This window comes from Siphateles boraxobius, unplaced genomic scaffold (genome assembly GCF_051911475.1).
Source record: "Siphateles boraxobius isolate OS27281-9 unplaced genomic scaffold, OSU_SipBor_1 26, whole genome shotgun sequence".
Lineage (NCBI taxonomy): Eukaryota > Metazoa > Chordata > Actinopteri > Cypriniformes > Leuciscidae > Siphateles > Siphateles boraxobius.
Window position 1 is genome coordinate 16,295,186 of NW_027508876.1, and position 220,919 is coordinate 16,516,104.

Here is a 220,919-nt window from a genome sequence, read left to right on the forward strand (position 1 = left end):
AAACCATTGTCAAATACACTTTGAAACACTTTTTTGTACACTTTTGGTCTTCACTACAACCCGTCAAAATAAAAGTTCGGTTTTAGGAGAAATTATGACAGAAATATATTACTATTGTAGGCATACAATAGAACGTAGCCTACTTCTCAAAATAATAACAATAACAACAATAATAATACATTTTATTTAAACATTATTTAAAGGAATAGGCTATATTTTTGTCCATGGTTTAATTTAGTAAATCTGTTTTTGCAGCGCTTCCCCCAAAAATAAAAGGACACAAGTTTAAATTTACATTTGATTACCACCGTTTGTTAGTTGTTAATCTAATTCATTATCATTTATCGAATTTAATTGATTAGACATGTTTTATTGAAATTCAATAAACAAAACAAACAAATGGTTTCAAGTTTGTTATAATTAAAAGCATTTGTTCAACCAAAAAACCCTGTTTTCATTAATTTAACTGTCATTTTAACTGATGATAATAATAACAACCATAATTTAATAATACAGTTTATTTATTTAATAATTGATTAATACTGTAAACCGTGATATTTTCTGAGACGTTATCATACTGTGAAAATCTCCTACCATTACAACCCTACATTGTAGAGTCCCCCACCCCACCCCAGCTGTTAAAAAAGTAACTCAGTAACTTTTACTCAGAGTAAATATTAAATGAGCTACTTTTTACTTTTACTTGAGTAGATTTTTAGACCGGTAATTTTACTTGTACTTAAGTAAAATTTCATTGAAGTAGTAGTACTTTTACTTGAGTAGAATATTTTATTACTCTTTCCACCTCTGCAGGTTTGTGGACTTGCACACAGACCAGCCACTCGTCATATAACTGAAAACTGGGAGCCACACAGCATTTGATCACTGGATTTACAGAAATCATTTCACTTTTAAGAAGTGTTTTCTAAACATTTCATATCTAATCAACTCCTGCCAAACACAGTAATAATTATTTGAATTATCAGTGAGTCATTTAACCATGTATTATTGTCTTTAGAAGGCTTTTTTCTTTCAAACAATTATTTCAAATAATTGTATATGTACATGCAGGCAGGCAGGTATTCTCCAACTGTTTGTTAGCTGAACCTCTTTGACCTAATCCATTTACTTGAAGTACCCCCTGAGATATTACATTTATAAGTTAGGTCAATAATAAAAATTATGTCAATAACATACATTTTTTCTGATGTCAGTTAATGGTCACACGCAGGTAAATAAATAAAATATTTTAAAATAAATTAAAATAAGTTTCATTGTTTTTATTTTAAGGGGTCATGACATGGATTTTATCATTTTAATGCTCTTTGAGGTTCACATAGAGTTAGAATACACCTTCTGGTGCTACTTGGACACGTCATCAGTGAAGAACCCGGGATCATAGGATGTTTCGGGTCATTTATCTTCATTCACCCTCAGCCGGGGGTGATCAGTCCCCGGCTTGTGTCCAAGTGGCGTGTTGCTCCACGTTTCCCCCCTACGGATCCACAGCCACCGAGAAGCCCTCTCTACGGCCTCTACGATGTTTGTGGTGGCTTTCTTCAACTGTAGTCCTTTCACTCCAAGGAGTTTGAGGGTTCGCAGGAGTGAGCGACCAGCGAAACCTCGGCACCCGACCTCGACTGGCTCGCAGCGAGCTTTCCAGCCGTTGATACGGCACTCCGAGCTGAGCTCTGCATACTTAGCCCTCTTGCACTCGTGGGCCTCTTCAATACGATCTTCCCAGGGGTCAGTTAGTTCCCAGATGACCACTTGCTTAGTAGACTCAGATGTTAGCACCATGTCCGGGCGGAGCGAAGTGGCTGTGATGTTGCATGGAAACTTAAGCTGTCTTCCAAGGTCGACTTGAAGCTGCCAGTTACGAGCAGAGGAGAGGAGCCCCCCCGTAGAGCTAGGCCGGTGGTGTTGTTCCTTCTGCCCAGCTCTGATGAAGGTGATTATTTGTTTGGGGGCTGCCTGGGTCTTGCTGAGCTGGATCGCTGTGCGGATAGAGTCAGCCAAAAGTTTTATCATCTGGTCGTGGCGCCAGCGGTACCGCTAGCGCTTTTAAGCAGCTGCTCAAAATGTGCTCCAGTGTGCCCCTCTTCTGACACAGCTTGCACTCAGGAGTATCTGCAGGCCCCAGGTATGCAGGTTAGTTGGGCTTGGGAGGACGTCGTAGACAGATTGGACAAGAAACTTAATCCGAAAAGGCTCTGCTTTCCAGAGCTCTGCCCAGGTTATTCTGCGTGGATCTGCATGTTCCCACCTGGTCCACACTCCTTGTTTGGACATGCCGGCCATTTTGGTGCGGCGTTCTTCCTCCACCTCTGCTCGTATCTCGTCCTGAATCAGTCTGCGCCTCTCTTTTCCCCGAGCCAGATCGCAACGTGGCTTGGGAAAACAACCGAGACCTGCTCGTCCCGTTGCCGCGTAGCCCACCAGCGTTTTGTGCCTTAGTCGCGCCTCCGCTCTCTTGACGGCTTCTTGCGCCTGCCACTTCCTCCCGGTCTTCACGAGGATTCCTGCTGCTGCGACTTTTGTGTCCCTGGAATCCCTGTACATCAATACCTCTCTAGAGCGGGTGACTTTGAACTTCTCTGATAGTCCACTCAAAGGAAGATACAGCTTGGTGGAATGGCCGTGCAGGGCAATGCTGCTCAAGGAGCGAGGGAGCCCCAGCCATTTTCTGAGGAACTGGCTGATAGACTTCTCAAGAACCTCGACTGTTGATGATGGTTCCTCGTAGACTTAAAGGGGCCAGAGTATTCTTGGCAAGACTCCGTGCTGGCAGATCCAGGCTTTGAATTTTCCCGGGAGGCCAGATCTATCAATCGCTGTGAGCCAGGAAGTCAGGTCGCACTTGGTTTGTTTTATGGCAGCTGAGTCCTTCAGGGAACTATCAAAGATCTTCCCCATTAACATTATATCAAAGATATAATGTTTATGTTATTAATATATAATTGCATATATATATATATATATATATATATATATATATATATATATATATATATATATATATATGCAAAATGTAAAACATTGTTATTTACATTTTCATTTTATTTCTCATGCTTCCATTTGATTTAGATTTTTTTAAATAGAGAATTATTTATTTTTACAGTTCTTATTTCTTAATTTGGTTTGGAATAATGTTGTGTTTTGGGGTTGAAAACTAAATTCTAAAGTATAGAAAACCACTTTCAGGTTATTGCATTAGTCAGTTAAACCAGCACCAGAACACTTTCAAGCACAGGTAAGACTCGTTAAATGTTTCATATTGTGTTTGTTAGTGTTCATAACAAGCAGGACTTCGTTTAAAGCGAACAGGTAACTTTAATTCTCCACTGCATTGTGTTTTGCCACACCAGCTGAACTATGACTTCAGTGTTTACTGAGCTGTGTTTGTACCCATTCTCTTCCACAGCTCATAGGAACATATAAGCTGCACCGCAGGCACAAGCATTCGGGGAGAAATAAGTGACTTTGCTTTTGGGAACACTGGAGGAGTTGCTGCGAGCACCTGCGGCCATCATCAGTGTTAGTCATGTGGAACTGATGTGAGAAACAAATGAACATGCACACACACATATCAAACATCAGAAATGAGTCAGCGAATGGAAAGAGCTGAGGAAGCTCCCTCACGTTTTCTCTGGCTCATCTGTGCTGCTTCTGATTCTGTCAAATCTCCCTTTTTTTTTTCTCTAGAGGCACGAAGGCTGACCTATTCTCTCTCTTTTCCTAATCCTGGTCGCTAGTGTGTGCTTATCAAGTATTCATTAGGATTATCGGATGAGCAGAAAATGTCGTGTCAGAATTATTCTTATCCGGACAGTTTTTATGAGGGTATGAAACAGATTTAAACTCTCCCAATCTGCAGCGTCTGTAGCAGCTTGTGTTTAATTGCTACTTTGACATTAGCAGTAGGAGGATAAATATACAAAAAGTTTTCGCAACAATTATACCATTATTTCACAAGTTAAAGAACAGGTTTTACAGTGCTGATAATTAGATTAAAATATTATTCCATTGTTATGCCAAATAAGATTTATTAAAGATATAGTAGCACCAAAAATGAAAATTCTGTCATCTTTTACTCCCCATCATGTCATTCCAAACCAGTATGACTTTTTCTTCTGTGAAACACAAAGGAAAATACATCCACATTAAGTTAAGAAAATGAAGTGCACATCTTTAAGGTTATTAATATAACATAACATAATTTATATAATATCAATGCTTTTATTCAGTAAATAGATTTTTAATTTTTTTTAATTTTTTATTCATCAAATCAGTATCCTCACTTTTCATCAGAATGTCACGTTTTTCACAAAATTTATATGCAGCACAACTATTTGCAACATTGATAATAATGAGAAATGTTTTTTGAGCACCTAATCGCATAGACGATTTCTGAAGGATCATGTGACACTGATGACTGGAGTGATGATGCTGGAAATTCAGCTTTGCCATCACAGGAATAAATTACATTTATAAACCGTTAGACCGTTTTTAAACATTTATAAACCGAAAACCGTTATTTTAAATAGTAATAATATTTCACAATATTACTGTTTCTGCTGTATTTTTGTTAAATAATACAGGGACTTTTAACAAATAAATTCTTACTGACCCCAAGACTTTAAACTTTTGAATGGTAGTGTTAATATATATATATGTATATATATATATATATATATATATATTTGTTTATTTTATTTATTTATTTTATTGCAGGAGGACGATCAAACAGACTTTTAGTAAACACAGAGGGGAAACAAATAGCGATGTGTCGTTTGCGAACGAGCGATTCTTTGTAGCGAACGAGAAGAGCTGAATCTTTATTTGGGGCGGGACTTTACACCATGCGAGCAATCACATAGGTTAAATACACAAGGGAATGATGTCAACAGAACAGGGAGCATGTGTGAACTAATTAGAAACCGTGGAAACTAAATAGTGGCAGGAAAATAGGAACAAATTAATCTGGAACTAGAACTAAACCAAACCAAAATCTAATGAAACCAACTTATATGTGACAATTACATGTAAAATAACCATTTCATTTGTATTTTTTAATTATTTATTTTTTGCTTTAGTTTGGTTTATGATTCAACAAAAAAATCTTTTTGACCGTTGATGTTAGTTTCTAACGGACAAAGTCCGACTCCCTTTTTACCTCTTAATAATAATAATAATAATAATACCTTTTATTTAAAAGGCGCCTTTCAGGGCACTCAAGGACACCGTACAATATAAAACAAGGCAGAATACAAAACAAACAAAGCACTCGACTACAACTACACATCAAACAATCATATCATTAAAAGCTAATCTAAACAAATACGTTTTTATCTGAGCTTTAAAATGGGAAATTGAATCCATTTGGCGAAAGTGCAGTGGTAAAGCATTCCATAGTTTAGGCGCCACACAACTAAAAGCTCTACCACCATAGGAACTCATCTTGAAGTTTGGAACAGACAATAATTCTGCAGAAGAGGATCTCAAAGAACGCGATGGTCTATACAAATTAAAAAGATCTACCAGATATTGAGGTGCCAAATTATGAAGAGCTTTATATGTAAGGAGCAATATTTTGTAATGTACACGATAACGAACAGGGAGCCAGTGCAGTTGGTAAAGAGTTGGAGTTATATGATCAAAAATACGTGAGTGAGTAACAATCCTGGCTGGTGAGTTCTGGATTAACTGTAGTCTATGTAGTTGTTTTTCGGGAATACCAAATAAAAGGGAATTGCAGTAATCGATCCGAGATGTAACCAGGGCATGAATGAGTACTTCGGTACAGTGTTGAGAAAGTGAAGAACGAAGTCTAGCAATATTACGTAAATGAAAAGATGCAGCCCGTGAAATTGTATTAATATGAGAACTAAAAGAAAGCAAACCATCAAATATGACCCCAAGACTTTTCACCTGAGTGGAAAAGTTAACTGAGCAATTATTAGAATTTAACTTTAGAAAATTATTAGTCATCCATATATTAACATCCTGCAAACATTTAGTAAGGTTAGATGGGGGATGAGAAGCATTTGGTTTTGTGGATATATATCCTTGTGTGTCGTCAGCATAAAAATGAATACCATAAGAATGAAAAATATGACCAAGGGGTAGAATATAAAGAATAAATAAAAGGGGACCCAACACTGACCCCTGCGGAACACCGTGAGTGACGGAGACAGGCTCTGAATGAGCAGTCTTAATCTGTACGAACTGTTTCCTGTCGCATAAATATGAGGAAACCCAAAGAAGGACATTGCTAGCTACTCCAATACAAGCCAATCGTTCCAGTAATACTGAATGACTAATAGTGTCAAAGGCAGAACTAATATCCAAAAGAATCAAAATAGACAAGAAACCAGAATCAGCAGCCAAGAGAAGATCATTTGTAACTTTAACAAGAGCAGTTTCAGTACTATGGTTCGATCTAAATCCCGACTGAAAATGCTCAAAAATGTCAATATCTTGCAAGTATGACTCAAGTTGAGTTGCTACTATTCTTTCAAGTATTTTAGATATAAAAGGAAGATTAGAAATGGGCCTATAATTCTTTAGATCATTAGGATCAGCGCCAGGTTTTTTCAGAATTGGAGTAATAGAAGCCATTTTTAATGACGAAGGAACAGTAGCAGTAGATAATGATGAACATACTATAGCTGTAATAATCGGAGAGATTGAATGAATACAAGACTTAACTAAAACGGTAGGTAAAGGATCCAGTGAGCAAGTAGATGACTTAGACATAATGATCAGCTTAGTAATGGAATCAACTAAAGGCAGCTCAAAATTAGAGAAAGTACTTGCAGACCAACTGATATGATTATTACAAACATTTTGGTAATCACTAGACATTAAGTTAGAATGAAGTAGTTCTTGATGTATACTCTCAATCTTAGATCTAAAAAAATTTGAAACAGATTCACATTGACAAGGAGAAAGTGAAACAGAATTGTGAGGTTTCAACAGGTTGTTAATAGTACTGAATAAAGTCCTTGTATTACTTTGTCCATTGGCAATGATATTCGCATAAAAAGATGATTTTGCTCTTTCCAATTCAGCCTTATATGAAACCAGATGCTCAGAATACATCTGTTTGTGTACTTCAAGACCGGTTCGTTTGCATAGTCTCTCAAGTCGACGACCTAAAGCCTTTTGGTGACGGAGCTCAGAAGAATACCAAGGAGAAGAGTTGACAAAAGATACAGTACGAGTTCTCACAGGAGCCACATTGTCAAGTATTTGAGACAAACTGTTATTATAAAAATTTACCAAGTCAGATGTAGGATGATTAAAACAAAATCTGTTTACAGAGTAATCAATCATTCTTACTGATAACCTCATAAATAAGATAATTTCTCAAAAAGATTTCTCAGTCTTTAAAGAGATGTCCCTGAAATCATTCAGATGAGTGAAGATGCTGAACTGTCAGATTTTGAGAACAGTGGCAGGACGTGGCTTTGTGTTCTAGTTGGCCAAGGCAGCACGTCATCCATCCTCATAAATGTGTAGACTACTGTTAGCCCGGAGTAGCATTTACACTTATGAGTGCAGGAAGTTGCAGTGTCATGTTTTAGATAGGCGCATCAGTCAGGCTGTTTTAGTTGTGACAGAGACTTGCTCAGTTAAACTGCTGTCATTTTAACTTGTGGGAAAGATCACAGGGAAAGAAAGGGAAAAGAAAGAAAGATCAAAATAATGTGTAACAAATGGACTCTTTACACAGACACGTTTTTCCACAGTTCTAAGCTACCATTAAATCAAAATTGACAATTATAATTTTTATCGTAGTAGGCCCTATTTATTATAATATTTTGTGTCAAATTTAAGAAATCCAGCTAGGGTTTTTTTTCCCATTAAAAATTTTTACTGTAGCCTACACTACTATACTCTGTTTTCTTTTGCTTGGGGCAAATAGGAATGCAAAAATTATATTTGTTGTCATTTACGTTCAATAGGCTATTGACGTTTATACACAAATATGACGACTTCCACTTCTGATCAACTGTACACTCATTATTGTGGGATTTAATGTTTGCACTCTATAACGTCCACTATGGTTTCGGACACCACTAAAAATAGCTGTCCCCTTCAGTTGTGTCCTATTTTAGGGTATATGGGGTGATTTCGGAACCAGCCAAAGTCAGTTTGTTGTTTACTTGTTGATTGTTCTTCTTGATGTCGCTGCACAGATTCCCGAGATCCTGAACAGTGACGAGCGCGTCGGAGCTGTCGTGCTGCACGCGGGAACTAACGACATCAGGCTGCGGCAGACGGAGGTACTGAAGAAGGACTACAGAAGCCTGATCGAGACGGTTCGCAGCACATCGCCTGAAGCAACGATCATCGTGTCTGGACCGCTTCCCACGTACCGACTAGGACAAGAAAGGTTCAGTAGATTATTTGCTCTAAATGAATGGTTAATGTCATGGTGTAATGAACAGAAACTGCTCTTTGTAAATAATTGGAATCTGTTCATGGAGCGACCTAGGCTCTACCGTGCTGATGGCCTGCACCCCAGCAGAATCGGAGCGGCTGTTCTGTCGGACAACATCTCCAAGTCGTTACACACCATATGACTAGTAAGTCAAAGTCCAAATCACAGTCTTTGCTGTCCCAACTTAATTGATATAAGTAGTGTAGAACATTATATAGAAACTGTGTCTATTCCTCGCTTAGTGAGGCCAAACCATAAATCTAGTGTAGGATCTAGCAAAAATCTTATTGTAATTAAACCAGAAAATCTAAATATCACTGAACAAAAACAATTTCTAAAGCTAGGTCTTCTAAACATTAGATCGCTCACACCTAAGGCGGTTATTGTAAATGAAATGGTCACAGATAATAGTTTCGATGTACTTTGCCTTACTGAAACCTGGCTTAAACCAAATGATTATTTCGGTCTAAATGAGTCTACTCCACCAGGATACTGTTATAAGCATGAGCCCCGTCTGATCGGTCGTGGCGGCGGTGTTGCAACAATCTATAGAGATATTCTTAAAGTTACTCAGAAAACAGGTCACAGGTTTAATTCGTTTGAAGTACTTGTGCTAAATGTTATGCTCTTAGATGTAAGAAACAAATCCATATTATCTCTAGCCTTGGCTACCGTATATAGACCTCCAGGGCCCTATGCTGACTTCCTAAAAGAGTTTGCATACTTTCTCTCAGATCTATTGGTCAATGTCGATAAAGCAATAATTGTTGGAGACTTTAACATACACGTAGATAATACAAATGATGCATTAGGGGCTGCTTTTACAGATTAATTAAACTTCTTTGGGGTCACGCAAAACGTCAGTGGTCCCACTCATCGTCTAAATCATACACTAGATTTAATTATATCATATGGAACCAGTCCAACTGATATAAATATTATACCGCAAAGTGACGATCTCAATGATCATTACATGGTATCTTGCGTAATACGTACTGCTGAAATGTGTCATGTTGCGCCACGTTATCGACCAGGCAGAACAATCCTTCCAACCACTATAGATAGATTCTCAAATAGCTTACCTGATCTATCTCAGCTGCTCAGTGCACCCAAACAAACAGATGAACTAGAGTAGCTGTAGCTGTGAAGTCAGTAATACTAATCGAGCTGACAGTGCCATGGGAGGAGGGTCTGGAAGCTGCCTACGAGAGAAAGAAGGCGAAGTATGCAGACCTGGTTGCGGAGTGCAGGGAAAGTGGATGGAATGTGAGGCTGTACCCGGTGGAGGTGGGAGCCAGAGGCTTTGTGGGCAGATCAATATCACGTTTGCTCAAGGACCTGGGACTACGGGGAGCCACACTGAGCAGATCCACCAAAGAGCTCTCTGAGGAAGCTGAGAAAGCAAGCCACTGGCTCTGGCTGAAACGACGAGACAAGTCGTGGGGAGTAACATCAAGTTAGGTTTTGCTGCAGGGGGTGTCAGGGAGACATCCCTGTTCACTGCCCCGCCACCATGAGACGTTCTGGGTTAAGGGGCGAAACGTCAATGAGCGGTGGTCCCCAGCTGAAGACCCTGCAGCAAAACCGTGTGGTATGCAGTCAGGTTTTTAAGCCTGCCTCAGAGAAAAGGACGCCTCTGCCATGCATAGTCCACAAAAGGCACCATTGGAGGTGCGACAGGCCTAAGGCCCAGCAGAAAGACCATCTCGCTGTAATGAGTAATGCATTTCTGGAGACAGTGGCTACTGTGAATAGAGCAGTTGGAGTCCAGGGAAGACTGGAGGACAACCAGGAGAGACTGGTGGCAGCAGGATAGACTGCACCGGGAGAGGCGGGCTAGTAACCCTACCCTCTAGTTTTTCAAGAGGAAGACACCCAAAGTCTTTTCGAAGAAGAAACAAAGAAAACAACCCGACGGCCCTCCGAGAGGCGGGATGAAAGAAGGGCCAACAAGGACGGACCACACGGTAACGAACGCAAGGATATCGGCAAAAGAGAAGATCCCAAGGAAGTGTGGGTGCGGCTGGGAAAAAACAACAACTCTGAGGGGACTTCACATCCACATGGGAAAGAAGAAGTGTGGTGGTGGTAGCCTAAGGCAACCTTGCACTGCCCTGGTAAGGGCAGGTCAGACAAATGGGATCCAAGGCCGGGTTGACAACCATAGTGCCAATGGGCCCAATGTTGCAGAGGCAGGGCAGGTTGAAAGGGAAGAGGAAGAAAGGGATGTTGATGAACCCCAAGAAGTGAACCCAGTAGCACCCCCGAATGACTCAAGAACGGAGTTGAGCCAAAGGGCCAGGAACCTGAAGAATCCACTCCGAAGGAATAAGATCAAGTGGCAAAAGGCCAACAAAGCTGAGGAGTGGAGAAAGTTGGACGAACATCTGAGTGGGCTGCTGCAAAAAGCTCTGCGCGGGTCAGTGGTAGCCAAGCTAAATCTGTTCGGGGAAATCCTGTATGAAGAATGCAGCAACAGGTATGGCGAGGTGACCATCAGAGAAGACGCAATAAGATCAAAGGGAAGGAGGGAAAAAGAGATTGATGACCTGGTGGCAAGTAGAAGGCAGGTTCGCAAGCGTTGGAGGAAGGCAGAGGAGTCTGAGAAGGAGGGCCTGAAAGCTCTCTGGGATGAGATCAGAAGACGCCTTGCTAACCTGCGGAGGGCAGAACGCATTAGAAGATGGAGGAAAAGGAAAGAGAAGGAAAGATCAAACTTCTTCAGGAATCCATTTCGGCATGCACGTGGACTCCTTGAGGAGAAGACAAGTGGAACCTTGGATATCTCCAAAAAAGAACTACAGGAGCACATCCGCACTCAGTACAGTGGCCCAGCAAGGAACAACCCCCTAGGTTCGCCAGGGTATGTGCCTAGACCCTCAGAACCATCAGCCCTGTTTGACGTATCACCACCCAAGCTCAGCGAGGTCAGGCAGGTGATCCAGCGGGCAAGATCTGCTTCAGCACCAGGCCCGAACGGAATTCCGTACAAGCTGTACAAGAACTGTCCAGGAGTGCTGAAGCTGTTATGGACCCTGATGAGAATCACCTGGTCTAAGCAGACCATACCATCTGAGTGGCAGAGGGCAGTGGCAGTCTCTATTCCCAAGCAACAGAACGCCAAGACCATCGAGCAGTTCAGGACCATAGCTCTACTGAATGTGGAGGGGAATATCTTCTTCTCCGTGATGGCAAGAAGAATGTCCACCTACTTCACGGAGAACAACTACATTGATACCAGCTGCCAGAAAGCCGGGATTCCAGGTTTTCCTGGCTGTGTAAAGCATGCTTCCATGATTTGGGAACAGATCCAGATCACTAAGAGGGAGAAGAAAGATCTGCATGTCATATGGTTAGACCTAGCCAATGCCTATGGCTCAGTGCCATACCTGCTCATAGCCTACGCTTTGGAATTCTTCTACATCCCAGACAACATCAGGACCATGATCATGAACTACTTCCAGGATATGCACATGTGCTTTGCACTGAAGAAGTTCACCACCGGCTGGCAACAACTGGAAGTAGGGATTGCAATGGGATGCTCCATTTCCCCCATCCTCTTCGTGGCAGCGTTTGAGGTCATCTTGATCGGGGCAAGGCAAGTGGTGGGTGGGGTCCGGTTGCCTTCAGGCCAGAGGCTCCCGCCCCTAAGGAGCTATATGGATAACATCACCTGCCTCCTACGAACTGCCCCATGCACAGCTAGGCTGCTTAAGAGGCTGGAGGAGCTGATCACCTGGGCCAGGATGAAGTTCAAGCCGCAGAAGTCAAGGAGCCTCTCATTGCGAAAGGGGGAGAGAAATGACAGACTTACCTTCACCATCAGCGGGGAAGACATCCCCCGCATCGTGGATCAGCCCATCCGAAGCCTAGGAAGACTTTATACATCTGGTCTCTTAGACAAGGAGATGGGGAAAATCATCCTTCTGCAGCTGTCAGAAGGCCTATCCAAGATTGATGCAAGCCAGCTACCTGGAAAGTACAAGGTGTGGTGTTATCACTTCACCCTGTACCCAAGGGTGATGTGGCCTCTGAAGCTGTGCGAAGTCACCTCATCAGCCGTAAGCCGGATGGAGGCAAAAGCCAACTCCTTCATCCGTAAATGGCTTGGCCTACCACAGTGCTTCTCAGCTGCTGGCCTGTATGGATGGAACTCACTCCAGTTACCCTTGAAATCCATCACCCTGGGCTATAGGCAGGAGAAGGCAAGGCTGGTGATGGAATTAAGGGACTCCTCCGACAGGACAGTGGCTGATGCAAATGCCAGAGTTGAGACTGGAAGGAAGTGGAGGGCCAAGGAGGAGGTGGAGAAGGTGATGGGAAGACTGCAACATCAACAAGTCGTGGGCATGGTCCAGACAGGACGGGCAGGTCTGGGATGGAGCAAGCCACCCATCCCATGGTCCAAGGCAAGCAGGAAGGAGAGGAAGGACCTTGTTGTTGCAGAGGTCACCAGGATTGAGCAGGAGGAGATCAGAGTGAGGTCTGTAGTACAGGGGCAGCAGGGGCGGTGGACAACTTGGGAGGGTGTCACGAGCCGAGCAATCAGCTGGCCAGAGCTCTGGAAACTGCCGCAGGCTCGGCTCAGTTTCCTCATTAGGGCAACGTACGACACCCTCCCGTGACCTCTGCGGGACCATCAATTCCTCACTCCAGCATATTCTGTCTTGCTGTAAAACAGCACTGACACAAGGGCGGCTCAGATGGCGGCACGACCAAGTGCTCAGAAAGCTGGCAGAGGTGCTGGAGAAAAGTCGACAGGAGGCAAACAACCAGAGTCCATCAGAGAGCCGATGCAGGATCCACTTCATTAGGCAGGGGGAAGACGTAATTCATACCAGCAAGAGACAACCTGCCAAGCTTTTAACACCAGGGGCGGTGTGGAAAATGGAAGTGGACTTGGGAAGGCAGCTCCAGTTCCCACAGGAGATATGCAGCACCACCTTAAGACCAGATGTGGTGCTGTGGTCTGTAGCTGTGAAGTCAGTAATACTAATCGAGCTGACAGTGCCATGGGAGGAGGCTCTGGAAGCTGCCTACGAGAGAAAGAAGGCGAAGTATGCAGACCTGGTTGCGGAGTGCAGGGAAAGTGGATGGAATGTGAGGCTGTACCCGGTGGAGGTGGGAGCCAGAGGCTTTGTGGGCAGATCAATATCACGTTTGCTCAAGGACCTGGGACTACAGGGAGCCACACTGAGCAGATCCACCAAAGAGCTCTCTGAGGAAGCTGAGAAAGCAAGCCACTGGCTCTGGCTGAAACGACGAGACAAGTCGTGGGGAGTAACATCAAGTTAGGTTTTGCTGCAGGGGGTGTCAGGGAGACGTCCCTGTTCACTGCCCCGCCACCATGAGACGTTCTGGGTTAAGGGGCGAAACGTCAATGAGCGGTGGTCCCCAGCTGAAGACCCTGCAGCAAAACCGTGTGGTATGCAGTCAGGTTTTTAAGCCTGCCTCAGAGAAAAGGACGCCTCTGCCATGCATAGTCCACAAAAGGGTAAAGAGGAAATGACTAGCAGTTTGAGCACCATGTTCTCTAGTACACTAGATATTGTTGCACCAATTAGATTAAAAAAGGTTCGAGAGAAAACTAAAGCACCATGGTACAACAGTGCTACGCATGCTATCAAGAGAGAAACTCGTAACTTAGAGCGTAAATGGAAACAAACTAATTTAGAGGTCTTTAGAATCGCGTGGAAAGACAGTATGTCACGTTATAAAAAGGCTCTAAAAGCAGCCAGGGCTGAGCATCTCCGCAAACTAATAGAAAATAACCAAAATAATCCAAGGTTTTTATTCAACACCGTGGCTAGACTAACAAAAAAAACAGACATCACCAGAGCAAAATATTCCGTTACAATATAGTAGTAATGATTTTATGAATTACTTCGATGAGAAAATAGAAAGCATCCGAAACACAATTGTAAATATACAATCCTCTATGATGTCTTATGATTCAACCTCAATTATGGCCCCTCTAGAACAACTACACCACTTAACAACTATAGGACAGGAAGAGCTAAATAAACGTATCATTGCATCTAAACCAACAACATGTTTATTAGATCCAATACCCACTAAACTACTGAAAGAAGTGTTACCTGTAGTGGAAGAGTCTCTTCTTAATATTATTAACTCATCTTTATTTTTAGTTCATGTTCCAAAAATATTCAAGCTGGCAGTACTAAAACCTCTCATTAAGAAACCGCAATCAGATCCAAATAACTTAGCAAATTACAGACCCATCTCAAATCTTCCATTTATGTCTAAAATACTAGAAAAAATTGTGTCCGCTCAATTGTGCTCTTTCTTGCAAGAAAATGATATCTATGAAAAATTCCAGTCGGGATTCAGACCGCATCATAGCACAGAAACTGCGCTAGTTAAAATTACAAATGATTTACTTTTAGCTTCTGACCAAGGCTGTATCTCAATACTAGTTCTACTCAATCTTAGCGCTGCATCCGACACTATAGATCATAAAATACTCTTGGATCGACTACAAAACTACACTGGAGTTCAGGGACAGGCATTAAGCTGGTTTAGATCGTACTTATCAGACCGTTATCATTTTGTCTGTTTAAATGGGGAAAAATCGAAGATAACGTCAGTAGACTATGGAGTGCCGCAAGGATCGGTGTTAGGCCCTCTGCTATTCTCAATATACATGCTGCCACTTGGTAATATTATAAGAAAACATGGAATTAATTTCCACTGTTATGCTGATGACACTCAATTATATATCTCATCACGACCAGATGAAAACACTAACTTATCTAAATTGACAGAGTGTCTAAATGATATAAAATGCTGGATGACGTGTAATTTCCTGCTATTAAATTCAGATAAAACGAAGGTACTACTTATTGGTCCAAAAAACTACCCACAAAATCCCTTACAATACAACTTTAATTTAGAAGGATGTCCTGTTACTGTATCCACTACAGTAAAAGACCTGGGTGTTATACTAGACCGCAACTTGACTTTCGAAAATCATATTTCATATATTACAAGAACAGCCTTTTTCCACCTTAGAAACATTGCTAAGCTACGTAACATGCTATCTGTTTCTGATGCAGAAAAGCTAGTTCATGCATTCATGACATCCAGACTAGATTACTGTAATGCTTTATTAGCTGGTGGTCTTGCATCCTCAATAAACAAGCTACAGTTAGTGCAAAATACAGGTGCTAGAGTTCTTACTAGATCAAGAAAATATGATCATATAACACCTATTTTATCATCTCTACACTGGTTACCTATTAAGTTACGTATCAATTACAAAGTATTCCTACTGACCTATAAAGCCCTAAATGGTTTAGCTCCTGTGTATTTAACAGACCTTCTATCGCCATACAATCCATCGCGGTCTTTAAGATCACTAAATTCGAGGCTTCTGGTCATTCCTAGGATATCGAAGTCCACTAAAGGAGGGAGGGCGTTCTCACATTTAGCTCCTAAACTCTGGAATAGCCTTCCTGATATTGTTCGAGACTCAGACTCGCTGTCCCAGTTTAAAACTAGATTAAATACGCATCTCTTTAACCAAGCATTCACTTAATGCTTAACCTTTAATACTACTGCTGAATCAGTTCGAATGCATTAACATTATGAACATCAGCTATGCTAATTATTTCCCATCTCCCTTTCTACTGTTATCTCGGGACGCTAGTCCCGAGGTAAATAGCGCTCGTCAGCTCCAGTTTGTATCCAGCCTCTCACGGAGACTTCAGATGCCCCAACGCCTGTGAAGAGACGACTCGACGCCTGTGAAGAGACGACTCAAAGCCGGCGATATGTTATGCCATAAATTAATACATGATTAACTGACTGTATTTTTCTATGTACATTTCCGAAATGCACTTTCTGTAAAGCTGCTGTGAGACAATGTGTATTGTGAAAAGCGCTATACAAATAAATTTGAATTGAATTGAAATAAATTTGAATTGTTCTCTGACAGATGTTTTGTTCGCTAATTACACCTTGTGTATTTAAACCCCATATTTGTGTTTATTGTCAGGTTTTATCAACAACCCATCTGTGTCCTCAGCTCTGTTTCTTGGTTTTCTGGTGTTTTTCGAGTTTATTTTCTACCTTTGTCTTGGTTTATTAAACACACTGCATTTGGATCCAGCTCTCATTCCTTCGGAGTTCGCCAACATTACACAAAGTAATTAGCATGCAAAGGAAAGGTTGCTTTGTCTTGATGATTTTTTTTTTTTTTTGAGTACAAATGTTTTATTACTCTCATACGGTGTATGTGTGCAGACCTGTATGGTTATTTAGAGAGAGAGAGAGACAGACATCACAATCTCATGAAAGTGCGTATCTATACGACAAATTGTATACGGCAAAAATCTTTTTTGTTTTTTTGCGTGGTACGCACTGAAAACGTACTCTGTTACCAACGTAACCTTGGTTCCCTCTAGAGAGGGAACGAGTACTGCATAATATCTTACGCTACGGGGAAAACCTCTTTTCCACGAGATATTGAAGCCAAAAATTATCCTTAATTTTGAATCAATGTAAAACGCGTTGCGGTAGCATGCAGACATAGGCAAGACGGCTCCCGTGCCTATTGGCTGACATGCGGCAACAGCAGCAGCCTATCGAGAGAGGCCCTGCGTGACGCCATATCCAATGGGGGCACTTCGCGCCCATTACGTCAGGTCCCGCCAGGATAGGCGTGGACTTGGCCTATAAATAACCTGGAACCCAGGTTACGTTAGTAACCGAGTACGTTCTCTTACGAGAGTATCTCTCGTACTGCGTAATATCTTACGCTATGGGGAACACAGTGTAACACGCCGTGCGTACTGGGATCCAACACCAAAGTCCCAAGGGCAGAAGTCCAGGGCTCATATAGTGCATAATCACCATAGACTCACAGAGAGTCAAGGAAGATAGGCTAGAAGCGTCATTCCCTATAAATAGCATCCCACGGGAGCTAAGCCATATTAATAGTGCACCACGCAGCCAGGGTGAAAGCTTTCAGCCTGAACTGGGTGGAAGTACGGGTTTTTAATACCCATGGAGCTGTTCTATCGATCAGTGAACGATGCACAAGCAAAACTCAGCATTCTGAGCCGGCGCAGCGGGGCAGATAGTACTGAATTCTAGACCGACAGAAGCTTGGCCTGTAAGTCGGGAACCTCTAGGTTATAAAACCTTATAAATGTAGACGGCGAGGCCCAGCCTGCCACCGTACAGATATCTTGCAAGGTAATCCCGCTAGACCACGCCCACGCCTCTCGTGGAGTGCGCTCTGACACCCAAAGGACACTGCAGGCCCTTAGAAGTGTAAAGCCTTGTTTATACTCGACGCGTCCGCAAGAGCGCGTCTGCAAAATGACGTCATTGCGGTGTGGGCGGTCGTGCGCGTTGGGTGCGCAAGACCCCATTTCACTGGTCGGTGTGCACGGCACTTTTTGTAACATCGCGCGCGGCGCCGCATTCGAAGATGAACGACTTCGAGCCAAATCTGGCCGAACTGGTACGTCTGTACCAGCATGTTTATGATCCTTCTATACACAGATACATTTGGATTGATGGGCGACCATAAAAGCCTCTCATTTTGTGAGAGGATCACATTTGCATTAAGGACCCAGTTTGCACTTGTCTAAAGTAACTGCTTACATTTACAAAATAAGCCTACAATAGCATAAGTAAGCACTGCTGATGAAATTAAGGTTTAAACACTCTTCAATAAGGCTTCAGTTGTTTAACTAGTTTGTACAAAAAAGTACAATAAACCTACTGCATTTATTACTCTTTTAATATGAATCCGCTATTAATAAACTACTAATAAACGGCAAACTACTTCTTCACTGCTGATTCCTGGTGGTTTAGAGGAGAATTACTCCGAGTCGCCCCCTGTCGTTTCACAGAATAGCACAGCGGCGAGGGCGTCAAGTATAAACGCCTCGTCCGTTTGGAGAGGCGCGCGCACAGTCAGCGAGGACGAGCGCGAGTCTCCGCTGACTGCGGAGGTTTTTCTATTTATGGAACGTACCCGCACCTTGGTTTGTGTATGACTTTTGAGTCTTTTAGACCCAAAGTCCATACACAACGCGCTTACTGAAAGCACTTGTAAGTCCCCTATGCGCTTCACAGAAGCGAGAGCCATAAGAAACACTGTTTTGAAAGACAGATGTTTCATGTCTGACAAATGGATTGGCTCAAATGTGGCACCTTTCATGGCTTCCAAAACCATAGAGAGGTCCCACACAGGGACTGAAGGGGGTCTGGGAGGGTTCAGCCTCCGAGCTCCCCTGAGGAATCGCACGACCAGGTCGTTTTTCCCCAGTGACTGGCCAGATGTCGGTTTTGTAAACGCCGCTATGGCCGCCACATATATGGACAGTCTGTCTGGTCCCAGATTCAGGTGACAAGGCACATGCGCTGCTTTCAGTGAAAGCAGGTTGTGCTGAGCCCAGACCAGGAGGCGTTCCGTCAGCCTGTAAAGGTTTCGGGACCTTATGCCGCCCTGGTGATTTATATATGCCACCACTGACATGTTGTCCGACCGGACCAAGACATGGTGACCTTTCATCTGGGGACAGAAGCGCCATAGCGCGTTGTCGACTGGCATCATTTCCAGACAGTTTATGTGTAGAAGCTTTTCCCGTTCTGACCACTGGCCAAAGAACGGTCTGCCCTCGAGCAGCGCTCCCCGTCCCGAGGTGGAGGCGTCCGTGGACACCACCTTCACACTCGAGGAAGTCCCCAGACTGACACCTGACTGATTCCAGTCGGTTACTTTCCAAGGTTCCAGAGCTTAGACGCATTTTAGACCGCCCTTGAGGTGAAACAGACCACTGGGCTGTGGGCATTTTTATTACACTCATAACACCATCGGCTGTGGCCGGAAATACCAGAAAATACACTGCTTATATGATTTTTCTGGGTCGCCGTGGAAACGGCATTTGTGTGCAGGCAAGCGGGCCATGGTACCGGCTTGTTTACTGCACAATACAATGGAACAGTCGCATTTCCTGGAACTGAACGAGCGAAAAGTTTCGGTGGAAGTCTGGCCGCGGCGAGACTAAATTTTATCTGCTGCGAGAGCTGGGATCGAACACGGGTCTCTCGTGCGAAGGCTTTGGGTTTCGCCACTGAGCCACAGGGGGAAACGACAAAAGCTTAAATTAGCTCGAGCAGATAAGAGAGCGTCATCACAGTTTTGTGTGTGTCGGCGTTTGTTTGCAGGCGTGCGTGTTATACAACAGGCTCGTTGCTGCAATAGACATTTTCAGCCGCTCAAACTAAGTGGAGCTGAGAAATGTTTGAGAAATAGAGATTGGTCCTGCCTCGGAGGGACTAAAACACACTATTTCCTCATTTCGCCGGTGACGCACACCCTCTGGGGGCGTCGAGCAGATAAGAGAGCGTCATCACAGTCTTGTGTGTGTCGGCGTTGGTTTGCAGGCGTGCGTGCTATACAACAGGCTCATTGCTGCAATATTGACATTTTCAGCCACTCAAACTAAGAGGAGCTGAGAAATGGAGATTGGTCCAGCCTCGGCGGGACTAAAACACACTCCTCATTTCGCCGGTGACGCACGCCCACGGGGGGCGAGGGCGGGGTAGCTTTCTTATAACGTAAAGAAAGTTAGCCGCGGTTTTGATGCTGGCCCGTTTTCCTGACGACTCGTGGGCAGAAGTGGGAGGTCCACAGAGCTCGCCCAATCCTCACTGTCCGACGCCAGGGTAGAGCAGCTGGCCTTCTCTACAGATGCAGCTATCTCGTCATCATAATGGCGGAGGCTGCGGCCCGACGGCCGTTGTCCGTCAGTGAACGACTCGATTGAAGCTGGCGGGCGAACCGGTGAGCTTTCACGGGCGTTAGAAGGCTCGGGGACCCGCTCGGGGACCCACAGACTCGGAGAAAAAACGCTGGAAAGCGTAGCAGGTACGACGACTGAAGGCGGCGAGGTGAAGGCCAGCGACTTCAGGTTCAAGGCTCGTCCCGCAGAAGGCTTGTTCTCGACGGCGCGGCTTCTCACTCTGGATCCAGCGATGCGTGAGCTTGGCTGAAGAGATGAAAATCTGTTTGTATCAGCCTATCGAGCTATATTTATAGGCCAAGGCCACGCCTATCCTGGCGGGACGTGACGTAATGGGCGCGAAGCGCCCCCATTGGATATGGCATCAGGCAGGGCCTCTCTCGATAGGCTGCTGCTGTTGCCGCAGGTCAGCCAATAGGCACGCGAGCCGTCTTGCCTATGTCTGCATGCTGCCGCAACGCGTTTTACATTGATTCAAAATTAAGGATAATTTTTGGCTTCAATATCTCGTGGAAAAGAGGTTTTCCCCATAGCGTAAGATATTACGCAGTACGAGAGATACTCTCGTAAGAGAACTCTTTGGGTAGGATTAGGGGTGAGGAGTGCGTGCGTATTAACGCAATAAAGTGCGTATCATATGCACTCGAAAACTGCGTATCATATGCACTCAAAAACTATTTTTGGGCGTATTAATGGCACGAGAAATAAGATTTGTTGTATACGCACTTTCATGAGATCGGGCTGCGAGAGGATAATTTTCAGGATCAATATCTTGCTCAAAATGACTTTGGTGCCATCTTATGTTGTAATCTGACATACAGTGTCACGTACTGTGGGCGATTTCTCTTTTTATAACTAAATAACTTTTAGATGAGGTGCATGAAAACTGGCCGCACTGCAGCTTTTCACTCTCAGCAAGATGACAAGCTTTGAGCCAGAGATCCTCCAAAACTGCTGGCTCACTGTCTTAAACGTCCTGCCAGCCAGGTTTACTTCATAAATACTGACATGATTAATCTTGTCCTTTAGTAAAAAAAAAAAAAAAAATGCATTTAAAACAGAACAACAAAGTCACTCAAGGTCAGGGGCACCTAAAGTATTAGACAGACAACAGTGCGAAGACAAAATGAGCTGGCCGCAACTGTGATTTATTGTTGTGTTGAGTCAATATTTTTTTTTCATAAATTAATAGGGAGGGTTTTCACAAATGGAAAATTGTTATTCCAGAAAGTGGATTTCTAGCTTATGGCAAAGACTTGTGGGGATATCATACTCTTTTAAATTGACTTCCCTAATGAGCTGCAGCACTGAGACACTAATAAATAATTCTTTACCTCTAAAAGTCAAAAACACAAAAGTCAAACCTAAAATGCAATGCAGACCCTATTCAAGAGTTGAATAACAGTAAGTATTAAATGCATATGGAACATCTTTTGGAATAATACATTTCTGTGTGTGTGTGTGTGTGTGTGTGTGTGTGTGTGTGTGTGTGTGTGTGTGTGTGTGTGTGTGTGTGTGTGTGTGTGTGTGTGTGTGTGTGTGTGTGTGTGTGTGTGTGTTAGTGTGTGTGTGTGTGTGTGTGTGTGTGTGTGTGTGTGTGTGTGTACCAATTATTATTTTTACAGATTTTTTTGTTTTGTCTCAACAATGACTGCTATATGCAACTTTATAAATAATACATTCAAAAATAAATGAAGTTATTTAGTTAGTTATAATTTGTCAATTTTCTTTTTGTTTTGACTTATAACAATGACTGTTCAGTCCATATTTTTTTTTAATAATTTTAAATTTTAAAATTAAAATTTAACTTTTTTTTTATCAGGTTTTGATTTTTTTTTGTTCTGACTTAATAATGACCAATTAATTAATAATCTTTACGAAATCCTAATTTAGTTTTAATATTTTTAGAAAATAATGGGTTTTAAATATTGTATTTAGTTTCTATTTTAAATTAAAAACAAACAAAATTTATCTTTAGGAATAATAATTGAAACAATGAAAAATATATATATTTTTAAATGTTACATTTTAAATAATTTGTTTGTTTGATTTTATGATGTATTTGTATATTTTTCGATGTTATTGGGAAGACTGTCGTGAGCTCTAACCCGAGAGGCGCACATGATATTTGAGGCTTATCAGCTGATTTGTTCGTGTAAACATTTCAAAGCTGCTTGGCGCTGGAGCTCATAACTTGGTGTGCATGTATGTGCGTGTCTGTCTGTCATTGTGTCTGTGAATGCGTGCCATGTTAATCCGTTGTCTGGCTCATCAACAAGCCTCAGATAATCAGTGGCCCCCAGTTTCTTGTTACCGCCGGAAAATCCTTTGTTCCACCACATTAATTGAACAAGATTTCCATTTTAATTGAATTTCAATACCCATCTGCCTGCACTTAAAGGTGCCAGGTGTGAGATGTTAAAAGCTCATTCTCTGATTCTGGCAGAGGTTATGTGCAGTCAGACAGACTCCCATTAGCCATGTTGAGAAGAAATGTTATGGCCAGAAATGTTGTTGCTCTGGAGAATTCTGTTTCAGCCTCCAGGCTGTATAGGGTCTGCTCCATTGCAGAAACCATCTGTGATATAGGGTGTTATCACAGTTCATTTACACTCAGTCTCTTTGTACGACTTCTGAACGAGGCTAAGCTATTAGAAGTGTTTGATCATCTTACCCACTGGTTTTCCAGGGTCACATATATAGAATTAGGTTGCTGTGGAATAGACACAGTAGGATCTAATGCTGCTCATTGAATTCAAACATAAATAGAAAATTTTCAATTTGAAATTGTTGTACAAAAAACAAATATCTGCCTTATATTTTTAAGTATTATCAAATGTCCAGTACAAGTCGTGTCAACTTAAATTATATCAAACTGACATAAAAGATTAGTTGAATCAAGTATAAATAATTTTTTTTTTTTAAAGTTGAAATTACGACTTCGGATGATACTACACAGATCAATCGTAACGCACGCACGCACACACTCACACATTGCTGTTACATGTTACAAGTTCTGGACCGCTACCTGTATTTCGCGCTTCATGGGAATATGAAGCAAACAATTGGAAGATGCTTTCTTGTTTGGTTGGCAGGTGCCCTGCTGGGTTCCCATAATGCAAGAGATAAAAATTAGTAATTTTTCCTTACATTGTGTCTGATTATTGATGGCTTAGAGGAAATTTGTGCTGGCTGGTCTAGCGATCGCTCTCAGTGGTCAGCAGCTACCATTTTCTCCCTCTTTTTCAGTCTCTCACACTTTCTCCCTCCTACAGCTTTCATTTAGCAACAGAGATGTTCTCTGTGTGATTTTACTCCTTATTGGCATGTAATGAAATTTGTGCATGATGTATATTAATAATCATATACATATACTGTACATATATACAGACGTTAACTGGAATATTTTGCACAAAGGAACACAATTTAGTTCTGTGCCATAACCATTATTTTTCCAGATGACTACTTCACCTAATATCCAATGTGACTGTCAGGTTTTTGAATATCACAAGGCTTCAAATGAGTTATCTATGAAAACGAGAATGCGAAAATCAGCCCTCCATAAAAACAAAAGAGATTCTTGCTTGTTGTCATTTTGAAAGATGCTGTTTTTGCTCTAGAAACTGTTGTGGCATGGCTGATAGAAAATAATTAAGTGATAATGTGGCTGTGTTCATTCAAAAGCATTCAGAGAATGAGTGCAAAATTTGTGTGAGAAGGAAAGAAAAATGGACGCCGGAGATTACGCAGCAGTTTAATTAAAATTCCTGATGGAGTTACTCATTAGAAACGCTCCTGAGAAACAAGTCAAGTTTGACTAGCAACTGCATCTCACATGTCTAATTTGATAGCCAAGATTCACTTCACTTTTATATCATTGGCACAAAGTTAAGTTTTGTCCCAAAATGTTTTGTAAAAGGTCAGGATATAGCATATTTTCTTCATTTAATTATTTCGGAGGTAGCCATTACCTCACAAACAGACTCCTTTACAATGCTCTAACAAACCGTAGAGAAAACCAAACAAAAGCGGAAAAACTTTGACTTCTTCTTTGAAAGTCACTTTGTGGAACAGATTCTTCAATTGGATGAAAAGGCAACATTATGACTCTTATCTCTCTCACTGGACTGAGACAATATGATTTGTTCTATTACAAACTAAATTCAACCCCATGCTTCACAGCTGACAGGCCACAGAATAGAATGGCATTGTTGACACAAATCATCCGATCCTAGTCATGATTTGGGAAAACCTGTTCTTTCTTCTGAAACAGATCAATGCACTTGCAGTGCTAGACGTGTACATTATTGGGATCAATCTGTTGTTTTTCATTTGGATTAGTTGAATGTTTCTTGGCTAAAATACATAAATTATACTCATTTCAGTTGATATTTGTGAATACATTATGATCAACATCAGCATGATTGCCAGTGTGTTATTGCTTTTATTCAACAGCTCAATAAATGTTAATCTTAAGTAACTTACATTTTAGACACAACAGTAACATTATCTATTTTTGCACAGCCAATGAAAATTGTTCCAAAAAAATCAATGCATGATCACAGTAATTGTGTTCCATTCCTGGATGAATCAGGTTTTTGAACGAATCGGTTCAAACTCAATAAAAAAAGTCTTGTCACCATCTAGGGTCATGCCGATGTAACCTACATTGCATTTTAAAATTGCGAGATCCAGGGCAGTGGAATGAAAAACGCAATTATCTGTGAATGTGTGAGACTTCCAATTCATTAGCCGCTATCCACCTTATTTTTCACTCAAGAGCAGGCGCTGCTTATTGTTGTATTGTGAACCCATGATAGTTTTGTGTCAAATGTATAGTTTTGACTGGCTAGCTAACTTTTACTATGGACAGTTAGGGTATGCCATAATAGCTGGTTCAAGCGTAAAAAATACCTGCAAGATATTTGTTTTGACCGTTTGGTTAAAAGGATTATTGTAATGTGTGAACACGCTGGCAATGCGAGTTGCTTGTTATTTATGTTTTAGTCAAATAGTTAAGTGTATCTTTTGCATTAACCATTCAATCACCATTTTGAGTTCTTTGCACGCACATGCTGAATGTGTGACACGATGCACACAATGTGAAATTGTGCAGTTAAATGATGTTATTAAGGTTCTAAATGCAGTATCTATCTTGTGTGTATTTGATCGACACATTTGTGAGAAACTGCCAACATTTCCATACGTTTTCTCTTTCCCCTTCGTTGATGGCAGACCCACGGAAGATCACCCTTTAATATTTGGCCACTTCTTTACGATAGAAATGTTACAGCCACTGTAATTTCTGGAACAATAACATGTGGACATCAAAACATGCAAACTCGTGAGGGTTTAAACTTTTATTTTGAAGTCGCGATGACAGTTTGCATATTTAGAAATATATTGATGTATTCTCCTGTGTTGGCGTAGGTTTATAGATTATATACTTTACAAATCTGGGGAAGTGGTGCACATTGCGTTCCCATATGAACGTCATGAGCAACCAAAACACACAGCATATGCAGAGATGGCATTTGTTTAAGGAACTGCTGAGACGCGCATCGAAGACACGTCTACTCTAAAACACAACTCAAAATAATTGAAAATGTTCTCATAAGATGTCAGGCCACTTCCTCATTTCATACCCCCCCTGTATTATATGTGATACATATTTACCATCACTGTGTTTAATAGTGTTTTGTGTGTGCTCCCACAACATGGCTTCTTACCTACCGGCTAGCGAAACGGAAGTCTAACACATTAGAAGGAAGTACGTTATCGTATTTACTACTGTGTTGCAAAACAATGTGGGTTGAGTGCAGCAGTGCCTGCAAATTTTTCAGCAACGTTGGTATCCCATAGGGATATAACAAATTTGTTTGTTAAAGCGCTGTAAACCATGAACTAAACCAGCCAGCAACGAGGTGAATCATAACATTACAAACTTTGATTTGAAGCCAAACAATATTTGAAAATCAGACAAAAATGCAAAGATACAAGACTGTGTACTTAACGGATTTATTGAGGGAAAGAACTACAGTTCCATGAAGCACTGCAAACAGCATAATCAAATTAAAAATGATACAGTTTTGCCTGTCTCTAACAGTATGTGGCTGCACAACGACCGAGATAATCAGAGCAAACAGTCCTTTAATAAATAAATCCAAATGCCACTGGAAAACTCTGGGAACAGGCATTACAACCACGTAACATGAACAATCTAGGACAAAGAACTAAGGAAAACTCAGGGCTTAAATAGACCGGTGATGATTAACGTAACTGAGGAACATGTGTGAATTCAATGAATTACCATGGAAACAAACAGAACTACACATGCCATTACACCCCCCTTCTGGAAGGTGCGTCCTCGCTCCATAACAGTCCAACTGAGGAGGAAGAGGATAGGGAGCCAGGGATGATGACAAAGTAAACAACCAGGATGAAATCCAGAGTCAAATCAGGATGATACCCCACGGTGAAGTCGAGGGAGGGAGGAGCCATGGTGGAGATTTCCTTGATGACTGATGGAGAAGGAGCTGGTGGAGAGGGAGCCCAAAGTGTGGACGGAGAGCAGGTGGACCAGTACTACACCGCAGGCTTCAGAGGCCGCAACGGAGCCGTAGCGACAACCCCCAGAGGTGGAACCAGGGTATTGCAGGGCTGAGGTGGAGCCGGAGGGAGGGCAGAGACGTGGAGAGATGGAGAGCAGCTGACGGCTTGCAAGTCCATGTGGCCGACGACGCGACATCCGACTGATGTTGAGCAGGAGTGTCGAGGGAGCCAAGTGGAGCCATAAGGCCGATGGTCCCAGGTGTAGCCGAGGGAGGGATGAGCCATGGCAGAAGAATCAGGGCAACGGACCGAGGAATCAGGGCAATGGACCGAAGTGGAGTGACAAGAAAAACGGTTAGAGGAGGAGTCGGAAATTCCTTTGACAGGAGACTGGAGGACCCAAGGCAGATCCACAGAGAGAGAAGCCGAGGGACTGAAGGGAACCAGTGGAGGCAGGGCTGAAGAACTGGCTGATTTTGAGGAGTAGGGATGCTAACCGATGACCATTGGACCGATGGTTGACCATATCAACGTTAACCAATCAAAGTTGTCGGTTAAAGAAAAAAGTGATCTCTAAATTAGGCTATTATAGACAGTGGACTAAACGCTACTACAGTGAACAAATCCCTCACACTCAATTTTTCATAACTCGCCTGTTTGTACTTAATAAACCAATAAAAACATTTGGCACGAGGTCACAGCGTTTGGGTTCGCGCGCTCACAAGGTTTGCGAAAAGTAAAGGTTACAGGCTAAAACACTCGAGGTTAGAGCCAGGGCAGACGACAGGATGAAGCGTGCAAAGAAAAGTAGTGTGTGTGACCATTTCGCCAAAAAGAATGACACCGATGTAAGTTGCAACTTGTGTGATACAGCGCTTAAATACAGTTGGCCTACATCATCTATGATGTATCACCTGAAAACGCAACTTGTTCTGTCCGTTATTAGAAGGCACACAGTGAGTTAGACCTGCCTTGGCCGGTGCGTCTTTTACGCATTCTGAAGTTGCCTGTTTTATCCATTGGTTTTATTGTGTTGCAGTCTATTAGGCAACATCTACATTTCAGTGGTAACAGATAAGGTGATGATGATCATCATCTTTCTTTATTATTGTTAGCACTACCACAAACTAAAGCGGCGTCTCTTCGGAGCTGTCATTTTCTTAAATGAGCCGCGGCAATGTTTCAATGAGCTTCTAACGCTAGACTAACGCCTTTATTTTCAACGCGATCACCTTGCACGCAAACCATTTCGAAACTAAGGAGCCATTTGTCCTCCGATTACATACAAGCTCCTCGGCGCCGCGTTTGCGGGACTCATGTTTGGCGCTGTAGGGGATTTAAAAAAAGTGACGTGGGGGGCAGTGTGTGTGTGTGAGCGGGAGGCAGAGAGAGATGCGACAGTTATGAAATTGCAGGCGCGGCTCGAAATGGCTGTTATTTTAAATAGCGTGGCATATTTTAAACTAATCGATTAACCGGTTTCAACCGGCTAATGAGGCTCGGTGGTCGGTCAAGAAATTTTTTAGTTTTCGCCATCCCTAGTAAGGAGGTGGGTGAGGAAGGTTGGGAAGGAATTCTGGGAACAGGGGAGACTCTGAGCTGGGCTGGACCGGCGGGAGCACAGGAGACTTCATGCTGGGCGGGACCAACATGGATGGGAGAAAGAGGGAAATTTCCTCATCCAAATTCTCAAAATATCCAGCTGAAAACAGCTTACCCTCAGCGGTGGGAATGTGGGCTTTCCTCCATTCCTTCGTACTCTACGAGGACTCCAACAATTACGGAGGATGTTGCAGGCTCACATACCTGGTCAGACATCTTGTGAGGCCCAGGCTCTGGGGCAATGTATGACTCCGTCCTTGTAGGCTCCGGCTCGTTCACTGCGGCAGGCGAAAATCCTCCATCTGCGGTGGCCTCTGGCATCTTATCCGTACATCAGGATGGTGGCTGGCTGTTCTCTGGGTGCGGAGCAGAGCTGGTGATAGTGATGGCGGTGTGCTGAAGCATCCAGCCCAAATACTCCAACAGGCCCCTCTGTTCAGGTGGAGGAGAAGATGTACCGCTGGTAAGTCCATTTTTAAACCTTACTCGTATATAGACGATGTAAACAAACTAGCAAAGGGAACACAGGCAAAACAGGAACAGAACTAAGAGAAAACTAAGCCAAAACAGAACTACACGTGACTTTCTCTGATGACTTTCTTTTCTGTAAAGCATCATGGGTAATACAGTTCTGGACCACGAATTCCACTGTTAAACACGATTATTTAAAAAAATAAGTTGAAATACTGTGGACTGACAGCTTTAACAGAAGCAAATACCAATGATTAACAACCTTGTAGCTTACATTTAGGCTGTCTTTAAAGGTTGGGCATTTCGACAAAATTGTGCATATATTTTTGACCATTCAAGAGCAACAAGCCTTGAAAAAGAACTGAATATGGGAGCACATGGTGTCCGAGAGAGACGGCTTTCTTGGCACATGATTAAGGTGTGTGTCTCTCAGTCAGTGCGGGCACCGCATTGAGATCTTTTAGCATTAAAACATTTAAACATTAATTGTTTAATGCGCTTAACATTAAACATTTAATGTGTTTAACATTAAACTTTTAATGAGTTTAACATTAAACGGGACAAATTATGCCCTTTTTACAAGATGTTATATACATCTTAGGTGTCCCAGAATGTGTCTGAAGTTTCAGCTCAAAATACCCCACAGATCATTTCTATTATACCATGTTGTAATGCCAATTTTTGAGTGGAAGCATAAAACATGCTGTTTTCATGACTTTACAAGGGTAAATTTTGCCACAGGACGTCTGAATGTTAATGGCAAATTCGCACTGGATAAGGTATCTATATCTAACGGGTAACTCGATTTGCGCATCGCTGTCACCCTCCTGTTGTCATATCATGTGCCGCCGGCCTTCTTACACAATATAACCTATATTTATCAAACAGTTATGTCCGGTCGAACGATGTATTAATTAACTTCAGATTGGACTGTGTCGGTAATAGGCACTTACCTAACGCTAAAAGATGTTTTGTGCCTCTAACAAGTGCTTTCGATCTTCTTTCTGTTTTGATGCTAGGCTATATGTGGAAAACACTTGAGTTTTGCCACAGAATTGTCCCAGGGTCTAGAACGCAACTGAATGCTTATTCAAGCGTCTCCTGTAAAAAACGCGGAAAACTACTCTTAAACAAGAAATGACGAAATATTTACGTACTTATAGCGGGTCTATTCGCACCGGATTAGTATTACATGTAGTGATTTTTCCGGACCTTTTTACTGAAGGTAACAAGGTCGCTGACATTGTCCGTAATGATAGCTAACTGAGATGGCACCTTCGGACGGGACTAAAATCACAGAGAAGCTCTGTTAAACTAGTCCCGTCCGAATAGGGCTATTCTTCTGCCTTTGCAGTTGTACATTACCTCGAATACTCTGCCAAAAAACAACAAAATCGTTTTGATTATCATCTTTTAAGATGAACTTTTTTAACATTATGAACGTCTAGCTTTTTATCTGCTCGGTTGATAGTCTGAAATACGATGGGATCATCGCTCTCACCTCAATGGCTGGGTGTAGTCCCAGCCGCCTATTTGAGGTGATGGCCAACACTCGCTCATTACAAATCCAACCCGCCGAGCTTTGTGGTGTGGGCCCAAGGTGCTTTCTTTGGGTCATCAGGTGGGTACCCTCCTTCAACAGTGTTTCATCAATTAACCCACAACACCTACAGAGGGCTTGACAGCTAACCCCAGAGTCCTGGGGCAGCCCCCTCGGCCCCTTGGGCTCCACCGCCAGTGCTCTTTTATGTTCCCTCTCTACCCTATGTGTTGTTCCATCGCTCACAGCGCTTCAGCCACAGCCATCTCGATGCTGTCTCTGCTCTTCTTGTGATATTCACCATGACCCGTCTCCTGCTGGGACCTTTTATTCCAAGTCTGGACAGGGCGTTTCAAAGTGACTGCCCAGGAAATCCTCTGCAGCCTACTTTCACTGGCAAGTTCCATGCCCGCCATCCCACCTGTTGGCACTTTTGGGTGAGTGATTAGTACTTCCCAAGCTTCTTCTCATGGGCCTCTTCTAGCCTCTACTCCCATGGCACAATCAGTTCAAGCAGCACCACCTGTTTTGTTGCTCTTGACCACATAACTATGTCTGGTCTGAGAGTTGAGGTAGTGATCTCCTCTGGAAACTTGAACTCTCTCCAGAGGTCAACTCTCATGTCCCAGTCAGTAGCTGATGTCAGGATTCCTGCGCCAGTTGATGTCCCGCTAGAGCTCTCCCCTGCTCTAACAAACCTGATCAAATGGGGTGCTGTCGTCCTCGTGCTGTTGTGGGTCTTCCTAATGTCTTCCTCCAGGCCTGTAGCTAGCACGGCAAGTATCTGGTCATGCCTCCATCTAAACTTGCCATCAGCCAGGCTAGCCTGACATGATGACAACACATGTTCAAGGCTTGCCGGTTTCCCACACAGCGTGCAGTCTGGGCTCTCAACCAGCCCCCAACGATGGAGAATCACTGGTGTTGGTAGGACATAGTATGTGGAGCACAGAAGGAATTTTATCCTCTTTTCCTCCATGCCCCACATATCTTTCCACCCCAATGGTCTTCCTTGGACACAGCCCTGCCTGCTGACCATTTCCGTCCTGTGCTGATGGTGATATCTGCCTGGTGGACCAATTGGTCACTACTGTCACAAAGCATTATCACCTGCCGGGCTTTGGCCACCTTAAACTCTTCAACCACAGATGTTAATGGCAGTTGTAACTTGCTTCCCGAGCTGTACAGGCCAATTGAAGAAAGGCTTTTGGGTACTGACAGCCATCTGCGAAGGAAGGTGTTGATCCTCCTTTCCAAGGCTTCAACTGTTGTTAACGGCACTTAATACATGAGCAGTGGCCAAAGAAGTCTTGGGAGCACACCATGCTGGTAGCCCCAGAGTTTGAATCTTCCAGCTAACCCACTCCTTTCCAAGGCTCGCATCCAAGCTTCCTCCTGCCCAAGCATCTCCTTCACACTCTCTCGGTCATTCAGTTCCGCTCTAAACCATTTTCCCAAGCTCTTAATGGGTCTCTCACTGACAGTGGGGATGAGGTCTTCTCCAATCCTGAAGCGGAACTGGTCCTGCACGCGTCCTTTCTTCAGCACAATGCTCCTTGACTTTGCTGGCTTAAACTGCATCTCTTCTAGGCTTCTCCACTGTCTTGACCAAGAGGTTCATTGCAGCTGCAAACAAGATGACCGAGATGGTGCATCCAGTTACGATGCCTTTTTCCAACCGCTGCCAGCTGGTGGTGAAGTTCCCACAGGTGAATCGCATCCTGAAACGGTTGAAATACTCCTGCAGGAGGTGCTGGACTTTCCCTGGGACATGGTACGCATGTAGTGTGAGATCCACCAGCTTGTGAGGGATAGTTCCATATGCATTGGATATAGCGAGCCACAGGACTGCAAGACCTCCATGGTTGCGTTTTGCATCCTCAATTATCTTTGAGATGACGCTTGTATGCTCAATACACCCTGGAACTCCTGGGACTCCCCCTTCTGTACTGAGGTGTCGATATACCTGTTGCTCAGCAGAAAGGTGGTGAGTCTGCACGCTAATATTCCAAAGAATATCTTACCCACCACATTCAGAAGGGAGATGGTACGAAACTGCTTTATGCTCATTGAGTTTTCCTTTTTGGGGATAAAACATCCCTCTGCAATGAGCCACTCATCTGGAAGACGATTCTCTGTCACGGAACACACACTGGAGGCAGAAAATCCAAAAGCAGTAGTTTAATAAAAAAGGGCAATCCAAACTCTTAGTCATCCAGGCAGGGGTCAAAAGTCCAATAAGGCAATCCAAAACATAAAATACAAACGAGAACCAGTATGATACAAATAACGGAAGTGTGGGGACATAATACAAGGACTCCGTGACACATACTGAAACAGACAGGGTTATATACACAGGGAATCGACAATGAAAATGGGGAATTGGCTGAGTGCAATGATCAGTGATAAGAAACAGCTGAGTGCAATGATGAGACAAGGATCGTGGGAAATGTAGTTCATAAGTGAAGGACACCGTGGGAAAGGAGGACATCTAGTGGACATCAGGGGAACACAAACCCAACACTGTGACATAACCCCCCCTCTACGGAGCGGCTACCAGACGCTCCATGACCACAACAAGAAACACAGAAAACACAACACAATATAATACAAGAGGTTCAGGAGGGAGGTGGAACGGTGGAGGATCAGGGGGAGGGAAGGTGGGCCAGGTCCATGAAGGGAGACAGGAACAAGGAGTGAGGGTTTAACCGGGGACCGGGGCAAAACAAAAAATCTATCGGGCATCCAGGGGTAAACACAAAGTCTATCGGGATGCCAGGGCGAAACGCACAGTTCATCGGGAGGCCAGGGCGAGACGCAAAGTCCATCGGGCGGCCAGGGCGAGACGTAAAGTCCATCGGGCGGCCAGGGCGGCAAAGACCTCTCGGGCGGCCAGGGCGGCAAAGACCCCTCGGGCGGCCAGGGCGGCGAAGACCCCTCGGGCGGCCAGGGCGGCGAAGACCCCTCGGGCGGCCAGGGCGGCGAAGACCCCTCGGGCGGCCAGGGCGGCGAAGACCCCTCGGGCGGCCAGGGCGGCGAAGACCCCTCGGGCGGCCAGGGCGGCGAAGACCCCTCGGGCGGCCAGGGCGGCGAAGACCCCTCGGGCGGCCAGGGCGGCGAAGACCCCTCGGGCGGCCAGGGCGGCGAAGACCCCTCGGGCGGCCAGGGCGGCCCCTCGGGCGGCCAGGGCGGCGAAGACCCCTCGGGCGGCCAGGGCGGCCCCTCGGGCGGCCAGGGCGGCGAAGACCCCTCGGGCGGCCAGGGCGGCGAAGACCCCTCGGGCGGCCAGGGCGGCGAAGACCCCTCGGGCGGCCAGGGCGGCGAAGACCCCTCGGGCGGCCAGGGCGGCGAAGACCCCTCGGGCGGCCAGGGCGGCGAAGACCCCTCGGGCGGCCAGGGCGGCGAAGACCCCTCGGGCGGCCAGGGCGGCGAAAACCCCTCGGGCGGCCAGGGCGGCGAAAACCCCTCGGGCGGCCAGGGCGGAGCAGACACCGGCTCAGGAACAGCAGACACCGGCTCAGGAACAGCAGACACCGGCTCAGGAACAGCAGACACCGGCTCAGGAACAGCAGACACCGGCTCAGGAACAGCAGACACCGGCTCAGGAACAGCAGACACCGGCTCAGGAACAGCAGACACCGGCTCAGGAACAGCAGACACCGGCTCAGGAACAGCAGACACCGGCTCAGGAACAGCAGACACCGGCTCAGGAACAGCAGACACCGGCTCAGGAACAGCAGACACCGGCTCAGGAACAGCAGACACCGGCTCAGGAACAGCAGACACCGGCTCAGGAACAGCAGACACCGGCTCAGGAACAGCAGACACCGGCTCAGGAACAGCAGACACCGGCTCAGGAACAGCAGACACCGGCTCAGGAACAGCCACAAGAACTGTAATAGTCACAAAAACAGACACAAACACAGAAACAAACACTGGCTCTGGAACAGGCACTGGCTCTGGAACAGGCACTGGCTCTGGAACAGGCACTGGCTCTGGAACAGGCACTGGCTCTGGAACAGGCACTGGCTCTGGAACAGGCACTGGCTCTGGAACAGGCACTGGCTCTGGAACAGACACTGGCTCTGGAACAGACACTGGCTCTGGAACAGACACTGGCTCTGGAACAGACACTGGCTCTGGAACAGACACTGGCTCTGGAACAGACACTGGCTCTGGAACAGACACTGGCTCTGGAACAGACACTGGCTCTGGAACAGACACTGGCTCTGGAACAGACACTGGCTCTGGAACAGACACTGGCTCTGGAACAGACACTGGCTCTGGAACAGGCATTGGCTCAGCCTCCGGCTCTGGAACAGGCATTGGCTCAGCCTCCGGCTCTGGAACAGGCATTGGCTCAGCCTTCGGCTCTGGAACAGGCATTGGCTCAGTCTCCGGCTCTGGAACAGGCATAGGCTCTGGAACAGGCATTGGCTCTGCCTCCGGCTCTGGAACAGGCATAGGCTCTGGAACAAGCATTGGCTCTGCCTCCGGATCTGGAACGGGCAATGGCTCTGCCTCCAGCTCTGGAACAGCAGACACTAGCTCCGGCTCTGGAACAGCAGACATGGGCATGTCCAGGATCCGAACCAGACGCTCCAGATAGTCCAGATCCAAGAAGGCAGACGGCACTGGCTCTGCCTCCGGCGCTGGAACGGATACTGGCTCTGCCTCCGGCTCTGGAACAGGCATTGGCTCTGCCTCCGGCTCTGGAACCGGCAATGGCTCTGCCTCCGGCTCTGGAACCGGCAATGGCTCTGCCTCCGGCTCTGGAATGGGCACTGGCTCTGCCTCCGGCTCTGGAACGGCCATTGGCTCTGCCTCCGGCTCCGGCTCTGGAACAGCAGACACTGGTTCCGGCTCTGGAACAGCAGACACGGGCATGTCCAGGATCCGAGCCAGACGCTCCAGATAGTCCCGGCCCAGGAAGGCGGACGGAACGTGAACAGTCTCTCGCTGGGCAGACGTGACGTGAACAGTCTCTCGCTGGGCAGACGTGACGTGAACAGTCTCTCGCTGGGCAGACGTGACGTGAACAGTCTCTCGCTGGGCAGACGTGACGTGAACAGTCTCTCGCTGGGCAGACGTGACGTGAACAGTCTCTCGCTGGGCAGACGTGACGTGAACAGTCTCTCGCTGGGCAGACGTGACGTGAACAGTCTCTCGCTGGGCAGACGGAACGTGAACAGTCTCTCGCTGGGCAGACGGAACGTGAAGATTCTCTGACTGGGCAGACGGGACGTGAACAGTCTCTGACTGGGTAGACGGGACGTGAACAGTCTCTGACTGGGCAGACGGGACGTGAACAGGCTCTCGACCACCTCCTCCACTGCGACCTCCACGGGTTCCACGAAACTTAACTAATCGGGTCCCCTTAAAAAACTCCCTTCTCTCCCGCTCGGTGGCTGGGGAAGAGATATTGAGAAACATACCGCTGGATCTTGTGTGACGGAGTCCTTCTGTCACGGAACACACACTGGAGGCAGAAAATCCAAAAGCAGTAGTTTAATAAAAAAGGGCAATCCAAACTCTTAGTCATCCAGGCAGGGGTCAAAAGTCCAATAAGGCAATCCAAAACATAAAATACAAACGAGAACCAGTATGATACAAATAACGGAAGTGTGGGGACATAATACAAGGACTCCGTGACACATACTGAAACAGACAGGGTTATATACACAGGGAATCGACAATGAAAATGGGGAATTGGCTGAGTGCAATGATCAGTGATAAGAAACAGCTGAGTGCAATGATGAGACAAGGATCGTGGGAAATGTAGTTCATAAGTGAAGGACACCGTGGGAAAGGAGGACATCTAGTGGACATCAGGGGAACACAAACCCAACACTGTGACATTCCCCCTCCACAGCGCCTTCAACAGCTTCCAGAGTCTCCTTCTCACCCGCTCACATTGTTTATACACTTTGTATGGAATCCCATTGGGCCTGGTGCTGAGCCAGCCCTTGCCCTTTTGAGAAAGTCATTAACCTCCTTCCATGAGGGTTCTTGGTCAGCAAACTTGGTAGTTGGTTCTCCAAGTTTCATCAGGGTCTCTCCGATCTCAAGTTCGGTGCCCCTTCCTGAATCACTGTGTGTGCTTGAGAGGTACTTCTCTGCCTCTTCCCTTGATGCCTGAAGTTGACCCGATCTTTTGTCCCCCAGGAGCTTAGACTGGTAGGCGAACGGGTTCTTGGTGAACTGCTCCCTCTGCTTTGCCCCGCCGTCTTCGGTCTCTCCTGTAGTACTACGCTCAGCGTAAGATATATTTACATACCACGACATAATCTCTAACGATAGACCTTTTAAATCTTCGCCACGATATACTGCCCACTGCCCAGCCCCAGTAAACTGTAAAACTACTTGCACCTATTTGCACCTACAAACCTGTGCCGAGTGTTTATAATTACAGCAACACTAAAATAATATGACACTTTTGCAATATCAAGCAGCCTTACGAGCTGTTTTGTACAGCTAAAATTTACCGGAAGCGGATGACACACAATTTAAAAAGATGTATAGGCCTACAGATGCGGTTTTTAAAACATGCCACAGAGCAAAAGATGTTAGACGTGAGCGCAACTGTCAAACACATCCATTTAGGCGCATGTTTACTGTACATAGCCTTTAAAAATAGCAGAAAAGCAGCTCAGTGGAATGCAATAATGTGTTCTTTGAGAATGGCCACTTAATTTAATTTAAATAATTTATCTTCATAATAATTGTTTGTTGATGTCACCAAGAGCACAACCTATAACTTCCATCCAACTGGTGTCATTCTAGTACGTAACACCTATTTTTCACATCTAATCAATGATGGATAAAATTAAGTCTTCTACTTTTACCTTTATTGAATATGTCAGATTAGCTCAGTAAAATGGTTTGTGAACACATTTCCAGCTGACTTTAAAGCACCTGCCTTTATTTTTCAACCCATAAAAGTGTCCTTTCTGCCGACGCGTGTGATTTTACTGGGATGTCACAAACCCATATATGTGTGCTTTATCACTGCTCTTTTGCTCTCACTGCATTGCATGAAATTAAACTCAATGTGGAAACTGGCTCGCCATCTTCCAGACAATCCAATTTCTAGGAAGTAAGTAGACCATGTAAGTAATTATAACGATATTTCTGGTCTAACAAAGGGTGGTATATCATGATCTTTTTCATTTGTACATCTTGTTAAAATTTTCAAGGTCCTCATTTAAAAATAAAAATAAATTCCAATTTGACTCTTTTGCAGATGTCAATGCAGTAATCCTTTGTAACATCAAAACATCTGAAAAGAGGGTGTTTAATGCGTATTATTGTCATATATTAGAGAAATGTTAGTTTTTCAATGTACTCATGATGCGCTGTAAATATTATGACAAGCTTTGAAGATGTGAGGCCGACACAGAGAGAAGATTAGTAGTTGCAACAACCCGCCCTCTTGTCTCAAAGTTTGTGTTTGTTTTGTTTTTTTTGTGAACAACTTGGTGGCAAACTAAACTTCTTCCCACCCTGTCTGCACTTTTGTCTGACCTCTGTCGTTCACCGTGAGTAATTAAAATTAATTAACTTGTCTGGTATGTGCCTGAAACCAATTACCCCAATGTATACTTGCTTGTCAACAAACTGTTTTCATATGAGTGTTTTTGGGCCGCTTGTTAAGATCCAGTGGCCTCTTCTGTGGGAGTGAGAGATGATGGATGTTTACCTGCACCGAGGTGGGTGAAGCATGTTTTGAAGCCCAACTTAATTGCAACATTTCGATTAGCGAACACCACAACAACATGATCAAACACACTGTAATAATAATGATTAATGTGCTGGTTTAGGAAGGAGTCACTGAGGGCATCTGGAAATAAGTTCTATTGTAAGTTAAATAACAAATCTTTAGCTAATGTTTGTTTACAGTTTATAATAAGAAGCTAGATGCTAAAAAAAAACAATTTGTGTAACCCCATATGGCAAAAAATTATTTTTAAATATTTGAAATCATAATTAAAATATACAAAAAATTTAGTTGGTAAAATATTTTTACATAAATATATTTTCTACCAATACAATTTTTGCTTGTTTTTTATTTATTTTAAGAAATATATATTTAAAATAGGCCAATAAATATATATTTATTTATTTATTTATTTATTGGCCTATTTTAAATATATATTTCTTAAAATATATAAAAAAACAGGCAAAAATTGTATTGGTAGAAATTGGTGGTTTATATATATATCACTCAATGGTGGACAACATGGTTAACGACTTTGGAATGGAAACGGATATGAGTATGGAGAGTACTTCACAAAAGACTAGTTCAGGTTCAGCAGTTAGCAAAGCCATTGAACTCCAAGCTTGTGTCTGTGGCTGGAGCAAGGCGACAACGGTCAGGGCTTTGAAGATTCATCAAGGGAAAATGAAATACTTGAGGGAGAAGGGACAAGGGCCTCGCATTGATCAGTACTTCTTACGGAGTCAGTCAAGTCAGTCGAATGAAATCCAGCGACAGGAAGCAAACCACAGTTCGCAGGATATCAGCACCCCTGTCATAGAGGAGATGAGGGTTTGAACAGTTAGTAACCTGTTGATTCTTGTGAACCCGGTCAGACTAACCAGCATAAGAGAGAAAAGAACCTCAACGGGCATAGGCCTGGAGTTAGATGGCCAAGAGCTAGTGAGAAAACTGCATGGGACACGGTAAACACAGATCTATGCTTTGCATTGGAAAGATTAACTGGTACAGTTGAAAAGAAGCTGGATAAAGAGCGGAACAAAGTCAGAAGGAGGGACTCAATCTCTTACAAAGGGCCATAAAAGATAAGCTTGCAACATTACGCAGAGCTGAGCGCCTACGGAAACGCTACAAAAAGAAGGAACGTGCGAGGGCTAATTTCTATAAAGATCCATTCAAATTCATAAAGAAGTTATTCACCAGTGAGAAGAATGGCACTTTAAAAGCATCTAGGGTTGAGCTAGAGAGATATTTGGAGGAAACGCATACAGATGCAAAAAGGCATGAGCCTATGTCAATTCCGTCAGACATCCCACCTGTCAATCCACCAGAATCACTATTAAACGTCGAAGGCAAAATTTTCTTCAGCATTATTGCTCAGAGATTGTCAACCTACCTATTAAAGAATGGCTTCATTGACACTTCAGTTCAAAAAGCGGGCATTCCAGGATTCTCAGGATGCTTAGAACATATCAGTGTTATCTGGCAACGAATACAAACAGCTAAAAAGGAGAGGAAGGAGCTCCACGTGACATTCCTGGATTTGGCTAATGCATATGGTTCAGTGCCACATGAGCTTCTTTGGGCATCATTTGATTTTTTCAGGGTACCGATGTCGATAACAAATTTAGTGAAAGCCTATTTTGGAGATTTGCAATTTAGTTTCTCAACTCCAGAATTCAGCACTACATGGCAATGCTTAGATGTTGGAATAATGGCAGGATGCATCATTTCTCCACTGGCTTTTACCATGGCAATGGAAGTAATCATTAGGGCATCAAAATGGGTAGTAGGAGGAGAGCGCTTGGCTTCTGGGATGCGACTACCACCAATCAGAGCATACATGGATGACATGACAACCATGACTACAACGGTAGCCTGCACTAATCGGTTATTGGGGAAGTTAACAGATAATATTGAATGGGCACAAATGCAATTTAAGCTCTAAATCAAGGAGCATCTCAATAGTTAAAGCCAAGGTAGTAGATAAAATATTCTTCATTAATGGTGAGGCAATACCAACAGTTTCTCAGAAGCCAGTGAAGAGTCTAGGGAGATGGTACGATGGGGATCTAAAGGACACAGTTTGAGTGGGAGAAGTTAGACGACAAGCAGTGGAAGGGTTGAAGAGCATAAACAGCTGTGCTCTACCAGGCAAACTAAAACTCTGGTGCTTTCAGTTTGGTCTAAAGGTTTCTTTGACAACAGTGGATAAGCTGGAAGCGTTAATAAGTTCATACATCAGGAAATGGTTGGGAGTTCCACGCTGCCTCAGCAGAGTGGGACTTTATAGTAAAGGAGTATTGCAGCTGCCAGTCTCTGCTTTAACCGAGGAGTTTAAGTGTGCCAAGGTCAGACTGGAAATGACTTTAGCAGAGTCACGCGACAAACGTGTAAGGGAGGCAGCCCCTGTGGTAACAACTGGTAGAAAGTGGTCAGCAAAGAAATCTGTAGTAGAGGCAAAGGCTGACCTTCAAATTGGGGATATCGTGGGACAGGTACAGCATGGAAGAGGGGGTTTTGGGCTTAGTTTAGCTCCTCCTAAATGGCACAAGGCAGGCCCAGCTCAAAGGAGGAAGCTGGTAGTCAACGAGGTGCGAAAGCAGGAGGAGAGGATGAGATGTATAAAGGCCATTTCCCAGGCCAAGCAGGGAGAGTGGATGAGATGGGAGAGTGTGGAACAACGAAAAATGGGCTGGCAAGACCTTTGGTCAATGGAAGAGAGTAGGATCAGTTTCCTTATTAGGTCAACATATGATGTTCTCCCATCACCGCAGAACCTAAACCTCTGGGTAGGAGAGGATCCCTCTTGTCCTTTGTGTTCATCACCTGCCACAATAAGGCACATTTTGACAGGATGTAAGGTGGCTCTTAGCCAAGGTCGGTTTACTTGGCGCCATGACCAAGTATTGCGATGTTTGGCTTTAGCATTGGAAGGCAAGCGTAGTATGACCAATAAGTTGCCGCCTGTTCTAGCAAAACATTACACGCAGAAGACAATATTCCTCCGCCCAGGCGAGCAACCACCAAGAAAAGGTGCTAACACCAATTCTCGCCCAGGACAACTGGAAGCTGCTAGGGACTGGAAGATGCTGGCTGATCTTGATCAACGGCTTATTTTTCCACCTGAGACAGCACGCATTGTTCAACTGATAGAGTTAACAGTGCCATGGGAGGATGCGGTAGATGAGGCATATGAGAGGAAGAAATTGCGGTATGCTCATCTGGCCACTGAAGCAGAACAGCGAGGATGGAGAGTCCGGGTTTATCCAGTGGAAGTGGGTTGTCGAGGTTTTGTGGCACACTCTACAACCCGGTTCCTCAGAGACGTCGGATTCAGTGGTCAAGAGTTGCGTCCCACAGTAAAGAACTTATCTGAAGCAGCAGAAAGGAGCAGCAACTGGCTGTGGTTGAGACGGAAAGATTCTAGCTGGCTGAGTACAGGCCGCCATGCTACGGTTTCGTAGAATTCTTGAAAACTTGAAGGGTGTTGGTTTATTTGTATAGGTTGTATAGTATTTACAGTCATTACGTTCCTGTGTATATTGCGTGAATGACGTGATGTTGGGCAGAAATTGTGTTTTGCGGTAGGTGGTATGCCATACGGAACCGTTGCCACTGAAACTGCATATTAACGCACCAGTGGGGCTCGACAGCCTTAGTCAAACGGGGTTGGCGCGTATGGTTGGGTTGCGGAGAGATTGTGAGATTGTGGTTAGGTCTCAGCAGCACTGTTGGTTTATTTGTAGAGGTTGTATAGTATTTACAGTCATTACGTTCCTCTGTATATTGCGTGAATGACGGGTGGTTGGGCAGATATTGTGATTTGCGGTAGGTGGTATGCCATACGGAACCGTTGCCACTGAAACTGCATATTAACGCACCAGTGGGGCTCGACAGCCTTAGTCAAACGGGTTGGCGCGTATGGTTGGGTTGCGGAGAGATTGTGAGATTGTGGTTAGGTCTCAGCAGCAAGAGGGAAGTAGAGGTCAGTAAGCTGGGCTGAGTTGAGTGAGGGACGGAGGGGGGTGACTCTGGGACGCCAGAGTCACTGTCGAGCCCTCTTGAGGTGTCGTGGGCTAGTCGACGAAACACTGAGGACGGAAGGTGCCCACTTGAAGACCCTAGAGATGTTCCCTACTCCGCTCAATCCAGAGGGTTGTTATGGGGGGACCGCACTGTGGTTGCAGCCGTTGTGTGTGCTGACGCGCAAATACACTATTAACACCAGACAGAAGGAGATTCACGTCACCAGATGGAAAGAAGCGTAAATGGATGGAGAAGCATAGGTTACTGTAAAGCTACGTCTTAGTTGGTGCTTATCTTGGCGAAAGCCGAGTACAAATCAGCATGAAGTTTTAACATCTACTCTCGTGTAATGGAAATCAATTATATATATATATATATATATATATATATATATATAGGCCTATATAAATATATTAAAATATATATTTGACCTCCATATATTTCAAACAAAGAACATACATTTACATTTCACATTTAAAGAAAAACTTAATTTGTAGTCTAGTACATGAACATTTTAATAAAAATCAGCAATGAACATACTTAACAATATTCCAACCAGTAAATAAATTAATAAATAATGCACCCTTGTCACACATTGTTCAATAATAGTTTGATGAACATGAAAAAAAGTTGCCTAGCTATTTAGGCAGTTTTAAATTTGTGGCTGATCAGTGTATTTTAGATTGTAATTTTAAGTGGTGGATACAAAACATAGTTTTGGTCTCTAGTAGGCTATTCCATCCACATTTGGTGTAAATGCAGGCTGTAAGATTGGAAGAATTTATTTTCTTGCCCCTGAAATATGTTTTGAAATATATTTTGGTATATGAAGGTTGAAGCGAAATATATTTTCAATTTGGAAAATATATATCATAGAGCTTCACTGTGTACAACATATATTTAGGATATTTTTCAAATATATTTTGGCCAGAATTTTTTTGCAGTGCGTGACAAAATGACCTTGTAAGCACTTTCCATGAATGGTACAATTTTCTGTCATTTTTTTTTTCTAAAGCGATAGAGGCCATTTTTGGTTCCACATATTAGATATGTGGTTCTTGATGTTGTTATTATTATAAAATGCATTTTATCCATTTTTTGGCAAGCTTAACAATTAAATTCTCTTACCCAAGTTCTAGTAAAAAAAAATGCATTCATTTATGCTATAAGAGTTCCCAAACGAACAATGAGTAACAGATTATTTTAAGGCTAAATTTTCAACATCATCTTTTTTATTGTCATATGTTTTGTCATCCTTCAAATTTCATATGTTTCTAACTAAATGACTTGGACAATTTAAGCACTTTGTGCCAAGTCTGGTAAAAGGGTTGCAAAAAATGTCAAATCTCAAATAAAACACAAAATACTTGTGTTATATCCTATTTGTGGAAAGTTCCATACAGAATATACAAATCTGAGTTGTTATTATCTTAAATTGCTTAGTGCACAAGCAGATGACCTGTAATTCCTATAATGGCAAGCTTTAGTCTATTTGGGTTTGAGGTGAAAAGGTTGTGACTGTGGGCTGTGGCATTTTAACCTCCGCTGAAAGGCCTCAGTGTATAATGGAGGGCAGGGAAGTTCCCCTGAAACATGAGATCTCCACATCTCCCTGCTCTCCTCGTGAGGAAAAAAAAGCATCTGACGTGAGGTAAATTTCACTTAATGTAATATATTGGTTCTGTCTTCTGCAGTGTTCCTTTATGGAACCCGTTGAGCATTTGTTTTATGGGCCTCACGTTGAGCTAAAATAATGTAATTTAATCACTGTTAATATCCCTGGAAATCCGAGCTTCAGCTTTATTTCAGTGTGAACTCATTTTTAATACTTGTATAGCCACTTAAAAAGCTCATCTTCATTTTGTGCCCCTAAATTGGTTTTTAAAGCTGAAGGTGAACTTGACTCGATATCGCTCAGATTACTGACTTCCCCCGTCATACTCTTAGAATAAGAAGGTTCTAATGCTATCCATCTTGTCTGCAACTGGCTAAACTTAAAAAAATAAAAGTGCTGACATACAGATCCCCAAGTACATTTCATTACATCTCTTCATCCATTTTTATTCTCTGAGCATCATTCTACAAAACCCACTTTAGAAACCTCCTTCTTCATACAGGGGTCAATAGTTCCAACACAGCCGGCCCGAGCGAGGGAAATCACCTGACCCACCGAGGGACTTTTCACTGCGCCCCAGCGAGCTGCGTGCTGGTACACAGAGGTGAATAATGCCTGATGGACTTAAGGGGCAGCTTGACATCCTCCTTCATGGTACCCTGAGTGGCCCCAGGGACCCCTGTCAGTTATGATGGAATCACTGCTGAGGTAGTTGTTTAGCTCAATGCTTCCCCTTTGTTTTAATGCTCCCAGTGGGGGCCAAACTTGGCAAATGGTTGTTTGGTGATGGATGGAGGTTGTGTTGCACAAGGCTGGTTGACATGGTCCTGTTGGAAAAGTGGTGACCGGTTTGGGCAATGAGGCGTTATGCTGCATGTCTGGACAAATACAATGTAACTTTTTTTTTTTAAGTATTGGAGTACGTTTTGCAAGAAAATACAACACAATGTCATGGCAACTCTTAACTATTTTACATTTTGGTGAACTGGTGGCTAATTTGTGTGAATTAGGATTATCTCATTTGTACATTTTTGTACAATCTGTTTACGCCACACTGATTGCTATGTTTAGGGGTGGACCTTCATGCTAACTTTTTTTTGTATTAATCATACGTTTTTGTACGATTCACATTGTATGAATGAATACGAAATTGCCACTTTGTAACATACACTGTTATAATATAGAATATAAGGTTATATATAGAAGCTTAAAGGGTTCTGTCATGTGCTTCATATATAGAACCTTTTGGGGTTCCCATCATGGGATCAGTTTGGATTTAGTTCTCTGAATCTTTACTTATTTTGATTACATTTTATAAATTAAACAGCTCGTAAACATGCGTTATCAATAGAAAATACTGAAATAACCTGTTAAACATAAAAGTATTAAAGGGTTAGTTCACCCAAAAATGAAAATTCTGTCAGTAATTACTCACCCTCATGTTGTCCCAACCCCGTAAGACTTTTGTTGATCTTCGGGACACAAATTAAGTTATTTTTGATGAAATCTGACGCAGATTGGTCTCGATGTAGTGTAGATGGGTCTCTATATAGAACTTGTTGGGGGTTCTATATAGAAAACATTGTTTTCCCATGAGATCGGGTTGGAAAATACTTTTTTCTACTTCAAAACTTCACGTTTAATTCAATGTGTTACTTTCCTTTTCTTTGTAATTGTTTATGAAATTTACTAGCAATTTCTGAGTGAATACTGTTTCTACTACAAACTTGTGTAGTCGATAATCTCGCCGCCCTGCCAAAACATGTTCAAAAACCCACATTAGAGCCAGGTGAAGGGGTCTTAATATTAGCAGACCGTTGCCTGGCAACTTAATCATTAGACTGTCTTCAAAGCTTTCATCAGGAGTCTGGAATTATGTATTGTTAAACACAGTTGTCAAGCGATACAGGATGCTTTTTGATTTGTGAGTCCTCAGAAGTCTCTATATCCTTTTTATGGACGCAATAATAGCAGATGATCGCACTTGCCTTCAGGCTGGCAAATATTTGATTGCTTTTTGGCAATGTTTTCTGGCTAATGAACACAGCAAATAAGATTGTCTCAGGATTAAGGTTTTGGTCCACATCTAAACTTGATAACGGCTTTAATCTCCTTGTGTTCCAAGAACACTGTGCATTATCCAAATGTAAATGTTATTGCCACTCATTTTGAACTTCTCACAGACACAGTATGTCATTCATGGAATTTAATACTCTGCTTTTCATGTAGGCAATTGCATATAATATTTGCACAGTCGTTCATTCTTTTTTTCCCTCCTTTTCTGGCTGCATAGCAACTCTCTATCACAAGTAGGGCATTATATCCAAGTCATTATACTTTCCGATACTAAAAAACAGGCTTTTCCCCAAAAAAGCATTGCACCCTAGTGAGTTGCCCTACAACTGAATCTTTTAATCTGAACAGCTGTAAATAACTCTTGATTTCCTTTTTCACTGTGCTGAAATTCATTGGAATATTTTAATGTGGTATATTAATAAAACATCCATTGTAGACTTATGAAAGTGAAAAATGATGGATGATAGGTCTAATGATGGATCACGTAAAAAAGATAGCATGTCTAATGTAGTAGGCTACGTCTAGTTTACATGCATATGCTAACATACTTTTTCAGCGATCGTAAAATAAGTATTACTCAAAACAAGTAGGCATGTGATTTCGGATGTGTTTTTATAGTGTTTTCTTCCTTGTTGTGACGAGTATCCGAGTGAAATGTTTTCTTGAACAAGTAAAAAAAAAATGGATGTAGGCTATAGGCCTATGCTTATTATTTTGTATGTTCCGGTTCTGTGCAAAAAAAAAAAAAAAAAAAAAAATACAGGTAAAAAAAGTTATTTGATATTGCAGGTCCCAACAAGAGAGAGGGAAGATAGCCTATAGGCTATGAATTAAAGATTATTAGGGCGGGTTTAAAAAATGAAACGCATGGATAGCCTAAATCATTTATTAGGCTACATAGCCTATATTGCAATATTCCATAAAAACACAAGAATAGTCAATTTTTATGCCATGATTATACTTTAGGATAGTTTGCATATAGGCTGGCTGTTTTATTTAGCCTATTTGGTGAGGAATCGTGTAATAGGAGTCGGCTACTGTTACAGTCAACGGTCATTATAACGGGGAAAAAACGAACAATCGTTTATGAAATTACACTATTTTATGGGCACTGATGTAAAGTGTGACCTCTGGTGGTATCAGAATAAGAATTTTGCAACAAAAAAATTTGTTTTTATTTTAAAAACGTCCATTCCACTCTCAGTAAATTCAAATGTTATTCGGCAAGAGAACTGTTGCGCAAACTAGAACACCCCCATCATAATCAATGAAGCTGTCCACGCGCTCCTTGCAGTGCAGACAGGCTCGTTGGTTCAGTGGGGCGCTCTGGTCTTGTTCGCGTCGCGTCGCCTCGCTCGCAGTGTAGACACGTCTCATTCTGTCGCTCTCTGACCGGAGCGCTTCACACAAACTGCCCAGTGAGTTTAGACTCGCGGCTCTGCTACACGTCTTTTCCCGCTCCGCTCTCTGTCGTCTGAGAAAGTAGTGGAAGTCATTTGTTCTTATTGCGTTCGTTTGAGGATCAGTTCATATAGAAAGCTGCGCTCATAAGGACTATTCCCCCGTTGCGGACTGTAGAGATATTGGGATTAACACGTCACATTTCACAGAACTCCCTGACTCTTTGCTTCTTCTCACCTACATGATAAGGAGGAATATTGTGACACTTCTTTTGGTAAGTAGCTTAACCCATTTGTTTTTCTCCATACGCGACTCAGGTGTTCAAATAATCAATGAAGAGATATGTAATGCTTATTTGCTGTAGCCTACAAATACTCTCTCTGTCGTTCTCTTGTAATGAACAAGAACAAGTGTTTCTTAAGAATGAATTCAGATCAATAGCTATATTTCGCATTCAAAACATTATTTAGCCTATATGTATTTTTCTCTCACACACATTAACAAGGCTATTCTTTCATGTGCGTGTATTGTGGAACTTTTGCTGATGAAATCATATTTACCGCGTGGTGGTGCTGCCTCAGAGTAGTTTTAGTCTCACGTCTTAATTCGTATCCTGCATAAACTGTATGAATATTATTGTTAGCAGTAGGCTATATAGAAAATGGCTTTGTCTACACCTTATTAGCCTTTTCTTCAGTGTCTGTTTTTTTTTTTTTACTTAATTGGGTCTTAATTACTTTTTACTCTATTTTATGTGTAATGTGTTTTTTTTCTGTCAGTATTATTTTGCTCAAATGAGAGGACCTAACTTCTCTACAATAAATATACTTCACTTAACACATTATTATAGCTATTAAATTAAATAAACGTTTTATATGAGCTTAAAGAAGCATATTTTCAGTGCACAAACGACCAGCATAGAAATAATCTGAAACAAGCTGTAGATGGTAACTCAGGCTACCATATGTGATCTCATGTAGGCTGTGTATTATAGCAAAGCTGTTTGCAATTTTGCAATAAAGCATATTTTTTCTAATTCAATATATGCCATAATCATGTAGAAGTATACAGCACAATTAACTTTGGTAATTTATATTCTTTATAGTTTAAGAGAAGAAGCCGATTTTCACTTACTGGTGGATTTTTTGTTATTATTGAGACTGTGGTGATGATTTACGACAAATGAAGACATTTTCAGAATGATAAAGACTCTTGTGGCTTTTTTTATTTTTATTAATGACTGGCAAAGATTAATGACTGCTACGTTTGATTGTCTCCTTATATTTAAAGGACAATCAATCATGAAGTGTCTGTGCAGTTTACCTGATGTCCCACTCTATTTTAACAGCCACCATGACTGTTCAAGTTCATTCATTTTACCAATAGTTATATATACTACATAAACCTCTCTATATTTGATTTTCCAGCATTGTGACCTTTGTAGCGTGTCCAAACTGTCGCCATGCTGCTATTATCATCAAACATCTCATTTCAATTCAATAGAGAATGTGTCAGGTCATTAGGCATAATAGTATCAACTTTGGACATTCCCTCAAATGGTCAACTATTGTCAAATGTGATCTTTTTTAATCACTCTCTGAATGTAACAGAGTAAAATTTATCATAAAATGGAAATGATCTTTTAAAAGTACTTTGCGAGCAAATGTGTTTGCTTAATGACTCTGAACACGTTCATCGTTCCTGAAATTAGTGGTTCACGTGGCTTCCCTGTTTCATTGATCTCTCCAGACTGTATCATTATGTATTTTACCCATGCTGAATATATGATGCATTCAAGCGCTGGAAGATGTCCAAGTTCCCTTCAGTGTTTCTCTACTTGCTTAAAGGTTGTTGCACTTCAGTATAGGATACTTTTTTTAAGACTAATCTCTATAGTCTATCACCACCAGCAGGCTTCTGGAAAAACGTGACCCTGGTCCAGATGGTTAAATTACTTCTAGATCATAGCAGTGCAAGTCCTTTGAGTTTATTCACCTGCAAAGGCACGGTCGTTAAGGTCCCGTAGGACAAAGAGGCTCGGGAATGTAAAGCAAAAAAAGTGCTGAATTCTGAAAGAGTAAGATACCTTTGGGCAATGAGAGCAGTTCGAATTTCAGTGCAGATTCAACACGGAATCTCAGTGGACGTGTAAAAAGCAGTCCAAAAAAAAAAAAAAAAAATACTCCGGGTCATTGATTTTACCTAAACTCTAAACACTTTAGCACTGTTATTGTCCTAAAGCGATAATTTAGTCAACATGAGATCATTGAGTTTATGGTTAACATTGATACAGATTTGCAAATGTCAGCCATTATGCCGTACACTGTTACATTGAAAGTACCTTTATTATAGAACGCCCCGTGGATGCTTTAGTAATATGAAGACTGACTTTATTCCTATTTGTAACCCAAGTTATTAGTCGGCCAGTGGCCTGCATGTGTTACCAAGGCATCAGCAGCTATTGTAAAGTTGTTAGTATGCCGTCACTAGCACCTGCACATCTTGACAACTCTGAGAGCCTGTTGTTCCACTCACCTCCCCTGTTTTTATTAACATAATCAGCAGCAAACACAATACCAAAAGGGATCTTAAAGGGATAGTTCATCAAAAACCTCTGTATGACTTTCAATCATTTGAAATAATGGAATTATGTTTTTGAAATAAATATTTTATGCTCACCAAGGCTGCATATATCTGATCAAATATACAGTGTCACATGATCCACAATAAATCATTCTAATATTAAACAGCCAAAACTGTTTTCAACTTTGATAAAGAAGAACCATTCATTTATAATATTTGAACAGCATTAGATTGACATCTGAAGAATCATGTGAGAGAACAAGTTAATTGAACAAGTAGATGCATCCTTGGTGAGCATGATGCTTTTTTACAAAAGCATTAAAAATCTTAATTATTCCAAACTTCTGACCGGTAGTGTATGTGTAGCTATAAAATTGCTTCCTTTGTGTTTTACTGAACACGTACAGGTTTGGAACAACACATTATAACAATACTCATTTTTGGGTGAATTGTCTTTTTAAATAAGGTAATTCCATTCATCATAGTCCCTCACACACTTTTCATTTCACTGCCAGCCAGGGAATTTTTCCATTGTTTACGAGCGGTTTTGTCCCTCGTCTATATTTAGCTCTCAGCTCGCCACATCTCCATTCAGAGCTGGTGCTCCGGTACTGATCACAGAACAGTCTTGAGAGAAGAATTCAACTATGGCTGCCACTTTATTACCCTTGTAGAGTAAGTCAGGCTTGAGGAAACAGCTGGTCTGAAGAACAGACAGGTCAGGGCTAATGAGGCACCAACTTATTCAATCGGTAAGACGGTGAACGGTTGCTGTGAATACGTGCAACACAACCTTGATGGCAGATCAGACAACAATGGAGGAGAGAGTGTAACTTAAGGCATAATTGTCTCCTGTAAAAGTGTATTGAGGTTGCCCTAGCTACTGAAGTAGATTAGATAACTATGTTGTATGAAAACATGAGCTCTTATGTCAGGACAGGGCGAGCTGAGGTTGGTCTGATGTGGTGCAATTCTTTGTAATTATCACTGATTGTATTTTGACTGTGATTCATATTCTTGCTCTTGATGTTGGTGATTATTCTAATTGCTGTTGTTTGGTTTCCACACATATTATTTGCTGTCTCCTTCGGGCTGTAGAGGGAATTCATTATTCGTAATTCTTTTTTCTTTTTTTAGAAATGGGCAATTGAGAATAAGATGTGAACAAGATATGGGTATTATTGTAAAATCACCATGAAATCAAAATTACAATAAATACCGCAATATTCCGTTAAAAAATGTATTGTTAAATGATTTATGCATGCACAGGATCATTAATCTTTAACCAAAATAACTTTCCCTCCCTCCTGCAATGAGATAATTTCTCAAAAGTTATGAACAAACATTCTTGTTTGTTGTTTCAAAGATATCTGGTCTTTAATAACGTTCTCAAAACGTTAGCACAAAAACGTTATTTATACATTGTTCATTGAAAGTTTTGTTTCTGAAACAGGACATTCATCTAATGGTTTTTAAATGTTACTTGTTTCAGAATGTTCAGAGAACATTAAAAAGTTGCATTCCCATTATGTTTGATGAAAAAAAGTTGCTGCCTTACATTTTACGTGCAATTAACTTGGATGTTTAAGTCATTTCAACTTAAATTACATTAAACTGACAAAAAAGTTATATAACTCATAACTCATATTCTCAAGTTGAAAATAGCTTAACTTAATTTTGATAAGTTAAAGCAATGTAAAAACATATGTTTTTTTACATAGAACATATTTTTGTTAGCTAGGAATAGGTAAGAAAAGGCTATGGCAACTTCAGTTTCATGCAGATTTATAAACATGTCTACATACCAGTAAATTAGCAGCTTCAAAGTTTGATTCAGAGTTCTTTATAATAGGGGCCTACAAGTCTAAAACAAGTAGAGATTTGTGCTGCATAAAGGTGTTTTGTGTGTGTGTGTGTGTGTGTGTGTGTGTGTGTGTGTGTGTGTGTGTGTGTGTGTGTGTGTGTGTGTGTGTGTGTGTGTGTGTGTGTGTGTGTGTGTGTGTGTGTGTGTGTGTGTGTGTGTGTGTGAACTTACAGTAACAACAAGAGAGACTCTTTTATCACAGAATAGTTGATTCGATCTGCAGCGCTGCCAGATTGGAGCAGGACTAGAGTAATACACTGCTTTGAACTGCCTCTGTTCTGCAGAATGCCAATGCTTTCAGGATGATTTTTGAGTTTTACAAAGAAACAAAGCTGGTTTGAATGTGTTTTGAGTGAAAGAGAGAGCTCTCTGCTTTGATGGACAGATATGCCCACATATCAATGCAGATTAGCACCATCTCTCCACACTGGCTGATATGTTTACGTAGTCCTAAAACCACAAAACCTCATTACCCTTCTTTAGCTGTCATTTTAAACCGCAGTCCTTATATTTAGCCCTGACTCACTGAATGTAAAACTTCACATTGACAAATCCCCTCGGCCTCTGTGTTTCCGTTCTGTGCTAGTATGAAAGACTTTTGTGCATTTAAATAAGGACAGCGCTTCAGCAGCTCTAATAGAGGTCCAGTTTATAATCCCGCCAGACCTTATCTGTTGTTATTTTTAGGAAAGACTTGGAGAGCATCCTGTTTATGTTTGAAACTCTGGACCTTATGTTCTTTGAGAATAAAGCATGAGACCCAGATCAGGAGATTTTTTTTTCTCCTTTCCTTCAGCTTACCGTAGCTTATTAATGTGATGCCATTTCACCAGCGGTTGCTCTTCGAGCTGAATCATGAGTTGTCAGTCTTCTGAAAATGATTTTCCATGGTTTCTAGGCCCGGTTTAACTGACTCGTAATTTTTATGTGGGTGAATGACGTTACAAAATGAGTGAAAGGGTTGTTTGAGTGATTATGAGTTTATGGGGACACCAAACTGCCTTGAAGATTACTGAAGACCTTTAATCAAATCGCTGACATGTAAAGGAGGATGGTTGACATTTGTTGTAAAATGAATGGATTTATTTTTGTGGTCCATTTATGTGGAGATTTTAGGACCTCGTCTTTGATGTCTAAATGTATATCTTTTGAATTATGGCATAATAAATTTAATGGAGCATAAATGGATAGCCAGTGAACTTGACTGATGATCTCCTGTTCATCTTTTCTAATAAAAACACTAGTCTGTACATTCAGTTTTTAAGAGCTACTGACAACAGAAATAAAATTAAATCATAGGTGTTAATTGCTGCATTTTAATGGTGTTAATAAACAGTGATTAAATGAATTACACCGGCAGGCTAATTAAATTACTCATAATTATTTGGATATATTTGCCTTTTGTTTTGTGATCAGCCAAATATACTGATATATTTAAATTTATTTTTGAGTAGATAAATGTTATTTTACTGGCATCGATTGTATGTATGCATGATGTATCATTTAATATGTTAAAATAATATAGTATAATAGTATATCATATATATAGGCATTATATTGGCCACTGGTCACACTTGCTTTAAAATAGATAGATAAATGTGTGTGTGTGTGTGTGTGTATATATATATATATATATATATATATATATATATATATAAAAAGTAATAATAATATAGTTAATCATTAATAATAATAGTAAAAATAATTATATTTAAATATATTTAATATAAAAAATATTGTATAAAATATTCATTATATACATATATATCTAACATTATATATATGATATGCATAATATATTATATTGTATAAAATATATATTATGTATAATATAAATATATATATATATATATATATATATATATATATTACATGTATAATGTTTAAATTAATATATATAATTAATATAATGTACTATATATATATATATATATGATTATATATATTTTATACATAATATATGATATTGTATAATATATATATTATGTATAATATATATATATATATATTATATAATTTATACATAATATATTTATACTCATATATATATATATATATATATATATATATATATATATATATATATATATATATGTATAATGTAATATATATATACATATATATATATATATATTTTTTTTTTTAATATATTTTATACATAATATATGATAATGTATAAAATATATAATATATAATATAATCTAAACACACTCACATACTTACATTGAAAAAACCACTAATAAAAATTACATTTTTATACATTTTTACAATTACAAACCTTTACCAAATTAAATCGTCCATTTTCAGGACTTTCTACTGGGCTCTCCATACGGTCTGTTTTACATAAAAGCCTCCACCTCTTTTGTAATGCAGTGCAAGTGTGTCTGATGGATTCTAACAGCATTGTGACCATAGACTGAGTGGGGAGAGCGATGCAGATAGCGAGAGAGCACTTAATATGTATTTAGGGCTTTTTCCAGATAGAGCTGTAGCCTCCCGCCTCCCCTGTTGCTCTGAAAGCTTGTGTCAGGCTGCGAACAGCATCCATCTCTGTCTGGGGTCCTGGAAATGTGGCAGAGCAGATAGAGCGAGTGTAGATTGATTACTGAAGCCGGGGGTTTGCTTCAGGGTGAAGGAGGTCTGCGTCCAAAAAGAGGCTTTAATGAGTCGCCTTGGAAGGTGGTCCGCGTGGTTCTGCTCCACTGCTTTTGTTTTAACACTATGTGATTCTCTCACTTGCTGTTTCTGTGGACTGTGGAGTGAGACACGGGTTCTTATGATTTTCTGTCAGTTCTGTTTTCTGCTTTCTGCACGGATAGTTTGACAGTGTTATGTGAAAACTGTGAATGAATCCTTTGCATACAAGCTCAGACTTGCACGTGTGATATCAAGTTTGTTACTCGGTTTCTTAATTATGTACTTAGCCTATATAATATTACCATCTTCATTTTAAATTTTCTTCTGTACTTGATTTTTATGCAGTTTTATGCATTTTACACATTTTCATTCCTGATATTGATTCTTATGCCTTTTCTGTTTTTTTTTTCATTCCGTTTAGAAAGAAAGATAGACACTTCTATCTACATACTTGTTTGTTATTAAACAGAAGAAAACAAATAAATCAAATACATTAGATAAAAAATGAATAAAATGGTAACTTTATGTTACTGTACAAACCACAATAAAAATAAAAGCAGTATTTCCTATCTAATTTTCATCTTTTTAAACATTCATGTTTTCTCTAAATCATTTAGTTGAAAAAAGTGAACATAAGTGCAGTCTAAATTCAAACCCTGCACATTATGTCAGAAATACAAAAAAATATTTTATGGCATAAAATATTTTTTTGTACTTTTTGGAGCAGTTAGTTTAGTATTATGCACTATTATATCATACTATTATTCATATTTTGAATTGAATTTATTAGTTTTTTAAACATTTCTATTTCTTTATTTTTAAAAAAAAGATTTTATTTGAGCTTATTTTAGTAGGATTTTCTAATTCTCGGTAAAGTTAAGAAAAGGCAAGTAGGATGATGCAAGCCGGACTTAAGCTTGTGTCCTCAAGGCTCAACGTTTGGGAATACGTGCACTAACCTTTAAGCCAGGTCTATGTGCTTTTGAAGCGAGAGGATGACTCAAACTCTGCATTTTGCTTTCTTGACATCTGATATTTGTGATGTGTCTGCACTGTTCATCTGCGCTATCTAAATCTGAGGAAGCGTCAGGGGACTTGACATCATCCCTGACAGGTGAGAATCCGCAGGCTCAAAAGATGCAGTGAAGTCAGACGGGATGTGACAGAAGAAAGAGAAAAAAACAACTGCTCTCCTCTACTTCATATAAAACATCCAACAGAGAGAATTCGACAGCTATGAGGAGGATTTTAAATATGTATTTAATCTGATAGTGTATTGCAAACGTAAAAGCTGTAGTTGGGTTTTGAAAGCCTTTAAATCTTTTCATTGTAAGTGTAGCAATGTTCAGGGAAGAAGGAGGCGGGAACCGGCGAACAATCAACGAAACTTTATTTAAAATAGTGGTGGGTCGTTATCGGCGTTATCGTGCTGCGTTAACGTGAGACTCTTATCGGGCGATAAAAAAAAATATCGGCGTTAATCTATTCTCAAAGTTGGGTTGGGATCATAAAATAGCTTTTTCGAATATCGTTATATTTTCGCGCAAATCGCGCAGCAGGGTATTTTCCTGTCAGGGACACAAGGTGTATACTTTTACATGTTACGTTGGGTGAAGTTCCTCTCGTTACTTTACATGTTGTTGAATGAGTTTATTCCAAGCGCCCTTATCTTTTTTATGGGCATGAGCGATGCTCAATTTACAAATGAATCACTCTTTTGGGTCGATTCTGTTCAAAGACTTCATCAAACAAGTTGGCAGATCTGTCTAAATCGGTTCGCGAATCAGTTCTGATCCTTACGCACTGAATCCTCTGAAGCGCGTTCAATCACACTCGACACGGAGTCGTAACAGGAAGATTTAAGACCATCAAGAGCTACAGTTTAGTCTAGTGAAAGCAAATCTGCAAATGCATCATATTTTTGCCGGGGATGAAGATCATTATTAGTTGAACATCTTCGTAAGCTGTCTGTGAATGAATGATTCCACAGGACGATACATTCGATTTCATTTAATTCAGGTAATACATTTTACAACCAAACAGATTATTACGCCACGGTAACACTACTAAAAAGTATGACATTATCTGTTGGACATATACATTAATTTATAGGCTACAAAAAAAAAAACGCTTCAGAGCGTCGGCGCACTGGCAAAGGTTAACAGGTTAAATAAGCTAACGTTACCATTGTGTACAGTTTATGAATGAACACCCGCCATCCCGCGGTAATGTATGTGTATTGCGCAGGGGCATAGTCACAAAACAGTAAAAGATTTACTTTGAGTCATTATTTGGGTAGCACACATATTCTGAATGCATTCAGCAGAATTCAAATGAGCCATTTTAATCTAGATTTAATCTAGATTAAAACCAAAACACAACGTAAAACCAGGCCTGTTCTTCTCTGGATCTCGATCATCAACGTCGTCGCTCCTCCTCCTTTATGCCTCTGCTCCTCCGTGAGAGATGCGAGACCGGTGTGCTTCACAGGTGTTGGTCATTAGCAATCGCACCACCGGCCTCGCGCCGTTCTCTCACGTCTCTCGGCCGTCCTGTTCACCACAGGATGTACTGTAAATATGTGGCGATATTAACATACAGAGCCAGAAGGTCACCGTAGAAGCGTGGGCAACTGGGCATGCAGAAAATCCCTGCCGTATCAATGAACAGCTTGATTTTATGGAAACCGAGCTCTTGCTAATCAATACAAAACCTCCTAAGTCCTGCTTAAAGCATCGAGCGGCTCCCTGAGAAGATGTCCCGCACGGCTCTCCAGCGACTGATGGGGCCGTGCAACGCAATTTAAACGTGTCGACTGGCTCCTCTAAGATGGATGGTTGTTCATGCAGACTGTATGAAGGGATCAATAGTAGATTTGCTCTTACTTGAGGCATGTGTCATTTATTTATATTTAAAGTCTTCAAATGGTTTTCCAGTGATCTGTTTCCAGATATATGTCTGAGGGAGGCGCCCCAGAATGAGTTAAGAAGGGGAGTGGGAGACAGACAAACAGTTCTCAGCGTGAGGAGGGTTGGTGTGAATCCCCCTCTAGCAGACACCGACAGTTCCTCCCTGCTGAGAGGAGCCACTGAAACTACACGAATCAGAGAACAGCACGCGTGTTTACAAATGAGAGAATATTTTTAGCAAGCATGTTTATTTGGTATCTATCTATCCATCTACCCGTCTATCCGTCTGTGTCTGTCTGTCTGTCATTCTATATCCTCATCCCAGATGATCTCGCCCTAATTAGTTTAAAATAGTCTAACTGATGACGCATTATAATGTCTCTGATCACCAGATCAGCATTTGTCATTTAAGGAAACAAATCAATTAATGGATAGCTCTTTTCCATCTAACATCCCACTTAGAATTGCATCTTCCTTTCCTTACTTATGGCATGTTTACATATATAAAATGACCTGTTACTACAGTATCGATCAATATTTTAGCTATATTTTAAAGTGTCTCTCCACCTGTTTTACCCATCATTTCTTTCTTTCTTTCTACCTCTCTACACCCGTTTCGTTTACCCAAATCAGGCTTAATGATGCACCAAAGTGATACTTAAAAGCTAATTGGTTTGAAAGGTTACTCTGATAACTCTGATGGTTATTGATGCGGAAGGAAGCACATTTTATTTCTTCTCCCTTTCAACTTTTTCAAACCCATTTTTTTCGAGAAACAAATCGTGTAACTCCATTTCCATGTCCAGTATGATTGCTCAATTTAAGGAATCAGAGGAGGCTGTGATCCTGTGGCATTCAGGAAGTTATTTCACTCACTGACCTCAACATACACATTAAAGAACAATTCAAATACATGATAAGAACAATTCAAATACATGATAAGAACAATTCAAATACATGATAAGCATAGTAGTAACAACTACATCAATATCTGTCTTTTTTCAGTTCCTTCCTTTATCCTTCTTTGCTTCCTTCCTTTCTTCCATCCATTTTTTCCCTCCATTTTATCCAGCCTTCTTTTCTTTATATCCATCCGTCCGTCCGTCCATCCATCCATCCATCGTCCTCTTAATCATAGTTTCTTGTTATATGGACTTAAAAAGATCATGCTCTTGAGCACAATAAATAAGCTAACATTCTGTAAATTCTATATCTTTCATTCTATTTAAATACATTTACATTTTAATTTATATATTTTACTGTATATTTTCAACAATCAGCACCGTTTTTGAAGAGTGCCCATATGCACAAGGGAACTCTGTCTGGAGAATGACATCAAATAAAGCAAATTGACCTGGAATAAAAACAGTGGGATAGTCATTAGGTGCCATGTTCATTAGCAGCATATCAGAGGTCTCATATAGAGTAATTAGCAGAAGTTATTACTCCTCCACCTACACGTGATGTCATTTACATTAATCCTATATTGTTGAACCAATGTCTGTTTCTGGAAACAGTCTTGACTAGTTTGTCCAACGATGCATCGTACTATGGTCGTTTATCAGAGAGGTAGACGGTTGTACGGGAAACACAGCACTGTTTGATACAGTCTAAACATATGTCCATGGTTACCCAAAGTCATCTTTCAACGGCCAGTGTTTGGTTGCGTCAAATGGATGAAACACCTCCCAATACGTTTGATTTAACAATTTGTATTACTTGACGTGATCCGTCTGACATGTCCATGCTAAGATTTTAAACGTTTACCTGTGGGACGCCTTACAGTCAACTGTGATGACAGTTCAATTGTGTGATTTAATTTGTATTCACTTTAGATAAATGTCACTGTAGGAGGGCTAGTTAGCTGCAAATAACTCTGTACCTGTCGACCTCGAGTACCGGCCGTGAAACAATCGGCATGCTGTTACTTCCTCTGTCCTTTTTTCATTTATGTCTTTGTTTCTTTTCCAACCTCTACGCCTTTCAAAAGAGACAAATTCTGCTTGGAAGAGAATACTGAGTTAGGAATAAAAAGAACAGAAGTCACCTGTTGTGCTTAAAACGTCTATTAAGCCCTCTTGCCTGCATGAATATAATATCAACAGGCGTCTTTTCTGTGAATAGTGTTGAATAAGATTGAATGAATTACGGTGAGCTCTGAACCCTGCAGTGCTCTAACACACTTTCCCTCCAAGAACAAACATCTGTTTTGTGATGAATAAAGCAACATTTTATAACAAACATTTCCACACCCTTCCTTTCCAGCCAGCACACACATACCGGCAACTCATGGTTGCTTAATGTTTTTAGATGTCAATCTGACAGAGATGACGGTGCCCTTGCACAATTATTCAGAGTTATAAAAAGACACTCTAGTTCCTTGAAACTCACTCGTTTCTCATTGACCCTGCTGAGATCGGCACTCTCGCACTCCCCCATTTCACCTGCTGACCTTTTGACGGGTCTCACAGCAGTTTTCATCCATTCATTCTCTTCTGACAGCGCATAAACCGTGAGCTCAACCCTGACATCCCTGAAAGCTGCTCTTCAAACAGCATGACCCAACTCAATTAATAGTCAGAAATAAGTTCTGTTCCAAAGCCTAGCAAGCTGCCTTGCTTGTGGATTATATAGTACGTACTGCTTATGAAAAGTGCATGAGAGGCTGGAGTCTAGCAACATACAGTATATTGGATTTAATAAGACATAATACCATTTAAAAGTTTTAATCAAGGAGAATAATACTTTTATTCAGTGAGAATGCATTAAATTGATCAAACGTGACAGTAAAGAATTGTTTTAAAGAGATTTCAATTTGAAATAAATGCTGTTCTTTTTTACTTTTTATACTAGTCATCAGAGAATCCTAAAAAAAAAGTGTCACGGTTTCCACAAAAAAATACTTAGCAGCACAGTTTTCAACATTTATAATAATAATAATAAATGTTTCCAGAGCAGCAAATCAGCATAAGAACGATTTCTGAAGGATCATGTGACACTGAAGACTGGAGTAATGATGCTGAAAATTCAGCTTTGCCATCACAGGAATAAATTTCATTTTAAAATATATTCAAACAGAAAAGTCATTTTAAATTTTAACTATATTTCAAACCAGTTTTTTTTTATACCTAATGACTGTTTTGAATGCAGAGAAAAGCGCTAAATAAATATACAAAAATACTATAAAAATTTAATATGTACATAAATTAAAAACTAACATCAAAACCATTGCAGAAACTAACAAAAAGTACTCTGAAATGTAAAGTGGAATTTATCAAATGCATTGCTTGCAGTCACAATGGAATAATTACTCTTTCTTCTATTTTTAAACACCAGACACTTGTTAGCAATGCCACCTAACCTGGTCCATACAGACCATTCGGCATCGGACAATGTAATATTAATTGGAGAGGGATAGTGAGGATTATGCATACTAGGATTTTCCTCTCATGCTTATAAGGAATCAATGTTCTTTGGAAACAATTAGTGGAACATATAGGTTCAATTCACCATGACCTCTCACCACACACATTTTTTTATCTACCATGCAAGATGGTGGAAGGGAAAGAGAGAGGCAGAAATCTGAGGGTGATCAATGGTCAGGAGAGGTGAGAGAAAGGACTTGAAGGCATGTCTAACGGTAGTCCTGGATGATTTAGGAATCGGAGGTGTTTGGAATAATTTTGTGTTGGTCTGACTGGCCCACCTGGAGGCCACATGTGCTCTCTAGGAGCAGACTGGAAAAGCTACAGTCATCATTAAAGTGAAGGGTGAGGGGGCACATTAAAACATTATTTATGTGAGCTGCAATATTTTATCGCCACCATATGATTTCACAGTGCTCTGTAAGGGCATGTTCTGCAGAGAGAAGAATAACTTATTGTTGGGCTTCCTGAGACGCCCATCGTTAAAAAAGAGAAGTTGGGGTGTGAGGCTGTACTGCTTCCAATGCACTCGAGAGCGCAAAATTCTCCATCTTGTTAGCACCTGTTTCTGTTGGTGTTTGTTTATGAACTGTCCAAGGAATGAACTCAGTTTCTCTTAAATTTAAATGTTGACAGGTTGTGTGTTCACTGTGCAAGGTTTATGAATGTTCTGCCTCAATTTTGTTTATCTGACCGGACGACTATAAAACCGTTTTTTTTTTTTTTTTTTGCATTATGTTTTTGTAATAAAGTATACTAAAAGATTAAAAGGGTACATCTATTAAGATAACTAAATTAGATTAAAATGTATTTTTAATAGTTACAATTTTCTTTAATTTAAAAAAGTAATACATATGTGTATACAAGTTATACAATAAGTGTGTGAATATATATGTTAACATTCAAGTTATTAATGTATTAATGCTGTATATATATATATATATATATATATATATATATATATATATATATATTAAAATTGAAAACATTTACTGTTCATGTCTGTGTGGCAAGAATTCAATGAGTTTTGTTTCATTTTTGTGACATGCTCCAGAAAAACGTTCACGTAGACCGAGACGGCAGAAAGCACACCCTGTTTGTTATCTTTATTTTACAAAAGCACAATGTTTTTGTAAACCATTTTTATATGTGTCCACTTGCAATCAGTTTCGAATGATGCATTATTTTGGATGACCATAAATGACGTATGAGGTAGTATTTTAAGTATATTTTGCTGCTACTGTATGTTCGTTCGTTGACGCCAGAGGGTTAATTTGTTAATATTTCACAATATTACTGTTTTTAATCTGTTTAAAAAATAAAAAATCATCCTTGATTAGCATTAGAAAATAAAAAAGAGAACACTTAAAACACTTAAAATACATTTAACAATTTGTATCGACTTTTAATCGGTAGTGTACTTTGTTAAATTGCACTGAACTATTTTCTATTAACAATTTTCAGTATTAAATGGATATCATGTTTATTTATAAAATTGCCCTTGCCTTGTCCATCTTTGATAGATTTATATTTTTAGTTGAACGGGATTCGTTTTTCAGCTAAGACTACATGCTGTCAAAGAGTCTGACTAAAGAAACGAGGTATCTTGGGAGGTAGGCTATAAAATAATCTGAATCCTTAAATAATTTATTCATTTAATTTAATATCAGTAATAAATTAATATCAGTAATACAATAGATAAATAATTAAGTTATTCAAGGATTCAGCTTTAACAATCCCTTCTTTAGAAATTTGTACCACTTTCAGAAAGCACTGTCTGACACTTCAACCACAGTTGGTGTAGATTGTGCTTGTCCTGCTGCACACACTCGCTTGTCCTTCATTTCCCAAAGGCCTGTTTTCTTTCTTGATTCTTTAAGGAAAATAAGGTTCCACTGGTGTGGTGGGCTATTTGCGGTGAGTCCAGGTGCTCCTCACCCCCGTCTGTCTGGGTGAGAGGGGAGAGGAAGTTGTGGTGACTCTGTAGAAGGTGAATTTAGCCGAATTTTGTGGTAATATCTGCCCTTGCAGTTTAGCAGATGGTGAGGGTTAGGAACTGGGCTGGCATTACTTCGGGATCTTTCAGAAAAAGGAAGAAAAAAAATCAGGGAGTTAGACTTTTCTTTCTCTCAGTTCATTTTTGCTAAATAAAATGATCAGACCCATTTAGATTTTTCTAGACATGCCTAAATCTCTGCTGGTAGGGTTAGCGTGACCCAGTGGTAACATCCAATAATACAGAGCAATTATAAAGAGATTGTTGTCCACATGCAAGAATATCTTTAGTTAAGAAACTACATTACTACCGTTTAAAAGTTTGAAACGAGTCTCTTATGCTCACTGCATTTGATCATAAGCATTGTAAAAACTGTAATATTGTAAAATATTATTACAGTTTAAAATATTACATATTTTAATTTTGATTTATTTCTGTGATGGCAAAGCTGAATTGTCAGCATCATTACTCTAAATCATTACAATAAATCATTACAATTTATCCTTAAGAAATCATTCTAATATGCTAATTTTGTGCTCAAAAATAATTTCTTTAATTTATTCCTATTTAATGTCAGCAAAAATCCACTCTACCATGTGTATGTGAAACAAAAATGGGAGAAAGGGGACAATATAAGTATAACAGAAGAAGAATGGGTACCTATGTGTAAAACACATGACTACAATAAATTCAGAATCATGGAGGGAATTTATACTTAGCTAAATGCTGGAGAAAATTTGGATATGTAATGGCTGATGTGAAAAAACCCTTTTCACATCTTTTGCGACTGTAAAATTATTCATACTTACAAGCAGGATCTGAACAGAGAGATAAATGCAATAATGGGTTTGAACCTTGAGTATAACAATAAAACAATGTACTTGGGTATTTCTCCTTCAAAAATAACAAAGAAGGACATTTACCTTTTTAATATATTACTATGATCAGAAATGGCTTAAAGAAGATCCCTCTGTATATGAATGGAAAGAAATTGTAAATGATGTGTACAAGACAACTAACTAATAGAATTTCATTCTATTAGGGGAAATGGTTGAAAAGATTACGTCAGTTACGATATCTGGCTTTTAACCCATGGACTATGTTGAATGTGTAACCCTTAAAATTACTTTGTACTACAGAATTTGATATATAATACCTATGTAATGTAATACCTATAAGTTATACTCGGTGACCAGTGAATGCCTCTGTATGTGCTTAAGTATACATACTGTATGTACATGTGTACACAAGAATATTTGTTTCTTATGTAAGGATGAGGATGGACATAATTGTAAGTATATGTTTCTGTATTAGTTTGGAAAAAAGGGACAAAATCATTTCTTTTTCCACAATATTTGGTGGAAACCATGATACACATTTTGTGCAGTATTCATGGATTAATAGAATGTTTAAAAGAACAGCATTTATTTAAAATATACTTTTTGTGTTGTTTTGATCCATTGAATGCATCCTTGCTTCATTTTTTTTCTTTAAAACAAATCTTGATCTCAAACAGTAGTGTATGAGACACTGGAAACATTCTTTAAAATATATTCTTTAGTGTTTCACAAAAGAAAGCAATATATATTAGGAATGACATGAGTGTAACTAGTGGCAGAATTGGTTGAATACAACATTTGCTAAAAAAAAGTTCACGTGGGTCCCCAAGATCTGTGGACCGCCACTGCATGTACTATATCGATATGCCAGTGAGTGCTTTGTTTAAACACTGTTATTCCACCCAAAAGTGCACTTAGTAGAGCTTGGTTAGTTCTCTACAGTTCAGAAGGTGACCCAATGTAACCTGACTTGAGTGCAATAACACAGCTGCTCAAACCAAAACAAGCTCTCGTCTGGTACTTAAGTGACTGCTGTTGGCCCAGCGCATGGCTCTCGCTGCTTACAAACACATATGAAGAGTGATGCTCTCAGCGGAACCCTAGACATCTGCTACGGGTAGGACACTGCTCATAGATGGACCGCCCTGTTTGTCTAGGTTTGACATCAAACAAATACTAGGAGCAGAGCAGACAAGTTGAAAGGTCATCATGTAAGATCAGGGCTTGTAATGATGATGTCTCAGATAGCTATTTACATCATGAATCACTGTATGATTATACTTGTTCTCATATTATGTTGCAGAATAAGATGTTTTAGTGGAAATTAGGACTCGCATTTTGTTTTGCTTGTTGATTTAAACGCTCAAACATTTTAACGAGCAAAATATTCTGTAGAACCAGATAAGAACCTATACTGAGGGTTTTACTCAGATTATGTGGACTTCTGTAATTCACCTGACACTCTGAAATGACGTAAAGCTGTCAACCCAAAGCAACAGGAAGTTGCTTTTTTAAGCCATAGGCTGCATCCCAGTTTGCATAAACTATGTACTTCACTGGAGATGTAGAAAGTACATAGTTTTGGGCTTGTTGTAAGACAGTATGGCTTAATACAATCTTTGATCTATGTCACCTTACTATCTGTGTTTGCATATCAAGGGTTGATTTTCCTAAAAAAGTGGTCTGTTTAGATTTGGTTTGGTCTGGTTTGTTTAGTATCAGAACCACATAGCAACACTGGCTCAACCAATGGTGTGAGTTTGAGGCAGAGCCATCTGTTTATCCAACCAAAGGCAGTGGAGTATTTGGGAAGATTACTTTTTTTTTTTTTTTTGCTGTTTCATTTGGTGATTTTACTGATGGCCTTAAGAGCACATTGTCACTTAACTTTAGGTTCATTCTCTTAAAAACGTTCCTCACATTCTTTGCTTAAAATCAAAAGAAAACCCATACTCCTGATAATATCTCAAAAAGCTCGCACTGACATAATTCCATAATGATGATTTTGGACCCTTTAATTCTGCTCACATACTACATGGCATAGTATATGAATAAGGATGCAGCCAGAGCAAAACTGTGCTCAGAATGGCAATAAAATCCAATCTCTGCTTATATTATGTCTCAGAACGCCTTGTGGATCGTTTGATCTCATCCCTGGATTTGACTGCTCATATATTATCTAATTAGCCTACCGGGCCGCCGTATTTCAATTACTCTAACGAGGCCTGCAGGATAAAGCATACGTCCCCTGTTAAAGTTTATTGCTTAAACTTCATTGTCTAATGTCCAGACGGTAGTATTTGGAATATTGCCTCATGCAATTGTCAGACCAGTGAGTGAGAGGAAGAAAGAGAGAGGCTTGTGGTTGCATTCTCATGCAAGTATAGCAAAACATCGGCAAATCATTTAACAATACTCACTTTATTCACATATCCTTCTCTTTTCTCTGTATAATTAGCTGTTAGAACCTAGAGAGCTGTGAATAATGTTGCAGACTATGTATTATTTTGCAATAATAATCTCCTACTGTAATGATCATTTTAATGTTCTTTATAATGTAATAAATAATTTGTTGTCAGCTGTATCATTTTCATTCTTATTACAGTTGTATTTTTTTCCAGTAATCTGTATTCATAGTTACCTGTTCTATGAATATTGTTCATATGTAAAGTGATTTCTGTGTGTATTTGTTTATTCTTTATGATCGCTTGCAGATGTAGCCTTTGCAGCCAGTTTGCAAGTTCAACTTTGAGATCTTGAAATGAATCAGTCCAACAGGAAGTGATGCAACAAGTACCAACTATTTGGAAAATTTAAATAACATCTCTTATAATTTCTTCTCTGGTGAGTTTCCAACAACTCCTTAATGTGGGTATAAACTTAATTGTTGTTCTTTTTTATATATTTAAAAAATAGTATTGCAATGTAAAATAACTGTGCTCTGTTTGAATATATTTTAAAATGTAATTTTTCCCTATGATGGCAAAGCTGAATTTTCAGCATTCATTACTGGAGTCTTCAGTGTCACATGATCTTACCGGAATCATTCTAATATGCTGATTTGCTGCAAGAAACATTTCTTATTATTATCAATGTTGGAAACCGTAAGTTTTGACCAATTTAATCCATCCTTGCCAAATAAATGTGTTAATCTTACTCACCCCAAACTTTTGAACTGCAGTGTATATATATATTTTTTTAATGTTTATCTCATTTTAATGGAGTCTTTGGAGAATTCAATGCATGTTTTGATGTTTGAAAGTGAATCCATGGGGACAGTGTCTCATAATACAATTATTCAGTCTTCTTAATACCTTAATTGGTTTAGATCTACATTAAAATTCATGTTGTTTTAATAATGTGCTGCATTTCAATGTGGCATACACCATCAGACTTTATTTTCCTTCTCTCTAAGATGTTAATAAGCTTATTAGGCGATGTTTTTAAAGCTTCTCATCAGAGGAGAAATATCTCTCTCATACACACATTTCTCCTGACTTTGCTCCACATTTCGTGTCTCTAGAGACAATGGAATACAGGTCATTAGGTATTAGGCTTATCTACCTACATACAGTAAACAAAAGTTCATCATACAAGTCTAGATGTATGTGTCCAGAAAACATGACTTTTGGTGAGTTTACTCAGCCTCATGTTGCTCCAAACCTTTATGACTTTCTTTTCAAAAGAAGACATTTTGAAGAATGTTAGAAATGTGTTTGTCCTGTTTGTCCATGTTCACTGTATGGACAAAAAAAAACCTGTGAAATGTTCTTTGAAAAATCTTAATTTGCATTCCAGTGAATAAAAAAGGTTTTACAAGTTTGGAACGACATGAGGGTGAGTAAATGATGACAGAAATTTCATATTTGGTTTAACTATCCCTTAAAGCTATCACTGTTTCATCACCCTCCTCCTATTTTCAGTTTTTATTGTGTTGATGTCTGTCTTCATATAGGTGTTAAAATATGATCAGCATATTTTTTGGAGTATGACAAAAGTGTGTATTTGGTGCTGAAAGCACTGTGAGTGTCTGGCTGTTCTTGACAGCGACGTGGATGTGGAGTCACCAGAGGAACAGTCTATAATCTACCCAACTCAAAACTCAACGCCAACTCGGCTATGCCTGCAGCTGTGCGACATGCTCAATCCTGTCAAGACGCCACGTCATTCATAGCTGGGCTGCATCACTTTGTCTTCCTCCTTTTTTCTCTCTCATTCTCTCATTAGCGCCGTCTTATAGTTAACTTGTGCGACATTGTGTCTGCTTGCATCTCCTTCGTCTCCTTTTTATGGGACAAATTACAACACACACATGTGATTAATTGGTTCCACTGGAGCCAAGTAATTATTTACATTCCCAACCTCTGCATATCTGAAGACTCTATTAAAAAAAAACGTCTCGACGATAAAGAGTCAGCCTTTTCCCGCATGCCGTACCGATTGTGGCACAAGTATCTTTTCACTAAAGTTTGGAGTTTAATTATACAGCAGATGAAGTAGTTCTCTTGTTATTATCTTCGTGCCATGACAGCATGTACTTCTGACCTGATTTACACTTGCTTACACACTGCCGCTTGGCTTTCTCAGGTTGGGCGTATGTGCCCAAACACATTGATTAATAGTTTTCCCACATTTGGCAATCAGTTGAAGATGGGAAGTTATCACTATTTAAAGTTAAACTCATTCACTACCATTCAGAAGTTTGGGGTCAGTCAATAAAAATAAAAAAGAATAAAAAGTTCTGTCATGAAACTCTAGATGGCGCAAATTGCTCTGTCCTTACTCAATCATTCTCTTTAGGGCACAGCTGATTGGTTCCTGCTGTATCAGTAGCCAATGAGCTTGCTGTTCAATTCGCCATCAGAAACCCTCCACCTTCCCCAACTCCACCTGTAAAGATCGGTTATGGCTAATTATGTACACTACATTGTAAAGTAGCATGTCTTACTTGCTCACAGCAGCGTGTCGTGTATGTATTGGCAGTAGCAAGTCCCTTACTTGCTCTGCAGCAGCAGCAGTGTAATTGATCATTAGTGACAATGTTGTAATGTTAAAAAAAAAAAATTAATGCTTTTCTTTTGAATTTTTAGCATGCAATTGAGGATGCAGTGCATACATTTTATTAGCTATTTTGCTAATTACATTATTATGGGTGGTCCAGACCAATTTTATATCACATAACAAATTACAGTACAACCAACTTTAATTCTGTATTAGCTAATGCCCCACATCCATTTTTTTAGATCCACCAATCCTGCCTATGAGTCAACCAAGAATAAACATTTGATGAACCGCCTTTATAGGTCACTCATGAGTGTGAACCCTATTTATTCATGAAGGCGAACGGGTTAAACTGCTGAAGGGCTTCAATACTACAATGGCGACATGCAGGTGCGGATAGTGATAGTGTAATTTGCTGCAGGTTTCACCCAGCTCTTAGAGGCCAAGCGTGTAATTAAACCTCTAAAAATGTCAAATGTTCAGAGCGACAGGCATTATGGGCCTTATCGCTGCACCTCCGGGGTTGGGGGGGTGGGGTGTTTGTGTTCTGTATACATTTGGTATATGACGGGTTAATTTGAATGCCTTTCAGTGGGAGTTTGTAACACCTTAAGCACATACATAGCAATTGGCATCAACAACAGGGCACCTTAAGTGTCAGTCAATCTGTGTGTTTCAGTGCGTGATTTAAACAGATTTGTACAACTTAGGAAAACATTCGATTTTTCTTGTCATCTCTTTTGAGAGCTTGTGAAGGTTTATGTCTTAAAAAAGGCTCCTGTGATGTGGGGGAGGCTTACTGCCTGTGTCACGCTCTGGCATTTAAATGTCTCCCAAAACCAAAGCTTAGTAGAGGATGGGGAAAATATTTTTATACTGTCAACTAAAAGTGGTTCACGTTATGTGTTAGAATCAATAAGGCTTTAAGATAAAATAGCCTTGTTTTCTAGAGGTTGCTCTTTCACAGCACATGAGACTTAATTTAAAATGCAGTGTTTCATTTAAATATCAGCTTGGTTTCTCTTACAATTCTTCAAGAGCAATAAATGAGCATAGCTACATTTTTTAAATTTTTGAGACTTCTGAAACTGATTTGACAATTAAGGTTCTTTTTCTTATAAGAAAATAGGGGTGAAGCAAATTTCAAGTCTCAAATTGCTCTCAAATAAATCTCAGTGCTGTCTGGGAGAAACAACTGAGACATGAAACATGTTGAGAATTTTTTTTTTAAGTTTTAGGGCTGTCAAAGTTAAATAATGAGTTTTAAAGCAAAATCGATGTTTATTACATTTCATTCTGCTTTAATGAAATTATCTTGTTCAAAATGCTCATAATGAGAACACATTCATGTTTTTAGTTGATTGTGATTTTTTTTGATGATATTGGGCCTTTTTCTAGCAATGTCTGCTGTCAGCTCACAGACTTTTCAGGATTTCAGCAGCACAGGATGGTGACTTTATCTGACAGTGATAGTTTCATGAAGAGATAAACGTACAGTAAGAAGAGATAGTAGTGCACCCTGAGAACCTTGATCTTGGCTTATGTGCAGATATTTCTTTTGAAAGCTTTATATGTCGAATGTACTGATGATTTATCTTTTAATCATAGTGGATATAGAGTGAGATAGAGATATCTGATAACAAAAACAGATTATTGAGAGTGTTGTCTGCAGCATCACAGAGAAAGTGTAACTTCGCCAATTTACAACCTGCTTTGTATTGTTTCAATGTTAATAGTATATGTACATGAACAATCTTTAGCTACTTTTTCTCTGTGTTACCTGGAACGATAAATTCTCATTATGCAAAATATTGCCAGCTTTCTGGCAGCTGACTGCTCCTGGGCCCATGGACGGGCGAATCGACTGAAGTTTATTAACAAAATATTTATTGTAAGAGAAGGTTCATCACTGAAAACTGTATCGTACTTTGTCAACTATTTAAACAGCATAATGGTAAAAATATGACTGCAACAGCCTTCTTGCCGGCAATCCGGCATGCAATGACGTTTTGTTTCGGGAGATTGGGCAGAAAGTGCTCCCCGTTGCTTTTCTTCCTGACGAAACTGACGTTTCTTTCAGCTTTCCCATCCATTTGGCCTTAAACACTGTGAATCATCCAGTTTGAAATAGTTTTTCAGATTTTCCATTCGTGTTCTCTCCATATTTACATGTATGATTCTTTGCAGCCGTTAGCCACTGTCTACAATGCTCTGAATTCTTCACTGGAAACTGAAAATAACACCATGTGACTTAAAGTTTGCTAAGAAGGATATCCTACTCAAGCAAAGCAGTAGGGGTGAATTCATGTTAATTGGGACCCACTGAGAGGAGCAGATTGGTAGTGGCCTTGAACGGCAGCATGCCCAGTATATTATGGGTGTTGTAGTTTTCCTTCCTGTTTGGCGAAAGGGAAGAAAACAGCCCTTTTTCACTGTGCTGTCTAGTCAGGTAGCACCCATTTGTTTTTTTCTATAACATATTCAGCCAAGTTTAATTGAAAGCCCATTTTATGACTTAAATGACTCAAAGGAAATAGCCCTATAGTTCTGCACTTGTGATCTGGTTAAAAGTCAACCGTGACCTAGATTTGTTGTTTCCATGCACAGGTTAAATGCATCTTAACAAATACCTTTTGTTTCAATGTTTATGAGCCTCAGGCTGTTCTTCGTGCCTTTGAAAATGCTTCTGTATGGGTGTCTCAATGACCTTGTGATAACAGGCTGGCTCAGGGGCCGTTACTCTTGAAGAGAGCCACATAACTACAGAGCTTCTGCTTGCTTTCAGCATCAGGAAAGCTTTGTCTCTTATATATCCAAGGATAGTCAGCGCTTGTTCAATCAGAGGCCGTGTAGAGAAACAGACAGTTAAAAATAAAGGCTGTATACCTTGGGAGAGTTAGGGTGTGACGAGCTGAAATTGCTGGGTATGCTGTCCCAGATTTAAATCTGACTTTGTATGTGGCCAGCCAGCCCAAAACTACTCTTTAACAGCTCCAAAGCTATTGCACTGAACATAACCCTCAATATGTCAGTCTTTCAGTAGTATTGTTTTTGTAACTAGCCTGCAATTGTGGCTGCCTACCACCAACAAGTTGAATCCAGTTCCAACCAAGCCCTCCATCAATTTTGCATTGTTGTTGGCTGTCAATGTGTGGGAGAAAGGAGAGTTTTTTTGTGTGTGAGTGTGTGTTACTTATTTTCTTTTTCTTTTTAGCTTAATATTGACTTTAACAGATCCGCATTTAAGATTTTAAGATAAGCACTGTTGTCCGATAGTTGACAGATGTTGTGTGCTCAGATGTGCAATCTGTTAAAATGGTGTTGGTTTAACAGATTGCGAATGCACTGGACCCAAAAGCAGTATTAGATTTGAGATGGAAATGGTTCTGTCTGACTGAGAAAATATCAGCTGAGGATAAAGAGGTTTGCTATTGCGGAAAATTCCATTCTCGCTTTGAAAAGTAGTAAATGTTTACCGACTGACATGCATGCGTTGCACCTGGGAAACTGTAGTGATAGTTATTTGCTCAACCAGCTATCACTTTTAAAAAAAAATTCTTTTTTTTTCTTTTTTTTCTTTGTGCCTCTTTGTTTGTATAGATTCCAGGAGAAAACCAAGATTTTAGAAAAAAAACATTGTTTTTTGTGTATTTTCTTTAATAACAATTTGTCTGGCTGTGCAGCATATTAAATGGCCATTATATAGGCCATTATATATTTCTATACATGTTGCTGTGATGAAATTATCTGTGTGTGTATTTGGATGGAACCGAATGTGGACTGCACTGCATCAAAATTAAATGAAAAGCCTAGTTTTTATATGTAACTTTATTCTGTTTATAGATTCATGCATTGTAAACATGCATTGTATAAATAATAATATTATTTAATCTTTTTTGTTACAACCTTTATCTAAAAAATAAAAATAAAAACTTTTTTTCTAGTTTTTATCTTAGTTTCCATAGTTACTCACCTGTTCTTAGTTCGTTGATTACCCTGTCTGCGTATTTAAACCCGAGCCTCCTCTGTTCATTATTCCATTGTAGCAAAGTTCAGGGATGAAGGAGGCGGGAACTGGCGAAGATTTAAAGACTTTATCAAAATAAAACAAACAAACAAACAAGGGGCGGACGACTGCTGGCTACCGAAAATAAAAATTAAACAAAAAAAAAACAGAGGCCTGTTCCTCTCTCGATCATTCACGTCGTCGCTCCTTCTTAATGCTTCCGCTCCTCCGTGAGAGATCCGAGACCGGTGTGCCTCACAGGTGTCGCTCATCAACACTCGCACCACCGGCATTACGCCGTTCTCTCACGTCCCTCGGCCACGTCCTGTTCGCCACATCCATGTCATCTTAATATTATGTGATTGTGCTATTGTGTTTCCTTTGTGATCTCCTGCGTGTAACCATTTGTAATTTATTATTGAAGACTGTTTGTGTTGATATTCTCTATCGCCATGCATTTACTACAGCCACAGATTGTGACAACCAGAGAGGGTCTTAATTATTTTTTATACATTTATTATGGAAGAATTCCATTGATTCATGTAATTGAAATATATTTAAAAGCATTAAAATATTTAATTATATATACTTATTGGGGCCAGGGTAAGATCCTTTATGTTGTTTATTATGTTCACTTTTACTTCACATATTCAGTGCGATAAAAATGCTATTTAGTTGTTTTAATTGTTGGTCAGAGACCTTATTCCTTCCTAAATAGTCAGTTTATGACAAGAATAGGCTATAATCTAGATCAGCATGCTAGTCAAAAGTCAAACGTCTGGCTACAGTGTAGAGCATTCACAATTGACCAGCTGAGAGTTACTCGTCAAATCACCTGTCTGGATGTCACAGCTCATTAATGTACAATTTCTATTACTTAGGCAACCCTTGCGGTGATGTCAGTTCTAACACTGATGGTCAATTATGATATTTCTCAATATGGAGAAGGCTGTTTCAGACACCATGACTGAGCCTTTTTCAATCCTCAAGAGCTTGTATGAAAGTGCCCTTTTATTTATTCTGTGTGTGTATTGACGCCCGGAGGCAGTCTGAACCAGATGACCTGTGCTTTGCCTTTTCTGGACCAGATGCTGCTAATGCCTCCTCAATCCAGTTTCCTCATGGGTGTTGGTAGAAATATCCATTTTAGTGGAGACGTCAGAGTGGAAAACAGAGACGAGAAAGATTGAAATTGATCTACAGAGGAAGTAAATCTGTCTGTGCTGGTTTGTGTTTCCTTGTTGTCAATCTATAGTATTGGAAACCTCTATTTCCCGTCTTGTCCCATTATTGTTTTTTCTCAGGGTAAAATCTGATGTTTTACAGCGTATGTGTCTTGTCTGCCTTATATATAGCCGCGTGTCCACCAAAATTACCCAGAACAATTTGTCCCAGGAACTTTTTTACCCCCAGACCTGTTGCTGTCAACAGTTCCGCCACCGCGGTCTACGGTACTTTAGAGTCTAAAGTACCGTGAAGACTAGGCAAATGAGTCCGGTGATGTAGGACTGCGCGCTTTTTTACAGTTCCCGCTGGATTTCATCCTCTGAATTTAAGATTAATAAAGCCTGAATCTCGTCGTCAGTGCGTTGTCGTATTTTTTAAACTCCGTTGTTGATTCAAATAGCAAACAACTGTTACTGCATGCACCGCAACAGATTTGAAAAATAGTGGTTGAAATAAAATGCTGCGTGGAGCCAACCAATCAAAATGTTCAGCATGTTCAGCACCCAAGTCCCACCCCTGAAAGTTCCTGAAAAAGTACAACCTCGCAAGCAGGGACTTTCGGAGGGGGAAATATTTACCCGGAACTTCATTTAGACGTTGGTTCCTGGAAGCACTCCGAGTACCACCCCAAAGTCCCAAGGGGGTAATCCATCAGCCGGAAACTGAAGCATCGCAGGGTCCGCCATTGTAGCAGAACTTCACCTTCTGTTAGCATTCCATTGACTCCCATTAATTTTGGCGTCACTTTGACAGCGAATAACTTTACATCTGAGGCGTCCAAAGACTTAATTTGTCCATTATTTATTTCTAAAGAAACACGACAATTTATAAAAGGCTCCATTACTTTGTATCTTATGTTATAGCCCCGTAGAAGCCATTTTTGTAAAAATAGGCTAACGATTGCATCATAACCACACGACTTTCTGTCGCACAATAGACACATTACCGTATAGACAGGAGGAGAAGCTCGCGGGCAATCTTTTACTGTCTATGAGGCAATCGGGGGGACATAGAGGCATAAAGTCAAGGGAGAAGCCCATAGATAGAGAGTCAATAAAAGCAACAGGACAAAATATATCAACAACGTTTTTGAGGAATTAGGTGATTCAGATTTGTCTTGGCACAGCTACTAGAAGATTTACAACTGTCAGACTGTCGTCAAGCTCAGTTTGAGCCTGCGCAGTCGCTCAGCCATCAGACAGGAAGTGCAATAATCGGGCTTCAGTCTGCTCCGTTGAAATCAATGGGGTCGCTGTGTCCATTTCTTTTACTGTCTATGCAAAGTTCCTAGTTCCTGTGGTGGTATAGGCACCTTACGTAATATGTGTGTTTTCTTCCACAAGTGGGTTTGAACACAGTTAAGATGCATCTGTGCAAACATGGAAAAACACAATGTGGATGTATAGCGAAGATCACATACTTAGGTCTGCCGCACAGTATATTCATTTAAAGTGTATAATTATGATCTCTCGCTCGTGGCTATGAATGATAGTTGTGTTAGTCAGCGACCTTGCGTGTATAGAGTCAATTGAATGAATTTAATGACACCTAGAGTTTAAGTTTTTATTTGGTTGGCCTTCAAACTGGTTTGAAATCTATTCTTTCTTTTTGATTAGCTATTCTGCAATAAAGAGAAAGTTCACAAAAAAAAAATTAAAAACAGTCTTCATTTTCTCACCTTCATGTCCTTCTAAACTTGTAAAACTTTCTATACAGTTGCATATTTTGAAAAGAATTATACATTTTGAAATACCTTTAGCCTACTCTTTTTAGGAGTACTGTGAATTTGGACATACTTCTTTTGTCACATAGTGTTTTTCGCCTACTATATAGTAGGGAAGTATGTGATATTGGATGCAGCCTCAGTGACATCCGATTCATGTATGAATCATTCTTTTGAGTCTTTTGAGTATTTTCAATTATCTCTTTTTTTACTGATTAAATGATCCGGTTCCTTCAGTTAACAATGGTGATGAAAATGAGTCTATTATTATATCAATGCGATCACATGGCTCTCTCATATTTATATCATCATATGGATCACTTTTCAGGTTACTTTTTATGGTGGTTTTGCATATGTTTTGAAGCTTAAAAGCTCTAGTCCTCAAACAAGAACACTATTTAAAAATGTTTCTTTTGTCCACTGGAAGGAATTATATAAGGGTGAATGAAATGAAGACAGAGTTTTCATTAGTTGGGTGAACTATCCCTTTTATTCCTCCTTTCCATTCGGTTCAAGATGGAACCAGATTTCATTTTATTGCGGAAGATAGTCCAGTGATTCAGCACTGAATGTGACAGACTGTAATATGTAGAGTATCCTGTGTTTCTATAGGAATAATTAGATCATATTGACCACTGTGCTCTCCCATTACTTCTCTTGAATTAGAGTTTAGCTCATTTTAGCAGGAAGCCATGTGTGAGAGAGAACACAGCCTGTAGTACTGGTGAAATGTTTCATCACTGTCATTTACATTGTTATTTCCTGCATGACAGACAATGGACCACAACAGGAATATGTCATAATGTCATGTGGAGCTATGGTTGAAGGAAATTCAGTGCTTGTGTTCTGTCAATGACACACTGACTAAGAACCAGCCATTATGTTGTCCTGCTGGTAATTGGTTAAGCTTGCAGGTACCATTTTTCTGCTTTTTATTCAAGGAAAGTAGAGAGAGAGTGAGCAGGAAATTATGGACATCTGGATTCGAACTTACAGTGTCCATTTGAGCACCATAACTCGATGTGTCAGGAAGCAGACTGTTGGTACGCTGACTAGTAGGCCATATCTGATCTTTTCAAGTTGTTTCTTAGGATGTTCACACTTGGCAGGTTTGGTTTGATTAAAACGAACTCTGGTGCATAGGCTCTGATAATGTGGTATATTTATATAAGTGTGAACGCTGCCATCCAAACCTTGTTGCTCACCAAAACAAGCGGACCAGAACCCACATTTTCACAAGGTCTTGGTCTGCTTTCAGACAAACTCTGATGCGGTACAATGGAATTATATATGCAACACGGACCAAAGACATCTAAACAAACTAAAAACAGGATGTGGTGACCCTAAAAAATACAGAATGCTCAAGCATACCTGGTTCATCCCATCATATGAGCTATGTTGCCCAATCCAATTAGGTAAAGGTGTCGGAACCACTGTGTTCTTGCACAAGATCCTCGCTTGTATGTGCAATGGAGGAATCCCTGGCACTGTTTTGATTCCTTTACACATTTTCTAAGCTCTTCATGAGTTCTTAGCTGGTAAAAATACCATCATATGTGCTCACATACAAAAAGTGCATTTATTTCAGCACACAGCATTGTTTTTGAACGTTCGGTAAATCCGTCTCAAAATATACATCATAAAAGCTGTCCAATCAGGTTGTGACCTTTTGATACCTTTTATTATCTTTAGGTTCAGTGTTCTAAATGACAGTGTGAATGCTGAGCGAACAAGGACTAAATTTATCATTTTCTTTTTTGGTCAGGACCAAAAGAACATAAACTAAAAGTTTGAACACAATCTTAGAGATTAAAAGCAAATCAGCTTGCATAAAACACCTCTAATGGATGTTTGCACTTTTCACAAATCAACCGCTGAATTAGTCACTAATGTAATTCATATCTTTTCTTCCTTTTTTTTTTTTCTTTCTACTTATATGAGGGGGTGGGATAGTGTTTAAGCACTGCAATGAGCTACAATATGAAATTTTATCCAAAAACGTATTTTTTTCCCCATCAATTACATTCAAAAGAAATGATGCGTTGTGCAAATATTTACACAGTAAGCATTTACCATTCACAGAAAGAAAGACATTTGTCTGAATCCAATTTCTAATGTTCTGTATTTTGCCAATGTGTGTGTGTGTGTGTGTGTGTGTGTGTGTGTGTGTGTGTGTGTGTGTGTGTGTGTGTGTGTGTGTGTGTGTGTGTGTGTGTGTGTGTGTGTGTGTGTGTGTGTGTGTGTGTGTGTGTGTGTGTCTGTCTGTCTGTCTGTCTGTCTGTCTGTATATGTGTTTGATTGATTTTCTATCAAATCGTACTGGGAATTGTTTATAAGAGAAAATCAGAAATAAGGTCTGTCCAGTAGAAAGCGGTGGCTCCACTCTGTCCAGCATCTACTAACAGGAAACTGTGTTTGCATTCAATAAGACAAGGGGATGTTAAACCCTGTTTCCACGCACCAGAGACATGAGTCTCCAGACCCATCAACAAGCCATTCAGATCTGCAGTGTGTCAGTTACTGAGTCCCTGTGGCCTTGCTGATGAGAGCAACTTTGGTCTAATCGAGTTTTGTATTGCCCTTCGCGCAGACTGGCTCAATTTCATCTGTACTGTCATAGTGTAGAGAGTCTATAGGAAAGAAAAGATGGAGGGATTTTTGATTGACAGGTTATTGCACTGCAGTGGTAGAAGTTCTTGGCTTTGACATGATGCTGCAAAGGCCATCCAACAGACCTGCAATCAGATTTTACAAAACAGGGACTCCGACTTTATTATGAGTCAATACATTTTTTATTTTTTTTTTATTTATGTGCATTCAGTCAGTAATTAGAGTGATTTAAAGCAATAGTTCAGCCAAAAACTGAAAATTATCTCACAACATTCTTATCCTGATGTCCTTCCAAAACAATAAAAAATTACAAAAACATTCTACAAAATTACTAAAACTTTAGCTGAAATTAAATTAAAATTGAAAAATATTAATAAAAAATATTAATAAAAAGATAATCTCTCATAGATACTAAAAATATATTGGCACATTATAACTGTTCATGGTTCACTTTAAAAGGATAGGTGAAATTAAAATGAAAAAATGAAAAATAAGTCATCATTTACTCACCCTGGTGTTGTTCTAATGCAATACACCATTCTCTCTGTTTCGGACCACAAAAATTTTTTAAAAATAATTGTCCCTCTTGGTTTCGTCCATATAATGGCAGTAAATAGTGACCAGCATCAATCTTTAAAAAAAGACTTGTGATTTGTGCCATGTATTCCAATTTTATAAGCGTTTGGTAATAATAATAATAATAATAATAATAATAATAATAATACATTTAATGTAAAATCCTGACCTTGGCCTTTGGTTTTTTGTGCATGACTGCGCGTTCATGAGACTATTAGCGCTGCAGTTCATTCCGACTCATCCAGAAAAAGTTGTAAAAAATCTAGATCAATAAAACCGTGACATGAAATACAACAGCTAGAAATCCAAAAAATAGTACTTTCTTTCCTGAGTTGAACATCTCAGGACCAGAACTCAGGTTGAGCATGAACGTGCAGTCATGCACAAAATACCAATGGGCGAGGTCAGGATTTTCTTTTTCATGTTTGTTTTTCACCAAACCCAATCGTATACCCCCAGAACACTGGGAAAATACGACATGTGTTGTATGGGACCATTCTGTAATTCTTTTGCATCTTTTTTTAAAAGCTTGTTGCTGGTTGCTATACACTACCATTAAAGTATATTGACGACGAGCAAGAAAAGGACATTTTTTTATTATTATTTTTGCAGTCTAAAAAAGAAAGAAGGGCATACAGCATTAGAACAACACCCGGTTGAGTAAATGATAACTTAATTTTCATTTTTGGGTGAACTATATCCCTTCAATATACATATGTATGTACACTTAGCTATTTTTTTAAAAAGAAAAGAAAAGAAGGATTAATACTGGCACGATTTATAGAATTTGCTTTATGGGAAAATACCAAACCACTGCCTGAGTTCTTGCTCTTCCGTCCATGAGTCTGAAAACAATCTATAACCGCACTAAAAGTTTCTCAGGAGTGCAAAACTACATTGAGTTTTCTGTCTGTATGTGAGGAGTGTGAGGGCCCCTGTGGAGCATGTTTACTATGTTCACTGATAGTGTAGACCACTTCAGAGGAGCTAGAGTGCAGTTCCCTGTGCTGATTCGTGGAAGTGAGGTCAAAGGTCAAAGATGAGAGTGCAGGAGGTTGGGGAGATGAATGTAATGACCTCAACAGCTGCATTTTCTTTATCTGGCTACACTCCGTGTCTGAAGCTCTTTTACTACAGTATGTCATGTTATGTTATTCTCAGTATATATATATATACTCTATATACTTTATATAATGAGGGCCACTTTATATGTAATTTAAAAAATCCATTAAAAATATTTAAATTGATGTATTACGAATTACGAATATATAACAATTTAGATATAATATTTGCTTTCCTTTTACCACTTAAGTCATTTTTTTAGTATGATTGGTGAAAAAATCCCAATACATTTTACAGACATTTAGTTGCATCAAGTCTTCCAAGAACCCATGTAATAATGCAAATTATTACTGCAAATTACATGGGTTCTTGGAATACTTGATGCTATTTTTGCATAATGACCGCTAAACTAATTTATTGATCAAATAATTGTATTAATATTTATGTTATGTTTTTAAATGTTAAGTATCATCTCAAATTTTAAATATTTAGAAACCATTATTAACTTCCCAAGTAATATACAGTAGGATTTATCCATGAGAAGGCAAGACAACATTTTTAACATGGTTTAACCATAGTTTATAGATTAGTGTTTGAGAATATCCTTGTTTCATGCTATGGAAAACTAAGCAGAGGAATGAAGTTTCCCATGTAATTATCAAGGCAATCACTGGGCATAAACAACATAAGCTCCAGGACTTATTTTCTCATTTTATGTAAAAAGTGGCAATTGCGATATTTAAAGATTATTCTCATCCCATTCAATCTTTTGAAATCATCCCATCTGGACATAGACTCAAATATTTTATTGTTTGAAGAAAAATAAAAAAATCGTTAAAAATCGTTTATAAAAAATCATTTGTTCCAATGGCATGACTGGAATAATATAAAGTAATAGCAAAGTCATTATCATCAGGTCCTGACTTTAAATAATGATCTGTTATATAATGCTTTTTAAATGACTTATTAATGAAGGTTATGCAAGTTATTATAAAGTTTTACCAGAAAAATCAATCAAACCACATCACACTCCTTCAATCTTTCTCCCATTTCCTCTGCAGATTTCCGTGGCAGATGCCCAGCACCCTATGCCCCTGCCCCAGCAGTACTGAGCAGAGTCCCTTGGACCCCCATGGCTCCCCCCACGGAGGGAACGCCCCTGGCCCGCTGCCTAGTCCTGCTGCACAGCCTGCTGCTGCTGTTGCCCAGAGGAGTGCCCTGCCGGGGGGCCACACGGGCCCCGGAGTCCCCCTGCCACAAAGCTGAACACCCACTCATCTCTCACACAGGTCAGCATTTCTATCCCACTCACCACAGCATAGCAGGTTACAGGAGAGAGCTGTTCTTGATTTGGCATGTTAATTAATGGTGCTTGCTCAGATATGCACCACTATATCTTAATGATTCAGAAAAGATGAATCACTGTCTAACCAAATGAGATTGTGTTATGGAGATAAAGGTTAGGATCATGATTTTTCGGTGGTAGTACAGCACACTGCGAGTGTATATTAGCACCATTTGTTGTCTGCTTTTGGGATCTGATAGAGCGATTGGATTGGACTCGATAATGGTGACATGAGGCATTACATCAGGTTTAACTATATAAACTATATTGACAGCACTTATATTAGCACATATATATTATACAGTATTAGTGCTGTGAATCGATTAAAAAAATGAACTAGATTAATCTCACATTTTTTTCTGTGATTAATCGCAAATTTTCATATATTTTATAATGTAATAATTTCACGGTTAATCTCCAAATTAATGTAGAGATAACATAAAGACAGTATATTTTAAATACTTGTTTAATGGCTTCTTTTTCTGAATGAAGCCAGTATCACTGATACCAATTCAGCTACTGGTGTCTCATGAAAATGATTTCCCCCCCCATTTTAAACATTAATTATAGCCATTCAACATTACAGTGTATTTGAAAGCTATCAATTTTCTAACATTTATGAGACTTTCAAAAAATATAACAATTTTTAATTTAAGTGAACTTCAAACAATCCTCACATAAACCCATAATAAATGTCATATTTAACTGTGCCCTGCAAAATATACAGAAATTATCAAGTTATCAAACAGTCTGCACTGCATAAATTATAAATTAAATATATAGTCTAATTCTTATTAAAGCTATAACAGTTTTTTAGTCAAGATCAGTGAGTTATTTTCTCTGTTACCTTTGATATTTGATTAACTTTAATGACAGACAGCATTAGTGCCTGCTGTTAATTTAAGATCTGCCGCTGCTGACAGAGACGTGGATCTCACGTCTCACGCGCCTCATTCTCTCACAACGTTTATTTAAGACTTTATTCCACTCATTTACGTAAGACTGCTCCTATGAGGATACTCGACAAAACTGACATTTTGGCATAATTGTGTGTGTTATTTTCTCAAACTCGAATCTGGCGCACTGACATTCACAGCCAGCGCAATCTCTTTTGTCTTGTCGCGCGTGAATGGTTTAAAAGCATTAGCATGAAGAAGAGCGTGATCATATAATGAAATATATATATATATATATATTAGGGCTGTCAACGTTAACACATGCGATACATTTTTATAAATATATATATAAATCTTTAATCTTGCTTTTTGACACATTTTTATATACTTTCGCATTGGATAGTAGTTCATCCCTCACTTTTATGCAGATGTAAAATCCTTGACAAAAATATTAGACATAGTATGTACGTGTATGTGTATGTACGTAAAGTGTTAGTCAGAATTATATTTGCCCCCTTGGTAAATATGGCTGTAAAAGATAAATCTGCGTTGTTAATCCTTTTGGTATTAAAAAAAATGTACAAAAATCTAACCTTTCATTGAAGTAAAAGATTTGAAAGTGAGGGGAAAATCACATTATGAAATAAATGTTTTTCTCCAAAACACATTGGAACAATTATTTGCCCCCTTTTATTAAATACTTTTTGCAACCTCCTTTTCCCAAGATAACAGCTCTGAGTCTTCTCCTATAATGCCTGATGAGTTTGCAGAACACCTAACAAGAGATCAGAGACCATTCCTCCATACAGAATCTCCAGATCCTTCACATTCCCAGATCCTTTTTGGCGCTTCTTCTCTTCAGTTTAGCCCACTTATTTTCTATAGGGTTCAGGTCTGGGATGGCCATTGCTTGGTTTTGTGCTCAGTGACCCATTTTTGTTTTGATTTTGATGTTTGTTTTTGGATCACTGTCCTGTTGTAAGATCCGAACATGGCCTGTTATAAGATTTCTAGGACAGGCTGTCAGGTTTTTACATTTTTTATCTGTTGGTATTTGATCGAATCCATGATGCCATGTATCTGAACAAGATGTCCAGGACCTCTGGCAGAAAATTAGGCCCACAGCATTAAATATGCAGAGTATTTCATTTTACAGATGAGGTACTTTTTTTATCCCTGTGTGCACCAAACCCATATTAAGTGTTTTCTGCCAAAAAAGCTAATTTTGTTTTGTTTCATCTGACCATAGAACCCGTCCCGTTTGAAGTTCCAGTGGCGTCAGTTACTTTTCAAATCTTCTATGGACAGATGCAACAAAAAAAAGGAGCTTTTTGGCAGCAAACACTTAATATGAGTTTGGTTCATACAGGGATAAAAAAGTGCCCCATGTGTAAAAGGAAATACTCTGCTTTATCTTTAATAGGGCATTGGAGTCCAGGGGAGTGAGGTTTACATGCACAGCTGTTACTAGCTTGCCTCTGTTACATTTGTAAATAGTCCTTGAGACATGCTTTCTGACTAAAGCACTAAATCCATTTTCCCTAAACAGTGTGTTTTGGGCCAAATCATAGAAATCTAATTGCATTGACAAACTCAGTCACCTTCCCTCCAGCTTAAATTACAGGACTCCCTTCTGGGAGAGCAGGTATTATAATCAATGTAAATTTAGCAGGCGGATTTCAGTAAATAATTGTGTAGCAAAATGTCAAAACCAAAGGGGGTCTATTGGGGCTAATGGAGTGGAAAGGCAAGGTCAATGTTTTAGCGTAGTGATCATCAGCTCTGACTGTAAGTGAACTTGAGAACGAAGCTATTGTTAAGCATGAGCTAGTGAGTAGTTTCACAAACTAGTAACTAATTAACCCATTGTTTTTTAAGATGTGTCCGTATGCCAGGTCACCATCTGTTTTACAGAATGAGTGTGAGTTTCAATGTCTAACACCCTTCTCACACACACAAACGCTAAAACAAGAACCTTTTAATTAGCACCCCATTCATAAAATATGCACAGTAAATGCAGTGGTAATGGCGTTTATACCCAGCGACAGGGAGGTCTGTTTCACAGACACAGACACACACACACAGGCACACACACACACACACACACACACACACACACACACACACACACACACACACACACACATACACTGACACACACACACACACACGCACACTGTTCATTCCAAACCCGTAATGGTCCATTGGCACCGTTTTGAAAATGCAATTCCTATGGTAGCTCAAATAATCTCCGTTCTCCCTGTTTGACTGAGCTTTTGAATCAAAGCTTTCAGATCACTGAACGAGCCCCAGTCTACACATTTAACAGCCACCCTACTGCAAAACCAAATACCTGCACGCCAGCTTTCACAAACAAAACCCCTTCTTCATAAAAACATTTATTCAAAGAACACTTGTGAATCTGTGGGCACTGGCTTTTTCTGCTTTTCTCTTATGTGTTTGTTGAACTTCTCCACCAAGACTGCTAAAATAAGCCTTGAACTCCTTATGCCCTTTATGGCCTCAGCTCTCATCTGGAGTTCAGATATGCTGTGTGTTCTGTTCAAGCTCTTGTATGTAGTTATATATCCATTGTATTTAACAGCAACTACAAGAATACTACATTTTAAAGTATACTAAATATATATATGTGTGTGTGTGTGTGTGTGTGTGTGTGTGTGTGTGTGTGTGTGTGTGTGTGTGTGTGTGTGTGTGTGTGTGTGTGTGTGTGTGTGTGTGTGTGTGTGTGTGTGTGTATATAGTACTATAGTATACTTTAAAATATTTGATGTATCTATATATTTATTTGTTAATTAAAAAAATAAAACGTGAATAAATCTGAATGTTAATCGATTTAAATACATTTTTGAGTATTTTATTTATTCTATTAATTTTTTTAAGTACAAAATCTTATATAATTTTTTTCATTTTATTTGTATTTTGAATAAGAGTACTTTACAATATTTCATTTGTTTATGCTAATACGTTTTTTTATATAAATGCATACTTTTAAATATGTTAATTTAAATAGATATTGTATTTAATTGTAATTATTTAATGTTCTCTTTTTGTTTACTTTTCTACATTTCATTTCTGATCAATAGGTAGTTTGTTTACTAATCATTTATATCTGAAACTTGCCATTGTACTGCAAATTCTTTTGGCTTTTATGATCTTCTTTTGTATTTCGCTTAGGATAACAGTGTCTGCTACTTGATTAAATGTACATTTAAGTTAGATAAATTCCCAATTATCAAATGTTATCTTAATATTGTCTTGGCAAACTAGAATTCAACATATAGATACAAAGGGCATTGATTACTGAAGCTTTTCACACCTAAAATTGATACTTGCACGCTGCCTTAATAAATACCTTCAGTTTCTTTAAAATTTTGTGCTTTGTGAAATAGTTTCCCCTGTAATTATAGTCAAACACACAGGCGGTTCTGTGCTTATCTTGACAAAGGCTTTATAGAGAAGAGTGATTGATGGGCCTTTTTTTTTTTATCAAAACCTTTCAGACTTTGTCAGGCCACCCAGTGAATTGAATTGAACACTGAGAGAAACATTTTGCTCTCTCCTTTAATTTGCCTTTTTGAATCAAGCCTGCAGTCTGCATTTATTTAGGAGAGCAGCCTCTTTGGAAAAAAAAAGTCAATAAAAGGGGTTGAGTCACAAAGATGTGTGTGTCGATCCAGACCAAAAGAGAGACACTGGGAGCATGAGTCTGTGTTTTCCTAAATGGAACACCTCTGTTCTCTTCCCCAGAGTGGTACGGTGACACGTTTCTCCGTGGACTGCATAATCCATGTCCGTTAGGGATCAAAAAGTGGGAAGGACACCACGGACAGTCGGCTTTCAACCCTGCAGACTATAAAGAATATAAATATATGTCCTCTCAGCTATGCCTGAACTCCAACAGAGCTCCAATGTTAGATCTCTGTATAAAGGCACACTGGTTGACTAAAACAAAATCTTCATATCTGCGCCATGAAGCCGTAGGGCTCGGCAGATGGTTCCCCACAGGTACAGTACATATCTTATGATCAGTAGGAGTTTTATCTGCACAGGCTTGCCGGAGCTTTTGCTGCATGACTTGGTGCAGAAACAAACACTTTTATGTTCGAATTGATCGTATTTTTGTAAGTTTCCTAAGTGAACAGTTTTTAAAGTTTCAATTAAAAAGTACAAATTCAAGCTTATTGTAAAGTGTTTCCAGTTTTTGTAATTTAACAAAAAAAAAATTAAGTGTCAACATTTGGTAACAATGCACACTCTTTGTAAAGTGGTTTTGTCTCATTTTAGTTACAAGTTTGTCTTGGAATCCTCCCTGTGTAATTTTGGTTAGATAACTTGTTTAAGAGCCACTTTGTGCCAGAAGACCCCAACATTTACACAGCTGCGGCTTGTCAGATGTTCCTCCCTGTACTTAAATAATCTTTGAAATGAGCAAACATATTAATGTCTATTAAAAGAAACAGTCCTTGACAGTTCAAGAAAACAGAAGTTTAAGAGAAAAGTTTTGACAGCCGGGGCCTTGAACGCTTTTAATTGCTTCCATGCTGAGGATGATTTTTGGAAACTGCCCTGTTTTACATCTTCATGCTATTTTTATTTTACATTCATTGCTAAAGTTGCTCTGACTCTTGTATTAAAGGTTTTTGCAAGACGATTTGAGTTTTACACATTTCGATAGTACGTACACTGTAGTAATCTGTTATTTTAATGAATTTGTCATGAATTGACGCCTTTAACATATTACCAAGTATTCAGTATACTGTATGCTGAAGGACACAAAGATAAAACGAACATGAATGTCCACCATTAGCCGAAATGAGTGGACTACACCAGGTTTTAAGCTTTTAAATTACCCAGGAGCCTCAAAAGAATTAATTTACATTCTCAACGTATGAAACTGCTTCTCAGAAACACTGGAGAACCACATTGAGCGTCTCCACATTCACTTATGAGTTCCACTCTTGCTGGAGTTAGGGCTATCCCATAGAGACGTGCAAGATTTATGGAGGAACATCGTGATAACTGATGCTGTGTATCTTTGGGGAATTCTGCCTTCCTTTTGTATGCTTGAGGCACTCTTCTTCAGAAGAAAAACAACCCCATAAGAGTTAGAGGAAGCTTTGTTCTTCAGTAAAGCTGTTTAACTGATTATTGAAATAAAATATTTGTTTTCAAGAAATGATGTAGATTCTTTTAATTCATTTACTAGACTTTTAAATTATCCAGTATGGTTTGTAAAGGACAAAGGATAATAAAGTTAATAAAAATTAATACTGTCTTTCTTTAATATCTTCTGTTTTGAATGAAGGCTCTTATGCTCAACAAGGCTGCATTTTGTTTGATCATTACTATTTTACAGTATAAATAGTAATATTGTGAAATATTATTACAATTTTAAATAACTGTTTTCTGTTTGAATTTATTTCAAAATGTATTTATTCAAATGATGGCAAAGCTGAATTTTCAGCATCATTACTCCAGTCTTCAGTGTCACATGATTCTTCAGTAATCATTATAATATGCTGATTTGCTGCTCTAGAAACATTTCTTATTATTATTATCAATGTTGTAAACTGTTTTTGCTGTTTTTGCTAACAGAGTGATAAGATACTTAATCTATGAAAACTATGAAAAATATTGTCAATTGGACCCATAGCCTATCTATGTGTTAAAGTGCCCTTATTATGTTTTTTTTAAAAGTTCCTTATTTTGTTTTGGAGGTCTCCCTCAACAGGTTTGCATGCATCCAAGGTCAAAAAACATACAACTCATAATATACATTTTCACATCACCTCATTTCTCAAAGAGCCTAAAAACAGTTAGTTCGAAGATTCAGTCTCTCTAAACCCTCCTTTCCATGAGTATACTCTGTTCTGATTGGTCAGATGGCCCAGTCTGTTGTGATTGGTCTACCACTTACAACGCGTATCAGAAATGAAACACCCATTACCAAATCTGAATATCAGCTCCAGAGGCTTTCTCACCACTTGTATACACAGTGAAATGAAAAGGAACAAAGGCATGTTTTTTTCTGTATCAATTCAAGCGCGAGTCCTCTTCCTTTTGAAGTGCATGCAAAGTGGATTTGCAGCATCGAAAACAGCATCTCCTCGACTTGTTGACAACTAGGGATGTTAACGATTAATCGACTGTCGATAATTTAATCGATAAATCGTATCGTGAAGCAGGTTCCTTTCCCGCGTGTGTGCTGCTTAACCGCGAAACATGTAAAGCGAGTGTGCTGGAGTTATGTTTGGGGCCATTTTACACATTCATCATGAGTATAAGTTAGCGTGTGAATTCGCAGCCTTTTGTTTTATGCAAATGTAAGTAGTAATATTGTGGGTTCATTTGTGCATTCGTGTTATTTTGTATATATCTGATTAATCTCATATAGGATGCGTTTCTTTGAGGTAAATTTCTTTGAGCTAACGCGCTAGCAAAGTGCTTCAGTTTACCGGTGTTTATTCAGTGCGCAGCTCTAACAGCAATGCACGACTGATAACTATGATTGGGACTGTCATATTACAACATGAGAACACAATTTTATTAAATCATTGTGAATTCATTGGATGTAGTTGCGGTTTTCAGGGAGTTGTTCCGGAAAGAGCACACCCACAAAAGGAGTACACATTGTGACAAGCACGCATCTGAGGCGGCGTTGGTGACACGTTGTATTTGTTGTTATATTTGATTTTTAAATAAGCAATGTAATTAAATGATCAATCACATCAAAACATTTTACAATCCTTCTAGCCCTTTATTTAGATCAAAAAACATTTTCATTCATTTGGTGAAGGACATAGTATTTTGAGCTGCATTTGCACACCCTGTCATGCTGTTGGCTATATGACCAGACACATTTGCAGTATTAAGGCAAACGATTAATCGATTAATTGATCATTCATTTAAACGACAATTAATCATGGGAATTTGTGAAAATTGACATCCCTATTGACAACACAAACCAAACTCTTACATTATCAGCTTCAACTACAGTGTTTGAGGGCTGTTTAAAGTAGACTTTGTGTGTAGGCAGCCAATGAAGACCATAGACTGGCATTATGCAATGTATTACATTGTTATGTGAAACAGGCAGTGAAGAATTGCTGACGAATCGTTTTGGCAGAATATTTCAGAAGATATTATTTAATTTAACTTAATCTGTTATGCGCTTTGATCTTTAAAACTTTGCAGACCTTTTAACATTCACAAACAGCTATATTACACATGTTGCTGATGTTAGACAGGCCACGATTGAGGCTTTGATGCTGGGGCCAGAGGTTAATATGAAAGGCGCCACAGCAAGAGCATTTGCTATGCATACCATACACCCGCACACAAACAAACATGAATGCACTCTGGTGTCCACTAACTGAATGGGAAGTATTACAAAATATTCGGTATCTGTGTGTGTCTCTTCGTGATGTGGGCTAACACGTGTCTTCTCTTGGTCTGCAGAAATCGAGCCTTGGATCCATCGGTTCAGATCTGAGGGCACCGTCGATTATTCACAGCTGACTTTTGACCCAGGCCAGAATGAACTAATCGTGGGCGCAAGGTAATGGCACCTTCTTCCATCACCGTTATGAAATTTAATTAGAACTCAGTCCATGTGTCTCAGTATACGAATTAGTGTGTTTTCCGATGTCAAAAGGTTCTGACAATGTGTCTCCAAAGCCATACATTCATATTTTACTATATTTTCAGCAAAACCAAATTGACACCCACTGCGAAAATGTCACGATTGCCAGGTTTTCCATGATTAGCCCAATACTGACAAATAATATGAGTCTTCACAAAGTCACACAATGAAACTGCAGGACTTTTGTGGCAGACAAAGAACAGCATAGACCCTCCTCGCTGACAGATACTTTCATAAAATATCGCTCCATGAATGTGAGAATAGGATAGGATTTCCTATGTCCAGCTATAATTAATGAGTGTGATGATTTCCACATAGACATTCACACTGTCCTGCCATACATCTTCAGCCAAATTAATCTCATATTCCCAATCTGTCAGCAGCCTGGATGGTCTCCAAGCAATTATTTTGTGACAACCGTAGAAACGGTTTGATATGAGGCACTGTAACAGTTCATTCACCCACAGGGCCGAGAGCGGTGGAATAATTACATTTTCTCTGAGAAGCAAGGATTACCGTTCAGTTCACTAGTGATTCATTGTATCTTGAACAGATTGTTTTTTGCTTTTTCTTGAAAGTAACGAGATGGAAAGTGTTAGTTAGCTCTCAGAACCTGCTCATAAGTGCAACACATCATTATCAAGTCTGACTCGGCTAGAGATGGAAGTAATGCGGTTGGGATTGTTGTGCTAATGGCTCAACTGAAAAGACTCTTGACCTGTTGCACAGTAGAAGTCTTTTGTTTTGGTTCGGGTTTAGAGACAGCAAACCCTCTCAAACGAGAAGGATACTAACAACTGGAGCTGAAGGAATCTAGTACTCTTTAAGTGCTCTTTAGTTTCAGGTTGGGAACTAGAGATGGACAATAAATCTGCAGTCATATCAATGTCAAGCCGATAGATGTTACTTTTTAATATTATTAATAAGTAAAAGAGACAAATATATTCAAGACAAGAAATTATAGACAAATTACCATGGGATGCATTATTTCTCATCCGGTAAACAAATTCATGTCCTCTGGGACACTTACGTAGGTGTACTTACACCATCAAAAAAGAAATTAGAATTTTTACATTGAAATTTTATGTTCTATTTTCTTTTTATAAAAAAACACGTTTAAATCTCATCAAGTTTGTGTTTTAAGCATTTTTACATTTATTCCAAAATAATAACTCAAGGCAGTTACAATTTAAACAATTTGGGAACTGATGTTCAGCTGTTCTTTTTAAAAGTCAACTCATTTTTAGATAATCAATCATCAGGCACGGTAAACGCTGTCACAGACACTGAGATGTACCCTTTATTTCACTTAGCTGGTTGTGATTACTCACTAAAAAAAACCCAGTCATCATGTTTTCAGACCATTTCAAGTTTAATTTTGACTTGTCAAAGTGGTGATATCTAAGTGGTTGATTTGTTTACTTCATTTTTAATTAGTCTTCCCAATAGCGTCATCTATTCATTCAGATTCGCAATGAGGAAGACGCATGAAAAAAAGAGGAGGGATTTATCGCATTAACTAATCATAGCCAACCATATCCAATCATAGTGCAATGGAAGCATTGTTTTATTTTTGTTCTATAGATTATTTTCTCATCCAATTTTTTGAGGAGATGTAGAGAGTTAGTACCCTTATAGACAGATGTTCACTGCCTCCTCTGAGGAAACGCCCCTGACACACACACACACACACACACACACACACACACACCCACACACACACACACACACACACACACACACACACACACACACACACACACACACACACACACACTCACACACACACTCAGGAGAGACTTCGGATAAAGGAATAAAAAATATAAAAACACATAATACAAAGATGACACGGAACAATGAACAGACAGAACTCAGGGTTTACATACACAGACTGGATGACAGGAACAGGCAAAACGGTAACAGAGAAAACAAAATTCATCAGTTATCACTCTTAAAAAATACATTAGAAATTGGTTATGAGATCAGTGCATCCCTACCGAGAACTGTGTGACAGTCATTATAGCAATTTGTGGAGGTGACAATCACAGTAAACAGCACCTTTTTATGCAGATAGCCCATCTTTCTGTGGTTAATGTACTTCACTATGGATAGGATGAGTCAGGCGCTGTGGATCAATATTGTTCAAATTGAGCTGTGAAGAGGAAAACGAAAGTCTTGTCTTGGTTGAACTCCATGATGTTTTCGGCTCGACTGGTTGTCCCTGGAGCAGATGGGTTTTCAGTGCTCAAGGCCTTCCGAAACGCACACACAGTCTGGCCTAATGGAGTGTGTGAAGGTTCTCCAGCTGAGCTGCTGCTTCATCAAGGTCACTGAACAACAGGGTTCTCGTGAAGGTACTCAGCAGCTCAAGGAACATTTCTGCCAATTACCAACATCAGACTGAGCAGACCTGTCAAAGACAGACACTTAGAATGTGGAATATTGAGTCAAGCTTGCTGGTCATGGAACAAAATTTCTATTAACCAATCAGATTGTAGAGTTAAGGTTAAAGTTAAGGGCATTTTCCTCATAATATGGGGTATGGATACATCATTTTTGAAGAGGGATATTGTCCTAGGACCAACAAAGAATAACGATTCAAAGGATGTTGACCTACTTGGCTAGATCACATTGTGCCTGATCCCCCATAGAACTGCATTCAAATTCAACAACAAAAAGAAATAGTAATTAATAACCATGAGCACATTATGATCAAAATACCTCTATATTGATAGTGTAGTTGCATGGTCATTACAGAAAAAATGGCCTACTGGTCTGTGAAAAGGAGCCATTGATAGTGAGAAGCTCAAAAGGCTTTAAATGTAATGCAGTGAAACACAATCAATAGACATGTCGATTCAGTAAATGGACCTTAATCACAGCAACCTGATTTATCATGTACTCTCTTATACAATAAGACAGGCTCCGCTTTCAGGTTATGTACCATATTGTTTGAGCAAATGTTTTTCTGAATGTGAATGTAAAATCATGTTGGACGGATATGCGGTTTATAGTTCCACATATAATATTACATTTGAGATTAGAGTTGGCAGAACACTATATTGCTACACTAGACTGTATACTCAATCCAAGATGTTTGGAGGAACAAATTATGTTGTTTTTTTTGCTGCCCAGAATTAAAATGCAGGCAGCATTTACAATCGTCTGCTGCTCCAAACAAGCATCTCACCCTTAGGGAAGGTCCAGCATCGGCTCATTAAAGTGACAGTAGGCTGCACATTTCGCATAATAGGTTTTTGATTCTAACACAAGGTTAGCTTTCAGCCAGGAATGCGGATCATATGAAAAATCAAACTTGAACTGTCACGCCAAGTTCAATTGAAAGTGGATGTGTATAGGGATCATATTAATGCGATTTATTCAGCAATTACTTTGGCAATTTAGTTCTGAATCCTCTGTTTTATTTATAGACTTGTTTATCTCTGAAAAAGCTCAACACATTCCTCTCACAACATTGGCCAATTGCTATTACACATGGATTCACTCTAAATTTTGAAACCCATAAAAATCTCTATTTATAACCGCAATGGCCTCCCACCCTCTGAGACAACTTGTGTTCTGATTTGAAAGGAAATTCATACTTTTTTGTCTTTTCTTTCAGAAATCATCTCTTCAGGCTGCATTTAGAGGATCTTTCATTGATCCAGGTGGGTGAAAAAGTGTATGTTTGTGTCTTTTCTGACTTTCTTTTCCGGAATTGCTCAGACAGCTCAAACACCCAGGATGAGACTAACAGGTGTTGCTGCCGCCATGTGTACATGAATGAATGAATGAATGAATGAATGAATGAATGAATGAATGAATGAGGCATTTTATATAGTGCTTTCATATGTACTACTGTACACCCAAAGTGCTTTACACTCATGTCTGGGTCTCTCCTCAGCCACCACCAGTGTGCAGCATCCACTTGGATGATGCGACGGCAGCCACAGTACAACGGCGCCAGTGCGCTCACCACACACCAGCAAAAGGTGGAGAGGGGAAAGAGTGATAGAGCCAATTCAATGTAAGGGGATTATTAAGAGGCCATGATTGGCAAGGGCCAATTTAGGGAATTTGGCCAGGACACCGGGGTTACACACCTACTCTTTACGAGAAGTGCCATGGGATTCTTAATGACCACAGAGAATCAGGACCTCGGTTTAACGTCCCATCCGAAGGACGGTGCTCTTTGACAGTATAGTGTCCCGTCATTATACTGGGGCGTTAGGACCCACACAGACCACAGGGTGAGCGAGCGCCCCCTGCTGGCCTCACTGATGCTTCTTCCAGCAGCAACCTATTTTTCCCAGGAGGTCTCCCATCCAGGTACTAACCAGGCTCAGCCCTGCTTAGCTACAACCAGTCTTGGGCTACAGGGCGATATGGCTGCTGACTACATGCCAATTACAGTGGCTTCATAAGATCAGAGAGAAATACTTTGCCAATTTAAAGTTGTCAGTTGTCTGGCACTGTCTGTTACAACAATATGTAAACTTTCTCTGGGCTCCATTTTGCATTTGTGTTGTTTGAAACCTAATAACAGCTCTTATTTGTATGACCAGATGTCGGTTTGTGCTAAATTAAAAATGTTGTAATGCAGGTACACAATCATGTTCTTAGAGTCTCTGATACTAGCATCGTATTGGGCATTGATAATGATGTTCACTGATAAATATGATGAGGCTGATTAGGATTAGGGAGTCTAAAGGGATGTTCATACTGACTGCGATTAATTGCTGGATGCTATTGCGTGTCCGTGCTTTATGATGTGGCGATTCTCTCTCTCAGATAGTAAAAGGCACTTATTATTATTTCTTTAAATGCACTCTATTGGATTTCTCGCCACTAGAGGTTGTTTATTCAAAACAAAGGCGTAGTTTGATGACGCCTTGATATCGAGGAATCATGGGAGTTGTTGTCTTCTTCTCTACAGCCAGTGGTGAATACGACCAGACTCGGTAACATTATGACCGGTAATGTATTAAAGATTTATTAACGTTACGAAAGCTGTTGGAGCGGAACGAGGCCACTGGAGTGATTGCTAATGAGAGACAAGCACAACACATGGCTCGAGAGCAGTGGAGCTTTTATTATGCTGCGTTCACATCGAATGCGAATTGAGCATCTGGAGCAAGTGATTTCCATGTTAAGTCAATTTAAAGACGCGTTGACGTGCGTCTGGAGGTCCTGCGTCCAGTTCGCGTGAAAGAGGCAAATTGAGCGTTTGGCGCGATAGCGCAAGTGATTTTATTTGGTGCTTTACGTGCATTCACGTGTGAATTCGCGTCTGATGCCCGAGTTGAAAAATCTGAACTTTAGCGTCTGTTCGCGCCGCTTTAACCAATCAGGAGCCTGCTTGCTGCTATCAAGTGGTGAAGTGATGTGATGAACGCAGCTGGGATAGAGTGCCTATAGTTGGTGTCCTGGAGGGTGATTCTCGATCATGCGGGACATCAGGCCATCAAACTAGGTGAGGGACAGGCGTAAGTACCGCTGAAAGCAGCCGTCATCCAGGCGCAGCTCCTGGAGCAAGTGGTGAAACTTGCCAACAAACTGGCGATGATGACCCCTATACCGCTGTTCTGCTCTCCAGAGCAAAAACAGAGCGGTGACTCTCTCAATGAATGCTTGATCAACATCCAACATCTTGGAAACAGACAACCGCCTAGCAGTTAACCCCTCCCACAAAAACGAATTTCGCCTCGAACGCGCATCTATTTTGCTTCAAACACTCTTTATACGCAAGTGGATTCAAAATGTTCAAGCGTCCAACTAGATGCGATAGAAGTGAATTTGACGCTCAATTCGCGTTCGGTGTGAACGCAGCATTATGCCGTAGACATCGCTTCCGCTTCTTCCAGTAGGAGGGATAACGCTGTGCTGTTTTATCATATTAGATACATTTGAGTGTGTTGAAAGTTGTTATAATGATACTCTGTGCGTTCACTCGGTGACTACTATATGAGACACTTGTTGCACACTGCAGTGAGCTGTATAGATATAAGGCATGGTAAATATAAAAAACGAGATTTAAACAATAAGACTTACTGTGTTGAGCTTGAGATTGTCATGTTTATTTATTTATGATAATATATTTGTCATGCGGTGCAACCAAAATTGGGGGAAGAACAGAACAAGAAATGTTAGAATATTCTAATATTTTTAATAATTTTTATAGCATATTTATATATTAGACTCTAGCATCCCCGTAACCCAGAGAACAAAAGCAGACAAGTTAGACCTTTTTATGACAAGAAACTTATGAATTAAATCATGATATTGCTTTAAAAAAAAACTTTTACCTTAAAAAATTGTTTAGAAATGATTATGAAAATGAATGACTTTGTAGCTTGTCACTTGGAAACGCTGCTCATGTTTAGACTCTGGCCTCTCCAGTTTGACCTGTAAGAAGACCTGCATATCTCCCAAATTAGAACTTATTCCCCTACCAAATTTCAAACATAATTACCCAAGAGTAACCGCTGCACGTGATAGCTGCAGCAGCAGGCAAGTTACTCTCTCTTCTATTGCATTGACCATCTAATAACCATCCGAACATGTTACGAACCTGACGTGTTTGTAAATTTATTTGAAGCCTTTCCAGTGTGACTACGTGGACTCTTTTGAGGCCTCCGAAATAGCCAAACACTGGTTGTTTAACAACTTAAACATCATGGGGGCTCCTCAAAAAAGCTAACCTCCTGGGGAAAAGAGCAAACAGACCAGACTCAACTTTTGAGATACTTTTGTTCTGACCTGCTCACAGGGAACCAGCATCACAAAGATGAGCCCTGCCATTCCTCTCCAGCCAATCCTTTTCTCCTTAATAGAATTCCTTCACTTGCCTCACAGCACGGAGTCTTGTGTGTACTTTTTCTTTTTGGTCTTTTAATGCCCTTTGTCACTCCTTGCTGAAGGTTTCTCTGAAAAAATAAATGCTCTGTTGAGATGTTTTGATGAGAGGTTCCCAATTTAGCTTGACCCAAAGCCCAATTCAGCTTTACCCAAAGCCCAATTCCATTGCGGTAAGCAAGTACTTGTAGGTTGTTTGTGTTTTTAAGCATTCATGACTTTGATGTGAGGCATTCATGACTTTTTTGAGGTTTTGGTTGAATATGGTTTATTTAGAACCTGTCATATTTATTTTCTCCATATACTGTGCAACAACTTTAAAGGAAAACTGGTGATATCACAGGCGATGAGATAATATGAATGATGCCGGCAATATGGTGCAATGAGTGAGAAGTCCTGAGACCTGAGAAGGAAATGACCTAGAAAGTACTGCTTTTATCCTTCATTGATCTCACAGAATAGAGCTTTCAGTATCAATGATGCATCAGCAATAGGAAAAATAAACCTGCTGAGTGACCCATCATGTGTCTGCAACACCTCCGCTAGTGTTTAAGAGCACAGGTCTGTGAAGCATTAAGAGCCTTTTAATGGCCGGATAAATGTGCTAGCGCTGTAGTAGATGTGTATCGTGAAAGTATATAATCATATTATATGTACATGGGCAGGGCACATTATATTTCATGGGCCATTGTACAAAATGGATGTCATTTATGGCCCTCCTGCATATGCAAAGACTTATAAAATTCAATAGCTGATAACAAAAAATGTTTGTATTATACATAGTACTTCTATCTATCTATCTATCTATCTATCTATCTATCTATCTATCTATCTATCTATCTATCTATCTATCTATCTATCTATCTATCTATCTGTCTATCTGTCTATCTGTCTATCTATCTATCTATCTATCTATCTATCTATCTGTCTGTCTGTCTGTCTGTCTGTCTGTCTGTTTAAATACTGTAACAAATTTAAAGGTTCAGGGAAGGAGGAGGCAGAAACGGCAAACAATGAATGGCACTTTAATAATGTAATAAACATAAACAACAAAACAAAACTAAAGCAGTAGCCCCTCACAGGCGACTGCTGCATAAACTAAAACCAAACAACAACATATAGTCCTGGCCTGGTCCTCTCTCGTCTTCCACTGTCGTCACTCCTCCGTGTATCCTTCCGGAGCTCCTCCATGGGACTCGAGACCGGTGTGACGCGCAGGTGACACTCATTCACACTCACCCCACTGGCCTCGCTCCCTTCCCATTGCTCTCGATCCCCTCCCTGCTTGCCACATATACATTATATCCCTACATATATTAAAATTATACACAGTGCATGTGCTGTTTTTATGCAGTGGTAACAGATGGAGCCGTTTTATGTGGGTGACCTGTAGATTGAACTGTTTTTTAGGTATAAAGGTTAACATCTATCAATTCAAAATGAAGTTTGGCATCATAATTTACCATGACTTCAGTTTCCTGCAGGTCCCCTTGCAATAAAGAAAAGCACATCAGAGTTTGAAAGAGACCTCTCTGGAAGGTGGGGCAGGTCAGATATACTTTAATGAGAAGTGAATGTCTCAGATGAGTTTAAATTTATTAGAAATTTTCATACTACAAAAAAGAAAAAGGTCCCAAAGTGATAGGCATAGTGAAATAAAGAGTGGTGGAAACTGTCAATGCAAAGGTGCATGCTCATATGTTGAGATGCTGAGTTTTCAAACTTGCTGACAGGTCCAGGTGATGTCCCCTAATGCTTGTATTCTGTGTATAATTTTTGTTCTGTCAGGCAGATGTCCACAAGAGAGATGAGGAAACCAGGTTGTCAGATGTAATTTCACAATGTAAACCTGCTTGTTGATAGACAAACTTCAGATCGATTAATGTCCGAAAAAAATTGTATCTGCTGACAAAAGCAAATATTTGCTGATATATGTATGCTTCAGGATATATATATATATACAGTGTTTCCCCTACAATGTATTCAGCAGCGGCGCAGCGCCGCCGCTGGATTTTCAGCGCCGCTGCAAAATCTTTCCATGATCAGCAATATCACGATATTCACTTCATTCACTTACACACCTAAAAACACTGAGACATGGCGACCGGCGGCGCTGCATGCGGTGGCTCTGAATCCCCTTGTTAACAAGGAGGAAAGAGCCACATATGGAAATATTTTCGATTAGACTAATGTCACGTTGTCATAAGGGGCCGTTCACATAGCACGTTTTTTGCGCGTTCATTAAATCATATTTAATTTTTCAGATGAGTCTACTAAACTTGTTGGTGTCCTTCAGAAATCATTCTAATATGATGATACGTGATGCTCTTTTTTTTTTTTTTTTTTTTTTAAAGATTCTTTGATTAATAAAAAGTTAAAAAGAACATCATGCAATAATATTTCACTATATTAGGCTACTGTTTTTTCTGTATTTTTGATTAAATAAATGCAGGCTAGATGAGCATAAGACTTCTTGGAAAAACAAAAAATACCCCCACAATATCATTCAATTACCAAAGAGCCTTAGAGATCTTCTATAAAAAGCCCAGAAAAATTAAGTGCTCACAGATTGGGTTTGGCCTTTCCCATTAAGATAACATTTTCAATAAATTGTAAATAATCTTTTTCTGGGTTGTGCCGTTTCATTTTTCCCCTAAACAATTTCTACCAAGCTGAAAATGAACACAAAAGAAAACATGAACAATCCTGTCTAAAATTATAAAATGAAGGTTTATGTTTGTGACTGCAGTTCAAGGTACGTGCTGCAATAATCATGCCTTGAATCAGTTGATGGTATGTCATATTTGTTTTTCTCAAAATGTCCATTTCTATCCACAAAACTTGCCAGAAGTCATGGTTTAAGGGGTTATTTTAAAAAAAAATCTTCCAGGGTGGATGCCCCCGGACCCCACCACGCGCGGCTTGGTAGCAACCTCGGGCACATAACAGCACCGCTGCTGGAAAAATTTCTAGGGGAAACACTGATATATATATATATATATATATATATATATATATATATATATATATATATATATATATATATATATATAAATGAGAGAGCATGGACTGTATTGTTCAGTCCATCTGGGTTTATATTAATGTACATATAACCCAAATATGTGTGTAATATATATTTATTTCGGTAAGACTTTAGATTAGGGTCCAATTCTCACTATAAACTAACTACTAACTATTATTTTGAGTCAAACTTTAAAATTACTGCCTATTAATACTTAGTAAGGTAGTTGTTAAATTTAGGTATTGGGTAGGATTAAGGGATGAAGAATATGTTCATGCAGAATAAGGCATTAATATGTGCTTTATAAATACAAATAAACAGCTGATATCCTAAAAGGCATGCCAATAAGCAATTAGTTGTGAAAATTGGACCCTAACGTAAAGTGTTACCATATGTTGTGTGTGTGTGTGTGTGTGTGTGTGTGTGCGTGCGTGCGTGCGTGCGTGCGTGCGTGCGTGCGTGCGTGCGTGCGTGCGTGCGTGCGTGCGTGCGTGCGTGCGTGTGTGTGTGTACGTACGTACATCTCGATAACACTTATAAGGTTTCATTAATTACCATTAGTTACCTACATTAGTTAGCATTAACTAATAATGAACTGCACTTTTACAGCATTTATTAATCTTAGGTTAATTTCAACATTTACTAATGCATTATTATAATTAAAAGTTGTATTTGTTAACATTACTTGATGCACTGTGAACTAACATAATCAAACAATGAACAGTTGTATTTTTATTAACTAATGTTAACAAAAATGAACAAATACTGTAACAAATGTGTTGTTTATGGTTAGGCCATGTTAGTTAATACATTAACTAATGTTAAGAAATGAAACCTTATAGTAAAGTGTTACCCTTTTTTATTTTTTCACTAAAAAAGTGACTATAGCATTATATACAGTAATAATTACAAAAGATACACCGAAGGGTACGCACGCTACACACAGCCTACGACGTAGCTATACGGCATGAGTTCGACGCAGAAGTATAAATTGGGTTTTAGAGAGACACTCACTTTGTATTATTGCAGAAAATGTTCGAAGAATGCACATTGCTTATTTATTTTTATATACCGGTACATAAAAATACTGACCCCTGAAACAGTGTTAATGTAAAACATTATATTAGTTGTAATGATCTTTAATGGCAAGGAAACATAAACACTGGGCTCTTGGAAATGTAGATGCTTATATGGAGTCAATGGGGTTCTGAAATCCAGATGGACTGAACAATACAGCTGCTCTCTCATTTGTCAAATGGCAGAGGTGCTCGAAGAAGAGCAGATCTATTGTTCGCTCCTTATGGTCTCAGTCTACTCAGAGTCCACCTTGCTCAGCCGATTCTCTGTCAAGTCTGCTCTCCCTTGAGCATTTTGCATATTGTACAGTAGTAGCACTCCTAGGGCCACTGATTAATTTCCTGAATAAATGCATTGTAGTCACTTCATTGTATTTCAAGCTTGACAAATGAACGCCGGAGTCTGTTTCCCCAGTACACCTTTATTCCGGCGAATTGCGAGAGCAAATTTAAATCAGTTGTTAATATGCAACAGAGAAATTGCCATCTTTATGACTGATACATGTGGATAAGTTTAACACTGTGTCATTAAATAATTGAAGTATTTTATTCTAAGTGAACTGGATGAGGTCTAGCTGCTCAGGGGAATGTTTCCCAAAAGCATTGTTAGCCAGCTAAGGTCGCATGTTCTGTCGTTACCAACATAGTTCAACAATTTGGAATTTCCCGAAACCATAGTTCTACTGTTGTCCAGCTGGGGTTAGAAGCATATTTCTTGTTAATGTTGAATCGATCATGCTCTTGGGCAGAATAAGCAAGATAACATTCTGTACATTATATTAGTGATAGGCGCTTTTGAAACGGGCTTTATGAAGCTTCAAACCCCTTGCAATTAATTTGTTTCGAACCAGTTACTGGAGCACGTATCAAACTGCCAAGGTCACGTAATTTCAGTAGGGTTTGTTATGTCATAACAGTTTCAAAAAGTTTTGAAATCTCAATGGTTCTCTGCTAGGGGGCGATAATCTCTGAACCCATTAACCAGTGTCTTTATGTTTTTTTTTAAGTTTTTTTAATTTGTAGACATTTGTAATGACACATTTGTATAATAAAAAGGAAGGTTTTTAGTTAATAGTCTATTATTGGCGTAAATGATGACAGAATTTTACACAATGTATATACGACAATGTTATGCTTAAAACGGAGAAGTTTTGCCTTTGAGTTTTCCGAGTAGAGACGACATTATTGTCAAAATGATCCCCATTCACGCGTATCCGCGAAAAAGACTAAAAACGCTGTATTCTGCTGTCAGGCCATTAGATGGCGATGAAACACTATAGATTCAACGCGTAACACGCATGTGCATGACGTCATTGTTTTCAGAGATTCACGTTTTTGTTGTTTACACGGAGGCCGTTTTCAAAAACTTGCACATTGAAACCCGTTTTCAAAAGTTTGCATTTTCAGGCACCCAAAACGCTGTTGTCGTGTAAATGAACGCCCGAAACGCATAACATTTTTTATGTTTTTAGTTGAAAACGGTGTCGTGTAAATAGCCCCTTTGTTTCTCTTCTGTTACCTGTTTAATTTGTTCTAGTTTCTCGCCACTAATCGGTTGTCATGGACGTTCATTTAACAAGCGCACCTGTCTGTATTCAGTTCATTATCTCTGTGTATTTAAGTTTCTCCCTGCATTCAGTTCTTCTTTCGGTACTGTTCGTGTGTTTGTACTTGCATGCTGTCTCGCATCATTGTGGATTACCTGAGTTTACTTTGAGTTAATAGAGACACTTCAATTTTAATCGTCTTCATCATATTTGGACTCAACGTGACATCCACTACCTACGTGTGATTTTGTTAATGACAGTCATATGTTGGTGAATCAGCGTGGTTCATACAACATATTATGGTTGTTATGCAGCAAGTTAGATCATTGTAGGGGAAACGCATCCCAGGATAATCTGGTGAACCTTTGGCAGGCTCAAAGGAAATGAGGACAGATGCTGTGAAGTGGCTTCTTATCTGAGTGGCTTGTTGACCGATTGCCTGAGGTTAGACCTGCATGCCCTCTGCATCACAGCTAGCCTGCTGTGTCACTTCAGTACACATGCACTCATAGCCCTGTGCTGTTCACTTGCTCTCTATTTAACTCAGCAGTATAGCTCCTCAGCCCATGGCAGCTGTCTCGTTTGAAATGTACCAACCCGGGCCTGCCATTTACATCCACACCCGCAGCAAATATGGTAATCATTGTGATTTAAACCGGTGTTTAGCAGTTTGCTCTAAGGGGATATGCCCACGAGCACAATTCAACTCTCCGCTGTACTTACACACATGCAGCAGTGAGTTTGGTTCAGCAGAAATAGAGCCATTACCGTGATCGATGATTTTATCACGTCAGCTGGTTGCGTGGTTTTGTTCAGCCGTGACTCTGGATCCTTTGTTCATTTTTATCTTGTTTATATTTTATTCAGTGGCACCGTAATGGTGAACTCATGAATATTAAATAGCACAAATTGATGTTGCTAGTTAATATTCCTAGATTAAGTCAGATTATTTGATTTATATACACAAATTAAACCATCACATTGGTACTATTCATAAAGTGATCTCCTATGCAAATGTTCTTGAATTGTACAGCATTGAAAAACAATATTTTTCCATTTATATTCAATATCAAGCGGGGGGAGGGGAGGGGGGGGGGGTTGAGCAGATGTTTTTTATTCCCTTTTTTAAAATATTTAATTTACATAAGATCAATGTTGGAAATAAATAAATAAATACATGTTTGCTCAGATGTTTTTAAATGCCTTTTAAATATTATTTAATTCTGAGATGTCAACCCGGAAATGTCATTTAAAATCAATATAGATAGACAGAAAGAAAGAAAGAAAGAAAGAAAGGAAGGAAGGAAGGAAGGAAGAAAGGAAGAAAGGAAGAAAGGAAGAAGTGCCATGGATTCCCTTGAAAATTTTCGATGGGTTTTTAGAATAGCGTTTTAAGAGTAAAATAGTGTCTGTGATTAATATTACTTGAAGAAATTTCATTTTTTTTGTGCAGTGAATTGCATAAATTACACACTTTCATACCTCAAACATGTTGAGTGCTTCAAAGTTGCCACACAAAGGATTTGTTAGTAATTTAAAGTGCACAGCTGAATTCAATACACATTTGAGGCTAGACTGTGCATAATTAGACTTATCAGAGATTTTTATCCACTTGATTTCACATTTTCAAAAGAGTAAGAGTTCATGAAAAGTGTTGTTAACAGCATTTAGCTGTGATATTGACTTTGGCACGTTATATCATTAACTTGCCTTTTATAAGCAATTTAATGCCAATGTAAAAAAGACAGATTGTCAATCATGTATTTCGTTAACCTCTCTTACTCACCATCACTATAACAATTACATGCACTGATTAACAGAACACTTGTGCTAATTTCTGGGGGCGGCTGTTTCAATTGCTTCCAGTTACTCAGCCATTTCAATTCATGAAATAATGAACCTATGAGCTCCCCTTCAGCGCTCTATGTACTGTAACTCCATCAGATGTCTGATTAACATGAGACTAGGCTTGGACTGTGGTCCTATATGCCAATTACAGTCTGATAATGGCTACTTAGCAACATACTTCAGTAAATGCTGCTGGGACCTTTTTTCCATTTTACATATATAATGAGTGGAGATGTATTGGGTTTTGGTAGAAGATCACTTTTGGCTAGAATTTCTGTAATAGAGGTTTCAATCTCATTTATAAGCCATATTTGCAGGGCAGGATGAGATCACCATAAATTCACTGTAATTATGAAAATGCACTCTTAATCCAATTGAGGAAGATGCAATACTTTGTCATCTGTTAACTGTCGCCTTATAAGCTACTTTACCAATTGTTGAAATGAGCAGAATTCGTTGAATACTCGAAGCGTGTCTGTGGTTGCATTGTTCAACTAAGATAATACAAGAATGCACAACAGAAATGTCTGCAATCATTTATGCATGCCTTGTTTTGTTTTGGCAATGTAAATTCCAGTAAGAACTCTGAGAGAGCCGTGTGGTGGGCGACTCAACCCACACAGTGCTGACTGGCTCTCTTTGGCCCACCTGTTCCTGACAATGACCGCTCAGTTATAGGGTCTGCACCCAACCATCTGGAACAATGGTGCAAGTCTACCAAGCAGAAGCGGTGAAACTGTAAAGACATTAAAGAGTGCTTAAATAACTGCAGATGTTGTCTGTGTTTCGCTGTTTATGGTGACAGTTATGTTATGTAACCGTCTGTATAACCTCTATAACGAAAACCTCTAAAAGCTGAAAGACAAACTGTTGAAAACAAAAACTGAATTTATAGAGCATTGTATTCTATACCATGTTTCATCTTTTACTTTTTCCCTTCGTTGTGGTGCTAAATACCAGTTAAATACAAAGTTAGTTCAAATATTTCTTCTATTTCACCGAAAATAATTCCAAAAGAAGCCAAAACATAAACTCTCATTTAAGAGACAAAGTGGATCAGAATATGTTAGTGGAGCAGGGCAACAACAATTTCCCTTCTGCTCACAGTGTTCTGTAATAACTCCGGTCAAGCTCCAGTCCATGTTTTTAATTTCCTTAAACCCACAGGATATATGCAGGTCATATTATCAAAGTCCCTTTAAGGCAAGTCATTTCACACGGTGGCCATCTTTGAAACTCCTCTTGTGCAGCTTTTTTAGTCATGCAAGTGCAGTTCCTATCTCTTTGAATGGTAAAACATAAAATTCTCCAAAGCTGTTCAATAAGCTTACAATTAAATTTCATTTTTAAAAATCACCAATGAGATCTGACAACAACTGTCTCATAAATTTTGTTTCTAAATGTTCAAATCATGACCAAGAAAAAAAGAACTTTTTCATGGACTTCATGCACTTTTTTGGGGCTGGACCAGTCAATGCCTATGTGCAGTCATAAGCATCCATCTCAGAACACTGATTGTTTAAGCAATAAACAATTCATGCCTTTATATCTTCCCGTTTAGACTGCTGCAACTCACTCTACCAGGGTATTAATAAGTCAATTCTAGCTCGGCTGGAACTAGGCCAAAATGCTGCCGCTAGACTCTTGACCCGCACATGAAAATATGAACATAATACTCCCATTCTTGCCTCGTCGCATTGGCTGCCTGTAAGATACAGAATTTAGTTCAAAATTCTGGTCTTGATATTCAAGTCCATCAATAACCTCGCTCCATCTTATCTTGAAGACCTCCTTGTAAGTCATTCCCTCCAGATCACTTAGATCCAGTGATTTTGCATCCCTATCCATCTAAACACAAGGGTGATCATGCATTTGCGAAGTTAAAAACGTATACTCTCTTTGGCATTTTAAAAATGGTTTGTCTTAAGATTGTATACTTGCTTTAAATTGTATTATTACTTGTAAAGCACTTTGGTCAATATAAATTGTATTTATACAGTGCTGTATAACTAAAGAAACCGAAACAGATTGTTTCTACAGCAAACTGAGCTTTTAAAGGCAGCTGCAGTGAAACAATTATTTTACCAATTGGTGTTTGGCTCTTTTATTTAGAAGGTGGAACTTATTCTGCTATATTGTGTGTTGGACTTTCTCCCATTCATAGTAATATGAGTGCACTGTCTCTTTGTATATCTATTTTATATATATATATATATATATATATATATATATATATATATATATATATTGATTTATATATTATACCATTAGAAAAAATCTTTAACTTTAAGCGCTTTTGTTAATTGTTGCTAAAAAGACTCATGTAACATCTGAGATCCCTAACAAACCGTCCTACCGTTTCTCTCTTTTTGATTCTTATTAAAGTAGCATGAGTATGAAAAGATGTCATCTATCATTTATAGCCAGAATCATTAAATCAGTCAATTGATTGGTTCATCAAGACTGAATCATTCTCTGAGACTGTCACGGTGTGGGTTTTGTGTCTTGTCATGTTCAGTGGTTCCTTGTCTATTAGTTATCCCAGGTGTTTCCCATTAACCACGCCCCCTTGTTATCTTGTCTATCTTGTATTGTCTTGTCTTGTCGTTTGTCCCTGATTATTTAAGCCCTGTGTTTCAGCCTCATCTTTGTGAGTTCTTGTTTAATGTTTGACTAACGCTTGTGTTGGTTTGTTCCTGTTCTTGAATCCTGTTCCTGAGTCCTGAGTTATGCTTTCTGTACACCTAAAGACTTTGAAAAGATTTAGAAAAGACTTTATAAGATTATCAGCTCACATCTAAAGACTTGGGTTCACAGTTTTTAGTCTCAGACTAAAGACTTGCGATAATATCAAACATGTTTGATATGAAAGACTAGAGAAAGACTGGCATAAATCGGGTCGCCGACTGCAGATTATCACCTCACATTTAACGATCGAGACGACGGGAGCGCGCTGAGACTCCAGTAAGATTGCTAAAGACTGCCGGTCTTTAGTCTGGGACTGTGAAAATCCTTTGGTGTACGCCCGGCATTAGTTTGTAGTTTGTTAAATAAAGCGTGTGCTGCACTTGGATCCAGCATCATCACTGCTTCAACCGCACGTCGTTACAGAGACGCTGTAGCTTTGTATGGAACTGTTTTAGGGGGCTTTTACACTGGGCTCGTTTGCTGCGGTCCGAAGCCGAGCGCGATTGTTCCCGGCGCCCCCCGCAGCGTTGGTCTCGTTTTACACTCAACTTGATTCTATCGAACTCTGGTGCGTTTGCGTGCATCTTACGTCATTGCAAACGTGCACGGCGCATGATAGAAAACACGACGCGGGTCAATATGTTGTGTTTTTTATTAATTTGGTGCTATTATTCATAGCTGAGTAAACAACGCAGGTTAACTGTGTGTGTGTTTCGCATAAGCTGTCTTTCCGCTGCTTGCAAATGGACTCTTTTGAGGAGACAGTGGATTTCCATTAATTTGTTGCCCTGCATGCACGCACTACGCGCGAATACACTGCAGACTCACTCTTGCTCGTACCCAGGGTAAATCTTCATCCCTTACGTGTGTTTTATTTAACTAAATACATCATAATCGACTAAAACGCATGTGCAGGATACTTTACTTCCTGAACAAGTGCGCACCCGAGTCCGTGTTGCTTTCACACACACGCGAATCGCAGAACGGTTCGGGAGCAACCGAACTCAGACCACCTTCTCCAGGCAGTCTCGAGTTCGGTACCCCAGTGCGCACCCGGGTCCCATGACAGCGTTCACATTAGAGATTTTTCATGCGAACCGTGCCCCGTTCCGAACTAAACTGCCAGTGTGAAAGCCCCCTAAGTTATCGGGGCAAAACTACAATGTCACTGACAATATTGTGTCTAAAATGTAAGTTACTTATTTATTGAATTGTTATAATAAAACAATCACAGTCGTTTGTCCGGCCTCATCACACACTCTCAGGGAAAAAAAATAGGTATAAGCTGGCACTGGGGCAGTACCCTTTCTAAATTTACCCCCAAAGGGTGCAAATTAGCACCTTAAAGGTGATAATTAGTTGCTAATTACAGATTAGTGTACAGATTAGTACCTATATGGTACATATTAGTACTTTTTGAAAGGGAACCGCCCCACTGACATTTTTTAAGAGTGCAGTTGCCTAGTCACAGTCATGCTTAAATTTAATTAAGAAGAACAGTCTTGCTTTTGTGATGTTGCTTAAACAGATTGTAAGAAATAGGAAATCAATTTTCTTAATTTCAGAAGATATCACAAATGATTGACAAAATACTGACAAAATGTGTTAATTTAGATAGATGTGATAGATTGTTGACAGTTATTGTTGACAAGACAAATTTTAAAAGACAAACAAATAATCAGTTATAGATGCCTGTTGACATGAAACTGGAGCATATTTTACTGGAAAAAAACAAAACAAATTTATGCTGTGTTGGTGTCTGTCTGCCTCTTCTCCATTATTCACCTTTGAAAAATCCATCCATTCTCCAAACCACTTTTTCCTTGAAAAATCTTGTGTAAAAAAAATGTTTTAATGGCCAAGTTCAAGTTGGTTAATGGTTACGTTCAGCATTATTACATCATTAAATAGCTCTACTGATGAATGATGCTAACTAACAAATGACATTTTTCAGACTATCCTGGAAATTCATAATGGAATTTCCAAAGCGTAATTTAACCTAATTTGTCAAGTTAATGGTTTAGTAATTACATTTAATTCACATTTTATACCATTTTTGCTGAGCTAAACACAACACCTCGAGTGGGCGACTACTACCTCTTAGCCATTTGTGCTGGCACACACAAAAACTGCTTTAAGATATCTTAATGCTGTCCTCGCACTCTGAAACATTCTGCTGATGTGCAGTTTGTTTGTATGAGCGACTTTCCTCAAAATAGCTGGTTTCTAGCCTGGGATATAAGAATGAAGTCTGTTCATGTTCCCTCTATGACTAAGGCTTACAAAATTTCATGAAATGCACATTTCTTTAAAAAAAAAGAAAGTAGTGTTGTGTAGTGCCACTCCCTAGCTATAATTATGGCATATGACAATACATTTTGAAGCATGAAAGGCTATAGTATTCTTTCCTCAGTAAATGCCAGCATTTTTTCTGCTTCTTCCTATCATTCTGCTGCTGTTATGTCTGGCAGAAAGTGCTATATCAGTTGCTAATGGTTATTTTGACACATTAAATCATCTTTCACGTCTCCCTGGATGTGAAGGAGTTTCCCCGTGTCCCCGTCCCTCAGCCTTTTTCTCTGCTTTGTGGTGAAGATTTGGCATGAATGGGGCCCACGGGGAATCTCATTCAGCAGCATGACTGAGCGAGGCAACAGATTTTCAGTCCTGCATTTGCACATTCACACCCTGCCTTTTCCTAAGTGTCATTCGTTAGATTCCTCATTGGCCAGAGGGAATGAAAACCTGGATTTTTGTCACCGCTGTGTTGAAAATCCTGTAACACCTTTGGTGTTCCTGGTCAAAAATGACTGGCCTATAGGAAAATAGCTTATAAATCTCTCGTTATGCTATATTATCACCAAATATTGGGTTCAATCTTTTTGTCAACTTGTTTTCTTTGAATTAGGACAGTTTTTTTTTTATTTTTGATACTGACTGATTGTAGGTCTCATTGACCTGAGCTTATATTTGTCAGAAATGACCATCCATTGAAAATGAATAGGGGAGTACGAAAATAAGATAAATATTTAGCATTCAGGAGCATGTTCACATATGTACATTTTTGCTTGCCTCTGACAAAAACATTGAAACACATGAAATGTAACGCGAAAACATGTTGCCAATTAAAACATTCAAGCAATTTTAAACATAACGAAATGAGTCCTCTTTTGTGTCTTCGTATGCTTGAATGGACAAATACACACAAAATTATGTCATAATACCTGTCTTGGCAAATACCCTTGTAAACACAGTTGGTCATGTCTTAAGTGAACATAAAAATGTTAGAAACATGCATATCTGTCACGATCACCAGCTTGAGTGCCGTGGTTGTCCACTATAGGACACTTCCCTCTTGTTCATTGCCATTCACACATGGACTACATTTCCCAGAACTCACCACCCGGACTCATCATCCCTGATTGCTGTCAGCTGTGTCTCATTAGCTCACCCTATATAAGCCTGGTCAATTCAGTCATCCATTGTTAAGTCTTGTATGTGTCTTTACTGCATTTCTGAGCATTCTTCTAGTTTCCTGTGTCTTGGTTTTTGTTTCTCTGCCTGTTCCCTTGGACTTCTCTTCTTTGCCTCTGCCCTGGACTCTGTTATTGTTTGGACTGTTTGTCAGTGTTTTGACCTTTGACTGTTTTTTTGGATTATGATTGTGGATTACCCTTTATTAAATAGTGCATTTGGATCCTCAACCCATGTGTTTCGGAGCAGTATATGACAGTATCATTATATTCAATTCATGTATTCTGTCTTAAAGTGACAGAAGCCTAATATACCTGCATCTGTATGTATCATTAATGTTAATAAAACAACAAAAGACAAAGAGAAAGTCACTCACAGCTCTTGACTGAATTACTTTTGTAGCTTTAACAAGGATTCATCTCTTTAATTTACAGAGTCAAACATTTGCAGTGTTATTTTAAATTTGATTATTTAGTTTTTGTACCTGAATACTTCTGTTAGAAATAGCTCAAAACCTTAAAACCCTGTTTATTTAATTTGTATTTGTTTTTTGTTTTTGTATTTGTTCCTATTTATTATTTACTTTATTACTGACTTGTCTTTAATAATGTTTGAACTTTATATTTGTTAGGCTAGTAGTTTTTGCTATGGTAGCTATCGACATTGGAATTCAAGAATTGTGAATTTTCACATGTATCTAAAATGTTGGTGTCATAATAAGCATGTCATTAATAAAGTCAAAAACAACGAAAGCAATAACTGGGTTATTTATTTATATGGTTGTTTGTTTGATTGATTGGCTGGTTGACAGGGCCAGTGAAAATTTTGCCAGGGCAAGTAAAATTTTGAGACCCCGACTGGGCCAGTAGAAATAATCCTTACGGTTGAGCCCTGTTGTTTCCAAAGGGTCATGCGGCTGGGAATGAGTGCACTATGTCCTTTTCAGCCTCAGGCCAGTGTGACATAACAATTCCTTCACATAAAGCCATGATCGAAGCCTCTCCAGTCAGAGTAACATCTCAGCCAGCAGCCACAGAGCTTCTGCTCTAGATCACTTCAAAATGAGGTTACTGTCTAGCCGGAGTCGTGCCACCTTGGGGAATGATAATTTCTTATAAATTTTTCAGTTCTGAAAAGCATAAAAATGGTTGCTGCGCCTCTGTAAGGGATTCCTTAATTGTTTTTTGATAGTTAGCAGCCTGCTTTCACTTGGCAAGCTTAAAGTCTCACACATCTGGTTCCGAGCCAGAGATCTTATGGTCAATAAATGCGAGGAGCTCATTTGATATTAAAATCCATTTGGAGGCAGTTTCAGACATCAAGCTTGGCATTATCCAGCAGTTCAGTGCCAGCGGTGAAATGTGAATGCAGCCATAGTCTGCGGCCGCTGTCATTGTCTCCGGGACCCACATCTCTCAGTGAAGGACAGCACACACACTTCCTCTGAAAAGCCTGTTGTTTTCCCAGAATGCCAGGGAGCTGAATACAAGTGATTATCATCCTGCTTTCTATAGCCAAGTTCATTTATCCTCCCAATGACAATCAATAATACCTAGCTTAACACAGAGATTCGATTTAAAAAAGAGTTTCTTTTACACTATATTCTAGAGCTCAGTAAATTCAAGAATCATTTTGAGGCATAATTCAATAGTCTGATGTAGCAGATCTGTTTTGTCTTTTATTAATGATGAACACACACACCACTTCCCAATGTTATCAGGAAAACATATCATTTCTCTAATGTTCTTCTTAATGTGTGTCTGCTTACAGGAGGCAGAATGGCATTGCGATGAGTTTACCAAAGGAGCCTGTTTCAGTCGGGGCAAATCAGAGGTTAGTATCTGTGTAAACTCCCCAAATATTTCAAATATTTTGTTTGAATACAATGTGTGAATTATGAAAGGCATTTTTAGGGGGATCCATTTTCACTACCATTTAAAATTTTGAATTTGTTTTTAATGAAAATAAAACTTTTATACAGCAAAGATGCATTAAATGAGTCATTAAAGAAATTTATGACGTTATACATTTTTTTCTGTTTTAAATAAATGCTGTTCTTTTAAACATTCTATTTATCAAATATTAAGTGGCACAACTGTTAAATTGATAATAATATTGCTGTTTTTACTGTATTTTAATCAAATAAATGCAGCCTTGGTGAGCATAAGAGACTTAGAGCTTAAGAGCTAATAGCTTTGAAAACATTAAAAAAATATTCACACTCCAAACTTTTGAACAATAGTGTATAATTGAAATTTGAATTTAAGGAAGTAGAATTAAAATAATTTGAAATTCAAATAAATTAAAATAACCATAACAAGAAAAAGGAAAGACAACCCTTAAACTCTTCATTAGAAGTAAAAATAAATAAAAAATTGTAAAAGTGTAAAACCATGCCAGCAGCTATTTATAACCTATTTATGTTTTGTTTATATATTGTCCAATACTGATCCTTACAGAAACCTCTCAAGCATCATCCTGTTGCTATAGTAACCTCCTCAGGCAATGCAATTTCTGTTTCCATTTGGCACCACATGGAAATATGAGCTAACTAACTAGTAATCTGACCTTTGTGGTTGCTGAAGCATTGTAATATATCTCAGTACTTTTGTTTTGACTTCCTTTGGTAGGGGAGCTGGAAGTGAATTCAAACCTCCAAACCCTCATTGTAATTCTCAGCCAGAATGAAGGTTGTTTTAAATGTTAACTGTACTTAAGAAAGTAATCGCCCTCCTAAAATAGACAAACCCCATTATTTATGACACTACTCTTGCTCAGGCATTCCCATGTCTCTTCCACTTTGCTATGGAGTCATTTCCATGGCACTATAGAACACTGACTCCCTTGTGTTTTGAAGGCTGACTGAATCAGATCAGATTTGTGCTACAAAATGTTTCTTAAATCTCCTTAATATTTCACTTACTACAGCTCTGTCAAACATGAGACGGAGGGTCCCTCTTTGCTTTATAGTATGCTACACTGAGTTAAGCCATTCTAAGTCATATGGGAGCTGTATAGGGACTGTGTTGCAGACCATCCTTCCAGTCTGGGCTGAACCCCAAGGTATATTTCTAGTGGCCCTGTGCGGTTTCAGCCTGTGCAAACGGCCCCACCAGTGTTTTTTTTAATTCGGTCGTAAAAAGTGTGCTGAGGCCCATAATAAGATGGATAACTCTGACCAACATTTGATTGTAATTCAGAATTCCAGGAGGTGGCTGTCATAACTTGCTTGCAATTGTGAAGCCTTTCCATATTATCTGCACATGTGGTAGCTCAAAATATCTTTAAAGTAGTAGTTCATCCCAAAAAAAATTATTTTTTTTTCCAAAAAATCTCATTCCAGACTTGTATGACTTTCTTTCTTCTGTGGGACACAAAAGGTGGCATTTTGAACAATGTGCTGGTTGCTCTTTTCCATGCAGTTACATGGAAGACTTTCAAGCTTTAAATGGTACACAAAAGCATCATATAAGTGCTGTACTCCAGATGATTTTGTCAACTACGATAGCTTTGTGTGACGAACAGACCAAAATTCACTAATCATCCCCTCTAGTGAGCTGTTAACATTATGACTAGATTGTTGATCTTGATCACTCTGTATCATTCAGACCAGTTCTGTGAACTGAATCGATTCATTCAAAAGTTCTAAATATTTTTTTTTCACGAATCAGGCATCACTGCTTCACTCATGAACTCTGTTTGAACTTATCTTGTTATTTCACAAAGTTATCAATGGTTTCAGAAAATTTGAATTGTAACGTGATTTTTATTGACCATTTTTTAAGAAAGTCATCTGACTTTTGGAATAATGTGAGGTTGAGTTGTCTACTCCTTTTAAGACTACAGCACTTTTTGATTATTTTACACATCACAAAGCAATATGAAAAGTTTTTTTTTATTGAATTCTATGTGAAATTGACTTTTTCAACCACTGCATTTGGTTTCTTTGAGTCTGTTGCTTCAAGAACCAAAGAAAGTGTTTGATGGAGTGAATGCTGTTCAGTCGACTTCATTTCGTTTATAATGCAAACAACAGCCACTATATTACGCTGTGGAGTGTAGCCATCTGTCAGGGGTTTTCATAAACATGTCACATTATGATGTGCTAGGCATATTTAATCTCAGTTTATTTACACATACAGCAAAGCACTGCCCCCAGCCAAATTGCATTAGCAAATGTAAATCATCCTTTTCTTTTCAAGACTCCGCTTAGTGCAGGGAAATGAACGGTTTCACGAGTTAACAGCCATTATGATGAGGAAATAAAGTTGACCCCCTCAAGCACTTCCTTGGAACACCTTTAAATCAACAGAGAGAGAGAGAGAGAAGGGGTGACAGGGTTTCAAGTACTTGAGACAAATGTGATTTACTGGCTCAAAAAGCCTTGTAAAAACACACTGAACTGAAGCAGTATAATTCAAGAAGTCCTGCGGCTGGTCTAATATGGAAAAATATATAATACAAATGTAACATAGCTTCTGTACTGTTTGGGCTTCACATTTCTGGAAGTTTGCCCTTTAAAGTCTACCTGTAGTCAATACATTTATCCCTTAAAACTCATCTTTGATCACCAGAATTACATATTTAAACTTGAAAAAAATTCTTCATGCCTTAAAATAGCTTGAATGTAACTTTTCACCCTTGCCTCATTTAGTATACGCGGTTCTATTGATATGCAAATTAGCTCCACTTCCACTCTCTCATACCAGCTCAGATATCCACTCGTTGACGACGTGATTGGTTACTGGTTATTGGTAGTTTGTGACGTCAGAAACACCCGTGATTTCAAACTGCGTTTTTGAGACTGTCTTTAGTTCATTGCCATTAGAAAATACTCAGGAATGGTGTTGACTTATGAATTTGTACATGGTTTGTCTTAAAGAACATTAAAAAGTTAACACCACATAGACATAAACAACATTAAAAGCTTGATTTTCACCACAGGGGGACTTAAGGCAGTTCACTCAGCGGCCATCTTGGAAACAACGCAGGCAGCTTTTTTTTAACGTTGCTGATATACACTGCATAAATAAACACTAGCTAATTAATACTTTTATTCAGCAAGTATGCAATAAATTGGTCTAAAGTACAAGTAAAGACATTTATATTGTTGACAATTATTTCTATTTTAAATAAATTCTGTTTCTTTGAACTTTCTATGCATTAAAGAATCCTGGAAAAATGTAATATATGTTTCCATAAAAATCTTAAGCAAGTATAGAGGGTATGCATTGTTGACGTCACTTTCCCAGGGGAACCGCCCCCTCAGCCGAACTGAGTGGCAAAAGAGCTGCTGCGTGAATGGATTTAATAGGGGAAACTGTGGAAACGAGAGTAAAACAAACAATGGTCAGACTCGATATAAGTGTTCCTTACAACTTAGGCCTACCAGAGATCCAGTGATCCATGGATATTGACATGCAGCCATTGTGTTTCCTGACATTTATATGTGCCTGATTCCGACGCGGGGAAATACGTGAAGCAAATTTGCATGTAAAGGCTTTATATAAATACAATATAGGTAGGTCTAAATCCAGGTAATCACAATATCAATGTTATATATAGGCTATAATCATATCGTCCAGCCCTAAAACTTGTAGCCTATAGTTTTTATGTCAGTTTATTTAAAAAGATCCGATTATGCATAATAAGCCGACAACGCATGTGGTCATGTAAACGCGAAAATTTGTTTTCTTTTATCGGAGTATAGGGATTTAGGAGTATGTACTTTTATCGGAGTATAGGGATCATAACGGGCTTAAGCATAAACCGGTCGACACAGGTAGTTTTTTGACTCTTACTCGGATTTCGCATTATGTAAACGCATTAACCTGCTTTCTGTCGGCTTATTGAAGTTCGCATGTGTGAAATGTGACAGAAACGCATCCTTATTGCAGATTTAAACACATTCAGACAGAGTGAGCGTTTTGCAGGAACGGAAGAAGGAAATATATCACAAATGCAGACTCTTTCATGACCCAGAACATTATAAAAATCTCCTCTCATCTCGTGCTGAAGTAAAAGTGGTTCAGTCAAAACGCTGCATCTGTTACTGCATGAGAGGATAATATACGAGCTGTAAGTTTCCCGCTGACATGTTGCAAGCTTTATTTAACATCAACCGACATAACAAATGAAAAATTTAAAGTCAGATACGCAGATGATTGTTTTGTCGTCACACAGGGTCATGGCCTGATTTATTAATTAAGTCATGGTGTGTTGTTAATAAAGTCATCACTTGCATTGGTTTTACTGGTTTGCATGTAGGCTAAACAGCGGAAACTGGTTATTTCAATAAGCTGACATTTGTGAGTTATCAGCTTACTGGTGTGCATGTAAACGTGCTCAATGATAACTGCTAATCCATTTTTCTCTGCCTGGAGTCAAGTTGTTTCTATGAATTGCAGTGATCCATTTGCTTCTCTGTTCTGTAGCTTTCGGCAGTCTGTAAAAATATACCTCAGATTTCTTGTCAAATGTAGTTGTACAGTCAATCGCAAAGCTCGTTCCTGTTTTAAATGTGGTTTTTGTGTTTTTCACGGCATTCACGCTGAAAACCAATGCTGCCGCTCAGTCTTTTTGCCACTCAGTGGGCGTGGCCTCAATCACTCCAGCTGACGGTGACGTCACACACATTCCCTATATTGATAGTGTGCGGGATTTCCTTTTGTTTTTTCAACATTGATAATAGAAAATTTTCTTGAGCACCAAATCAGCATATTACAATGATTTCTGAAGGGTCAATTGTGACACTTAAGACTGGAGTAATGATGCTGAAAATTCACCTTTGCTGTCACAGGAATAAATACAATTTTTACATTTATTAAAATAGAAACACATATATTTTAAATGGTTATAATATTAAACAATGTAGCTTCCTACAGAGTAGCTTCTACTTATTTCAGTGGAGAAAGACAAAATATTCAAAGTATTTGTCAAGATTACATTTTGAAATAATGCAGAATAATGGTCTTATAATTTTTGCTTCATTCAGTGATTTCACTCATATAAATACAAATATAATATCAAATATTATATTAAATCAATATAAATATTTTTGGCAAAATGTTGCATTTGTGATGCTAATAGTCATCAAGGTCATTTTGAAACAATTCAGTCAGCAATTAATTTATGCTTAAAAACTGTATTTTTCAGACTGATCCAAAACGCTTTAGAATAAACAAACACTGTCAAAAAGCTGATTGGCTCTTTTAAAAGAAAGGATTTCTGGATTTCTATTTGTAGTGCGTTATGATGAGTTGACTTGGTGTAGATTTGTATTAATTTATTTATTTTGTGCTAAATTTTGTATTTGTGATGTTAATTAGATGAGACACTAAAACACCTAAACATATCTTCCCTTATGTCTTTTCACAGGAGGAGTGCCAGAATTACATCCGTGTTCTACTCGTCAACGGTGACAGGCTGTTTACATGCGGAACAAATGCATTCACTCCTATTTGCACCAATCGCACGGTAATGTAAACGCAACAATGCATTCAATATAATGCAGAGGCTTCCTGACCTATTACACTTTCTTTGTCCCAGCTTTCTCTCCCCCATTGACCTCTTTTGACATTTTCATTGCTGCGTGGGCAGTGTAGCATAGCATGTGGTATTTCAACCAAAGCTTGTGTTTTTTTTCAGAGTTTTCTTCATGCTTCATCTCAATAGAAGCTTTCTTGAGATCTTGACAAAAACAATAAATAAGGCCTGTTTTTCTAATAAGGTGGGAACTTGTAGTATCTCTAAGTCTTGTGTCCTTTGTGGAAAGTTCACACTTGTTATTCAGGTATTGTGGAAGCATTTGCACTTTATCTTTGATAAATAAAATTCCAACGCATGGGTTGCAGAATAGTTGCTACCTATCGCAGTAAGTGCCACTCAATGCAGCTGATTGAAAGATAAGCATCTCCGCCAAGCACATTTACTGACATCCCCCATTATTCCCTCTCACATCTCCTAATTTTCATTCATGCATGTAAGTCTCTTGTGCTCGAACCCCTGAATTTGAATGACTGGATTACTCGTCTATCCTTTCCTCAAACATGATAATGATGATGACAGTCGATTCGTGTACGATGACAATCATCTCCTCGTGGCTCTTTGAAGGTTGGCGGGAATTATTGACTCAGAGCTAAATCACACCAGGGATTTACCATCATAGGTACCTCGTGCCAGCAGGAAAGGATTTAGGCACGAGTGAAAAGTCTCCATCGTGTCCTTGTAACGCCGCCAGTCAAGCTGCATCTTTAAACAAGCGGCTATCGAGACTGTAGTGCTGCTCGGTGTATAGTGCAAAACACAGCTGCCGGTGTCCTGAAGCGGAGTCTTTCAACCCTTTCCATTAATGTGCATTATGGGTAGCGTGTCCATATCTACGAAGGCTTCCGAATGTCATTTGTCAGAAGGTGTTCCATCAATAAACGCCTTTCATCTTTCTTCGTGCCCAAGAAAAGGCACATCCGTTCAGACATTGGCTCGGGCAGAAGTATCTCCCTGGCACCGGTGCTTCAAAAAGACTGCCTCGCCTTGCCAAACATGCAAATTTGCCTGACTTTATTGCCAGCTAAATGGGCTCGGGGGTCCTGAAGGAAGCTGAGACACTTCCAGCCATTCGCGGAGGTTTTCTTCGAGCCAACTTCAAAGATAATCCCTCTTTACATTGATTACACAGGGCAAGTGTTGCGGCCGTCAGCTGCATGTAAGATAAAAGCATTCAAGAGAGGCCACACTGGATCTAATCCACCTTCGGGACAGACCAAGCACAATGCAGTATGTCAGATTTCCTGCTACAAAAATAAGCAAGTCACTGAAGGCATGACATTTCGAGCTGCATAGATAAATTCACTGCAGCTTGAGATGCATTGCTCAATCCCAAAACCATTCACTTGTCATTTTTCTGGTAACAGATACCAGATGCATTTAAGGTAGGAGCGTCATTATAGCAGAAGCTTTAATTGGATTTTTCAAATGTGTTTTTGATGCTTAATCGTTCTAATGGCATTACTGTGCACATAAAAAAAAAAAAAAAGGATGACCAGGATTTCGCTGCTTTCAAAGTAATAGGGCTGTGAACCTACACTGGTCTCACGGTTCGGTTCGGTTACGATTATCATGTCATCGATTCACTTCAATTCGGTATCACAATGCATTTTGATGCACCGCATCCTCAATTTTCAAATTTACTTTAAAAGTGATACGTGCGCGTGCGTGTGTGTTCGTCTGTTCGGGAAGTCGCAGTGACAGAAACAGTGACATTCCAGTTTGAATTTCAAAGGCCTGTTTATGCCATTAAGAAAACAAAATTTTCTCCAATCAATTTTGTTTTAAAGAAATGTTTATTTAAAAGCAGCGCTCATTCATCAGTGTATATGTCACCATTAGAGGCGCGCGCATCAACCGTCGAGAGTTCACTGTTGAAGATGACGATCATTTATAATCACCCGTAACAACACAGAATAATTGTAATTTCACCATCGGCTGGCAGCGAATACTTAAATCAGAGAACAATATTGAGGCGGGTGGATTATTTGTTTTGGCTGGGATTCGGGTGACGTTGAAGCTCATTCTCTTACTCTAAAGCAGTCCGGCTCTGCCAGGCGTAACAGCTCGGGGTGAACACGGCTAACATTGTTTATCAAGTCAATATAGCTATTACCTCCTGCCTATTCTATTTGTGCGTGACATGAGCGCACACAGCGCGTGTCTTCTCCAGGTCGTGCTTACCAGGTAGTTCATAAAAGCCGAAATGTTAATTTCATAAAAGCCGAAATGAAAATTTAATTATGCGCACACATCTCGCCTCCCTCTGCCAGTGTATGGTATCACGACAAAGCACATACGTGACAAATGACGCCAGAAAAGCGTCAGTACATTATAACCGGTTATGGTCTATTACTGAACCGATAACCATTCGGTTCCTGGTCTATTGGTCTATAGACCATGGTCTATTACTGAACCGATAACCAAGTCAGCTTGGTTACTTTGTAGGGGTGTCGAAATTAATCGTTTCGCGATGCAGACGAGGAATCGTCCTCGTCTGCATCGCGATGCATCGTAGAAACGATTAATTTCGACACCCCTACAAAGTAACCAAGCCGACTGCTCTTCAAAATCTCTCCCTAAAAAACAGAGGCAGTCCTTTAAATCAGTGTTTTTGACTTCAAGCATCCCCCCCCCCCCCCCCCATTATAAAAGTGCCCATGACGTTTTTAAATTTTGAGAAATTACAATATTAAAATGAGGCTTCCTCGTATATCCAGGTTTTTCAAGAAGGGGCAATCCTGATTTTTCAAAGACATTTACCTTTACATTTATGCAATTTGCAGACAATTTTATCCAAAGCTACTTACATTCCATTCCAGGTACACATTTTATCAGTTCTTGCTTTACCTGAGAATTGAACCCATGACCTTGGTGTTGCTAAAGGGCTTGTTTTGTAGTTGTTTGGCTTTTTGAAAATCATTTAAAAGCCTTCTTTGAGGTTGAGTCCAGTTGAAAACCACTGCTTTAAACCGATGTGTTTCGCTAATGGCTTCTCTAGTAGTTTAGATGGAGTGACTTTCTGGGTGTCTCCGTTAGCCTGCATGAAGGAACAGAAATTGGTTTAAAAAAACATGGACCAGCACGAAAAGTCAAACCCGCTTCCTTTGGTGGCATATCCCTTGTGCTTACTGTATACAAATGGAAATTACCTCCCTGTCATGGTAGCTTCCCTTTGCTGGCTAAATGTCACGCTAAGCAAGAATCAAGACTTGCCGTACTGCACATAAGGACAGAACGGGTGTGTTGCGAACGATTAGCATTTAGCCATTGCAGTCGCCACTAGGCGTGACAACCAAGTAATGAGATAAACATTATTGCCGTCTCACAAAACAGCACATGACACATCTGGAAGTAGGCCGAGCATTTCCACAGTAATAGATGATTCGAACGGTGGATTAATTTTCACTGCCACATCAGCTCCTCGCTTATACAAAATTAGAACATCTTCGAGATTTACGCCATAGAAACGTTTGGACATATTTTATCTGCTCAAACAAACTAATACTGTGGGTATTAGTTATTACAAAATAATTATAGGTCTGGCTAGATTTTTTTGTGTTCAATCTCTATATTTACTAGCATTTCAGGTATAAGAATTGCAGTCTTTCTAAATTCAATCTCTTTGTTTCTCTGCACAGCTGACTAACCTTACCGAGGTTCATGATCAAATCAGTGGAATGGCACGGTGCCCCTATAACCCTCTGCATAATTCCACCGCCCTCATCACTTCCAGCGGGGAGCTCTATGCTGCCACTGCTATGGACTTTTCTGGCAGAGACCCGGCAATTTACCGCAGCCTCGGTGGACTCCCTCCTCTGCGTACTGCTCAATACAACTCTAAATGGCTCAATGGTAGGCCTGAGCTATTGGATGAAAAATGTTTCATTGAATTATGTAATTATAATTGACATTACAAGAAAAAAACTAAAGCCATTAATAGCAATCAAGTGACTAATTGTGTTTAAAGGTTTTGGGTAAATGGCATTTCATGACAATTTGCTTCTCTAAAGGCTTCTCTAAATGAAAGTTCCCTTTCAAGGGAAATTGAGCTGTGTCGAGGCACTATGGGAACGCCCCTGCGTGATTGCGTCATAAAGCACCTATGAAATCAGTCCAATGGCGTGACGGAACCTCACCTATAAAGCACCTCTGAAAACAGGCTACTGCCAAATATATCTCGTTGAGTCCTGTTCACTATAGGTTTCAGAATTCAGTTCGGTTCTTCCACCCAGATTTCTAGGGGTCTTCCCTACGTGGTGGACCCCGAGCAGGCTCTGGTTATGCAGCAAGAAGTACAGACTCTTCTGCCAAGGAGGCTATAGAAAGGGTTCCTCCTCCCAGTAGGGAGTCAGGGGTTTAGAGCCATTACTTCATTGTTCCAAAGAAGGATGGAGGCTTACATTCAAACAGATTGTGTCACAGATTCAGTTTGTCACTATAGATTGAAGGACGCGTCCTTCCATGTAGCCATCCATCCTCATTACAAGAAGTCCCTGAGGTTCGCTTTCGGGGGCGAAGTGTACCAATATCGGGTTCTTTCCTTCGGCCTAGGTAAAACTAGGCCAGTCACTGACTGTTGGGTCTCATGGCAGCTGTGTCCAACGTAATAACTTTTGGCCTCCTGTACATGAAATCCCTGCAGTGGTGGCGCAGAACCAAGGGGTTTTCTCCGATGGGAAATCTTTTTTGCATGATCAAGGTCATGCGGCGATGCCTACGTGCCTTAATCATGTGGAAGAAACCTTTGTTCCTCGCCCAAGGCCCAGTGTTGGGGGCTTCTTGTCGTCTCGTAATGCTAACGACAGATGCTTCCTTCACAGGTTGGGGAGCGATCATGAGTGGTCGCTCGGCGCAAGGTCTGTGGCAGGACCATCTACTTTCTTAGCACATAAATCGTCTAGAAATTATGGTGGTCTTTTGAGCTCTCAAACACTTCCTACCAGACCTGAGGGGCCATCATGTGCTTGTCCGCATGGACAACACATCGGTGGTCTCTTACATCAACCATCAGGGGGGTCTGAGGTCACGTAACACTACAAATTGTGGAAACTTTGGGCTTGGCCTCTGAGGGGGCCCAGCTCATAAGTTCAGGTCTCTCAACTGAGGTTGTTGAGACCATCTTCCACTCCAGACCTCCCTCCACGAGGAAACTCTACACCTTGAAGTGGATATTGTTCACTTCCTGGTGTGGAGAGCACCAGCTGGACCCAGTTATCTGCTCTGTGGTTGCAGTGCTGGAGTTCCTGCAGGAGTGTTTCTCTGCAGGTCTATCCCCCTCCAGACTAAAGGAGTACATGGCAGCCTTAGCTGCTTACCACATCCCTTTAAGTGGTGTATCCTTGGGGAGACACCCTCTAGTAACGTTTCTTCTACCAGGTGTATGGCTGCTTCTAAAACATTATTGTCAGGAGTTTCCCTCCAATATGCTTGTGATGTAGCAGGAGGTTGCCTCGCCGCACACATTAGTGAGGTTTTTTGCCTTAACTTCGTCTCCACTCCAGGCGCGCAGGTGCTTTCGTCTTGGTGTGCGCAGCGATTTCACACGCAGAGATTTCAGGCACTTGTTACTATGGTGTCGTGGGTATGGTGTTCCCAAAGAAAGGGAACGTCTCAGGTTACGACTGTAACCCTGATTCCCTGAAGAGGGAACGAGACGCTGCATCGCCCTGCCATACTCCCTGCATGCCTGTGATCAACTTGCTTCGGCTTTTCAGAAGCTAGCGCAGTCTGTTTTCAGGGGTGCTTTATAGCTTCCTGGTCTATGACGTCACATGATGTTCCGTCACGCCATTGGACTGATTTCATAGGTGCTCCATGACACAATCATGCAGGGGCGTTCCCACAGCATCTTGACACAGCATCTTATTCCCTCTTCGGGGAACTAGGGTTGCAGTCACAACCTGAGACGTTCTGTCATCATTTACTCACCCTTGTGTAGTTTCAAACCTGTACGACTTTCTTACGGTAACATAAATGGAGATTTTGGCAGAATTACACTTTCATAGTATCGAAAAAAAATATGTTATGATATATGGGGAGTAAATGATGAAAGTGTTTTTTATTATTATTAATTTGGAGTGAGCTGTTGCTTTAAGTACCACATATTTTTTAAGAACCCTGGTTCTTTCATTTTCCTGTGCCTTGTTATGATTTACAGACATCTGTAAGAACAATATAGATGCAAAAAATAAAAATATTGTTGCTGACTTATTTTTTTCAGTAACTTCATCAGTCATTTGAGCTAGAAAAATTAGGCTCATGCCATCAGGAATGACTCATCCTCAAATCTCATAAACACTACACAAAATTTTAGTGTTTTTAGTCAACGGTTGGCGTCCTTCCGACTTCTGGAGCAAAATCAGTTGAAAAACACTGGTGTTATTGTGCAGGAATATTTGCTTTTGCCGCAAAAATTTGGGTGAATAATTTTTGTCACCCTCATTTGATTCCAAACCTGTGTGACTTACTTTATTCTGTGGAACACAAAAGAAAATATTTTAAAGAATATTGGTAACCAAACATTTTTAGTCACCATTGACTTCCATTGTATGGACAAAAAACACATTTTGAGAATAGACATTTCTCAAAATAATTTTTTTTATATTTTGTGAACTTTTTATTGTAGAGCTTGTTCTTTACACATTGTTTTTTTCCTCCTTCATGTTGTGCAAATGTGCTAAGCTCCTCACCTCAAAAAGAAAATGAATTCCCTGTCAATCACCACCACCTACTCACTTTGATTCTTACAAAGATGGCCATGACAGTTTCTCTTTTTGCTTTTGAGAAGCTGGTGCTTTCATGTGTTTTGAATGGGGAACGATAATTAAAGGAGTGAGCACTCTTTGTCCTTTGTCCATTACCTAAGCATAAGATTAATAAACGCATCTCGATGAGCCAGCGGTTCTGCTCCATGTGCAATCCGTTATTAATCACTGTCATTCTGTCCCCCGTCAGAGCCCAACTTCGTTTCCTCCTATGACATCGGCAACTTCACCTACTTCTTCTTCCGTGAGAACGCTGTGGAGCATGACTGCGGCAGGACGGTGTTCTCTCGCGCCGCCCGCGTCTGCAAAAATGACATCGGGGGCCGTTTTCTGCTGGAGGACACCTGGACCACCTTCATGAAGGCCAGGCTGAATTGCTCAAGGCCGGGCGAGATTCCGTTCAACTACAATGAACTGCAGGGAACCTTTTTCCTGCCCGAGCTTGAGCTCCTCTATGGGATTTTCACCACTAATGTGTGAGTAAAGCACTGTTTGATCACAACACCGTTTTTAAGATATATGCTGTTATGTTCAAAGTTTTCAAACCACAGAAGTCAGCTTATGACCTATTATTTTCAGCAGGACTTCAATTTTGTGATGTACATTGTCAGCACAAGGTTAATAATTGCCTTTGTGTGTATGTGTATGTGTGTGTGCGCGTGTGTGTGAGGTAAAAGGGGTCACTATGATTTTAACTATTTGCTATTTTTCTTTCATTTTTTGCTACTGTTATCTCTCTGGTAGTGTGAGATCTGTCTCACTGTCAGCAGTGGACAGATCCATTTTTCACATTATGATCCACTATGCTTTAATGATTGTCTGTGAAAAAGTGTTGCATATAATTGTGTGTGTGTGTGTGTGTGTGTGTGTGTGTGTGTGTGTGTGTGTGTGTGTGTGTGTGTGTGTGTGTGTGTGTGTGTGCGTGTGTGCGTGTGTGCGTGTGTGCGTGTGTGTGTTTGTGTGCTGACTGCCTATTTCTGACTCTGTTCTCAGCAACAGCATTGCCGCATCAGCAGTGTGCGCCTTCAATTTAAGCGCTATTACCCAAGTGTTCAGTGGGCCTTTCAAGTACCAGGAGAACTCACGCTCTGCTTGGCTGCCCTACCCCAATCCCAACCCTGACTTCCAGGTAAGCATCCAGCAAATGACAGCCACTTTTACGGGCAGTATGCATTCGCTCCATCTGCTTTAAAAGTTAAGTGGCACTTTCCACAAATAGGGTACAGAATAGGGCCTGAAACTCTCAAATGGTCAATGAAAGAAGGTGCTTAACCTTCAGAGAATGTTGATTATAATCCTCATCAAAGAGTTTTATTTTCCATTAATTGGATTAGTTCAACCCTGTTAACAAAATTAGGGAGCTTGATTTGTGTGATTTTTACCTAACAGTAAACATGATTATTTGTTCTATTAAATAAAAAAACTCCCAGTTTACATTTGATAAGCATTCAGACAGTGTTTTTAAAAAGGTTTACCAACGTCTAGGCTTACTGGGGAAATTGAGGAGTTTTAATATAGAAAAGGAAATGCTGATAGTTATCTGTGCTCACTTTTAACATTGTATCCTGGTTTAACTCTCTTTCTGTTAAATACAAAAGCAGACTCTTAAGGATAATAAACATGGCTGGTAAAATTGTTGGTGAGAAACAAGTACCTCTGCGATCTTTACACTGTGGCAGTAAAAAGGAAAGCCTCCATTATTGTGACAGATTCTTCCCATCCCTTGCATTTTTCATTTCAGGTACTTCCATCTTGTAGACAGTATAAAGTACCTTTGGTGAAAAAGGCCAAGTTTAAGAAGACTTATTCTCCATTGGTATTTTAAATAGGATCTTAAGATGACTGGTGCGGGTTTAATGTGATTTTTTATCTTAAATTGTTGTTGTGTGGTTGTTTTGGTATTGTTGAGCCTTTATCTAAAGACAATTTTAGGCTGATATTTTATCAGTTTTCACAAAAATATTAAGCAACACAACTGTTTACAACATTGATGATGATAAGAAATGTTTCATGTGCAGCATATCAGCATATTAGAATTATTTCTGAAAGAACATGTGACACTGAAGACTGTAGTAATGATGCTGAAAATACAGCTTTGATATGACAGGAATAAATTATGTTTTAAAGAAAAACAGTTATTTTAAATTGTAGTAATATTCCACATTAATATTTTTTGATATTTGTGTAGCCTTGGTGAGCATAAGAGACTTCTTTAAAAAAAAAAAAAAAAAAAAAAAATTCTTGCCAACCCCAAACTTGTGAACAGTAGTATAGCTTGGGACCAAATGCTGGTTTGTAATTTTCTTTTAAATTTTTTTAAATTAGTTAATAATATAATTCTTTGCATGATTTTAAAAATGTATTATATATGGCTTTAACAGATTATGTTAAATTATGACGTATGATTTTAATTGTTTAGTACAATTGAGGACTACCTATATTTCTTTCTAGGTTAATACTAATAAAAAATGTGGGATTTGTTTATCTTCTGCCAAATAGAAGTATATTTGTGAAGAGTGCCAGGTCTCTTTCTGTTGGCAACACTCCAGCAGTAAACAACCAAAAGAATAATTGACTTTCTCACCTCAAATACCACCTATGTGTGCCCAATTAAAACGAGGTGGTGACTGATGTTTTGGGTTTTATTGCCTCATGTTTTCACCTGATTATTCTCAGGAAGAAAAAAAAGAAATATGTGAGGTGAATTATTATTTTTTTTCTGAACAGTCCAATTATCCAAAGCCCACAAACACCCGAATCTGATATTATCGATGATAGCGAAGAGGAGACAGATCGTGCCACGGTTCCTCAAGTCTCTCTCACAGTCATTCATTTGCCTCCATTTCCATGTGTTTGTAATGCTCACGGATTTATTAATAAAGTTGCCAGCTTATAACATTTTTGGCAGGACAATTGCAACGATAAGAACTAATAAAGGCTGTATTCATCTCCTGTGGAATATTGCCAACTTCACAATGACTGAGTCTGAAGTGCATTTAGTTTTAAGACTCTCTTCAGAAATCTAAAGTCATGGTCAGTGATCAGCATGGAGGAATGTATCCACGTCTGAAGTTTTAACCTTAAATTAGTGGTAATTGCTTGATAGTTAGAGGGTTAATCTAGGGCAGTTAAATATGTTTAAAATCAGCGTGAGATCCATGACCAGGCCCAGATGGAGACTTTTTGTTTACGTCTCCTATGCTAAATTTGGGTGAAATTCTCCGGAATGAATTTAAACTGTAAATTGTTTGGAAACCTGTTCGATTATATGTTTCACCTCTAATAACAAACACACAAAGCGCCAGATGCTCTGAATGACGTGTTCAAATTTCCTCAAATCTTCAGAGCTTTCTGTGGAATTGGGTGCAGATTCTATGTGGGCCTTGTAATGACCCCATTAAAATTACTTGACTACCATATCTAAACCGTTTAAAAACTGTCTGATCAGCATGGACTTCTTTTTTGGATCAGCTGAATCAGACTTTCTCTTCTAGCTTATTGAAGCTGATCTCTGTGACATGATAATTAAGTTTTTGAAGTCCACGTAGGAAGAAAGAAGTATTTTACTTTATTCTTTTTCCCTTTGAACCACAAGGATTCATGATCTACTGGAGTTCCACTTTATCTTGCTTGCTGTGACATCTTCATCAAGCATTTGTCCATGTTGTTGAGGCCAGATTTACGAGCTTCAAATTTATGTCTTCCAGCGTTGATGGAAAATAGCTTGCTGTATATTCTGTTCCTGAAAGACCAATATGCACCCCATTTGAGTAGAATTACATCTGCGTTGATCTCCAGCTGATTGATGTTGATTATATGTGATCTGGGAGAGAGTGCAGGTTTTGTGAGGCCAGCTAATTTGTTTCTTAAAAAAAGATCTTATTTTATTCAGGGTTGGAAAACAGTAATTTAGGGGAAACAACTGCACATTTCTAAATCCTTTCCTATAGGAAATTATCATGATTTCATACAACAAGGAACCTGCAATCTGTGCTTGTTATTTGCGTTCTTCAGATCTTTCAGTGAATTTTGTGAATTTGTATTTCTCCACAGACTGTTAATCCTATTTTTTCTCATCATCTGTATCTCTCTGTTTGCATCTCTCTGGTTCTTTCTCAGTGTGGCACTATAGATTACGGCTCCTATGTGAACTTAACAGAGAGGAATTTGCAGGATGCCCAGAAGTTCATTCTGATGCATGAGGTGGTGCAGCCTGTTGTTCCTGTGCCGTACTTTTTGGAGGACAATGTGCGCTTCTCCCATGTGGCCGTGGATGTAGTGCAGGGCAAAGACATGCTCTACCACATCATCTATCTAGCAACAGGTATAGTACCACATCACGTCTGCATTGAAAGAAAGAGAAGGTCTGTAAGTAGTATTTACATTTAATATAGTCTTAAATAAGCACTGCTTTAGATATACCTTACTGATGAAGGTTAATGGAGTTGCAGCATAAGATGCTCTACTAATGGTATACTACTTACTGCAGAATTTCTAATGCAGTCTATTAGTTGTGGCTTATAAGAACAAATTTGGAAATTTGCAAACATGTGAGAGTTATTTTCTGAGTGATCTAATTAGTATAGAAGCTTATTTCCCCAAATTCAAAAATAAAAGAGATTACTTTTAAGGTAATGTTAAAAAGTAAAGTCACAATTGTGAGGAAGTGATGATGGCAAAGCTGAAATTTCAGTAGCCATAATATATGTATATATATATATATATATATATATATATACAGTATATACATGGGCGTCAGAAGCAAAAAAATGTGGGTGGGTCATCCTCCCCATCCTTCCCGAAGCCAAATACCTTATCTAAAATCTATATGCAATAATGAGTGACGTGAATGAGTGAGAGACAGATTTGCGCTCGTTTCATTTTTACTATGCATGCATTTCTCAGAAATCAGAGCTTGGCAAGAGTAATATCAACTTAAATAGGCTACTACATCATATACATGTTCTACGATATGATATCGTATATTGTTGTATGTATATTTAAATGATTTAAGTCTTGTACAATATGATATTCGAATGAATGGAATAAGCACTGCACGATCACAAATCAAATAGCACGTAAATTGCTGTCTCTGCGCTTCTCCATCTCTCAGCAACCAAACCAGCTCTAATAGCCTATAATCAACCGAGATTCATATTACATTAATTACTACTTGATATGTCTATTTAGATGTTTTAAACTTTGTATGATGTGATAAGCTACATGATAGATTTCTGTCTCACTCTCTCTTGAAGCTGATCCCCGTGCGTATTTGCTCGAACTGTGAAGTTTTTTCTCGAGTCCAGAATACGATTGACCGAATACGTTGGTTCCCCATCTACGAGTCGCGGCGGTGGGGGAACCGGGACCAGCGGATTAATGGGAGAATGAAATACGGGCTTTAATTTGGATACATGAAACACGGGATGAATTTTGAGCCGGGCTGTCACAGTACGAAAGACTTTCGAGACAGTAAACGAGCCAATGAATTTGGGAGCTAACTTGTTAGAAACGTAACGGAGCGGAATGTTCGTGGTTGAGTCTCTCGGGCTCTGCTCCATTTGCGGCGACACCTCTGGACAAAGGCGTGAGAGGAGGGGTCCGCGACTTCAGATTCCAGGCTAGAAAAATGGGTGGCTGGTACCCTAAGCTACACTCAAAAGGAGATAGGCTCGTGGATGACACTGGTAATGAGTTATGTGTGTACTCAACCATTAAAAGTTGTTGGCTCCAGGAGGAAGGATTCTTAGACACCAAACATTGCAACACTCTCTCCAAATCTACAAAACTCCTGCCAAAATTTGGACACAAATTGGGGCCCCCTGTCAGAGACCACGTCCATCGAAAGGCCATGTAGGCGAAAGACATGATCTATAACGGTCACCGCTGTCTCCTTGGCAGAGGTTAATTTGGGCAAGGGAATGAAATGAGCCGCCTTCTAGAACCGCTCCACTACTGTCTTAAACGACCATTTTACCCTGGGAGGGCGGTGATAAAATCTAGCGCTTTGTGGGACCAGGTTCTCGAAGGGACAGACAGCGTTTGGAGTAACCCATCTGGGGGTCGATTAGAAGTCTTACCAGTGGCACAAACCGTAACGGACCGTAACCCCTCCGGTACAAACAACCGACTCGGTGGACAACCGGCCGGAGGCGTTACCCCTTGTAAGGCCGTCCTGACCTTCAATTCAATCTCCCATGTGAGTGTGGAGATAAATAGTGTCTCGGGTAAAATACACTCGGGAGTAAACGTGCGTTCGGACTGGTCAAAAATACGAGATAAAAAATCAGGTTTGATGTTTTTGGAACCCGGGCGGTACGAGAGAGAAAACTCAAAACGGCCGAAAAAAAGTGCCCACCGAGCCTGCCTGTAGTTGAGTCTTTATTGAATATATAATATATTCCAGGTTCTTATAATCAGTCCAAACGATTAAAGGTTCCCCTGACCCTTCTAACCAATGACGCCATTCCTCCAGTGCTAACTTGACTGCCAACAACTCTCTGTTACCAATGTCATAGTTACGTTCGGCAGGCGATAAACGATGGAACAAAAACGTGCAAGGGTGCATCTTGTCATCTGTGGAAGAGCGTTGAGAGAGAACTGCACCTACCCCCACCTCTGACGCGTCTACCTCCACCACGAATTCATGTGAAGGATCAGAGGCAATCAGGATGGGAGCTGAACTGAAGCAGCTCTTGAGGTTAACAAATATAGCTTTGGCTGATTCGGACCACCTGAACGTCGTTCTGGAGGAGGTCAAGGCAGTCAGAGGAGAGGCTAGTTGACTGAAGTTGCAAATGGAATCGCCAATAGAAATTGGCAAACCCCAGAAACCTCTGTAGCGCCTTCCGGGAATCTGGGCTTGGCCAATCCATCACAGCCTTAACCTTGTCAGGGTCCATACGCACTCCCTCAGACGAGATGATGTAACCTAAGAAAGAAACAGACTGTGCATGAAAAGCGCATTTCTCCGCCTTGACAAAAAGCCCATTCTCTAGCAACCTCTGAAGCACTCGTCTGACGTGCTGAATGTGTTCCTGGAGAGAGGAAGAAAAAATCAATGTCACCCAGGTAGACATATATGAACTGATCTACCATATCTCTCAGCACATCATTGACGAGTGCCTGGAAAACCAATGGGAAGTTGGACAGCCCGAAAGGCATAACCTAATATTCAAAATGGCCCCTGGGGGTGTTGAACACGGTTTTCCATTCATCCCCCTTTCTGATGCGAACCAAAGGATATGCATTGCGTAAATCCAATTTTGTGAAGACAGAGGCTCCCTGCAACCGCTCGAAGGCTGAAGACATCAACGGCAAAGGATAAGTATTCTTACCGTTGTTCGCAGAGACCCATCCTTCTTACCGACAAAAAAGAACCCCACCTCTGGTGTAGAAGAGGAAGGACGAATTAACTCGGATGCTAGAGAATCAGAAATGTATTTCTCCATGGCCTCCCTCTCAGGCACTGAAAGTGAGTATAACTTGCCCTTAGGCATAGAGATACCTGGCATAAGATCTATAGCACAATCATAGGGACGATGTGGAGGAAGAGAAGCAGCCAGAGACTTACTGAACACTTCCTTCAGGTCGAGGTACTCCGCAGGCACGTTTGACAAATTCACTGACTCCTCCTGCAAAACAGAACTGGACACCGAAGAACAGGCAGACACTAAACAAGACGGAGATGGAATTATAACCCCAGTCAACCCTGGGGTTGTGCTGTGTGAGCCAGGGGTGACCGAGGACAACAGGAGTGTGGGGGGAGTCAAGGAGTAGAAAGGAGAGTTCTTCCATGTGGTTGCCTGATGTGATGAGTGTCAGTTGATTGGTAGAAAGTGTAATGGTGGGCAGTTTTGACCGTTGAGTGCGTTGACATAAATCTGGTTCGTGAGTGGTATGTTGGGGATTTGCAGCTTACGTGCCAGAGTCAAATCCTTGAAATTACCTCCGCTCCAGAGTCCAGAAGGGCTTGACAGTGGTGGAATCAGGTTGCCCAATGCAGCCTCACCGGAAGGAGAGTAGAGGAGGTCTTGTGAGTGGAGATCCCACCCAACAGTAGCCTCCTGCTTACTGCCGGGCCCTGATCTTTTATGGGGCAGGTGTTGAGGAAGTGGTCAGCTCCAATGCTTTTCAACTTCCTGCTCAGCTACTGTTCGGACGCTCTCGCTTACTGCTCCGCGCTTTGCTCTATCGCTTTTATATTTCTACATTTTATCTCCTTTTATCATCTAATTTTAACTTCAGCAAATCAGCACAGTGCTCAAACGCTTGGATTACTACAAAAAAAAGCAGAATTATTTTATTCGACCAGCCTCCCACTGAAAGCTTACATTCCGGGGAAGAGAAAACACAACTGCCTACATTCATAAGGATAAGAAAATGCCTCCTCTGGAATCTACTTGCTGCTCCAACTGCCACAGACTTTTACAAAGGATTGCAATTCTTGAAACAAAGTTAATTGCGGGACCACCAAACCAGACGCAACACACAACAGAGCTTCGTCATGGACGTCCTCAGCATACAGCCGGTGAGTCCCATGAATCTAGTGTTTCTCGACAGGCCATACTGAGTGTAGAGAAACAAGCCGATCGTTTTACTAATCGATGGCACAAACAGGGTGCGAGGCCCAAAGGCACTCGAGACATCAGATTGTCACGAGCATCACATATTACTGCAGTAGCATCCTGTACCCCAGATACGGCTCTGACAAGGACTGCAAACAGTGGTCTCCTACCACCGCCTATACATCTTGAGAACAGATTTGAAGTATTAATGAATGAGGAATCCCCAAATTTGATGAATGTGATCGCACACAGACTGAATCAGCCAGTAGCTAACACTGATGCTAATTGGGGCTCAAGGTCGACCAGACAGCGGCACTCAGCTCACAGTGCAGCCGAGCCCAGGACTCTGATAGTGGGCGACTCCGTAATCAGAAACATTAATAGCAGGGATACAACAATGTGCTGCCTTCCACAAGCAACAACATCTGATGTAAACAGGGAACTTGAGAACATTCTGATGAAACATAAGACTGCAAATCGACTCATCATTCATGTGGGGAAGAATGATATTCATAAAGAGCAGTCGGAACTTCTTAAAAAGGATTTCATTGAACTTTTTGAAACACTTAAAAGACTGAAAGTTCAAACATTCATCAGTGGACCACTCCCAGCAAGAGGAACAAACAGGTTTTCACGGTTGCTTGGGCTTAATACATGGCTGCAAAAAACCTGCAATATAAAAGGAGTGAACTTTATTGACAACTTCAATCTTTTCTGGAGTCAGAGGCAACTGTTTCAACAGAATGGCCACCACCCAAACAAACTTGGTTCAAGAGTGCTAAAGGACAATATCTACTTCTCCCTCCGTAATCCTTCTGCAATGTGTGCCAATCCACTCAACCTGAATGGCACACACACACCTGGATACAGTATGAATGACCACAGGATTTCACTTCAGCACCTGAATGGACATGCGGTTGACACATCACACAAGGACAGTGATAACACCACTCAGCCACAACAACTTCTGCTCACGGACACAATCTCAGCTGAGCCCTGCCCACAGAGCTCACCACAGACAGACTGTGACATACCAGCACTGCTCCAAGATACAGCACCCAAGGACGACTTTCTGGAAAACAGCCAGGGAAACCAGGACAGCATATTACAGCCTCCAATAACACCAGAGCAACAATCCCTCTCACCGGAAACGTTATCACTAGATATGATAGATAGAAGCTAGATATGTGTCTGTCAAGAAGAGATGCTTAAATAAGAACACTAGTGTACTATTTATGAAGGCTATATCTTTAACACCAAGCATATCTGCTGACTCTGTTGATTTTCTCCTTGATTATTTTAACTCAAAAGTTAAGAGTGTAATTGATGATATTGCTCCTGTGAAAGTCAGGAAGAAGAGTGGCAGACAAAAAGCACCTTGGAGAAACTCAACAGCAGTGCAAAATATGAAAAGACAATGCAGAAAAGCAGAGCGCATGTGGCGGAAGACAAAACTTGTAGTCCATTATAACATCTACAAAGACAGCATCCATGCTTTCAATAAGGAACTAAGCAAAGCTAGACAGACTTTCTTCTCGAATATTATAAACAGCAATATAAACAACACACGCACTCTTTTTGCTACTGTAGAGAGACTGACAAACCCCCCAAGCCAGATTCCCAGTGAAATGCTCTCAGTGAGAAAGTGCAGTGAGTTTGCTTCTTTCTTCTCTGAGAAAATCAATAATATCAGAAAGTTCATCAGCTCATCCTTGAGTTGCGCTGGGGTCAGGCAGATCAGACAACAGCCTGAGAAAGTAGCCACTATGTCTGATTTCGAAGAAATTGATGGCAAAATTTTGGAAGAAACCGTACAGCACCTAAAAACATCAACCTGCGCCCTTGACGCACTTCCCACATCTTTTGTCAAAAATGTGTTACACAGCTTAGAAGCAGATCTCCTAGAAGTGGTAAATGCCTCACTTCTCTCTGGGAGTTTTCCGACCTCCCTGAAAACTGCTGTTGTCAAGCCCCTCCTGAAAAAGAGCAATCTGGATAAGACCATATTAAACAACTATAGACCGATCTCAAATCTTCCTTTCATAGGCAAGATCATTGAAAAAGTTGTGTTCAATCAGCTGAACAAATTCTTAAGCTCGAATGGATACTTTGACCATTTTCAATCTGTTTTCAAAGTTTCCGACCGCACCACAGTACAGAGACCGCGCTCATAAAAATAATAAATGATATTCGCTTAAATACTGATACAGGCAAATTATCAGTGCTGGTACTACTCGACCTCAGTGCTGCATTTGACACTGTCGATCACAAAATACTTCTTGACAGGCTGGAAAACTGGATCGGGCTTTCTGGGATAGTCCTAAAATTATTATGCGAGTATAGGAGACCATAAGTCTGAGTGGACATCCATGACCAGGGCTCGACATTAACACTTGTCCGCTTGTCCGGGACAAGTGGATTTTTTGAAGGGACAAGTAAAAGAGAATTTTACTTGCCCGACCGGACAAGTAGCCTGATTAGAACATCAATAACAAAAATAAACAAATAACTAGGGAATCACTTAACCGAGAGAATGATTCTGATTTTATTAAATTTATTGTAAGTTGCGATTGATTGAGGATAATGTAGACTGACGGTAAGGTTGCGCTGTTGACGCTCGCGCAGCCTCTCGAGGAGAAATCTAACGTTACACAAATGAGCGCAGCACGCACACACAACATACTGCCTATAAAATATTTATATTTGTATATTTTTAACATATGTTAAGCAACCTCAATTATTTTTCCTGAATACCATCACGACTGAAAATGTGACCGTGATTTCCTACAACAGTTCAGTAAACAGTTAAAATTAAGTCACTTACATTTTAGATGTAATATTGGCTGTTTTTGTTCTGTTTCAGCAGCGAAAATAGTTCCAAACAAAAATCACAGAAGAACCACGGCGCATCTCACAGGAACACTCAACCTGTTTTAATTACTGAATGATTCAGCATTTTGAACGAATCGGTTGAGTCAAAGATTCAATGACCCATTCATAAACATCTGTCTCATACTTGATTGAATCAGCCGTTTGAACAAATCGTTTGATTGAACGAACAAATCATTTGATTGAACGAATCAATGACTCACTCATTAAGACGGTCGCCTGCCACCACCTACTGGCGGTTTAGTGTTGTGTTTAAAAGTAGTATCGTTCTTTCCAACGTTTCCTATTTGTATATTTAAGTCAATTTCATAACATTATTTTATGCAATTGTAATTTTTCAGTGTAAATGATTTAATTTGATCAGCCCTACCTAGGGTAACAGCCCTATAGTATCTTATTATTCTAAATAATTGAATTTATTGATCAAATTTAGGAATTTAAAATGAAAGATGAAGCATACATTTAATAAGATTGGGGGGGCAAATGCCCTTTAAAGATGCAGATATTACAATATGCAGATTTAAATATCAAAGCTGATTGAAAACTGTTGAGCATATTGCTTCAGAATAAATTAAAACACGGAAAAAAAAAATCCGGACAAGCAACTTTTTTACTCGGACAAGTGAATGACAGATTTACTTGTCCGAAGGACAAGCACATGAAAAGGCTTAATGTCGAGCCCTGAATGACATGCGGAGTCCCGCAAGGCTCAATTCTTGTGCCACTCCTATTCAACCTGTACATGCTCCCAATGAGCCAAATAATGAGAAAGAACCAAATCGCTTACCACAGCTATGCAGATGACACACAGCTCTACTTAGCCCTATCGCCTAACGATTACAGCCCCATTGACTCCCTTTGCCAATGCATTGATGAAGTAAACAATTGGATGTGCCAAAACTTTCTTCAGTTAAACAAAGACAAAACTGAAGTCATTGCGTTTGGAAACAAAGATGAAGTTCTCAAGGTGAACGCATACCTTCAGTCTAGGGGTCAAACAACTAAAAATCAAGTCAGGACTCTGGGTGTGTCTCTAGAGTCAGACCTTAGTTTCAGTAGTCATATCAAAGCAATAACTAAATCAGCATACTATCACCTGAAAAATATTGCAAGAGTTAGATGCTTTGTTTCCAGTCAAGACTTAGAAAAACTTGTGCATGCTTTCATCACCAGTAGGGTGGATTATTGTAATGGACTTCTCACTGGCCTTCCCAAAAAGACCATAAGACAGTTGCAGCTCATACAGAACGCTGCTACTAGGATTCTGAGCAGAGCCAGAAAATATGAACACATCACACCAGTCCTCAGGTCTTTACTCTGGCTGCCAGTTACATTTAGGATTGATTTTAAAGTATTATTACTGGTATATAAATCATTCAATGGCCTAGGACCTCAATACATTGCAGATATGCTCAGTGAATATAAACCCAACAGATCACTCAGATCATTAGGATCACATCCGCTAGAAATACCAAGGGTTCACTCTAAGCATGGCGAGTCTGCTTTTAGCTACTATGCCAGCCGCAGCTGGAACCAGCTTCCAGAAGAGATCAGATGTGCTCCTACAGTAGTCACATTCAAATCCAGACTCAAAACACATCTGTTTAGCTGTGCATTTACTGAATGAGCACTGTGCCACTGTTCGTCCGACTGTTTGCACTGTATTTTATTTTATGTTTTAATTATTCTGATTTCATTTGATTATTTCTGTATTTTATCTTTTATTCTAAACTGTTTTAATTATTCTGATTTCTTTTGATTATTTTAATTTCTTCTATGTAAAGCACTTTGAATTACCATTGTGTATGAAATGTGCTATATAAATAAACTTGCCTTGCCTTGCCTTGCCTTGCCAATGCAGTAGAGGTATAGTCACTGGCATCTCCGTCTCTCTTTCTCCTCCCGGGAGAGCCGAGCTCTACACCACCTGCATGGGCTCGTGATCGAAAGCTGGGCTGACTGTATCACTGCCACTGGCTTGGGGGGGTCCGAAGGTCCCAGGAACCAGGGTCCTGCGGGTATGCTGCTCCAACCACTGAAGGCGAGCGTCCACTCGCAGAGCCAGCTCAACAAGTCCATTAAGATCCTTTGGAAAGTCCAGGGTGTAGATCTCCTGGATATGGTCAGCCAGCCCATGCAGGAACATGTCCCACTGCGCTTCCTCATTCCATTGACACTCTGTGGCGAGGGTGCGAAACTCGATGGAGTAATCGGTGACAGATCGGTTATCCTGGTGAAGATCAGTGAGTTGACGTGCCGCTTCTCTTCCCGCAACCGCCCAATCGAACACCCTCTTCATCTCCTCAGAGAGTGTCTGCAACGAGGAACAACGCGGATGTTGGTTCTCCCACACCACCGTTCCCCACAGAGCCGCACGCCCTGACAACAGCGTGAGTAGCACGCCACCTTGGCTTGTTCGGAGGAAAAAGACTGGGGTTGGAGAGCAAAGAACATGTAACATTTAGTCAGGAATGCTCTACAAAATTTTGGCTCACTCGAATAACTCTCCAGAGTAGATAGACGTGGCTCTAGTTGATGACTGGATTTAGGAAGAATGGGGGGAATCGGCGGCGGGGGTGGTGCAGTTGGAGTCGCTAGGTGTTGAATCTGCTGGGTGAGCTCGGACACCTGCGCTACCAAGGCTTGTAAAGCGCGACCAGTCAGAGATAAATTCTCCTCCTGCTGGTCCATCTGAGCGATGTTGCGAGTCAGAACTTCAGCCAGCTCTGGTGTTCTCGCCTGCATCCATGGGGGTCAGATCGTTTTGTTACGGAAATGATGACAGAAGATGCAAGTGCGAGATAATGAGGTTTATTGATGAAACGGGAAAATGGTCAGATGAGTGAAGAAGCAGGCACAGTCTCTGTGGTAGCGTAGAGAGGAGATGGGCAACCCGATCTTCCGAGGAATGATGAGAAATCAATGGAATCCTCCGGAAGACGGCAGGCAGACAGAACTCAGTGAATAATCCAAACGGGAACAGGAAGCACACGACGAAGACCAACACAACACGGGGAAACATCCAACAATGATCCGACAAACACAAGACGAAAGATCATGAGCTTAAATAGAGGCCGCTGATCAGAATCAGCTGGCGCTGATGAGCAACCACGCCCACACACACACACAAACACAGCACGAGAAAGAGTCAGCGAATTCATGAGCCATGACAATTTCAGCAAGACAATGTCCAGAAAACTGTCCCGCCTTCTAAGTGTAAGAGCCAATCGCTGATTGGTAGTGTAATTGCGTCATTGCATCGATCTGTGTGTGTGTGTGTGTGTGTGTGTGTGTCTGTGTGTGTGTGTGTGTGTGTGTGTGTGTGTGTGTGTGTGTGTGTGTGTGTGTGTGTGTGTGTGTGTGTGTGTGTGTGTGTGTGTGTGTGTGTGTGTGTGTGTGTGTGTGTGTGTGATACAAAAAGATAGCAAAGGCACTAAATGTTCCTAGAGACACAGTTGGAAGCATAGTTCGCAAGTTCAAAGTTAAAGGAACAGTGGTTACACTGCCTGGATGGGGCAGAAATAGGCAGCTATCAACGGCTGCAACCAGATTTCTGAGAAGGCAGGTTCAGAAAAACCCTGGAGTGACTGCAAAAGACCTGTAGCAAAACTTGGTGGCAACAGCCACTGACGTTTCAGCTTGCACAGTAAGGCACATACTAAACGCATGCCAGAACTCCAAGATGTACACCACTTCTGACTCAAAATCACAAGAAAATTCTGCTCTAATTTGCTCAAAATTCTATAAATAAGCCACAGACGTTTTGGGATTCAGTTCTGTGGATCGATGAAACAAAACTGGAACTTTTCTGCCCTATGGATCAGCGTTATATCTGGAGGAAGAAGAATTAAGCATATGCTGAAATGAACACTCTGCCTACAGTTCAGCATGGTGGGGCTTGGTGATGCTCTTCGGCTGCTTTGCATCCTCTGGCACTGAAAACCTGCAGCGTGTGAAAGGCAAGACGGATTCATTGAAGTATCAGGAAATTCTAGGAGAAAATGTCATGCCGTTAGTGAAGAAGCTGAAGCTTGGGCATTATTGGGCCGTCCAACAGGGACAATGATCCCAAGCATTTCTCAAATTCCATCAAGGCTTGGTTTTAGAAGAAGTACTGGTAGATTCTAAAGTGGCCATCACAGTCACCTGACTTGAACCCCATAGAAAATATCTGGTGGGATTTAAAGAAACGGTTGCAGCACACAAACCCAAGAATATTACTGAACTGGAGGCCATTGCTCGTGAAGAATGGGCTAAGATTCCCCAGAAACGCTGCCAGAAGCTTGTGTCTCGTTTGCAGCAGGTCATAACAGATGCTTGCCATGAAGGGGTTGAATAATTTTGAGACTGCAGAAGTCATTAAAAGTTGCAATTTTGTTGAATTTGGGGAAACCACTTGAAAAATTTGTTGTGTTGAATTATTTCAATTACTTTTGTTTGATTTGTTCATTGTAGCAGCTGAAAGTCTGTAAATTTTGCCAATAAACCTGATTTGCAATGGGGATTGAATAATTTAGATTGCAACTGTATATATATATATATATATATATATATATATATATAGAATGGCTGCTGGAATTTCAGATTTGTTGTCACAGGAATAAATTACATTTTAAAATATATTAAAATACAAAAAGCTATATTGCTGTTTTTCTGTATTTTTAATCAAATAAATGCAGTGTTGTTAGCGTAAGGGGCTTTCAAACCATTTAAAAAAACGTACTGACCACAAACTTTTGAAAACATATAGATAAGTCTGTTATTCCATTCACAAATAAGAATATGAATAGTGGATAGTTAAAAGAACAGATCTTAGCCAATAAAAAAATCTATAATGAACATTAAAGCTTGTAATATGAAAGTAGTCAGAAAATCCCAGGTGGCCGACTTCTCATTAAACTCAGCTTATTAGAATGTTACTTTTACTATAAAAACGTTGTGGAGTGAAGACTTCTGCATTGCCATAAGGAAGGCACAGGGGAAAACTGACTCTAATAATTGCCGGTCCACTTGAATCAATGGTCTTTGAAGCAAGCAACAGTTGGTCACCAGGCTGAATAAAGGCATTCGACACATAGCAGTGATGAAACATCAAAGACAGCATGTGCTTACATAAGGAAAAAAAAGTTCTGTAAGCGGTCATTTGCTATCCAGATGCACACCAGAGCCTGGAAATCTCCAAGCCTGTCTGCTCTGGCCTGTGCACCTCTGAAAAACACTGAACAGCTAGTTACCTGTCAACAGAAATTAAATGACAGGGAGACACTTGTTGTTAAAGCACTGTGTAAAATAAACACTTGTTAAATGGAAGGGCACACTTGTTAAATTGTACAACATAAACACACAGGACAGTCTGGGTTTAAAAGCTGTTTGGTAATTGGGCAAGCAGCACGTCTTTGATTTTATTTCTGGAATACACCAACTGTTTTCGATTATTGGCAGGAGTCAATGCCTCATGCTGATTCAACAGCATTCACATTGTCTGTCTAGTCTGGCAATGAGGGAATAAAGAAATGGTATTAGAAAAAAATAAAGAAACGGTCATTGTCAAAAAGGGATTGTCATTTCAAACCTATATGACTTTATTCCTTTTTGGAAAAAAAAGTAAATTTTTAATGGACTTTTTTTTTTCATGTTTCTATTTTTAAAAGTGGCACGTAGGTTCATGTCTCCTGAAGGGACATGGTGATGGAAAAAATGTGATGGGAGGAAAAAATGATATGCCAATTGTAACAAGATTAGATGTTATGGGAAGAAGGAGGCGGGAACCGGCGAACAATCAATGAATTTAATAACAAAATAAAACAAATACAAAAACTAAAGTAAAGACGGCATTTTCGTTCTTTGCGAAACTTTGCGTTCTTTGCAAACTCAAAAGCAAAAGTTTTGCGAGGGAGCTCGAAGTTTCTTAGGGGAACACATTATATTATATTATATTATATTATACAGGCCTGATAGCGCTCCAGCGTACAGACGTGTCTGCGAAAAAGAAAAAAAAGCAACAGCAAAAGAAGCGGAGTTCGACCAATCATAGCGCTGGGTTCATTCCCCAAATAGCAAGCGGGTATGATTAAAAGATGCGTAAGGCCTATTATTAAAAAGAGACTGAAAATCGACAGCAATAAAAAAGTCCGCTCGATCCCGCTTCCACTCCCGCCGCCGCCTCTGACTGAGTTCAGGAGCGAGGACAGTAGGCTACAGTAGTCATGGTAGCCTACTTCTGACTCCTGAAGGTAAACGGGCTGGGGTGGATGTGGAAAGTTGAAGTATTGTATTGAGTTAACTTAATCTGGATTCTATTATCACACGGAGTGATCGCAATCGCATGGGTTAGGCTATCTTAAAATACTCCGTCATTCATGTCACTCAGATAAGATGAAGACATCATACAGCCATGCAAATTATAAAAAGCTTAAGTATTGATGAACAATAAATCTAAATAAAATTAAAATCGCTATGGCTTACTGATAATGAAAGTGCTGTGATTTGTGGATTAATTTACTGATAAGCGCGAGTCTGCAAACAGGCGTTTATTTATTCATTCTCAGTGTTGAGAAACATAGCCTGCATGTGTTACGTTATTGTGTTATAATAACTAAAGTACCTAATTGTTACATAATAATTTTGTTTGAAAATGATTAAGTATTATTCTATAAGTATGTTTGTATTGGCTAACGTTTATTCAGCTAATGCGTTTCCTGTTTAAAATGTGCAATGTTCAAATGCAAAGACAGCACGGCACAAATAAAACGGCCCTTCTTTCTTTTCTTTTTATCAAGTAGGCTATCATATTTGGATATTGGAATAAAAAATTAAGTAGAACTATCTTAAATGTACAAATGTTTTTTTACTGTTTTCTAGGGGTTTCTTAATTTTAGACTAGTTGACCAGCACACATTATTTTGCAATGCAATATTAATCATGAAAAAAATACATTGCAGTGCAAGTCAAATTTAGGATTTGGGTCGAATTCAAAAAACTTTAGAAGTCACGAATTATGAAGATAGGCATGTGTTTGTGTGTGTCTTGCATTCTCAAAAAATAATGACAAAAATATATGACAACAATATAAGAAGACTAGAAGAACAATCGCTCATCACTTTGTGTCAGAAATTAGCGGAGGATAAACTCGCCCTTACACATCTGTCCCAGGGAAAAAATATATAATTATAATTATATATATATATATAATTATATTATATTATATTAATTACATTCTATTCTATTCTATTATTATAAATATATATTTTTTCCTATCTCATATTTTTTCCATCACCATGTCTCTTTTTAGGGGCACCTTACATGCCACATATTCCAAGTCTTCTAAAACTCAAAAACGTTTGTGAACATTCAAAAGAAAGATTCATTGACAAATTCGCTACTTCTCTCTTGAACACACCAAAGGTTGATATAAAGATTTTCAGTCAATAATGACTATCATTTTGGAATGTGTTTTTGTCACTTTATTAGTTTAGTCTTTTTTATTTCTATTTTAGTCTTTTATATTTCTATTCAGCTTAAATCTATATTTATACATATTAGTATAACATTAGTACAACTTCAACTTAACCTTATTTATATCAGTTTGTTGTCAAAGCAACATTTCTAATTTTCATTTAAGTTTTTCGTGTAGTATTTGTACTTTGTTTAATTTCAGCTTTATTTGATCTTTTATTTGTCCATTTATTGCTATATATATTTATTATATATATATAGTAGTTTTAGTTAAAAATAACACTACTGGTCTGTTTCTCACATAAACCACTCAAATGACTTCAAAAGTCTTGGAATATTGTGCACACATTGTATGGATCACTTTTATGGGGATTCTTGCCAGCTTCAATAATGTAGTTGTTTGGAAAATGCCATCCGCCACAATTCTTTCTAATCTCTCCTTTTGTGTTCCGTGAAAGAAAGTCATACACATTTGGAACAACACGAGGATGAGTAGAGGATGACAGTGTTTTAATTTCAGGGTGAATTTATTATTTAAAGCTTAAAATCGCAGTCATCTGTCATGGACTTCAGGATAAAGACTTGCACTTAAGATCAATATATTTCCAAGGTACCATAAGATAAATCCTCTGGTATGGCAACTACTTCTTTATGTGCCATGTTTATGGTGTTAGCCTAAATTCAATTTATGCCAGACAATAATAGCTTGAAGTGTGAGGAATGTAGCTGGAATTTTCACAGTTGAATGAATTGAAATAGAGCACTGAAGCCTGCTTTGACAAGGGCATGGACCTAATCAGAGGCTCTTGTAGTATCTGAAAGTTCATTGCCCCACATGTTGTATGACTTCTAAAAAATATCTGACAGACAGCTATGGCGTGAACAGAAGAATAGCATCAACTACTCCAAGGATAAAATAGATATTATATAGCTTATTGAACCAAATCAGGTCACCCTTTGTGACATTATGAGACCAATGAATGTCCTCTGTGGAACACATGGTCCGAAGAGGGATTCAGCCGATAATTCTGTCCTCCTTTTGACTGCACAAAATCCACCCTTTGGAGAAGATAATGAATCTTCTCTGGAGAGTAGAGCGCCCTGTTTGCCCTTTCTGATCCAAATAGCACATCCATATTTAAGTTGACAGCCCAGGTGGCAGACTAGCACTTTATATAATTTTCATGTGATTGAAGAGATCTGAGGTCATTCTCCACTCCTGCTTCTCTGACATCATTTCCTTCCAATCTCACCAGGTCATCAGAGATGCCCCACTTGATCACCTAAACTCATTTATCCCCCTCTCTCTTACCTTCTCCCTTAAAGTCTAACACTTGTTCTCGAATTCCTCTTTCTAGATTACGGCACCATTAAGAAGGTCCTCTCCCCGCTGAACCAGACCATGGGCAGCTGTTTGCTGGATGAGATTGAGCTTTTCCCTCAGAAGAAGAGGCAGCCAATCCGCAGCCTGCTTATTCTTCACAGCCGCAGTGAGCTATTTGTTGGAGTCAGAGAACAGGTCATCAAAATCCCCCTGATGCGCTGCAACTTCCACAAATCTAGAGAGTAAGTACTGCTACTTCTCAGCTGACAGATGTGCAGCATCTCAAGGTAGAAATTCATAACTACTTTCTTAAAGAAAACAGCTCACCCAAAATGAAAATGTCTATGTCTTTCAAAAACCGAGTTGTCACTTTTGGAACGAAAAAGGAGTTGTTTCCTGCATATACAATAAGTGAATGGTGACCAGTGCTGGCCAGCACATTTTTCATATGAATTTAGATGACTTAGAGTTTAGTCAACAAGTCATATGGAATATTAGGATGGGTGTTTTTTTTTTTTTTGTCCTTTTTGGAGCTTGACAAGATCCTACTTTCACTTTGATTATACCCTTATCATCAAACAAACATAATTAACTTTCTGCACCAGACACAACTTTTCTTTTCTGTGAAACTTTTCCACTTTACCATGTGGACGTTAAAGAAAAGTATGTATCCTATTTTTTCACAATCCAATCTATTCACAAAGAGTAGAACCAAGTCCCAGCCCACTTTGTAGCTGACTATTTTGTTACACCCCTGAATTTTTTTGTTGGTAAATCTTCTTTTTGTTAGCTTCTATTTGTTAGCTTTAGTTAATGCATTAGTAGTCTTGAACTAACAACAGACAATTTTTACAGCATTTAATAATTTAGGTTGATACCTTAATGATATGTAATTATACTAATGTTTTATTTGTTAATTCATGTTTGATCATAGCTAACGGTAATTTATGCAATTATATAGAAATTAATATGATCTAAAATTAATAAATGCCTTAAAAGTATTTTTCATTGTTAAACTCATTTAAACAATGCATTAAACTTAATACCTAATGCATTAAACCTAAACTGAACTTCATTGTTATGCGTTACCTGTTCGTTTCCCTTGCAAATGCCATATTTTATGTCAGAAGTTAAATGCAGATGCCATTTCATGATGGCTTTTAATAATAACAACATTTTGATTCCTGGCAAGATAAATCATACTACTAATCTTATCAGGGCGTACATGCCTGCAACTTAATTTTTCATTGCACCAGAATAAACGTAATGTCACTAAGATCTTCTGCCAGAGGGCAACAAAGAACAATCACCATGTTTGACATTGTGCCTCCAGGCCTTCATATCAAGAGCACTTCTCTAATCTTTGCTCATAAGGGGAGGTGGCAGCCTGTTCATCATCTCTCTCCATTTGCATTCCAATGAAAAGCGCTGAGTTATGTGAATATGAGCTGAGCTTTGCCTGATGCGCTTTTTCTATCCTGTTAAGATTGGGAGAGATCAATTACTCACACCTCTGCTTTCTGACACAAAACAGGAGAGCTTATGCAAACTTTTATTTTATTTTTTATAAACGGACACATGCCACAACTTTAAAAAATGACTTATTTACTCTGCTGACATTTACATTCTTGTGTCACTGTACTTCAAACTTTCTGTAACTGAATGCTTGGCTATATCTTTCTGTCTGCTCTGATGATGTGTATGATAGTCCTCAATGAGTTTGAAAAGCTATTTGGTGTGTCTCAGGGCCGTTCTCTGTTTCTGATGAAAGTCATTACCAAGACTCAAGGGAAATATTCCCAGATTAAGTTATGCCAATGCAAGCTATATTTATAATAAGAAGCATGTGTGCACTTAAAGGTGTTTAACTATTTACAAGGCTCATATCATGTGTTTTTATCATTCTATAAATTTCCCTGAGGTCCACTTATAAAATAATTCAAGTTTTTGTTCCACTTAGTGTCATAATATAGTTTACAGCAGTGTTTCCCAGCCCTGTTCCTGGAGGCACACCAACACTACAAATTTTCAAACTCTTCCTAATCGATCAGACCTGATTCGACTCATCGGCACATCAGTAGAGATTCCAAGACCTGAAATAGATAGGTCAGATAAGGGAGACATCCAAAATTGTGCAGTGGTGGTGTGCCTCCAGGAACAGGAGGAAATACTTTCCAAGACCATCCTTTCTCTGCCTTTTAGAGGTCAACAGACCTTTTTTTGATGCTGTCCCTCTGAGGTCTGGCGCGATAGTCTTGCTTTTTTTCTTATCAGTGCAAAAGAGACTCAAAATACTCTGTTGATTTTAATTTTACGTGTTAGTGTTATACATCATTCGATCCTGTTAAGTGTGTATTTTTTTGTGTGTATACTCACAGAATAAACAAAGTATTGTGCTTTTAGTCAAATAAAGCAAAATAAACATAATATACAATAAAAAATTAACTGACTCTGTCAGTTAAGTCCATTCTGAAACGCGTCCGAAAATTAACTGTAATTCCGCGAATACTTGTCATACAGGCACGAGTGTTTTTCCATAATGAAGCTTGAACTCTCTTCTTTTAAATGAATTAATTTATACAAAAAAACAAATATTCTCAGTTTATGTAATCTGTATGAAAAGAGAGAGATGTCAGTCTTTTTCTTTCCATCTCATTATACCTAATTACGCGTTAATGTGCCAAGCCCATGGAGAGCGCGCGGTATTCAAACGCAAATGATCTAAGGCAAGCCATTCAAACATGCCAACGCCCACCAGCTGGATTATAAAACAGTTCAAGTTTAGTAAGTATCTTACTACCGCTGTGTACACAGCGTATCCCTACGCTGCGAGGAATAATCTAATAACCCTGGAAAATGTACCAGAAGTGCTGGTAGTTTCATTTCGAGGAGCAACGGATCCAGCTTATGTAGTAAGTCATTTATTCTTAAGTGCTTTGTTCTAATCGCGATATTAAATAGTGTCTGTAAACCACAAAAAGACTGTTTAAATATGAATTGCGTGTATGTGTGTAGGCTAAATGATGAATGAACGACACAGGCGCGCTCGCGCATTGTTTACTTCAGTTAGCCTATACAGCGCGTGTCTGTGTATAGGGACATTTTAAAACACCAAATAGACATTAGAAACTTGATTATCACCACAGCGGGACTTTAAGTAAACACCCTTTTTTTTTTTTGCATGTGAGAAACCAGTCTTGTACTCCTGCTTCCTCTTGGGCTGCGTCCGAAATCGGTTACTCTCTTGATTAGGTTAGTTTGAATAAGTAATTACTTTGTGACTGCTAAAAAAAGTTTTTTCTCTATACTTTAATTGTGTGTAGTATGAACATAATCTGGACGTACTACATTCGCCATGTTTACATTATTATGTGACTTACCCTAGAGCACAGTTACGTCGTTTCACTGCCATTCATAAATCCTCACCCGTGGCCTCATGGGATAGTCAAGAGTCCATTGAATGCACACTTCAGAATCTCGCTGGAAGTAATTCAGACATACTTTTTTGCCTGCTATATAGTAGGAAGTATGCAATTTCGGATGCAGCCATGGCCTTTTCAGAAGGATGTGCAGAGCTGTAGGTGCTTCACACAGCTAGGAACAGCACAATTTTGGTGGACTTTTACAGTTTATTTATAATAAGAAGAATTATTATGGTATTTTATTTTATTTTTTGATTTTATTTGTGCTGGTGTTTAATATATCATACTTGCTCCTTTTTTCACCTCTAATGTCTTCAAGTTTCAGATGTCTGAAAGGATTTCATAAGCCGTTCTTCCAGTTTAGTGTCAATATGGTATTTTTTGACTGGGAAGGAAGTTTTCAGTGTTGAAACATACAGTGTGCTTTCATAAAGGGAAATTTGATCTCTCATTATATGACCTCCTCACTTCTGCTCTTCTTTTGTCTTCTTTCAGTTGATTAATGTTACCATGAACTACCATATCACGGTGAGCATCTGCTCTTTCTCTCTCTCCGTCAGTGCCTGTGTGGGGGCCAGGGATCCGTACTGCGGCTGGGATCTGGTGCTTAAGAAATGCACCACTCTGGAAGAGAGCGTCAGCATGAGCCAATGGGAGCAGAGCATCACACGGTGTCCTGTGAGTATCCAGAATGCACTTCAATCATTCACGCAGTGCCTCAGCCCTCAAAGCCAAATTTTTTTTTTTCATATTAAGATTCTTGATGCTGATCGAGTCTGTCGGTGAAGAACAGTGATAAATGTGGCTGCTTCAACCGTAGCTTCTGTCTTGCAAGATCAACTTTTCTCTCATAACAGCAGACACCCTTAGAGGAGTTTTATAACAATGTTGAGGAAACATTGCAGGTGCTGAGACAATGCAGATCTGATCTTGCTGCTTTTGCAGGAAAACTTTTCCTCCCTCTGTACTCAAAAAGAAAATATAAGGCCAACTGCGCATGTGCGCAAGGAAACAAAGCGCAGCACAAATTGCTGTCAGCCATGGTTCTTTTGAGTGGCGTTCTTTGGTAACTTGGCTTCATATTCCCACACTCCTTTGTGCTGACATGTGCCCCTGCCTGAGGCCTCCCAGCCTGTAGATCACTCCCAGAATGCTTTGTCCAATCCATCACGTCTCTCCCATTTACAGTGGCTCTGAAAATATTTGGACACTTATTCCTCACGTGGTTTCATGTTCTAAATTTTACATGCAGCCTTCTGTGAGATACCACAGCTCTGAAAACACGATCCACACACACACATCTGTAGACACGCATTCTATATACTATATCAGGCATTTTTTTCTCACGGGGTCTTTAGGTAAGAGACCTTGTAGCTGTAGCTGAGAAATGACATTTTGTGCAAGTTGCCTCCCACACTGCCTGGAGAAAGCAGCATGGAATTGTTGAGCACGCACAGGGAAGTGCAAAAGTGTGGGAGGCTTCGCTCTCAGTCACTAGAATGCAAGATTTAGTATTGATTTAGTTTCACACATGTTGTTTAAACATATTGGTTACACATTTTGAGGTCCAGAGTTCCTGTGTTGTTGAAAACAAAAATCTTAAATGTTCCCCAAAAAGGTTAAGCCATGCTGTTCATGTGGAAGATGCAGGTTTAAATCTTGTCTGCAAAATATTGGAGAATTACATAATACCAATTTTTAGTGTCATTTTATTTCCCAATAAAATTGACGTATACAGTACACAAAATGACTATAATAAATCTCTTTTGTTTCATTTCGTTTTATTTTGTTTTTGGTTGGACTCTAACTGCCCTAATATCGTACTATACAAATAAAACAAGAGAAAGGATTATTAAAAGAAATTTAAAAAGGCTGAAAAAATGTTTTAGTAATTCTTTTTTTAGTTTAAAACTATGGGAGTTTGGTGTAGTTTTGTTTTAAAATGTTAATCTTGTGTTATGGTTAGTAAGTTTCTAAAAGATATATGATAATTCAACCATCTGTTGACTTTGGCAGATTAGTTTAGGTTGTCAAATGTGATATTCAATATGAAATTTGATATATACTATTCACGATTCAAAAAGATAAAATGACTGCATATGATTGCAAAATGATGCCATTGTCCTTTGACCTATAATGTTTTGACCTATCAAAAAACATCCACCACAAAAAACATTTACTTGGGTGTTGTTAATCAAATTAAATGAGGAACAACTGTTTTTGTGCTTGTATCACTCACACTTATAGGGCATCCCACTCACCTGACCTAGTCCTTTTGGATACAAAATAGCAAGTAATCTTGTATATTTGTCCATGGGGTGTGATTGTGTCCAGGTGTCTGAGGTTGATGAAAGGTCTAAAATGACTTCGGTAGTAGAGCACATTAAGTCTAGATAGAGATATACTTCATTCACAAAGCCCATCTGGAGGCTGACACAGTATGGAAATAAACAAAGAACCACATTTGTTTTCTCTGGAAAAAAAACATCAACTCACTGTATCATCCCCGTCTTAAAATTGGCAGAAACCCCATCTATATTTAAAGGAAAAACAAGGCCTTTGAAAATGAGGTTTGTTTTTACTTTTCCTACGCATTGGAAATGTGACTCTCTTATGCGTTCGGTACACAAAGAGCACAGACAATTTCTCTCCACACTGAGGTTCATTTATTCTTCTCTATTCATAATGCCACGACAATCTTTTCCACAGAACTCATCGTGTCTTATGTGTTAGACAACATTACCTTCTCCTTTTGTTCACAAAATATGTTGTCCTGTATCTGATACCTCAGATGTTAATAACCAGATTGCAATAACAAAATTACATTAGCTATTCATTACTGCATTCTCATTTAATGTCTCAAATGAAAATATTTTCTTATTGTAAAGTGTGTTCATTTTTCAAACAGGAGCCTGTGATATTTTCAGCTATCACAAATCTAATATGCTGAAAGCTACAGTATATTTTAGTTTGGATTGATCTAATATCTAGCAAATGTGACCTTATCTGCACATTCTGCAGTAATCATTTATTTTCATTCATATTTTGTTTACTTGTTTCTGTGCCCATTTACTATTTATGTGCTTTCTTTCTTTTGTGTTGTGTTATGTATGTGTGTGTGTATATGTCTAGGTGAGGAATGTGACTGTGGATGGTCATTTTGGAGCCTGGTCGGGATGGAAAGCTTGTAGTCATAGCGATGGCGGCAGTGTTGGTTCATGCCAGTGTCGGACTCGAGCCTGTGACAGCCCTAGCCCTCAGTGTGGAGGGCAACCGTGCCAAGGAATCAGTGTTGAGGTGGCAAACTGCTCCAGGTATACAATGTCCTACATATGTACATACAAAGACTAAAGCACAAACAGGAAGTTACACTTTAAGCATAACAGATAACGTCTCGGTTACATATGGTAACCTTCGTTCCCTGAGGAAAGGAACGGAGAAGTAGATCATGACTGACCAATAAGAATCTCGCTAGAGAGGCCAATTTACTTCGAGTGAAACTAAACAAGCCAATATACTTTGGCATGCAATCATTTGCATCAGCTGCGCGGCCTCACAAGCGTGGGTATATAATGAGCAGCTGCTGCAATTGCACTTCAGTTTGTTTGCTGAGGAGCCAAGCCTGATAAGCTGGCCGCCCCGGCGGGTGGCAGCAGATGTGGCGACGGGACCTACGTCTCCGTTCCCTCCCTCAGGGAACGAGGGTTACCATATGTAACCGAGCCGTTCCCTATTAGTCAGTCACTACTACGTAGGTCATGACTGCCACAGTCATGACATGCCACAGCCACTGCAACCCATCCAGTGCCCTGTGCAAGCCTCTACACCTTCTTGCCTGCAAGGAGGCTTAAACAGAGTGTATCTGACCTTGTTGTTCCGTGATAACCCATACAGTGAGATATTGAATAACACTGGGAAAGCGTGCCCTTTCTGTTTAGGAAGGAGAACGCTGCGGAAGCCACTTCTTCAAAGAGTTATGTGGAAAATACATATGGAATAGCCAGAAGGTTGTACTGCATATGAAATAATGGGTGACTTAGCCCAAGGGAAAGACACGGGGTCTTCCGATAGGAGCAGCCGTGGAGAATATACACATATGGGATCCCCGTAGGGTCACACATATGGAACCCAGCCCAGATCCGGTTCTCAAGGATTCAGCGGATAAAGGCCTGGCACCGGACGCTCCGCCATGTCTGGGCCGAGGGTGTTGGAGGACTTGACAGGTTTTTCACTCTGGAGCAGTAAGGGTGCACAGTAGGGTGCAGCAAGCCGACAGAGCCGGACCTCTCGGTGCTTCTACCCGTTTAGGGTGAGAACACAGGAGGAGACCGGCTCTACATGTAGGCTATAATATCAAGTGAACGTGTTAGGTGTTGCCCAGCCCGCAGCTCTACAGATATCTGTTAGCGAGGAGCCACGTGCCAGTGCCCAGGAGGATGCAACGCCTCTCGTGGAGTGTGCATGCAACCTGAGCGGGCAGGGCATACCTTGTGCTTGGTAAGCCATGGATTCATGGAAAGAAGCTTTAAGTCTACTGATTGCAATCTCTCAAAGGGAGCATCCTGAAGTGCTCGAAGCACCAGGGAAAGGTCCCAAGAGGGTATGAAGGGGGGTCGAGGAGGATTTAATCATCTCGCCCCCCTAAGAAATCTGACAAACAGGTCGTGCTTTCCAACTGTTTTGCCATCTATGTGGTCGTGATATGCTGAAATAGCTGTAGCATGTACTTTGAGGGTGGAGGGAGACAGCCTTCTCTCCAACCCTTGCTGCAAGAAGGAAAGCACAGACCCTATCGAACATTTTCGCAGGGCTTCTCGGCGAGAAGAACACCATTCAACGAACAGGTTCCACTTCAGGGCGTATACACGTCTCGTGGACAGCGCCCGTGCTGAAGTGATGGTGTTAAGTACCTCTGGGGGTAAGTCACCTAGAACCTCCGCGTCCCGTTGAGGGATGAGACATGGAGTTTCCAGAGGTCTGGACGCGGGTGCCATAGGGTGCCCCGTCTCTGAGTCAGAAGATCCTTCCTCAGAGGAATGGGCCAGGGAGGGACTGTCACAAGGAGCATGAGTTCTGGGAACCAAGTCCAGTTGGGCCAATATGGAGCCATCAGAAGGACCTGCTCCTTGTCCTCCCTGACTTTGCACAGTGTCTGCGCAAGTAGGCTCACTGAGGGAAATGCATATTTGCGGAGCCCCCAGGGCCAGATGTGTGCCAGTGCGTCCGTGCCGAGTGTTCCCTCGGTCAGGAAGTAAAACAGCTGGCAGTGGGAGGTCTCTGAGGATGCAAACAGATCTACCTGAGCCTCCCCGAACTCTCTCCAGATCAGCTGAACCACCTAGGGGGTGGAGTCGCCATTCACCCGGAACAAAGCACAACTCGTGATAGCTCGTCGGCCACCCGGTTGAGCATGCTGGGGACGTACATGGCTTGAAGCGACCTCAGATGCTTCTGACTTCAGAGGAGGAGATGGCGGCGAGTTGCGACATGCGTCGGGAGCGTAGACCATCTTGTCGGTTGATGTACGCAACGGTCGCAGTGTTGTCCGTACGGACCAGCACGTCCCTGCCCTGTAGTGGCCTTTTCAAGCGGCTCAGAGCGGGATGTACTGCTAGCAACTCGAGGCAATTGATGTGCCAGTGCAGTTGGGGGGTCCGTCCACACCCCTGACTCCGCATGCCCGTTGTACGTGGCACCTCAGCTGGTGGCAGAGGCATCTGTTAATACCACAGCATGCCTGGATACCTGTTCCAAGGGGACTCCTGGCTGCAGGAACGAGGGATCTGACCACGGGCTGAAGGTGTGATTGCCACCCGGTGAGTGCCGTGATGCCACGGCCATCTCGGGACTCGGCCATGAAGCCAGTACTGAAGCGGTCTCATATGAAGCAGGCCGAGCGGGGTTACCGCTGCTGCCGCTGCCATATGCCCCAGGAGCCTCTCAAAGAATTTCAGTGGGACCGCCGTCCTGCCTTTGAACGTGTTCAAGCAGTTCAGCACCGACTGAGTGCACTGCTCTGTGAACTCCATACGAGAAAAGAGATCCTCTGCACAGGGTAGAGTTTGCTCTTTTCCCAGTTGACCTGAAGACCCAACTGGCTGAGGTGCCTGAGCACGAGGTCCCTGTGTTCGCATAGCTTATCTCGAGAGTGTGCTAGTATGAGCCAGTCGTCGAGATAGTTGAGGATGCAAACGGCCTCTTCTCTTGGGAACAAGGGCCCCCTCCGTGACTTTCATGAAGACACGGGGGGACAGGACAGCCCGAAGGGTAAGACTTTGCACTGATATGCTCGACCCTCGAACGCAAAGCCCAGGAATGGCCTGTGTCGAGGAAGAATCGAGACATGAAAGTACGTGTCCTTCAGGTCGATCGCTGCAAACAAATCTCGGGGACGGGAGCATTCGAAAATGCTCAGGAGGCTCTCTCTGGGAGGCAGCCCGTAGCGGGGTCTGAGTCTGCTGTGCGACACTTACCTGGTTCTACGGGGCAGGAGGTGCAGGAGGCGGCTCGTGGCGTTCTCGGACCGCATACTGCTGCTCGCTGGTGACAGAAGAGGCGGATGAGAGTGGTGAAGATTCTCTCCTCCCACTGCTCTCCGGACCCTCTTCAGACCCAGAGATGAAGGAAACTGCTCTATTATTGAGAATTTGGGTACCGCTGGTTTTGAGGCCAGCGGCGGAACAGAACATTTTTCCACCCGGCCCTCCTCCGGGAAGGGAGCGGTGAGGTCACCGTCTCCTGGAGAGCAGTTCCATCCATTTCAGGGTTGCCCGTCCTAGGGCCACTTACCTCTGGCTTTGCCCCCCTTCTTGGCAGGGGCCTGGACGGGCGGGGCGGCCTGCCAGTGACTGGCTCCACGGCACCGTTTAGGTGGAGGCTGCTCCTGCGGCGCGGGAGCAGGGGCAGAAGCAGAAGGACGCTACCAGCGACGAGCAGACTGAGGAGCAGAATGTGTTTATTAGCCTCTGTCTGCTTTTGTACAGCCGAGAACTGCTGGGTGAAGTTCTTGACCGCGCCGCCGAAGAGGCCGGTCTGGGACACGGGGGAGTTAAGGAACCAAAGCTTGTCAGTCTCCCTCATGTCGGCCAGACACAGCCAGAGATGGCGTTCCTGGACCACCAAGGTAGACATCGCACGACCCAGTGACCACACGGTGACCTTCGTCGCACGAAGCGTGAGGTCCGTTGCGGCACTAAGTTCTTGGAGAACTTGTGGATCATGACTACCCTCTTGCAGGTCCTTCAGTGCCTTGGTTGGTAACTCAACTGGCTGCAGAGCATTAGAGGGATGAGGGTTCCTACGGGGTTGGTTCCACGAAGGAAGCGCGCTCACCGTGATCCTCAGTTCTCCCGTGTTACTCCCCGAAGGCAGATGCACGGGGACTCCAACTACTTGCAGGAACGAGAGTCTCGACCGCAGCTCCGAGATGGTTGTCTTCCCACAATGGGTACATGACTCATCCACAAACGCTGCCTCAGCGTGTACGAGGCCCAGACACACGAGGCAGCGATCGTGACCATCCTGTGACCCCAGGTAACGACCACATCCAGAAACACACAGAGAGAACATCATCTTGAAAAAGACGCAAACTATCTGTGTAAGCTCTTTTAGAGACTTTTGCTCTTTTGCTCTCCTGGGTGCTGAAGCACCCAGGGGAATGGTCACCGCGAACACAGACAGGTGTACCTGTCTCCGAAGCAAAAAGCTGTAGTGCAATTGCAGCAGCTGCTCATTACATACCCCGCGCTTGCGAGGCTGCGCAGCTGATGCAAATGATTGCACGCCAATGTGTATTGGCTTGTTTAGTTTCACACAAAGTAAATTGGCCTCTCTAGTGAGATTCCTATTGGTCAGTCATGACCTACGTAGTAGTGGCTGACCGATAGGGAACTTGTTTATATGGAAGCTTGTTTCCACCTAAAAGTAAAAAAAAAAAAAAACTGAATATTTACAACATTATTTTGTGGTATTTGCAATTTTATGTCACAATGTAACTTTATCTTATAGTTTCAACTTTATTTATCTTCATATGACACTTGCAACCTTATGTCTCACCATTTTTACTTTATTTCGACAGTATCTCACAATTATATTTATATCTCATATTTAGTATTTTACATCTCACAATGTGACTTTTATACCTTGCAATTGCGGCTTTATTTCCCTCAATTGCAAGTTTATTATAATGTTTATTGCAAATATATCGCAATTGCGACCTGATTTCTTGTAATTGTCAATTTAAATTGGCGATTTCATATGACAATTGCGACTTTAACACACTGTGACTATATTTTTTTAAATGTGCCTTGATTTTTATTTTAATTATCATCTTCTCATTTCACATTTCTGATTTTATATCTCTCATTGCAACTTTGATTCTTGTAATTGTAACTTTATATCTCACAATGGGACTTTTTGTCTTGCGATTATAATTTGAATTCTGGTAATTGTTATTGTAAATGATACAGATGTAATTTCACAAACGTTGTATCCCATATTTGTTACTTTACCCCCCGGTTTCAAAGACAAGGCTTAAGCCTAGTCCCATACTAAAATGCATGTTTGAGCTGTTTTAACTGAAAGCAACTGTTTTGTCTTATGATGCACACCTTTTTTTCTAAGGCATGTTTATAAAAGCTACTTAAATGTCCTCATTGAACTAAGGCCTAACCCTGGCTTAATCTAACCCTGTCTGTGATTCTCACATCTCACTATGTGACTGTTACACCCCCGTCTAGGGGAAGAGGCGCAACATGAAAGAGTCAGAGAATTACAAGATTTGGAACAAAGAAAAAGTTATTTATTTTCTTAATATGCGACTTGTGGTTCAGGAGCTGACCAAGACAAAATAACAAACAAAACAACCTAGTCTTTATCCTCTTTACTAAACCCTAAACCAAAAGAAAAGAAAATGGATATACAATCTGTAAAGCTAAATCCCCAACCAAAAAACAGAGTTCAAACAGTTTACAATAAAAAAAAGAATGGCGTCAAGCTCCCTACTGTCCCAAAAATCAATGTGTACAATATATTTACAATCAGGCAAACAAAACCGAAAAGGGCAGTCCAAATCGGTGCCGGTAAGCAGGCAAAGGGTCAAATATACCAATGGGGATATTTAGATAAAAGACAATTCACAATTCAAACAAACAAACAGTACTCACAGTCTCAAAGCTCTTAACACTCAAATACACTTAACACTCAAATACACTTAACACTCAAATACTCTTAATACTCAAATCACAAGATCTCTCTCTGTTCAAACACAAAAACCCAATGTGCCTCTAGAGGAAATTATGATTTTAAAACACTCTGCACCAATCAGGATAGAGGATCAATCACCATGCAGAAACCAATCAGATGGTGTTCCAATCATCCTGCAGGAACCAATCAGATGATGTTCCTAGACAAACAAACAGAGAAATAACAAAATACAACCCATAGGGTCGAAACAGTGACTTTTATATCTATTATTTCCCTCAATTGCGAGTTTATTGTAATGTGATTTTATATCGCAATTGTGACTAGATTTATTGTAATTTTCATTTCAAATATGTTTATATTTTTAAAAATATATTTTCTCTAAATTGTAAAGTTTATCACAATGTGATTTTAAATATCACATTGTGACTTAAACTATTTATTTTATTTGACAATTTCCTGTTTTAGTCCTTACTCTGACGTGCAAATACCATACCATGAAAGAGCTGTATCTGAGAAACCGAAGTTGCTGTGTGATTCTGAGCTAAATTGTTTCATACAACTTTTTGTTTCCATTTCGCGCTTCATTGTAAACAGGCTTAGAATGGCCTTAACTAAGATCCTCAGATAACAAACTGAAGGTCAGATTATAGCAGCCAGCTGTGCCAGTGTTTGATTAGTGATTACTGCTGTAACGTATCCATCCTCAGAAACGGGGCATGGACGCCATGGACGGCCTGGGCTCCTTGCAGCACCAGCTGCGGGATCGGATTCCAAGTTCGACAGCGTTCCTGCAGCAATCCCACTCCCCGCCATGGAGGACGCGTTTGTGTGGGCCAGAACCGTGAAGAGAGGTAAAAGAAAAGCAAGAAAGCTCATTAAATATGCAGATTTATTCATTTTATGTTTTTTTTTTTATTATTTACATTCAAAATCCACTTAGCTCAGAAATGTGAGGGGGCACGTGCCTGTTTGAAAGGGCATGACGCTTCTTTTGTTTGTTCCTTTCATTCTCACCTGCTGCATGTGCAATTGCTGCTGTGATTTCATGGCAGTTGACAATAATGAATGATTCTAGGCAGCTCATTTCATTGCTTTTTTATTACTCATCCTATTATGCAATGTTCATCTGTAGAAAGCTTGTTAGTGCATAACTATCAGCACACAAACCAAATGTTTGAATGGAGGAGTGAGAGAGGTTCTTCTTTATCTGCCCCATAATTTGCGTGACTGACATCCAATTAAAAATAAACATGCTAAGGCTTGTTAATTACAGGGACTGCGACCACAGACTCCACACACAAACTCAAACGCTATAGGTATGATGCAGCGCCATCTAATCATGGCAGAATTATGTTTAAACTACGCTGCCCTGAGAATTTGTGAGGTTTCTAAGCAACAGTGCATTGCAGCTGAAAAATTAAACCTGAAGTGGAGGGATGAAGAGAAGACGAGAGGCGTCTGTTTAAAACCGTTATCGTCCCTCCATTGGAGGTGCCAACTTCCCCCGACTCGCACTTTTTTCTTCAAATATTTGTATCCATATTCCGACGTTGAAAACATTATTGTGCTAATTCCCTGAAACTCAGCGGATCCTCTGACAGGAAATAAAAACACGAGGAAATGGAAATTATCTCTAATATCCAAGTTGTTTCACCTAGACAGAGGTTATCAACTGGTTTTGTTTCAGGACCCAAGTGGCGACCAACAATATCAAATAAATTTGTAAACAAAAGTAAACGAAACAGGACAGTTTAACAATTTATTTTGATCCTTAAAATCAATTGAAATTAGTAACCTTAAAATGAAAAACATTAAAATATAAGAAACATAGCATGAACTGCATAGGCCCAAATATATGCAAAATTACAATTTTGAAAATGTACAGCACTGTGCACAGTAGTAAAGTTTGGGGTCAATATATATTTTTCAAAAAAATTTATAAATTCAATTATTTTATTCAGCAAGGATATATTAAAATGGCCAAAAATGACATTAAAGATTTTTACTGTTACAATTTTTTTTTCTTCAAACTTTCTATTAAAGGGTAACTAAACCCCTGGTCAAAGCCTAACTCCACCCACTGGCAATATTTGAAAAATGCTGGAAAAGTGGGCAGAGCCCAGCGGAGATAGAGGCGACGAACCAAGGGCAGGGCTGATCGGGGGGGCGTGCACCTGAGACCCGCAGTGACAGCTGCTGTCAAACTAGCTAAAATGGAGTGACGGAAGTAGCTTTGCAACAAAGAGCGGTCATTTGGAGTGGAGAACTTTTCTCCCCCACCTTCACCTGAAGTTGAGGAGGGTGAATTGTCTGCGGACACCAGTTCAAACTGCGGTCTTGACTCCCGCATCGCGATCGGCATCCGATTATTCTTATATTCAGTCATTTTGAGGTAATTTTTTCCAGGATTATTATTACTATTACGTTCATTATATTTTGCTGCTATGTGAAAAAAATAATCAGCAAATCGCGCCGGCGCGTTTGTCGACACCAGAGGATTAACTTTAGCATAATAAGAAGGAACATAAATTGTGATTAAAAATATATGCTCACTCACATCAAGACGCCGCTGCGGTGGTGGAGTTCATGCAGGAAGAGGTATGAAGAGCAGCGTTTGGCAGCGCGAGCTGTGTGGAGAAGCCCATTTCCACCTCCATTGCGTTGGAGAAGCAATCCCACGTAAAATGCAGGTTGCACACTGGAGCGATAGGCGAGATTAACTACCTAGGCTACACGAAATAATCTAAATAACTATATAAATGCTATGCTAACTAGATGCTAATATATACATTATCTATCCTGATCGTTTTCAATACTTGTAATTCCAACTCCTGACTCGCTACAGTAGTTTTGACGGAACCAGATGCTTTTATACCAGGGCTGCCAAGGGCGTGGTGAGCTTGCACCAAGGGCGTGACAGAGTGACGTCAGAGAGTATTCTACGTCAGAGAGTACCCCTACTGCAGGAGCTTTCTGTTTAACCTGAAGAGGGCAGCACTCAGACTTTTTACACCATATATTTGAAAATTAAAACACTTTATACCCAAATGTCAAAAAATGTACTTGAATCAATGAACGGCATTTATGAAGCTCCATTCTTACAGATAATTAACAAAAAAAAGTTTTTTTTGTGTTTAGTTAACCTTTAATCAAAGAATCCACAATAAATATTAAGCAGCACAACTGTTTTCAACATTGATAATTTTAAGAAAAGTGTCTTGATCCATCAGCATATTAAAATGATTTCTGAATACCTAAAAATGCCTAAGTTATGGATGATTCAAAATAAATAGATTATTTTAATATTAATCTTTTTATTTTAGAGAGATTTTGAAAATATCATAGACTGAGCTTGGGTTTGCCAAGATTTAGTCTGCAATCTCATTGGGAAAAGTTATGGAATTCACCCAAGCTCATGAAAAAAGAAAATCTTATTTATTTCAAAATGTCCATTTTAGGAGAAACTTCTGAGACAAAGTTGATACCTATGTGTTTCATTTAAGTGTTTTGACCTGTGAAAGAGCTAGAGCGACTGCTGAGCAATAACATTTTCGGGACAGAATGTGCATGCCGCTTGCTTTTGAGTCGCCATAGAAACACAGACATGGGCTTAAAACATGAAGGCTGCAGATTGGTATTTTTTTCTGCAGGTGACTGTGAAGCAGAGGATTTTTGCCACTTCTTGCATTTTCCATCTCCTGCCCCCCGCTTACACTCTTTATTCAAGGCGCCGGGGCACTTGATGCCCTTAGGTGTCTGGGCATAAAGGCTGTGAATAATCAGCAGAAAAAAGTTCTGCGGGGCAAGCTTTGAGTTTGGATCCAGTCTAGCTAGTCTACAAGCCCTTGCAAGTTTTTCACACCACCCATCCACTTTAATACAACACCTCGTCCAGCCCAACGGTGCATAATGGCTGTGAAAACATATCCGGGGAGCGTGTCAGGCCTTCAGTTTTCATTTAAGGTTGAAGGGAGCTGAATTAATGGGTCAAATGTGCTTTGTCATTCCCTTTAGCAGGACGCTGCTTTGGACTAAAAGAAGAAAGAAACATTCCTGTTTTTGTTTCCACTTGGACTGCTGCAAATTCTCTATAGTTTAGGGTCTTTTATCTGATATTGAAAGAAGTTTGGATTCACTTGTTAGTACTGTGGGGAACTTTTTTCTTTGTGTCCTGCTCAGCCATTGGGCATCTGTTCAGAGTTATTCAGCTCATATGTACAGTCACACTTTATTCCCTGTTCGCCGGACTGCTGCCAGATGGCAAAGTCTTCAGCACGCCGCTCCGCTGTGGCTCGGTCACCATGAGATGTCTTCCATGAGGGTTAGAGAAAGAGAGAGGGAGACAGTTAAAGTAAAATTAAAGTAATGGTATTAGTTAAAGTAATAATTATTTCAAATATGTATATTATATCATTATTTACTCATTCTGACTAAGAGATTCATGCATGAATCAGATATCACTACTTCTCTAATGAATTCCCATGACTTATTGGTTTTTGTAAAATGGTCTGAAGTTATAACAAATACAATTAAAAGAATAAGTAAATATAATTAAAATAAGTACCTTTTAAATTTTTTTTTTATTATTTTATTCTTTGTGCTGGTTGCTAATGCTGGCAAAATTCAGCTTTGCCATCTCAAAAATAAATTACGTTTTAAAATATTCATTTTGGACAGTCTCGGGTCAGGCAGCCTGAGAATTTAGAGGTCCCTGATAGTGGTAGTGATAGTCCCTGACATATCTATCCCGGCACTTGGTGTCTGTAAACGCAAAACCAGCAACTTCCATCCATTTGTGCTCAGAAACTCTCCAAAACAAGACAGAACCCCTGAAGGCAAAGAACTGTTGTTGCAACACTCCAATACTTTGTTCTGCCTGAAATCCATGTGATAAATGAATGTGTTTTTTACAGGCTCCCTCATTCTTTTCATAAACCATCTCAAATGTGCTATTAATTACCACTTTTTTCTTTTTCTTTTGATCGTTTGTTTCTTTTTTCCTTTTTTGTGCCAGAGCAGGGGCAAACTTGTTAAACTTAGCAAATCCGATTTGAATGAACACTATTTGCATATGCAAATTGGCAATGGGTTTCCTCTGGCTATAAATCTTTCTTATATGAATGTCTTGAATACGACTTTTTTATTGCCCGCTACATCATTCACAACAAGTTGCCGTGATCAATCGTTTTCCAATGGGAATGTGTACTCCTTCCTATTTTTAAATGCTTTTTCTTTTTCTTATTTGAATCTAATTATATTGTCTTATTTTCTAATTTGCACATATGCACAAATCATCAGACATCTTTGTTGAAGAAAGCGATTGCACTTTTAATAAGGTGCAATCTACAACAAGCATAATTTACATTGAAAGGTGTTTTGTAGTGAAAAGAATGACAATGACTTAATTGAAATACTCTACTATGGGGTATTTTTGTTGTATTGAGAGTTTGAGTCTTAAGTACTGTAGATCTGTATGCACAGTCTGTCTATAAGCCATTTGTTCTTCATCCGAGTGCTAAATTCCCATTTTTACAAAGGTACCTTGTCGAGATTTGTAGTGATGTACGATTTGCAAGGGCTGCGTACTCTGCACGCAACCTATCATATACATGCTACTTGTGTGGATGCTGTCACTTTTGACTGCAAATATAATCTAATTTAATTGGATGTCATGTCTTGACCTTTTATGGCATTTTGCCTGTTAGAAATACATGCTTGGTTTTAATGTTATTTTAAGGTGGGGTAGGTTTAATTTCAATGAAATGAACTGCAAACCTTGTACACGAACCCCTTTTTCACCTCACGTACCCCAGTTTGGGAACCACTGTCATAGGGTTGCTGCGATTTGCCAAGTTTTGCCATGTTCCTGGATCAACATCTTTAGTCCTAACCCTATCCATACCCCTAAACCTAACCCTACCCATAACTTATATCTAAAATCAGAGGGAAATTCTAAGTTATTAAGAATAGTGTAGAAGCCCCTAACCCTTGTTGTAAGTCTAAACTTGACATTAACTGTAAACCGGTTCCTCAAATCTGATAGGTTGATTGAAATGTTGTTCCAGGATCAACAAGGATGTATATAAGGCTTATATAAGGTTTGCTGGTTTCTGATTTCTGTTTAAACAATGCAATATTTTCATTGCGATTTACATGAATGTCTTAAACTAATGCACAATGCACAGAACAACATCTGTACTCTTTTTTTTCTTTTTTGGAGTATCACAGTCTCAGGATGTTTGAGGTCATTTTGTTCTGATTATGACCATATCTTCAAAAGGAAGCCGACTTCATTTATAATTCGCTTCCTTTCAAAGATCCACTGATTGCAGTGAGACCACATGAGAGCTGGAATGATTGACTGTGTGTGTCCAATCATCATGCTTTATACCAATTACTACTACCTTTCAATTACAACTACTTGTACAACCCACGTGTCTGAGTTTGCAAGTGGACAGACTGTCCCAGAAAACCTCCTCTCGCTCTGCCTGCAGACCTCATTTAGATAAGACACAGTTCCATCATTGCTCATTACACTAAGGTTAACCTAGGCATTCCCTGCCCTTGGAGACCTACACATCTGCTAGCCAGTCATTATTGCATGTTTGCATTTCCTACATGTTGAATTAAACAATTTTTTCTTGATTCCTTGTAAACCTCTGATGCACTTTATTTCGATAATCAACTTTAGACATACTAACTATAAGTAACTTTGCAACTACATATCAGCTACCATAATGCTCATTCATTTGCAACTACTGTATATATCAACTAACTTAGAGTTTGTTAGCAGATATTAAGCAGACAGTCTACTAATACTATATTGACTGATAGTTGACATGCAGCTGCAAAGTTACACAAAAGACTGGAAATTGTTATTTGAAGTAAAACTATTTGTGATCTAATAATTTGTGCGTCAGAGGATTCATATTCTATTATCAAGGCCATTGTTTTTATGCATAATCAGAATGGGTGGAAAAACTGGGAGATGGGTTTGTGAAAAAAATCTTTATTTGCATGCTGAGATGTTTGTTTTAATCTTTCTTAGATATTGCAACGAGCACCTGCCCTGCCCCCCGCATGTCTATTGGTCAGCATGGTCTCCATGGGAACGCTGCACAGTTCCATGTGGAGGTGGGATCCAGTCACGACGACGAACGTGCGAGAACGGAAATGAATGCCCTGGATGCAGCATTGTATGTCACATTCATTTTACTACTCAGCTTGTTTATGAGACCTTGAACTGAGCACTTCAGAAAATGGAAAGTGTGTGTTCAGTGCTTATTGCTACAATATTACAAGAACTAAGAGAATAAGCATCATAGACTACCCTATGGAGCCATAATATCTCAATCGTTTGCATCATATATTTAAATTGCATGGTTAGTACTCAGACAGCAACATGGCGTCAGCCCAGATCCGGCCAACATCTGGGCTGTGTAGAATCTCCGAGTACCAAATGTGTGCCGGATCTGGGCTGACACCATGTTGCTGTCTGGGTACAGGCAAAAAGTGTCTAAAACAGTGCACAAGTTGCACCTATTGCAAGCTTTTTTCTATGAGGACTACATCTACACCAACACTACTATTCGGAAGTTTGGGGTTAAACTTTTTTTGACAGAAATTAATACTTTTATTCAGCAAGGATGCATGAAATTACTTAGAAGTGACAGTAAATACTTTTACATTGTTGAAAAAAGTTTTTCAAATAAATGCTGTTCTTTTGAACTTTCCATTCAAAAATCTAAAAATCCTAATAAAAAATATATCATTGTTTCCACAAACATTTTAAGCAGCTGTTTTCAACATTGATAATAATAAGAAATGTTTCTTAAGCACCAAATCAGCATATTCAAATCAATTCTGAAGGATTATGTGACACTGAAGTCTGGAGTAATGGTGCTGAAAATCCAGCTTTGTCGTCAAAGGAATAAATTATATTTCAAAATATATTAAAACACAAAACTGTTATTTTAAATTGTAATAATTTTTCATAATACTTTTGTATTTTCGATCAAATAAATGCTTAGTGAGCACAAAAGACATTACTTACGAAAATCTTACCATCCCCAAACCTTTGAATGGTAGTATATGCTCTAACAGGAGCAAGATTATCTTACAATCCTAAAAAACATATCCTCTTTTGGGAAGCTGGGAGGAACTTGCCGCATGTGTTAGCCTTGCTAGAGTAAGCCTTGCTAGTGGGATTTTCCAGGCATGAGCAAGCTGTGATATTCTTACTCCACTTTTAAACCAGTCACTCACTCGTTGCTAGTTTAGAATAAGTCCAGCTCACATGACCACGGTTCACTTTCCATGCCATTCGTGGAAGTGGTTTGAATGATTTAAAGAATCTGGCACAGCTTTGAATACTTCATTTGGTATTTAAGCTGTTTTTAAGGAATAGTAACATCAGTCCAGTTTTAGAAATCAAGCCTGTCAACCTTTTTTGATCTTCGCCACTTGATCAATGGCACTAGACACAATGGCTTAAGAGAAAGTTCAGACGTTCCTGTGAATCTTAATGGTAAAGTTCTGTTATATTGTGTGAATGTTTAGCCTCAAGGTCAGCTGCCTCAGATCTATCATCATGCAGACGACCAAAAACACCAACACACCAAAGCATTATAGGAATGCCACAGAGATTGCAAGGGCAGCAACATCATGTTGATGTATACAATTTATTATGTGTGTGGGTACCAGGGTGGTGCGTTGCCTGATTTGGATTTTTGTGCTATTTTTGTGCCCTGTGAACACGAAGTTACATATCTATTTTATCTTTACATACTCTAGAGGTAATACTGAGAACAGATGCTTTAAATAGTAAGCTTCATATTATTTTCTTTTACAGATGATTGCCAGACTTTGGCATGGGCCATACGTGCAAACAGCTGTTAATCGTTTTATGAAAAATGTCCCTTTGAAATACTAGTTGGTGATTTTTTTGTCAGACACAATAAAAACACGATGTGTCATTCATCTGGTAATTGTACATGGAGATCATTTGTCACAGTGGTTGTAACCTCTCTCAAATTATAGTGGTAAAGCTCACAAGAATGTTGCCAGATGTCAGAGTCAACAGAAAATTAGTAATGAGTACCTGGAAACCCTTAATTGGTTGTCTGTTTGTGAGATCCTTCATATGTTCAGTGTAATTATGCTCTGATAATAAGACTCAGATATTACCATCACTTTGTCTTAGGGCAAGTGTATTTTCAGAATCAACACAGCTGAAATCTGTGACAGGCTTGAATCTGCGAAGTACACTGTTCAGTGTAAGGATTTACTTTTTTTTCTCTCTCTTTCTTAGTGTTAATTAGGAATGTTTTGTGTAATGGAAAAAAATAAGGAGGTGTCTTATACCAAACATATACTCTTCTCAAAGTGTACAATGTCAGCCAACACATTTCAAGAGTAAACAATACTACTTTTTTCTTCTATCCACTTTGAATCCACCAGTCAAGAGTGTTGCAACTGGGTATCTGCAGTATTTTTTTGATAGACTGCTCATCGCAGATGTCTTATGCATTTTATATCATAATGCATTATAAATGAATACATATATAATGTAAGAATCTGCATATTACAAATGTAGGTTTATATTTATATAATAAAAATTATTTTGAATAAGTAATTACTTAATGTCCACAAAAAAGTACGTCCTATATAGTAGTACTACATGCGCCATGTTGTCATTATCATGTGACTTACCACCGGCAGTTATGTCGCTTCTCTGCCATTCACAAATCCTCTCCCGTGGCCTCGTGGTACCATGGTAACCTTAGTGTCCATCGTATGCACACTTCAGAATCTCGCCGGATGTAGTAGCTCATCTGGGTACTTTTTGCCTACTCTTTATGAGTACTGTGAATTCGACCATACTTCTTTTGTCACATGCTGTTTTTGCCTGCTATATAATAGTCATTCATCAAGTGCGCCTTTAAGCGTGAAAGATGTTCCAAACAGTTGAAGGAACTGTCACTGTTGCTACCGGGCCAGGGCTGCATGGTCACAAAAGTACAGGTATATCATTTGCATACGTTTTCAAGCCTTGCCAATTTATGCATTCAATCGAAGGATATGCCCAACTCGCGCACAATTTACCTCAAAATGCCCACCTTGAAGAGTATCTGTGGTAACAGTCGGTTATTGTTTAAAGTGAACATAAACAGTAGAGAAAGACAACGCATGTTATATTGGATCTGTGTATTAGTCTTAAAGTGACAGCAGCCTAATATTCCTGCTGCTGTCTGTTTTTAATGTTAATCAAACCATAAAAGACAAAGAAATCAATCACTGATCTTCACTGCATACATTTTTTGTAATTTTAATAAGGATTGACCTTTATTAAATTATTAAATATTAAATGTGTACTGTGAAGATTATATGCAGTGTTTTCTTTAAATTTGATTACTTTATTCAATTTCTTTACCTGAAAAACTTGAAAAGCACTGATTATTTCATTTGCATCTTTTTTCTATTGTATTTATTTATTTGTGCTATTCTCAGTCACTCAAAATGCACTCAAAAAGTACACACACTGTATAATAGATTGCACATGCAAAAAAATTTATTGCCTATATTTTATTTCTTATTAAGGCTGTTGTTTGTACCTTGTGTGCGAGTGTTAAGTTCAGGGCCTCTGAAGTTTTTATCTCTTATGATCCCATTTGGACAGTCCCAGAGCCGATCCTGACCTCCCTGGGGCCCTAAGCAAAATTCTGTTTGGGGCCCTCATATCTCACCTGTGAGCCATGAACCATTTGCCATTGCCACACAGTCACACCTGACACCCCAGTGTTCCCACTACAATCCCTCCTTTAACTAGTTCTAGTGAAAATGTAATTCCTGATATCAGAAGACATTGTTACTTGTAAAAAGTTCATTAAAAATATCAAGAATTCACTTTTTAAATAGTACAAATTGAATTCTTGATATCAAAAATGCATAGGCTATCCTGTGAATGAATAAAATCTAAAATGGCACCATAGCATGTCACTGTGTTTTAAATGATAAAAGCAATTCTTGATACTTGATGGTTAATATTGTATACTGAGGGATGTGCATCCATATTGACCAGAGTCTCCAACCAATCAATATTTTAAATTCAATGAAGCCTATAAATCAATAGTCAATACATTGCGTTCCATCTTGCATTAGTGCAGAGTTGTAACTAAACCTTGACTGAGAGACTAGATAATCATCGTCTTGTTTTAAAACTATAATGAGGAGTGCCATCACGCCCATGTTGTACTGGTCCAGACTCAAAACAGATGTTTCTGCTGGAAAGTGCGTTTCATTTTGTGCACGCGCATATGAACGCATGTTAACGCGCGACACGGTTATCTTTTTCCGAGCTGCAGTTTGTAAACAAACACCGTTGTCCTTTGTCGTTTATTAAACATAATAAATCAACTCAAATCAACTTAACTTTAGCCTATACTGTTCTTTGCTGACATCAGACTTGGAGAGGAGAGCACAAGTCTACCAGATAACTGTTTCCGCAATTAACTCTCATGGTGTTTTTTTCCGTGACCAGAAGGATAGTTCCACTTCATTTTCCCATCGATATTGTAAACAATGATTGACGCGCGTTGACACGAGGGGGACTCGGGGCCTTGAGTAATTTGAGGGGCCCTACGCAACTTGCGTAGTGTGCGTGTAGGGCTGATCGGCCCTGGATGGTCCTCTGAGAGTTCTTGAGTTTATTAATTTCTTCTGAATATATTTCAAACTACTACATAAAACCATCCACGACCCATAAAATCTCTGCATTCCATTTCTCTACGGTGACTGTGCAGCGTGGGTGTTAATTTAACCGATGCTGTGGTCGTAGAGAGACAAGCTTTCTTCAGGGAATTTGAACATTCCCAAATGACAGCATTTTTCATTAAACCCCCCTGACTGAGTGTATCATGCTCCATAGTCTTGCCTGACTGATTGTGTGCTTTTCTGTACTAATAATTGAGACTATTTGTCTTGGTGGTCCATTGTGGGACGGCAAGCTGACGTGTCTCAGGTGAACCGCTGGTAATGAATGCAATCAACGACACCTGTAATGGATTGAAGTTTGTTGTTTTCAGAAAAAACACACTAAAGGCTGCTATCTCTGTGGAGTCGGGGGCATATAGTGTCAAAGTTGGGAGCCGAAGAATGTCCAATTACGTTCCAACACACACATACTTGCTGATACGCTGCATTTTTTTGTGTGGACACAAAGGATTGAGGATTGTGTGTGTGTGTGTGCAAAGTGGATGTAATGATGTTAGAAAGCTCCAGAGAGCGCGGGTGGGATTACTCATTAGTCAGCAGATGCCTAGAGACTAAACGGGGACTGGCAGAGCTTCATACAGGGCATCCCCTAATCCCTGCCTCCGCTACTCATAATGCATTAGTGACGGACGAGAACTGTATGTAATACAGTAATTCTGAGGATGAAAAATATACTTGGGGAGTGCGAAGTCTGAAAAAGATGGAGAGAGAGGGGGACAATGAATAGATTGTCGGCGGGAATAACAAGGACGGAACAATAGAGAATTAGGGAAAGGAAGAGCCTGATAAAGTGAGATGGATGGAGAATTATATAAATGAAAAACGTGTGCAGGATGAGTAATGATGGAGCGGAAAAAAGGAGTGGGAAAGAAAGCAAACAATCCGAGAGGCTGTATTATACACACGTAACATCATTATCGACGAGGAAACATGATTGATTTTGCTCGGTTTAGGTCGTGTCACGTTTTCACATTTCAGACATCACGGGAGGCCCGGTGCACAAGTATCAGGCTGTGTGCATCAGTTTTATATCACCATTATGATGTGCTGCACATATGTAGGCATTCGCCCAGCTGGTGAGAATATCTACCTCATTGAATCCAATGTAGCATCAGCACCACAGGCCGATGTGTATGAGTGCGTTCTGCTGCATTATCACTTTCACTTAATTCCCTCGAAAAAGAGATTTTTGCAGTCATGCTTTGTAGCGAATGAAAGTTTATGAATTTTCTGATGGCTGTTTAAAAGGTGTTTCATTGGAAACCAGAAAGACTATCGACATATTTGTTTTTCACGGGCTGTTGAGGGAAGGTGTTATATTACTTTTCTAAGTGATCAGACTTTTAAGATCAGACAATTTCCTCTCCGATAATACTGAATTATAATCTATTGTCATCCACATTCTCCAAAATTATACACTTTATAAATATAAAATAGAATTTTTTATATTTTATATACATTTGTATATTTTTATATATCATCATCATCATACTTTATTGCAGACTCAAGGTTCAAATGGAAAAAACAAAAACAATCAAAAGATAAAACATAAACAGAACTAAATATATATTAATATTTATGTATATATAGTCTAACATTTGTGTGTGCGTTAGAGCTTAGATCGGGCCCAAAAAATCGAGCCCGGCCCGACACATTAACTGTAATTATGAGCCCGAGCCCGATTTAAACCCGATCATTTTTAATACGTGGGCCGTTATAACCAGGGGCGACGCCAGATCATTTTTTAACGCAGGTGCTGAATGGGTGCTAGGCCATTGACAGGGGGGAGCTGCGCAATTTTATATATATATATATATATATATATATATATATATATATATATATATATATATATATATATATATAGTGTATAAATACTATTAATAAATTTGCAAAAATTGGCCACTTAATATTTAATATTCAATTATTTTAATTATCACAATGAAAGTTTTAATTTTATTAAATTGAACAAGCACAACATTTAGCATTTAATCAAATATTCTTAAAGATTCATTATTATTAATAATGTTATTTCGACATATGTGTGCGTGCAACAAGCAAGATGTGAATTTGTAAATTCGGTGACAAGCGTGCAGAATTGATTTAATTTATGATGAGATGGCTTTAGTTCACGTGCTATGGTGACCGCGGCTCGCCGGCGCCTCCATATCATGATTATTGTCTGCTATATTTGCTGCTTATTTATTAAATCCAGGCAATTGGTTGATGAAAAATTTATTAAAATTAAGATACAATTTATACAAAACGAAATTCACTTTAAAGAAAGGCTTTCTACAAAACAAAACATAATGAAGTGTTCAAAATCATGCCTGAACCACTCCATGTCTCCTGATATTGCGCAACATCCTATCTACTCTGTTCACTTTCATAATCAACATAGATGGAAAAAAATAACATTATTATATTTTAATAAATATGAAACTAAATCCGCTTATTTGGCTACAACACGTACAGACTCTCTAGCAGCGCGTCGCACTTGCACTCAACAAAGCCAGCACATATGTTGTCACTGCCCACGACTAGTTTAAAATATTTCCATACCTCCGACTTTCCTTCATACTTGCTCAAAGTTAATTCTCCTGTTTTAATTTTTTTCTTTACTTCTTCAAGCTCCATGTGGCACTTAAGCTACACAATAGGCCTAACGTTACAGCACAGCGTGCGAGTGGAGGAGACGCTGCGCGTGACACGTGACGTGCTTGATCATGGGCCCGACCCGACCCGACCCGAGCATAGTGGCGGGAAATATCGGCCCGGCCCGCGGGTCGGGTCGGGCTCGGGCAGAGAATCTAAGCTCAAGTGTGCGTGGTCCTGGTAAACCCTACATTGTGAGGACCAAATGTCCCTAGAAAAGATAGTTACCAGTAATTTTTGACCTTGCGGGGGGAAAAAATTTTCCCCATGAAGAAAACAGCTCATCGCCTAAATCACAGAATATTAAGTTTTTTGAAAATGTAAAAATGCAGAAAGTTTTCTGTTATGGGTAGATTTAGGGGATAGAATGTACGGTTATTGTGTGTGTGTGTGTGTGTGTGTGTGTGTGTGTGTGTGTGTGTGTGTGTGTGTGTGTGTGTGTGTGTGTGTGTGTGTGTGTGTGTGTGTGTGTGTGTGTGTGTGTGTGTGTGTGTGTGTGTGTGTGTGTGTCTGTGTGTCTGTGTGTGTGTGTGTTCGTTCTTTCTTTATACTCCTTACTTTATACTTTATTTACTTTATACTTTATTTACTTTATACTTTAGTTAAAGACTTGTACTATAATTTATTGCCCAGAATTAATGTTCTCCTAACAAGCAACAAAATGGAAGAAAAAGTTGGATTGTAGAGGGACTCGAATCATCTAGGGTCCAGAATTTCATAGTGACTTGAACCAGTAAAGTAACCACCAAGCAGCACCCTAGCAACCACCCAAATTACCCAAGCAACCACCTACTGTAGTAACATGCCATATATTTTTTCATCATATTTATCTATCACAGTGATAAAAAACTGAAACTATAGAAATAGTTCTATAATATTTTAATGGCATGTTTACATAACTATTTATATGTATCACAGCTTGTATTTGTAGTTTGTTCATTTGTGGAGGCATCCAGACGTGGATAATGGTACCTTGTAATTATTGAGTACCTCGTTTTGCTTTTGTGCTCTGAGAGAGTGCAGTCTACCGTTAACATTTCCCTATGCGTAGTCAGACAAATACAACACTAACACCCAAAACCTCTTTTGTCTCTGAGAAAACAGACTGCAAAAATCTCTGCATGGTAGAACATTTCTAGCTGATGTGTTGATGCTCACTGAGGTAAAAAACGTTGAGTCAGCTGATATGATTTCATAATATTTTCCATCATTAAATATTAACAAAGAAAGTGTGAAAACAAAAGCAGGTGGTCAGAGCACACTATAAACAATGCCTAAACGTTTCCATATCTTTAACCTTGTCTATCTGCTCTTCATCCATGGGAGAACGGAGGTGAAAAGAGACGAGTGGAGGGAGGGGAGGTGAGACAGACGTCTGAGGGCTTCACATCAGCTCTCCCTCCGTCTGACAGATTGACGGATGAACAAAAAGAACTTTTATCTTATTTTGCCAAGGTCTGGCAGTCATTCAAGGTCTATTAAGCATAAATAAATGTTGTGAGAATGGACAATGCTCCCCACTCCACCAAATGAACACATATGATTTACAGGAAATCTATAGCTCCTTGTTTCAGGACAATTTATTAAGGTGTCAGGATGTGAATCTGACTGCCTCAAGTGCTAGACACTGGTATCAGAAGACACTCTACATTATCATAAATCGAAGGATTGAAAGCTCACAACTGCTGGTACAGATCAAGGATACAGGCCGTGTAGATGTCATATCAATTATAGAAATGCAATAAAACAATCAGGAATTTAAGAGGTTAGATTTGTCCCCGCCGAACTAGGACGAGATTTTAGAACAGACAGCGCAGCCGAAACTCATTTTAACTGTCCCATGCTAGTAGTGACAATTTTTGTCTTTTTGTCAGTCATTTGAGGTTCCATTTAAATCGAAATGTCATTTTAGCTTGTGTAGGATGTACTGTATTATTTATTCCCTCATATTTCAGGGTTTTTTTCTCCATGAAGGCCATAAATTAAACTTGATCAATGACCTTTTCTGCCTGACATGTTTGTGACTTGCCATGCTCAGCAAAGAGTGCGATGGAAATATTTCATAGGCACCTGCAAAATGGCAACAAATCACCAAAGTGACATTCTCAGCATAAATATATATATATATATATAGTATAGTATTCATTATTTATACTTAAATATTATATTTAGATATGTTATCACGATTCGATACATATAACGATACTGAACTCACGATACGATATTATTGCGATACTCCAAGACATGATAAAAGGTTAACAAAAAATGACTGTTGATTAAAATGCTAAATTTGATATTTAAATGCCGGTGTAAATGAATAGGCTTTGACTTGGTGCTGATAACCCAATGTACAGGACAATGATAATACCAGAATAAAAATATTCATGACTCTGAAGCTGAAAATACAGAATTATTTTAAACGAATATGCTTACACTCTTTCACTGACTAAATATATTTAAAATAATGTAGGCCACGTTTTACTGGTAACATTTGGCATTATCAGGACACACAAATATTCCCCCATTGCATTATTATACATTATATTCAACGTTTTAGTAGTTTAATGTAGTACTGACACTAAAACTCTGAAAACTTTTTCTCACACAGTAATTTTTATTTTGGGTGAACTATCCACGATACATATTGTCACTATCCACGAGAAATATTGTTGCATTTTTGTATTGGGATATATTGTGACACGATATATTGTTACACCCCTAATTAAATACAACTATATAATATATTTTGTTGTTTTGTACAGGAATTCCAGTCCTGTAATACCCTCCCTTGCCCGGATTTAAAGAAGACCACTCCCTGGACACCATGGACGCCAGTGAATATCTCGGACAACGGCGGTCACTACGAGCAGCGCTTCAGGTACACCTGTAAGGCGAGAGTGCCGGAGCCCAACCTGCTGGAAGTCGGGAGACAGCGGATTGAGATGAGGTACTGCTCCAGCGACGGATCCACTGGATGCTCCACGGATGGTGAGATCTCATTTCGTCTCTCTTCCCTGCGATCCTTCATTTGTCACTCACCCTTTTCCTTTTCTCTGCTCTCATCTTGCTTTTCTCTCCTTGTGTCTTTGATTAAGTGAGCCAGCAGTGACTTTGAGGCAAGACACTTGATCTATTTGTCCATCAGTGGAAAGACAACATGATGTGCTCTAGTGCTAGTTTTGTTCACTCTTTCTCTCTCTCTTTCTCTCCTCTATTTGGGCTCACTACATCAGATTTTGGAGTGTCGTCTTGCACGACACAAGTGCTCTTGGCTGCATTGTGCCTCCGAGAGACATGAGGAACATGCTAGTTAAGTCAAATCAGAGAATGTTGTTTCTCTCAGTGGTTGGGGGGCTTCTTACATGTACTTCATTTTATTTATTTTCCTCCCTGCATGTGTGCAGCTGCATTGGGTTGCACATCTGTGAACTAGTTGTGGTCTGTAAACAAGCTGTTAACTGACAAGTTATGAGAGTGGCACAGAGGTATATAACGGAAATGCAGTGAAAATCCTGTAACAGTAAATTTTGTTTGCGAATGATGTTTATAGACACTCATATTCTACAGTGAAGCTCTGATCTTCAGCAGACATTTACTAAGAGATGCCACACACAGAGCTAATGACTGGAGCTTTTTTTTGGTATTTTCCTTCTAGCTAATTTCCATTTTGTTTTATGAGAGAATGAGCTAAAATGACAAAAGAAAGAACATTCACAGACATAAAGAACAGCACAGCAACATTTCATTTGCCAATTTGTGGAAGTCTTTTTGTTGCACTTAAATGCAAAAATGAGCATGAGATGATTCTATACATACATACATATACACACATACATACATACATACATACATGCATACATAAATGCATACATCATACATACATACATGCATACATACATACACAAATGCATAGGTAATGTTTAGGGCTCTAGCACCGTTTACAGACTCTCATATGATTCATAAGTGCTGCATCAGTATGAAACATAAATATTAAGTGCCCAGCAAATCCATGATTAATTTCTGCATATCTGCCATTATTTAGCTTGAAGCACCCAGCTATAACGATGCATGCTCATGACAGATGTTTCTTCTAAGGGCTTTTGGACAGTTGTTAACTTACTGCATATCGTACAGAGGAGGCCTAGTCCCATAATCACCTCCACACTAAAGATGTGTGTTGATGTCAGTGAAGCCACAAGGGAAGATGACTTCTGAAACGAATGGGCTGCCACTTGGCCAAGATTTAGCCTCACGTCTCGGCTGGCCCATATCGATTTGAATCTGTAAGCCCCATGCCTGTGTGAAGAGTGGGATAAACCACAGCATCTCATTGCATCTCATATTGAGTTCATGTGGAAAAATCTAAAGTGGTGGAATGAATGTATGTGGTTACATCAAGGGTTCTAAACTCGTTCACTAATCGCGCATATGCACAAATATGTGTGTATTATTTCATCATTCATGAATCGTGATTCATCGATAACTTTTGTTCTATAATGCATAAATAATTTACGAAAAATGTGAGAACAACTAAAACCACATGTACGCAAAGATCACGTGCGGCTTACAGTATAAACATGTTGATTAGGACTGTCTAGCAATTAAAATTTTTAATCGAATTCATTACATGTTGTGCTGGTAATTAATCGCAAATGAATCGCACATTAAATTTGGCTGTTTATTGCAGCTCAGAGGTGACAAGAATGCATTTACACTGTAATTAGAATTAAATAATGCCATGAGATTAATGGATTTTAAATGGGAATTAAAGGGATAGTTCGCCCAAAAATGAAAATTATGTCATAATTTTCTCACCCTTATCTTGTTTCACACCTGTATGACTTTCTTAATTCTGTGGAACATAAAAGAAGAAAATTTGAGAAATGATCTGTTTTTTTTTTTGTCTTCTTACAATTGAAGTCAAGGGTAAACAAAACAGTTTGGTTACCAACATTCTTCAAAATATCTTCTTTAATGTTTCACAAAAGAAAGAAAGTCATACAGGTTTGAAGCGACGGAGACGTACAACAGTTCTGCAGTGGATTTATAGGTCATATTTTCATTGGCAAAATCAGCAAAAACAGACAATATTGTGTCTAAAATATAACACAATATTAACTTCTTATTTATTGATCTGTTGTATAAAATCAATATTTTCAATCACATTTGAACTCATGCTCGAGACAAAAACAGCACTCTTGATAGTGTGATATTGCTTTTATGTTGCATTATTTTGTCTTTAAGTAATTAATAAAATGAACACCTTCACTCGTCAGCCCTATTTAAGATGAGCTTTATACATACGTTTCATTTAATGTGTGTGTGTATATATATATATGTATATATATATATATATATATATATATATATATATATATATATATATATATAATGTACACCTACTTTTTGTAAAGGTACATTCAGGTGTAGATGAACTGAGTTAGCCGGTCTCTGGAAGTAACCTTGGCTTTTATAAGTAGAAATCATGTGTACTTTTCTATTTTGTCAAGCCTTTGAGGTCTAAGCCTCTTTCTCTGCTTAATATCAACATTATGAAATAATTAAGATCAGTAGTATCAGCCCTAGGCTGATACCAGGCCTGGCTGACATTTTCAGATTGGAAATACATTTGATGTCAGTTCTTTATTAGGTCAATTTAAATCAGCTTTGTGCAGATAAGGTTCCTTGATTTCTCTGCCTTTTTTGGTGAAAATGAAAGAAATTATCAGTGTCCACAGCAGCTGGTCATTATTTACACACTGGTTCAGGAGCTTTGCTTAGTGATCTGCGGTCAGTTTACTTCATTATAATGAATAGATTAACCTGAATAAAAATATAATGCATTGTCAGATAACAACATCACTTTCATTGACAATGTGTTGGCTGTATTTGTTTAAGCCTTGATGGTCATCAGTTCATTTTTCCAGCATTTATAAGTTTGAATGTTCTGTCCTCTGAGATTATTAAAGGTACAGATGGTTCGGCGGTCAACTTGTCTGCCAGACAGTTTACAAGGTTAAAAAGAAAAATCTGAAAAATCTTTAATTTCACCAGTTTTAAATTGCCACTGCTACAGCCATTCACATTGAGACAGGTAAACGATTATTTAAAAGTTTTTTGTTTTTTTTTAAGAAGAAGAAGAAATTAATTTTTATTCAGCAAGGATTCATTAGATTTACCAAAAGTTCATTAAAGACACTTATAATGTTTCTATTTCATAAAATCATGTTATTTTTAACCTACAATTTATCAAAGATCCTGAAGAAAGTATCATGATATCCACGAAAAAAAAAAATTGAGCATCACAATTTTTTTTTAACATTGATATTAATATAAAATGTTTCTTGAGCAGATAATCAGAATATTAGAATGATTTCTGAAGGATCATATGACACTGAAGACTGGAGTAATGATGCTGAAAATTCAGCTTTGCCATGACAAGAATAAATTACATTTTAAAATAAACTAAAATAAACTGTAATATTTTACAATATTAATGTTTTTACTATTTTTGATCAAATAAATGCAGTTTTGGTGAGCATAATGGACATTAAAACCTAAACATTTGAGGGTATCTGTTGTCACGTTGCACAGTTTTTTGAGCATCCCGTCCTGTTTTTAAGATGCTCTGCCCATCTTGAGACCTCTGGGTTTTGCAATCAATCAATCTATCCGTTTTAAAACATAAGAACATGTCTAATGCAAATGCCTAAACCCAAGGGGAGTTATTTACCTTTACAGTATACAGCACCATTTTTCTTTTAGAAAGTGCAAGTGCAAGTGTTTAACGCTTAACCTTCAGTACAATAACAATCAATACATGCAGCACCATTATGTCTATTTGTTTGCTGGAGTAATGGTGGTGGATAGAGTGAAAATGCTGCCCAACAGTCAGGCCACTTATCTTAAAACCTTGAGTTTCTTCTGCAGAATAAGCCAGTGGCCGTAACTGATGAGGCCCCGGGTTTGTAATTTGGCTATGAGTGATGCCTTCATTTGTCTCTGAAACAATAGCACATCATTTTAGCATGTGACTTTAGCACTGTTTTCTCATCTAAATACCGTGCTGCAAGGACGGCTCTCTCTCTCTCCATCTCTGTCTTATCAGTCTTTTTTCTTTCTTTCCTCCTCCTGGACATCTCCAAGGCTATTTACTGTCGGTTCCCCACAGATCTGCCATCAGTTAGAGTCCCACTCAGTGTGAGATTCTGCAGACCTTAGGATCTCAGCTGGCAAATTTCTCTGTGCTGCATTACACACACACGTCCTTGGATACAAAATAGAAAATCTCACTGTCAGTGATTCTGGTCTCAACCTTTTACAGTCAGGCCCAAAAGTCACATCTGATAATCTGGGGTTCTGATTGTCTTTCCCACAAATTGTTATTTAACAAACTTTATTTAATAATTACAAACTAATATATTTGTATCGTTGAAAAACTTTTATATTTAATTGAAATGAACTGAATGTGTAATTTAATAACAAATTATTCTTAAAATTACAAATAATTTCATTTATAATTAAAAAATTACACTTTTTAGTAAATACAAATTAAGAGAATTAATAAAAAATATTAATTTAGATTAAATGGTTACAATAGTATATAATTTATATCAAAATATATTAATTAATTAAAAACTAATATATTTTTCTCCTTAAATATGGAATTCTTTAAAAAAAAATACTAATTAATATAATTTGTCATTTTAAAAGGATTAAATTATATAATATACATATAATTATATTTATATTTATATAATATAAAATATATAACATATTAAATTATATTATACTTCTAAAACTTAAATTTTAAAATATTAAAATAGAAAACAGTTATTTTAAAGGCGACTTTTTTATTTTTAAAACTATTTTATCAGTAAATGCAATTTTGGTGAACTCTTCTTTCATTAGCATTAAAAACATTTTAAAAAAATCTTACCAACCTCAAAATTTTACACATCTTGCACTGTTTTTTTTGTTTTGTTTTTGTTTGTTTGTTTGTTTGTTTGTTTGTTTGTTTGTTTGTTTCTGGCTCCATCTAGCCCTTTTTGAAGATAAGAACGTATTACATAAGATATATATATATATATATATATATTTTAAATTAACAGTGGTCTAAGACTTTTGGCCTGCACTATTTATGAGCACCTCACACTGTTCAGTTGACCATTGGTTTCTCAGTTACCTCTTGCGATGCTGGAACGCTGTATATCACAGTAATTATATGTATTTGCATAGGCGTTAACCACCCACCATGCAGACCCATCAGGGATTCGATTCTAATTGCCCACCCCCTAACTTTTAATAAGCGCTGGTGACTGCTAGACACTTTATGACAGCTCTTGGGAATAGTGTAAAAGCCACACTCTTAATCCACAAGAGCTATTAATTTTCTTAATTGTGCTGGATATAATGCCACCCATCTCACTCAGCAGATGTACCACTGATCTCATTGTCTAACACATCACAGAATCAGGGTCGGGAAAGTTCAGAGCGGATACTTTAGCGCTGACTATTTCAAAGTATTTAATCGCAATTTGTCTTCTATGCTTTGCATCTTAACAGCCAGCAAGCATAGCAAAGTCAAAATCCAATTCCACAATATGACTTTGTACTTTTGGAAAATCAATGTAGTCAGTAATTTCTTGGTTAAAGTCATTGAACGCAGGAAGGTTTGTTTACCTGCGGGTCTAGCATGCACTGACACCTGTGTTCCCCTGCCATTAGCCATCAGAGCCGGGCGCCCCGCTTTGAGGTGTGAGTAGATTATGAAGTAGTCTATTACCTTTGAGAGAGCTGTGCGCTCTGGTGCTGCAGAGATTATAGGTCGACCCATGTAGCGATACTGCCTGCTCAGAATGGATAAATGGCTGTGGCTCAGAGGGACTGTCACAGTTCAATCTCCCTCAAGGTCAGAGGTACGAACACAGAGGTCACAGTGCAGACAGATACTCTGCAGCAAAAACACTCTGTATGATAAGATAAATGTTCTTTTGCACATACATAATAATCTCATAGTTGTAAATGGCTGTGAATGACAATGAAAGAGAGAATTAATTTTGCTTTTCGAGATAACCTTTGGAAATACTATTCAGGTGGTATGGATTCAAATGTTTTACATTTGTTGAAATAATGGATTAAAAAGTTAATAAAAGTTCTGAAATTGGAAACCCTGTCTGGGTCGAATTCCCCTGTCTAGTGAGGTTAATGCTAACTGATTGTTGTGTGTGTTTATTGTTGTTTTAGGAGATTTGTTGCGTTCTGGACGTATCACTGGATTGACAGTAAATGGAGGTTGGGCCGTCTGGGGCCCTTGGAGCCAATGTAGTCGGGACTGCAGCGCAGGTATCCGAAACCGCAAACGCACCTGCTCCAACCCCAAACCCAAATATGGAGGAATCACCTGCCTCGGGCCTGCCCAGGAGTTTCAGGAGTGCAATACTACACCATGTCCAGGTTAGTCATATATATACCTCGTATAAACACCTTTTCAGTCACCTTTACATCATTCACAGCTTCTCCAAGCATTGGAGTTGCACTGTCAGTTGTCTGAAATATAATATTTATAAGTGTCATATATTTGAATTGATAACTAGCCTATAAATTTAGCTGTACGCTACTTTTCTAATGTTTGGGGTCTGTAAGTTTTTTTTGTGTGTGTGTGCTTTTTAAAGAAGTCTCACCAAAACCTCCAGTCGTATGAAAAAAGTGTGTGTATGTGAATGTAAAAAAATGTTTAATCAAAACCAGCTTGTGATTAGTTCATTTTTTTTAGATGTTAAAAAAAGTTCAGAATTAGGACAGAAATGTGTTGTTTGTTTGTGTACTGGTTATATGATAGGGTAGTCAGTTATTATAAAATAGTTCGGCTTAGTAGAAAATCTTCTGAAAGAGGTTAACATCATCTGGCTGAGCACCAGCAAAAGGAAAACACATTCATAAACTCAGTTTACTTTGAAAACCGTCAAACAACACAAATATAATAAAGACCTATCCATTCTCTCTTCAAATGTTAATATATTTCATGCACTTTAAAAAATAAAGGTTCTTTATTGGGTTCCATGTAGAACCTTTATCATCCATACAAAACAAAGCAAAGCAAAAACATTGTTTATAGTAGAAAAAATGTTCTTTCGATTTTTAAAATGTTCTTCACACACACACACACAAACACACACACAAAAAAAGAAAGGTTATTTTAAGAAAGAACATGCATTTATTTTAAAGAATGTAGAGACACTGTTTCTGGTGTGCAGGGAATAAAGAAGAATTTCAGACATCTACAAACAATAATGAAAAGATATAGCCCACTCTCTCGTACAGTATTTGTAGGCATGAAGGACGATCTCCCTATTTTAAGGTGCGAGGACCCCAATTTGCTGGTGGAAATGGAGAGAAATCTCTGTGGCATCGTTGTGTGTAATCACATTTCAGGCTAATTACACCGGCAGCGACGTGAAGGCAGGATTCAGTCATTAAAAGGCTTGTGACAATGTGGTGTACACCCTCTCTAAAGTTGAAGGAGGGGAAAAGCTCTCTAATTAAATGAGTACTCATCGTTATGTGTGCTGGAAATATGCTGTCTAAATGGAAATGTGCTTCTTGGGTATTTTATGATACCTAACGTTGAGCAAGACACAATCGGGAAATGCAGAATTTGTTTTGCGATCCTAATTAATCAATAAGTCTGTTTTTGGAGATGAATGTCACCCCCAACCATCAAAGCAGGGCATAGTGTAGTTTATATAGAGTATTGCAGTCTCTCTTCATGATATGGTGGAAAACTAATTGCTTCTCAGTCTTAATTTTACGGCAGCTGTTTTCTAACAGGAAATCACATATTTCCTGTAAAGTGACAATAGCGAGACCAGCAGGACAGCTTCATTAACAAAGACCTCCAGAGGTTTTAAGACCTTATTAGCCTTATTGATATTTTTCACTACAGGAGTAATTGCCGACATATCAGGAATCGCTGAAATTTCACCAAATTGGCAGATAAAATATTGTACAGCAAACTCTGAGCGCACTGTCGATTAGTAACTGTGCTCTGCACTTCTCTAAGTAAACACAGTCCTTGTCTACTTCCAATGAAACGTCTTAGTAGAACTTAGATTCAATAGCTCCTTTGTACAGACGACGACAGAATAATACAGATGACTTTCATCAAGAGTATCCCAGCAGAAAGCTTGTAAAAGAACACATCAAATTGCTCTACACCTCCATAAGCGTCTTTGAACTGGAGCTTGTCTGTGACCAATATTCTCACTGTGTCTTTTATTGGTTCCTTCTGCCTAGCTTAATATTGACTTGTTCAAAGTCAAACCTTTGAAATGCATTATTTTGTTTTGAGAGAGGCAGAGAGAGGTCTCATGGTTGCTGTTGTTGCGGCCATAAAGGTGAAATGAGATGATCAGTCACACAGGGGCCGACATGAGCTTATTTGTCATTTTTCGCAATAGAGAAATTATAACAGATGGTAAAATGCAATATTTTGTTTACTTATACCTTTCAAAAAATTACCTGTTCTATTTTTTCACGAAATATGTGAAATACAGTGAATCATAAAATATTCACTAGCAACTATACTGAGGTGTGACGTCAAAGGCAACAGACAAGAAAAGTACATTTGAAAAAAAATTAAGATATCAGTTAAATTCATCTTTAACTTTATTTTGTGTTTTCTCTTTTTTGACCAATGAATCACACTAAGTACGAGGATAGGGTGGCGGAAAGAGAGTTTTTAAACAAAACTGTACAAAAGCATAACAAAAAAACGTACTGTTGATTGGCACTTCCCGCAGACTTTTTTTACCAAATCCAAAAATCTCTCAACACAATTTTTTTAATATGTGGGTAAAGACATACAAGTTACACTCGGCATATTGTCTTCTTTTCCCCCATTTTATAAAATATTTACAATATTATCATACGTGTAGTATTAACATGAGATAAATATTTAAATTTTTAAATATCATGGTTATCACCAATAACAGTATTTTGTGACAAAAGTCTATTTTTTATTTTATATTCTGTTACTACTAATACTCTGCTGTATCTTTAATGCTGTGGCCCTAATTTTCTGCCAGAGGTCCTGGACATCTTGGGCATAACAGGCCATGTTTGGATCTTCCAACAGGACAATGATCCAAAAATAAACATCAAAATCAAAACAAAAATGGGTCACTGAGCACAAAACCTGTGAACCCTATAGAAAATGAGTGGGCTGAACTGAAGAGAAGATCTGGGATCTGGGAATGTGAAAGATCTGGAGATTCTGTATGGAGGAATGGTCTCTGATCTCTTGCCAGGTGTTCTCTAAACTCATCAGGCATTATAGGAGAAGACTCAGAGCTGTTATCTTGGCAAAAGGAGATTTGCAAAAAGTATTTAATAAAAGGGGGCAAATAATTGTTCCCAATGTGTTTTGGAGAAAAACATTAATTTCATAATGTGATTTTCCCCCCACTTTCAATTATTTTACTTCAATGAAAGGTTAGATTTTTGCATTTTTTAAATAAAATATCAAAAGGATTAACAATACAGATTTATTTTTTATAACCATCTTTGATCCTATTTACCAAAGGGGCAAATAATTCTGACCAGCACTGTACATAGAGCACATCACACATTGTTAACACAGAAGCTCAAACATGCATGCATGATTCACGTGAACCAATATGGTTTGCTGTAAACAGCAATGTGACACACACGAGCCTAAATTAAATCTGTTCATCATATAAAGCGATCGTGTCTCTTCTTCACAAGACTTTGATTAAACCTATCGATTCATATTGATTCATTTTACCATACCTTAATGACCTTTTTAGATCTTCTAAGTTTGATTACCTGGACTTTCAATGGAGGGACAGAAAACCTCTCAGGTTTAATTTAAAATATCTTAATTTTTGTTTCACAGATTAACCAAAGTCTTATGGCTTTAGAATCAAAGTAAATGATGACAGAATTTTCATCTGTAGGGTGAACTAACCCTTTAAGACATTTTAATACAAAATTGGATTTGTTGCTCATACTTTATACCATTTAGCATTCATTTTTTATAGTATAGGCATTATACTGTGAAGAATACAGCAATCAGTAATCTAATATTCCATACTAAACACAGCCGAAATCTACTCATGTCAGTGACATAAGCTCTCGCACCTCTTCTACAAACCTGTCAGGGCTAATGCTAATGTAAAATAAGACTCAGAATATGCTTGTTTTCCTTTAATTAGCACTAAGGCAGTGGTAGTGTGTTTTGTGAGTTGTTCTATGTTCCCCCAGTTGTCGAGGTTGATGACCCTGAGCTTGGCACTCGCTGAAGAGAGGAGGGAGTGAATTGATGGTTCGTTTAGCCTCATTAATTAGAGCAGGGGTCAGTGTGAGAGCGCCAGGGAGAGGCAGGGCTCCGGAGCAGATTGTGTGAACAGCCTCTCTTTTCATCGTCCCCCTGATTCTCAGCATCTGGATTTAGTTTGTTTTGACACCATTGTAGTGATTGTACCAGAGATAACCTGGATGATTTAATTCATTCATATCTTGGTACTAGATGCATAAATGTCCTGGATCTATTTAAATTAATTGGTTCAAAGACATGTATAATCATTGTTTCATGATCAAAAACAGCCATAACCCTGCTGAAAAAAACAGCTAAAACCAGCCTATGACTGTCTTGCCTTAGCTGGTTTAAGATGGCCTCCCAGCCTGGCCAGCAGAAAAATGTTCAAAACCCTAAGACCATCCAATCAGCTTAGGCTATTCTGCCTGATTATTTTCTTCAAATATCTCACCTTTTTAACATTGTTTTATATGTAAATGAGCTATGCTATGATTGGTTAACCTCTTCGAATGTGGAATGAGTAACAGCCTCACTAAATTGCTGAACATTGAATGGGTGCTGATATTACAAATAACATATTATGTTGCTTTCTGAATGGCTTGTTTTTGCAGATCATTTTCCGCGTGTTATGGGAGCATGTGCACATTTTCAATTGAACTATTTAATTTTATTATTTTATTTATTTTAAATCCTGTTTTCCATCATATGTCCCATTTATGTAATGACACTAAACATGTTTATCGGAGCAAAAGTGTGAAAAAGGGTAGAGGGGGAAAAAATGCATTTGGCTCTATCGATATAAACTATTATTACACATTTATATAGTTGCAATCACCCTCAAACTTGTCCCCAAAAATAGTTTCACTATTTACTAAAAGAAATGTCAGACGCTAGTCTCGAAATGATTCATGACACGAGTGTAGTAGTAATTTGAGTGTCCTCTTTTCCTTATCTTTCAGTGGATGGGAGCTGGTCGTGCTGGTCACCTTGGTCTAAATGCTCAGTGACATGCGGAGGAGGACACTACATGCGCACACGCACCTGTAACAACCCTCCACCTGCCTACGGAGGTGACATCTGCCTGGGTTTGCATACTGAAGAGGCTCTCTGTAACATCCAACCCTGCCCTGGTACACACACACACTTTATCACATGCATGAACTCAACCTAAGTGAACTCTCAAACACACACACACACACACACACACACACACACAGTCACACCTTGACTCCAACAGGAAATTACATGGCTTTTTCCGGATAGGAAGCCTTTGTCTTGTACCTGCTTTCCTTTCGACATGTCTCGTGTCTAAAGCGGCCCGTGGGGGAATGAAAGAAGAGGAAATCAAAATGTCACACATCATAGAAAAGCAAATGGTAAAGCCGAGCTTGCGATACGAAGATAATATGCATAAGCTCGCAGCAGGGAGTGCAATAGAGGAGGGTAAGATAAGGCGATTGATGACGGAGTCAAACCTCGCACATTGATCCACGGAAAGGTGAATGGGAGAAGAGAGCTTGTATTCAAATGTCAGTCCATCCATTAGCCAGAAGTGTAGTGAGGTTACGGAGTGACCTTTTATTAGCTGCGTTCAGGTCTATCTGTCACACCATTCATTACACGCTCGCGCGTAGCTGTACAGTGCAGTCGGGAGACGGGGGACGGGATAAATGAGGGGAATGCTAATCAGAAGACCCTGTGTAGAAGTTCTCCTAAGCTGAATTTCAACCTTTTTATGCTCCAATGTATAGGTTTGGCTTAAATTAGCTATGAGGCCAAATAGATAATCAGTTCTCTTCTACGATAACCACATGACTCAATTTTAAGCCTTTCCTGCTAGAAAATAAAAGTCTAATGTTGTCTGGGGCCAAATTTACTTAACAGGGCAAATTTGCGTGCTGCCGCAATCTAATGCCGGATTCAGACTGTACGATATCAGCCTGATTTTGCCACGATCCGTTTGACGTAGGGTGTTGTGGTGATTCGTAAACGACAATGGCCGTCGGGACGCATCTCAAATAATGTGTCATAGTGGACAACAACCGACGCCACATTTGCGATGCTTCACGACAGAAAGACTAGCATGTTCAATTTTCCACCAATAGAGCCAAGAAGCTCTTCCGTATATCAAACATGGCGAAATGAAAGAGAGATGATTGTATTGGTGCTGATAGGTGGAATTATGCAATGGAGGAAAGGTTCGTGGAGCTATGGCAACAATACTCCTATGATGTTTCCCACAACAGAGTAAAAAAACATAAATTACACTCTTGTGAAGTCAGTCACTAGTTCCGCCTTCTTGATGACATCACACGTCTAGACTAGCGATGATTGGTCGGGGAGCAACGTGCAGTCTGACATGTTTCTTGTCCACGACACGACAAGAATTTAGAGTCAAAATCGCATAATCTGACACAGTGACTGTCGTAACAGACAAAAAATGTGTGTAGTCTGAAGCCGGCATAATAGGAGCGCTTGATCTGAGTCGAAAGTTTTCTGGGTGATCTACTAAAAATGCATAAATTCATTGTCATGTCATGCGCAAAATCAGACATGCTTTTTGGGGGCGGTAAATATTGGCACAAATACCACTGATTTGACTACCACAATCCTTTGTAAATCACCTTACATGATTCATTTAAATACTCTCTGCCCATACATTTAGCAATCTGACAGGGAAACTCCTACAAATGCATGTGCAAAAAGGTCAGCCACAAAAATAACTGTGTCCATGCCTTTTCATTGTAGTAAATCTTGGTGCAGACTGTTAATCTGGCCCCTGGTTTCTTGGTTTTAAGGTCACATTTACCATTGCTCAGCAAAATTTTGTAGACAAAACTATAGGTATTAAAAATATATAAATAAATTATAATAATAAATGTTTCTTGAGCTTCAAATCAGCATATTAGAATAATTTGTGACACTGAAGACTTTGATTATATTTATATTGTGATAAATTACATTTTAAAATGTAATGCAAAAGTTCCCCACTAATGCATAATGCTATTCATCATTGCACACATCAAAATGAACAAATATGTTATGCATGGTTTTGTTAGCTTGCCTTAAACTACACTTATACTACACACCTATCCTGTGACAGTTGTAATTTAAAGCAGAAATAACTGCACAGCACCTCTCTTAAAATCTCAGAAAATGTAGTTCAGTGTTTCATGAACCTTTAAGATGTTATTTAGCAGGGTTTATCACCATTAAAGTCACCTTCTAATTAAAATGAAGCCAGTATATGTCCTGACTCTCTTAATTTACTTTATTTTCAAAAAAAAATTCTAATTTTTAATCAGAATCACTTTGCCCAATTTTTTTTCCTATAAAACAAATCCTTTTTATTTTATATAGTAAAAGTATATTTTCTTCACATTCACATTCATTTGTGCTTTTCGCAATACACATCATTTCAAAGCAGCTTTACAGAAAATGCATGAGTCCACATTACAATTTAGAGTGATCTGTTATCAGAGGTAACTGTCTTCAGATGACGCAAAAATAGATAAATAATATGAAACGAAAATTAATAAATGTCAATCTTAACACATAATTGCATTAACAATACTAAATAAGATGGGCACGTCACATTCCGTCCCCTCTACATAACTTTGCATCTGATGTGGATTTTTTGTCATCATTTACAGAGAGCTGGTCTGATTGGTCTGAATGGTCCCCCTGTGACTCATCAGGTTCTCAAGTTCGCCTTCGGCACTGTGACATCCTGTTTCCTACCGGCAACCAGTGCTCTGGCAACAGCAGTGAAACACGTGCCTGTCTGCCCATCTCCAACTTCATCCCAGGTGGGCACACACACATATACACACCCTAACACTTGCCATATCGACCCCTGGACAAACAAGGATCTTCCCTTATTGACAAGAAGTAATGCGAGACACACCAAACCATTGATTTCTGCAGTGCAGGGATAATTAGCCTCTCATCTCCTGCCTTGTCTAAGTGGCACGATCGAACAAATGCATTACAGTGGTATGTTTCATGTAGCATTTGCATTCATAAACTTGATACCTGAGATAGTTCTGCTGTGAGAGAGAAGTCCAACCACAAGTTTTACAAACTCAAACATGAGGTAGCTAATTGAAAGAAGGAACATCTCATCTTAATAACTGTACTTCCTGCTCTGATGATAAGCATCTGGAAAATGACTTATTATGTGATAAACCATTTTGTAGAGATGGAAAAACTAAACATATGATCATCAGGGGAGTTATTACCTTGCTTTCGCTTACATCCTAGCACAGGGAGTGATTTTTTAAGACTATTCTGTAAATCTTGTGTAAATATTGTCTGCCCCACAGAGTCCTTGTATCTTTCACAGAGTAACATTCCATTACAACTCATTAGAAACGTTTTATATCTCATTTACTTCCATTACTGATCATAAAAATGAGTCACAGGTGCCACTTTCCTCATTCAGCTCTTTGAATTTCGTGATAATGGGTTGAGCTTGAAATTTGCTGGCTATAATGTTCTGCAACTTCTAAAGATCTCATTTATCAGCCTGACGGATTCATTTCCCATCTCCCTTGATTTTCTTTTCTCAGAAACGTCTGTTGCACGTTCAAGTCAGGAGGAAAGATGGTGTGGAGGTAAGCAGTGTATGCAGACTCACAAGTAGTGTACAAACAGCCTTGTTATCACTCTGATGGGGTTTGACTGTACATTATCCCATTTAATACACGGCTACTTGCCAAATAAATAAATATATGGACATGAAATATTGATTTAAGTTAGTAAAGCTATAGCTAAGATCAGCTGAAAGCTTCGGCTAATAAAAAGCCATTTTTTGTGGATTTTTTTTTTTTTTTTTTGAAAGATATTAATACTTTTATTCAGCAAGGATGCATTAAATTGATGAAAAGTGAAAGTTAAGACATTTATAATGTTACAAAAGATTTCTATTTCAAATAAATGCTCTTCTTTTGAACTTTGGGTATCACAAATATATAAATAAATCACAAAAAAAAATTAACAGCACAACTGTTTTCAACATTGATAATAATAAATGTTTCTTGAGCTCCAAATCAGCATATTAGAATGATTTCTGAAGGATCATGTGACACTGAAGACTTTGATTATATTTATATTGTGATGTAAAATGTATTAAATACAGTTTTTGTAATTGTAATAATATTTCACAATATTACTGTTTTTACTGTCAAATAAAAGCAGCCTTGGTGAGACTTCTTTCTAAAAACATAGTGAACAGTTGTTTATATTAAAATGAACTCCAAGGTCAATTTTATAACAGAGAGAGAAAAGCAGCAGCGATGTTTCCATGAACAGCAGTGAAACATAAGGTTCAATGTTTATCATAGAAAAACATCTGACTGCTCACTGTCACAGTTGAACAATCAGAATCCAGTATTCCAAAGAACATAATTCTAGTTGCAATTTATCCAGTGTGCAGCAAAAATGATGTTCAACACTGATTGCCGAGACAATGTGCCTCAGTGCTTTTTTGGGAACCATTAAACAAATGCACATTTGGAATGATCTGTAGTAGAACATTTTACCCATTAATAGCAATTATTGGCTGTTCATGCAGATTCACAGGGCAACAGCAATACTGACTGTCATTTACTAAGGTTTAATTGGCTCAGGTAATGGATGATTGATATCAACTGGCTTTAGGATCAATGCTTGAATCCACAGCCATCTTGCTTGCATCAGATCATTTAGCCATTAGCTGTTTTGCCTCTTTTGCCAGACTTCAACGTGTTCCACATGATCGCCGTGGGCCTGAGCAGCTCTATACTCGGCTGTCTGGTGACCCTACTGGTGTACACTTACTGTCAGAGATACCAGCAGCAGTCCCATGATGCCACAGTCATCCATCCCATCTCCGCCGCCCCCCTCAACACCAGCATCACCAACCACATCAACAAACTGGACAAGTACGACTCAGTTGAAGCCATTAAGGTGGGCGTTATTCATTCATTCTATCCGGAAATGTTGTTTATTTCTAGAGATAAGACGATGGATACAGTATGCGATCTGTATGTGTGAGTGTGTGCGACTCTGTCTTGTGTCTAAATCAATTCATACATTCATACACTGCTTTCTCATAAGTAATTTGAAAAGTTTTGATTCAGTTTGTATACTCAGTGTTTGTGTGAGATTGTCTCAAATGAAATCAGAAACCAATATACAGCTCATGTCGGTAGTTTTCTGAGAATATTATTGTTGTAAGGCTACTTTAACCCTGAAAAATGTACTATTTTTCTTAAATTTAGGTTTATTATTACATAATGCAACACACTGAGATTTAGACACATGGATAATTTTTTCATAAGCACAGCAAAAATAAAGCTCACCATCATTTTTCACATTTAGTCAGAAGGACAGTTAATGCTTCATTAGACTTGAATACAAGACTCATGACTAATTACAGAAAGTGCTCTTCAGTTATTGCTTGTTCAGACACTTTTGTGAAGTTGCATATTTCATCAGCTGGATGTATTGCAATAGAATAGCCTCATTTACACAATATCCCGAGCCCAGAAGGGTAATATAGCAAAGTACTTTTTTTTTTTTTTTTTTTTTACTGTCCTGAGACCGTAGAAAGTCACCAGCTCAGCTTCATCTCCACTGATGACAAGAATGAATGAAACTTCAAGGCTAAACAATATTATTGCCATGCACAACTTACTTGTCGTATTGTTTTTCTCTTCTTCTGAATGCTGTCAGTTTGTTACTGTAAGTATGGAATATATTTTCCCATACAGGATCTTTAAAGGCTACATGACATTAAAATTGCCCTTATTTACTTTCTTAATACATGTTACTGTGCATGATTCATCAATATGTTATTCCAAAGAAAAAACAACTTTATAATATTTCATCAAGATGATTTGAAAATACTTCTGAAATGGCTAACGTCACCTAGACCATGTTAAAAAAGGAAAATAATGTTAACTAATAGCCAAAAAGCTGGTTTGACATTGTTTTAGGCCACTGCCTTAGGAAATCCAGTTTAAAGCAATTTAAAGCTGCCTAAAGTTAAAGGGAGAGTTCACCCAAAATGAAATGGCTGTCATCATTTACTCTCCCTCATGACAAACCCATAGCACTTTTATTCATTTTTTCTCTCTAATCATTTCTGTTCTATCATTGAAAGTCCACACAACCAAAACTTTCACACATCAAAAAGTCATCCAAAAAGTAATCCGTATGAATTGAACAGTTAAAGTCTTCTGAAGAGATAGATTACATATGGATTACTTAATTATATGGATTAATTTTTGATGTGTAAAAAGTTTAGGTTGTGTAAACTTTCAATGGATGGAAAAATACAAAATTATAAGAGAATGATAAGAGAGTAAATGATGACAACATTTTCTTTTTTGGTTTTTATGTAACAAAAAGTTACTTTAGTATAACAAATAGCAATACATTTACCAACGTCATGATGCTTTTAAGTCTTTCCCCGCCATTGACAGAAATCTTCGTCATTTGTGAGAAAACATTGACGGAATTTTCTGGTTTTCCGTATTTTCACTGTTATACGTTATGGGGCGCTATTATGCTTCTTCTGAAAGAGTACTGAATCTCCTGATCAAAATACAGGCGAAAAAGAAGCAGAAACAAACGATATCATCTGTAAGCAGATGCATTATGTAAAATAACGCGTTTATCAACATTATGCAGCATATAAATCAAAACTGCCTAATTTTAATGAATGGAATGTCGACCCAGGACGAGATATAGGACTGTGAAGCTTTAGGGGTGTTAATGGACTTGATTTATGTTTTGATCGTTCTGAATCCGATCTGGATGTCTTTGACAAAAACGTGTTTTTCTTAGCTTTTTGCTCAGATGTTGCTTTTTTTTTTATTAAACTTATCCATATTCAAGTGTTGATAAAAAAGAATGCATGAAGCTAGAATAAAAATTTTGTTTAAAAGTGGAGGGTCTGTTCTTTCGTTTGACATACTGCATGTTCAGATATTCATTCAACAAAAAATTCTGGGAGCCAGAATTTTGTGAAAATGATCAAAAATGCAGGCGGTGGCTGGCAAAATTTTTCCAAAACGCTGGCGGGAAAAGAGTTAAAAGTGAGTTGAAAAGTTTTTGTGTTTTTCGAGCTAAATAGACGCAATTGACCATTCTGGAATAAAACAGCATTATGGATTAAATCAACTCCTGCATAACATTTTGTCATGTTAATTACTATGTTTCACATTGAAATTTGTCACATTAAGGAAGTAAAATGGGTTGCCAGGGCCGTTTCATGTTGACTTTAATGATACCTTCACAAAAAGACCATAAACGACAGTTCAGGCCTTCTTTCCGCCTCCTGCTACCCTGAGGATGATTGTGCCCCATTCCTCTTTTCAGCCTGACGTTTCCGTTCTCTTGCCTTTGGACGAGCACCACATTTGCCAGCCTTTGTCTTCTAACACTGGTGTAGCACGAGGCCTGGAGATTTTCTACTAACTCTTGACCAGCATTACCATCCTCTCCTCTGACTCTCAGACCTCTCGTGAATCCCTTCTCCTTCCCCTGACCCTCGTGTACGTGGCAGGTGTGCTCGCCCATTCGTTCTGTCTGCATATGTCACCAGCATCTCCCATCATCCCACAGAGCAGATAGTCAGGCTTGTGAGAGGGCAGTGTAATTTTGGTGTTGTGATTATGGCTGTCTACTACCATTTTGTTGCATGAGTTTTTCCCCCATCTCTTTTATTCTCTACCTTGTAAATCGGATTAGTCTTTTCTTCTAAATTATTATTATTTTGCTTGCTTGTTATTGCCACCCCGCTGAGCTCGGTTTTAGCTTACAGCTTTGTAACATTTGCTTTTAATTGTTCTCTAATTAGGCTATGTAGGAGACTTTGTTGTTTAACAAAAGACTGAATAAATACCTTTTCATCATTATCTTTAAATATTTTGGTGTATTTTGTTATTTTAATAACCATTTGAAAAGAAACATCTTATTCATTTTTTTAATATTTTTTTTTAATTTAATCTTGTAATATTTATGAAGCTTGTCAGCTTACAGAAAGTTCTTTTTCTTTATTTCATTTATCAAAACAAGTCTTTTTTTATTTATTTGTTTACATTTTATTTTATATTTAACCTTTTTAATATACAACCTTGTCACCATAAGTCACTTTTCTATTTCATACATTAAAACTGGTGTCTTTTTTTAAAAACTGAATAAACCTCTAATTTATTTAGTTAAATAATCAGTTTATAATAAATACATTTCAGTCATTTTAATTGCTTATCTAATAAAAACTATTGTTTTTAAAAAGTGTCTTCTTTAAATTGCTGATACAGAGCTACAATGAAACCATGTTGAGCATGTGAGTGGCAGAAACAGCAAAAATCCATTTCTGGTTTTGTATAAAAAAGTTTGTTCACTTAGCCATTTCCATGTTGTCTTGATGCTGTGACGTTTTGACTGCTCTTTTTTTCCTGTGAACGATACTAACTTCCTTGGCCGATATTTTAAGTTAGTAATATAGTCAGTCAAGTGGATCAGTCTTTTGTTAAACCCTTTTCATGGTTTGACCATCATTCCGTCTCAAAGCAAGATTTCTGTTGAATTTTTCAAGTGATTTGTGATTTGATTTCTTCTTTGCCTAGATCCACAACCCAATACAATACTTTTCATCCATGCAAAAAAATAATAATAATAAAATCAAGTATTTTCCATTTCTGTTATCTGTTACTGAAACACCTTTTTCTTTCATCCACAGGCTTTCAATAAGAATAACTTGATCCTGGAGGAAAGAAATAAGTATTTCAACCCTCAGCTAGCAGGAAAAACATATACCAACGCATACTTCACTGACGTCAACACATATGACGACTTTTAAAAATGGATCTGTGATTCCAGTCATCTTCCCCACATCAACTTCAGCACCTAGTGATTTTTCTTTGTGGGTTGCCTGGATAAATAAAAAGACATTTTAACTGGAACCATCATCAAATTTCAATAAAGCTGTACAGAACCATTTTCAGAGTTAACAAGGACATCGTGCTCTCCAATTGTGTGGACATCACTAAATGAAATTGAACAATGATGAACAAATAAAACAGGCGATCTGATTCAACCGTGACGCCGATAAACTCTCGCTCCAGAGATGGCACATGGACTATTTGCATGATTCTCATTTAATGTGTTTTTCTTTATCGTCGCTTTTTGCATGGTTGGTCGCATACCAGTATTTGTGGGCGGGCCTTTGTCTTAAATGGGTGGAGCCTTCTCGGACTGCTTTGTCTCCTATGCCGAATCAGAAGTCCCTGTGCCTCACTGAGGACCTACGGTGGTCTCCAGTGCTTCTGCCTGCCCTAAAATGGGGTTTTGCAACACACCATCCATATGTAGATACCAAGGTGTCTGAAAAATGTGTTCATGTATCTCTCATTATAGGGGCACTTGTTAGTCGAGCACTTAGCAGTGGTGGGAATCTCTGTGTTTTTGTTGTACAATACACTTTTCATGACACATATGTCAGTGTAGCTTTTAAAACTGAGTCTATTCTGAAAATAAGTATTTTAAAGTAACCCTGTTCAGTCACCAAAACAAGACATGAATTGTCATATTATTAACATTTGTCTTTGTGGTGTAAGGTCTGCAAAAAAGAGAGAATGTGAAACATTACAGGACCTTTTTATGTAAAACATTGATTATTTGAATATTATCAACATGTTTCTATTTGTTTAGATGTTTAGTGGTTCAAGATTTTATGAGGAAATGAGTATTATCTGTAAAAAAAAACAGCTTTCAGCACAAAAACTGCTTTTCAGCTCTATTTTCTTTCATTTTTAAAATATTTCAATGAATTTACTTATAACTTAACATCCATCCATCATGGAGATGTGCTTGGGAATACACTTTTTCAATTTCTACTAATTCTTTTCTACTTGTAAAACTTTGTTTGCTTGTTTTATGTGCATAAATTAAAATTGCTTCATATAAGTCACTGTGTTCGATCAGTGAAATGTTACATGAGTTCTTGCTTGAATTCAAATATTTAGTCAGTCCAGCTTTGGTTGGGAACCCTGCTTGTGGCCACAATGTTAAATTATATTCACACAATCAAATAGATTTCGCGACACTTTCGAAGTGAAATTTCCAGTGTGTGGCGTTAAAAACACGTTCTATTTTCTCTGAAACGGATGAACGTGCATGTGGCAACGTTGTATTACTTTGGTTATAGGCCTACGTAGGGTAGCCTACTGTAGTTTGGAAAAGAAATGCATGCGAGTAGCACAAAAGGTTAATGCCCTATCACGTTTGAAATTAACGAAGACCTACTAGTCCCCTACCCTAAAACTAAAAAGTGAGATTTTTTTAAACTTGTTTGCTGAAGCAATTAACCATACCGTTTTATCTTCCTGTGTGAGCTCTTGTGGAGTGTAGTGTTTCACGGACCTCAGCTCTCCGCATCGAAACTGCAACTCTATATCAGGTGAGCTAATTGAGTAAATGTCAGACTTGTCATAGATGGAGCTGATTATGTGATCCATCAAAAATTCTTAATTTTACAAATCATGCACTTTGGTAAAAGTGTTTTGTAGAGGCTCTGAACCTGTTTAAGGGTCGGGAAAAAACGGATACTTTAACGCGTTACATAAACAAAAACGAAATCATGTTGAATGGTTCTGAACAGAAACGCTTATTTAGTTAGTGATGGCAATTTCAAAACACTGCTTCGAAACCTTTACGAATCTTTTGTTCCGAGTCAATGGTTCGGAGCGTGTTCTTAAATATATACGTGCATATGTGTGTGTATTTATATACAAAATAATTATACACAGTACACACACATAGGCCTATATCATGTAGACACAAACTTTTATTTTGGATGCGATTAATCTTTTCCCAGCCCTAAAAATTTGACAACTCTGTGAATATGAAAATATACAAACACAAAGATTGTGGGGTTTTTTTTTTTCCTAATTGCAGTTTCACCAACAGATGTCGACCTTGGGCCTTGGCCTATGCCTCTTGAAAACGACCGCATTATCCGCATAGAACAACAACGAAAAAAACGTATCTAAGCGGTCTTCCTTTTCTTCTCAAACAAACTAACTGCATCTTAAACAGCCCAAGTTTCAAAATTTCCCGGGGGAGTAACCCCCGGACACCCGTTAAAACCAGAGGGAGAATGGCACAGGAGATTCACCTTTTTCTCGACTAATTTGGTCTAGGCCTATATTACTTTTGTATTGCTTTTGTATATTAACATGCTTTAGACATTTTATTTATACCACTAGCCTATTGTGAGGATTTTTCACGACCCAGATTTTTTGGTGCCCTACGCGCAGTGCGTGATGTGCATGTGCGGAGCGCCGGCCCTGTGTAGGGCATAGGGATGCTCACTTCTGAATAAAAGTTAATTGTGTTTTATTGCCAAAGTGTTCATCTCAGCTGGACACTGCAGTGTATAGACTATGTTTTTGTAGTTTTGCAAAAACTTAGGTATGAGGCATGTTTTTCCAGTGAGCCTATGCTGCTCTAATTGGGCATAAACACCACAGTAGCTGCCTTTTTTGAGAAGAACTCTCCGTTAGCTTCTTTAACCTGTGTGAGATGGTAATTGAGTATCATAGATCTACTCATACATGTTTGTGTGAACTAGAGTCTAGAGGTGTTGAAATCACAGGTTTCCCCTGAGGTGCATTCAAATTAATAAATGCATTCAAATGAATAAATGTATTTATACACAGAGACTCACACAATACCATATTCTAATAGGGGAAGGAAAAGAAAAAGAAAAAAGAGGAACAGAAAATTATCATAAATATTGGAAGGAAGAACAACAAAGTCATAACCTTCCAAAATACCTGTAGCGATTTATTTTTATTTCCAAATTACCCCTTATAGAGCAGTTAATGTTGAAATTGTTGAAGGATAATCAACACAAAAGCCAGCTAACGCACAACCAGGTGTAAATATGAAGCATGTTTTGTGAGTTATATCTATTTTATTTAGTGATTGTTTTTGTAGTGTGATATAAGAATAACTCCGGCTGAGAGCCAGGGTTGCCAGGTCTGCATAATAAACACCTGCCCTATTGCTTCAAACCCACTGACTAGAAAAACTACCTGTGGCAAGTGTAAAACTAGTCCAATTCTGCAGGAAAACCGTGGACTTGGCAACACTGATGAGAGCGGTGGTAAAGCAGGCATTGACTGAAGCAGTATCCGTATCTGAATCTAATGATTCCCCCACAGGCTACTGTGCTTTTAACTGAGCACCAGCATTGATTTCAACAGCCGCTCAATGCATTCAAATCAGATTTTCACTGCTTGTGCTGTAACAAGTTAAATGTTAAAAATGTGTTTTAACATTCAACAATCTTCTTCAGCATTTCAGAAATAACTCAAACATCTGCTCTGTAATTTTTTTCTTAATTAACAAGCTTTTTGTAAAACATGCTTTTAGAAATATGCTCTGGTCATGATCAGGAACTTTCTTTATATTAATTTTTATTAGAACTGTTATTTACACAATGGTATACTTGAAAGGATGCCTAACAGCATAAAAAAGAGTTAAAATTAGACGCTGTTCACTGTTTAGTGAGGAACTAAGAACATGAGAGTTTTAAGAAGTTCATTTTTATATTTTTTAATCGTCTTTTAAAATTGACAATGTTTTAAAAAACAGAATCAGAACATGATGTCATAAAGGACGTGACTTTAATTTAAAAGAAAATCCCAATTCTTTTACTTAATTGTAAAATTGCGAGAGAAAAAAGTACATATTTTTAATTTAAAATTTAGAGTTTAATACTTTATCAAATGTATTAAGACACATAATGAAATATGAAAATGCTCTATAGGAATGATCCAGATAGTAAATTACATCATAAATGTTTTTGTCAGTGCATCGTTGCAGAACCCCTTTGATTTGTAGCCCCTGAGAATTGAATGTAATATTTAACAAAATTAAAAAGACATTCGCACGGTCACGGTTTTCAGATGACGGTTAATGGTCACATGACATGCAGGTAGACAAATTGTAAGTGTTACAACCCCAAAACAAACACCAGTGTTGGTAACCCTGTGCCACTTGAATATAAAGACATACGTGTAATATGTTTCCCATGTCTTGTCAGGACTTTTGTTGTATTTTCTGTTTCTAATCCCACATTTGTAGTTCGTTTGGTGATTAGTCTGATTGTTCCCAGCCTCCCAGGTGTGTCTTGTTAGCTTGCAATTGTAGCTCTTGTGTTTCCCTTGTTCCTCGTCAGTTGATGTTAGTTGTCGATTGCATTTAAATGCAAAGCCCATTGCATTTAAATCCACTCTATGCCTGCCATCTCTTAAGCTCCTGCTATGTTACAATATGTGATGACATAAACATAATTTCAAGTATAACACCTAGCATCTTAAAGCAGAGTTCTACGTTTCTAATCGAAGCCCCGTCTGTGAAACTATACCAATTTGTGTCCGTGTGGGTGGCTGTTTGTCGAACCAGTTGGCTTTACATCAAGCATGTCAATATGAGGTGCGCGCTGGGTCAGAGAGACACATTAGTCATTTCAGACCATGTTTACAGACTAGAAAAGTCTTAAATAAAGCAATTCAGGCATGCCATTTTTAACAAATGAATAGTACATATTTACCAAAACACCCTGAGAGCCCGAACCAGACTAGTGCGTTATCCAACCATGATCATAAGTCAAAGTAAACTGTGATTAAACAAAAACACCATTTTGACATGCACAAAATAATCATCAATCACCAGTGCAAATAATGCAGTAAACCGTTAAACTGTGAACAGTAAAGCAGTAGTTCACATTATTTATTTATACTGCAATGCATGCTGGGAAAGCATAGTACTCACCACAGGTTGGTAACAATATAAAACTTATATCTATCTTTCTATCTATCCATCTGTCTGTCTGTCTAAGATTCCTTGGATAAATAATAAGTAACAATTTTTAATGGGGAAAAACACTCATAATGTGACGTTTCATTTATTATCAAACTGATTTAGTTCCGTAAATGATGACAGAATTGTAATTTCTGGTTGAACTGTTCCTTTAAAGATCTGCTTAATTTCGTCTAATCTTCTTATGATTTCTTTGGATTAATGATAAAAAGCATAACTGCTTATGTTTGCTACATATTGAACATGTGCACTTCAATTTGATTTATTTATATTTTAATTTATGTAAATATTGATGACATATTTTTCATCTTTCTTGTTATTAGTCCATGATTAATTTCACTATCATCTAATAAAAAAAACCCTGGCTTTCTCTTACAGCTCCTCCACCTCAGTTCTCTCAGATGCACTGCTGCTGTGTTATAAAACACTTTCTCCAAAGCACAGTTTGTCTTCAAATATTTACCAGGTAAGTTATCATTCTGACTCTAGTAAGATCTCAATGAAAAAGCTTATAAATGAAAGACAAGATAAAGGCCAGAGTTTTTAACCTTCTCGAGATGTGTGATCGCACATCTCTTTTGAAAAATTGGTGAGCCTCATGGAAATCATATCACAGTAAAACAAATGGGCTTAGGACTGCACAAAAACCATAGTGTGCACTCATTCTTTCACTCAAAGCCTATAGCTCAGATTTCTGTCTCTTTATGTGATATGATAAAGCATGAGAACAAGAACTCACTGTGATTTCTGTAGCAAACAGTGTAGAAACTCAGCACGAGCAGCCGCCAATTTGTTCAATACTTTTGTTTATATCCAGTTACACCCTTTTCCTCAAAAACCTACATAGATTTAATTCACTCTGCTTTTTCATGTATTCACCTTGCTTTAATTAGAGGTTATGACCTCCATTATAAAAGCTGCTGCGGGGAACAAAAATGACCAAAACAAATGACAGATTTACTCCTTCCCTTTGCGAGTGTACACATGTACTTGTGTGCATAATAGAAGTTATGCAAGTTATGTGGCAGCAAAATAATTATTCCCTTCACACATTCCAGTGTCGCACAGATTCATTTTTTAATGTCACATGTGCAAAATCTTTACCATTGTTGTATTGCCTTCTCATGTTGTACACTGCAAAGTTAAAGGTCTTTATTCAGGCACATTCACGTTGTTCCAAACATGTATGACTTTCTTTCTTTGTGGAACACAAAATGAGAATTTTTTTTTAAAGAATATCCTGTTCAATCCTAACCTCGACATCCGACCTTAATAAGTAGCAATATCTGACTCATGAACAAATCATTCTTTTTTAATGACTCTGAAATGAATTAGACTGAAAGATTTTTGTTCACACATCGGACTGACACCGTTATCAGTGGTTCACAGCCCAATGGAGAAGAATATTATAGTGAATGAATAACAGCTTAAAGGGATAGTTCACCAATAAATGAAAATTCTGTCATCATCATAAGACTTTCCTTTATCTTCATGAACGCAAATGAAGATACTTTTAATGAAATCTGAGAGATATCTGTACCTCCATTGAAAGTCTATTCACCCGAAACTCTGACTCTTCAAAACGTTCATGAAGAGATTGTAAAATAAATCCATATGATTAAGTGTTTAGATCCAAGTCTCCTGAATAGACATGTATGTTGATCAGTGAACATACATAGAGCACTCAAACATGATAAACAGAATCTCAATCGCTCAACCGAACAAACCTCATTGGTTCTTGTGGAAGTTTAAACGTGCGGGTGTAACGGTAACCTACAGTTTAGCTTCCGTTTACCATATTTGGGTTCTCGTTTGCTGATCAATGTTTTTATGTAAATAAATGCCAAAATTAAATCCGTTCATCATGTAGATTGTCTCTTCAGAAGACTTGATTTAAACCGCTCGATTCATATAGATTTATTTTACAAGCTTTCAATGGACAGAAATATTTCAGATTTCATTAAAATATCTTCATTTGTGTTTCGAAGATGAATGAAAGTCTTATGGTTTTGGAACGACATGAGGGTGAGTAAATGATGACAGAATTTTCCTCTTTAGGTTAACTATCCCTTTAAGGTATCATTCACTGCAGTGCTTCACTTTTCCTTTAATTCAGCAAGGGTTCTTCCCTGAAGTGGTGTCAATGCCAGGCTGTTGATGATTGCTGTCAAAGAGGAATAATTCACTTGCTGTACTGAATACTCTAGCAATTTACAGTCCATAGCCTGTGCGCGGGGCTCATGGGAAATGGATGTTAGCTCCTTCTGCAAAAGCGCCTTATATCAGTGAGATTAGCCATCTTGACTCTGACACTCCATCTCTCATGCCTTTCATGACCTTCTGATCCTCTCCAAGATGGTTTCTACTGTAGTTCAGAAACCACACTTGCTACATTTGTCTTCACTACCCTTTGCTACTCTCCTTTAACTCGGTGTAGGTCCAGGTCAGCAAATTGTCCATTAGCTAATCCACCTGGAAGCTGATTTCTCTGCGATTGGGCAATTTCATTGTAGCAATTATCGCTGCTTCATTGATGACGATGACTTTGGTCCTTAAAACCTCACTGTCCTTACAGGAAAAATAAAATGATCATTATCACTATCTGTTAGCGCTAATTAGCAAGACATTTTTGTCTTTTCATTGTTCATTTCTTTTAGTTGTTGTCTTCGCTCACCTTCCCCAAGTGTCATGACTGTTTTCAGATCATACGTAGTCTTGTCAGACATACTTTAAGTTTTCTTACATTTGCAAGACCACTGTCATAATGTGATGTGCTTCCAAGTGAAACTGAATATCATGAAAAGAAAAAGATTATATAAAATAATCATTTTGTTGACAGATTATTGGAACATGAGTTTGAAAAAGCTGTACTTGATCAGATCCAAGATGGTCGTGAAGTGAACTGACTTGCCTTGACGTAATAACATTCACTGCTGATTCGTACAAAATAAGACCAGAAACATTTATCAAGAAGGCTAATAGAGTTCATTTTGATTTCAAGTTGCCTTTAACAAGTTTTCTGCCCCTCTATCATATAGCACACAATCCCTGCCTCTTTCCCAGCCCTGACCAGTTTTGAGGTGAGGCCATGAAAATGATTTTTCCACAGTTCTTAGCTGTGTGTGAGGTTGCTGATGCCACCAGTATTGTTGTCACCTGCTGGGAAGCACAAAGCAATTTCTCAGAAACACAGACACGCTGTGAAGTGCGTGGTGTGAGGCTTAGTGTGTTTGTGGAATGGGATTTGTCAAATAGAATTCTCAACACAAGGAGATGAAGGAGAGATTTCAGCCGCAGTGTACGGGTCCCTCGCTGCCGACTTCACTTTAAATATTCTTGACACAATAAGCAGCGTTGTCACTCAGTCAGCAGGGCAGTCATGATTTGCAGAGAAAATACTCAGCATTTTATGTCTTGATGATGACTGTAACGGTACCAGTTTTGTTTTAAGATACAGAAATGTCTGAGACCAAATTCTGGGATTTGATATCTTGAAATAAAAAATGTTTTACGATTTTGAGGTATTTAAAACAAAGGCATGTTATGACAAAATAAATAAGAAAAGATTTCTAGGTCAAGTAAATTTGTGACATTGATCATGTGACTCTTTAGATGTTCTTGCTTCCATTAAAGCTAAAGATGCTCTTTGGATCATCTAACATCATGCTGGAGAACATAATTAGCAGGGTTCCCCATTACAAAATATGTTATTTATCATGTAACCAAGGAATCTTAAGATTGTCTAGAAGATTTTCTTTTTCTAATTGAATGCATTTTTCCCACTACAGAATATGTAATTTATCATTCAAGGAATCTTAAGATTGTTTAGAATATTTTTCTTCTAATTGAATGCATTTTGTATGTTCATATTTATAAATTTATCCAAGACATTTTAAGATTATTTAGAAGAAATTAAGAAGAAATTGGTAATGGAGAACTCCACAAGTTTGAAAAAATGCATTAAACTGGAAAATTTTCATTTAAGCAGTCTTAAGATTTCTTTGTATAAATGATGATAAATGATTTGTAATGGGGGGGAAATGCATTAAATTGGGGAAAAAGACATTCCAGACATTCTTATCCATTCTTATCCATTCTTGGATGGATAATAAATAACAGATTGTATGTTATTTATAACACAGATAATACATTTGTAATGGAAAAGCAATGCATTAAATTACAAAACAAACTCAACTTCCAAACAATCTCAAGATTCTGTGGATAAATGATAATTATCTATTACAAATTGTCTTATTTTCCCCCCCTAAATTAATGCATTTTTCCCTAAGCAATCTTAAGATTTTGTGGATACATGATAAATAACATTTGTTATAGGGAAAATTGCATTAAATTAGAAAAATGACTTTAGCTAGTGGCCTCATATTTTTGGAAGCAATATTACGTCTTCATAAAGATCTGATTTCAAATGAATCTGCAGAATGGGAATGAGTCATTCTGAGTAAAACAGTCATTGCTGAGGTGCGTGAGGTGAATACTAAAATAGATTAAGGTGTCTCTGAGCCAGAGATAGACAGATGATGTTAGTCCCCACAGTCCTTCTCATCAGACATCTGGACCCACAGGTGGCTAAACAAGCCTGGGATTCAGCTGCAGGAAGCCTTGGTCCAAATCCCCGAAGCTTCCTCCCACCTCCAACCCAACCTATGTGCCAATCCCATTTAAAGAACTGACATTTTTGATTACCAGCTGCAGTGTCCATTTCCCCCTCATCTATTTGGCTTTTAAAAAGGTGAATCAGAACAGTTGTGTTCTGCATTTGCTGACACTTTGGCAGGCTGCAACAGCATCTATGAGCTCATTGAGGGTTCAGCCATTTCTTTCTCTGGAATGTTTTCAATAGACGTTTTATGAGATGTTCTTTTCTTTCAGTTGCCGTTTAGAGTAATCTATGTCAGTACTTAAAGAGACAGTTGCCTAAAAATAAAAATTGTCATCATATACTCTTCTTAATGTCATTCCAAACCTGTATGCCTTCCTTTCTTCGGTGAAACAATTTTTTGGAGAATATCCTGAATAATTTTTTTTATATATATAATGAAAGTGCATGGTACCAGGGGCTGTAAAGCTCCAAAATGACTAAAAATCATAAAAGTGGCCCATATGACTCTATGAGTCTGCTTTGGATCTTTTCAATGAATCAGTTTACCTAGTTCACAAAACCAATCTGATGTGTTATTTATGAATCCAATATGTTTTAGATTTGGCGATGACAGAATCGTTGCTTTAAAGAACTGCTTAATTTCTTCTAAACAATCTTTGGATAAATGATGTCTGTGATGAATCGTCAAAATATGAATTTGGATCCGAATATAAAACTTAAAACACACTTACAGAAGGTGGATGAGACTTCAGTACTCTACTTTGTTGTCGTAAATCAGTGTAAGAGACCACCTGAGTCTCAGTTTGAGTGTCATTTCTCAGAGGGAAAATTTCAAAACAAAACTAACGAGTTATCCATCATGCCTCTGGGTTTCAGACGTTGGGTTTGTAAGTGTGTCACCTCTGATGTTGATCTCTAAAAAAGAGTGCTGACAATTCAATTGAGGCATACAGCTTTCATCACTAGTCTTACATCTTGCTTAACACATATTTTGCATTAAATGTTCACATTGGTTTCTGTTCATGAACTAGTTCCCTTTCAAGAAAACTTCTATACTGCGTCAGCTGCTGACGCTATGAGGACGTGCCCTCGTGGAAACCGGTGTCTGAGGCATGTGTATAAAGTGTGAAGACATCGCAAGGTGTGCCTCAGCATATAAGAAGGGTGCCTGAGAACATGCCATCAGCTTCTTTGTCTTCCAGGAGCTGCTTATTTAAGTGCTGTGTGAAGATAGCGGTTTGTGAAGAAAGAACAAGGGCAGGTAAGCAGAATAATGGCGAGCAGACGATTCAAGCGCTTTGTGTTCCTTAATGCCTGGTGATGGTCAAGAACTGTGTTATTTGTCTCGACGTTCTATGCACGGTCAGCCCTCGAAGGGGCAGGATGCATTCATTGCGATGATTTCTTATTTGACGAAGTGAAGTGAGTCAAGATGCTGAAAGAAGAATGATATCTGCGGAGTCATACTGCCGTGCAAAGGCAGAAGACCGTAACTTGGTTTTTGGTCGAAAATGAGTTATTGATATTTTTGGCACATTTAAGACCTCCTTTATCACATGGATAAGTATCTTGAGTCAAATCCGTTGTTTTTTCGAGAAATTAATGGGTTGTCTTAACCGCAACTTCCAAAAGCCCATGAGAAACCAAGGCAGAACACCGTCACGCTTGAGTCACAGCACTCCTCTGTTTAGCAGCGCGTCAATATGAAGTTACTGTGCCGGCGTTCTATCAAATAATGGTACCTACCAGATTATACGGTGTTCTGCTTTTGTTTTACACTCCATTAAAAGTTAAATTACGATGTAGCCTGTGTAACTACTTTGTACAGCTGCCATCAGTCCCTGTAACTTCTGATGTCCTCAGAGCTTTGTCCTGCACTAATGCGGTCAGAACATTTAGTATACTCTGAACCCGCTCCATCGACAAACGTGCGATATCGATCGCGAAGGATATATGCAGAGATTACAGAAATTACACATGCCGTAGCAGGTGAATACAACAAAGAACTAAAGCCCCGCCTCACCGAGTTCGGATACCGGACCTGGTTGAAACAATCATGCATCTAGCTGCCAGAGTGCCAAAACTTCGCCGGCACCTTCAGCACCACCCCTGAACACGGTCGAGACGACTCGGGACTAATATATCACAGGGACTGATAATAATGAAGCAACAAGGGTATATTGGTGCATACAACATAAGGAAGGAAGAAGTGCTGGTGCATACAACATCAGACCAGCTGTTACAAGCAGGTTATACATACAATCATAGCGTCCGGAATAAATCCGCGGGACGAGCGAAGTGCACAAGCACAATATAGGCCAGGCAGCTGAAACCACCGCATACTGAAAAGACGCAGAACATAGAAGGTTGTGCTATAAATGCATTAGTCATCTAGGTAGTCCAGGACGCGCTCCCTACTGAGTCTCAAGGGGGAAAGCACTGCGTAGGCTACTTTTCGTGAACGGACGAGGAGCGTGACACCTTCGAACACGAATCTCGGTAAGCGCCTGTGAAAGTATGCGTCTTTCAGATCCACCGCTATAAAACAGTCTCCGGGTCGAATGTGCACGAGGATCTGTTTTATCATGATCATTTTGAACGCATGTTTAACAAGTCTTATGCCACTCGGTACCACTTGAAGATACTCTTTACCGCTATGGAGGTATTTTGTCATGTCTAATGTAGGCTATTAATAGGGCCACCAAAAAGCAACCAAAGCACAGAATAGTATAAATCAGTATAAATAGTTGTAAATCATACAAAATAAATGCCATGATCACTAGGTTTTATGCAGGTGTTGCTATGATGATTTTGCTAATGGTGATCAGCAACATATTGATAATGTGGAAGTTAATGCCTTTTGCCTTGGCATGACTTCTCACTTTTTGCTGACAATACAAAGGCAGAGTACAGTAACTTCAAAATAGTGGTCAAAAGTCAAGTTTGAGCTCAAGATTTTTTTACTAGATTTTCATTACTTAAACATCTAATTGCCCGATTTTCAGTGTCCTACCTATAATTAATTTGGCGGGACACCTACAAATATTTAAAGTAATTTTTCTCAGTTCCACACTCTGGCGAGTTAAGGTATTTTGCCTTTGTAGGGCAGCATAAGTGTGCAGCTCTGGTAAGCCTTCCCTTTCTCTCAGACCTGCACACTGAGGTGTCAGGTGTGTGGAGACATCCATACACTGTCCGGGTGGTCCATTCGGCTTCGGTTTATTCGAATGTAGAGGCGCTGAGCGAGCAGGGTTAATGGAGGATGCCTTGGTTGAAAAGGAATTTAGTGTATTACCTTTCCTCAGGGACATCCTCATCACTGAATGCTCCCGCTTTGCCCTCTAAACCACATCAGGCGACATTGAGGTTGTTGGGCAGAGCTTATGCAGCAGCAGGGAAGACTGGTGAAGCTCTTTACACTGTGGCATTACTGCAAGCTTACCAGGCAGGTCTTCTCGATTTATCTCCTGAGGCCATAAATATGTAAATATTTAAAATATATAAATATGTAAAACACTCATTTGAATATGAACAGTTGAAATTGCCTTTTTTGCAATAAAATAACAAAAGATTTTCATTGAATCTGTACTTTTTTTTTTGTCCTCTAAGCCAAAATTCACACAAAATAATTTTCATCTGATGGCAGATATTTATACTTATTTTATCTTTTCCTTCTGGCAATCATTAGGTGCATCTCAGATGTCTGGAACAACAAATGCTCTGCTACTAAATCTGCAAAGGCTTGTTCAGCACTTGATAACATTAAACAGATCTAGATTTCTATATCTAAAATAGTCTCTTATACATTTTTTAGGTTGGTCAAAACCGGCTATATCGTCCAGTCATAGACATGGTTTTTGTGATGTAACACTGTTGGGATTTTTTTATTTATTGTAAATTCATATGGAACTGTACTATCCATTCCATTGAGCTCAGAATGCAATGACAAGACTCACCTTATATGAGCAATCTCCAGAGAGCATGAACATTTTTGTGCTATACTGTACGAAACACAGTAACCATACCCAATCAGAAGATTGTCAGGGAAAAATCAGCCACATCATAAATCCCATTGTGAGGCTGTTCTCTATGTCTGATGATGCCATTTATTTTCAGCCTAATTCACGGAGATGGTTGCCTCTGTAGATGTGCTTAAAGTTACCTGTCAAGTGAGATATAAATATTGCATGGTCCAGGCATGCTGTGCAAAACAAGGCATTGTTCAACAAAAACCGAGATGGGTCAGACTATGTGGGCTCTTTTGTCTGTTCCAGATGCGACCTCATTTAAAATTCCCATATTAATCATGTAGGATCTGCAGACAAAAAAATCAAGGCTCAGTATTGAATTTTGTCAGTGAAGAGTGTAAACTTTGAAGATGCTTGTTACATTGATTGCCACACAAATGAAACAGGATTCAATGCGGTTTTCAAGTGCTAACATAATTATTTATATATTATACTTTTATTAATTATAAATATATAAATTATATAAATATTTACATATATGAAACGTATGAATAATAATAAATATGAAAATGTATTATATAAATGAATTGTCAGCCTTAAAAATTATGGAGTTATGCATGCAAGGACTGTAGCCACTACTGAATTTCATCTGATGTAATATCATGCAGGTATTTCTTGACTGAATAAGCAATTAGTTTAGTTATATTTGTTAAAATGAGATCTGCTTTGAATGATACCTTTGTGAATACAGCATAATTAGTGGTTGCGTAGACTCACGTCCGAATTGTGTGAGATGTGGGTGTCTAACCGTAAATAAAACTGAAATTGGAAGCAGGTGGAATTTTATTGCTGACAAGGTAGTGGCTGGTGTTGAAGTGCATCACTTACATTACCCTCCATGTGAGAAATGGATCCTGTCATCAGCAGGGCTCATATCCATTGCTTTTAACATCAATACACCTCTGGGTGCTCTAAACGCCTTTACAGATTAATTCAATGTGTATTCGTTTCCATGAACACGGTGAATTTCTGCTCAGAGTTTTGGCTTTACATTTTAAATGTTGGTTAAATACTGAAAGCATGCATTAACAGTTCTTGAAAATTTAAGAAGGGCTTTAGAAAATCATTTTTGATGTTTCAAATGAGCCCCGTGCCATCTTTTAAAGACATAACAATACAGTTTAATCAGTGAATATACTGATAGTCTGCACTATGGCATTTCAGGGATTGGTGCTCAAAAGCAAATGGAGAACCTTAAACATGAAAGAGATGAAGAGTGGAAGAACTGAAGTGATGAAGCATCTAGCTCATCCCTCAAGAATAACAGTTCTAAAAAACATTGTTGCATATGGTATGACTAAACGCTGTTAAATTAATGCACACTTTAATTATCGCTGACATGCTGCAAGACAACGCAGATCTTTCTCTGTCTGCCAAACCGCAAACTCATCTACATAAAAAAAATTTTGTACCATATGCAGTCTGGTTTAGTGTATAAACGAATTACAGAATTGATCATCAATGCTTTTATTCGCACTGCATGTTTAAGCACCTGTATTAACAGGTTATAGTAGCAATGAGATTTTGGGCTGTTTCTGAGAAGTTGTAAGCAGTCTGTTTATTCATAAACAGAGTTTTGTTTAGTTCCTGTATAAATTAGCATTTGTTTGAACAATTTGGTTGAATGGCTGATCCCATGACGCATATGCATGTTTATTTTTCAGACTAGTTTCTTTAGTTTGGATATGCATACAATTTTCAATATTGTTTATATTCTAAGAGCATCATCTGATTGCTAATATCATTTGTAGAAAGCATAATCTAGGCAGAGCACTATCTCTACATTTGAATAACCTGAACCAGCATACACTCACCTAAAGTCTTACTAGGAACACCTGTTCAATTTCTCATTAATGCAATTATCTAATCAACCAATCACATGGCATTTGCTTCAATGCATTTAGGGGTGTGGTCCTGGTCAAGACAATCTCCTGAAATCCAAACTGAATGTCAGAATGGGAAAGAAAAGTGATTTAAGCAATTTTGAGCTTGGCATGGTTGTTGGTGCCAGACGGGCCGGTCTGAGTATTTCACAATCTGCTCAGTTACTGGGATTTTCACGCACAACCATTTCTAGGGTTTACAAAGAATGGTGTGAAAAGGGAAAAGCATCCAGTATGCGGCAGTCCTGTGGGCGACAATGCCTTGTTGATGCTAGAGGTCAGAGGAGAATGGGCCGACTGATTCAAGCTGATAGAAGAGCAACTTTGACTGAAATAACCACTCGTTACAACCGAGGTATGCAGCAAAGCATTTGTGTAGCCCAACCTTGAGGCGGATGGGCTACAACAGCAGAAGACCCCACCGGGTACCAATCATCTCCACTACAAATAGGAAAAAGAGGCTACAATTTGCAAGAGCTCACCAAAATTGGACAGTTGAAGACTGGAAAAATGTTGCCTGGTCTGATGAGTCTCGATTTCAGTTGAGACATTCAGATGGTAGAGTCAGAATTTGGTGTAAATAGAATGAGAACATGGATCCATCATGCCTTGTTACCACTGTGCAGGCTGGTGGTGGTGGTGTAATGGTGTGGGGGATGTTTTCTTGGCACACTTTAGGCCCCTTAGTGCCAATTGGGCATCGTTTAAATGCCACAACCTACCTGAGCAATGTTTCTGACCATGTCCATCCCTTTATGGCCACCATGTACCCAGCAGGGTACCTCCAGCAGGATAATGCACCATGTCACAAAGCTCGAATCATTTCAAATTGGTTTCTTGAACATGACAATGAGTTCACTGTACTAAAATGGCCCCCACAGTCACCAGATCTCAACCCAGTAGAGCATCTTTGGGATGTGGTGGAACAGGAGCTTCGTGCCCTGGATGTGCATCCCACAAATCTCCATCAACTGCAAGATACTATCCTATCAATATGGGCCAACATTTCTAAAGAATGCTTTCAGCACCTTGTTGAATCAATGCCACATAGAATTAAGGCAGTTTCGAAGGCGAAAGGGGGTTAAACACAGTATTAGTATGGTGTTCTTAATAATCCTTTAGGTGAGTGTATATTGATCATGTTAGGGAATGACTTTGACACTTCTATAATACTAAGCATTCTCTGATGTGTCCTATGTCTCAAATCAATTTTCATTTTCCACTTTGTCCCCTGACCAATAATAAAATTAATCTAAACCTGAGTGTAATAGAGAAACTGATATCATTTCCCTGGATAAATGTTTTCTCTTTAACCTTCCAATTAAATCCATGAGTGTTTTAAATGAGCTTTAGGACAAGTTATTAATTGCTCGCACTCCTCAAAGAATCACTACATTAAACTTTCTAAGAGTTAAGAAAGAAAACATAGCAGGACACTGAATCGGTTGAATATTACCCAGAATGCCCCTCAAAGAACATGCAAATGAAGGTCACTGTGCACTGTTGCGAGGCAAGCGTGGTTGTTAATATTCTCAGCTATGGCACTTTGCTCATAGATAAACCCCTGATGATCCATCAGACATCCACTTTGACGAATGACTTCACTCTGCATTCATTAAAGGAGATGGAGATCATAAGATGCAAAACCATAGGAAACAAAAAAAAATGCAATATCCTTCAGGACACATGGAGCCCCATTAACCTCCTTTGCAGGTATTTATCTTTATTTTCATCAAGCAATTTATAATTTGTCAACATGGTCCTGATTCCGGTAAACACAGCGTTTAACCTTAAGAACTTTACAGGATTACAGAAGATCAAATATTGTTTTAAGTACACTAATGTTTTTGTCAGAGTGAGTCTTGGGGGAAAAACAACAAGATAAATGGTTTGAAATATAAGTTCTGCCCTCTATCTGGGAAATCTAAAGTTTTATGTATGAATGATGACAGTAATAATGAAACAAATCTCCCTTCTATGTCAGTATAAACTTTTCCTTTTTTCAGTGGAGTGAGAATTGAATGCTTCTGACTTTCATAGTTTACATAATGCGGAAATTGTGTTTCTACCTCTGTGCTTTTCATTTTTTCTAGAGGACTGTTCCTTGCAATCATTGTTTAATGTTAAGTTAAAGGACTTAATAGCATTTAGCATTTATGTTTATCTGGAAGATAGCCAACACATAAAACATCTTTATGATTTAGAATATTATGTTTATTAAATATAGAATGAATGAAAATGCAATTTGCCGTTTTATGCTATTTTTATTTATTTATATTAAAGTCTGCATGAAATGGAAGTTGCGATAGTCTACTCTTCCCTATTGTGATGTTTATCAAAGTGAAACAGCTTCTCAACCCCAAAAAAGGAGACTGGGACTTAATTTTGTTCATTGGGAATTGATTGGATGGTTGGATCATTTGCTATTAGTGTATCTCAAGTGATTGACATGTTGTCCCGCCCCTTGTGCCAGTAAAGCCGTCATCTAAGAGCAGAAGAGATGTTTTGAAGAGGGAGGAAGTTATTTTGATTAAAGATAATGAGGACACATGAATTTAAAAATGATGTGCGTGGATAAATCGTTATATAATAAACACTGCAATATTCCTGAAAAAAAGGAATTGTGAATTTTGGTTTCATGGTTACTATTTTTTGGAGCTGTTGGCACTATGAACTGTTATAGTATGAAAAAAAATTTGTTAGGAATCTTTCAAATAAATTTTTATATATCGCAGAAGAAAGACATGTTTGAAACAAAAAGTAAGGACTTTTTTTAACTGATCTATGCCTTAAAAAACCAAACCCAACTATTTCTCCCTTTTTCCCAGTCACACACTTCTCTTTTTCACTCTCACACCATTCAACTCTTTGCTCAACAAAAAAATCTTCTCTGGTTTTCTAGATCTATTTCCCAGAGAGTATATTCGACACCTCTCCGAGAAAATTGAGATGCACTCTCAGCAGTAGACCTCTCTCCAATGAGGGAGTGCATGTAGCTGACTCAACCGTTACTCTGTGAACACTTTTGGACTTTTTATACACATATATTCAGCTAGGATGAATATGCTTACAGGACTCTGCTAACAACAGGGCCCAGTTCATTGAGTAGGAAGAGCGAGCAGGTGGTAGAAAGCCAAATCCGATTGACATTTTTCCCTGATGAGTATACAGCATGATGAAAGCCCACCCAAAGCCTCACGTCAAGTACCACCACCAATACTCCTCAGTCGTTCTTCATTAGGTTGACTTGCTTTCGTTTTGGTCAGGTGGCAGTGAAGAGCCAAAGAAATGACTGTGGAAAAGAATTGGACTGAGATGTGATTTGTTTGCCTCCTCAGTCAGGTAATGTCGAGCCCCTTTCCTTCATCTGAAAAACTCCTTTTCTCTCTTTGTGTTCGTTTATTCTGGCCAGTGGCCAGGATGGTAATAGACTAGGGAGTTGTGTTTCATTGACCGTGCTAGAAAAAAATTTAAAGAATGTTTGAATTCGTTCTGAGAAAGCAGATCTGGTTGGCTTGAAGCCATGAGCACTACATTCAGATAATTTGTTTTAAAGAGCACCATCTTTATTTCTTCATGGACTTTATGCATCTTTTCTCTCTCTCAGTGTGTGTGTGTGTGTGTGTGTGTGTGTGTGTGTGTGTGTGTGTGTGTGTGTGTGTGTGTGTGTGTGTGTGTGTGTGTGTGTGTGTGTGTGTGTCTGTGTCTGTGTCTGTGTCTGTGTCTGTGTGTGTGTGTGTGTGTGTGTGTGTGTGTGTGTGTGTGTGTGTCTGTGTGTCTGTGTGTGTGTCTTTGTGTGTTTAGGTGGATGTTTCATTATTTTTAGCTCCTGTGTTTGTTTATATCGATTCGTCCTCATTTTCCTCATCCTGTCATTTGAAGTTTTGACAGCATTGAAGGTGTCTGTCTTATACTTTACATCAGGGGGAGATACATCTCGTATCTAATAAAATGCCATCCAAATGAAAACAGATTGTGAGGCCAACCATGCAGCACCTTGGGCCTCCATTACTGGGTTGGCTTGCTGAGCTCAGAAGACGGATGAGACTATTCATTTTCAGTGCCGAACGGCCTCACTGCGTAAGTGGAGCATGCAGCAAATGCATGCTGTTGAACACATCCCCAACATCAGCTAGTTTTAGGGAAATTCAGTTTTGTAATGAGTGTTAAAAAAGAAATGATGCCCTGAATAGGAAGATTTGTTGCGTATGTTGTTTTTTGGCTGGGAGGTTGGCATGTGGAGCCGGTTTCAAGCTTGTGTCATAAATGGGAACAAAGTTACTATTTTGATTATAAAATATTTCAGCATTGCACCATTAAACTTTGTTGAATTGTATCCCTGCTTATGAACTAATGTTTACTCCTACACAGTCTGCTGTTTTTTATCAACTGTTACTCTAATTACATCAATTAGCTCATGATGTGTACCAGCAGTAGTCAAATGTTGGACCGTGGTCCAGTTCCGGACCCTTGCTTGGTTCCATCCGGACCACGGGACATAATTAAGCAGGACAAAGGAGCGATAGACACCACAAGCGCTTAGTGTAGTTAATGATCTTTCGGCCCATCTCTAATATTTTTATCTAGAGCCAAATGTGCTTCATTTAAGCCCTTTCCGCTCTGTGCGCGTTGCTTCTCTCTCCTGCTAAAGATGACGCGGCAATTTTAACAATAGAAGCAGAAACACGGTGAGCAGCAAAATAGATGCTTTTGCTAAAACGCTGCAACAAAACAACAATGCAGGAAATCGTTTTTTTATTTATCATTCAATGACTGACGGTTTAACTAAACCAGGTTTGTGACAAGTGAACATGTGACGCTTTTTGTTTTTTTTCCCCATTTATTTAGCATTATTAATCCGCAATTAAAGTTACAATATGCAAGGATTTTTCCCCAGCAGGGGTCGCTAACCTCTTACAATAACAAAGGCGTATACCTATGACGTATATTCCACATTAAGCTGAATTATGGATCTTGTCGTCAAGCTGATGGATCTTTTATGGATGAGTGAATACATTAATGTTTTTAACATGACTGTGGTATGAAGCAGGGCGCGATTGCTAGACGTATACCAGCGCCACACGCAACGCGAGTCCCGCGGATAAAGAAAAATAAGGACATTTCATTCTACCGAACTACACACAAGTGCTGAATTAATACTCACACAGGACAGTTTATTAGACGAATCAAACTTGAGGTATGCAGCGCTGTTTTACTTGCTCTAACAGTTACACTATCACACTAAACAGCATTTGAGTGTGTTGAATGTTGTTAGTTAGGTTGTGTATTGGCTGTATGAGACTAAGTAGGCTACGTTAAGCTAGATCAACATTAGAATAACATACAGATCATATTCTAACATTTCATCATGTTGAACTAAATAACATTGATAGTTTTATGTACATTTGCTCACCTGTCCTAAAGTAGGCTAAATGCAACACTGGCATCTCTGTCAAGTCGAAGTTAGTCGCAGACGTGGAGCTCTCTGCATCTCGAAAGATGTTGATCTTCGTTTTAGTCCTCTTTTTGTCTCAAAGTCTGCTTTCCATGATCCAAAATGTTTGAACAAAACAACAACAGCGTGAGCGTCCTGCTAGGCATAACAGGCCAGTTGTGAACGTCTGTCGCCATGGTTACTATAGCAGTACGAGGTCAAACCTGGCGGAAACCGAGGGTAACGCGGATATGACGTCATTGACTGGCGACTCCTCACCCCTGCTCACACGTCCCGTTTTCTTGGTTAAAATCGCAATTTTCTCACGATTTACAAATTGTTTGAAACATTTGGGATATTGTAAGTAATCAACTAAACAAAATATACAACATTGGCCTAGTGGTTTTTTGATATTTTACTGCAAAAATCCTACATATTGTACCTTTAAGAGCATGCACTTAATAATAAACAATGTTGTAATTTTGAAATGTATTTATACAAGGCAAGGGAAGACTTTTTATTATTATTATTACTAGTTTTCTTTGTTTTGTGCTCATACTGAGAGTTTTAATTATTAGATTATATACGTTGTTTGTTTTTAGTAGTTTATTACTTCAAGCAAAATAAAAACCATACTTTTCTTAAAAGGTAACCCCTGCACCCCTAGTATGTTTGCTCCGATCCAAGGTCTTCTATGTGTCATATACACGTAGGTCTCTAAATGTAAAAAATAATAATAATAGTCTGATAAAATATCTGATCTAACCTTAATATATTCATATCCAAATATTTACTTTTCTTGGTAAATATTGGTAAAAATTCATAGACATCACTGCTTTGGCTTTGATGACTATTTTGAGTGTTTAGGATATTTTTTCTTTTACAAAGTATTCAGCTGCCCTGATGGAAATGTTTAACTGTTTTTGCAACAACAACAAAAATCCGGACCTCCACTGGGAAGGAAATGCAGAGACCGGACCTCTTGGAACTTTAATTGAATTCCCCTGATGTACCATGTGGTGTTGATACTTACACTTGTTTACATTTTAAGAGAGAACTTTTTGTGAACAACTCTCTTGATAAAGACTCTTCAGCATGAAACTGATCTAAATGGTTTGTGTTACAAAAATATACATTCAAAATTAAAACAAAATGTATTAAAATGGTCAGTTCTGATAGTTTCTTGTATCATTATAATTATTTATAATTGCCCATTATTAATTTTAGAAAGTTTTTAATAGTATTCTAACATTCAAAAGTTTGGTATTAGATTTTTTTAAATGTTTTTGAAAGAAATCTCTTATGCTCACCATGGCAACATTTATTGATCAAAAATACAGTAACAGTAATATTGAAAAACTATTACCATTTTAAAAAACTGTTTTCTATTTTAATATATTTTAAAATGTAAGTTATTCCAAATGATTACTCCAGTCTTCAATGTCACATGATCCTTCAGAGATCATTCTAATATGCTGGTTTGCTAGTCAAGAAACTTAAAAATTATTATCAATGTTGAAAACTGCTTTATTTTTGTGGAAACCGTTATTATTTTTTTAAAGATGTTTTGGTTAAAAGAAAGTGTAAAAGAAAAGCTTTTATTTAATATAAATCTAAACATGATACATGTCTATACTGTCACTTTTGATCAATTTAATGTATCCTTGCTAAATAAAAGCATTCATTTCTTTAAAAAACGAACAAAAAAACTTATAGTGACTCCATTAAACATCTAGCTAAGTTGGTGCTAGACCAAATCAAAAACAGCATTAACCATCATGAACTGTGTGTCCAAATTAAAAAAATTGACTGCACAGCCTAAATAGAAATCTTTGAATGAATGAATGAATGAATGAATGAATGAATGAGGCATTTAGTGCTTTCATATGTACTACTGAACACCCAAAGCGCTTTACAATACTTTGTTTAGTTTAGTAATTTTTAGTATCCGGGAATCTTGCTGTTTCATTGCAAAATAATATACACTGTCATTTTGGCTTCAAAGGTTCATTATAAAATACATTTCTTCATTTAACAAGTGAAGCATTGTGTTCATTTCAGCTAATTTCATGTGTTTTCATGTTCTTTGAAGTCTCAGCTATTGCACTGCCCATTTTGCGAACGAGAAACTGATTAAATTTCCCATTCTTGCTTATAGAAAGATTTATTCATCTAATTGGTGGTTTTGAATGAAGTTGTGCAGTTTTTTTTCTCCAAAAATGAATATAGGCCTACTGTACATTTCAAAGGACCAGCCTCTACATTTTTTTTTTTTTTTTTTTTTTTTACTAAGAGAATCTAAATTATAATAACTTCAGGTGATGTCAAGTCTGGTTTATATTCCTGTGCCTATTTTAATTTACAACTCGTATAGATTGCAAATTTAAAAAGTCAGAGCTGTTGAGTGCAGTGGTGTTTTTTTTTTTAACCTTGTCCAAACAAAACCAGATACTACAGCCAGATTTAAAATATTTAGAGCCATGGAAATACTGGATATAATTCCTATATAATTCCAGTTTTCATTAAGAGTCCTCATTATCTACTGTAACTAGCTGTAATGTTTGCTCTTGTATCCTGACAGACATTAGAACGAATGGAATTTTGATGCAGTGTTTATTACAGCCATAAATGCTTTTGTCATTGTGGAATACGTCATCAACACCCAGTCACCAGAGAGTTATTCTATGCACTTACCAGGTTTGAAATGTAATTTACTCTCTTTGTCCCTTAGTGGCAATCAAACCTTTATTTTATGGATCATAATTTGACCTGTGATTAACAGCCCTGATCGAAATGGGCCACCCATGAAGCGTAAGACAGGGAACATCAGATGCATGATTCGATCATGTCTTCTAAAACTGACTTCATAGACTTAGTTTTTGTTCTTTTATAGTCAAATCAATCAAAGCTTCACCTTGAAGTGTGTATATCAAGATTACACATTGTAGAATAATGCAAGCAGTTGCAAAACTGTGTTGTTATATGATAAAATAGTTATAAAATAGTTCTTCTAACTTCTGTTTATAGTCGCACCGGAACGCATTTTTAAAAAATTTACAACAAAACACCGGAGTTACTTTTTTAAATAAGTAATGCAGGTTACTTTGTTTTCCCATTTAATGACTGAAGGCTCTCCTGTCCCCATGTTGAGAAAAATCGAAGTGCAGAGGCGTTGTGTGTGAACATGACGGATATTTTAGTTCTAGACTAAATGTGAGCGTCCATTTACTCATCTCACTTGCACAAAAAAAGATTCAATATTCCTCAAAATTAATAAAATCAGTGAAATGCAGAATCAAAATACTATGCAAACCTCCAATAACGGAATATTTTAAATGAAACATACATTTTTATTCATTTAATCTCACTTTATTGACCAATTTACTTGCTTCTGACCCTGAGCATAATGCATTACTTTTTTTAAAAGTAACTAAGTAATCCAATTAGGATTAGAATAGGGAGTAACGCTTTATTGAAATGCATTGCTTTTTAAATAACTTTCCCCAACACTGGTGGCTAATGCTACCAAATGACCATGGTATAAGCGGGATAATTCATGACTAGCTGTGCATTAAACTATTTCAATGCACTCTACGTCATGCATTAAAATAGTTTAATGCACAGCTAGCTGTGGATTATTATACTTTGATATACTAACTAATGCTCAGAGCTTTATATTAAGCGCTTCAATCATGAACTTGCATGGCTGCTGTCGGTTTTCCTCTGTTTAACTTACCTGTAAATATTATAAATTCACTTATTTTAATTTTGCATAAAGGATTATCCTGCAGCAGTGAGTCTGTTTAACTTTGCAGATTTCCAGGAACATGCACGTCGAATAGATTAGAGTGGATTAGAATGAGAGTGCAATAATTCTAACCTTACTTAATATTTTGCTAACATATTTTTCATCCAAAAGTGTAAACACTTCAAACATCTTCCCCCAATTAATACAGCACCATAGACTTATTTAAAGAAAGACATAGTTTGTTCAGTAAACAATGAAAGTTTGTTTCCGCCACAGAATAAAAAATAAAAAAGGTAATTGCGACTTTCACGATTCAGACTTTTTTTCTCACGATTGTGAATATGCATCTCGCAATTCTGACTTTATAACACGCAATTGTGAGTTTATATCTCGCAATTCTGAGTTTATATCTTGCAATTCTGACTTCATAACACGCCATTTCAAGTTCATAATTTGCAATTCTGATTTTATATCTCGCAATTCTGATGTGATTCTGATTGTGAGATAAATAGTCGCAATTATCTTTTAAAATGTTTTAGTCTGTGGCGGAAACAAGCTTCCGTAGTAAACAACCGTTTAATAATAATAAAAAAAACATTGTTTTCTTTTTCCACTGCTGTTTCGTAAACACTGAACCATGGCTTAAAAACCAAGGTATGCATAGAGAACTGTCATTTTTGTGTATACCGTTACACACCTAGTGTTTTTTTTTTTTTTTTTGTAGGTCAGTACATACATACTTCAGAGTCAAATTTTTAAAAATGTTCCCACTCAAATAGTAAAACAAGACATGTGAGAACATGGTCTTCGCTTTAACAGGCTCATTAAACAGCTAAATCATGTTTACATAAGGTTGTGTGATGGATGGATTTAGATTTAGCACCGTATCTTCTTTTCATCATCTTTTCATCTTTTTGTACTTAAAAGCCCTACAATTGAATACATCTAAAAAAAATAACCTAATTTAAACCTGAGCGGACCGGCCCACTGCTGAGATTATGCTATAGAGGAATTTTTAATTAGGATCTTATTAAGAGCTTGACAACAAACATGATTCGATTTAGAATCTGCATGAGGATGATAATTATAGCTCACACTTCTGCATAAACTTGACTGAGTCAAGGACTTTCTGAAGGGACCTTGAAATATCCTTTTGCTTGCATGAGTTGCATGTGAAACTTAACTGTCCTTTCGTACATTCCAGAACTTCATAGAGGTTGTTTAAGGTAATTTCAAGTGTTGGGTAGTTGGTTGTCAAGTCACATTTTTTGTTAGC

General features: G+C 39.1%; 1 protein-coding gene across 2 annotated transcripts; it reads left to right on the plus strand.

Annotated features, from left to right (window-relative positions):
* The first annotated feature begins 37,863 nt into the window (after positions 1 to 37,863).
* Positions 37,864 to 196,005, plus strand: sema5a (sema domain, seven thrombospondin repeats (type 1 and type 1-like), transmembrane domain (TM) and short cytoplasmic domain, (semaphorin) 5A). Of its 2 annotated transcripts, none has more exons than XM_077244513.1 (22): positions 37,864 to 37,935; positions 80,755 to 80,982; positions 89,414 to 89,513; positions 93,220 to 93,265; positions 111,878 to 111,940; positions 117,485 to 117,583; positions 121,294 to 121,507; positions 124,610 to 124,895; positions 125,413 to 125,548; positions 128,539 to 128,743; positions 144,689 to 144,896; positions 148,637 to 148,754; positions 151,209 to 151,390; positions 157,988 to 158,131; positions 164,329 to 164,476; positions 174,470 to 174,695; positions 180,954 to 181,163; positions 186,006 to 186,176; positions 188,700 to 188,855; positions 189,618 to 189,662; positions 190,784 to 190,995; positions 194,780 to 196,005. In XM_077244513.1, exons 2-22 carry the CDS (start codon positions 80,826 to 80,828, stop codon positions 194,897 to 194,899), a joined length of 3,246 nt encoding a protein of 1,081 aa, XP_077100628.1. In that variant the 5' UTR covers positions 37,864 to 37,935; positions 80,755 to 80,825; the 3' UTR covers positions 194,900 to 196,005. The 2 variants fall into 2 exon arrangements, with proteins under 2 accessions (XP_077100628.1, XP_077100627.1); XM_077244512.1 differs by lacking the exon at positions 37,864 to 37,935 and adding an exon at positions 47,092 to 47,509.
* Positions 196,006 to 220,919: the final 24,914 nt, after the last annotated feature.

Coding starts and splice junctions, on each gene's coding strand:
- sema5a (XM_077244513.1), top strand. CDS start 80,826: ATGGCTCCCCCCACGGAGGGAACGCCCCTGGCCCGCTGCCTAGTCCTG. Junction 144,897..148,636: donor AACTTCCACAAATCTAGAGA/GTAAGTACTGCT, acceptor TCTCTCCGTCAG/TGCCTGTGTGGGGGCCAGGG. Junction 190,996..194,779: donor ACTCAGTTGAAGCCATTAAG/GTGGGCGTTATT, acceptor TTTCATCCACAG/GCTTTCAATAAGAATAACTT.